Raw genomic sequence first — 288,358 nt, 5'->3', positions numbered from 1 at the left:
TATATAAGGAAAGCAGTCATTGGATTAGGATCTATTCCAATGATTTAATCTTAACTGTCATTTGCAAAGACTTTATTTTCAAATTTGGTTACATTCATGGGTGCTGAAGGTAGAACTTCATTGTCCATCTTTTTTGGGTAAACAATTCAACCGCTAACATAGTTCTTCCCTCCTTACTACCAGTTTCCTAATATTGTCTTTTCATGTCCCTGACTCTTAAGCCATATTAGTTACTGCCCAAGCATTTGTGTATTTCCTTACCTCATGCTGTTTCTCATTCCAAACAGTGGGGGCAACTCAGTGTACTACCATAAGTTCTGTCCACTTGGGACATTTATTTTCTCCACTTAGTGGAGATATAATATTTTACATAGAATTCTGCCTAGCTAAAGTAAAAGTGCATGGTATTGTAGCATCTGTTAGGCTTTATTTTTCCTAATCTTACTCAATTGGTCAGAGGGAGTTCTGCATAAAGCTGCAGATATAGAATAAGAGAAAGGCAGTGGAACGGGAGACGTAGACGACAGTGTGATGAGCCATCTGCTCAGGATACTCACCTGTGTCTTTAGTAATTGCTTGGGATCATCTTATATGTAAATTTCCACTTAGTAGGGAAAATGCATTAAACTGTATGGGTTCATGGAACACACAGCACTCAGTTTAAGATGGACAGCATATGTCATATGTGTGTTTATTATGGATTCTCAAGTTTTATCATCAAAATGATTTCACTAGTAAGAATTAAAGAAAAAGTAAAATACTGAAAAACATGCATGTTATTCTACTGGGGTTGCTACAGTTTTCACTTGCATACAGATGCTTCTGATTATGATATTGCCTGGGTTAAAAAGGCTAAGTGATAGGATTGCTTGCACCACCGTGCAAATAAGCAAAAAGCCTTCTTTTCACTATATCCTTCTTAAAATTCAAGGACTTTTGCTCACCTGGGGAATGAGTTAAAGCAACATGCTTTATATATAAACTGCTTTCCCAAACCAAAAACATAGACTTCTTTCTTGGTGGTGGAGAGAAGAAAGTGTGGCAAGTTGCCCTTCTCCTTGCAGTTTGTTATAATGTAGCAAAATCACTGAGCTCTCAAAAACTTTACTGTCTAGCCTTACATAATCATTAAGTTTATCTTCTTCCCTTTATATGAATGTGTTTTACCAAGATACCCCTCATCCTTTTAAGGGAATTTCAAAATACATGGTTTGGAGTTTAAGCAGTCACAATGTCCAAAATCATGTCACAAATATGGTCTACCAAAAACATCTGCATTGTCACTGCTAGGGGCAGACTATGTTATTTGTATAGCCAGTTATGCTTTTATCAAACACCGCATGCTTCTGTTAATTTCCTTGCTTCTCTGTGACTTAGGTATGGCTACAGATGTTTTGAACATGTTATCCTGAATGAATGAGACATAGTTTCTTCAAATCTCTAGATCCATATCAAAGTCAGAGACACATCTTTTCAGAAATCCTAGGATATGTGCCTACTGCTTTTGTGACAACTGATTATCGTCTGCATTCTACTTCTAATGAATAATAAATGCTCTCTCTTCTTAAGGCAGGTACTCTCCATCCATAAGAAAGGGTTAAAATGCTGTGCTTTTAAGGGTCAAATACAGTTTCCTAGGGTTACCTACGTCATTTAGTAACACTTGTTATTCACCAGGTCAAAAATCCAGTTGTGTGTCATGATTTTATTATAACCTCTTCCTACAATGTCAATCCCTCAACAATTGAGGTAAAGCCTCAATTGGCTTTACCTTGAAAATATATTTCTTGGATATCTCTACTTCTCTTTATCTGCGTTGTTTTAATCAAAAGTCAAGCCACTAGCACTTCTTTCCTTTACTATGGCAATTATCTCTTAACTTGTATCCTTGTTTCTGTTATTTTACTTGTTAAAGTGCTTTATTCAGGAGGTTTTTTTAATATAAAATTCAAAGGTTGTCTCTCCTTGCTTATGAAATAAAATCCAATCCAGACCTTTCATTCACCTTTCATTTTTTCTACAATTATGAAATATTACCAGGTCTACAATTTTAGCCCTAACTCTCAAAATTCATTTTATAACATTGTACTGTCCCTTACTGGACACTAGCCAAATCGTTCTTCTTTATTTTCTTAAAATACACCAAACTCTTTTTATCTCTGTGTCTTAATACTGCCCTTCTTCTGAGAGTGCTCTTTGCTCAGATTGTTATATAACTGGCTCCATTTTTCCTCATGCAGCTCTCACATTAGATGTTATTTCATGAGAGGGATGCTCTCTGACCACTCCATGGAAGGTACTCTAACCCCAATTGTGGTAGCTACTCTCCAAAGATAATTTCCAATGAACCACACCTACCAATGTTCATGCTTTTGTGAAGTTCCCTTTTACAGTGGATCTGGACTGGCCCTATGACTCATTTTAACCAAAAGAATGTGACAGAGAAGGCACTGCTGATTGTGGATCTGAATCTTAACATGACCCAGAACCTTCGCTTTTTGAACTTTTGGGGGCCCCGAGGCATCATGTAAAACAATTGCTTTTCTTGCTAGAGAGACATCATGGAGAGGTCATGGAGGAGCTATGTGGAGTAGAGAAGAGCCAACGATTATATGGAAAAAGAGAGAGGTACAGTAACACCAGTGGCCCAGTAAATTTTAACCTTTCAACTCTCTCTACCAATGCAACAGATTTATGAGTGAGCCATTTTGAACCTACCCAGACTCACAGAGTTCCCAGATAACTACAATCCCAGATGGTACCATATGCATCAGAACTGCCTAGAGACAACCAGCAGAATCATCAGAGAAGATGAAACTGTTGTTTTAAGACACTAAGTTTTGGACCGTTATTTAAGCAGCTGTAGATGATCAAACACCAATCTTTCTAATTTATGATCACATTTATCACTAGGGTAAGTTATCATACTTATTGATTTGCTTTTTCTTGTCTCCTCCCCTACGTTGGCCTCATTCATTGCTATATTCCCCTTGCCGAAAAGAGAGTCCACCATGGAATACTCAATACACATTTGACATGTGAATGAATAAACCTATGCAAAATATTTTGAATTTCATAATTTAAATTTCAACCAGTTATGCTTCATGTTTCATTTTACATTGGTTACTCTATGAAAAGGTTACTCTAAACATACAGGAATGCTTTTTTCCCAAGATGAGAGGTTTTTAGCATGCGTCAGCCACTTGGAAATAGCAAGATAATATACAAAGATCAACTCTGTGAGCTTTAATTCAGGAAGAAAAATGGGAAGCCATCAGAATCGTGAAGGACACCACCGATCACATGGAGGAGAATGCCAGCAAACAGCCACCATGATGGCATACAGCTGATAAAAAGATCCTGGTGCAGAGAGGCCCCCTCTGCCTCTTGCCAGGCAGATCTCCAGGCATTCAGAGGACTCACTCCTCTGGTTTTTCAGCCTGAGCCACCCCACCCTTCCTGGACATAGCTGTGATGCAGCAAGGCCATCTTCGCTCCATGCTAAAGCAGGTCTCCAGGCATTAGGAGTGTCAGCTCACCTAGGTCAGCAGTCTGAGCTGCCTCACCCTTCCTGTGCAGAAATCCTGGTGTGATGAGTCCGTCTCTGCTCCACACCCAGACAGATGTCCAGGCATTTGGAGCACCTGCTTGCCTGGTTCAGCAACCTGAGCTGCCCCACCTTTCCTTTGCAGAGATCCTAGTGCCGGGGCCCTTTTTGCTATATGCCCAAGCAGATATTCAGGTATATGAAGCACCTACTTGCCTGATTCATCCACCTGAGTTGCTCCATCCCTCCTGTACAAAGATCTTGGTGTGAGGAGCCCACTCTGCTCCATGCCCAGGCATCTGGAACACTCAATCCCCAGAATTAGGAGTTTAGGCTGCCTCCCATCCCCATGCACAGAACTTGGGGCTGAGCAGGTTCCCCAGCCCCATGCCTAGGCACACTTTGGGGTGCTTGGTGGCTGTCCACTGAATTCTCCTTCAGTACTGGTGCTTGTGCCTACCCTTCTGTAAGCTGTAGACAGACATGCCTGATCTGGTCCCACCCTTCATGGCCCCCATTTCCACAGGGCTGAGCAGGGAACATAGACCACTATGCATTTTATAAATCAGCCCATTGCCTAGGGCAACAGAGAGCTTCTGACAGTAAATAAGGATCCAGTATATATTCACCTACATTGTGCACAGTCAGCTCTTATCTATAAACACCATCTACTTGCTTGTAGGTTTGAATAGCACAGCCTAATATAACAACTGCTGAAAGAAATTCATAGGGCTCTAAAAGCAATGCAAAAATACACTACCCAGCATTTTCACAGTTACAGCTCCTTAACAGGGAAGGAAAAGAAAGGGAAAAAATAAAATAATATTATAGGGAAAGAGAGAAGAAACTAGCACAAGAATTCTGACACTATAAAAATCTGAATGTAGTGACACCACCAAAAGATCACACTAGTTCTCTAGCAATGAACTCTAACCAAAATGGAAACTCAGATATGACAGATAAATAATTCAAAGCATGGATTTCAGGGAAGTTAAATGAGATCCACGATAAGGCTGAAATTTAGCAAAAAGAAATTTCTAGGAAATGAAGAAATAGATAAACATCTTTAAAAGAAATCAATCAGAGCTTCTATAACTGAAAAGTTTACTTAAGAAATTTCAAAGTACAATTGAAAGCTTTATCAACGGACTAGACCAAGCAGAGAAAATAATTTCAGAGTTTGAAGACCAGTCTTTTGAACTAGCCCAATCAGACAAAATGAAGAAAAAAGAATTTGTAAAAATGAACAAACACTTTGAGAAATATGAGATTATGTAAAGTTACCAAACCTATGAATTACTAGCAATCCTGAGAAAGGAGAAAAAGTTAACAATCTCAAAAACATATTTGAGGAAATAGTAAAACAAGAAAATAACGACAACAACAACAACAACAACAACAACAAAACTTTGCTAATATCCTAGAGAGGTAGATATTCAGACAAAATAAATCCATAGAATACCTGTGAGATACTATACAAAATGAACGTCACCAAGATATATAGTCAACAGACTGTCTGTGGTCAACATTGAAAAAAAAAAAAAAACCTTAAAGTCAGATAGAGAAAGGTCAAACCACACATGAAGGGAACTTCAGCAGGCTAACAGTGGACTTCTCAGCAGAAACCTTACAATCCAGGAGAGATTGGGAGCCTATTTTCAGAATTAGTAAAGAAAATATATTTCAACTAAGAATTTCATGCCCCATGAAACTAAGCTTCATTAGTGAAGAAGAAATAAAATATTTTGCAGACAAGCAAGCACTAAGGGAATTAACTACCACTAGACCAGCTTTACACGATATCTGTAAGGGAGTTCTAAACAAGGAAACGGAAGAACAATACTTGCTACCACAAACACAAAAACACACTTAAGTGCATAACCTGCAGATCCTACAAAGCAACCACACAATGGAAACTACAAAGCAAACAGCTAAGAACTTCACAATAAGATCAAAACCTCATATATCAACATTAACCTTGAAAAAAATGGTCTAAATGCCCCATGTAAAACGCACAGAGTGGCAAGTTGGATTTACAAAAATAGGAATCATTGGCCTGCTGTCTTCGAGAGATGCATCTCGTGCATAACAACACCCATAAGCTAAAAGTAAAGGATTAGAGAAAGATTTACCATACAAATGGAAAACAAAAAAGAACAGGAGTTGCTATTCTTATTTCAGATAAAACAGACTTTAAACCAACAACACTGAAAAGGACAAAGAAGGATATTAAATAATGGTAAAGGGTTTCATTCAACAAGAAGACATAACTGTCCTAAATATATATGCACCTAATATTAGAGAAGCCAGATTCATAAAACAAGTACTTCTAGACCTTTAAAAACATTTAGACAGTCATGTAATAATTGTGCAGGAATTTCAACACCCTAGTGACAGTATTAGACAGATCACCAAGGCAGGAAACTAACAATGAAATTCTGGAATTAAACTCAGTGCTTGACCAATTGGACCTAAAAGATAGAATGCCCCATTCATGAACCACATAATATACATTCTTCTTATCTATACATGGAACATACTGCAAGATTAATCATATACTCAACCATAAAGCCAGTCTGAATAAATTAAAAATGAAGACATACCAACCATTCTCTTGTATCACAGTGCAATAAAAATAGAAATCAATACCGAAAAGATCTCTCAAAACCACACAATTACATGCAAATTTAACAATTTGCTTCTAAAAGTCATTTAGGTAAACAAGAAAATAGGGGAAACAACAAAATTAAGGCAGAAATAAACATTTCTTTGAAATAAATAAAAACAGAGGCACAACATACCAAAATCTCTGTGATGCAGCAAATGCAGTTTTAAGAGGAAAGTTTATAGCTATAAACACCTATTTCAAAAAGCTGAAAACGTCTCAAATTAACAATCTAATATCACACCTAGAAGAACTCGAAAAACAAGCACAAATTAACCCCAACGTTAGCAGAAGAAAAGAAATACCTAAAATCAGAGTGGAGCTAAATGAAATTGAAACTCAAAAACCTATATAAAAATCAACAAAAACAAAAGTTTGGTTTTTGAATGGATGAACAAGATTTATAGCCAGTTAGCTAGATTAACAAGACTGAAAAAAAAAAAAAAAAAAAAAAAAAAACAGAAGATCTAAATAAGCAAAATCAGAAACGGCAAAGGTGACATGACAGCTGATCCCACAGAAATACAAAAGATCCTCAGAAACTATTATAAACACCTAGAAAATCTAGAGAAAATGAATTAATTCCTGGAAGGACATAATTTCCCAAGATTGAATAAGGAAAAAATTGAAATCCTGAACAGATCAATATCAAGTTCCAAAACTGAATCAGTAATGAAAAACCTATCAGTCAAAAAAAAAAAAAAAAAAAGAAAAAAACCCTAGACAATATAGATTCACAGCAGAATTTCACCAGATGTACCAAGAAGAGATGGTGCCAATTCTTTTGAAAATATTGCGAAGATCAAGGAGAGAGGACTCCTCCTTAACTCATTCTGTGAAGTCAGCATCATTCTTATAACAAAACCTGACAAAGACAATGAAAAGAGAAAATTACAGTCCAATATATTCCTTGATGAGTATATTTAATATACAAAAATTGATTGAATATACAAAAATTCTCAATAAAATGCTAGCAAACCAAATTCAACAGCATATCAAAATGTTAATTCATCTTGATAAAGTAGGCTTTATTTCTGGGATGCAAGATTGTTTCAACATATGCAGATCTGTAAATGTGATTCACCTTGTAAAGGAATTAAACACAAAAATCATAGGATTGTCTCAATAGATGCAGAAAAAGCTTTCAATTAAATCCAACACAACTTCATATTAAAAACCCTCAGGAAACTAGACATTGAAGGAATATACCTCAAAATAATGAGAGCCATCTATGAAAAACCCACAGCCAACATCATACTGATTGAGCAACAACTGAAATCATTCATCTTGAGAACTGGAACAAGACAAGGATGCCCATTCTCACCATTCCTATTCCACATAATACTATAACTGATAGGCAGAGCAGTCGGTCAGAGAAAGAGAAAAAAGATATCCAAACAGTAAATGATAAAGTCAAAATAACTCTTTTCGTGGAAAATATACCTATACCTTCAGAGTTTTCTAGGTATAGAAAAGTATAGACTTCCAAAAGGCTGTTGGAACAGATTAACAACTTTGCAAAGTTTCAAGATGTAAAATCAACGTAAAAAACTCAGGCATATTTCTAAATACCAGTAACATTCAAGATGAGAGCCAAACCAAAAACACAATTACATTCACAGTACTCCCCACCCCACAACAAATAAAATACCTAAGAACACATCTAACCTAGTAAGTTAAGAATCTCTACGAGGAGACCTACAAAACACTGCTAAAAGAAATCATCAATGACACAAACAAATTGAAAAACATTTCATGTTCACAGATTGGAAAAATCAGTATCATTAAAATAATCATGCGGCCCAAAGCAATCCACAGATTCAACACTATTCCTATCATAATACCAACGTCATTTTTCAAGAACTAGAAAAAACTATTCTAATATTCATAGGAAATCAAAAAAGAGCCTGAATAGCCAAAGCAACCTTAAGCAAAAAGAACAAAGCAGGGGGCATCACATTACTCAACTTCAAATATACTGTCAGGCTACAGTAACCAAAACAGCATGGCACTGGTACAAAAACAGTTACATAGACCAATAGAACAGAGTAGAGAACCCAGAAATGAAACTGCACACTTAGAGCCATCTGATCTTTGACAAAGTTCACAAAAATAAGCAATCGGAAAAGGACTCTTTATTAAATAAATGGTGGTTGCATAGCTGGATAGCCATATGCAAAAGAATGAATCCAGACTCCTTCCTTTCATTACACACAAAAACTAACTCAAGATGTATTAAAGATTTCAGTGTAAGACCTCAAACTATAAGAATCCTAGAAGAAAACCTAGGAAATGCCATTGTGGACATTGGCCTTGGAAAACAATTTATAAACTAGTCCCCAGAAGCTATTGCAACAAAACAAAGATTCATAAGTAGGTCCTAATTAAACTACAGAGCTCTGCACATCAAAAACTCAGCAGAGTGAACAGACAACCTACATAATGGTAAAAAGCATTTGCAAGTTATGCGTATGGCAAAGATCTACTATCTAGACTCTATAAGAGCTTAAATTAACCAACAAGCAAAAAGCAACCTATTTAAAAGTGGGCAATGCATATGAACAGACCCTTGTCTAAAGAAGACATACAACTAACCAACAACCATGAAAAAAGTACTCAGCATCAGAAAAATACAAATCAAAATCACAATGACATACCATCTCACACCAGTCAAAATGACCATTATTAAATGTCAAAAAACAATAGTTGTTGGCAATACTGCAGAGAAAAGAGAATGCGTATGCATGGCTAGTGTGAATGTAAATTAGTTCAGATACTATGGAAAGCAGTTTAGAGATTTCTCAAAGAACTTAGAACTACCATTTTTGACCCAGCAATCCTACTACAGGGCATATACACAAAGGAATGTAAACTGTTCTACCAAAGGCAAATACAGTGGCATGTCCATTGCAGCACTATTCACAATAGCAAAGACATGGGATCAACCTGGGTGCCTATCAATCATGGATTGCAAAAGAAAATGTGGCACATATACACCATTGAACACTATGCAGCCATAAAACAGAATGAAATCATGTCCTGTGCAGCAACATAGATAGAACTGGAGGCCATGATCCTAAGTGAATTAATGCAGTAAGAGAAAGCCAAATACCACATGTTCTCACTTACAAGTGGAAGCTAAACATTGAGTACTCTTGGAAATAAAGATAGCAAAAATGGACACTGGAGACTACTAGAGTAGGGAGGGAAGGAGGGTGGCAACACTTAGAAAACCAACCATTAAGTACTGTGTTCAGTACCTGGGTGATGGGATCATTCATACCTTAAACCTCAGCATGATCAATATACCCAGGTAACAAATGGGCACATGTCCCCCCAAGTGTAAAATAAAAATGGAAAAAATAAATAAAAACATAAAGGAATATTGAGGTTCTCTGAATTTTGTTTGCAATTCAACACCTTTCATAACTTTTTGCAAGTGATTTTTTTCCTATTCAAAACATTCTTCATCTGCATATCTTGCCTGCAGAAGTATCTCCCTTTAAAGCAGAGGTAAAAATCTACTTGTTTTCTCAAGTGTTCTCTAACTACATCAGAATAAATTGTCAGTCCCTCCTTTTTGCTCAAAAATAACCATGCATATTTCTGTCATAGCACTTACTAATTCATACTTAAACATCTCTGTGTTTTATCACTTAACTATTACCACAGTAATGCCAATAAGAAAATGCAACAAAAGTCAATGGCTTAAAACAAGAATCATTATTCTCATTAATGAATCTGAAGACTGCCTCTACTACATGTAATCTAGGATTACCTTGACTTGGCTTCAAACTGCTGTTTGGGTCTAGATATTCCATTTGTCTTTCAGTTTTCTTGGAATGGAAAGATTTACAGGTGTATAACTCTCATTAAGACAGCACATGAGGACACTACAAAGACAAAAGCTGTCACATGCACTATCATCACATTGACCAAAACATGTCCTATGGCCATATCCTATGTCAAAGAAAAATACACATAGTGAAGGGATAGATAAGGGGAAGGAGGAAGTGTTGCAGCCATTAATAAAATTCTATCTCACTCTTCTTTCATGAGTAACTCCATGCTGCTTTTAGAGAGATTTTATGATACAATAATCCACCAGTGTGAAAGCACTTAATAAATATTGTTTCAATGAATAGATACATTAATAGCTAGACTTTTTTATGGCTGAAGCTAAGTGGTCACTGGCCTAACTGACATTTTGTCACACTACTGTACACTCTTACAAACATGTTAGACCCAGTTTCAAAATCAAAAGTCAGCTTCTTCATTCATGAGAATTAATTGTAATTTTTTTTATTTTTATTTTTTATTTTTTTTAAACTAACCAGAAACCCACAATCCTTGAGAGTGGAGGATTATAAACCCACTCTAGATTCTACCTTTCCTTTTAAGCCCAGTTCAAAGTGAGGCAAGTGAGAAATTAACTTAGAAAGCTAAGACTTGATGTTGCTATTTCTTCAGTAATGTTCTGAACATTTGATCACATTCCTGCCACTCTGTAGACTGATGTCTCCCACCTCTAATCCGTCTTCCTTTTCTACCTTTCCCTCTGTGGAGTTCTTTACAAGTTAAACATGTAAGGACAAGAGGGATGTCATGTAGTGAAGGGTAAATAACAAATATTTGAGACTATAAATTTAAAATTCACAAATAGAGATAAATTGCAACTATTAGAAAAACAACAAAGATGAAGCACAAGAAAGTTTTAAGGGCCCACAGTAATATATATTTTAAAGGTGGTTTCATAGCTGTGTTATTCTGAAACTTAGAGGAATTCTCCAAATACTTATTACAAATCTCTGCCACAATTATAATCATTAGTTACATGTCTGACATTGAACCAGCAGCAAGTTGAAGAAAATGAGCAAGCCTCACTCATCTTTGAGGATTCTGTGTCCCTAGTTCCTGTAATTCAAACTATATCCCATTTTAAGATAAAAAACATTAGGCTGACTGTGAAATGAGAATCCAAAGTGAAAAGTAGCAAACTGAATAAAGTAGGATGTGCAGACATTGCAACTGTCCTTAAATAGAAAGAATTTAAGAGGAAACCAGGTATTGTGAGTAAATAGCTTCAGTAATACATCTGTAGAATAACACTGAAATCTGAAATCATAGTTTATAAGAAGATAGAAGAAAAAGAAAAACAGAATTTTGAGTTGCTTCTCTTTTAAATGTTAAATCTAAGATTTTTTTTTTCTTAGAATAATAAGTGGGAGATTTATTTGATTTTCTGATTTTATTTTTAGATGCTGTCTTGCTAAGGGCAATTATCATCTAGAATAGTTTAAACACCAAACACATTCCAATCTAATCAGAGAGATACACATTGAACTCTGAAATAATAAACACAAATTCACGATGAATTGAGAAGATCAAGTATAGAACCACTTTGAAAAAGACCTTGCAGTATAATTACCCATTAAACCTCTGCTTACATTTCACAGAAGCAATTAATAAAGTCAACAGAGGATTGAGAGAGATCTTTACAACAGCTGAATGTAAATCAAATGCTGTCATGATATATAATTTGATAATATTCCTTAATAAGAACCATCTTTGTATATGCACACAATCTTGAAAATTAGAATGGTACTTTTCTTTGGTTTAAAGAATACTATTGCCAATACCTTAATTTAAGTAATTTTATATGACCACGATTTTTCATAATTTAATGCTTTATGTATGCACTCGAAGGAGAATAAGTGTTTAGGATTGTACATAAATTGATAGATTTTCATGCCTCATATGATTTGCAGCGTAATAATAACATTCCTTCTGTTTATTTGTTAGTTCCCACGGAGAAGAATACACAGACACAGAATACATGCATTGTAAATGCAGTTGTGTGAAAACAGAACTGGTGTAATATGCAGCTGGATATAGTCAGGCTGGCATAAGGAATCAAAAAGACAGTCCTGGAAGTGTAATCATGGTGCAACATAACAAAAAGAGAACAATTGGAAAGTGAATTGTCAAAAAAAATGCGGTTTCAAACTCAGCGAAAGTACAAATGGGCATGCAAATGGATGCTTCTGATGCCTTGACCATGTCCTGAGGGTTCTTTCCTGATTGTTGATCCTGCTCCATCATCAAGTTGCCTCCTTTTGCCCCATTTCACTTTACTTCTCCTAACCTTCCTCATTTTGTTGGTATCTCTCATCATTACCTTTATCACGTTTTCTTTTTTTTTTTTTTTTGAGGGTTGTTAAAATATCCACTTTTATTTAAGCACATTTATATACATTAGTCTGTTTCTGGGCCTTTAAACTCTATTCAGTTGATTTATTTTCCTTTTCTATGTCAAAATCCCCTCTTTTTTTTAAAATTTATTTATTATTATTATCCTTTAAGTTCTAGGGTACATGTGCATAACGTGCAGGTTTGTTACATATGTATACTTGTGCCATGTTGGTGTGCTGCACCCATCAACTCGTCATTTACATCAGGTATAACTCCCAGTGCAATCCCTCCCCCCTCCCCCCTCCCCATGATAGGCCCCGGTGTGTGATGTTCCCCTTCCTGAGTCCAAGTGATCTCATTGTTCAGTTCCCACCTATGAGTGAGAACATGCGGTGTTTGGTTTTCTGTTCTTGTGATAGTTTGCTAAGAATGATGGTTTCCAGCTGCATCCATTTCCCTACAAAGGACACAAACTCATCCTTTTTTATGGCTGCATAGTATTCCATGGTGTATATGTGCCACATTTTCTTAATCCAATCTGTCACTGATGGACATTTGGGTTGATTCCTTTACCACGTTTTCTGACACAAGGTGTGTTTGCATTTTGGCTGGGAAAGGAGGAATAAACTGTTGCCTACCATAGTAATAAGGGTTTAATTAATAAAGAAATAAATTTGTGGTTCAGCTATTCATTGTACATTTTTATTGCCTTTTGTATTTAAGGTAGATCTTACACATATCGATGGTATATATGTAGAATTATTAAGTAAGGATTTCTAAAACCTGGATATCATCCAATAACTCACAACCCATTTTATTTTCATATACATAAGTTAAAGCCTAATAGAATATTAAAACATAATTCAGAAAGAAATACCAGCTTACAAGTCCCCACTATATAAACTGCCTCTCCATGCTTCTTCATTTATAAATCAGTTGTTATAAAAAGAGCGAATTTTCATATTATTATAAGTTTTAACAAAGCACAAAGAGATTGAACCTAATACATTTTTATGCCTTTTGCAAAGTTCATCTGAATGGTTCCTGGGAGAATATTTCGATGACAGTGACATTAAAAAATATTTTCTGTATACAAAGGTCATATGTTGTATGTTGAAGGAGGCTAAAAGAGGAAGAGACAGGAGAAGGGGGAAAGTTTAAACCGTTAAGATCAGCAGATTTTGGTCCCCATTTTTATCATAAATTTTATTATATCAATTAAAGCACAATTGGTTAACCTGCTCAATGTCAGGCATCTCCCTTTTCATCTTTTTCTTTCCTTGTTTCCTTTTTTTTTTTTTTTGCAATTTATTATTTAGAATAATTTTAGGGAAGATAAAAAGTACCTGTAAAATAGAAAGATAAAGACACAATTTGATTCAATTCTGAACTGTGTGTGAGCCTAAGAGTTATATAAGGCCAAACATCTGGAAGCAGTGTGGAAAAATTCAATTAATAGTCCACAGGCAGAGCTTAAATGCCGAGGTATTTGGTGCTATTTAAAGAAAAGGAAGGTTCTGAGTTAATGTCAGCTCATTTCCAGGGTAACACACATTAAATGCTTCTTTAATAATAAAAGGAATTAAACTTGTTTTTGTATTATAAAATAATTTTGGTCATTGATCAAAAATATAAAAAACACATATTATGAATAATCACAGAGATTACAACATTGGTTTTTAAAGGAATATTTATATTTGGATAATATTTGTTTCTGTTTTCCTCATATTTATGGAAAAAATGAAGGCTTAAATTTTTAGTATTATAATGAATAGTATATCTGGTTCTGTCTTACTGTTAGTCGTTCCTCATTTTTATTTGCAGAAAATACTATAGAATTAAAATGTTAGTTTTACATAGTGAAAATGATTTGAATCTTGTATTGTTTTTAAGTGCATAGATTTAATCCACATACTATGAAACATATTACAGTACTATTAAAATAAGTAGATTATGTGTGTGCTAGAATGCAAGGGAATGGGAAGAAAAGCAAATAATTGCCATTTGAAAATCAGGTTATCCTCAGATATTTCTTACCAAAACCCAGCAATCCGCTACCATCACCTGTCAAAGCCACACAGGCTTCCACTGTTACAGGAACTATACTACAATCTTTGAAAGATACTATTCATCCCAGTGTGCTTAGAATGAAAAAACACATAAAGGACATATGGGGTAACATATGCTAAATCCTCTAGATACCCAATGCTAGCACAATCATGAGGCCCAACCTGATTTCAGAAAATATTGCACATGTATTTTTGCCAAACAGGATAAAAGCAAAAAAGATGAAACCAAAAAAGTAAATACCTTAACTTTTCTATTTTAGAGAAAATGTCTTAGGATTTTTAAATCTAAAAGAAATATTTTCCAGAAAATTAAAAGGAGAATATTATCCTAAAACAAAAAACAAATGATAAACATTTTTATAATTTTGTGGGAGAAATGTGAAATCTCAATGATCTAATTATCTATTTTGTTCCCACTATTTAAGGATTATTTATTTAACATATTTCTGAAATCACAGCCTTAAATCTAGAATTAATCCTTTTCTATTATAAAAAATATAACTTGCAGATAATTGGAAAAAACAACGCTAATTGTGGAGCCCAGAACTAAGTGTACAAGAAATTATCTCAATTCACCCACTCATAGTTTACATTGTCTCTGTTATTTCAAACTTGCTATTTAAGACAGCAATTATATTGCCTTTTCAAACTTGCTTAAAAATAAACTTGATTGGTTGACAGTAATTTTATTTAGCATAACAAATACTTAAAATACAAAAATTAAATACATTTGTTTTACACTGTATGTAAATTATCTTATTCTCTTTTCTTGGAGGTAAGAATACATACACAGGAAATACCAGTATTAAACATTGTATTATAAACTGGTATGCTTACTAATCACCTTATAAGAGATACCCTACCAACTACCTTCTAAATGGTCTAATCACCCAAATCTATGCCCAATCTAAGGATGTTTTTATGAAAAACATAAATAGGAAAGCAAGATAGGAAAACTGTAGTGATGAGAGAACTTGATAAATCATATTTGTAAGGATCATATGGGAATTAAATTGCTTTAGAAATTGATATGATAATTTTATTGACAATATTTGTAAATGTAGGTGTTGAGAAATGTCCTATTAGAAAAAAGAGAAACAGAAGATACAGATAAATTAGCAGAAAAATCAAGGGCAATTAAAATTCAAATAGCAAAGCAGGAAAGAAATGTTGATAGAGTTAAAATGAAGGCCCTTGGAAATTATCCATAGACATAAATGTTAGTATATATTAAGTATTGAGAGAAGAAAGGCGGGTGCCATAGGCAAGATGATAAGACAGTAAGGTCAAACAAAGAAACAACTGAAAAAGAGTTGGAAATAGATTGTGAAAAATATAGCATGTTGTGATTCATTGAAAAGAAGAAACATTAAGTGAAAATAAAGAGCAATGTTAGAATCATTAAGTTAAAACTATTGTAGAGGGTGCTCTATGCAGATAAATAGATAAAAGAGTATTTTTAATTCTGAAGAGAGAAAAGGTAATCTTTGAGCCTGGAAAAGAAATAGATACTCTTAAACATAATTGCATGTTTAGTAAACAGAAAAGATTATCTATAATTAACTTTTTAATAGCAATTTTAAAAAAAGGAAGGGAAGAAATAAACCATCATACTCACTTGACATCATTTATGCTGGATGATAAAGATAAATATAGTCTTATAGTCTTACAATTTGAGTATTCTTTTGTGGCAAATTACTTGCTCACGTTGTTGCTTATATTGTACGCAGTACAAGAAAAATCTAGCACAAAAAATAAAAGTAGGAGCCTTTATATGTGGCACATTATTGCAAAACAGCTTGAAATTGTGTGATAAAATAAAAAATATTCATGAGCCCTATGACTCAGAAATTCTATTCTCATATACCTGGGAGACGATAGTATCTGTCAATATCATGATATGTACTCAAAATTGTTGATAGCTGCATTTTCACTGCATTCTAAATAAAAAACTTTGCGACATGCATAAAAAAGTAACTTGGATAAATTAAATGTGTGTACTGAAAAAGGAATATTATATAACAACAATAACAAGATAGATACATAGGTAACACCATGGACTTCTCTTAAATTTAATATAGTGTGAAAAAAAAAACAAGATAGAAAACACACACACAGTGTTTATATGAATACAAAGATGGAAAAATATAATAGGTATGCATGTATAAGTTGTATGTTTGTATAGAAGAGCTAGAAAATGAGTATAGCATTTCATATAAGTTATGAAATTTCACATAAGTTATGAAAGTGGGAGTTTTCCTAGAAAAATGGGGAATGTTTGTCCTTGGAGAAGAGCACATTGGGCTCTGACATTCTTGTGATGTTCTCTTTTTGTACCTGAGTAATAATCACATTGATGTCGCCTTTCTAATTATTTTTAAATGCCAGGTCCACATGTACAATCACACACACACACACACACACTTTCTTGCATGCACAATCGGTCTTGTGATACAAACAAAAGTAGTGAAAAGAAAAGGTAATATAAAGTTGGTGCCCATAATCCAACTAATTACTTCATAAACACGTGCTTTTTTGGCAAATTCCCCTTTCACATTTTCTGAAAATATTTAACATATCCAGCAATTATTAGACATTCATTTTTTCATGATTATTGATAATACACTTAACAGAAAATACTGCTGTCAATATCAAATTAGAGATAACATATGGAAACAAATACTTCCAATACTACCCAAATCTTCAACTTTTTAATGTATATTTGTTAGAAGTAAGAATACAAATATGGGAAATACATTGTATTAAACATTCTGTTATAATAGAATGCTTACGAATTACCTTATAAGAGAGTTTTAATTTTTAATGTTTTTTACCTAGTCATAGAGTTAGGCATCTTGTTGCAATGACTTCTGGTAAAGCCTCCATCCTATGGCACCTGTTAGAGTGTTTCTCGATGTCTTACCTACTACAGTGAGCACATCTTCTACTATGAAACGTGTGGGTCATTCAGCTATATTGAGTGTCACAGTGGTTAATACTAGGTGTCAACTTGCCTGGATTGATAGATACCTAGAAGGCTGGTAAAGTATTGCTTCGGGTGTGTCTGTGAGGGAGTTGCCAGAGGAGATCCACATTTGAGTCAGTGGACTAGGACAGAAAGATCCAACCTCAACGAGGTTGGGCACCATCCAGTCAGCTGCCAGTGAAGCCAGAACAAAGCAGGTGAAAGAAGAGGGGACTAACTGGTTTGCTGAGTCTTCTGGCTCTTTCTTTCTTCACATGCCAGACACTTGCTTTCTCTCCTCCTGCTCTTGGACATCAGACTCCAAGTTCTTCAGGTTTTGGACTGTGGGACTTGCACCTGTGGCTTCCTTGGAGGCTCTCAGGCCATTGATTGCAGACGAAAGGCTGCACTGTCAGGTTCCATGGTCTTGAGGCTTCACACTCGGACTCTTTTGCTAGCTACTGGCTTTTCTCTTTCCCCAGTTTGCAGACAGCCTACTGCGGAAGTTTGCCTTGTAATTGTGTGACCCAATTCTCCTTAATAAGCCCCCTTTCATATATATGTATATCTTATTGGTTCTGTCCCTCTGGAGAGCCCTAATACAAATGAGTTATTGGTTGTGCGGTCAGTTTATTAAATTACCCTAAATGTCACACATACCCTTCACAAAAGAGAATTACTTTTCTACATCTGAGATGATGTTTTATTTCTTTCAATTTTAACTTTCCACCCTCCCAGAAATTATTGCTTTTAGTTTTAATGTCTGTAGTTTTGTCCTTAGAGTCTTTGTTTCACATCATCTACCTGTGTTATACCGTTAGTATCTATGCCTAGGTTGTCACATTGACCTGAATCATCTGTTTCCTATTGTATCCGTATTTAGATGTACATTATACCCAAACTTGTCTAAGTTAACACTCTGGTTTAATTTAATGTAGCTCTCACAAATATTGAGAGCAACTCACTGCCTAGAAAATCCATAAAGAGGTTAAATTTCAAATTTAATCATAGTATCAATGTAAAGTGTATTTTATCATAAGATTTACTGTCACAAAATGTCTAGAAAAGTTTGAAGAAGACATATCTGTGATGAACAGAATGTTTTTCAAAATTTTATATTTGAATACGTTTTCTAGAGTCCAGAACATTTCCCATGAAAATTATGTCATAAGTGATAGTTTCAATTATCAGTTTTACGAACACGAACTATTTTACTTACCATGTATTTTCGTATGTGTCACGAATCATAAACATTTCTGAATTTGTTTTTTGGACTTTCTTTTCTAAGTCTCAGATAATGTTACCAAAACACTAGGAGTTTAGTCTAGATCCCGTTGTTCACTGCACAGGAAGCCAATCACTGAGACAGCAAGTATTACCAGGAAAGAAGGCTTATTGGCTGCTGCAGCTGAGCACCCAATCTCTGAGATCAGTCTCAGTTCCATTTCCTCAACCCAACAAAATGAGGAGTTTATATGCCAGGGGAGAAATCTAACCGTGTGCAGGAAAATACAAATTAGGAAAGGGTGAGGAATAGGAGTTGGTGAACAGGAAATAGGTGCTCAGGGAATCATAACTGGTGAGGGGTCTGGCATCTCATTGTCCAGATATGGTGATCTGGTTAGTTCCAGTTCCTTGATTATATCTAGGAGGGAAGATGGTTGGTTTCCTGAGAAATAAACTCTGATAAAACAAATGTAACTTTCTCAAGTTTAAAGGCTAGAATGGTCAATTTCCATGTTTATTCAAAAGAAACCACAAATATCAGTTCCATGGGGCAATTGGGCCCATTTCAGTAATGGATAACTATGTAGATAATTAAATATGCCCATGTATATCTAAAATGGATTAGTTACTTTAGTAGAGAACAAAAAACCTCCAGAAGCAGCAAGTTCTAATCAGATGTACCTAAAAGTTTTTAATAGAAATTACTATTTGTAATAATGACTAACTCTGTGAATGACAGAGATAATCAGATAAAGGATTTGTTTTTAAGTCAAATGTTGGTAAATAGGGGGTTGGCTGTATTAAAAATTCTGAATAATCAACATGGATGGAAAATATCAATTGTCCATTTTGACACACAGTAAGAGTTTCTTGCCTTGTAATTTTATTTTGATGAAATTGCCTTGACACACTACTTGATTTTATAGTAAACTATACACAGTAATGAGATCATTGCATTTCAATGTGGTTAAAAAGTCTTCTATCCTCTCCAAATTAAATCAGTTTTTGTCATCAGATATCCACGCAGACTCTGGTGCTTGTGAATTTTAGAAAGCTGTAATTGATTTTGGAAATTTGAACACATCTAAATTGTATTAAATGCACAGTTTTCTTTTCTCAACCTTTTTTGTTCCACCAAATCTAACACACTTTAATTTTTAAGCAATACAGCAAAAATAATATCATAATCTGAAGAGAAAAGACACCGTTTGACCAGGAAGAAGAGTAATTGCTTAAAAATATGATTCCCTATTTGATGGTAACATTAGAGAAGTAATCCATAAAAGCTAGCCAAACCATTGATTCTGTCAAGTGATAATTGGATTAGAATCCCAAAAGACAATGAAATTTTTTCTATATAGAAGACTTTTTCCCCTATAAGCATTTCAGTAGATACCCTATTTCACTTATTTCTTCATCGGTTTGTTTTGGTATTCTGAGAAATTGGCACAATGGCTGACATTTCATCATCTCCAAGGAAAGAAATGGCCAGATTCTCTCAAATAATTGAATCTTATTTTAACTGCACTGTTACAAGACTAGTTTTCTACCACAAAGTCCACTTGGTTCCAAGTGTAAAAATCTTGCTGACAACATTCTGGGTTTAAATTCTTATCTAATACTCTTGGCTCTTAATTCTTCTTCTTTTTTTTTTTTTTTTTTTTTTTTTTTTTTTTTTTTTGGTGGAGTCTTGCTGTGTTCCTTAGGCTGGAGTGCAATGGCACAATCTCGGCTCACTGCAACCTCAGCCTCCAGCAATTCTCCTGCCTCAGCCTCCCAAGTAGTGGGATTACAGGTGTGTGCCACCATGCCTGGCTATTTTTTTTTTTTTTTAATTTTTAGTAGAGATGGGGTTTCACCATGTTGGCCAGACTGGTCTTTAATTCTTTTAGATCACTTAGAAAAGGCAATAATCCTTTTAGAACATTTTGAATAGTCTTTAGACTGCCAAAAGACTGTGTTACTTATTCCTTGTCTTCTTTTCTGAACACTCAACATAATTTAAGTTCCCCTCTAATGCTAAGGTAAGGCAATTCTAAAGCACTGCTCTGTATTCTTTCTGTGGGCTGCATGCCCGTTCATCTTGCCCTACTAAAGTTTAGGAGCCTACAGTGAAACCAGAAGACATTCTCACTTACTAAATCACAATTGCATGGAGTAAGAAAGATGGTATCTAATGAGGTGGTTAACCAAAGAAAATAAACTTCATGGACTTATCTCCATTATAGTTCCTGAAATTGCATTATGTGTACCATATACTGCTCCATCTACTAGTATAGTAACTTACTCATGTTTCCATGAAGATATCATTGTTTTGTTCTTAAGTAGTTTACCAACCACAAGTTTGGGTGTGAGTGATTGTTGTTTAGTCATAAAAAAAACAAATGTATCAAGATTCAAGTATGTGACATTTATTTATTATTATTATTATATTTTGAGATGGAGTCTTGCTCTTGTCACACAGGCTGGAGTGCAGTTGCATGATCTGGGCTCACTGCAACCTCCGCCTCCTGGGTTCAAGCGATTCTCCTGCTTCAGCCTTCCAAGCAGCTGGGATTACAGGCTCCTGCCACCACGCCTGGCTAATTTTTGTACTTTGAGTAGATACAGGGTTTCTCCATGTTGGCCAGGTTCGTCTCAAACTCCTGACCTCAGATGATCCACTCACCTTGACCTCCCAAAGTGCTCGGATTACAGGCATGAGCCACCGCTCCAGGCCTCAAGTATGTGACTCTTAATATAGAATTTTAATCTACATAAGATATAATAGTGAATATCATTAATAAAGTATCTCTTTATTCAAGATGTTTTTAAATTTCCAACTCTTAGGTTCAGGGGATACATGTGCAGGTTTGTTACATGAGTAAATTGCATATCTTTGGGGGTTTGTTTGCAGAGAATTTTATCACTCAGATAATAATCATTGTATACAATAGGTAGTTTTTCTATTCTCACTCTCCTCCCACCTCCACTCTCCTCCTAACTTATACCTTCAGATAGTCTGCAGTGTCTATTGTTCCTGTATTAGTCAGGGTTCTCTGGAGGGACAGAACTAACAAGATAGATGTATATGTAAAAGGGAGTTAATTAAGGAGTATTGACTCACACAATCACAAGGGGAAGTCCCACAATCCCAACTGCAAACCGGTGGGCAAGGAAGCCAGTCCCAGTCCCAGAACCTCAAATGTAGGGAAGCCGACAGAGCAGCCTTCAGTCTGAGGCCGAAGGCCTGAGAACCCCTGGCAAACCACTGATGTGGATCCAAGAGTCCAAAAGCTGAAGAACTTGGAGTCCGATGTATAGGGTCAGGAAGCATCCAGCATGGGAGAAAGTTGAAGGCCAGAAGACAATCCGTCTAGTTCTTCCATGTTCCTCTGCCTGCTTTTATCCTAGCTGTGCTGACAGCTGATTAGATGGCCCAACCAGATTGAGAGTGGGTCTGCTTCTCCCAGTCCACTGACTCAAATGTTCATTTCCTTTGCCAACACCCTCACAGACACACCCAGGAACAGTGTTACATCCTTCAACCCAATCAGGTTGACACTCAATATTAACCATCACAGTTCCCTTCTTTGTGTCCATGTATCCTCAATGTTTAGCTCCAACTTAGAAGTGAGAATGTGTGGTATTTTGTTTTCCATTCCTGCATTCATTCGCTTAGGATAACAGCCTACAGCTGCATGTTGTTGCAGAGGAAATGATTTTATTCAATTATATGGCTGCATAGTATTCCATGGTGTATATGTACCATATTTTCTTTATCTAGTTCACAGTTGATGGGCATCTAGGTTGATTCCATATTTGCTATTGTGAACAGTGCTGTGATGAATATAGGAGTTCCTGTGTCATTATGGTGGAATGATTTATATTCTTTTTAGTATATACCCAATAATGGAATTGCTGGGTCAAATGGTAGTTCTGTTGTAACTTCTTTGAGAAATTTCCAAACTGTTTTCCGCAGTGGCTAGGCTAATGTACATTTTCACCAGCAATATATAAGTATTCTCTTTTTTTCATAACTTTGCCAGTATCTGTTATTGTTTGTTTTTAGTAATATCCATTCTGGCAGGTGTGAAATGATATTTCGTTTTGGTTTTGTTGCTGCTGTTGTTGCTGTTTTTTTATTTTTTATTTATTTTTTTTTTTGTAGAGATGGAGTCCCATTGTGTTGCTCACATTGGTCTTGAACCCCTGGGCTCAAGCAATCTTACCACATTAGCATCCCAAAGTGCTAGGATTATAGGCATGAGATACTGCACCCAGCTTCATTGTGGTTTTGCTTTGCATTTCTCTAATGATTAGTGGTGCTGAGCATTTTTTCATGTTTCTTGGCTGCTTGTATACCTTATTTTGTGATGTGTGTTCATGTTTTTGCCCATTTTGTAATGGGGTTGTTTTTTGCTTATTAGTTTGTTTAAGTTCCTTATAGATTTGTTAAGTTCCTTATAGACTCTGCATATTACATCTTTGTCAGATGCACAGTTTGTGAATATTCTCTCATATTATGTAGGTTGTCTTTTTACTCTGTTAAGTTTATTTTGCTGTGCAGAGCTCTTTAGTTTAATTAGTATCCTCATCAATTTTCATTTTGTTGAAACTGCTTTGGAAAACTTAATCATAAATTATTTTCTGAGGCCAGTGTCCACAATCATATTTCCTGAGTTTTCTTCTAGGATTCTTATCCTTCAATGTCTTATATTTAAATCTTCCATCCGTCTTGAGTTAATTTTTGTATATGGAAGGAGTCTAGTTTCAATTGCCTGCGTATTGCCAGCCAGTTATTCCAGCACCATTTATTGAATAATAGAAAGTTTTTTCTTATTGCTTGTTTTTGTTGACTTTGTTGAAGATCAGATGGCCATAGGTGTGCAACTGTATTTCTGGGTTTTGTATTCTGTTCCATTGGTCTATGGGTCTGTTTTTGTACCAGTATCATGCCATTTTAGTTGCTGTTGCTTTGTACTGCAGTTTGAAGTCAGGTAATATGATGACTTTTGCTTTGTTCTTTTTGTTTATGCTTGCTGTGGCTATTTGAGCTCTTTTTTTTTGTTCCCTATTAATTTTAAAATAGTTTTTTTTCTCATTCTGTGAAAAAACGTCATTGGTAGTTTGATAAAAATAGCATTGAATCTGTAAAATTTAAAAATTATACCATGTCAGTAATGTCAACACAATCACTTTCAAGCTTGAAACACAACAGCTTGATAACCATAAGATCTGATAGATATTGATCGACTTCTCCGAACCTTGATTTGTTACGTTTGTTTTAAAGGATTGCTATGAGGATTAAATTAAATGAGACATGGATTGTTATCTCTTCCAGGAGATGGAATGTAATGAGAATGTACTAATTTTAACTTATTTTTAAAGCCTTATTTAGAAAAAAAAAAAATTGACCTCAAGCAAGTTACAGGACAGTGAGGGTCTTTTATAAAAATGTACTATATTAAATGATTATTTTGGCATTGTACTAAAATAATTATTATTTTATTATACTATAGCAGACCAACCTATTTAAATGTGTTAATAAGAAGACTGAAGACAACAAAAGCTTTTGACAAAAATTTAACAACTCTTTACTACAATTGGCAGTTCAAATTTTCATTTTAGTTTTTTAATTAAAGGAAGAACAATTAAGAAGTATGACTAGATTCTTATTCCAGAATTTATTGAAAGGAGAGGAGGAGAGAAATAAATCTCTGCTCTTAATCACGGATTTGCTCTCTCTCATGAAGGAGGTAAAGAAAGATGAGGTTTGTAAGAAAATATTTTATTTTTGTTCACATCCTATGTACAGGAGATGACTCTGTATTTATTTTGGCCAATCCTTATCATTGTTTAAAGGAAACTGAAATCAAGCTTTTTATGAGCAAATCCTTTATTTTTATTTACTAAAAAATATTTTGTACACCATACTAAATCTACAAGTTTGGGATCTAAAATGTTTAATGTACAATACCACATATATATATATAAAATATTTTATTATTATTATTTATATATCTGAACTATGTGATATATATATATGTTGTCTGAGTTTTTCTGGTAGGCATTTGATGATATGTCCACAATACTTTAGAAAAGAATGTGCTTGCAATTCATATTAGTGATAATATCAGTAAAATCTTTGTAATTTGCAATGCCATTCTACCCCTTCAAACTTTGCCCCATGCTCTCATTTCTGACCTACAGAATTCTTCACAAATTGGAACCCACAATTCAATGGTAACAATTATATTTCTGCTAACATTCAGAGTTCTACATTTTACTGAATGACTCAGAGGTATGAAATGTTTGGGCCTAATGAGTGGGGAGCAGGCATTTGAGAAAGGGGTAGAATATTCCAAAATGTGGCTGAAAGATTTGAAAAGACATCTCTATAAAGAGAACATAAGGGACCTGAGATGGCAGAGTGAGTTTAAAAACTAGGATATACCTATGAATGGATCTCGTTTTGAAGGATTTACTTGTTTTGCTCATTTTTGTGTGTTGTTTTTGTTGTTGATGCTATTAGAAGCTTGGAAATATTTATTTGGCAACGTTCTCTCCATTTTCTTCATATGATCCCTTGTACATTCCTCGGTTTCTTCCATAAAGCATTTTAGCTGGATAGTCATGTCTTAAGAAGACTTAAAAACAGAATGATAAATTAATAGGAGAACATGGTTCACATCTTATGTTTTTGTTAGTGCTTATGCAGAGGGAAAGTGACCTGTTTCAGGAATTAAGACTTGTGTTCCGGGAGGCCGAGACGGGCGGATCACAAGGTCAGGAGATCGAGACCATCCTGGCTAACACGGTGAAACCCCGTCTCTACAAAAAAAAAAAGACTTGTGTTCCAAGTAGTAGCCAGAACCATAAAGAATCCATTAATATATTTTAAAAATAACAAAATTTAGGGATTTTTTAAAATAAATGAGCTTGAATGTTTTTCATATATTATTTTAATCTTTATAAAAAACATCATGCTCTTAGTGTTCTTATTCTTTATTTTACAGATAAGAAAACTGAAATACAGAGAAGAAAATAACCCTGTCAATAACTAGCAAGAAGACTCAGGGTTCAACCTCAAATGTTTGGCTCTGAAGTTAAGACCTAATCAGTGCTCTGTATTACCAAGAAGTGTTCCCCAAAATGCCAGAATGGACATACGATTAGAAGATACAACTTCTAGGTGGATGTTTAAGAATAATGTTCTAGAGGCAACTGAACCTCTGAAAAAGGAAAAAAGGAAGAGATTAAATTTAGAAAGAAATAAAGCTACTAAATTCTACCAACAACAGTGCATGCGAGTATTGTGCATATATATTATTATTGTTATGTTTTGATACTTATATTTTATTTCCATCTTGCCTCATGAGGGTTTAAAATGATTCCTTAGAATCTGTATATGAAGCATTATTAGCTGAGCCTATAGAAATTAAGCCCATGATTCTGTATATTCACACATCTGTTAACACTTTAGTGATATAGTAGGATAGTTAAAATAGTAATTAGATGTCACTCTTTTTTTTTTTTTTTAATCATCCTTTAAGTTCTAGGGTACATGTGCACAATATGCAGGTTTGTTACATATGTATACATGTGCCATGTTGGTGTGCTGCACCCATAAACAATTCAGCCATTGTAGAAAACAGTGTGGTGATTCCTCAAGGATCTAAAACTAGAAATACCATATGACCCAGCCATCCCATTACTGGGGATATACCCAAAGGATTATAAATTATGCTGCTATAAAGACACATGCACACATTTGTTTATTGCAGCACTATTCACAACAGCAAAGACTTGGAATCAACCCAAATGTCCATCAGTGACAGACTGGATTAAGAAAATGTGGCACATATACACCATGGAATATTATGCAGCCATAAAAAAGGATGAGTTTGTGTCCTTTGTAGGGACGTGGATGCAGATGGAAACCATCATTCTAAGCAAACTATCGCAAGAACAGAAAACCAAATACCGCATGTTCTCACTCATAGGTGGGAATTGAACAATGAGATCACTTGTACACGGAAAGGGGAACATCACACACTGGGGCCTATTGTGGGGAGGGAGGAGTGGGGAGGGATGGCATTGGGAGTTATACCTGATGTCACTCTTAATATAGTGCTCTAAACTTCCAGTAGACCGACAGTCAGTTATATGATACAAAAAGTTTAAGCATCTCAAGCCCAGTAAAGAATATGAAAGACTCTACAAAACAAAGCATGCATTTAATTAAGGCTCATCTAAAACCAGCCCATCTTGCTTAATATGTATACTTTATATTTTACTCCACATAATCTAAACAAGTAAGACTAAAATTTAAACTTGAGACATAATTATTTGTATTTTTTTCAATTACTTTAAAATCTTTTTTTTTTTTTTTTTTTTTTTTTTTTTGAGACGGAGTCTTGCTGTGTCACCCAGGCTGGAGTGCAATGGCCAGATCTCGGCTCACTGCAAGCTCCGCCTCCCAGGTTCACGCCATTCTCCTGCCTCAGCCTCCCGAGTAGCTGGGACTACAGGCACCCGCCACCTCGCCCGGCTAGTTTTTTTTTGTATTTTTTATTAGAGACGGGGTTTCACCGTGTTAGCCAGGATGGTCTCGATCTCCTGACCTCGTGATCCGCCCGTCTCGGCCTCCCAAAGTGCTGGGATTACAGGCTTGAGCCACCGCGCCCGGCTACTTTAAAATCTTTACTTGATATCTGTAATGACTTATCCTTGACTTTCTTTTGCACTTCAGGGTGTAATGCATCTGTTCTGGGTTTATTTCAAGAGATTGGGTAATTTGGTCATTCATTTGATTAATTAGCAGGTATTTGAAAAAGAAATGGAAACATTGAGAAGGCAGTGCCATACTTTTTAAAGAAGGTCATATCATCTAATTTTCAGAGAGCTAACCGTTTAGTTGCTTAATTAAAACACAATTCTACATGTTTTTTCTTTGCTAAATTTATGATCTAAATAATGTTATGCTGCTTCAAATTTTACATAAACATTTTTGTTGTTAAAGACATTTTAGAATGTTAATATTTGACTTGATCATCTACGCCTCTGTCTTCATTTTTCATATGTGTTCCTGCCCTTACAAAATTGGAAGGTGCATGATAATACAAACTTATCTGTGACTTCTTTTTGTGATGACTTTTCTACTTCAGACATTCAAATGTAAGTTTTGAGGTTATTATTTATAATGAAGAACATTACTTAGAATACATATCCTACCAGTATAAGGTCTAATAAAGATATTTTAAAATTCATGTATTCACTTATTTACCACTTTGTATAAGTAATGTAGACTTATCAGGTGGATGTGATCTTCTGAAGAAGAGCAAGAGAATCTCAGACTTTAAGGAATTTCCAAAGAATAGAAAACGGATCATTAAGAAAACAATTACAATCAAATATGTTAAAACTCAGAATAAGGCACTCATTCATGCTACTAAAAAAAAAAAATGTATGGAGTAGAGGCTGAGGTGAGCTGATTGCTTGAAGCCAGGTGTTTGAAACCAACATGAGCAACATAGCAACATAGCAAGACTTCGATTTCTTTTTTTTTTTTTTTTTTTTTTTTGAGGCGGAATCTTGCTCTGTCGCCCAGGCTGGAGTGCTGTGGCCGGATCTCAGCTCACTGCAAGCTCCGCCTCCCGGGTTCCCGCCATTCTCCTGCCTCAGCCTCCCGAGTAGCTGGGACTACAGGCGCCCGCCACCTCGCCCGGCTAGTTTTTGTATTTTTTAGTAGAGACGGGGTTTCACCGTGTTAGCCAGAATGGTCTCGATCTCCTGACCTCGTGATCCGCCCGTCTCGGCCTCCCAAAGTGCTGGGATTACAGGCTTGAGCCACCGCGCCCGGCCAAGACTTCGATTTCTAAAAAAATAAAAATAAAAATAAAAAAATAAAAATAAATTAGCTGGGTAAAAGTATTCAGGAGGCTGAAGTGGGAGGATTGCTTGAGCCCAGGAGGCAGAGGCTGCAGTGAGCTGAGACAGCACCACTGCACCCCAGCCGGCTCGACACAGTGAGACCCCATCTCAAAAAAAAAAAAAAAAAAAAAAAAGAAAAAAAATTATCTGGGTGAGATGGCTTGGGTCTGTAGTTCTAGCTACTCCAGAGACTGAAGCAGGATGACTGATTGAGCTCAAGAGTTCGAGGCTGCAGGAAGCTATAATCATGTCACTGCACTCTAGGCTGGGACACAGACTGAGGCAGCATTTCTTTAAAAAAAAAGTAAAAAATAAAAGCAATTGAATTTCATTGTATATTTACTGGGCATTATAAATTGCTTAATTAATGAAGTGCTTTTTAACTTTAAAACTACTAGTCAGAAGTCTTATTTCAGTCATTCTTAGATTATGCATCATGAGTTTTGTTTTACCTTCCATATTCCAGTTCCAGTGGAAAATCCTAGATGTGCTATAAAATGCAATACTTTACTATTTATAGGGATTCAATTGAGCATGTTGATTATTATGAGACAAAATTAAATCACTTCTCTGCTACTTTTAACTGCCTGACAAAGGGTAAACTACTGAAAAATTTGTTATTTTAGTATTCATTTATAATATATATAAATTCATAATTTAATAGGTGATATAATGTATGTTATGTGCTTAGCATGCTGTTTTGTACATAGTAAAAACCAATCAGTTTTAATTATTTTTATTCTTTTTTGTTGTTTTTTGAGATGGAGTCTCGCTCTCACCCAGGCTGGAGTGCAGTGGTGTGATCTTGGCTCACTGCAGCCTCTGCCTTCCAGGTTCATGCAATTCTCCTGACTCAGCCTCTCGAGTAGCTGGGACTACAGGCGCCTGCCACCACGCCTGGATAATTTTTTATATTTTTAGTAAAGACGGGATTTCACCGCGTTAGCCAGGATGGTCTCGATCTCCTGACCTCGTGATCTGCCCGCCTCAGCCTCCCAAAGTGCTGGGATTACAGGCATGAGCCACTATGCCCGGCCTAATTATTTTTATTCTTGTTATTTTCTTTATGTTTTGTTTTCTGTATGAACACCATTACGAGAAAAGTTTTCAGACTTAAGCTCCAGGAAAAAAAAAAAAAAAAAACTATTTTCTTAAAAGAAATCAGAATGTATGCTAACTTAAAATATTGCAAATCATTACTGACTATAATTTCCATTCAGTTTTGTGCTCCTGGAAACTCAAACCATATATAAAGCTCAACTTTAATAACTTAGTAGGAGATTGGTCTGAATCTCTCTCTGTCTTTTAAGTATTTCCTCTGTCCTGACCTGCATATTTGGTGGCAATTGTTATCTACTTACATTTTATCATTTTATTGTATGAATTTTTATAAACTGATGACTCCTTTCTAGAATCATGGGATATAAATAAATGGACATGTATATTTATATAATATTGCTCTGGAGCAGCTAATTCATGTTCTCTCAGGATCGCGATGGGGGGTCTCCCCTATGTTGCCCAGGCTAATCACAAACTCCTGACCTCAAGTAATCCTCCCATCCCAGCCTCCCAAAGTGCTGGGGTTACAGACATGAGCCATCACACCCTGGCCTAATTAGCCATCTTAAGGTTTGAGACATATGAAGTAAAAATTAAACTTGTATTCTCCAGAACTTAGTGATCATCACTACCCTTAACCTCCCTAGCAAATTCAAATCAGTGTTAAACAATTCGTATTTAGATAAGTATGTGCACGGAATTTCATATGAAATAATGTAGTGGATAATTTTCTCTTATACAGAGATGAGATGTTTTATTTAGTAAATGAAGTAGAAAAAGAGGTAACACATAACTAAGAGATATAGTTAGTTTGTGTAACAGGAAAAAAGTTTAGAGCAAAAGAAGTTATCATGCCTCTCTCTTCCTTTCAAACTGTCTTGCATATTTCTATTATGATCAGTCTTCAAATTCTAATTTAACTTCTTCCTCAGAGACATACAGAGGCTTATTAAATTCGTCAGCAAGTACAAAGTAAACATACCTATCAAATCCTATTTCTTTCATGTTTAAAGATATAATTTTATGCTACTTGTTGAACATATTTCCCACATTTAAATCATAAAAATCTGCTTACTGTTGACCACACACATCATATTGACCCTGCCTCGGAGGCCTCTGGCAGTCATTCTCTCTGTTTACATCCTATACCTCTTGCTTCACCACAGAATACCTTCCCAAAATGCTTGTTGGAAAAGCTCGCCAGCAACCTTTCCTGAAAAATCTACCCAATTCTAAACTTTACAAAGTATTATTTCAGGCTGGGCACAGTGGCTCATGCCTATAAGCCCAACATTTTGGGAGTCTGAAGTGGGTGGATAACTTGAGGTCAGGGGTTCAAGACCAGCCTGGCCAAGATAGTGAAACCCCTTCTCTAAAAATACAAAAATTAGCCAAGAGTGGTGGTGCATGCCTGTAGTCCCAGATACTCTGGAGTCTGAGGGAGGAAAATCACTTGAACCCAGGAGGCAGAGGCTGCAGCTAGCCAAGATCGTGCCACTACACTGTAGCCTGGGTGACAGAGCCAGACTCCATGTCAAAAAAGAGAAAGGAAGGAAAGAAGGAAGGAAGGAGGGAGGGAGGGAAGGAGGAAGGAAGGAGGGAGGGAAGGAAGGAGGAAGGAAGGAAGGGAGGAAGGAAAGAAGGAAGGAAGGAAGGAAGGAAGGAAGGAAGGAAGGAAGGTAGGTTACTTCAGTCCTTTACCCCATCTGTAAAAAATCATAGCTGACTCTTTGATCACTAACATGTGGGTTCTTGAGTCTTCATTCTATTTTACCCATTCCTAGAAATTACAACCAGGAGGAAAAAATAAATCAGGTATATGCATACTAGACCACAGGTTTTGCTTCTAAAAACCGTATAGCTTTTTGGACATTTAAGTTGGAGCTCTCACAACAAAGAACCAACATTTATTAACTGCCTATTATTTATTAGAGACTGTGCTAATCACTGCCTAAAGTAATATTATTTAGCGTTAAAATAATGTCTTCATATTATATAATGTCAAATAACACTGCATATCCTAATGAATATACAAAGCAAAGTCACAATAAAACAAGCACACAAAAAAGTCTTTTGACTTACCTATTTCTATCCTAATTCCCTCCCCCAAAAGGTAATGAATTTCAACCAGTTTGACTGATTCTTCTGTTAAGTTAGTTATCTTTATAGTCCTAATTAATTAACACATGGATAGTTAAGAAACAATTCTCACTTACAGATATCTACTGATATACTCCTCCTTTAGATGGTGAAATAGATGTAATATGTACATCCTCCAAATGTAATGTTCTTAATCTGACCCTCCCCCAACATACAAAAATCACCTTTCAATGGTATCTTAACAATCCTGTGATCAACACAGTTAAATCTGTGCGGGTTGTCTATGGCCCCTAAAATCAAATGCTTAATTCAAAAATATTAAATGTCTAAAAAGGAGTTCAGGTAAAGGCTCCTCCTCCCTCACCTTATTAAATTATCTACGGTAAAGGGTCTCATGTCCTAAGCAGATAGTGACAGCACTGATAGCCCTTAAAAAACAAAGTGTATGTTATCAACTCAAACTTTGTTTTCAGCTGTTACTTAGAACCTGGAAAAAATGAATGATATTAATTGAGGATCATTTGAAGCCTGTACAGTAAATCTAGGAAAGCTAGACACTCATCAATGACTCCAGCTGACGGTGAGAAATCCATTTATTTGGAGCAGTATGTTTGTGAACTTGACCTTAAAGAATCACTTTCATTTCCTGTGTTGTTGCAGGCTCAATCAAGAAAAGCTACAAGAAACAGCTTCATTAAAACTCATGCTTTATTTTCCTTACACTTTCTCTTAAGCATACTGTGTAGGAATATTACCTGTGAAGCTGTACATGGCAATTAATTTAAGGACATCCTTGGGATTATTATAGAGAGGATGAAGAAGCATGTAACTCATCATATTTTTATTTCTTGACTGCTAAAATTTTCAGAACTCACATATATCAGTTAACCTTCATAGGTATATATTTTTACATCTTTTTTTAGAATTTGTTGTTTTATATAATTTTACTGTGTTTCTAATAAGTTGCCTCAACACAAAATAAGTTGAGTATTATTAAGATAATAATAATGATGTTTCTGTGTTATTTGGCTATATATGTCCTTCAACCATGAAAATAAGATGAGGAACAAGACTATAGTTCTATCCTATATTCTAGACTATATTTATCAGTAACATCTATGACAGGCCACTTAACATTACCTTGACTCCTTTATTGCCAGATGAATAAGTTAGTACTGACCTTTTCTACGAGGTCTTAGTAAGTACTAACCGTGTGTAATTATTAAAATTTTTGAAAATATAATTGACACTCTGAGCACTACTGAAGAACATTTAAAAGAGATTGCTCCCCTGCTGCTTTCTATTAAATACTAAAATTAACAAATGGATACTAAAAGAAACATTGTGATTGACTGTTTCTTATAATTTCAAAATATGAAGATTTGACGTGGTAAAAATGCTCATATTTACAGACTGCTGCCAAAACTTCCTCTATTTTGTTTTGGTATCAGAGCAAGATATCAGAAGGCTAAAAATAATTTACTCATTGCAGTGCATCAGATTACTCCCATAGTTAGCAATTAAAACAACAATTTATTTTTAATCGAGGAATACAAAGTTGCAGCTATAGAGGATGAATTAAATCGAGACTGAATCTACAGCTTGATGACTATGGCTATTAATAATATTGTACTATATACTGAACATTTTCCAAGGAGTTCATTTTAGGTGCCCTTACTACATACAAGAAAGGTAACAATGTGCAGAGATGGGTATGTTAATTTACTTTACTGAAATTATTCATCTGCATATGTATAGCAAAATATAACAGTAATACCATAAATATACATACAATTAAAAACACATTTATTATCCTGCCGCTTCTTTGGGTCAGGAGTCACTTAGCTAAGTGTTTCTGGATCATGGTTTCTCATAAGATTGAGGTCAAAATATTGTAAGATATTAGCGAGGGATGCAACGCTGGACTTAAGGTGATGATCTGTTTCTGAGATAGCTCATTAACATTGACTTTCCTCACCACATGGGCCTCTCTCTAGGGCTGCTTTAGGGTTCTGAAAGCGTGGCAACTGGCTTTCCCCAGAATAAATAGTGAGAGAAAAGAGAAAAGAGAGAGAGACTAAAACAGAAACAGAGACGGAGAGAAGTGCCGTTTTCTGTGGTCTCAGAGACGAACCCTGAATCTGTGTTGAGAGAATACAGAGCGCATGAAGACAGGAAGGCAGGGATCAATGTGGAGCACCTTTGAGGCTGCAATGAATGTAAATGGATTTTCGTGTTTCCTCCCTGTGTCATATTGAACAATTCTTCACAATCTATAGATGCAGAGGATATTTAAAAATCTAAATGACTTAGTTATCATAGAACATAAATTTATAGACTCACCAGTAACTAGAACAAAATTTGACTCATAATAGATATTCTGTAGATAAGTTCTAAGAGTAACAATTTATGATTTATTTTCAAGGTTATACATAGGTGGTTATTGATACATAATATGAAGCAATGTTTAATCAATGATCTCCTAATGATTTGTGATCGATGATCAATGAATATTTTTCAGTTTGTTTAAAATTATTTATTTAAATGCCAAAACAATTTTATCTTGTTCTATAGACTCTAAACTCTAAAAATGATATTTTAATGAGACTATGTATCATAAGGCATGCTCATATTTACATATCCATGTACCAATTTCTTTGTCTCTCTCTGTTGTGATTTGTTTTCAATTTAGTTTCTTTTATAGTGTGTTCTGTAGCATTTTTAGCCACAGGAAAAGTATAATGAGGTGCTACACAATTTCATATTTGCCTAAAGGTGTATTTATTTTACTCTAACTCTTGCATGATATAGTAGTTGGCTGTATATTCATGATATAAGCAAAGCCAAGGCACAAGCTTTCACTCAGCACTTACATTCAGGGGTCCAGATTTCTTTCAACTTTTAGCTTATCCTCACAAGTCAACTGAAAAGTGGGAGTGTAAAATGTGAACAGATTTCATAGGATATTTTTAGTTTTCATGCCTATTAATAGCACACACCACTTCCATTCACATCCCGTGGGTCAGGTCTAAGATAAATGGTTCGACTCTCAGTAAGAAAAGCTGGAAAATATCAGCAGGGCGCGTGGCTCACGCTTGTAATCCCAGCCCTTTGGGAGGCTGCGGCTGGCGGATCACGAGGTCAGGAGATCGAGACCATGTTAGCTAACACAGTGAAACCCCGTCTCTACTAAAAATACAAAAAAAAAAAAAAAATTAAAAAATTACTCAGATGTGGTGGTGGGCGCCTGTAGTCCCAGCTACTCGGGAGGCTGAGGCAGGAGAATGGCGTGAACTCAGGAGGCGGAGCTTGCGGTGAGCTGAGATCCCGCCACTGCACTCCAGCCTGGGCGACACACCGAGACTCTGTCTCAAAATAAATAAATAAATAAAAAGCTGGAAAATATCATTTAGTTTTGGCTCCAGAGGAAAGAAAACACCCAGACATTGTTGAACAACTGTAGTCACTTCCATGCTTTTCATTTTTCACACCTGAAATTGTTGTTCTCATCATTGGACCTGTCTTATTTGTTTTGAATACACTTATTTATCATGTTTGTTTTAAGCAAAATATCTACATTAGTATGACTTTCATGCAAATAGAGCTAGCACTTGTAAATTATTATACAAATAATTCAGTCATTTAGAAAATGTGGGCCGGGCGCGGTGGCTCACGCCTGTAATCCCAGCACTTTGGGAGGCCGAGGCGGGCGGATCACAAGGTCAGGAGATCGAGACCACGGTGAAACCCCGCCTCTACTAAAAATACAAAAAATTAGCCGGGCGCGGTTGTGGGCGCCTGTAGTCCCAACTACTCGGGAGGCTGAGGCAGGAGAATGGCGTGAACCCGGGAGGCGGAGCTTGCAGTGAGCCGAGATCGCGCCACTGCACTCCAGCCTGGGCGACAGAGCGAGACTCCATCTCAAAAAAAAAAAAAAAAAAAAAAAAAAAGAAAATGTGTATAATATAGATAAGCAAAAAGAAAAAAAAATCACCTGATTTACAAATAAAAAAGCGTAGTTAACTCTTGGTCTGAATGCATAGTAACTTGTTGATAATAAAAGTTAATGCTTCCACATTTTATGTAGATTCATATCATATATATGTATAACTATATATTGAATGTATGTGTATATATTATATATATGTGTGATTGTACAATACATATTACTTCAAAACCAAGTTTTGCATTTACCCATACAAACACAGAAACATAAACACACATATGCACCCTACATGTGTCTATGATGTCTGATATTTACTGTGACTAGCCATCCACTAAAAAGTGGATGCTTTCCATATGTTATCTAACTTAGTTTCCAAAATAACTTAATGGTATAAAAAAATACCATTGTAGAATATGAAAAAAAACTGAGGCTCAAAGAGTTTTTTTAACTTGTCACACTTCATACTTTTATAGAGTAGAGCTGATATTCAAGGTTCCATTGTCTAACTCCTAAACCTAAATGCTGAACAACTCTGCTGCATTGTCTTAGCATAGCTCCTGTCTAACTAAGCACTTTTTGTGATCCGGGCACAAAGTAACTGTGTTGTAGACATCCATTATTTAATCCTCACAACAATTTCATGGTAGATAGCATTATCCTCATCTTTCAGATTCTATAAACCAGGCTTAGAGCTTTAAACGTAATGCCCTAGATCACAGAACAGCAAGTGGACAAGTGTTTAAACTCATGTCTTTGTGACTCAGAAGTAGTTTTCCAATGGAAACGCTTCACTGCCAGGGTGAGGATATCTCTATTAGCAATATTTTTGCTATATATTACATAAAAGAACTGCTGTGTCATCTAGTGCTACATTTATCAAATTATTGGATATGAAATACTGGTTTTGTACGAACAAACCCAGCAAATGGAAGGTGAAAGATGTTTCCTATTAAGCGTCTATCCTGTGAATTTGAATCAAAGATGATTTCACATAAATAAAAACCAAGTTATTTCTAGTGAAGATTTTTATGAAAAAAACAAATTAAATATTTATAAAAATGTAGCCAACTAGGGAAGAACAAATAAATTTTTTTCAGATAAATCAAATAAATAAAATAATACCACAGTAGCAACAGTGGTAGACCCCCCAAAAAAGAATAAATTGGACAGAAATTTGGCATTTATTGTTCCCTGTGTTACCTGATGTAATGCCTACATGACATAGCTGAATTTCTACTCTGTCCTAACTCTGCTTTTCGTTAAGAAACAGGATGCCTGTAATAAAGAGCTCCCTTTGTAATAAGACCAGGTGAGACTGATTGGAACCAAGATAGCTGACCAAATGACTTCAAAAATACTTCTGACTTCTCATTATCATGTTAAATGTTACTCCCACCAGTGCCATGACAGTTGACAATTGCCATTACAATGACTGAAAGAGCAAGAAAAGAACAAAAAGGAGGAGTACTCCCATTTCACTTTGAATTTTTCCATTTCTGGAAAGGACACAAATTTTCCTTCCCTCACTTTTAATGTCCAACCCCTTTATTGGAGAAATCCTGTTTCTAAACCCCTTACCCTTCATTCATTGAGAATATGATTTATGAGCCATACTCCTCCTGCTTCTCAATTCCATGGCCATCAAATAAAGCCTGCACTGATTGACACTCACTTTCAACTTCAGGTGTTGGCTTTGCAACATCCAAGAGGAAAAACATTCATCTTTTGGGGAACTATCTTTGTTGGTAAAATTATGACAGGACAATAGGACTAGAGGAAATATTTGAGATGGCATAGACCAATATATTCATTTACAAAATAAGAAGTGGTCATTAAATGTTTCATCTTTTTTTTTTTTTAATGACTAGACTTGCATTGCTTACCTACAATAAATTGAAATTGGAACTTAAAAAATTATCTTATCACTTGTTTTCATCTTCAGAAAATTATCTCATCACTTTCTTTCATCTTCTGAATTTCTAATGATTTATTTTAGAGTTTATTTTCTGAATCATCTAGTCAATATCCTAAGTTCTACTTAAGTTCCCATGATCTGACAGAGTTAGTCAGGTTAAAAATCAACCCAGTCAAAACTTCATCTATATTATAGTCTGAATTGATGTGTAAGGACATGCAGATTGACTTTCCTAATAGAAGCCTTAAAACATCCAGAAAAGCAATCAATACCATCCTCAATTCAATTAATATTCTGGTACATTATATCATACAGTCTTTATCTAAATCCTCATTGAAGTTCACATATTTCTAGCCCCTTGCCTTTTCATTTCATTTTAAATTTTGATATCTATAGAAAAAATAAAGCATCTTCCTTGGGTGTAAGAACAAATATATGACCCCAAATATTTATATAATAGTATCTCTCATGTTTTTCAAAGGAACGCCAATTTTTGGGGGGGAGGAAGAAAAGATGCACCAAGAGATCGTGCCTTTCAAATATTTTTATATATGTGAATCAAAGTTGTAATAAATAATGTTCCTTAACATTTTTACATTATATTATATCTTTAGTACAAAATACTCCAAAGATACACTTTTCTGGGTCTGGACAGATTTTACTCTATAAACAATTTCTAGTTCTTCCTGTGTTTTTGTATATTTTTCTTTTTATTGATCTTGGTTGTTTATTAGATAAAGATATATCAAGTATCTTATTTAAAATAAACAAACATCTCCTCCTTAGTCCCATGGTCCTCTCTCAATACTGCGATATTTCTCATTGCTTTCCTGATACAGTTTAATGAATGGGTGCTCTACATTCAATACCTCAATTTTGTTTCCATGTAATTTCCTCTTTTCACTTCACCAAAGCTACTGTTTCCCCCAATATTTACAAATATCTTCTAGTTGGATATTATTATCTAATTACTAGTCTAGTATTTGACTCTGTTTGCCATCCTTTCTTCTCTCACCTGCTCCACTGACAAGATGTGTCTGCCTTTATTTTCCTACCTTTCTTTTTTTTTATTTTTTTTTAAGCCACTAAATATAGTAGTAATTTAATAATAATAGAAGACAAATACATATACCATGCATACAGACTTTTGTACTGGATTATGCTTGAAAACAGAAAAGTTGTGATTTGGGACTAGAAACAATTGCAGAAAGTTTATGAGCTTATTATACAAATATTCTTAAGAGGAAACATGACTTAACCTCAATTAGTTTGATCAAATTTGTTTGCAGGCAAACCTGAATTAAATAAAATGGCTTATATTAGGTTAAAATTTTTAAATTTTAACATATATGTTTTTTTTAATTTTTATTTATTTATTTATTTATTTATTTATTATTATTATACTTTAAGTTCTAGGGTACATGTGCATAACGTGCAGGTTTGTTACATATGTATACTTGTGCCATGTTGGTGTGCTGCACCCATCAACTCGTCAGCACCCATCAACTCGTCATTTACATCAGGTATAACTCCCAATGCATTCCCTCCCCCCTCCCCCCTCCCCATGATAGGCCCCGGTGTGTGATGTCCCCCTTCCCGAGTCCAAGTGATCTCATTGTTCAGTTCCCACCTATAAGTGAGAACATACGGTGTTTGGTTTTCTGTTCTTGGGATAGTTTGCTAAGAATGATGGTTTCCAGCTGCATCCACGTCCCTACAAAGAACACAAACTCATCCTTTTTTATGGCTGCATAGTATTCCATGGTGTATATGTGCCACATTTTCTTAATCCAGTCTGTCACTGATGGACATTTGGGTTGATTCCAAGTCTTTGCTATTGTGAATAGTGCTGCAATAAACATACCTGTGCATGTGTCTTTAGAACAGCATGATTTAGAATCCTTTGGGTATATACCCAGTAATGGGATGGCTGGGTCATATGGTACATCTAGTTCTAGATCCTTGAGGAATCGCCATACTGTTTTCCATAATGGTTGAACTAGTTTACAATCCCACCAACAGTATAAAATTGTTCCTATTTCTCCACATCCTCTCCAGCACCTGTTGTTTCCTGACTTTTTAATGATTGCCATTCTAACTGGTGTGAGATGGTATCTCATTGTGGTTTTGATTTGCATTTCTCTGATGGCCAGTGATGATGAGCATTTTTTCATGTATCTGTTGGCTGTATGAATGTCTTCTTTTGAGAAATGTCTGTTCATATCCTTTGCCCACTTTTTGATGGGGTGGTTTGTTTTTTTCTTGTAAATTTGTTTGAGTTCTTTGTAGGTTCTGGATATTAGCCCTTTGTCAGATGAGTAGATTGCAAAAATTTTCTCCCATTCTGTAGGTTGCCTGTTTACTCTGATGGTAGTTTCTTTTGCTGTGCAGAAGCTCTTTAGTTTAATGAGATCCCATTTGTCAATTTTGGCTTTTGCTGCCGTTGCTTTTGGTGTTTTAGACATGAAGTCTTTGCCCATGCCTATGTCCTGAATGGTACTACCTAGGTTTTCCTCTAGGGTTTTTATGGTTTTAGGTCTAACATTTAAGTCTCTAATCCATCTTGAATTAATTTTCATATAAGGAGTAAGGAAAGGATCCAGTTTCAGCTTTCTACTTATGGCTAGCCAATTTTCCCAGCACCATTTATTAAATAGGGAATCCTTTCCCCATTTCTTGTTTCTCTCAGGTTTGTCAAAGATCAGATGTCTGTAGATGTGTGGTATTATTTCTGAGGACTCTGTTCAGAACAGAGTCCTCAGAACAGAGTCCTCAGAAATATTTTCTTACCTTTCTAACACCTTTTCTATTGAACATACTGTTTGTTTCTCTAGCTCTGCTCTCAATGCTTTGCTCTGTCCATGACTTCCCTGAAATTTAAATTATAATATCATCTGCATTCTCATGCTTAACATTACAACCTCATGACTTTCCTGAACTTTAAATTATAATATCATCTGTATTCTTACGCTTAACAATACAGTTATTTCCAAGCGCAGAACGGTCTTTTGAGCTCTAAGTCCATGTACCTAACTTTCTAACTGTATGATTCAACCTGGCTGTAAAATATATACCTCAGGTGCAAGGTGATAAAAATGGAACTCATTCTACCCTCAGACCCACTGTTTGTTTTTTCCATTGTGAAAAATGTTAATGTCATCTGGGTAGCCTCCAAAGCTAGAAACAAGTAGTTGATATCTTTGACTCTTCTATGTCCCCTGCCCACTTCATCCATTCATTCAGTTATACAAAGAATATTTACTGGCCACTCAATTTATGCTAGACCCTCTTCTAGGTGCTAAAGGTAGAATGACAAACAAAACAAACCATAAGTCTTTCCTCATATCACTTATAATCCACTGGGCAGGAGTTCACAATGAATGCATAAAAATAAAATATGTGATTTTAGATAGTCAGCAGTACAAAGAATATTAATTATGATTGGAGGTTGTATCATTTATGATTAGAGTTGGCTGCATGAAACAGAAAACCTAAAATAATAGTGATAATAGTAAAATTTAAGTTTCTGTCATTGCAAAGAAAATTTATTTTTAGGCAGTCCACAGCTTGTATGGTGGCATCAATTTCTTCAGGGACCCACGAGTTACTTTCCTCTATAACCCTTGTGTAAGGCTTTCAACTCAAGGTCACATCTCAGTTCATGAAGTCTGCTGAGATTTCAGCTATTGAGTCTAAGTTCCAGTCAGCAGAAAACATAAAGCACAGAAGAGAAAAAAAAAAAAAAAACAAACAACAACAACACAGGCCGCTATCAAAGAGATTAACATGGTTTAACAATATTCCTGGAGACTCCACAAAACAACCTCATGTAACTCTAATTTAATACATCATGCTGCAAGAGATATTGTCTCTTTTCATCCTTAGTCCAAATTAGATTGCATTGTGTAATTAAGAAGGCATGGGGAAAAGATGTGGGGTAGGCAGATACTTTTGCCATAGGTGGCTATTTAGTGAGCTTTAATAGGGAAGGTCTTTTTGAAGAAGTAAAATTTCAGCACATGTCTTTATTCATCATATAATCTTGATTTTATTCCCTTAATAAACCATTTTCAACCTGTTTTCTTATCTCTATTCCCTTTGGCCTTACCCTCCATTAACAAAGTTCCCCACTATCCCTCCTCTCTTTCACAGCAAAATTTCCCTATTCTTCTGTTTCCAGTCTGATCAACACAAGATCAATTCTCCATGATGCTATCACAGAGCTTTTTGAAATACAAATCTGGTCCTTGAACTTCCCTGATTAAAATCCTTTAATGTTTCTCCATTGACTCAAAGCAATAACCACATAAGTCTTTCATGAAAAGCTCTCTCACCACCTAATATTTTACTCTTTTCTTCCTCCTTTCTCCACTAAACTGTAACTTCTAGGCCTTTGTTACAGCATTATAAGTTGAGGGTTTTTTCATCTGTCTATATTTAAATTTATTTGTCCTTTTTCCAAGAATATCTCTTCCCCATCCAACTATGTCTAGAAAAGGCATGCACATTTATCTTTTTAAAGCTCACTTAATAGTCACGTATTTGTTTAAAATTTCCTGAATACCATACTTTCATATCATGGCCTCTACCTATAAGCAGGAAAACTATTTGTTGATGTTCCCTCACTTATCATTATTAATCGTTTTAATTGTTCTAACTACAGACATTTCATGATCAACTGTGAGCTACACGATGGTATGATTGTAGCTTTTGTTTCTATATTCAATTGCCTCTTTCTGAGAAAAGCATGTTTTTAGATACTAAGACTTTCTTGAGTAAATTAAACTTGTCAGCCTCCCAGGCTGAACATTTTACACTCTCTTCTGCTACTAACCCATCCCTAAGGTATGGTGTAATTTTCTGTTTGTGCTGTGTCTGCAGCTCCTTTCTCATCCACCCTCTTGATGAATTCCCACTTCAGCTTCTACTTATGGCCTTTGTCACCATGTATTTGCATCAATGCAATTTTCGGTGTGGATTTACCTTCCTTCATTAGCTCCCCCTCTTGATGGGGTCAAAACATAGTACCATATCATGGCACTGACGCCAAGCTTCAAGAAATTCAAATTATTTGCTTCATAAAGTTCATTATTTTCTAGCATAGAATTCACAACTTTTCAGTAATCAGTTGTATCTTTTATCCATGTTTGTTTTATTTTTACCTCTTCTGCCCCCACCTACCTTTTGATCTTTTTCCATAGGGATATCTCTATAAAGGAGGCGTCACTGAGCATGAGGCATTCTGTCAGAGATGTCAATTTTGTGGGCGGCATGGTGCACTTTTGGGATGTGTGTGAGGCCAGTGGCACATAAAACAGCTGACCCAAAAGGTCCTGAAAGTTTTACGGGAGACTGAATTACAAGGTAGACATCACAGGCTGATTCTGGCAATGTTTTCTACCATGAAAGCTCTAACTCAAATTGACTAGATGGGGCAGGAGGAGACTAGTTTGAGAGCAGATTAGGGGCTTGCTTTCTTAAGTGATTCTAAGATGTGGAACCCAAGTCCAGGGCTGAGAAGGAAGAGACAAACCAAAGAAGATAATTTAGCAGGTTGATTTAAAAATTGTGGTTTTTTTTTAATTGCTTTTCCAGTGTCATTGCAAAATGTTCCCTTAGCTCAAAATAATGTTAGTCTAATTTCTTCTATAGGCTATTTTATAAGGACTCAATGAAGCACGTAACTATACTCTTACAACATTAATTTTATTAATCCACAGGGAAGCATTGCACTATGTCAAAATCACTCAATTAAAAGAAAGTTGCATGTGAGATACGCTTTAATGTGGTGCAGCATGTGTGAAACAAAATGTTCTTTTAGTGAAAGATATCCACAGGCATGTAAAGAATTGTGTGTCTGGTTTTTCTTTTCTGGTAGCAGAGCATGCTTTGTTTTATGAAGGGGAAAACTTCTGTCTTCATTCCCACTGGAGTTTTTGCATCAACCCCTGGCAGCAAAGCATCATCTGTCTATACCAAAGTATTAGAGTGATAAAAATGCTCAAAATTGTACCTCTTCTTCAAAGTCAAAATTAAATATTACCTCCTCCATGAAGTTGTCCCCAATCTCATCAGCTAAACTAATCTCACCTGCTACTGTGTTCCCATAGTATTTGGTTTGTATATAAATTTAAAATTTATCACACTTTCGTCAGTTATATTTTGTTTATTTCTTATCATTCTTTCTCCCACTATGGTAGTCTTTAGAGCTTCAGTTGGAAAAAAATCAGCTCTGTCTTCCACTAAGCCTTAGTTCAGTGCCTTTTAAAGTTTCTGCACTGAGACAGTGATACTCTATTTAAATACCTGGGATTTGAAATCTTATTAGATGAGATTGACTGTTGAATCTGCCATTTCTAGCTGTGCAATGTTAGGTAAACTACATAACCTTTATATTCTCTCACATTCCTCACCTCTAAAATGGGAGAAATATGGACTCATATATAATAGGATTGTTGTGAGTTTAAAGACAAGATAATAAACACATAAAACTAGCAGAGTTTTGGTACTTAGGCCATAAAATATTATCCATTGTTATTACATGTTTGGTAAATAGATATAACTATTAGAAAATTGAATTTGAATATGCCTCTTTTTTATCCTGTAAAGGCTAACCTCAAGGCCCAGTTTATTAAAAAATTTTCCTTAATGCTGCCACTATATCTTTTTATTTTTTACCGAGGTCTTCTAATGATGTTTATAACCTAAGATGCAAAACTAAGCATTTGATTATGAACTCCTTTGCCCTATTCACTAAGTATTTGGTGTTTGCCTCCCAACTTATTTGATGTTTGAGTGTTGGGATGTACGTTCTGTTACTGATGAGAAATGCATACACAAAAGTAGCTGATCCTAGGATATCACCAGGCAAACTTAACTGCTACTTGTCAAATGAGCAGAAAAGAAAATAAAGAAATATGACTTTTGACATTTTCCATTTCTTCCTTTACCCTCAGTATTCTACATCCTCCTATCCTTAAACTACCATATTTTCCAGCTTTGAAGATGGAATTTCCCTTGAATAACAATGTGATCAAACTTAAAGACAACCCATTCTCTCCCTTATTTTAGCAAGCTTATATGACATAACATCTGCATTGGAAGGAATTTGACAGTTCAATTCATACCTGAGGTCTGAATTTCTGTGAGGGAGGCCTCCTTTAGTGAGTGCAGCTCATTCCCTTTTGAATATTGCATTTACCTGTTTACAGTATACAATTTAACAACTTTTAGTATATTCACAGAGTTAAACACAATCCTAGAATATTTTCATCACGCCAAAGGGAAACCCTGTATTTTTTAGCAGTCATCCCTTTCAGACTTTTCCCCATCCTTACCACCACCACCCATCAGCCCTAGGCAACAACTAGTCTACTTTATTTTATTAAAATTTAAAATTTTATTCTCATATAATTTCATCATTCAGCAGTTGTAACATTCTGGTAGAAAAGTCTTAGTTGACAGCTTTTCTTTTCTTTTCTTTTCTTTTTTTGTTATTTCTATAGGTTCTTGGTGTTTGCCTCTCAACTTATTTGATGGTTGAGTGTTTTGTGGGTTCTGTGGCCAATGAGAAACACATACCCCACAGGTGGTGTTTGGTCACATGAATAAGTTCTTCAGCGATGATTTCGGAGATTTTGGTGCACCTATCACCTGATAAGTGTACACCATACCCAATGAATAGTCTTTTATACCTCACCTCCTTCCCCCATTTCCCTGAGTCCCCAAAGTCATTGTATCATTCTCATGACTTTGCATCTTCATAGCTTAGCTCCCACTTTTGAGTGAGAACATACAACGTTTGGTTTTCCATTCCTGAGTTACTTCATTTAGAATAATGGTCTCCAGTTCCATCCAGGTTGCTGAATATGTCATTATTTCATTCATTTTTATGGCTGAGTAGTATTCCACAGTATATACATGTATACATTCCCACCATCCGTGTAAAAACATCCCATTTTCAGCACATACATGCCAATATCTATTATTTTTTGATTTTTAAATTATGGCCATTTTTGCAGGAGTAAAGTGTTATCACATTGTGGTTTTGATTTACATTCCCCTGATCATTAGTGATGTTGAGCATTTTATTCATATGTTTGTTGGCCGTTTGTATATCTTCTTTTGAGAATTGCCTATTCACATCCTTAGCCCACTTCTTGATGAGATTGTTCGTTTTTTGATTTTCTTTTTTTCTTGCTGATTTATTTGAGTTCCTTGTAGATTCTTAGTATTCTTTGTTGGATGTATAGACTGCGAAGATTTTCTCCTGCTCTGTGGGTTGTCTGTTAACTCTGCTGATTATTCGTTTTGCTGTGAAGACACTTTTTAGGTTAACTAAGTCCTACATATTTATCTTTGTTTATGTTGCATTTGCTTTTTGGGGGTTCTTGTTCATGAAGTCTTTTCCTGAACCAATGTCTAAAAGGGTTTTTTTTTTAATGTTATCTTCTAGAATTTTTATAGCTTCAGATATTAGATTTAAGTATTTGATCTATCTTTATTTGACTTTTGTGTAAGGTGACAGATGAGGATACAGTTTCATTCTTCTACATGTGGCTTGCCAATTATCCCAGCACCATTTGTCAAATAGGGTGTCTTTTCTACACTTTATGTTTTTGTTTGCTTTGGTGAAGATCAATTGGCTGTAAGTATTTGGTTTTATTTCTGGGTACTCTATTATTTTCCATTGGTCTATGTGCCTATTTTTACATCAGTACCATGCTGTTTTGGTGACTGTAACCTTATAGTACAGTTTGAAGTTGGGTAATATGATGCCTCCAGATTTGCTCTTCTGTTTAGTCTTGCTTTAGCTATGTAGGCCTTTTTCTTTTTTTGGTTCCATAAGAATTTTGGCATTGTTTTTCTAGTTCTTTGAAGAACTATGGTGACATTCTGCTCAAGTACTATAGAATATATATTCTATATATCAGCATATGGAACATTCTCCAAGACAGACCATATGCTAGGCCCCAAAACAAGCCTCAATAAATTTAAGAAAACAAATTATATCAAGTACTCTGTCAGACCACAGTGGAATAAAATTGGAAATTATCTCCAAAACGAACCATCAAAATCATGCAAACACATGGAAATTAAATAACCTGCTCCTGAATGATCATTGGGTCAACAATGAAATCAAGATTGAAATTTAAAAATTCTTTGAGCTGAACAATAATAGTGACACAACCTATCAAAACTTCTGGGATAGAGTAAAAGCAGCACTAAGAGGAAAGTTACAGCCTTAAATGCCTACATAAAAAAGTCTGAAAGAGCACAAATAGACAATTTAAGGTCACACATCCAGGAACTAGAAAAACAAGAACAAACTAAACCCAAACACAGAAGAAGAAAAGAAATAACATAGATCAGAGCAGAATTAAATGAAACTGAAACAACAACAATAACAAAAACAATACAAAAGAAAAATGAAAGAAAAAGCTGGTTCTTTGAAAAAATAAATAAAACTGATAGACCATTATTGAGGTTAACCAAGAAAAGAAGAGAGAAGATTCAAATCTCTCTTGAGTTTATTTGAAAAAGATCAAATAAACTCAATTAGAAACAAAACAGGAGATATTACAACCAATACCACAGAAATACAAAAGATCATCCAAGGCTATGATGAACACACCTTGTGTGCATAGCTAGAAAACCTACAGAAGATGGATAAATTCCTGGAAATATGCAACCCTCTTAGATTAAACCAGGGAGAAAAAGAAACACTTAATAGACCAATAACAAGCAGCAAGATTGAAGTGGTAATTAAAAAAAAAAATTTGCAGACAAAAAATAGTCCAGGACCAGATGGATTCACAGCTGAATTCTATCAGACATTCAGAGAAGAATTGGTACCGATCCTATTGACACTATTCCACAGTAAGAGAAAATCCTCTCTAAATCATTCTATAAAACCATTACCACCCTAATATCAAACCCAGGGAAGGACATAACAACAACAACAAACTACAGACCAATATCTCTGATGAACATAGATTCAAAAATCCTTAACAAAGTGCTAGCTCACTGAATTCAACATCATATCAAATTGATAATCCACCATAATCAAGTAGGTTTCATACTGGGAATGCAGGGATGGTTTGACACACCTTAGTCAATGAATGTGATACACCTCATAAACAGAAATAAAAATAAAAATCACATAATAATCTCAATAGATGCAGAAAAAGCATTTTACAAAATCCAGCATCCCTTTATGATTAAAACCCTCAGTAAAACTGGCATAGAAGGGACATACCTTAACATAATAAAAGCTATCTATAACAAACTCACAGCTAACATTACACTGAATGTGGAAAAGTTGAAAGCATTCTCCCTGAGAACTGGAACAAGACAATATTCCCACTTTCACTATTTCTATTTAACTTAGTAATGGAAGTCCTAGCCAGAGCAATCAGACAAGAAAAAGAATAAAAGGGTATCCAAATCAATAAAGAGGAAGTCAAATTATCACTGTTAGTTGATGATATGATCTTATACCTAGAAAACCCTAAAGACCCAAAAAGCTCTTAGAACTGATAAATGAATTCAGCAAAGATTAAAGATACAATATTAATGTTCACAAATCAGTAGCTCCACTATACACCAATAGCAACCAAGCTGAGATTCAAATCAAGAACTCAACCCCTTTTATAATAGCTACAAAATAATAAAATAAATAAAATAAAATAAAATAAAATAAAATAGAATACTTAGGAATATACCTAACTAGGGAGGTGAAAGACCTCTACAAGGAAAACTACAAAACAGTGCTGAAAGAAATCATAGATGACACAAACCAATGTAAACTCATCCCATGCTCCTGGATGGGTAGAATCAATATTGTAAAAATGACTATACTGCCAAAAGCAGTCTACAAATTCAATGCAATTCCCATCAAAATACCTTTTTGAATTTTAATCATCAGAATGTTTCTGTTTTAGATTAAACTTATGATTATTAACCCCTAAACATATATGTCCTGATCTGTTTTCTGCAATTGAGAATGGTATACAATATAAATTCAATTCTCCATGACATATTAAATCCAAGGTATTTGGAGATGGTCTTTAGTTTTCTCTTGGGTTTTTTTGTCTCCAGGCTGTAGAAGAAATGAATCATGGTGTCTCCTGAGTATAATCCTGGCTACCTTCTTTTGCATATGCAGTAGAAAATTAACATTTCTAAAAAATGTTGCACTTGAAGTGAATAGTAATTTATGTCTGTAATATGGCCATAAAAATGCAACGAAGAGTAATTATCATCATTGTTTTGGAAAGTCTATTTCAATTAATGCAGTCTAAGAAAAATTGTCATTGTCTTTATTTTGTTTCTATGGTTAGGCACAGTTATTATTTCAGTGATTTGTACTGAGTATGTAATCAAAATATTAAGAGTTTTTTTCTCATTGCATTGTTATGTGCATATCATTTAAAAACTTAGAGGCCTAAGGTAACAGATGTTTATTTAGCTCACCATGTTTTATTGGCTAGGTAGATGGTCTAGTCTAGGTCAACCCAGCTAATTTTTGCTTGGCTCCTTCATGGAATGTGGTTAGCTGGTGAGTTGACTGATACTTGGATGATTCAGGGTGGCATTACTTGCATGTCATGCAGTTGGTAAGTTATGGAACAGTGCACAAGTGGGCTCTGGGTCTTATTTTTGTTATCATGTAGCACTTTTGCACAAAGCAGTCACAGAATTTAAATAATATAAACAGTCAAAATTGCACAGTGCTCTGAGGCCTGGTTTCAGAATTGCTACAGAGTAGTTTGTACCATATTCAATTGGTTACAGCAATTACAGTCTTTCCTTTAGGATATTACAAGTCAGATCCAGGTCACCCAAAAAGAGTAAATGGTGCAATAAAGTGAGTCAAATAAATTGTAGGGGATTATCAGTATATAAAAGTGATAGTCACACTATAATATAGTCTATTAAGTGCACAATAGCATGATATCTATAAGAAGTACATATCATAGTTAAAAAAACATACTTTACTGCTAAAAAATCGCTAACAATCATCTGAGGCTTCAACTAGTCCTAATTTTTTGCTGGTACAATGTCTTGATATTGATGGTTGCTAACTGATTGGGGTGATGATTGCTGATAGGGGTTGCTGTATCAATTTTTTTTTAAATTAAGAAAAGTATGAAGTTTGCTCCGTCAATTAGTTTTTTCTTTTATGAAAGATTTATCTGTATCATGCAATGCTGGTTGATAGTATTTTAGCCGCAACATAACTTCTTTGAAAATTAGAGTAAATTCTTGCAAACCCTGCTGTTGTTTATCAACTGTTTCTATAATCTTCTAAATTATTTGTTGTAATTTGAACAATACTTACAGCCTCTTCACTAGGAGTAGATTCTGTCTCAAAAAATTATTATTTCCTCATCCACAAAAAGACACTTCATTTATATCATCAGGCTTCACTTCTAATTCTAGTTCTCTTGCTTTTTGCACCACATCTGCAGTTACTTCTTCCATAAAAGTCTCGAACTTCTCAAAGTAATCCATGCGGTTTGGAATAAACGCCTTCCAAACTCTTGTTAATGTTATTTTGACCTCCTCCCACGAATCACACGTGACCTTAATGGCATCTAGAGGTGTTTAATTCACTTTGCCAAGATCCATCACAGGAACCACTATCTATGGCAGCTATAGCCTTGTGAAATTTATTTCTTAAATAACAAGACTTGAAAGTCAAAATTCCTTCTTGATCCATGAACTGTAGAGTGGATGTTGTGTTAGCAGGCATGAAAACAGCATTAATCTCTCAATACATCTCCATTAGAGCTCTTGGGTGAATGAACAGGTACATTGCCAATGGAGCAATAACATTTTGAAAGCATTCTCTTTTTTTTTCTGAGCAGTAGGTCTCAAGAGTGGGCTTAAAAAATTTAGTAAACTATGCTGTAAACACATGTGCCATCATACAGGCTTTTTATTCCATTTAGAGCACAAGCAGAGTGGAATTAGCAAAATTCTTAAGGGCCCTAGGATTTTCTGAATGGTAAATACACACTGACCTCAACCTAAAGTCAACAGCTGCATTAGCACCTAACAAGAGCATCAGTCTGTCTTTTGAAGCTCTGAAGGCCAAGCATTGACTTTTCTTCTCTAGTTATGAAGCCCCAGATGGCATCTTGTTCCAATATAAGTCTATTTATCTCCACCAAAAATCTGTTGTTTTGTGTATTTATTTTCATCAATAATCTTAGCTAGATCTTCTGGATACATTTTGGAACTTCTACGTCAGCATTTACTGCTTTACATTGTACTTTTGTGTTACAGAGATGACTTTTTTCCTTAAACCTCATGAACCTAGCTCTGCTGGCTTCAAATTTCCCTCCTGCAGCTTCCTCAACTCTCTCTCTGCCTTTAAAAACTTTTCTTTTGCATTCACAACTTGACTAATGGTTTGGTTCAAGAAGCCTAGCTTTCAGTCTATCTCATCTTTGTTTGTTTGTTTGTTTTGTTTTGAGACAGTCTTGCTCAGTCACCCAAGCTGGAGTGCAATGGCACAATCTCTCCATGAACAACTGAGATCCTCCTAGGCAAATTCCACCTGCCAGGCTTAAGAGATTCTCCTGCCTCAGCCTCCTGAGTAGCTGGGATTAGAGTCATACACTACCAAGACCAGCTAATTTTTTTGTGTGTGGGGGGGGGGGTTTGTCATGTTGCCCAGACCTGTCTCGAACTCCTGAGCTCAAGGATTGGCCCTTCTTGGCCTCCCAAAGTGTTGGGATTACAGTCATGAGCCAGAGCACCCAGCCCTATCTCAGCCTTTGACATGCCTTCCTCACTAAGCTTAAACATTTCTAGCTTTTGATTTAAAGTGAGAGAATTGTAATTTATTTTCTTTCACTTGACTACTTAGAGACCGCTGTAGAGTTACTACTTGGCATAATTTCAATATTGTTGTGTCTCAGGGAATAGGGAGGCTCAAGGAGAGGGAGAGAGACAGAAACAGCCAGTCAGTAGAGCAGTCGGAGCACACAATATTTATCAATAAAGTTTGTCATCTTTCATGGGCACAGTTTATGGCATGTCAAAACAATTATAATCTTAATATCAAAAATCACTCATCGTCTGAGTGCAGTAGCTCACGCCTGTAATCCCAGCACTTTGGGAGGCTGAGGTGGGCAGATCACTTGAGATCAGGAGTTTGAGACCAACCTAGCAAACACAGTGGAGCCCTGTCTCTACTAAAAACACAAAAATTAGCCTAGCATGGTGGTGCACACCTGTAATCACAGCTACTTGGGAGGCTGAGGCAGGAGAATCCCTTGAACCTGGGAGGCAGAGGTTGCAGTAGCCAAGATCGAGCCAATGCACTCCAGCCTGGGAGACAGAGAGAGATTCTGGAAAAAAAAAAAAAAAAAAAAAAAAAAAACTGATCACTGAGTATCATAATAGATTTAACAATAATGAAATAGTTTTAAATACTCCAATAATTGTGGCACAGAAACAGGAAGTGAGCACATGCTGTTAGAAAAATGGCTTCAATAGGTCTGTGTGAGACAAGGTTGCCACAGATATTTGATTTGTAACAATACAGTATCTGAGAAGAGCAACCAGGTATGTTTTTAACAAAGCAAGATAACTTGTAAGGGTGGAGTAATTTGTTGCTCTTTTTGGTGAGAGGAGCTATGAAGCAAAGTGGCCCCTTTGAGAAAAAACATACATTAGTACCTTATTCTTTCATAAAGATTTTCAGTGCCTGAAACAAAAGGATTGAATTTCACAAATTAAGTATAATTATTTCAGTTTAAGAATATCTTTTGGTAGGAGTGTAAATTAGTTCAACCATTGTGGAAGACAGTGTGACGATTCCACAAGGATCTAGAACTAGAAATAACCATTTGAACCAGCAATCCCATTACTGGGTATACACTCAAAAGATTACAAATCGTTCTACTATAAAGACACATGCACACATGTATGTTTACTGCAGCACTATTCAAAATAGCAAAGACTTGGAACCAACCCAAATGCCCATCAGTGTTAGACTGGATAAAGAAAATGAGACTATGCAGCCATAAAAAAGAATGAGTTCGTGTCCTTTGCAGGGACATGGATGAAGTTGGAAACCATCATTCTCAGCAAACTAACACAGTAACAGAAAACCAAACACCGCATATTCTCACTTATAAGTGGGAGTTGAACAATGAGAACACATGGACACAGGGAGGTGAACATCACGCACTGGGGCCTGGCCAGGGGTTGGGGGCAAGGGGAGGGATAGCATTAGGAGAAATACCTAATGTAGATGATGGGTTGATGGGTGCAGCAAACCACCATGGCATATGTATACCTATGTAACAAACCTGCACATTCTGCACATGTATTGCAGAACTTAAAGTATAATAAAAAATGATAAATACATAAATAAGAATATTTGTATGTGTGTGTGTGTGTATATATATATGTGTGTGTGTGTGTGTGTGTGTGTGTGTGTATATACAGAGAGAGAGAGAGTTAAGAAAACATTGAAAATATCTTATCAGAAGAAATGTTACTTCTTTCTTCATTGGGCTTTATGAGGACAAGTTGAGAAATCAAGCAATAAAAAGCCAATGTAAGTATGCTTTTTAAAAAGAGACATCATAAACAGTTTTCTCTCAATGAATGGATGAGTTTGACGAATAAACAGCTTTTTAAGCAATCATTAATATTATTAGAACATGCTTCTTTCTTCATTGGTTCATATGACATAGGTTTATATATGCAACTACATAAACATACTTTCTTTACAGTGCCTTGTAAACTATTCTCTTTCACTGAATCCAAGAGTTTGACTGAGAAACAACTTTGTAAGCAAACACTGAAAATATGATAATAGAGTATGTTTCTTTCTCTATTGGGCTCTTTAAGGATAAGTAGAGAAATACTGCCATAAAATATTTCATATCTTTATTTATCCCACATACCTAGATATTTCTCCATATTAAGTTCATAACAAATCCACCAACCAAAATGCATACATGATTAATACATTTTAAAAAAAGATTCCTAAACATGCTACCAGAGACCCTATCACAGCTGAAATGTCTTTTATTTATGAGATTGATTATTTAGAAAACTACCAATTCTGTTAACTATGTATTCATTATATTCTCCCCTTTCCCATATTCATCCCTTTTGCATAAATATTTCATGAAAAATTGGGTTATCTAGTTGGTAGATGCTTATCATGTATGCCATTTTCTTGAAATACACATTTTCTGATAAATACATTTGTGTGCATGTGGTATTCATCTGTATGTGTGTTTTAAGTTCACTTACATGTACTCTTCTTTCCAATTATAAATCCAACATTACACATTAACTATTATCTCCTTAATCTCTCTCATTTTTTTTAACTCCTACAACATTGTTTGCTCTTTGACCTTCTGCTTTCTTGTAACCCCTTAATTTTTATTTTCTAATGTGAGCACTGATCTTATCTTCCTTTATCTTACAGTTTATAATGCTGTTACTCTATAACTTCTTCTTTTACTACTACCCAACACAGGGCAGGCACTGTTGTGTGTGGTTTATAGATATTAAAAAAGGATTTGGGCACGTGCAGTGGCTCACGGCTGTAATCCCAGCATTTTGGGAGGCCGAGCTGGGTGGATCACCTGAGGTCAGGAGTTTGAGACCAGCCTAACATGGTGAAACGTTTTCTCTGCTAAAACTATAAAATTAGCTAGATGTGGCAGCACATGCCTGTAATCTCAGCTACTTGGGAGGTTGAGGCAGAGGAATCACTTGAACCCAGGAGGCCGAGGCTGCAGTGAACTGAGGTCATGCCATTGCACTCCAGCCTGGGCAATAGAGGGAGACTCTGTCTCAAAAACAAAACAAAACAACAAAAAAAGAATTCACAACCCTTTGAGGCCACTACTATTATTAATTCATTATGTAGATTAAGACAGTAAAGCACAGAGAATATTGCACCACCATACTCTCATAAATTGAATGTAATGGCTCTTTTTGTTCCATTACCTAAATCTTTCTCTTGCCAATATTTTAAACTTTTTGGTCATCTCATCCTTTCGCTTTTTTTTTCTTCCACCAACCTTTCCTAGAATAATTGCAAGTTAGATGAAATACTTTGTCCTCACATCTAGGTAACTAAGTGATATTCTGGAAAAACAGAATACAGCTATATAGATATCATAGTCTGACTGATTAAATATATATTATATAAATTTATATATAAATATTATGTTATATATTATATAAATTTATATATATAATGTTATATATTTATATATTATATATAAATATTATGTTATATATTTATATATTATAATAATATATAAATATTATGTTATATATTTATATATTATAATAATATATAAATATTATGTTATATATTTATATATTATAATAATATATAAATATTATGTTATATATTTATATATTATATATTTATATAAATATTATGTTATATATTTATATATTATGTTATATATTTATGTATGATATATTTATATATGAATATTATGTTATATATTTATATATGATATATTTATATATGAATATTATGTTATATATTTATATATTTTATATATTTATATAAAATATGTTATATATTTATATTATATACTTAGATAAATATTATGTTATATATTTATATTATATATTATGTTATATATTTATATATTATATATTTACATCTAAATATTATGTTATATATTTTTATATTATATATAAATATTATGTTATATATTTTTATATTATATATTTATATCTAAATATTACGTTATATATTTTTATATTATATATTCATATCTAAATATTATGTTATATATATTTGTATTATATAATATTTTATAATATTTTATAATATTTAATTAAAAATTAATAATTAATAATATATTACATATATTATATATACCCTCCTCTGGAGGTGTGTGTGTGTGTGTCTGTATATATTTTTATATATATATATATATATACACACTCATACATACCTAGTCTGTAGACTCAACTAGGGCATTTACATATACCCTCATCTGGAGAGTATATAATCTGGAGACTCCACTAGGAAAGAATATGCTAAACACATCCCAGATGTTTGGAAGATTTTATGTCCTTATGGTTGTATGACTGAGTTCCCCTTTTCTTGGTAAATATCTAATATCTATCAGAAATGGCTCTGAGCTCCTAGATACAAGATCAGAGCTACCAAATCAGAGCTGATCTTGTCTATTCTTCTTGAAACTGTCTCCTTTCTTATCTTTGACCTGCAAGCCACTCTTATGTCCTTGCCATATGACTACCTCTCACAGATAGTTCACAAAATGGCTGTTTGCTTATTCAAGGCCAGCAGGAGAGATTTCACGTTTTGAACCTCTTCCTTCAAGAAGAGCCAAACCCTTTCAAAGGCTCTTTTGATTGAAGCACACCTCCCCAGAATAATTTCAATCCTTAACTTAATCTATTTTATCTAATCTCTTAATCCTTTTCTCTTCCCAAATGACTTCATTTCTTTGGAACATGGTGATACAAGTCACAAACAGGACACTCTGATTTCTGAAATACGTGTTCCTTTCCATTCTTATTTCCCCTTTTCAAAGAAAATATAACCATTGACACTTTATTTATTTATTTATTTATTTATTTATTTATTTATTTATTATTATTATACTTTAAGTTCTAGGGTACATGTGCACAACGTGCAGGTTTGTTACATATGTATACTTGTGCCATGTTGGTGTGCTGCACCCATCAACTCGTCAGCACCCATCAACTCGTCATTTACATCAGATTGACACTTTCTAAGGTTAATCTGGTTTGGTTTTGTTTGTTTTGTTTTGTTGAGACGGAGCCTGGCTCTGTCGCCCAGGCTGGAGTGCAGCAGCGCGATCTCGGCTCACTGCAAGCTCCGCCCCCCTGAGTTCATGCCATTCTCCTGCCTCACCCTCGCGAGTAGCTGGGACTACAGGCGCCCGCCTCCGCGCCCGGCTAGTTTTTCGTATTTTTAGTAGAGACGGGTTTCACTGTGTTAGCCAGGACGGTCTCCATCTCCTGACCTCGTGATCCTCCCGTCTCGGCCTCCCAAAGTGCTGGGATTACAGGCGTGAGCCACTGCGCCTGGGCAAAGTTTATCTTTTTCATCTGTATCCTTTAGACTCTCTGCCTTTTTATTATCTTTTTTATTAATTATAAATAGTCTTCTTTATCTTCTATCTTTCAATACTAACTTTTTTTTTCAGCAAACACTGCTAGTTTACATAAGTTTCCCTCAACAATTTAAAAGTTATTAACATCACCCTTTTAAGGAAACTTTTTAGTGATTTTTTCCTAGTTTCATGCCCTGAAATTTTAATATCACAGATATACATTGTGTATTTATATATTACCTGTATCTCAATACTTTGCACATTAAAAAGTAAGATTTTTTTCATGCCTATCTAAAAAAAAACAAAACAAAGCCAGGCGCGGTGGCTCACGCCTGTAATCCTAGTACTCTGGGAGGCCGAGGTGGGCGGATCATGAGGTTGGGAGATGGAGACCATCCTGGCTAACACGGTGAAACCTCGTCTCTACTAAAAATGCAAAAAATGGCCGGTTGTGGCAGCGGGCGCCTGTAGTCCCAGCTACTCGGGAGGCTGAGGCAGGAGAATGGCGGGAACTGGGGGGGCGGAGCTTGCAGTGAGCCGAGATCTTGCCACTGCACTCCAGCCTGGGCGACTGAGCAAGACTCCGTCTCAAAAAAAAAAAAAAAAAAAAAAAAAAAAGAAATAACAAAAAAAGAAAAAAAAAATTTGCTTACGGGGGTGATACTGACCCCACTAAGACGACAAGCTCTACATTATGACCACCTTGCCTTTCTAGCTACCATTCAGCCTTCCTCCTCTTCATGATGAACATTCTTGAAAGACTGAGGTCTTCCCTCCTGTCCATTTCTCAGGTTCTTACAACTTAACTTCTGCTCTTACCATTTTCTTGAATTTTTCACAAAGGTCATCACTGTCTTATTCTTTGCTTAATCTAATAGACACATTTTAGTCCTTATTACATTTGAACTCTTTTTTTGACATTTTACACTGTTGATCTTGCCTTTTCTTCTTGAAACTGTCTCCTTTCTTGTCTTTGAGGAAAGCAATGTTTTCTATGTGACTAGGTTCACTATTTTCTGTGTGCCATTTTTTTATTTTTTTTTTAATTTTTTTATCCCCTAATTACTTAGAATTCCATATTCAACTTCTATTTACCTTTATATATTTTGCGTGTTATTTCATCCCCTGTCTTCATCTACCACCTCTATGCTGATAAGCCAACTCTTGTCTTCCCCCAGATTTCTCTGGAGCTCCAGGAACATTCACCTTTCTGATCTGTATGGCCCACAAATGCACAGAGCCACCGTTTTCATCACCACAACTGGTTCCTTCCTACCTTTCTTATTTGAACAAAATACATTATTTTCCATCTAACTTATATGACCTGAGGATCTTCTTTCTTGATTGTTCTTTTTCTGTCAGTCACCATAATTATTTATGTATAAGAAGGTTAAAAAAGATATTATTTATTTTGATTTTCATTCTGAATCATCTGAACCAAAGGATTAACATGGATCCACTAATAAAGGCTTTTTGTCTTCCATCCAAATATCCTCCAGCACATCATCTTTACTTCAGCCATAGGATATTTTTAAAATCTAAATCTGATCATTTTGCTTAAAACTATTTGATGATATTACTGTAATTAAATAAAATACCAATTCCTTAGTATTCACACATTGATTTTTAATAATTAGCCGGTATCTAATAAGTTTATCACTTGAGCTCTCTTGCCTGTCCTAAATTCTACTATCACAAATCTCATGTCTAGAAAAATTAATGATTTTTATATACTATATCATTGATGATCTTATATACAATATCACTGATGATTTTTATATACTATATAATTGACAATTTTCATATATTCTATATTATTTATTATTTTATATGATTTTAACTCATTTCTATACAAAAATCATCAATGTTATAATTTTTCCAGACATAAATTTGTTACAGAAGACTTTAGGACTGGCAAGAGAGTTCAAGTAATGAACTATATTATTGGACACAAGCAAATTTTTAAAAGATAATGTGTAATGCTAAGGAACTTGTATGTTATTTAAATTCAGTAAATCATTAAGTCATGAGTTCAGTAGAGCTCAGTTTGTTTACCCTTTCAATATATGTAGGACCTTAGTTAATTCATTGCAATTCCATAGCCTTAATATTTACATTCTATTTACTGTATCTTTTTTAGTTTCCACATGAAACTCAATTTTTTATAATAAATCCAACTTAAAATTCCTCTGCTTGTCTTTTAGTGAAGGTTGAATCTAAGTTCCAAGGACTTATTTTTCTTCATGGGATGGGACAGAGAGGATAACATAGGGTTAATTCTGGTCATCTATCCATATTGACATCAACAGGCTTGATAGTCCATTTTGCTATTTGTTTGGCAAATTTACACTTATTCTGGCTACAAGTTTCCTTTATGCATATGCCCCTTTGATGTTTCTCAAGGTCATGTTTATATCTCTCAAGCACAGAAAATTTAAACTGGGACTTACTGAGACTCTGTAAGATGAAATCAGCCCTATAAAATTGCCTCATACAAAGTGCTCCTCCTCCTAATCTACTCTTCTATGTTAAGGTGGCTCAAAGTCCTTGACAAAATTGTTGATCCATCCCAGGAACCCATTTGAGAAGCAGAACGTAGGTATTATTCTAATATCCACATACTTACATATTTTTGTAGTATGTGTACCTCTCTTTAGAATGAACTTTTGCATCTTGGTACACATAGCTCCTTATCGTACAGCATAATCAGCTTTTAACTCATTTGATTCCTTTGAGCTTTATTTCTGAATTCCTTTACCTCTCCCATGACTCAGATCAGAAGATCTGGGGAGATAAATTTAGATAAACTTATGACTGATCCTTCTGAGCATCCTGGTGTGAGGATAAAGTTGGCCTGAAATTGTGCCTGCACTCTGCTTGCCAAGTCCTGTGTCCTGGTTAGGGAGAGTCCAGGGGAAGGAGCACCTTTCTGCAATTTAGTTGTCATATTTTCTTGTAGGACTCTCTTAAACCCACAGTCATGTTCTGGTAATATTGAACAAGTTGTAGTTCTCAAACGTGCCCTACACTCTAGTGCCTGGTTGCCTTATATATGTAATTTATCAACCTCATCTTCGTTAGCTTAATAATTTCCACATAGTCTTAGACTTCATCTCAAGGACCAGATCATTAAGGAAGCCTCTAGATTTTTTCTCTCTTTTTTGTCCAATAACTAATCCTCTTATTATTATTCTCCATTTAGGGTTGTTGTAGGTATTACGTGGATTAACACACATGGCCGGCTTAGCCGCATGTTTTCGGTATATATTCAGCACTAACAAATATAGCGACTCATCTCTTTTCAGTCCTCAATAATTCTGGTTAAATAAACAATGATTAATTTGACAAATAATCTGAAAAATTATACATATCCACTTTAAATCTCAGTTAAAATCTTCTGACAATTTTGACAGCTAGCTCTTTAATTTGTCCTCCACCACATGGTGTCTAAGTTTTACTCTTTCTTTTGCAAATCCCTTGAAATTAATCTGTCCTGGCATGGTGGCTCACACCTATAATCCTAGCAGTTTGGGAGGCCAAGGTGAGTGGATCACCGGAGGTCAGGGGTTTGAGACTAACCCAGCCAAAATGGCGAAACCCCATCTCTACTAAAAATACAAAAAATAGCTGGGCATGGTTATGCATGCCTGTAATCCCCACTACTCGGGGGGCTGAGGCAGGAGAATCATTTGATCCTGGGAGGCAGAGGTTGCAGTGAGCCAAAATCATGCCACTGCACTCCAGTCTGGGCAACAGAGTGAGACTCTGTCTCAAAAAAAAAAAAAAAGAAGAAGAAGAAGAAAGAAAAGAAGAAAAATTAATCTGTCTTTGTTGTAAATAAAAAAATATATTCACTTTGTTACAGCCTAAATATTGTTGGCACTGCAATATTTAAATGTAGAGATAATACTACTATACTCTTAATTCTTACATGGGTAGCAAGTCAATTTGTCTCTTTTTTGAACAGGTACTATATCTATTGATTTTTTTAAAAATGTCGTACTGCCTAGGAAAGGAAATAATTTAATTGGCAGCATGGAAGATTTTGTTTTGAAAGCCCCAAACTTTATGTATTCCATATCATATGTATGTGTGAATGTATGTACACACATATACTTCTGCACATGTATACTCAGAGGAGGAAAATAGTATATTCTGTGGTACATGGGATTCAACTATAACTCCGAACGATTCATGTTCTGTTTAATCCTCTTCTTTTGAGAATGTGCAGGTCCAGTAAACATAATGAGAAAGCACTTCTGTGATTATGTTACCTTATATAGCAAATGAGATTTTGCAGATATCATTGGAGTCGCTAATTTATTGAGTTATGCAAATAAAGAATTATCGTGAGTGGACTAAATCTAATCAGTGAGTCCTTAAAATGAGGAACCCCTTCCTTTTATGGAGCCAGATGTTATAGACCACACGGCTAGGATGTGAGGATGGTCTCTAGAAACACCTTTGGTTCTGAAACTGAAAATATCCTTGTCCAACAACTAGCAAGCAAGTAAGGAACTCAGTCCTACATCCTCAAGGAAAATAATTTTGTGAACAATTATTCCTAATGTGCTCGGAAGAGAAAGCTAAGACTCATAATACTGAGGCTCCAGCTGATACCTTGATTTCAGCCTGTGAGACCCTGAGCAGCGGAGCCAGCAAACCTGTGCCCAGACTCCTGATCCAAGGAAAGTGTGAGTGCTATGAACTCCGTATTTATGTCTCCCCCAAATGTGTATGTTGAAACTCTAACCCCTAATGGGATAGTATTTGGAGGTAGAGTCTTTGGGAGATAATTAGGTTTAGGTGAAGTCCTGAAGATGGGGTCTCCATGATGAATCAGTGTCCTTGTAAGGAAATGCAGAGACCCAATCTCCCTCTTTCTCTCTGCCATGTGAGGATATAGCAAGAAGGTAGCAATCTGCAAACAAGGAGGAGGGCCCTCAGCAGGACCCGAGTTGACCAGCACCTTGATTTCTGACTTTTCAGCCTCTAGAACTGTGAGAAATAATTTCCTATTGTTTAAGCCACCCAGTCTATAGGATTCCTGTTTTAGCAGCTCAAATTGACTAAGAGAGTGATATCAGACATTTGTGTTGTTTTAAGTCTCTAAATTTGTGATACTTTGTCACACAACGGTAGATAACTAATAGAGTTGTTTTGAATACAAGGATAAGACTCTGCGTTCTGATTGAGACTTATAAGCACCTCACCTGTGGTTTGTGGCTGTGTAAAGAGCATTAAGCCTTCTCCATAGAAGTGCTTTATAGAAAAACACCTGTGAAGCACCGCAGAGGAGGCCAGGTGCAGTCATCAGCATCAGTATTTAGGAGAGAAAGACCATGGCATTCACCTTGGACAAGGCTCCACACCAACAGGGTAGATATGTTTTATTTTAACAGAACCAGCTCACTCTCTTTCTCCAAGAAGAGTATATCCTTCTTTGCTAATGACACCATACCGAGAGAGAAAGAAAGTAATCATGTAAAGTCGCTCTACCCCAAGAAGAATTAAATGGGGCACCTATATTTATCTCCTTTCTCCACGCAAAAATACCTTCAAGTGACACTACGGAGAGCTCATTTAGGCTAACTGCAGAGTGACAGTTTTCTCATTCTGCAGGAAAAGGATAATCAGCTTCATTAATCCATTCAGACCTCCAGGGTATCATTTATTAAATTGCTCCCAATGTGCCTTATTCACTCCCAGGAAATAATTTACATACTAGGGAAATTTGATTCACTACCAAGCATATCCCATTTTAAACAATTCTCATTTTCATTCCTTGGTGGAAGGTAATAACTTATGCAAAATATGTGCAGGCAGATTATACCATTCTGGGAAATTATTTAAGTATTACTTTCAGGATGCCAATATTCCATAAAAATATCTGCAACATGCAATTTAATGAATTTAATGAAGATTGTTTTTCATGTGTTTCTTGCCCTTTTCCTTCCCCTCCAAACAAAAGTAATCTTACATAAAATGTTAGGACCTGGAAGCATAGACTCATTGACAAACAGGAATGAAAATCATAGAAGTAGCCTTTCTATTTCATTATTCTCTCAGCCTTTCAACTGAATCACAGCTGAGGCTATTTTTTTTTTTTTTTTTTTTTTTTTTTATTATGTAAGCCACCGTCTAAACAGTTACTTATATTTTGGGGACACTTTGATTCATGGAGGAAACTTTTTGGTTTTAAGTTACATACATAAAATCATGTTTCAACTGGTTAAGCTCTATTTTCTAAAATAAGAACACTTTAATGATAACAAATATGTATATGTAGCACTTACTATGTGTCCAGGTATTGTTCCAACTGCTTTATACATCTTCATTCTAGAATTCCCTTAAACAAACCTGTGAGGCAGATATTAATGGTGACACAATTGGAAATTAAGGAAATTGAGTCACAGAAGTTAAACAAACAGAAATTACTCATGAATTTTTTATGACAAATAGTCTCTATTAGACTGCTTGATTTAAAAAATACAAATATCTCACTCTTGCAGGGATAGCTACTAAACTTCAAATGGCGTAAATGATAATAGTGAATAAGACAACACATAAAAAGCTCTTCAGTTCTCAAAGGTTACCTGCTGCCTTAAGTTGTTAATGAATGGCCTCAAATGAGAAAAATCAGATCTAGTTCCTGCACTCCCACTAACTAGCTGTGCTTCTTAATGCCCCTGTTATCTTACTAGAAAATAAGTTAATGATGCTCACAAGCATCCTTTAAGCAATGAAACTCTACCTTTTTTTCCCAAGATTTATCTGTAAATGGAATATGACTTGATTAAAAACTGAAAAATAAAGTTATAACCAGGAATATGTTAAGATATAAATTCCTCAAAACTCACCCTGCCCACTGAAACAGCATTGCATAATTATAATTGGGGGGACATACTTTGTAAAGAACAAGAATGGAGTAAATCCTCTAATATATTGAATTTGCTTCTCAACAAATCTGCCAATATCCAACTCCAACTGTGATGGCGAAATATTTCTTTAGCCAGATAGCACATCACAGCTTATACAATCAATATGCTGGCCAGCAGCAGATTGAGTGTCCTGTCTCCTAATACATTATTTTTCACTGACACAGCAAAATCTTAAGATCAAATAAGTAGAGATTGAACCTTCCACCCCTCTTTCCAGGCTCGGAGCAGCAGTTTGCAGAATGCTGTGAAGTTCACATCACTTCCCCAGCTGCAATCGGTCATGTATTTAAATCTTAAAAGATGTAAATTGTAGGCTTAGAAGAGTGAGAGCCCCATGTCCATATAAGCAGAAAATATTTTAAATTATTCTCTGACAGTGCAAAAATATAGCTACTGAGATTTTAGCTGATGGGCAGTTGGGAATTTGGAATGTAAATCAGAAAGTTAGCCAAGAAACAGGGTTTTTCTTGCTCTTGTGGAGGTTATTATTACTATCCTTTTCTCCGCCTGAGCACTAAGCTTTTAATTTTGGCATTTGCAAGACAATGTTAGGCAAGCCTCTGCACAGTTTCACAGCCTAGAGTATTTTCAATGAAATAACAAATCGATTAAATGAATGTGACTGAAACTTTTGCTGTTCCAAATGTAAATAAATTACTCTTTGGTATTCATTTAACTGCATTCATCAAAAGATTACGTTGAGACATGGGCGTATCAGACTTCTTGAGTAGTATGGATGGAATATTTGTAACCTAGACTTTTCACCCATGAATCTAAGTCTCTAGAAGGCATTAGTGAAATGCTGAAGGATGTGCAGAAGGTGAGCCAAGCATCTGAGCTCATAAAAAACTCAGTTCAGAAAAGAGTCACCAAGGTGAGACTGCTACCAGCTGCGACACATGACAAGGAGACCTTGATTTTGTAGGAACTTGTTTCTCAACAGAAAGCCTGTTTGTGGTACTTTAAAGCTGTATGTAGATGTTAGTGTTTAATGATGCTGAGGGACTGAGGAAAGGTACGGAATTGAACAATTTTTTAGAGTACATGCTCTGCAATCAGGTAGTACTAGAACCCAATTGTGCTTCTTTTTCTAACTTGTGATATTTGGCAAATAACCAAATATTTTTAAGTGTTTGGCTTTAAAATTGGGGAATATACCTTATTTTTCTTTTCCTACAAATTATACAAGAAAATTCATAAAAATACATTGCATGTTTCTTGGCACCAAAACGTCAAAAAATAAAATTTTATTATGGTGAGCTAGTTCCAAAAGGCTTAGAAGAAGTTGAACAAATACTTTAGCTGACCTTCAGAGAAACTGAAACTATTATGTTCTATAATGTTGGGGTAGAATTTAGACAAGGGAACCCATCTTTTGGACACTTAGTGAATGTTGACCAAAAAAAAAAAAAAAACGGCTTCCACTTAAAAAAGAATTGGAAAGACTATAGATTTTATTTTACCTTTTTTGGAAAGAGTTTTTAAAGGTAATATTACAGAACTAAATATAGCTTGGCCTTAAAAAATACAGTAGTTGGGGATTCTCATTTAAAAAAATTGTAATTGTAATGACTGATTTAGATCAGGCAAATAATGATTGGCAATCTTCTGTAATTTTTTTTACTCCATATTTAAAGGTTTCTAACCTTTTATGAAGGGAATATATCATTTCGTATTTCTTTTATATTTTAGCCAATACTAGGCTGAAGAGTTGGTAAGCATGTCATTAAAACTTGTTGAAATTAAAGAAATGGTTGAATCATAGAAGAAGAGGTTTTGAATATATCTTAAGGAGAAGCGTATTTTTTTACAGTCAAGAAAGGTGATGTAGATATGATTCCAGACATCTGAAGGAAACTCCAATTTTTAAAAAAGTATTTGGACTACTACTTTATTCAGTGATAATTGTATGAGTATTTGCTAAGGAGAAAAACTAAGCAATTATTGATGGAGAACTAAAATACTAATTGTAACTAATGTCATTTAAAGGTTCTGATAAAAGCATTTTATTATTTCAAAGAATCAAAGACTATAAGGCTGTATAGTATTATAAATTTTAGACTATTTTTTTTTAAATCTTGATGTTTTAGATATAACATAAATTTTAGACTAAATTTTTAAAAATCTTGATGTTTTAGAATGTATAAACCCAAATAGTTTTGTTCAAAGTACTAAGTAGATTAGTTCTGTGAAAGCTGTCTATGCTGCAATTTTCTCTAAAGCAAATTATATTTTGCTATTTATTTATATGACAAAAATATTCCAATGAAAAATATCTCAGGAGAGAGAGATATAAAATGAAAAATGGATGTGGTTGCTGCTTAGGGGTGTAATTGTCCTGTGAAGGTGTGAGAATACTTTTAGGATTTTTGTAAAACCTGTTTTTTGAGTCTGGGTTTTATGCTTACATGCTTTAGAATCAGTCATGTTGGTCATCATTTGCTGCCTCTGCTACTTCTCTCTCCTTTGCTGACCCAGAGGACCCAGAATGTTTTAGGATGCTTTCATATACTTTCTCCCATCATATATTAAACTCCTTAAAACACTGCAAACCTTTACCAAAGCTTTACTTAACCAGCCTCAGTACTAAAAACAAAATATGTGTCTTGAGCAAGTAATTCACATTTTTTTTCCTTTTTCTTTCTTTCTTTCTCTTTTTTTTTTTTTTTTTGAGGCAAGAGTCTCTCCCTGTCGCCCAAGCTGGAGTGCGTGGCTCGATCTTGGCTCACTGCAACATCTGCCTCCTGGGTTCAAGCAATTCTCCTGCCTCTGCCTCCCGAATAGCTGGGACTACAGACACGTGCCACTACACCCAACTAATTTTTTGTATTTTTAGTAGAGACGGGGTTTCAACGTGATGTTGGCTAGGCTGGTCTTGAACTCCTGACCCCAGGTGATCTGCCCACCTCAGCCTCCCAAGTAATTCACAATTTTTAAACATAATATGAAAGTTTTATGGTCATAGAAGAATCCCACATAGCAAAGGAAATGTTCAACGTGTGTGCAATGGCCTGTGTGCAAAAGAGATAAAGCTACTGTGCAAGCACCAATTTCAGACCTGCTTATTTCCATCTGGAAATGACTGCCACATATGTGGGTTTTTTTCAGAGGGTAACCTTTGCCCCACCTAATCATCATTAAGTATTCAGAAATCCTGGATAATTCAAATTTGAATGACACCTGTGGTTGACAATGAACACTAGCGAAGTAGTGAAAATCTGCATTGATTTTAAAAATTGAGGTAAATATTCTAATTCTTTCCATGTGTAGGCTAAGAATAATCTAATATACACGACTTAACATAATACCATCTTAGTTTGAAATGTTTGCATTTAGGTATAGAATGACTATTTTCTTTGTAAAAAGTGGTTGGACTTGATATTTTGCTTTATAAAACTTATGAGACAGAGTCAATTCTGCTATCTTTTCAAAAAGGAAGTCGTTCTCAAGAATTGACATCTACCATCCCCAAAACTGTAAAATGCCCACAAGCTCCAGATACTCACCATGTAGCTATTAAAACAAATGAATTAATAGATAGTAAGACATTTTAAAACATCACTCAACTTGGTAACCCATTACACTAATAATTCATAGCATAATTAATTATTCAGCAAATCACAGGATGGAAATTATACATGTCATAAGGTGACTATCATATGCATTTACATATATAGCTACAAATACATAGAAAAAGAGCTAGAAGAAAGTATGTTTCTAATGATTATTTTATTAGGTGTTTTTGTTAATTATTCTTTTATTTTCTCTAATGTTGTTACTTTTATAATACAGAGTTGTAACTTAGAACTTAAAATAAGAAACATTCTAAGAAAAAAGTTAGACTCATAACTATGATGTTCAGGTTTGGGATTTTTTTTGTTAGAATTGATGGTACAAAAGGTATAATGTCACCTAAGAAAGCTTTCAAATACAATTATCTTAGACTATTTGTGCTGCTACCACAGAATACCTAAGGCTAGATAATTTATAAAAAATACAAATTGATTTCTCAATGTTTTGAAGGCTGGGAAGTCAAAGATCGAGGCACTGGTAGGGTTGGTGTCTGGTAAGGGTCTCCTCTCCACTTTCAAGCTGAATCCTCCAGAGAGAAGGAATACTGTTTTTCACATGGCAGAAAAGTGGAGGGGGTGGCGTGGCACAAACTTGTCCATTTATAAAGAACACACTCCCACTATAACGGTGTTAATCCATCCAAGAGGAAAGAACCCTCATGAATTAATCACATCTTGTTTTCTTTTTTTTTTTTTTTTTTAAGTCAGAGTATCATTCTGTTGCTCAGGCTGGAGTGCAGTGGCATCACCTTGGCTCACTGCAACCTCCGCCTCCCAGGTTCAAGCAATCCTCCCACCTCAGACTCCCATGTAGCTGGGATTACACATGTGCGCCACCACATCTGGCTATTTTTTGTATTTTTAGTAGAAATGGGGTTTCACCTTCTTGGCCAGGCTGGTCTCGATCTCCTGACCTCAAGTGTCCTGCCCACCTCAGCTAATCACATTTTAACAGACCACCTCTTAACACTGTTACAATGGCAATTAAGTTTCCAACACATGCTTTTCGGGCGACACATCCAAACCAAAGCAATGATCGACTTCTTTACCATCCATGACATAAAAAGAAACGATATATTAAGAGAGATCATAGAACCTATTTTGACTTCAAAAAGGAAATACGGGCTGTATAATTTAGATGGCTCTAGAAGCATTTGTATTGTGTATACAAAAGTGTATTTTGTCTTGTTAGTTTTGTTAACAATTGTATCTACAAGGAGATTATGCAGTAAGTTTTATATACTATGTTGGAGTATTTTGGAAATTATAAAATTACAGTGTTTGTACAAGATTATGATTATTTACAGTGTAGATATTTTATCTTTTCTCAATTTTACTATTTTACTAAATTTTACTAAATGGCCCTGATAAAAGTTACAGGAAGTTAAACTGGATGGATGGATGTTATTCACATTAGTAATGGTTTGAATAGAGTTATTTTTTAAAGCAAAGACTTATAAAAATAAGGAACAAGTATTATATCTTCACTTTGGAGAATATTTTCTGAATGAAGAATTCATGATTTTAACTATGCAACTGTCATAGCTATTTATGAAAATGCACTCTCCTTGTAGATTCAATTGTTAACAAAATTAACAAGACAAATACATTTTGTGCTTCACCAGTCTTTCCAAATTATCTGCTCAAATTAACGATGATAATTGAATGAAAGGGTGAATGACTACAAGCTAAAAATAAAATTTCAACCAGCAAACAACAATGGTTTCTATAGCAAGAAGCTACATACAAGTTCACAATCTGGAATTTGTTATGCCCAATAACTCTGCCTTTTTCAAAACGTTGCTTTCTTATAACTTCAAAAATTTTAGTTATCTCTTCTTCTGTTCTAGTTAATTTATGTGAGAAACCATATTGTAGCAGATCCTTTACCAGATTAAAACTTCCAAACTTCTGACAACATGAGATTTTCAAAGTGATCGTTACTCTTTTGCTTCTTACTTCCATACTTACATAGAATCCCAACAAATGTTGAACCTACGTATTTACTCTCCTAAAGTTGCCATGGAAAAAGCATGCGTTGAACTGACTGGCTTCATCTTTAAATGCAAAAAGATAATCGTAAAATGGGTAATGCTACCAACTAGTCCAACCTTTTCTCCATTAAATTTGTTTTATTTTGATCTCACATAATTATTTTATATATTCAAGTGTCTCCTCAAACCACCTATGTCTTCTTCAGTCTTCACTTATAGTGTGTAACCTTGACTCAAAACTCATTTTAAAATTGGATCTCAATCATTATTACCTCTCTCAATATTCTATTGCCAACTGAATAGTCATACTTATATGTGGTCCTGTATTGTTCATCTAATTTTACCATGTAAAATTGTTCTGTCTTGTTAGTTATTATCCAAATCTTTTACATTTCCTCTGGAGCGCATCCTCTCTTAATTACTTATGACCTATAATCCAGCTGTTATTGGAGCACACAAACATAGAGTGTTTGGTCATGTACTTCTTTTGGTCATCTGCCTCATTTCTCTTCTTTCAGTTACTGTGAGAACATATTTCACATGAAAAAATACTGAGATTTTCTCCCCTACCAATGACATTTTAAATTACCTAATACAATTTCCAACATACATTTTAGAATTCTTGTCAAGGTCACAGAGAGCATATTCATGGCTAAAATCAATACAAGTTGCTTTGTTTTCATTTTAAGCAACCACTAAGCAGTGTTTAATACAATTGAGCTCTGAAAAAATTACTGGTATTCCTTATTGGATTTTGCTTCTTTATGTTCTTCAACAGTTGCTGGTTCTGAATAGAATTTAAACTCTGGGCTATTTTAGGAAACATCCCTAAGTCCCTTTTGGTTTTGGTTTTTCTTTTTATCTACATTTTTTCCCTAGGTCATCCCACCTGTATTTAACTTCCCCCTATGTACTTTTGACTCTATCTGTCTATCTATCTATCTATCTATCTATCTATCTATCTATCTATCTATCCATCCATCCATCTATATCTATCCATGTATCTCTCTCTCTCTCTCCAATGCCTCCTGATGTTCCAACTGTATATAAAACTTACTGCATAATTGCTATACTTGAAAGTCTAAGTCATAATAAAATTTACATGCCCACAATTTTTTACTCTATTTTCAACTTAATCCTTAACCAATCTTACACATTTCACCTAAGCTAAGTTTTAGAATCCCTCCTCTTCTTTAACTCTAATGGTTCTACCCCAATGCAAACAAAATTTATTTGTCTTGTGGATGAGTACATTTATTGTCTAAATCAGTGTTTTGTTATAGTGTTACTAAGCAAATATTTTCAAATAAAAGAAACTCCATAGGTGTCTTTAAAACTGCTTCTTTTTTTTTTTTTAGAAATAAGAGAAATTAAGAAATAAGAATTTTTACTATTTTGTGGATATGAATTTAGTTGTAAGAAATAAAAAACAAAATTTTAAGAATTTTTTTATAACAAGGAGTCAAGAGGTACAGAGTCCACGGTTTGTATGTCAACCCAGTTTTTGTATAAAGAATTCAGGCTTTCTCTATCATTGCTACAGGATGACCACCATAGTCTCCAATATTATACCTTTAGGTAACAACAATCAAGCAAGAAACAAAAAGTTGGTGCAGTGTTATTTTTCCTTGTAATATTGTAATGAGAAGAACCCATTGGTTTGTGGTGTTCAGGTGACAAGTGCTTGATATAAGTACACTTTGACCAAGTGATGCTTATGAAGGTTCTCCCCCTTGCCTCTCTCTGTTCCCTCCCTCCTCTCCAAATATCTCAGATACCCTGAGTACTTTATGTAATTAAGTGTCTTTTTTGACATGCTGTGACAAATTTAGGAAAACAAATTTTCTTTTTGGTAACACCTATGACTGCCAGTTAGATTTCATATCCAACCAGTTTGGTGAACACACAAAACGTAGCCTTTCTTTAATTAAAAAATAATGTTCACCTTTAACCTTGCTGTTTCTTCAGTTTTCTCATCATCACCAACCTCTGGCTGGTGAAGCCCATCTTCCTTATTGATGTCAGCATTTATAAACTTTAATCTCCCATACTTGGTGTTGGTCATGTCATTAGTGCAGCTATCTAGTAAATTTATGTGGGGAAGACAAAGGAGCAGGTGACTGGTTTCTTTGGAGTAGATAGAAACAACTATTCTCACTTTTTCCCCTTTATAACCAGGAAGCACTACAAAGGTCCTCATTAGCTTCTCCTTATTTCTCATTGGCTATATCATATGTTCACTCTATGCCAACAGATAGCAAAGGAAACAAGATGACTATGACTGACTTAGCCTGATCATGATTAACTTTTTCAAGGCTTATCAAACAACTGGAAGAAAAAAGGAGGAAGTTCTGTGAATTAAATAACTAACAATGTCTTATACAATGGCCATGTAAAAAAGATTGGCAAATTTAGCAAGTAAAAGTGCAGACTGTCCAGTTAAATTTGAACATCAGTTTAACAAAAAAATAATTTTTAGAATAACTATAGAATTATCTAGTACAAGTATATAAACATATACTTCTACTAAAAATGATTATTATTCAATGTTGATCTGTAATATGGTTTGGCTGTGTTCCCACCCAAATCTCATCTTGATTTGTAGTTCCTATAATCCCCACGTCATGGGAGGGGCCTGGTGGAAGGTAATTAAATCATGGGAACAGTTACCCCCATGTTGCTGTTGTTGCGTTATTGAGTGAATTCTCATGAGATCTGTTGATTTTATAAGGGGCTTTTCCCCCTTTGCTCAGCACTTCTTTCTCCTGTTCCTGCTGCCATGTGAAGGACAAGTTTGCTTCTCCTTCCACCATGATTGTTAAGTTTCCTGAGGACTCCTCAGTCATGCAGAATTGTGAGTCAATTAAATCTATTTCCTTTATAAATTACCCAGTCTCTGATAGCTCTTTATAGCAGTATGAGAATGGACTAATACAATCTGAAACCCACATTCAACTAAACTTCCTGTATTTTACCTGGCAAACCTATGTTTAACCAAACTGTGAAGAAGCAAATATTTGTTATTCTTCCATCCCAAATGGTGTTTCAGGGCACTCTTATTCCATGAAATATTCATCACCAAGGTACACCAAAGTCTTTTCACCGACACTGAAGTTCAAGACTCCCATTTCAGTCTCTTTGCAAGCATCCCCTCTGCTTCCATCATTTTGTATTCAAGAATTTTCTTTTTCTCCTGAGCAGTAAGGTATGAAGAAGAAAGCTTAGGAAGAAAGGAGCTAGAACTAATTTAAACTTGGTTGACTTGCTTTCTATGTGACCATGCCTATGCCACTGCTTAAAATGCTTTGGGTATATCTGAGATTAAAGTAGTTTAAGATATTTTTAGAGGATGCCATAGGAATATATTATATTATTATATGCAATAAATAAGTACTAAGGGGTCCTTTATTCTGAAGCTTGCTGATCAGAAAACTTCATTTTGCTGAGGTGTTAACTGTTCTCCACTCACAAAATACATGTTATAAATTCTTAAAAAACAATATTGTTAATATTGTCAAACAGAATTTCAGACTTCATGGTAGCTTCCAGATGATCATGTTCTCAGTCAACTCATCAACTCTTAAAACACACCAAATTTAGATAATAACCTGGCCTACTTCTGTTCAGCATATGCTACTACCTACTTTCCAAGGAATAGTACAACCATTTAACAGTTCCAAAGAGTATCATCTGACCCAATTTACCTTCCTGTTGGGTCCCCAATACACATTCAAGGAAGCACAGTCACAAAGTTGCACATGTTTCTAACATCATCCTGTAATACTTTGGAATAGAGAGAGTTTTCCACGGGCTCGGTACCACTTGAGCTAATATTAATGAATCTGAGAATATAATATTATCTTAGAATATAATAGTATTTAAGTATGTTCCAACACAAGTGTAAATGATTATTCTCTTATATCAATGAGATCTAATGGATAGTTATCAAAGACACTGTTATTTAGCTGAGTTTCTATTACCACATCAATGTAGTAGAAGAGCAAGATCAACCTCTAAATTTCACCCCATCTGGAAGCAGTTTATCTCCAAGCTGTATAGCTTTTAACAAATTTTTTAAGTCACTCTAAAGAGAGACAGAATGAGAGAGAGAAAGAGACAATTTCCCTTCTGAACCATGCAAAAATGTGGCCTTAAAGTCAGATGATTTTAGTTTAAAAATAAAAATTTGAGATACAATGGACAGTTAACAGGAAATATAACTCTTCATCCAGTCATATAGAAAATATGTTTACATTTTTGGCCTTAAGATGTTTTTGCTTTCTGTTTTCATTAAACATATGTCTAAAGGCTATATTAAAACTTTGCATGGTTTTATCTTATATGCATAACTAAGGGAAAGCCTACAGTAGCTACTAAAAAAAGGGTAATGTTGAAATTATTTTGACATTGCAGTGATCTGCTTCATATTGTAAGTATAGACATAACTTGGTATATCTAATAAATATACTGTTATAACCCACATGCCCATATTGCTATTAAAAATTTGAAATTTTTATTTTCCACACAAATTTCAAGTGAGCTTATTTGTAGTTTAACTTGTAAGACACCAAAAAAAAGAAAATAAATAAATAAATAAATAAAATAAAAAGACACCCAAAAGTGCATGTTTCAGTTTTGAAAGATCTTTAAAATAAATTATGATGGTGCATGGGGCAACATTCAGTCATCAGAGAATATTTCTTATAAAATACAATGAGTTAATTTATAGACAAGATTAAAAAAGACACATTTTGCTTCCAAAATATTATTTCCAAGTATAATCTTTGAAAATTGAATACTGAGAGTAAATGCTCACATTTATAAGAAACATTTAAATTTAGTGTCAGTCTGCCTTTACATTTCTATTCAAACCAACAAAATGAATTGAGGTCATTTCCTTTCAAAAAGTGTGAAAACTCAAAACATTTATTTACTGTCTCATTTATTCTTTTAGTTCAAGATTACTAAAAATGACCCTTTGCATTCATTAAAACTGGTTACTTAAATAAGCACTGCAATTAAATTCTGACCACTGAATGTCAGTTACTTGTAGATTAGGAATACATTTATTTTGATCACTAAGGAAACTGATTTTGTATGTCTGTTCAAACACAGTGAGATCTCAGCATTTGTAGCATTCGGATCAGATGAGAGCTAAAGTACATTCCTCAAGTACATTTCTTTTTTTTTTTTTGAGAGGGAGTCTCACGCTGTTGCCCAGGCTGGAGTGCAGTGGCGCGATCTCGGCTCACTGCAAGCTCCGCTTCCCAGGTTCCCGCCATTCTCCTGCCTCAGCCTCCTGAGTAGCTGGGACTACAGGCGCCCGCCACCGCGCCCGGCTAATTTTTTGTATTTTTAGTAGAGACGGGGTTTCACTGTGGTCTCGATCTCCTGACCTTGTGATCCGCCCGCCTCGGCCTCCCAAAGTGCTGGGATTACAGGCTTGAGCCACCGCGCCCGGCCAAGTACATTTCTTTTTATATTTTTTTTTCCCTAGCTTTGAGTATTATGGGTTTTTTTTTTTTTTTTTTTTTTGGTGTGTTGTTTTATTCATTTATTTTTATTTATTATTATTATTTTTTTGAGGCGGAATCTCACTCTGTTGCCCAGACTGGAGTTCAGTGGTGCAATCTAGGCTCACCAAGACCTTGGCCTTCCGAGTTCAAGCGATTCTCTTGCCTCAGCCTCCCAAGTAGCTGAGACTACAGGCGTGCACCACTGTGCCTGACTAATTTTTGTATTTTTAGTTGATACGGGGGTTCACCGTGTTGTCTAGGCTGGTCTTGAACCCCTGACCTTGTTATCCTTCTGTTCAGCCTCCCAAAGTGCTGGGATCACAGGTATGAGCCACTGCACTGGCCTTATGTTCTATTTGTGGGCCAGGTGTTTTAATGTATTTTCATATATATGACTGTTATGGTACTCTAAGCATAAATTAAAACATAATAACATTTCTTGTCATTTATTTACAACAACTCTGTGACAATGCTTTACTCTTGGAGATAACAACGATATTAAGGAGATGCTTCATTTATGGTTTAATAGAATTTTTTGAAACTACCTCTAGAATTATCTTTAATAAGTTGTTACTTCCATGCAACAGTTACAGATTGAATATTTTTTAATGCAGTTTTTCAAAGAATCAAAATATGATTTCTTAGAGCTAATTATTCCCAGAAAATGCCTTAGTATGTGTTTTGAAAGTTGTATTAAACAGAGGACAAAGCACAATTTATTTTCTCCATTATAAATTGTTCACTTTATAAAAGATTTATATTCAGGGAGTTCTAGAAGATTTTTGTAAAAGCATGGAAGAAAATAACAAAGGGTAAAATGGAAAATGATTCATGGAAATGGAGAAGAAAACAAACTAATTCACTTGAGGAATTATATTTAAATTTAGAATTATTTTCACTGATAAATTGCTACTTTTAAATTCTGTAGACCAGCATATATTAGCTAGAATGTCTTTTAGTTTTCTCCACAAATATTATATTTGGTATTTTTTTTTTTGCAAGTAACTAAAAAATCCAGAGTCAAGATAACTAGGCGATAATGGTATTTATTATCTCACAGAATAAAAAGTTATGCTGGTGAATTTATATCCAAATAGTGTCACTAGAAACTCATGTTCTTTCCATCGTTTTATCCTCCCAACCTCAGCAGGTCTGTTAGTTCACCTCTTGGCATTCAAATTGCTGCAGCAGCTCCAAGCACTACAACCATGTGCACTGTTGTTCAGAGGCCAAAAATAGAAACACTCTTTCTTTTTGTCTCAAAAAGCTCATTAATAACTAAAATACATTTGCTAGAAGCACAGAAAATTTATCCAATGCCTCGTGGATCATAATTGCATTGCATTCGCTATCTAATTTAATCATTTGAAAGGGAGATTCAAATTATCATTATTGTTTTACGTTAATTAAGATTCACTTTTAATGGCTGGTGCTGGGGACAATGTATTTTCTGAGGAATGTAAACAATTATGAACACATAAAAATATCAAGAGGCAATTAACAAGGGAGAAGGGGAATTGCCTTTTGATCAGTAACACCCATCTACAGCCATGCAATTGTTAAACATGCAATTAATAAAAAATAACAATAAAAATAAATCAAAGTAACTCAAAAGTATAATTTTTTTTAAGTCCAGCTGTTACATGAGATAATCATTTCACCAGGGCATATCCTAATAATCAAATCGCATTTCCAGCTTTAGTTCATGTTATATTTTTGAAGCATGATGACTATAAACTTATGTTCAAATGACAACATTTTTTCTTCCTAATCAGAGCTATTTAAAGAGATCAATTGTTTTGTGACGTGTAGGTCAAAAGTACTTCTAATCTTAGGAGAACTTCTTAAAGAATTACTTGAAGAATTCAGAAAGAAAAGAAAAAGGAAGAAAAGAAAGGAAAAGAGAAAAGAAAAGAAGAGAGAAAGAGAAAAGAGAAAGAGAAAGGAAAAAAGGAAAGAAAGAAAAAGAAAGAAAGAAAGAAAGAAAGAGAAAGAAAGAAGGAAAGAAAGAAAGAAAGAGAAAGAAAAAGGAAGGAAGGAAGGAAGGAAAGAAGGAAGGAAGGAAGGAGAAAGAAAAGAGAAAGAAAGAAAAAGAGAAGGAAGGAAGGAAGGAAGGAAGGAAGGAAGGAAGGAAGGAAGGAAGGAAAAGGAGAGAAGGAGAAGGAACTAGAATATTTTTCTTTCTATAGCAGAGAACTTCTTTATTTAGTTTGCTTTCATTTCATTGTTTCATTTCATCTTATTTCATTCCACTCCTTTTGTTTCCATGCCCTCTTTAACTCGCCTTTCTTCTCCACTCTTTTCATTTGTAAATGTGTTTGTGTCCATGGCATATACAAAGTGCTGTGCTAGACCTGTTATAGGGGAAGGAACACTGTATGGGTAAAGTTCTTAGAGAACAGAGGCTGGTGCAGTGGCTCATGCCTGTAATCCCAGTGTTTTGAAAGGCTGAGGTAAAAGGATTGCTTGAGGCCAAGAGTTTGAAACCATCCTGGGCAACATAGAAAGACCTCAATCTCCACAATCTTTTTTTTTTCTTTTTTTTTTTTTTTAAATAGCCAGGCATGAGGTGCCTATAGTCCTAGCTATTTGGGAGGATCACTTGAGCCCAGGAGTTCAAGGCTTCAGTGAGCTGTGATCGTGTCACTGCACTTCGACCAGAGTGACAGAGTGAGACCCTGTCTCTGGAAAACAAAAGTAAAAAGTTCTTCGAGGATAATATCAACCTCAAGAATCTTCCTATCTCCAAGACAAAGGTAGATATGTAAGGATCCATACAAAATTCAAGGCAGAACATCGTAAAAGTAGGAGAGAGAAACTTTATGAGTAGAAAATAGGTAAATACTGAATTAATAAAGAAACATTTGGCTTGGACAATAGTCTACCTACTATGTTTTATCTTTAGCACCTGAACAATACTTAGCTAATAAAAAATGATAATGATAATAAATAATGATAACTTTAGGTATAGAAGATAATTATTTCAGTAATTTATTCAATTTATGTGTTAAACATTGTGTGTGTATTACCTAATTTAATCCCACAATTGCTTGAATTAGTTGGTATTTTTCATATTTTACAGGGGAGTAAATTTATAGTTCAAAGTATAGAACACCTTGCCAAGAATTACAGGACTGGCATCTCCAGAAATTATTACAAAGCTGATATTCTTATCAATTAGACTTTTCTGAAACCCATGGTTGGTATTCAATTCATAATTTGCAATTAAAATTAACTATGAATTTTGTGATAGGCAAAAATTCTTGATGTGGCAGGAAACTGAAAAAAATATATTAAGCTTACTTCTGTTTTTACATAGGGACTGTATGTTATTTAAATCTGTTTGGGAAGTGTTATATAGCCTGACACAAAGGAACTTTACTTCCAAGAACACTATAGTTGTTTATCTTCTCAACTGCTTGGTATGCAATATTTTTCTTTAGTAATTTCCTACCATAGTAAAAGTGATTTTTGTTGTTGAAGGTCACTGACTTGAAGAAACCTGATTTTTATTTACAGGAAGAAATCTAAGACTACTCAAAGCCTAACAATTGCTCAATGCAAAACACAGTTCTGAGGATTGTTTATAGCAGAGTAAATAAAGCTCTTACAATCGAAAGCATGATTTACAAGTTTCAGCAATTAATTTACAATGTAAGGTTGAAAGTTACATATATTCCATGCATAGTTGAGACATCTTGGGGCTATGTTACAAAACTAGAGTGGATACCAAAATGTGTTAGTGTAACAAGTAATGATAGTAAAACAGTTTTGAACAATAACTCTTGAAAAACGTGGCCCGGACTATTATTATGAAGGGCAAAGTGTAAAACAAAGTCTTTGAATGTATCCTGAAATAACTTTGCTGCTCTCAAACCATAGATCTTTTTCAAGGTTACGATTTGGTATGGAAATTGTTAATGTGAAATAATTATCATTATAATAATTAACTGATAATATGAGCAAGTCGCCAACTAAATATAATGTATAATTATTTCCTTTACTTTTCACAATACTCTTGTAAAATAACTAGGTATGTTTTTCTCATTTTGAGATATTTTAAAAAGTAAACCTTAGAAAGAATGAATTTTGTCAAAACAAGATTATAATTTGTGGAACAGGAGTCAGAGCCCAAGTCTGTAGAACCAGAAGACCTTAGAATCTACCCATTTTTAGTTTCTTTCTTTATGAAAAATGGGATTTCTAGAATTCTCTTCAGATTTACTCAGGAGTTCTTGTTTTCTATGAGAGATGTAAACCAAAATTAGAATTCTAAGACCCCAGCTGACTGCATGGACTTCTCCTCTTGGCCAAAGGCATTCCAAAGAAACCTGAAAACTCATTCAGGCCATAGTGAGAAGTGGGGGTTGAACATGTTTCCTCATACTCCCTTCCTTTGGAATTCAGGCACAACTGACCAGAATTAACATAAAAACAAAGATCTTAAGACTGACAGACTCTTTGTAGCAATAAGATAAATTCCATCATAAATCTAGTAGAGCATCACACGATAGCAGGCCCTGAAGGATATAAAAGTATTTTATCTTAAAATACATTTATTTGAAATATTTTATTTCTTTGTACTTTCTTATTTTTATCTTTTATTTTAAGTTCATGGGTACATGTGTAGGATGTGCACATTTGTTACACAGGTGAACGTGTGCCATGGTGGTTTACTGCACAGATTAGCCCATCACCCAGTATTAAGTCCAGCATTCATTAGCTATTCTTTGCAATGCTCCCTCAAAAGACACACAGGTGCCCAGATGCCCAGTGTGTGTTCTTCCCTCCCGTGTCCATGTATTCTCATCATTCAGCTCACTTACAAGTGAGAACACGCAGTGTTTGGTTTTTCTGTTCCTGCGTTAGTTTGCTGAGAATAATGGTTTCCAGCTCCATCTATGTCCCTGCAAATTGCAAAGAACATAATCTCATTCCTTTTTATGGATTCATAATATTCCATGTTGTGTTTGTACCACATTTTCTTTATCCAGTCTATCACTGATGAGCATTTAGACTGATTCCATGACTTTGCTATTGTAAATAGGGCTGCAATGAACATCCATGTACATGTTTCTTTATAATAGAATGTATCTTTATATTTCTTTGGGTATATACCTAGTAATGAGATTGCTGGGTCAAATGGTGTTTCTGCCTCTAGGTCTTTGAAGAATTACCACTGTCTCCCACAATGGTTGAACTAATTTATACTACTACCAACAGTGTAAAAGTGTTCCATTTTGTACACAACCTTGCCAGCATCTACTGGTTTTTAACTTTTTAATAATAGCCATTCTGACTTGTGTAGGATGGTATCTCATTATGGTTTTGATTTGTATTTCTCTCATGATCAGTAATGTTCAGTACTGTTGAGATTTTTTTTTCGTATGTTTGAGATTTTTTTTTTCATATATTTGTTGGCCACATGTGTGTTTTCTTTCTTTTCTTTCTTTTTTTTTTTTTTTTTTTTTTGAAACAGAGTATTGCTCTATCACCAGGCTGGATTGAAGTGGTGCATTCTTGCCCCACTGCAACCTCTGCCTCCTGGGTTCAAGAGATTCTCCTGCCTCAGCCACATGAGTAGCTGGGATTATAGGCTCACACCACCACACCCAGCTAAGTTTTGTATTTTTAGCAGAGATCGGGTTTCACTGTGTTGGCCAGGATTGTCTCTATCTCTTGACCTCATGATCTGCCTGCCTTGGCCTCCCAAAGTGTTGGGATTACAGGCATGAGCCACTGCACCCAGTCTGTATTGTTTTTAGAAGTGTCTGTTCATAACCTTTCACCACTTTTTAACAGGATTATTGTTTTCTTGTAAGTTTAACTTCTTTGTAGAATCTGGATATTAGACCTTTGTCAGATGGATAGATTGCAAAAATTTTCTCCCATTCTATGGGTTATCTGTTCACTCTAGTGACAGTTTCTTTTGCTGTGCAGAAGCTCTTTAGTTTAATTAGATCCCGTTTGTCAGTTTTGGCTTTTGTTGCAACTGCTTTTGGCATTTTAATCATAAAATCTTTGCCCATGCCCATGTCCTGAATGGTATCATCTAGATCTATTTCTAGGGTTTTTACAGTTTTGGGTTTTACATTTAAGTCTTTAATCCATCTTGAGTTAATTTTTGTATACTGGGTAAGGAAGGAATCCAGTTTCAATTTCCTGCATATATCTGGCCAGTTCTCCCAGCACAATTTATTAAATAGGGAATCTTTTCCCCATTGTTCATTTTTGTCAGGTTTGTCGAAGATCAGATAGTTGTAGGTGTGCAATCTCATTTCTGAGTTCTCTATTCTGTTTCATTGGTCTATGTGACTGTTCTTGCACCAGTACCATGCTGTTTGGGTTACTGTATCCTTGTAGTATGATTTGAAGTCAGGTAGCATCATGCCTCCAACTTTGTTCTTTTTGCTTAGGATTTTCTTGGCTATCCATGCTCCATTTTGTTTCCATATTAATTTTAAAATGGTTTTTTTCTAATTATGTGTATAATGTGTGTGGTAGTTTAACAGGAATAGCATTGAATCTATAAATTACTTTGGCCTGTATGGTCATTTTCACGATATTGAGTCTTTCTATTCATGAGCATGGATTTTTCTTTTTGTTTGTATCCTCTCTGATTGCTTTGAGCAGTGGTTTGTAGTCCTCCTTAAAGAGGTTCTTCACTTATCTCGTTAGTTGTATTCCTAGGTATTTTGCTGTTTTTGTAGCTATTGTGAATGGAAGTTCATTCATGATTTGTCTCTTGGCATGCTTTTTGGTGTATAGGAATGCTAGCAATTTTTTGCACATTGATTTTATATTCTGAGACTAATGAAATTGCATATCAGCTTAAAAATCTTTTGGGCTGAGACAATGGTGTTTTCTAGATATAGAATCATGTCATCTGCAAACAAAGATAATTTTACTTGCTCACTTCCTATTTGGATACGCTTTACCTCTTTCTCTTGCCTGATTGCCCTAGTCAGAACTTCCAATACTATTTTAAATAAGACTGGTGAGAGAGGGCATCCTTGTCTTGTGCCGGTTTTCAAGGGGAATATTTCCAACTTTTGCTCATTCAGTGTGTTACTGGCTGTGGATTTATCGTATACAGCTCTTATTATTTTGAGATATGTTCCTTCAATACCTAGTTTATTTAGAGTTTTAAATGTAAAGAGATGCCAAATTTTATCAAAGATATTTTCTCTGTCTATCGAAGTAATAATGTGTTTTTGTCTTTAGTTCTGTTTATGTAATAAATCACATTTATTGATTTGCATATGTTAAACCAACCTTGCATCCCAGGGATAAAGCCAACTTGATCGTGGTGACTAAGTTTTTTGATGTGCTGCTGGATTCGGATTGCCAGTATTTTATAGAAGATTTTTGCGTTGATGTTCATCAAGAATATTGGCCTGAAGTTTTTTGGTTGCTGTTGTATCTCTGGCAGGTTTTGGTATCAGAATGATGCTGGCCTCATAGAATGTGTAAGCAGGGAATCTCTCCTCTTCAATTTATTGGAATAGTTTCAGTAGAAATGGTACAGCTCTTCTTTGTACCTCTGATAGTATTCTGCTATGAATCTGTCTGGTCCAGGGCTTTTTTTTTTTTTTTTTTTTGGTTGATAGGCTATTTATTACTGCCTCAATTTCAGAACACATTCTTAGTCTATTCAGAGATTCAATTTCTTTCTGGTTTGATTTTGGGAGATTGTGTGTGTCCAGGAGTTTATCCATTTATTCTAGATGTTATAGTTTATATGCATAGAGATGTTTAAAGTATTATCTGATGGTTGTTTGTATTTCTGTGGGGTCAGTGGTAATATTCCCCTTATTATTTCTGATCGTATTTATTTCATTCTTTTTTTTTTTTTTTTCTTCATTAGTCTAGCTAGCAGCCTATCTATTTTACTATGTTTTTTCAAAAAATTTGCTTCTGGATTCATTGATTTTTTTGAAGGGTTTTTCAGGTCTCTATCTCCTTCAGTTTGGCTCTGATCTTGGTTATTTCTTGTCTTCTGCTAGCTTTAAAGTTTGATTGTTCTTGCTTCTCTGGTTCTTTTAGTTGAGATGTTCACTTGAAATCTTTATGGCTTTGTGATTTGGACATTTAGTGCTATAAATTTCCTTCTTAACACTGCTTTAGCTGCATCACAAAGATTCTGATACATTATCTTTTTGTTCTCATTAGTTTCAAAGAACTTCTTAATTTCTGCCTTAATTTCATTATTTTCCCAAGAGTCATTCAGGAGCAGGTTGTTCAATTTCCATGTAGTTGTGTGGTTTTGAGTGAATTTCTTAATCTTGAGTTTTATTTTATTTTATTTTATTTTATTTTATTTTACCGTTAAACTTTAAGTTCTGGGATACATGAGCAGAACATGGAGGTTTGTTACATAGGTATACACATGCCATGGTGGTTTGCTGCACCCATCAACCTGTCATCTACATTAGGTAGAGACTTAGACTCCCACACGGTAATAGTGGGAGACACTACTTGTTTTTGTAGTGACTGATAACAATTTTTCTTTTCCATATTTAGTTCTTCCTTCAGGAGTTCTTGCAAGGCAGGCAGTCCTGGTGGTGACAAATTCCCTCAGAATTTGCTTGGCTGAAAAGGATCTTATTTCTCCTTCACTTATGAAGCTTACTTTGGCCAGATTCTGGGTTGGAAGTTATTTTCTTTTAGTATGTTCAGTATTGGCCCCCAGTCTCTCCTGGCTTGTATAATTTTTGCGGAGAGGTCTGCTGTTCGTCTGATGGGTTTCCCTTTGTAGATCACCTGGCCTTTCTCTCTGGGTGCCCTTAATTTTTTTTCTCTCATTTTGATCCTGGAGAATCTGATGATTATGTATGTCTTGGGGTTGATATTCTCATGGAGTATCTTACTGGGGTTTTCTAGATTTTCTGAATTTGAATGTTGGCCTGTCTTGCTAGGTTGGGGAAGTTCTCCTGGATGATATCCTGAAGTATGTTTCCCATCTTGGTTCCATTATCCCCATTTGTTTCAGCTATCCAAATCTATCATAGGTTCAATCTCTTTAGATAATCCCATAATTCTTGGAGATTTTGTTCATTCCTTTTCATTCTTTTTCTCTATTCTTGTCTGCCTCTCTTATTTCAGAAAGATAGTCTTCAAGCTCTGAGATTATTTCCTTCACTTGGTCTATTATGCTGTGAATACTTGTGATTGCATTGTGAATTTCTCATGTTTTGTTTTTCACCTCCGTCAGGTTGGTTATATTCTTCTCTAAACTGACTATTCTGGCTATCAGGTCCTCTATTGTTTTATCATGATTCTTAGCTTCTTTGCATTCTCCCTTAGGTTAGTGAAACTCGTTATTACCCACCTTCTGAAGCCTATTTATATCAATTAGCCATCTCTGCCTCAGGCCAGTTCTGTGCCCTTACTGGTGAGGTGTTTTTGTTGTTGGAAGGATAAGAAACATTCCGACTTTTTGAGTTTTCAGAGATTTTACGTTGATTTATTCTCATCTTTGTGGGCTTATCTACCTTTTATCTTTGAGGTTTCTGACCTTTGAGTGGAGTTTTTGGGGGGTCTTTTGTTGTGGCTGTTGTTGTTTTCTGTTTGTTTTTCTTTTAACAGTCAGACCACTCTACTGTAGGACTGCTGTGGTTTGCTGGAGTCTGCTACAGTCCCCAGTCACCTTGGCCTCTACTGCACCTGGTATTATCACCAGGGAAGTCCACAAAAACGACAAAGAGGGCAGCCAGCTCCACTACTCTGGAATATCCAGCCTGACACCAGCTCACAGGCACCTGCAGGAGGTGGTTGGAACCCAAGCTGGGAGATCTCACCTACTCAGAAGGGATGGGATCAGGGACCCACCGAAAGCAGGAATCTGACTGCTTCTTGGTAGAACAGTTGTGTTGCACTGGGAAGGACCCTTTTTCTTCCCATCTGTCTGTAGTCTCCACAGCTGGCAGGCGGGAAGGACTGAGTCTATGGACTCTCAGAGATGGCAGCTGCCCTCCTTTCAGGAGCTCCCTGCCAGGGAGAGATCAGAGCTTTGTCCCAGAACCAAGGTTCCCTATGGTGAGGAGGAGAGGTTTGGGGCCCTGGTTAAAGCAGCAGTCTGGTCATGATCTAACAAGGCAGCTGTGCTGCTGTGGTGCCCTCTCCTGGTGTAGATCATCTGCACTCTCCACAGCCAGCAGACTGGAACAGCTGAGTCCCCTGAACCACAGAGATGGCAGCCACCCCTCTTCCAAGGAACTTGGTCCCATCTCAGGTGGACTTCAGCCTACTGTCACTGGCTGGCTGAGATTCCAAGCCAGTGGGTTCCTACCCCTGAGGTGCCATGGAAATGGGGCCCGCAGAATGATGCTGCTTGGTTCCCTAGATTCAGCTCCCTTCCTAGGAATATACACAAATGGGTTTTCTGCCACGGCAGGGATCTGGGGGCCAGAATATGTAAAACTCCTGGGTCTCTGCATGCCTCGGTGGCTGCTGCCCTGCTGAGACTCCACACAGCTCCATGCATCAGAACCACGGCCCTGGATGTGAGAGCTCACAAGGGGATCTCGTGATCCTTGGGTTGCAAAGATCCATGGCAGAAGTGTGGCCGGCTTCCCACACAGGGTCACACAATCACTCACCACCTCCCCTGGCTGTGGGTGGGGGGTTCCCTAGGTTCCACACCATTCCTGGGTGGACCATCACCCCCACCACTGCTGCTTCTCCTTGATCTTCATGGATCAAGCAGCTTGCCTATTTAGTCCCAATGCAAGAACCTGATACTTTAGTTGAAGGTGCTGAATTCACTCTGACATATTTTGGAATTACCCTGCACAGCTGTCTCTTTTACAGGATTTTTTTTTTTTTTTTGCTTTTTGTTGAGTATTTTTTATTTTTTTACTTACTAGTTTGTTTGTTTGTTTTGCTTTTTTTTGTTGTTGTGGTTCTAAATTCTGGCACCTTTTAAAGGTTTGAATAGGAAATATTTGCCCTCGAGTGCTTCTAAAGGTGGCCACCTGTGGCCATCTACATAATAAGATATTTGATGTTCACAATGCTTATCTTAATTCAGACACTCCATTCTATTATTTTCAGGTGTTTAGATAATAACTCTTTCATTCAATTACCAATTAAGAAATCTTTGAATCTGTCTATGATCTGGAAGCCCCCGGCTTCAAGTTGTGCCACCTTTCTGGACCAAATATATAACTTACATGCATTGTCTTATGTCTCCCTGAAACATAAAACCAAGCTATAACCCAACTACGGTAAGCATGTGTTCTCAGGACCTCTTGAGGCTGTTTCATGGGTCATAGTTCCCACATTTTGCTCAGCACAAATCTCTTCAAATATTTTACAGAGTTTGACTTTTTTTCAACAGAGAAGAGAAGGCATGTGGTGATAGGACCAGCAAAACTGGCATCACCCCCACTTATCTAAATGTCTAATGTAATTTCAATATAAAGTACTCTTTTTCCAATAATTGTCATTACCTCTAGTTTGCTGATGTCTCATATTTGTTTTTGCCAAAAATATTGTTTGATAATTAGAAATAATATTTCAAATATAAAAACACAGTAATTGAATTTATCAAGTACAAGCTATTTGAAAGCCATTATGTGTGCCAATCAACATTTTATTTTCCAAACAAGTGAGTATTAGTATCTTTTTTTTGATAGAAAAGGAAAAATGAGACTCATATAGCTCACTTTGCTCAAGATGACATGACCTAATTCAAAATTATTTTTTAAATAATTTTGGTGATTCACCACATGCTGAGCTTTGGGCTAGTTTGTGAGATTTCAGTAATGCAAAAGAGCACAGGTTTCCTGCCACCTTGAGAGGCATAGGCAATCAGTGGAAAGCTTATTCTACCTCTCTCACCCTGGCCATGTTGTTTCTCCTTCATCAGTATTCCTCAAAACCTCACATACAGGCATAAAGGAAGGGTGTAGGTGTTTTTCTTCATGCATAAATACATCCAAATTTAGTTGAAGAGCTTGTGCATCTATAAATGCAATCTGGTTCAGGAAAGAAAAGTAGTGTTTGATTCTTCACAGTATTAGTCTAAAAACTATCAGGCATATACCTCCTTTAAAAGTAGCAGAACCGTTTGTTTTGATTTTGCTTTTAAACAGTTTCAGAGAAATTGAAATGGAAAGTATTCAATTTATCTCACATGGTAACAAGTAAGATTGTTGTGTATTATTACATTTTAAATGGGATTGAAGTAACTGTGAAACACCAACCTTGACAAAATGTAAGGTTGATTTTGACATAAGGGTGCATTGATAATGTGTTATTCTATCAGGAAAGCTTACAATTTCTTTTTATCACCAAATGGGCACTTCATTAAATTAAATGACACTATGGAAAAATGAAGCTGATCAAATGAAATATTTCATAATACCATCTTGGTCTGACATTTTGAACATAAATTTTATATTTAATGTGTATAAATGATCCAAAAACTCTAAAAGGACAAATAAAAAGTTTACCTTTATTATGTGAATGTTTAAATTTTATAATATTCATCCTTTATGCAATTAAATTTAAGTTTACATTTTGATAGTGAATAATACTGTCAAAGGTGTGTTTATTTTCTGCTTAAACCAAAGATCTGCCTGTGACAATTAGGTTTCTTTTCATTTTTATGACCAGGAACTCTTCCATATCTGAGCTGCATTTTATTAAAATGTAAGCATACCCTGCTTTTTTTTTCAGTTTTTTTTTTTTTCTTTACACTGCATTTAACCAAAAAAAAAGTTTTAAAAACTCTTATGTAATTTGGTTTTTGGAAACTCTTTCTCTTCATCCTGCACAAATGTGCTGTATATTATAAATTTTCTTTCTATGATGAATTAAATGTTCTATATTTCTGTGACATTCAATATGGTAGTAACTAATCACATGTGGCTTCTTAGTCCTTCAAATGTTGCTAGTGCAGCTGAAGAAATGAATGTTTAAATTTGAATTAATTTAAGTTTAAAATTAAATAACCATATATAACTAGTGGCTACTGTATTAGATATAAAGATATAGATTATAATAAATATGTCATACATATATTCATATGCACACACACACACCATGGATTATATATTCTATTTTATTTTAGTTGCTTAATTGAGTACAAAGGTGGTTTTTCAATTTCCATTTAAATTTTATATTACTAGCAAGGTTGAACATTTTCATGTTTTTAATTAGTACTATTCTATCTTTTGTCTACTAATCATTATATCTTTTGTACCCATTAATACATTAATATTGATAATAACAGAAATGTCTTCAAAGGAAACAAAAAGCAACATTAATTAACAGCCTGTATAGGGACACAAATAAAGTATGTTCTTCATTAGTACAACTAATTGACTAAAAGAAGGGAAGGCCTGCTACTATTGGGAGAAAGTAAACCACCTTATCCTGGAGAATAAAGATGTCAGGTTGTAGAATGAAGAGAAAATAATGGTGTTAGTAATTTCTTCTTACCTTTTTACAACTTAAGATACATTCTTTTAAATTTGTAAGTATACAAGACAATATTATTAGCCGCAGGCACAATGCTGCTCAGTAGATTTCTAAGATCTATTCATCTTGCATAACTGAAACCTTGCAGCCTTTGACTAATACCTTCCCATTGTTCCTTCCCTTCGGCCTTGGCATTCACCATTCTATTCTCTACTTCTGTGAGTTGAATTATTTTACATTCCTCTTGTAAGTAGGATCATGCAGCATTTGTCCTTCTGTCTGGCTTACTTACTTTAGAATAATGTCTTCCAGATTCATTCATGTTGTCACAAATGGTGAAATTGTCCTTCTTTTATAGGCTGAATAATATTATATTGCCTGTATATGCCACATTTATCTATTCATCCATTGATGTATATTTATTTTAGTTGCTTTCATATTTTGGCTATTGTAAATAATGCTGGAATGAACATGTTAGTGCAGATATCTCTTTGAGTTCCTGATTTTCCCTTTATTTTTTTGAAACAGGGTCTTTCTTTGGTGCCTAGGCTGGAGTATGTTGGCACAACCATAGCTCACTATTGCCTTGACCTCCCAGGTTCAAGCAATCCTCTCATCTCAGCCTCCCGAGTAGCTAGGGCCACAACTGTGTGGCACCACATCCAGCTAATTTTTAATGTTTTTGTAGAGTTGGGATCTCACTATGTTGCCAGGGCCGATCTCAAACTTCTGGGCTAAAGGGATCTCCCACCTTATTCTCCCAAAGTGCCAGGATTACAAATGTGAGTCACTGTGCCTGTCCTGATTTCAATATTTTTTTCATATATACACTAAAGTGGATTTGTGGATCATACGGTAGTTCTACTTTTAAATTTCTGAGGATGCTTCGTACTCTTTTCACAGTGGCTATACCAGTTTACATTCTCCTGAAGAGTATGCAGTATTTTCTTTTCTCCGTATCCTCTCCAACACTTATCATCTTTCATCTTTTTTATAATAGCCATCTCAGCTATTAAATCTCATTGTGGCAATAGCTTATTGTGTTTTTGATTTGAATTTACCTGACATCTCCACTGTTAAATCTCATTGTGATGATAGCTCATTATGTTTTTGATTTGAATTTCTCTGAGAGCTAGTGACATTGATCACCTTTTTGTGTAACTTGACCATCTGTATGTCTTCTTTAAAGAAATGTCTACTAGGATCTTTTGCTCATTTTTAAATCAGGTTTTTTTGTTTGTTTGTTTGTTTGTTTGCTATTGAGATGCAGGAGTTGCTTATATATTTTGGATATTAACCCTCTATAAGATATATAGTTTTCTAATATCTTCTCCCATTCCATTCATTGACATTTTATTTTTTTTAGTTGTTTCCATTGTTGTGCAGGAAATATTTAGTCTAATATGCCTCATGTGTCTAATTTTGCTATCACAGCCTGTGCTTTGTGTGTCATATCTAACAAGTAATTGTCAAAACCCATGTCAAGAAGCTTTTGCCTGTGTTTTCTCACATTTTCTTTTACTGTTTCAGGCATTATGTTTAAGTTATGAGTTCGTTTTGAATTAATTTTTGGGTATGGTTTAAGATAAATGTTCAATTTCATTATTTTGCATGTGGATATCCACTTTTCTTAACATAATTTATTGAATAATCTTTTTTTCCTTGTTTATTTATGACACTCTTGTCAAAGATCAATTGACTGTTTATGTGTGGGTTTATTTCTGTTCCTCTATTCTTGTCTATTGATCTATATCCTGTTTTTTTTTTTTTTTTTTTTTTTTTTTTTTTTTTTTTTTTTTTTATGACAGTACCACACTCTTTTGAGTATAACTTTGCTCTTCAACTATTTTCTCTATAGCCTCCAATATATCCGGCAATGATCTCTAACTCCTGTTATTAACACTTATATAGCATTCTACCACATTGTTCCCAATTGATCTGTGTGTCCAGTGACACATGACAGACATTCTGGTGTGTCACTGATGTGGTTTGCCTGTGTCCCTACCCAAATATTTCTTTAAATTGTCATAATCCCCACATGTCAAGGGCAGAGTCAAGTGGAAATAATTGAATCATGGGGGCAGTTTCCCCCACACTGTTCTCAGGGAGTAAGTCTCATGAGATCTGATGCTTTTACAAATGGGAGTTCCCCTGCACAAGCTCTCTTTCCTGCCACCATGTAAGATGTGCCTTTGCTTGTCCTTTGCCATCTCCTATGGTTGTGAGGCTTCCACAGCCATGTGGAACTGTGAATCCACTAAGCCTGTTTTCTTTATAAATTTCCCAGTCTCGGGGTAGGTCTTTATGAGCAGTGTAAGAGCAAACTAATACAATCACTTCTGAGATGAATTTGGACTGTGCATCCTATCTTGATCTGTTTGCTTCTCCATCTCTCTGTGTCTCTCTAAATCAGCCTGAGAAGAACTGAGACCTGTGAAGAACCACATTGCTGAGTTTGGAAATTGGACCTACCTTATTTTTTTTGCACTTCATTTTATTGTACTTTACAGATATTGCATTTTTTACCAATTGAAGGTTTGTGGCAACCCTGCATTAATCCAGTCTATTGACGTTGCTTTTTCCAACAGCATGTGCTCATTTTGTGTCCCTGTGTCACATTTTGGTAATTCTGTAATATTATCAGTGTTTCATTTTAATTATATCTGTTATGATGATCTGTGATCAATGATCTTTGATGTTAGTATTGTAACTGTTTTGGGGCACCACAATCCACACCCATAAAAGATGGTGAACTTAATCGGTAAATGTTGTGTGTGTTCAGACTGCTCTACCAACTTATGGGTCTCCTGTCTCCTCTCCTCTCCTCCCTATTCCTTGAGACAAAATAATATTACAATTAGACCAATCAATAACCCTACAGTGGCCTTTATGTGTTCAAGTGAAAGGAAGAATCACACATCTCTCTCACTTCAATAAAAAGTTAAAAATGATTAAGATTAGTGAGGAAAGCATGTTGAGAGCCTAGATTGGCTGAAATCTAGGCCTCTTGTGCCAAACAGTGAATGCAAAGTTGTGAACACAAGCAATAGATTCTTGAAGGAAATTGAAAGTGCTACTCCATTCAGCTCATGAATGAGAAGGAAGTGAAACTACCTCATTTCTGATATGGAGAAATTTCTTGTGGTCTGAATAGAAGATCAAGCCTGCCTTTAATAGAAGATCAAACATTCCTTTAAGCTAAAGTTAAATTCAGAAAAAGGTTCTAACTCTCTTCAATTCTATGAAGGCTGAGAGAGGTAAGGAAGCTGCAGAAGAAAAGTTTGATGCTAGCTGAGTTTAGTACACGAGGTTTAAGGAAATAAGCATCTCTATAACATCAAACTGCTTTACCTTGAAAATGTTACTGTTCTTTGGCAATGCACCTGTTTATCCAACAGATTTAATAAAGATGTATAGGTGATTAATGCTGTTTTTATGCCTGCTGACACAACACCCACTCTGCAATCCATGGATCAAGAGGTAATTTTGACTTTCAAGTCATTATTTGAGGAACACATTTCACAAGGCTGCAATAGATAGTGATTCCTATAATAAATCTGAACCGTATAATTTGATAAACCCTCTGAAAAGGATTCCCCATTCTAGATGCCATAAAGAACATTCATGATTCATGGGAGAAAGTCAAAATATTAATATTAAGGGAGATTAAAAGAAGTTGATTCCAGACGTCATAGACTTTCACTAGAGGTAAGAACTGCAGATGTAGTGGAAATAGCAAAAGAACTCACATTAGAAGTGCAACCTGAATATCCATTACATGACTCATGTGAGTCAAGTATACAGAATATATAACTTTAACAGATGAGGAGTTATTTCTTATGGTTGAGCAAAGCAAGTGACTTCTTGATTTAGAGTCTACTCCACATGAAGATGCTGTGAGTATTGTTCAAATGACAACAAATTCTTTAGAATAATATGTAAACTTTATTGATAAATCAACAGCAGTTTGATAAAATTGACTACAATTTTGGAAGAAGTTGTACTGTGCGTAAAATGGTATCAAACAGCATTACATGCTACAGATAAATCTTTTGGGAAAGAAAGAGTTAATAGATGCCAAACTTTCACATGTCGTAGTTTAAGAAATTAAACTACCACGGCCACGCCAACCTTCAGCAAGCACCATCCTGATAAGTGAGAAGCCATAAACATCAAGGCAGGATCTTTAAAGAGCAAAAAGCTTCCGACAGGCTAAAGACTTCGATGATTGCTAGCATTTTTTTTCTTTTTTTTTTTTAATTAATTTATTATTATTATTATACTTTAAGTTCTAGGGTACATGTGCATAACGGGCAGGTTTGTTACATATGTATACTTGTGCCATGTTGGTGTGCTGCACCCATCAACTCGTCAGCACCCATCAACTCGTCATTTACATCAGGTATAACTCCCAATGCAATCCCTCCCCCCTCCCCCCTCCCCATGATAGGCCCCGGTGTGTGATGTCCCCCTTCCCAAGTCCAAGTGATCTCATTGTTCAGTTCCCAACTATGAGTGAGAACATGCGGTGTTTGGTTTTCTGTTCTTGTGATAGTTTGCTAAGAATGATGGTTTCCAGCTGCATCCATGTCCCTACAAAGGACACAAACTCATCCTTTTTTTATGGCTGCATAGTATTCCATGGTGTATATGTGCCACATTTTCTTAATCCAGTCTGTCACTGATGGACATTTGGGTTGATTCCAAGTCTTTACTATTGTGAATAGTGCCGCAATAAACATACGTGTGCATGTGTCTTTAGAGCAGCATGATTTATAATCCTTTGGCTATATACCCAGTAATGGGATGGCTGGGTCATATGGTACATCTAGTTCTAGATCCTTGAGGAATCGCCATACTGTTTTCCATAATGGTTGAACTAGTTTACAATCCCACCAACAGTGTAAAAGTGTTTTTCTCCACATCCTCTCCAGCACCTGTTGTTTCCTGAGTTTTTAATGATCGCCATTCTAACTGGTGTGAGATGGTATCTCATTGTGGTTTTGATTTGCATTTCTCTGATGGCCAGTGATGATGAGCATTTTTTCATGTGTCTGTTGGCTGTATGAATGTCTTCTTTTGAGAAATGTCTGTTCATATCCTTTGCCCACTTTTTGATGGGGTGGTTTGTTTTATTCTTGTAAATTTGTTTGAGTTCTTTGTAGGTTCTGGATATTAGCTCTTTGTCAGATGAGTAGATTGCAAACATTTTCTCCCATTCTGTAGGTTGCCTGTTCACTGTGATGGTAGTTTCTTTTGCTGTGCAGAAGCTCTTTAGTTTAATGAGATCCCATTTGTCAATTTTGGCTTTTGCTGCCGTTGCTTTTGGTGTTTTAGACATGAAGTCTTTGCCCATGCCTATGTCCTGAATGGTACTACCTAGGTTTTCCTCTAGGGTTTTTATGGTATTAGGTCTAACATTTAAGTCTCTAATCCATCTTGAATTAATTTTTGTATAAGGAGTAAGGAAAGGATCCAGTTTCAGCTTTCTACTTATGGCTAGCCAATTTTCCCAGCACCATTTATTAAATAGGGAATCCTTTCCCCATTTCTTGTTTCTCTCAGGTTTGTCAAAGATCAGATGGCTGTAGATGTGTGGTATTATTTCTGAGGACTCTGTTCTGTTTCATTGGTCTATATCTCTGTTTTGGTACCAGTACCATGCTGTTTTGGTTACTGTAGCCTTGTAGTATAGTTTGAAGTCAGGTAGCGTGATGCCTCCAGCTTTGTTCTTTTGACTTAGGATTGTCTTGGAGATGCGGGCTCTTTTTTGGTTCCATATGAACTTTAAAGCAGTTTTTTCCAGTTCTCTGAAGAAACTCATTGGTAGCTTGATGGAGATGGCATTGAATCTATAAATAACCTTGGGCAGTATGGCCATTTTCACGATATTGATTCTTCCTATCCATGAGCATGGTATGTTCTTCCATTTGTTTGTGTCCTCTTTGATTTCACTGAGCAGTGGTTTGTAGTTCTCCTTGAAGAGGTCCTTTACATCCCTTGTCAGTTGGATTCCTAGGTATTTTATTCTCTTTGAAGCAATTGTGAATGGAAGTTCATTCATGATTTGGCTCTCTGTTTGTCTGTTACTGGTGTATAAGAATGCTTGTGATTTTTGCACATTAATTTTGTATCCTGAGACTTTGCTGAAGTTGCTTATCAGCTTAAGGAGATTTTGGGCTGAGACAATGGGATTTTCTAAATATACAATCATGTCATCTGCAAAGAGGGACAATTTGACTTCTTCTTTTCCTAACTGAATACCCTTGATTTCTTTCTCTTGCCTAATTGCCCTAGCCAGAACTTCCAACACTATGTTGAATAGGAGTGGTGAGAGAGTGCATCCCTGTCTTGTGCCAGTTTTCAAAGGGAATTTTTCCAGTTTTTGCCCATTCAGTATGATATTGGCTGTGGGTTTGTCATAAATAGCTCTTATTATTTTGAGGTACGTTCCATCAATACCGAATTTATTGAGCGTTTTTAGCATGAAGGGCTGTTGAATTTTGTCAAAAGCCTTTTCTGCATCTATTGAGATTGCTAGCATTTTTAACAACAAGATATTTTATATTCAAGGTATATACTTTTTTTAGACATAATGCCATTGACAATAAACTACGTTTGTTTGACTCACTGTATTGAGATTATCATATGCTTAATTGATACTGCTTTATTATAGTAGTCTGGAAGTAAACTCATAATTCTCTGGGTGATTCCTGTATACTTCAACTTGAGTGGTCTTGATTTGGCTGTAAACCAGGCTGATGGCTTGACTGCCACATCTTAAGAGACCACAAGGAGTAATCACCCACCTAAATACTTCCTGTATTTCTGATATAGACACATTGTGAGATTGCGTGTTGTTTTAAATCACTAAATTTTGGAGTAGTTTGTTATGCAGCAAATAGTCATAACTGTTAATTTATGTAAATGTGTTTTGCTTAAGGAATGATTTTATTAATTCTAATATCTTTCATAAGTTTTAGTATCTTTCATGAGTTATTGCTTTGTGTTTTCTAGGTAGGCAAATATATGGTCTGTTAAAACTGTCTGAAAAAAACCTTTTCTCTTCCAATGGATACTATCTTTGTGTTGTTTTTATGTAATATTGTGCAAGAGAAATCCAAGGAATATATTTAAATAATGGTGATGCCCCTTGCAATATTTATGTCTATTCCTAATTTCTGCAATGTACCAACATTATATGTCATATAAACTATTGGTTTCATAAAATTGTGTTTCAGTATGTGAAGCATAACACTCAATTTAATTTAAAAAATAGGAAGAGATGAAATTTTATCAAATATATTTTAGCATGTATTGAGATAATAGCTGTGTTTTTACATTCTTTTACTTGTTAAATTAAAAGATCTATAAACCATCTTATACATTTGGGAAAAACAACTATTTTGAAATAGTTGAAGGTTTTCTGTTTAAGCCAGTGAAAGATTTTTTTTTTTTTTAATTTGGGAGTTATTATTGTTGAGGTTATCAAATTATATAAATATTTTTACTTTTAAACGTCCTCAAACAATATAGCATTTAGCAAGTAGTATGTTTTTGGTCGTTTTTATTGTCTTTAAAAATAAGTTCCATTCTCCCCGAAACTGAAAACCATGGTTTCTGTTTATTTCATGCACACATTTTTGTTAAAGCATCAGTTACAGTGTTCTACCTATGAAAACCTTCAATAAATGCTTGAGGAAGAGAGAAGGTATTTGAGTCTTGAGGAAGAGAAGGTATTTGTTACTAGATGAGCTCAAATATAGCATCTTCAATTTCATGTATTTGAAAATATTTTCCAAATTGAAAATTCAGTTACCCCTTGAAGATTTTATATCGCATCATTATACTCTTAGATTATGATCTACAAATCCCTCATTTCTGCATCTAAGACTATATCACTGTGTATAAATCATGGATTCAAAATCGAGGTCTTTCTAAGCTGTTTTACCTATAATTTTAATACCAAGACCAAGAACAGGAGTAAAAAGATAGTCATTTTACTCTCACAAAAGAGAAAAATTGAGTTCCTATAAACTTAAATAAATGTGTCTGTCTTTCTCCAAGGTATAATCTACTGAATTAATAATAATAAAAGGGGTGATTTTATTTAACAGTGTAAGAATTAAATCAGCTCACTAACTCATGCATTTTAGAAAAAAAGGTTTTCCATCTCCCTTGTTCATTAATTTCCTCATTATATATTCTTTTTCTACTTCCACTAGAGATACACTTGTTTTTAGCCTTTGGCAATGACTAGAGTGCTGGTGTTTATAGTCCATGGACTACTTTCTGCATTTCTGCTCTGTTACATAACTCATGTGAGGCAAATATTCAGCCACCTGAGATTAAAAATTATGTTTCCCCAAATTCTGCCTATCCACACCATATTTGAGTGCATTGAATAAGTGGTGATTCCCATAGAAACAAATATAACAAAATATAACTCTACCAACTGACTTAAAATGACCAGAATTAGCTATTTTAAGTGAATCTTTGTTTTAAATGTATAACCTTGTATAAAAAGTGCCTGATTAACACAACTCAGGCTACGAGGTAGTTTTTTTCTAAATATACGTATGGCAATGGGAGGTAGAGAGTGTAGTGAATTGATATTTATTTATGGAGAATAATAAAATTGTAATGGAATTTTGGCCATTTTGTTCTACTCAAGATAAAATAACTTATGCAATAACCAGAGACATTATGAAATAGACATTTATAGAGTGAGTTTTATATATATGTTTATGTTTCGTGATGGCTTCCAAGCTAGGATATTTGGTGTTATAGTCACCAAAAAATATCACACTCTGTGACATTCTAGCCAATTTAGAAGACAGTTAATATACGTTGTTGTCTAAATAATACAATTATTTACTATTAATTAAATAATATTTTTCTATTAATGACAATATAAATAAAAGGTTTTATTCTCTCACATTTCTCTTCTCACCAACAAAGTAAATTGTTGGAGTTTATTTCCTTATATTCTTATGCAAATCATACTTTTAATGTAGTTAGAATGAATTAAACTATTTCTGACCTAAGGCATAAATAAGAAAAACTTTCACTTAATTGTCAATACAAAAATTTCTTTAAAAATGGTGAGGTGGAAAGAGGTAGAGAAAGAGGCAGGAGATGGAAAGAGAATGAGATTCTGCATTCATGCATAAAAGGCAAGAAACCTGTATGATGGCTAATTTTATCTGTCATCTTTACAAACACATATAGTGTTTTCTTTACTTACATGGGTGCCAGACAGTTAGACTAACATTACTCTGAGCGTGTCTGTGAGTATAATTCTGGATGTGATTAACATTTGAATTGGTAGAGCAAGTAAAGTGGATTGTAATCCCTAATGTGAGTAAACCTTATCTAATCAATTGAGGATCCATAGAACAAAAGGGCTGAGTAAGAGGGAATTCCCCTTGCTTAACAGCTTTGAAGTGGGACATCAGTTGTTTCCAGTCTTTGGACTCAAAGGGAAACATTAGTTGTTATATCTTGAACCTGCCAACTTTCAGGCTTCAATTTACACCTGTAACTCTCCTGGTTCTCAGGCTTTCAGACTTGGTCTATAAATACACCACCAGCCTCCCTGGGTCTTCAGCTTGCTGACTATAGATCTTGAGTATTTTTAAATGGGATCCTCAACTACTGATATTGCCTTCTGGTTTCCTCCTCATTATTATGGTTTAAACAATGGTTTTTCTTTTCTTTATTGTTTTAATTGTATAATAAATTTTTTTATTGTTATACTTTAAGTTCTAGGGTACATGTGCACAACGTGCAGGTTTGTTACATATGTATACATGTGCCATGTTGGTGTGCTGCACCATTAACTCATCATTTACATTAGATATATCTCCTAATGCTATCCCTCCACCCCCCATCCCCAACCCACAACAGGCCTTGGAGTGTGGTGTTCCCCTTCCTGTGTTCAAGTGTTCTCCTTTTTCAATTCCCACCTATGAGTGAGAACATGTGGTGTTTGGTTTTCTGTCCTTGTGCTAGTTTGCTGAGAATGATGGCTTCCAGCTTCATCCATGTCCCTGCAAAGGACATGAACTCATCCTTTTTTATGGCTGCATAGTATTCCATGGTGTGTATGTGCCACATTTTCTTAATCCAGTCTATCATTGATGGGCATTTGGGTTGGTTCCATGTCTTTGCTATTGTGAATAATGCTGCAATACACATATGTGTGCATGTGTCTTTATAGCAGCATGATATATAATTTTTGGGTATATACCCAGTAATGGGATGGTATATACCCAAAAAAATGGTATTTCTAGTTCTAGATCCTTGAAGAATCGCCACACTGTCTTCCACAATAGTTGAACTAGTTTACAGTCCCACCAACAGTGTAAAACTATTTCTATTTCTCCACATTCTCTCCAGCACTTGTTGTTTCCTGACATTGTAATGAACATCATTCTAACTAGTGTGAGATGGTGTCTCATTGTGGTTTTGATTTGCATTTCTCTGATGGAAAGTGATGATGAACATTTTTTCATGTGTCTATTGGCTACAGAAAGGTCTTCTTTTGAGAAGTGTCTGTTCATATCCTTTGCCCACTTTTTGATGGAGTGGTTTAATTTTTTCTTGTAAATTTGTTTAAGTTCTTTGTAGATTCCGGATATTAGCCCTTCATCAGATGGATAGATTGCAAAAATTTTCTCCCATTCTGTAGGTTGCCTGTTCACTCTGATGACAGTTTCTTTTGCTGTGCAGAAGCTCTTTAGTTTAATTAGATCTCATTTGTCAATTTTGGCTTTTGTTGCCATTGCTTTTGGTGTTTTAGACATGAAGTCCTTGCCCATGCCTATGTCCTGAAGGGTATTGCCTAGGTTTTCTTCTAGGGTTTTTATGGTTTTAGGTCTAACATTTAAGTCTTTAATTCATCTTGAATTAATTTTTGTATAAGATGTAAGGAAGGGATCCAGTTTCAGCTTTGTACATATGGCTAGCGAGTTTTCCCGGCACCATTTATTAAATAAGGAATCCTTTCCCCATTTATTGTTTTTGTCTGGTTTGTCAAAAATCAGATGATTGTAGATGTGTGGTATTATTTCTGAGGGCTCTGTTCTGTTCCATTGGTCTATAACTCTATTTTGTTACCAGTACCATGGTAAATGTAGCCTTGTAGTATAGTTTGAAGTCAGGTAGTGTGATGCCTCCAGCTTTGCTCTTTTGGCTTAGGATTGTCCTGGTAATGCGGGCTCTTTTTTGGTTCCATATGAACTTTAAAGTAGTTTTTTTTCCAGTTCTGTGATGAAAGTCATTGGTAGCTTGATGGGGATGGCATGGAATGCATAAATTACCCTGGGCAGTATGGCCATTTTCACGATATTGATTCTTGCTCTCCATGAGCATGGAATATTCTTCCATTTGTTTGTGTCCTCTTTTATTTCATTGAGCAGTGGTTTGTAGTTCTTGAAGAGGTCCTTCACATCACTTGTAAGTTGGATTCCTAGTCATTTTATTCTCTTTGAAGCAATTGTGAATGGGAGTTCACTCATGATTTGGCTCTCTGTTTGTCTGTTATTGGTGTATAGGAATGCTTGTGATTTTTCAACATAGATTTTGTATCCTGAGACTTTCCTGAAGTTGCTTATCAGCTTAAGGATAGTTTGGGCTGAGAGAATAGGGTTTTCTAAATATACAGTCATGTCATCTTCAAACAGGGACAATTTGACTTCCTCTTTTCCCAATTGAATACCATTTATTTCTTTCTCCTGCCTGATTGCCCTGGCCAGAACTCCAACACTATGTTGAATAGGAGTGGTGAGAGAGGGCATCCCTGTCTTGTGCCAGTTTTCAAAGGGAATGCTTCCAGTTTTTGCCCATTCAGTATGATATTGGCTGTGGGTTTGTCATAAATAGCTCTTATTATTTTGAGATACATCCCATCAATACCTAATTTATTGAGAGTTTTTAGCATGAAGGGCTGCTGAATTTTGTGGAAGGTCTTTTCTGCATCTATTGAGATAATCATATGTTTTTTGTCTTTGGCTCTGTTTATATGAGGGATTACATTTATTGATTTGTATATGTTTAACCAGCCTTGTATCCCAGGGATCATGCCCACTTGATCACTTGATCATGATGAATAAACTTTTTGATGTGCTGCTGGATTTGGTTTGCCAGTGTTTTATTGAGGATTTTTACATCGGTGTTCATCAGGGATATGTGGGTGCCAGACAGTGGGTGCAGTCCACCGAGTGAGAGCCAAAGCAGGGCACCCAGGAAGTGCAAGGGGTCAGGAAATTAACTTTCCTAGTCAAGGGAAGCTGTGAGAGAGGGCACCTGGAAAATCAGGTCACTCCCATGCTAATACTGTGCTTTTCCAATGGTCTTAGCAAACGGAACACCAGGAGATTATATCCCGCACCTGACTTGGAGGGTCCTACACCCACGGAGCCTCACTCATTGCTAACACACCAGTCTGAGATGGAACTGCAAGGCTGCAGTGAGGCAGGGGAAGGGGCACCCACCATTGCTGAGGCTTCAGTAGGTAAATAAAGTGGCTGGGAAGCTTGAACTGGGTGGAGCCCACTGCAGCTCAAGGAGGCCTGCCTGCCTCTGTAGACTCCACTTCTAGGGGCAGGGCATAGCTGAACAAAAGGCAGCAGAAACTTCTGCAGACTTAAATGTCACTGCCTGACAGCTTTCAAGAGAGTAGTGGTTCTCCCATCACAGAGTTTGAGATCTGAGAATGGACAAACTGCCTCCTCAAGTGGGTCCCTGACCCCCAAGAAGCCTAACTGGGAGGCATCTCCCAGTACGGGCTGACTGACATCTCACATGGCCAGATGCTTCTCTGAGATGAAGCTTCCAGAGGAGTGATCAGGCAGCAACATTGGCTGTTCTGAAACAGTGAATTGGCTATTCACTGTTCTGCAGCCTCTGCTGGTGATACCCAAGCATACAGGGTCTGGAGTGGACCTCCAGCAAACTCCAACAGACCTGCAGCTGAGGGTCCTCACTGTTAGAAGGAAAACTAACAAACATAAAAGACATCCACACCAAAATGTCATCTGTACATCACCATCATCAAAGACCAAAGGTAGATAAAACCACAAAGATGGGGAGAAACCAGAGCAGCAAAGCTGAAAATTCTAAAAATCAGAGCACCTCTTGTCCTCCAAAGGAACACAGTTCCTCGCCTACAGTGGAACAAACCTGGACAGAGAATGACTTTGATGAGTTGAGAGAAGAAGGCTTTAGATGATCAAACTTCTCCCAGCTAAAGGAGGATGTTTGAACTCATCACAAAGAAGCTAAAAACCTTGAAAAAAGATTAGACAAATAGCTAGCTACAATAACCAGTGTAGAGAAGTCCTTAAATGACCTGATGGAGCTGAAAACCATGGCATGAGAACTATGTGACACATGCACAAACTTCAGTAGCTTATTCGATCAACTGGAAGAAAGGGTATCAGTAATTGAAGATCAAATGAATGGAATGAAGTGAGAAGAGAAGGTTAAAGAAAAAAAGAGTAAAAAGAAATGAACAAAGCCTCCAAGAAACATGGCACTATGTAAAAACACCAAATCTACGTCTGATCGGTGTACCTGAAAGTGATTGGGAGAATGGAACCGAGTTGGAAAACACTCTGCAGAATATTATCCAGAAGAACTTCCCCAACCTAGCAAGGCAGGCCAACATTCAAATTCAGGAAATACAGAGAAAGGCACAAAGATACTCCTCGAGAAGAGCAACTGCAAGACACATAATTGTCAGATTCACCAAAGTTGAAATGAAGGAAAAAGTGTTAAGGGCATCCAGAGAGAAAGGTCAGGTTACCCACAAAGGGAAGCTCATCAGACTAACAGCGGATCTCTCGACAGAAACTCTACAAGCCAGAAGAGAGTGGGGGCCAATATTCAATATTCTTAAAGAAAAGAATTTTCAACCCAGAATTTGAAATCCAGGCAAACCAAGCTTCAAAAGTGAAGGAGAAATAAAATCCTTTACAGACAAGCAAATGCTTAGAGATTTTGTCACCACCAGGCCTGTCTTACAAGAGATCCTGAAGGAAGCACTAAACATGGAAAGGAACAACCAGTACCAGCCACTGCAAAAACATGCCAGATTGTAAAGACCATCGATGCTAGGAAGAAACCACATCAACTAATGAGCAAAATAACCAGCTAACATCATAATGAGAGGATCAAATTCACACATAACAATATTAACCTTAAATGTAAATGGGCTAAATGCTCCAATTAAAAGACACACACTGGCAAATTGGATAAAGAGTCAAGACCCATCAGTGTGCTGTATTCAGGAGACCCATCTCACAGGCAGAGACACACATAGACTCAAAATAAAGGGATGGAGGAAGATCTATCAAGCAAATGGAAAACAAAAAGAAGCAGGGGTTTCAATCCTAGTCTCTGCTAAAATAGACTTTAAACCAACGAAGATCAAAAGAGACAAAGAAGGTCATTACATAATGATAAAGGGATCAATTCAACAAGAAGAGCTAGCTATCCTAAATATATACGCACCCAATACAGGAGCACCCACATTCATAAAGCAAGTCCTTAGAGACCTCCAAAGAGACTTAGACTCCCAATAATAATGGGAGACTTTAACACCCCACTGTCAACAATAGACAGATCAACGAGACAGAAAGTTAACAAGGATATCATGGACTTAAACTCAGCTCTTCACCAAGCAGACCTAACAGACATCTACAGAACTCTCCACCTCAAATTAACAGAATATACATTCTTCTCAGCACCACATCACACTTATTCCAATATTGACCACATAGTTGGAAGCAAAGCACTCCTCAGCAAAGGTAAAAGAACAGAAATTGTAACAGTTCTCAGACCACAGTGCAATCAAACTAGAACTCAGGATTATGAAACTCACTCAAAACTGCTCAACTACATGGAAACTGAACAACCTGCTCCTGAATGAGTTCTGGGTACATAACGAAATGAAGGCAGAAATAAAGACATTCTTTGAAACCAATGAGAACAAAGACACAATATAACAGAATCTCTGGGATTCTGTTATAAAGAATTCTGTTATAAAGCAGTGTGTAGAGGGAAATTTATAGCACTAAATGCCCACAAGAGAAAGCAGGAAAGAGGTAAAATTGACACTCTAACATCACAATTAAAAGAACTAGAGAAGCAAGAGCAAACACATTCAAAAGCTAGCAGAAGACAAGAAATCACTAAGAACAGAGAAGAACTGAAGGAGATAGAGACACAAAAAACACTTCAGAAAATAAATGAATCCAGAAGCTAGTTTTTTGAAAGGATCAACAAAATTGACAGACTGCTAGCAAGACTAATAAAGAAGAAAAGATAGAAGAATCAAATAGACACAATAAAAAATGATAAAGGGGTTATCACCACTGATCCCACAGAAATACAAACCGCCATCAGAGAACACTGTAAACACCTCTACGCAAATAAACTTTTTCCAGGAATTTATCCATTCCTGGACATATAAGCCCTCTGAAGACTAAACCAGGAATCCCTGAATAGACCAATAATAGGCTCTGAAATTGAGGCAATAATTAATAGCCTACCAACCAAAAAAAAGTCCAGGACCAGACGGATTCACAGCCGAATTCTAGCAGAGGTACAAGGAGGAGCTGATACTATTCCTTCTGAAACGATTGCAATCGACAGAAAAAGAGGGAATCCTTCCTAACTCATTTTATGAGACCAGCATCATCCTGATACCAAAGCCTGGCAGAGTCATAACGAAAAAAGATAATTTTAAGCAATGGTTTTTTCTTTGCTCTTTGGATAAAGTCCATGGAAAATCTATTTTCTCAGAAAAGCCTTTTTTGAACACCTCAGATTATTCAGATGTTATTAGGTGCTAGAGTAGCATGTAATTCTGTATCTAGGCATTACTGCCATTGTGACATTATCATGGGCTGTGACTTATTACGCTAATGTTTGCCTCTCTTAGAAGAACACAGCATAATGCCCTTTTCCTCATCATTGTATCTGTAATGACTATATTGCTTTGTAGCACAAAATTGGCCTGAAAATATATTTACTGACTAGATCAATGAAAGACACTGATTAGTAAAGTGGAATTACTTCAGTTTGTAAAAGATTATCTATGAAAGAAACCTACAGCTGAGAGCATGAATAATGACAGACTAACATATTTCCCACCAAGATCAGTAATAAGGCAAAAATGTCTTTTTTTTTTTTTTACCATTCCTTTTCAATATTATTCTGGAAGTCCTAAATGATGCAATAAGAGAAGAAAAGGTGTATACTAATTGGTAAGAACTAAACAGAACTGTCTTTGTTGATAGATGGCAGTGTCTATGTAAAAAAAAAAAAAAAAAAAAAATCTGAGCCAGGTGCTGTGGCTTACACCTTCTAAGCATTTTGGAAGGCCAGCAGTTCAATACCAGCCTTGGCACACAACAAGACTCCATCTCTATTAAAAAAAAAAAAAAAATTAGTTAGCTGTGATGGTGCACACCTGTCGTCCGAGATACTAGGGAGACAGATGTGGGAGGTCTACTTAAGCCCAGGAATTTGAGGCTGTAGTGAGCTATGATTGCACCACTGTATTCCAGCCTGGGAGACACAGCAAGGCACTGTCTCTAAAGAAGACAATTCTGAAAAGAATCATTGTCAACAACAACAAAGACTTAGAGCTAATAAGCAATTATATTAAGATTACAGGATACCAGGTTAATTTACAAAAGTCCATCACTTTCCTATATACCATCAATGCACAATTAGAATTAGAGACTAAAAACAGAATATCACTTGCATTAGCATATCTCCAAAAATAAATACTATAAGAACCTAACAAAATATGTGTTATATCTATGTGAGGAAAACTACAAAACTCTGATAAAAGGATTCAAATTACAACTAACAAAATTCAGGATTTCTAGGTCCATGTATAGGAAGATTCCAGATCGTCAAGATTTAGTTCTTCCTGAGTTGATCAATTAAAATCCCTGCAAGTTATTTGTGGATATCAACAATCTGATTCTAAAGTTTATATGAAGAGGAAAATAATAAGTTATTATAATAGCCAATACTGTATTAAAAAAGAAAAATATTGGAGGACTAATTCTATGTCATTTCAAGAAGTACTATAAAGCTACAGTAATAAAAACAGTATGGCATTGGTGAAGGTATAGACAAATCTGTGGAACAAAATACAGAACACAAATATCAACCTACAAAAATATAGTCAATTGATCTTTTAGAAAGGCACAAAAGCAACAAAATTAGGGAAAGGTAGTGTTTTTAACAAATGAAACTGGAATGGCTGGGCTTTCACATGCAAAAAAAAGAATTCAGATACAGACTTTACTCTCTCAAAAAATTAACACAAAATGAATCACAGATTTAAATGTACAATACAAAACTATAAAACTAGAATATAACACAAGAGAAAGCCTACATAACATTGGATTTGGTTATAACTTTTTAGGTAAAACATCAACAGCATAATCCATGAAAGAAAGAAATGGTATGCTGGACTTCATTAAGATTTATGTTTAGTGAAAGATAATAAAAAGACACCCTACAGACTCAGAGATAATGTTTGCCAGAGACACATCTAATAAAGGACTATTTTTCAAAATATACAAGTAACTCTTAAAGCTCAACAATGGGGAAACAAACAACTTAACCAAAAAAATGGATCAAACACCTTAACAGACACTACAACAAAAATATAGAGAGAATAGCAAATAAACATAAGAAAAGATGCTCCACATCATATGTCATTAGGGTAATGAAAATTCGACAGTAAAATACCATTACACACCTATTATAATTACCAAAATCCAGAACACAAATACTGTTAAAGATGTGGAGTAACAGGAAATTTCATTCACTGCTAATGAGAAAGCAAAATAATACAGCCACTATAGAAGACAGGTTGTTAGTTTCTTACAATACTTAATATCCTCTTACTATATGATCCAACTATTGTGCTCTTTGGTATTCACCTGGAGGAGCTGAAAACTTATGTCCACAAAAAGCCTACACCAAAATATTCAAATATTTATAGCAGCTCTATTCATAATTGCTCTAGAACTAAATTCTACTTCAAGCTCTTCTCTTTCTGCTTCTCATCATCTTCTGTGTCTCACTAAATTCAAATTTCTCTTTGACATAGTCTAGTGGTTTTAAATTCTAATAGAATCACTTGTAAAGATGGATACACAATGTCACAGGTTTCATTCCTGTAAAATAAATTCAAATTTCTGGATAGTAGAAGTTAAACCAGTGTGTGTGTGTGTGTGCACGCGCGCGTGTTTGTGTGTGTGTGTGCACATGTGTGTGTATGTGTGTTTCTTAAAAACTTCCCCAGTGATAACTAGTATGTATTCAAGGTCAAGAATCACTGACAATATTCTGAATTTCTGCTTTCAGTAATGTGCCTGATTTTTACATTTGGCAGTGCTACATGATATTGATGACTATTCGCTCAATCAGGAAATTTCACATTCCCCTTCTGAGTTGTCAGAATACCTGGAATTCTCCCTGCTTGGCTAGTCTTGGGGAAACAGATTATCAAATATCAAGCCTCCGTTATTCTAATTTCTGTCTTTTTCTTATTACAATTTTAGAAATTTCCCATCATAAAATCTACAAAAAAGATACAACTTAGATAATATTTAAACCGTTTACCACAAGTGACTCAACAGTATCCCTGACTAAAATTGAATTAAAATAGATGGTACGCATTTCATATGGCTCACATGAACTTTCAAATAATTATATATTAAAACATATATAAAGTTATTTCATTCTTATATCATGCTGTGAGTTAGCCATATTTTACTGTCTTCATTTTACAGTTCAATAAACCAAAGCTCAGGATAATGAAGTGACTAGCCCAGGATCAGGCAAAAGTTGGTGGCAGCCCTAGAATGGTCACCTAGGCTGCCTCACTCTAAGACCCTTGTGGCGCATTTCTTCTCTTTACCATTGCAATACATTAATACTATCCTGAATATTCAAGGTGCCACCCAAAGAGCCTCTAATTATCTATTACATTGTCTCTGCCTCAGGTACATCAACGATTTACATACGGCAATATTATAAAACTCGCTAGCCTACTTTTTATAGCATATTATATCTAGCTTAACATTGTCTTATTGAAAACACAGTATCCATAAATGACTTCATTACTTTCTTTGTGGTCTAACTGGTAGAGAATAAATGGTTTCTATTATTGATGCTACCAATCTACTATGCTGAGAATTTACATTAGCTTTTTCATGGCCATGTAACACGGTTAACTTACTTTTACTTTACTTTATTATTTATACCATGCTCACATTTTAAACGGGTTATAGTTGATTTAAAGTAAAAGGTCTAGCTATAATATAATTCTTGAATCACAGGTTACATGTAAAGATAATGCCTACACATTCAAAGAAGGTATGGAAGTGATAGAGGGGTAGCGAGCATAAAATTTGGCATTAGGTACACAATGATTAATATTTGAATAAAATGATCTCCTTATATGCTGCAAAGTAGGCTATTAATAAAAATAGTCTTGAGTCTCCATTCTAATTCACAGTACAGCAAAAGTTTAAAACCATTTTCTTTACTCTTACATCTTTTTACTTTTCAATGAATCCCAGTTTCTACTGGATTTCTGACTCTTTTTGATTTAAAAAAAAATCACTCATGAGAGTGCAATATTTTCCTGATGGTTAAAATTCAGCTTGTTCTTGCTTAGACTCTGAGCACTACCTCAAATTATATCTCCTCTGCTATGGCTTTTCCCCAAACAATGTACCACTGTTTCAGCCTCTACTCTTCGTCCCAGCATCAGTTTGCAACCACAGTGTGAGTTACCTCAAAACTCTGACTAGGGACAGTCAGGGAATTATTTTTTCTCAAGAGACTGATACAATGCCTGGTAGCTTAAAAAATTAAGTCTCATCTACATTTCATCGAACCAAGTTGCTATGATTTAAAAAAATTTCACCTCCTGGTAGCCAAGGCAAAAAGAGAAATGCAAAGTTTTATACAGGCTTCATTGTGTATGCAATGTCTCAGGTCTATTTAAATAAAATATAAGTTTTAATTGTAGCTAACATTTAATGAGTCTTTACTAATCCATCCTGGACACTTTTATGTGTTTATTCCTTACAGCACATTTTATGAGGTGATAATGCTATAAAAGTATGTATCTGTATATCACTATGACATTTGAAACATGCATGAATAGCAGATTTGTCATTAGCTGAGTAAATAAACAGAATCACATTGGATAGTCTGAAATCTAAGGGACTCTAACAAGGTAAATTTTTACTGTTGAGAGGCCTACTGGATTTTTTTGAAATGAGATGTTTGATTGGATCTTTTTTTTCCTTTTTTCTTTCTTTCTTTTTTTTTTTTTTTTTTTTTTTTTTTTTTTTTTTTTTTTGGTGTGTGTGTGTGTGTGTGTGTGTGTGATGGAGTTTTGCTCTTTTGGCCCAAGCTGGAATGTAATGGTGTGATCTCGGCTCATCGCAGCCTCTACCTCCTGGATTCAAACAATTCTCCAGCCTCAGCCTCCCAAGTAGCTGGGATTACAGGTACCCGCAACCACTCTCAGCTAATTTTTTGTATTTTTAGTACAGACAGAGTTTCAGCAGTCTTGAAATCCTGGCCTCAGGCAGTCTGCCTGCCTTGGACTCCCAAAATGCTGGGATTACAGGTGTGAGCCACAGCACCCAGCCGCATCTTAACACTTTTTTTCTATGGAAACAAACTTACATGCATCATCTCTTCCAAACTTTCTAACAAAATGGGATGAGGCTATTTGCTGAAACCGGCTCAGTCATGGAGACCCTAACCCAGTGGCGCTAGAGCAATTAAAGACACACATGCATAAATAGAGTGTGGAGTGGGAAATCAGGGGACTGACAGCCTTCAGAGCTGAAAGCCACTAACAGAGTTTTACCCACATGTTTGTTGACAGCAAGCCAGTGATAAGTATTGTTTCTATGGATTACAGATTAACTAAAAGCATTCCTTAGGGGAAACAAAGGGATGGGCTCTGGCTAGTTATCTGCAGCAGGAACATATCCTTAAGGCACAGATCACTCATGCTATTGCTTGTGGTTTAGGAATGCCTTAAGCGATTTTCAACCCTGGGTGAGCCAGGTGTTCCTTGCCCTGATTCTGGTAAACCCACAACCTTCAGCATGGGCATCATGACCACTACGAGCATGTCACAGTGCTGCAGAGATTTTGTTTATGGCCAGTTTTGGGGCCTGTTTATGGCCAGATTTGGGGGCCTGTTCCCAACAGCTATTGGAATAAAGCCATTTGTTCTGTTTTTCTATGTAAATTATATATTTCATGTGCAATATTCTTAAGACCTAATGTACTCCTCTGAATTTTTTGTCTTGGCAAAACTCTAAGTAAAATTTCTATTATAAATGTTTTGAATTTTATCGAGCATTGTGTTTTCTGATAAATTTTCTATAATCTTAAGATATTATAAAATAGTTTTTTACTACAAAAATAACTTAGAGAATAAATAAATACAATGCCTATATATGATGTCTCTTAGCCATTGCATAGTAACCCCCATAGAAAATTTAGACCTCAATAAAAGGAGCATAAACTAGACAATGGTGAAGATTAGCTGAAGTACTCAAAGCATAGAAAAATAGTCTATATATTTGAATTGCAAACTCTTATGTAGTGGATACATCTATTAACATCCTCTCACAAGATGGAAATTGAACAGTAAGTTTTACTTAAGGTCCTTGACTTCTCTCTGTGGACTTGAGAGAGGAAATCACTCAGACAGAGAGCATGTCAGTTCTCCAGCTCTCCAAGGACTTAATACCCCTGCAGTTGAGAACCCAGTTTACCTGAATAATGTATGCTTGCAAAACCAACAAGAGGAGAGCAGTATGTTGGTTAGAATTTTATATCCTAAGATCTTTATTTCAAATGACTCTTAAGAATTAAAAAGTGGCTAAGATATCCCTTAAATTTAATTTAAACAATTTTACTGTGATCTAATTAAAACATCTCAAAAGAAGCCAGAAACAATAATGCATGAAATGTAGTTATTATTTGATAAATAACAATTGAAAGAAAGCAATTTATAATTCTCAAGATTAAACGTACTCTGGGCATATTCAGGATATAAATGGCCTATTCATTGTAGAATGTATTAATTAATGAAAATCTTTTAAATTAAAAGGCCTCAAAATAAGGCCATTTTAAATAACGGCTTTTAGTTGCAGAAAAAGAAGGGAGTTCTAAGATTTTTCAAGATATCATTAATAATTTGAAACTTAAAACCCTGAAGTGTTTCAAATATGTGACTTTGGCAGTATAAACAGTGGGATTAAGTCCAAATGAGCTGCCCATCAGGAAAGATTAATTTAGATAACATGTGGATTGGGAGATTCAAGTTGAAAGGTAATCAAATTGTATAATCAAAGTACTCTCCAGAGGCATATAATCCAGCTTAGTTATGTCTTGATCCCTAAAGTGCATGGCTTGTCAATTCAATATCCATCTTCCCTAGAGTTCAGAGAAGGAAAAAAAAAAAAGATAATACAAAATCGTATATTCTAGTTAGTCATAAAAGTTTACAAAGAAAGTCTTCTTTCTGAATCATCTTATTTGTTCTGTGGAGAAAATATGATGTGTTGATTAGGGAATAGATGAGTAGACAGAAGATTGAAGAGACCGGTCATTTTGTCAGTTCATCCATTATTAGCATCTTCAACTGCCTAAAGACATGTAAGATATTAAATATATAATTGTTGATGATAGTGGTCATGCAAGCAACATATTTTCTCCCGTACAGCTCAAGTAAGCTTAATAAGATTCAAAAAAACATAAATCCATTAAAAACATTCATGAAAACAATTGAAATATTTTGAGATAAAATATAATAACTTATGTTAACGTTTATTTTAGTGTACTAAGTGCAGACATCTACATAAACACACACACACATGCACATGTATATATATATATATATATATATATAATTAAAAGTGACACAGATGTAAAAAAAAAATTTAAAGATAATATTGTACTTTTGTCTGGTTTTGTATTCATTGATTCATTTACACATGGGTTCAATTACTTATTCATTTATATATCCTTTATAACCTGAGTCCCCAGCCCCTGGGCCATGGATCCCTGATATAAAGGAGGTCCATAGCCTGTTAGGAACTGAGCCTCACAGCAGGAAGTGAGCAGCAGGAGGTGAGCGAAGCTTCATCTGTGTTTACAGCTGTTTCCCATCACTTGCATTGCCTCCTGAGCTCTGCCTCCTGTCAGATTAGCCGTGGCATCAGATTCTCTTAGGAGTGTGAATCCTATTGTAAACTGCACATGCAAGCAATCTAGGTTGTGTGCTCCTTATGAAAATCTAAATGCCTGATGATATGTCAGTGTCTCCCATCACTCCCAGATGGGACCATCTATTTGCAGGAATACAAGCTCAGGGATCCCACTGATTCTATATTATGTTGAGTTGTATAATTATTTCATTATATATTACAGCATAATAATAATAGAAATAAAGTACACAATAAATGTAAAGTGCTTGAATCTTCTTGAAGCCAACCTCCCGCCCCCATCTATGGAAAAATTGTCTTCCATGAAACTAGTCCCTGGTGCCAAAAGAGTTGGGGACCACTGCTCTATATGATCTTTTTTTAAACATAAGACCATGTTATGCACTGGCTATAGAAAGGAAAGATGATACACATTATGATTCTCAGATAGGATGCATTTTTATGTTTTGGAGGAGCAAACACATATACTAAATCCTGATATTAAAATATAGTAAGATTAAGTAAAGCAAAGAATGCAATTAGGCATCCATAACATTTATTTTAAAATATTTTAGAATATATAAATTTAAGAGTAGGTGTTTATTGCTTATCGCAATTATGAAATCATTAGAGGTGTGATTAGCTTGTCATATTTGGGAGGAACTCTTGTCTGGATGGGAAAAGAAAAAGAAGAAATGTAAAGCAAAATGAAAAGTCTTAAATCCAAGATAAATATGACACTAGGAATTGTATACTAGAGAACTCACCTTAGCTAGTGAAATAAGGAATGATTGTTTCCTAATAACATTTCCTCTTTCTAATAATAAGGAAGCATTCTAGTGCCTATGAATTATTGATCATTTGTTAGATCTTTTTAAAAGTTCTTTTTAATATTATTAAAATTCAATTTACTTTTCAAATAAAAATTTACTATTATCTGAAATTGTTAAACACACATCCATATGGCAAAACAATGAGTTGCAAAACTAATTCTAGGTGTCCCATAATCCCCAAGATTCTAGAATTGTAACAAATATTTTATCAACTATCTTAACAAATAATAGCTTTTTAAAAACATAAAGAGATTTAACCACTAAATGGATGGTCAATGTGAACGATGTTTAAAGTGCTGAAAGTTATATGATTATACACATACAAAGCATTTGAAAGAATAGAAGAACAATTTTAGGAGAGTATTCTGTAGATTATAGTAATTAAAAATATTTAATTATATCCTTATCCTTAAAATAATACTGATTTTTAACAGAATTTTAAGCAAAACTTACACACATACTTTCTGCATTCAACAGTTTCCTCTGAAAAGTGTTTAAAGCACCACAGGTCAACCACAAAAGGAACATGGACAAAATAATGTGGGAAGCTAAAAGAACAATTATTGCTGTTTAAATGGATTTAAAGAGAATAAATCTGAGTATATACAGCATAACAGTTGGATGGACTGAACCTCTGGGGTCTAGCTAGAAATGTTTGGATTACAAGGCAGTTTTTCTGATGATGTTGTGGTAATTCATATTAATTTAGGTCAGATTGCTGTCTTCCTAAGGCAACAAGCTGTTTATACCAGTTCTTCTCGAAAACAGATTGCCTGTGTACATCCTTGATTAGTGACACATATTAAGATTTCATTGTATCCTTTGTGCTTAAATTGCTCCTTGCCAGAGGCAGGCTTTTACAAAAAAATTTAGTAAATGACACTATTCCATCAAAATTTTATGTAGAGTAAAAAACAAAGCACTTTTGATAACTGAATAGACATGAAGATAATTTGTTTTGAAAATATTATTTTCTTGGCATATGAGAGGAGGATATATTCTATTTAAATATGAATTAACTTGTGATTTTTTTCACATACTTTTAGGGGTAAAGTACAGATGGTAAAGGTAATTTGATGCCTATTTTTGCCCATATGATAAAATTTTTGATATAGTAAGTAAGCATGCAATATACCTGTCTTATTTTTTAACTTTGAATATATTTATGGCATGCATGTGATTCTTTAATACATTTTTGTTAGTCCCATAAAAAAATCTTGTTTTGGTTTTAATACAGAACACACAGATATTTCTTTTGGCAGCAATTATATGGTCCTATACGGGACAATTTCAATTAAAGAAATATTCTTGTATATCAGCGCTCATCAAGTTTAACAATAGTAATGGGACTAAAACGAGATAAAAAACTAAAAAGCTATAAGAAACAAGCTGTAAGACATTTTTCTTTTCTGTTCCTGCTTGTTTCATCCTCCCAGTCATAGCTATTTTTACCATATAGAATAGTTGGAGTTACTTAATTCCCAGAAAATGTAATTATTGATGGCATAAGGTTGACAACACTTTTGTACATTCCACATAATGCAACATTTTAATAACAAGTGTTACCTGTTTTACGATTAGCGTATTTAAATGTCAGATGAAATCTATAAGACCCATAAACTTGCACTGGTAAAGCTAAAGCATGTTGCAGGGATGTTATTGCCATAGTTGGAAGATCTGCTTTTAATTCAGCATAATTATGAAAAAGTTAGACATTGAATCTGATTATTTCAATTATTAAAACAATTTAGTGTTCCCGCACAACTTACCATTCAAAGCCATGACAATGGCTGACATTGTCTTATTTATCTACTCATTTTCTATTTTACCCCACTAAAAAGTACATTCCACGAGGCCAGGTAATTTAGTTATGTTGTTACTGCAGATCCTAGGGGCCTGAAACAGCACCACAAGAAAGTGAGAGTCAATAATTATGTATTAAATGAAACAGCAAATAAATGAACAATTGAATTTACATGTTTTACCCATTAAAATTTATAAATTCCTATAGTCACATCTGTCTACCCTGAATTAATTATACTATGGTACTATCATTGTGTACTGTTTCAGTTTATGTTAATTCTAATTGTGTGCATATCAACAAAAATAAAATTGTCTTTGAATATTAACATTAAGTTTTAATTTTGTATTCAAAACCACATTATTGCTTACTTTTATTTCAAATCTTGCTTGTATTAATTCTTAGCAGATTATTAGCCATCATTTATGTCCCATATTTTCTAAGCATTAAGATAAAATTATGTTATTTATTTTGTCTACCACTCTAACTCTTTAAGACAACTCAAATCTAGGGTTTTGTTTTTAAAGTTTTCAATATTACATAGCATGATGTAATTCTAAAAAGAATATAAATATCTTTTGAAAAGAATTTAAAGTCTTCTTGACTTTTTGAATAACTGAGTTAGTATTTTCATAAATGTGAATATTTCAAATTTGATGAAATTTTGTGGAATGATGTTACAAATTAATATTTTTAGGCATATGTAGATTTGAGGAATTATATATATTTTACATAAATTTGTAATAAATATTAAATACAATATTAACATTAATGTATTAATAATAAATATTAAGCACTAAAATCTTCCAAAAAATGGCAAGAAGCCCAACAAAGTATGGAATCAGCCTCCCAGCTAAGTCGGACTATATTAACTAATCACAAGTTTACTTGGGGATTCATTAGTGAGAATAAATAATTGGTCATTTGGGCATTGTAGAATTCAGAAATTATTGCCAAGAGTGGGGTCCTCTTTTTTGTTCCCTATAGACCAGAGAAAAAAAAATGTTTAATAACATTACTGGGCCAAAGAAAATATTCTTCTCTACGAGTGGGGAAATAATTGAGTATTTAGCAACAATAATTTAATCTATTATACTTTGCTATTTCACGAACACATCTGGTTATTTCAAAGGAATTCCATATATTCAGTGTCCAGTAGAGGCAGACAAGATAGAAGAGGATAGCTATTAACTAGAATGTTGAATAGTATAAAACATAGTGGAGAAAGGCTGTGTCAATATTCAGGTTTCTACTAGTATTTTGTCTCTGAATATAGCATATATGGAAACAACTCTATATGTTTTTAATACAACTGGATGACTGCATGGAAGAAGACTCAAAGGAAGATTCAACTTATGTTACAAGGGACAGATATATTACAGAAGCTCACAGAAATAATGTAAGAAGTACCAAATTTTCCATCTGTTCATCCATAGCTTAAATTACTTTAAACAGAAATTTTGTATATATATGATTACATATAATTAAATGCATGTAATATATATACACACATATAATAGTTGTGTGAGTTTATATATAAATATATATTTATAAATTAAATTTTTACAATTTTAAAATGTTATATATAAATGAATATACATTAAATTACATATAAATATATATTTATATATAATTATATATTAATGTGTAAAATATATAATATATTATATTATACACATTATATACACACATATACACATATATACATATACACATTTTATACATATATACATTTTATACATATATACATATGTACATATTATACACATTATATATTATACATTATACTAGGTGGCATACACAATAAATTTATTTGCTAATAGTTTTGTGGACTAGAAGTCCCCTACCAAGGTGTTGGTAGGTTTATTTTTTACTGAGGCCTCTCAACTTGGCTTGCAGACGGCCACCTACTGAATGTGCCACTACATCCTCAGTCTGTGTTTACCCTCAATCTGTGTTGCCTGTGTCCTAATACCCTCTTATTAAGACACCAGCCATATTAGATTTTGGCTCACCCATATGACCTCATTTTACCTTAAGCACTACAGGGCCTACCTTCAAATAGAGTCTTATTCTGAGGTACGAGATATTTCGGCTTCAACATATGAATTTGGAGAAAGGAGATACAAAAGTTCTGTTATTAAATATGCTGTTGTTAAACAGTAAATAATTATGAGAAAGGCAATCCACTGAATCAATAATTATAGAAAACCTTGGTGAATGTGGAGTAGAAAACACTTCAGAATCATAGGGATTATAAGAATGGGGAAAGACTACACGCAAACCCTCACTATTGCATTTATTTTTACAGCCCTGGGCCTTATAATATTAAAAAAAACAAAAACAAAAAAAAACAGATGTAGATAGTATTAAATAGTCAGGGACATGGTGTAGCCCATTGTTATGTCTAAACAACTATAAACAATGGCTCTCAAGCATTTTTGTTCCAAGAATCACTGGGAAATTCTATGAAAGACTTGGACTCTTCCACAGAAACCTCAAGTTTCTCATTTCCATTACCGGTTTGGGGCCTAAGAATCTGTATTTTAAGAAGCATTTAAGAAACTTCTGATAGAGTTGATGATGGAGCACATTTTGAGAAACACTGGTATAAACAAAGTGTAAATTTTGAATTTTTATTAAAAATTGTAAAGCCCTGCTCTTAGGAAGGAGATGCTGTCTGACTAATTTAATTAGTCCAAAACACTCTTTCCCTTATTAGCTTTCTGACTTATGTGAAATTAGTCACTCTCTGTCCTTGAAACTCCCATTTGTAAAACAGCCATATTAATAATACCTGCATTAAGGTAATGCTTCACATGTAATAATTGTTCAATTAATCTTAGCTATTATCATACGGAGAAAGGTAGAAGATGCCAGTCAATGCATAGTTAGGATATAGCAGTTGTTCATACTCAGAAAGAAACAGATACAGTATTATACAATATTGAATTAGAAAACCAGAAATCTGAATGTAGCTAGAAAAGATTTAAAAAAACAAAACAAAAAAAACAAAACAAAACAAAACAAAAACAGAAATGGAGTAAGGTGGAAGAGGAGGAGTGTGGAGCTACAGTGGGAGTTAAGAGATAAAGGGTATTAATTTTCACTGAGAATTTTTTGGATACCGAACTCTTTGGTATAGAGGAAGGGAAGAAGAAAGAAAGGAGGGAGGAAGGGAGGGAAGAGAGGGAGGGAGGGAGAGAGGGAGGGAAGGAAGGAAAAAAGAAAGGAAGGAGGGAAAGGAAGGAAGGAAGGAAGGAAGGAAGGAAGGAAGGAAGGAGGGAGTGAGTGAGTGAAGAAGGACGGAATTTTAAAAAGAAGAAAATAAAATAAATATATATGTAGGATTCAGTCTCTATTTTACATACAGCACACTAAATCTCAGAGATTAAGTAATTTATTAAATCAAACATAAAATACTGATAAATAGTAAATGAGGAACTCAAAATTTTGTCTTATTGTTGCAAGAATTACCCCCACTGAAGTAAATTTCTGTGCAATAACTACTTTACTGAGACTCCTTTCTGCCCTGTAGTACCAACAAATTCTCATCAGCTGTGAATCTCAAGTAAGTTTTAAGTAATTGCTGAAAAGCGGAAACTCTTGTTGCAGAAGTCTCTGAGTCACACATTCCTCCAGCCTTCTCCAACTGTCAAGAAACATAAAGGGGCAAATAAAAATTAACACACTTTCTGGATGGTATTGGATAATATAAAACATGGTAATATAAAATGTATTTATAACAAAATTTGGAGACATAGTGCATATTCTTTGTTAAAATATCGGGTTTTTGTTGTTGTTGTTGTTGTTGTTGTTTTGTTGTTTTGCCTGTAGGACCTCAGTCATTTATAGCTTTAAGAAATAGTTTCTGTTTTTTGTGGCACTGTAGTCTAAATAATGCTTGTAAATCTTGCACAGCAAATGATCCCAGCAATGAAATTATTATGGAAAGTATTATGAAAGTAAACCCAGCAATGAAATTATTAAAAGTTAAACAATGTATTGTACTTCGAATGGGTTGCCCCACTTCACTTAGCAATTGCTGAATTCCTTATCGAATGAGCTACAGTGGTGAAAACAGGGTAACAAGGAAGAATACAATGCTTGTAATTCATTCCTTTTGTTATTTAATATTACATTAAGAAGAAATTCCAAGCCTGGATATTTTAAAACTTCATATATTATTGTCTCTCGTGGATCTTTGAGTATACTGGGCTCAGACAGAAGTTCTTGCTCCAAATATCACATGCAGTTGCTATCAAATGTCAATTGCATCCAGAATGGTGAGAAATTTGGATGAACTGGACCAGTTCAAGTGTCTGGGACCCCAGCTGGGAAGGCTGGAGTGATTCTGAATTGGTTGATCAGCTCTTTTTCTTAACATTTATTCGTCATACAGTTGGCTTGGCCTTCTGCAAAGCATAGAAGTCTCAGAGTACTCAGGATTCTTATATGGAGACTGGCTTCTCTACGGCATGTGTTCTGTAAGAGAAATCAAAATATACCTAGCCAATTAAGCCTTGGGCCTGAAAATGGCACAACATCCCTTTCTTCTTATTCTGTTGGTCAAAGCTGTCATAGGCCCAACTCCTAGACTCTGATTCAAGAGAGCAGAGAAATGGTTTCCACCTTCTTGAGCATGAAGATGGGAGATATCATTGTGATAATCTTAGGCTGGATAAAATAAGAAAAGCAGAACTACTATCATAAGAACTATGAACCAATGAGTTTGGTAATGGAGTCAGATGTTACACTATTGAAGTAGGATCCAGGGAAATAAAGGCCCCCCAAAAGAGGTTGGAGAAATAGAATTGCATGGAATATTTCAGGAGATATCGATGCTCATTACATCTAGCTTTTAGAGTAGCAGCACCATCAATAGGGCTGGTGTAGAAGTCTGTGGAATCATGTTGGCTCTTTGCTCTTTGAGGTTATCTTACTTCCTAAGTTTGCATCAAATCATTTGGGGAATGAACTTGGTTTGCTCTTAGCATAGCTAACAGTCAGAAAGTAGAGTTGGATGCAGAGCAGTTAAGAGCAGAGACAAATTGGGAAATACCTGTGTCACCCTATGAGTATTTCAAAGACAATATGCTCATCTCAAACCTAATGCCCATTTCTTCACTGCTGCTTCCCATTTAGTAATTCTTTATAAGTTAAAATGATATAGAAAAGAGGCTCCTAGGAACTATAATTTCTAGCATAACCATGTTGGCCATAGAACAGTGCAGCATATATTTAGTGACTCTGACTGGGGTTTATGATTGCCTCTAGAAGTACCAACTATTTAAAGAGTCTTACTTAATGAATGAGGTTCATTCAATAAGTAACAATTTATTTATTTGAGATGGACAATAATATGTTAGTAAAGTATCACAATAACATTGCAGACACATTAATTATTGGTGTATGCTCCACCTCCCTGGTAAATTTTTATCATGTAATTTTGTGTTACTTTAGTATTAGTTGTCTAACTACCTCTTCATTCATTCCATCGACATTTATTTATTGAGTACTGTCAATGTTTCAATATTGAGATACTGAAATAGTTTACTTCCTTATTTTGTGCAGACTTTGTATTGCTGAAAGCCAGTTTTAATCAGGAATTCATATACTTTCACTGAGTCATAATATTGGGAAGGACTGTAAAAAGTTATTCAGGCAAAACAAATCCTAAATCACTGGTTTTCTTCATGTTTCCCCCATGTAGCTGGTACAATCAGCACTGGTGCAATGCACCAACCTGAGTGAATGCATGTCAACTTCCACTAATAGCTAAATTGATATACAAAGTTTCTGGGGAGTGTCTACATTAGTCCTGGAAGTAGATTCAAATGTGTTAGAAAATTGTTTCCCATTTCAATCTGATTTCTTTAAAACTATGTGATTTAACATCTTGTAAATGCATTAGAGCTATGAATGCTATGAAGAAAAAAAAAGGCACGTTTGTAAAGATTTCTTTGCCTTACTTTGTCTTGGTGTGTAAATTGAAATTATTTCAGCTTTTAGAAACATAAATGATTTGACATTTCGGTATTTTATTTTCATCACTAATTTCCCACTAGGAAACCTCCTCCATGAGCAAGACAGAAAGATCATGTCACTCTCCTGTACAAATAATTTCAGCAAACTTGGAGAATGCTTACGAGCCATATTAAGCACTTCTTTTCTTCCCCATATGATTGATTATCCATAACATCCTCGATTAGAAAACAGCTTATTTCAAATTCGAACAAAGCAACTACATTGAGTTACAGTGAGAATAGGAAAAGGAAGAGAGAGAAGAGAGCACATGATTCTTTTTTCATAATCATTTGTCATTTAGACATTAAACTACTGGGTCTTAGGTTTAACCTACAAAGGTTTTCTTTTCCAGTTACTTTCTATAAAAGCAGTAGAGGCTATGTCACATTCCATGCGTGGGTGATTTTTGACTACCTAAACAATAGGTCAGTAAATGAGAAAAATACATACCCATTTTCCTTCTAATCTCAAAAATGTTTTAATTAAATCCGTAACATGACTGTAAAATTAAATAAATTTCAGTTTTAACATCATCAATTCTCGACTGATATAAACACAACCTTAAGTGACCATATTTTCAGGAAAATGTATTTTAAGGCTTGATTTAGTAGCTGTTTAAATACTAACACTCTTTTCACAAAATTATCTTTATTTCTTCTTCACAATTGATTCATGCATCCACAATTTTATTTAATATCATTTTAACCTTCCCACAGTTAATTTAATTCCAAGAAATGGCAAAGATATTATTTCTACTATATGTAACAGAAGCATTGCTTCTTAATTTTCTTATATTACTAGCTGACATATTTGAAGATTTCAGGCTATATATGTCACAGCACCTAAAACATTCTAAAATTCACCATGTCAAATGTCACAAAATAGCTACTATCTTAATTAGTTCATAAATGTTGTAATGTAGATTTTCACATCAACCTTTTAACTGGAAACCAGCTTTTGCTGATTTCACCTATGGTAAGGCCTTGAAGTAACATTATCTCTTCTAACACAAACACACAGGCAACCACACTTGGGCTGCGTCACTTAGCAAGTGTGTGGCATATCACTCCACCCTTACCTTTTTTCGGTCTTTTCACTAGACCATGAACTCTGTGAGAACAACAACCACATCTTATTTCCCTTTGAATACCCAGGACTTATCCGAGAGCCTAAAGGAGAGTTGTAACTCAATAGAAGTTTAGTAAATGAATCTATTTAAATAGAAAAATTATATTGTTTCTTCTCTGCTAGATTAAGCCTAATAAAATATAAGACTACCTGTTCACAGTATATTACACAAATGTATTTAGTAAGTACACCATTCCTTCATTTAGTATTTCCAGGTGATATTTTGGGATCAATAGATGAAAATGAAACCACATTTGGAAATTGTGAACACCATGAAGAGAGGGTTGAGTATCAGAAACATCCACGAAGGCAGTGAATTCTTCATCAGTGAAGTTTCAGGCAAAATGTAACTGATTATTGGACCTTGCTATCAGAAAACAAATATGAGAATGAAAATGATTATTAAGACTATGTATTACCTAAGGCCATTTAATATTCATTTTTTAAAATTTTGTTTTAGAACTGAATTTGTAGAATAATTCCACTCACTACCAAAATTTCCACAAGACAGTGTCACCCCAAACCCTCGGTTTACATTGCACATTATCAATGTCTTTCCCTGTTGAGCATTCTTTTAGATTATTTTAAGACCATTTTAGCTGAATAAAAATATTTAAAATGTTCAGGGTGCAGATGACAAAATAGCAAACCTCTGGGGAAGACTATGTATATTGGTTCCATAGTTGTCAGTGTTAAAAAGGCCTGAAACATGGTTCAATAACATAACAAATCAAAAGTGACATAGTTAATTTAAGGAAAAGGGCCAGCATACACGATGTAATCCTTTTTTTTTGCTGACTTGCACAAGAGCAAACATCAGTATGTGATGATGCATTATGACATAAAATAGCAGGGGTAAGGGGTAAGCACAGACAGAAATCTTTTCTGCTGCATTTATGAAAGATTCAGAGCCACTTACTGCCCTTTTCTGCTGGTCTAAGCATGAATCAGTTTAACAGCTCAATTTACAATGTTATTTCTCATGGAAGGAATAGAAAAAGTATCAGATGTTCTAAGAAATCTATGTAAGTGAGAAATTAGCAATTTTCAGTTTTGTACAGTGAGAACATTTGTTTCCTCAAATGCAATTTGCTATTCATTGAGAAAGTGAATAAAAATTATTCTCTACCAAAAGGACACATGTATGGGTAGGTGAATGTATTTGGACATAAAAATGAAACTCTCTCAGAGTCCTGGATTAGCATCTATAGAAATAGAGTAATTTTAGTAATTTTTCTTTGTAACAGAAAATTTTTTATTCTACTAGTTTAATGTACTTTATATATATTTGGACATTTTAGGACAATGAGATTGATAAGTCAACTGACAATAATTAAATGTTAATCGACCAAAGACAACAATGCTTAAAATATACCATTCAAATGAACCCAAGTCAGTGTTCAGCCTGGTAAAAACAGTAAGACTTCTGTAACAATCAGGTTACTTTAATGGAGAAGCATGCAAGTACACAGGGTCCTGTTCAGTACTCCCTTTTACATCCCCAAGTGAGAAAAAAAGTTAAGTGTGGTTCACTATTTGAAGGAGTGTTAAAACATTACATAGAACAAATATCTGCAAACGTGTACAGGAACATAAAGCGAAAGCAAAATAACATTGCAGTTGCAGGATTATTCATAGCGTTGTGGATAAAAACACAGAGATAAGGACTACAATCCCTGGGTTTTAATTCTAACTATTCTACTTAACTTGGCGACTAGATTGAAACCTACCTGTCAGCTCTTTTGAGGCTCAGCTTCCAACTTTCTTAAATTTAGAGTTGAAGATGGGGGCCTGAGAGGGTGGTTCATGCCTATAATCCCAGCAATTTGAGAGGCCAAGGCGGGCAAATCACTTGAGGTCAGGAGTTCATGACCAGTCCGGCCAACATCATAAAACCAAGTGTCTACTAAAAATACAAAGATTAGCCTGGTATAGTGGTGCATGTATGGAATCCCAGCTATTCAGGAGATTGAGCCAGGAGAATTGCTTGAACCTGGGAAATGGAGGTTGCAGTGAGCCAAGATGGTGCTGAGAGAGACTGTGTCTCTAAATAAATAAATAAATAAATAAATAAATAAATAAATAAATAAAATAAAATCATCTCCAAAGTCTCTTTCAACTCCAACATTCTGGAGTTTTACAGTACTACTTTGGGATATAGTACTATTCCAAGGACAGAAAAGAACATTTGTTTTAATCATTGCCTCAAAATACATGTAAGAGAGATCAGTACAGTTTTTTGTTTTGTTTTGTTTTGTTTTTACGTTCTGGGTTTGTGATCCTATTAAGATTTAAGGGCTCAGGCCGAAAAAGACAAAAAACATCATATTGTTTCTTGGGTGAATTTTTATCAATGTAAGTCTCTTGGAAAACATCTTGAACATACAGAGGGTGGAGTGAGAAACCACTTACTCCTTATTAAGAGTGGCTGGACCAGCTAGTTGACACAGAAATGCCTGCTAAGCAAGGTCTCTGTGATCAGAAGCACAAAGTTTTGAGTTCTGACTTGGCCACTGGCCTTTGAGTTATGTGGACAAGTTACTTACATTTCAATGGATTTTATTTTCCTCATTTTAAAAATGGAGCTACTCGCATTTAACTTACATAGTCATTCTCAGACTTACAAAACACTGTTAAGTGCCCAGCACTAAAAGGTGTTTGTCAAATGTTACTTCATTTTCCATTGCTTGCAGTCTTTACCTAGGCTACTGAAGTGTTTTTTGACCCATGTATTTAGAAGCTGTTAGATGGGAACATTTGAAAGTCCTAGAAAGTTGAAACAGCTTTTCCTCACTTCCATTTACCAAGCCATTTAGGTCAAACTCAATTCAAACAAACTCGCATTTCAAAACTTGAAGGTAAGTGCACTGTGAATAGTACAGTATTTTGGAGGAAAAACAAACAAACACAAAAAGAACATCATCTCCTTCAAAGAGCTCCTAAAGCAATGCTTTAGTGCCTGCAGTGGAACTCAGCTAAATATTGTTAGTAAAATAGTAAATATTAATCACACCAAGAAGTTTTCTACATTGAAACAATAAGTCATAATTTTGGAAGCCAGAGGTACTTCCTTCTGCTGCTCCTGTCAGGTGGCATTAGTTGAAAAGCTGCAGCACTGTTTTTCAAGTTAGAATGGAAAATAAAGGTTACAGTTAAATAAACTGTATGTTTTTATGTGACTTTCAATGAAATTCTGGTGTTCTTCTCTCGATGGACTGAAAAAGGCCTCTGCTAAGATTTTCAACCTCCTTATCCCATTCTCCATTTCTATATCTAATTTCTAATATTCATTTAGTAAAATGTATCCAATGAACTTCAATGATGCATTAGAGAATCAAAATATTCAATACTTACATGTAGCACTTATTCTGAAAGAGCTAAGTAATAACATTTTTTTTTAATTACATGTTTAAAATTTTCCTTTTGATTTTGCTTTCATGTGACAAAAATCATTGACTGTTTATGATTATGGCTAAGCATTGTACTGAAAGGAACATAGCTCAGCATAATCATGGGAATAAAGTGACCAAAGGTGGTAAAAAACAAAAACAAAGGCCTGGTCAGCAGCCTGATCATTTTAATTTGTGTCACACAGGCATGATCTACTCATTGGAGAGGACATGTGTCAACTTTGTTAAATAAAACTGTTAATAACTGAATTAGAAAATTAAATTTAGGCCTTCTATGCTCTTTTAAATGGTGGTTCTCTTGTGACCAGTTCCGTTAGCCCAGAATCATCCTAGCAACATGGTCTCTGGCCTTAAGAAAGATACCATGCATACATGTATGACTTAGCTAGAGAACATTTGAGGAAGTACAAAATAACAGAAAACAAATTATCCTCAAATGTGGAAGCAATGATGAATCACAATGCATGACAGATAGAAATGAGAAGCCAAGAAACTGAGTTACAGCCTCTCAACAGTGAATCAATACAGGAATCAAAGCCAGGCTAGAAAATGCACACTTTACTCAGATGACCAAGTTCAAAGTTGTATATCATCTACGAACTCTAGAATGGAGGTGGAGCACTAGCTTCAGGCAGAAAGCACTGCATGCTGTTCCCTATGTAGAAACTTATGTGGAGAATGTAGTGATGTCATTTCAAATTTTGGCTCTATAATTATTCTGCATAACACAATTTGTACTGAGTTTTAAAGTAAGGCATTACATCAATATCACTATACTCACATTTCAAATTTTTACTCTCGTATTTAAATGTCCATCCTCCAGAGAAAAGAGGAGATTTTTCGTTTTGCTGCTGTTAGTTTTTTTTTGTTCTTTGTTATTTGTTTTATTTGTTTGTTTTGCTTTTTCATGCCATGGAAGTGAAGAAGGCCAACAGATTGTGGGGTAGAAGGGTGGGAAAAAATATATATTCAACAAGAAACGAGCAAGAACAAAGTTTTTGGGTATCCCACATGTGGAAAGAATGATGCAAACAAATTTTAATATGTCTATAAACAGAAAGCAGGGAAACCTTGCAACACATCAAACCACAGGCCTTCTATGACTAGTTGAAGGAAGAAAACCATCACAAGTTAAAATACCAGGCCAGAAGCTACAGAAAAAGCTTTCCTCATGGATCTTTTTCATGGAAGAGTCTTTTTCAGCACTTGAATCACTATAGTAAGTGACTATGACAAGAGATAATATACACTTAAATACATGGCTAGCTTACACTTAGTGTTTCCAAATGCCACCTCATTTTATATCATCTCCAAGTATTAGGTATTATTATAATCAGCCCATTTTCAAGATAAATAACTGAAACATTTAGTGACAGTCCCTGGTTCTCAGTTTTGAATACACATTAGAAACACCTGCATATGTTTTTAAACTATCACCAGTGCTTGAGTTTAGAATCTGTGGGAGGTGGGGCCAAGCATTGGTATTTTTAGATGGTTCAAATATGAAACCAAAGTTAAGAAGCATGAAATTAAATAAGTTTTTCAAAATAACACAATGAGTAAGAGTGGATTCAGAATGAACACCTAGAAAGGCAATTTCTTCATGACACATGTAACTGTCCTGTAAGATACATTTGGAAAAGCAACAACAGACTTGAGTCAATGCTGCAGCTCAACCATGCTCCAGAATTAGAACAGCACAGCATCTTATGGTATGTACTCAGCACCCTGTGCTAGAAATATTCCCAACTTTTTTATTTTTTATTTTTTTAGAAACATGTGACTTCTCACTGCTCTTAATGTAAAGATTAAAAATTTTCACTTCGTCTACAAAGACAAAGGTCGTCAGAAGACAGCTTCTCCCTAACCCTTCAGTCACAAGAAGCAATTCAGGCATTGACTTTTCCCTCCTTCTCTGTCTCTAGTCTCAGTTTCCTCAGTGGTTGTGGCCTCTGCCTGGATTATGCTGTCTTTCCTTCTTCCCCACATTAACATTTGCTTTACATTTGAATTTTGTTTTAATGGTTAAGTCTCAGGAAAAACATGATTTTATTATTATTTTATTTTTTGAGATGGACTTTTGCTCTTGTCGCCCAGGCTGAAATGCAGTGGTGTGATCTTGGCTCACTGCAGTCCGCCTCCCAGGTTCAGGTAATTCTCCTGACTGAGACTCCTGAGTAGCTGGGATTACAGGCACCTGCAACCATGCTCAGCTACTTTTTGTATTTTTGACAGAGACGGGGTTTCACCATGTTGTTCAGGCTGGTCTTGAACTCCTGACTTCAGGTGATCCCCCTACCTAGGCCTCCGAAGTGCTGGGATTACAGGTGTGAGCCACTGTGCCCAGACAGGAAAAACATGATTTTTTATTGCTAGTTCCAAATCTCCCCTCCCCTAGCTATATGGCTTCTCAGAGTTTCACATTTCTTTCATCCACTTTTACAGTCTTATTTGTTACCTATGGATAAGTGACTGCTGAGTCTAGGTCTTTAACTTTCTTCACTCTCCCTGACCCTCATCAAAGTACCTAGAGAGCATCTCCATTTCGCTTTCCTTATGCCACCTGAAACTCAAGATGTCTTCTTGAAAAAAATTTATTTTCTTGCACTAAAATGTAAGTCTTCTGAAGTGTTTGTTTGTTTGTTTGTTTGTTTTTTTAATTTTACTGAAAACATCAATGTTCACTTCACTGTCAGGGCTTGGGTTGTTAATAAATGGTATTGGGAAAACTGGCTAGCCATATGCAGAAAATTGAAACTGGACCACTTCCTTTCACCTTATACAAAAATTAACTCAAGATGGATTAAAGACTTAAATGTAAGACCAAAAAACATAAAACCCCCAGAAGAAAACCCAGGCAATACCATTCAGGACATAGGTATGGGAGAAGACTTCATATCTAAAACACCAAAAGCAATGGCAACAAAAGCCAAAATTGGCAAATGGGATCTAATTAAACTAAACAGCTTATGTACAGCAAAATAAACTATCATCAGAGTGAATAGGCAACCTACAGAATGGGGAAAAAGTTTTTGCAATCTATCCATCTGGCAAAGGGCTGATATCCAGAATCTACAAAGAACCTAAACAAATTTACAAGAAAAATACAAACAAGACCATCAAAAAGTGAGCTAAAGATATGAAAAGACACTTCTCAAAAGAAGACATTTATGCAGCCAAAAAAAATGAAAAAAGCTCATTATCACTGTTCATTAGAGACATGCAAATCAAAACCACAATGAGATACGATCTCATAGTTAGAATGGTGATCATTAAAAAGTCAGGAAACAACAGATGCTGGAGAGGATGTGGAGAATTAGGAATGCTTTTAAACTGTTGGTTGGAGTGTAAATTAGTTCACCCATTGTGGAAGACAGTGTGGTGATTCCTCAAGGATCTAGAACTAGAAATACCATTAGACCCAGCAATCCCATTACTGGGTATATACCCAAAGGATTATAAATCATTCTACTGTAAAGACACACACACACGTATGTTTATTGCAGCACTATTCACAATAGCAAAAACTTGGAACCAACCCAAATGCCCATCAGTGATAGACTGGAAAAAGAAAAATGTGGCACATGTATACCATAGAATACCATGCAGTCATAAAAAGGATGAGTTCATGTCCTTTTCAGGGACATGGATGAAGCTGTCAACCATCATTCTCAGCAAACTAACACAAGAACAGAAAACCAAACACTGCACATTCTCACTCATAAGTGGGAGCTGAACAATGAGAACACATGGCCACAAGGAGGGGAATATCACACACTGGGGCCTGTCAGGAGGTGGGGGGCTAGGAGAGGGATAGGATCAGGAGAAATACCTAATGTAGGTGACGGGTTGATGGGTGCAGCAAACCACCATGGCACGTGTATACCTATGTAACAAAACTGCATGTTCTGCACACGTACCCCTGAACTTAAAGTACAATAATAATAATAAAAAGAATGACTTGTGAGTCTTTTTTCACCAGTATGTTCACCTAGTCTTTTAATCCTAATGGATGAAAGCTCAAAATGTCTCTTGGTCTATCGTCTTCTTTTCATTTCCATTGCCATTCTCAGGTTCAAGCACTCACCACTTCTAATTTAAACGACTACAGCATTGCTCAACATGTGTTGGACAATATACTTTAGCTTCATGCACAGAGCTTATTACAATGTTGACCAGTGTGCCTTTTTTTCAGAGCAAATGAGTTCAAATATCTGGGGCTGAAATCTTAGGATCTGTGTTTTAACAGGTTCCCACATTATTGCTCTATACATTGAACTTTGAGAATCATGCAACTGAAATAACTTTCCTAGCATTGCTCCAGTCCCCATCCTTTCTTGTTTCAATTAAACATAGATGCTCCTTTTGCATAGTTTTGCAAGGAACATTTCCAGTAATAAGGACCCCAAACTTGAAACTGAAGTTAAGTTCTGAAATTCCATTGCAGGTTAAAAAAAAATTCAAGAATACATATAAAGCTTTACTGAGAACATTTTAATTCTAATAGGTAGTTTCAATTTACTGTCCTACATATATTCCTTTTAGTTGTCATAAATTCAAACTGTAAGACATATTTTTGAAATTTTACTTTGAATTAGGTTAGCATGTTTACACCTTTGTGATATCAGCTTGCTATTTTCTTTATCTAAAACATACTTGCTCCAACAAATGCTTCAAATGACAAACTTCCAGGTTCACCTCAAATGACACCTTTATAATTAGTCTTTGGTGATCTCTTAAGTGACAAGAGTCAGTAATTTTATTAGATATTACAAATATAAATGATAGCTATTTCATGGCTTGTACCACCCCAACTCCATCATACTTTTGAATATATGGTAGGGACCCCTGAACTGACTCTCCTCTCTACTTTTACATCATGTCAGCTGTACTTTAAAGGTATATCTTCCTGTATCTGGACACTTGGGTGCAACTGCTGCTTCCAATTAACCCAAAGGTCACTGCTGATGATGGGGATTCAGATGCCTCTGCCTTGAAGGAGAAACTCAATGCAAATACTGTAACTGTAGAACTCAAATGCTTCTAATTAATGATGGAGTTGGTGGTAATGAATGCTCTTGTCTGGAGAGTTTTCTTATCAGAGGAAAAGCACTTCTCTCTTTTCTCTTCCACATGACACTTTCTGGCAACACCCTCCCCCCCCCTCCCCTGCCCACTACTTTTGTCATTCAAGTTTTCATTCTGATTGTATTTAAGTGATTAATGGATAACACCTCTCCCCATTTACAAAAAAACTGATAGATGAGAAATCAGATTAATGTAGATTAAACTACTATTACTGATTAAAACTGGATTCAAAGATAAGACTTAGGAGGAGGGCCAAATGGCCTTGTAGCCCTCACCTGAATAAAAATGACTAATTAATCCTAGAGGCTAGACAATTTCATATCTTCTCATCTTCTCTGCAGGGTCAGACTCTGCATTGCAGATGAGCAGGCAAGAATGGATCTGTCGGAAGAAATCATTCCTTCCCCACTCCTGAGGTTCTATTCCACTTGGGAAGCTCTTCATACAATACTCCTGAATGACTGCTCTATGTGCCTCACTCACTTCTTTAATCTAATTAGAGAATTTGGAAATGAAAAAAAAAATACCCCTTTATTTCCACACTCTTTTTTGTTTGTTTTCCTTTATAGGATAGGAATCCAGTTTGCAGGACAGAAAATATGAATCCCTGTCTGCTTCTCCACGGCACAGATATGAGGGGAAAACCTCCTGTGGAAAGGCCTCTATCCTCCAGTTTGACCAGAGCCATGCTAGGTAAATCTTTCTATATAGTCTCCAATATTAATTTTATCAGGAATAAAGGAGATAACACTAATATAATGTATTTCGGTAAAATATACCAGGTTGCATCCTCTGTCTGGCAAAAACCCTCCAATTATTCTTTATTTCACTCAGAATAAAATCCAAAGTGCCCACACTGGCTTCAGAGTCCTCTGTGAGATGGCTCCCCATGACCTGTGTATTCTAACCTCCTCCTTGCTGCCCCCAATCCCTTTCCTGCAGCCATTCTGGCCTTCTGGTTTACCTGCGAACACATAAGACATTTGCTAAGCCTGCAATTATTTTCCTCTAAATAACTCCTTTTAGCCCTTCAAATCTTTGCTCAAACTTTTGCTCTCCAATAAGCCCATGCTGAAACCTTGTTACTCCATTTAATTCTGCAGGCTACCCTCCTCCCAACACTCGCAGGTCAGTTTTCCTCTTCTACTTGACTTTATATTATCGTGTTTAGGTACACAATACAGTTTCCTTATTATGTTTGCTATTCATTGCATATTTCTCCCAACTGGAAGTTCCACCGGGGTGGCAGTTTTTGTATCTTCTGTTGCATGATACATTCCAAGCACTTAGAACAGTCCCTGGAACACACAAGGCATTCAATTAACATGGAAGGAAATTGAGCCTGGGATGGAGACAGATGTCATTATATTATATTAGCTCCCATGTTGCTGAAATCCTTTGGGTATAATACAAGCAAAATAAATGGTAGTTATTTTAAAATTTTAATTTATATTTCCATTTCGTGCTACTCAAATGTGTGGCTGCTAAATATGTTTCTAACTTCAACCAATATGACTGTCGCTTCCTTTTCTAAAAATGAAATCAAATTGTTTTAAAAATGACTAGATACTGTATTTTTAAATATGTGACAGTTTTGTATATAAGAAATTGCCAATATATTTGGTATAATTAAATCTATATATTTATATGCCACAGAATGAGTAATTTCAACTCTTTAACTCTCTACTGACTATTGTTATTTTTACATTTGAACAAGAATACAACAGAAGTCGTGCACAATAGAATGGGGCTAGCATGTTATCATTTGCTGCTAATGGAAAATGTTTTTTGTGAGAAAATAATCCTGTAGAAATAAGATAATATAAATAATTTAAATATAAATAACAGTGTACATGCATTTAAATAACAAATATATAAAACATATTTGTTACATGATCAGCCTTGGCAACATAGGGAGACTCCTTCTCTCCAAAAAATTTAAAAACGAATTGAATGTGACGGTGTGTACCTGTAGTCCCAGCTATTTGGGAGGCTGAGGTGGAAGGATTTCTTGAGCCAGAGAGGTCAAGGCTGTGGTGAGCCATGATCGCATCATTGCACTCCTGCCTGAGCCACAGAGTGAGACCCTGTTTCCATAAATAAATAGTTATATGTATTATAGAATATATATGTGATGAGCTGATCATAAGAAGGATATGCTATATTTTATGTGTAAGGCATTGTTTGGCATTAAACTGAAGACTCTGTAGAGTAGCGGGTATATATATATATATATATATATATATATATATATATATATATATATATGTGAATTTATGCTTTAAAGAAAAATAGTGGGATCACTCGCTTTTCATAAAAAGTATTATACTTTGCATGAAGATTATATTAATGAAAATTTAAAAGGAATATTTGGGTATTCTTTCACAGGACAAGGAAATAGATTGGTTTTTAGATGATTTTTTGTTGTTTTTGTTTTGAGACGGAGTTTTGCTCTTGTTGCCCAGGCTGGAGTGCAGTGGCGCTCTCAGCTCACTGCAACCTCAACCTCCAGGGTTCAACTGATTCTCCTGCCTCAGTCTTCCAAGTAGCTGGGATTACAGGTGCCTGCCACCATGCCCTACTAGTTTTTTGTATTTTTAGTAGAAATGGGGTGTCACCATGTTGGTCAGGCTGGTCTCAAACTCTTAAACTCAGGTGATCCACCTGCCTCAGCCTCCCAAAGAACTGGGATTACAGGTGTGAGCCATGGCACCCAGCCGGTTTTGAGTTTTAGAATGTATGCTTATTGAAAAAACTAGGCATCCTTAATAACCAAAAAAATGGTCAGGACAATTTTGTATTATCTTTGAATCAAAGTAAAAAAAAAGTGGGAAATTTAGGTCATTGCTCCAGGAACAGTTGTAAAAGCTTTTACTTTGTCATTGATTCTGTTAACCTGATCAGAAATTCTTAATTTTTCTATTATTCCTTCAACAAGTACCTCAATAGGTATGGCCTATCTTTATTATTACAACTTTTGCATTGCACTGAATGTTTTCCACTGGATTGTAAAATCTTAGGGGATAGAATTTGTTTCAATTTGTATTGTACCTGGAGGCTAGTAGGCTTTCATAAAAACAAAATATTAAAGTTCACTGAAAGAAATGCTGAAGATAGAAATGAGCTTATGTTCCTTGTACCCAAAGAGGTTAGTATCTAATGAAGCAGTTATCCTAAGTTAATAATGACAATGTTATGTGAAAATGCTACTGCAAATTGTAGAAATGACGTTTAGGAGCACAAAGAAAAGACACCTAACTTAACCTACATCCAGAAGAATGGGCTGATTAGGAAATGACACTCCTAGAGGTGAAGTTGTACATTGTCAGGAAATACAGTTTATTATAAGGTTTAATTCAGAAAGAACAGAGTAAGGAAAGCCAGAAAAACAAAACAAAGTAGAATATGTTGAGATCCAACTTTTATGTTTAGAGAAAACAGTTAATCAAAAATATCTAATGCACATATCTTTTATCTAAAAATGCAGATAGGCTGGAGCAGTGGCTCATACTTATAATCCCAGCAATTTGAGAGGCTGAGGCAGGATGATCGCCTAAGCTGAGGAGTTTGAGATCAGCCAGCACAACACAGGGAGACTCGTTCTCTACAAAAAAATTTAAAACTAGTTGTATGTGATGGAGTGTTCCTGTAGTCCCAGCTACTTGGGAGGCTGAGGTGGAAGGATTGCTTGAGCCAGGGTGGTCAAGGCTGTAGTGAGTCGTGATTGCACCACTGCAATCCAGCCTAAGCCACAGAGTGAGACCCTATTTCTATAAATTAATTAATTAATTAATCAATATATTTAAGTGGAGGTATATTAAAAATTAAGTGTTTCTTACAGTACTTCAAAATAAAATTTGAAATTTTATGTGACAAAAACTCATCTGTAAAACACATTCTCTATGCTACTAAACATTTCCAAGGTTTGATAAATTTTTCACAGGGAATATATATATATATATATATTCTTTTATTTTCTTTCTTTTTTTTTTTTTTTTGAGACAGAGTCTCACTCTTTCACACAGCCTGGAGTGCAGTGGCGTGATCTCAGCTCACTACAATCTCCACTTCACAGGTTCAAGCCATTCTCCTGCCTCAGACTCCCAAGTAGCTGGGATTACAGGCATGCACCACCGCGCCTGGCTCATTTTTGTATTTTTTAGTAGAGATGGGGTGTTGGTCTTGAACTCTTGACCTTGTGATCCATCTGCCTCAGCTTCTCAAAGTGCTGGGATTGAGCACACTCTTTTGAAAGAACTATGCCTTATCCAAAATTTTTCAGATTTTTTTTTCAATTTAGAATATATATATATAGAATATATATAGAATATATATAGAATATATATAAAGAATATATATAATATATATGAAATATATATGGAATATATATATAGTATATATATATTCCCTGTGGGCTGAGTGCAGTGGCTCACGCCTGTAATCCCAGCACTTTAGGAGGCTGAGGCAGGCAGATCACGAGGTCAGGAGTTTGAGACCGTCTTGGCTAACATGGTGAAACCCCATCTCTACTAAAAATACAAAAAACTAGCTGAGTGTGGTGGTGCATGCCTGTAATCCAAGCTACTCGGGAGGCTGAAGCAGAATTGCTTGAACCCAGGAAGCAGATGTTGCAGTGAGCCGAGATGGCACCACTATACTCAAGCATGTCTGACATAGGAAGACTCCCTCTGGGGGAAAAAAAAGGAAGGAAGGAAGAAAGGAAGGAAGGAAGGAAGGAAGGAAGGAAGGAAGGAAGGAAGGAAGGAAGGAAGGAAGGGAGGGAGGGAGGGAGGGAGGGAGGGAGGGAGGGAGGGAGGGAGGGAGGGAGAATTTGTAAAAGATCTGTCTCCTACTACATTAATAATTGGATAATATGTTAACTCATGTCCAAAACTGAACTCCTAGTCTTTTACCTTAAACTGGCTTCTCCTACATTTGTTCACATCTTAGTGTATGTCAACTTTTTCCTTCCATTTCATCCGATTAAATACATTAAAGTTGTTTTCAATGTATCCTCTAAATCTTTTGGAAATTTTCATTTATGTAACATATAGCTGTGTTTGGCATAATTTTACTGTTGCTATCATTATTGTTATAAAGTACAAGTAAGAGCAAAAGAGTAGGTGCAGTTGAGTAATCAAAACTATGGGTTATTCTATGTCTGAGGAGCTTTTCTGCAGCATTCATAAAACTTCTTTGTAGTCTATATACCCGTTGGTGCATAAGGTGAAATATTAACCATATATTGATCTATATTTAAAATAATTGTAGATAGAAGATAGATATAAGAAATACATATTATACAAGATAGGAAAAAACGAAATGTGTTTTCCCTATTCTCACACTGTGAACACAGAGCATTTTGCCTGTGCTCACCAAATGTGCCTGAGTTTTTACCCATACACATGGGTGTGGAAATACAAGCAACTGAAAAACTAAAGCTACTTTTCCTAAATTTATCCTCGATACAACACAAAGCACTTCACTTCCCATCACCAAAATTTGTGGGTGTTTCTCATCACTAACAACCAGTTCTCTGGTGGGCACCAACTGGGTGTTTTATAATTTAACTTAATTCTAACGTTGTCTACCTGGAGATAGCATCAAACCCCACAGCTTAAGGGCTTAGTCCCACAAGAATGCTCTCCACCTTAGATGCCAGTCACAGGTATCAGGTTACCTTTACTTCTGACTTACAGGCTAGAAATCAGGTATTTCGAGAGCTCCCCTTTGGGTTGAATTCATTTGCTAGAGCAGCTCAAGGAACTCAAGGAAACACTTTACTTATGATTACCCATTTATCATAAAATATATTACAGAAGATATATAAAATATATACAGAAGTCAGAGAGGAAAGATACACAGGGTAAAGTATGGGAAGGCAGAGGCATGGAGGTTCTATGCCCTCTCTGAGTGTACAACCATCCAGATACCTCCACTTATTCAGCAATTCAGAATCTCCCTGCACCCTGGCCTATTGGGGTTTCGTGGACGCTGCATTACATAGGCATGGTTATTTGAATCTTCGGAGATCAATTCAGCCTTCATTTCCTACCTACTCAATGGGCTGTCCAAACACCCATTAGAAATTGTCTCATCAAAACAAAGGATGTGCTTGTCACTTGGGAAATTGAAGAAGTCTTAGGATCTCTGTGTTCGTAACCAGAGTTAAACATTAAATAGAACAAAAAATTCCCCTAGCAACTCTAGAAGGGTTTTTAGGAGCTCTTTTTTGGGACATGGGAGCAGGGATATACACACATAAATAGATAGAGAGATAGAGAGATATCTCAAATAGCTTAATATAAATGTGTCCCAGAATATTCTTTTCTTTTACTGAGGTCACAGAGGAACTATCCCTCAGATAAATCAATTTCCACTCATCTTTTACTATCTCAAATATCTCTGTTGGTTTCTAGAGCACTGGGAGGAAACTCCAATTGCTTCAAAAACATCTGAGTGTTAGCCAGACCACCAGTAACCCCAGAGATTAGAAAACAGTTGATCCTTTTTACTTGACACCAACTGTTTCCTCTGACACTCTTGATGTCACAGTTACTACGACTTTGAATTATTGTTGTCATTTTATATACTCTTCACCTAATCTGTGTGGAGAGTTATCATCATCAGCAACATGTCTGTTTTTTGCACTCTAAGTCCATTGCTTTGCAGACTAATGCAACTGTCTGCAATTCCTACTTCCCTTTCCACTTCCTTTTCTTTCTTATGCTTGCCTGGCTCCCATCTTTAGCTTCTGATTTCTCTCCTGTAGCTGAAAATTCTCTGGACTTGGTCCAATAAATTTAAAATGACCCATGGCCTTAATGATCTCATCATCCACCAGAGAAGATCCAGTGACAAGCAAGCAAACATAACATGTGTTGCCAATTGCTAACACCCAAAGGGGGAATTGTCACCTCCCTAGGAATCCTGATTGTTTCCAGAGGCTAGAATGTGACATCTTGTTTTCTCTGGGCTCTCTTCCTCAGTGTCCTGCCTGACATTTTTCAGCATTCTGGGAAATAGAAGAAGTATACAAATGCTGTTCAGGCTACAGAGAATGGAAAAACCTAACAGGGCCTTATCTGAGAGAACTGAACCTGAGTCACAGGTTGAGCAAGCCACAACATAGAATTAGCTAAGGACTGTTCAAACTAAAAGTTAATAGCAGTAGAATGCCTATCATGTGCCAGCTGTAGATCTTACTATTGTAAGCTCTTTGTGTGTGTTAGCCAAATTAATAATAATTATTATTTATAAATGAGGAAACTAAGTCATCAAGAAGTCAAATAGACTTGCCAAAGGTCACATAGTTGGACATTGGCAGATACTCAACTTAAAGTTAGTATGTCTTGTTGTAGACAGGGGTCTTGGCTCCAGGGAATGGAAGTACCTCACACAGTATTTTATTACATAAAAGTTTCTCAGTGTGTGGAATCTAATTTTGTACATTAACATAAACCTAGCACATAGAATACATTTATATGTATATATTTATACACACACACACACACACACACACACAAACATACACATCTATAGTATTTGTATAGCATTTAAGAGTTCCCAAAATATTCTCCCAAGCATGGTCTCATCAATCACAGCCACCACTCTACATGTTAAATATTATCAGAATACAGAAAGAAACAGATTTCCGAATGTGAAGAGAGAGTTGTTCAAATTCACAGTGCTTGTAAGATTTGCCTTTAAGCCTTCTGATTGCATGACCTAGCTTTTTTTCGTCACTGCATTAATATTCCCATGAAAAAGTGAAACAAAACACAAATCCGATGACTAGACACAGCTGGGCCTGATGTATTTTATGGATGGTTTTTATATGTTATGATTGAAGGAACTTGTCAGTTTTTCTGTTTTCATCCAAATGGTGGAAATGATTTATATTAACTTATCTTAATTGAAACCAATTAGATTTTTCAAAGGTATTGTGGTTGAAAATATAACCACACTGTGATCCACAAATTGAAAAACCGAGTTCACTTATATCTATCATAGCATAGAATTAGAAAGCTTATAATACATAACGACTTGTTTGATCTGGTTTCTGTCTAAAGAATTCATATTGAAGAGAACTTGGATTTTTTCTTTTTATAAAATGTTTCCTTTTAAAAGATGTTTTGTAAGTAATATTTCTGAACTATTTAGCATTCCTTGTGGTGATAAAAATCTAAATTCAAACTGCAAATTCATAGGTCCTTTCCAAGTAAAACTGAGAATTTTAGCTTCAGGAATGAAAAATTCCAGAGTCTCAAATTTCTCCTCAGGATTCTGTGTTTTTGTCAAATAATAGTCCTATTGTTTCCTATACTGGTTTAAATTTCGAGAAGGCAGAGACGTTTCCTTTGTATCAAGTTGGCAAGATTATCTTTCTATATCCAAAACTTTATCCTATTAGATCAGTAACTTCAAATGGAAACATGGAAATATTTATCTTTCCCAAAATTTTAGAAAATAGTTTTAAATTAAATCTTGTTGAGAAATTGTCCACCCGCATACCCTTGAACCAGGTGGACTGGAAGTGTGGTGGTTCTGGAAAAGAAATTGGGAGTATTCCCAATAAAGAAAATAGGTGAATGTATGCTGAGCAGACAAAATAAAACTTATGTCCAGCCCTGTGGTTAGCAAAAAGTAACATACGTTTACTACAGTTGTGAGTCAATACATATGGAATAAGATAAATGGTTATTTTCAAATAAATACATTTGCTACCAAAGAAAGAATTCAACTAAAGGTAGAAAGCTAAATTTGTAGGCATTATTTAATAGCAAAGTTCATTTATGTTTAAATCAGTAGATATTCACACTCATATTTTAAATTCAGAGTATGCATATATATATATATAGTAATATGATAGCAATAGATCTGAGTTGTTGCTAAGCAAATGTTTCTTTTAGAAGTATTTATGAATACTTTTAAAAGTTTTCCTCAAACTGGAATGGGATATTTCATACAGGTTATAATTTAGTAAAATTTTTCTCTTTGAAAAGAAGTTGTAAAACAGATATGTGATAATTGCTTGTGTTCTACTCAGTACCAACATTTATTGATATTGTTATTTACTTTATTTTTATAAGACAATATAATTACTAAAGGAATTATGAAATGTGCAGAGCCCAGTAATGTATTTCTGACAAACTAATAATAGATTTTATTTTCCCCAACATAGCTATTAAAAATACTGAAATAATAAATATTTTCTGTCGTTTATGTGATTGATAATGCAAAATTCTAGGATTCCTAATAAATTTAAAATATTCTTGTAGAGAGAACATCACAGCTAACTAATATATCATATTATAATATATAGTTTAACAGTATCTACATATCTGTATAACTTGAAATTTCACACAATGACAATTTTCAGTACTTTATTTCCAGAGTCAATAAATTTTCAACTATGACAAGTGTAAAATCTACATAGCTGCAAGATTCTGTATTAGCTTTAAATTTCATAGCTCTATTTTTATAGGCAAATGTTTTATTCACCTTTAAAAAATGAAAAGTCGGGGGGTGAAATATATCTAATATAGTCAGAACAAGCATGTTGTGTGTGCATATGTGGGTATGTATATGTGTATTTGTGTCTGTGTGTCTCTGCATGTATATATATATGCAATTATCCAGTTATTCCCTGTTGTGATGTACTGCTCCTTTTTCCATTAGATCATTAACTGCTATACTACAAGAGAAAGGAAAACAGGTACTACAATTATTTTTTGAAATATTTAGGTCCAGGCAATCTGGCTCATGCCTGTAATCCCAGCATTTCGGGAGGCCAAGGTAGTTGGATCACCTGAGGTCAAGAGTTCTCAACCAGTCTGGCCAACATGGTGAAACCCCGTATCTACTAAAAACACAAAACTTAACAGGGCTTGGTGGTATGCACCTGTAGTGCCAGCTACTTGGGAGGCTGAGGCAGGAGAATTGCTTGAACCCAGGAGGCAGAGATTGCAGGGTTTCAGTGAGCTGAGATTGTGCCACTCCACTCCAGCCTTGGTGACAGAGCAAAACGCCATCTAAAATATATATATATGTAAGTGGATTTTTTTTTCCTTTTTTTTTTTTTTTTTTGCTTCTGTGTTACAAGTTTGGGCAATGAAATGACATGATATTACAAATTTTAGAATCTAGGTTTAAGTGTGATCATACTTGAAAAGGTCAATATGAAAACATTTAAAATGCAATGAATATCAAATATTTCATTCTTTGAGTGCTTCTGATAATTTGGAAGTGATTGCTGTAAAATAAGAAAAATACTGGAATTGTAGTTGCTGATGTGGGTTACAGCCATAATTTTTCATTACTATCCTAGGTAACTGATCAAATTACATAAACTATCTGAACCTCATAATAGTCTCTTCTTGTAAAGAGAATACAAGGTTTCTGAAACCACTAAGTACAATAATGAACGAAAAATGTATTATAAATGCATTGCATTTTTTTCTGATTTCTTGAATTCACTCAACCTTTTATATAAATGCCATGATTAGTTTTTTTTGTTTTTGTTTTCATTTTTTTTTTGAGACAGAGTCTCCCTCTGTCGCCCAGGCTGGAGTGCAGTGGCACAATCTTGGCTCATTGGGTTCAAGCAATTCTCCTGCCTCAGCCTCCTAAGCAGCTGGAATTACAGGCATGTACCACCACACCCTACTAATTTTTGTAGTTTTAGTAGAGACGGGGCTTCACCATGTTGGTCAGGCTGGTCTAGAACTCCTGACCTCATGATCCACCCACCTCAACCTCCCAAAGTGCTGAGATTACAGGCGTAAGTCACTATGCCTGGCCTATGTTTAAAATTTTAAAGAACTAGGTATTTGAGATTAATCCAAAGTCTAAAATTGTCTTAAGTTATTAGAAGTTTTGTGATCATCTTATATTAGATATTTATGTAAAGCACTTTATTAAGATTTCCTGGAACACACCAGGTACCATGGTTCCCCATTTTAATGAATGGGAAAACTGAGGTCCAGATGGCCCGAGGTCAAATTTCATAGTTGATAATGTTTTTGAATGATAGCTTGATCTACTTTTTGAATGATAGTTTGATCTGCTCTTGGTGAACTCTGTAATGGTTCATATAATGTTGCACTTTTGCAACATCTAAAATAAACACATTTTTACCAAATCTTTATTAACTGTAAATACCTACAATGATCCTTTGGGCTCTATTGCTTAATTGAAATTTTTGAATGGAATACTGCCACTGATTAAAACAGTTTCACTATTTAGATTAGGAAACAAAACATTTTCTTATGCTTTAAAATATTTGTGTTACAGTTATGAAAATGACTGTCAAATAAATTTTTAACAAAAAGAGTTATGCTAAACAAGCAAGAAAGAAAATTAGTCAGCATTCATTCTAAAGAAATAACACAAATATCTATTAAGTGTTTTCAGCTAGATTGCAAATGCTTTTTATGAGAAAATTAATCTTACTCAGAGCATACATTAAAAAATGTAAGCATAAGAACTTCAAATACTAGAGAGTTATTGATGTGCTGTATGCTTCATAAAGTTTATTCCTCATATCTTTTCTGCTTTTAATATAAAAGAATTATACATTAAAGTACCGAGAGGGTTTTTAGATCATTTAAAATCCATTAAAAACTGAGATATTCTTATAATTAATTTTCCACTGAGATGAGAATTCTGAACCTTGAAATAACTTGCAGATGGCCATTGTCATAGTTAAGAGAACCTTTGTGCCATCTTCCAAGAATCATTTTACCCTCTAGTAGAAATTCAGGGTACATTTATGCCTCCCAATCAGGTCTGGGAGGCTAGCTCTTGGAAGGAAGTATGGGTGGGTTCCAATTTGATTTGATTTCAATGACATTTGTTGAATTTCAGTTGTATTCCTCATGAGCTCGTTCTTTTAAATAAAAATACCCTTTGGAAGAAAGGTATTGGTAAACTCAGTTTTCTTTTTCTGCCTTTGTATCTTTCCTGACTCTTAAAATGGTGACACACGGCAATACAGTTTACTCTGTAGTAATAACAATTGGAAGAAAAAGTTTTATTGTGGCACATCATGATGAACATTGTCAATGACATGCATTTTTCATTAGAACAATGAATTGTGTATTCACTTTTGTGAAATAAATTACCACAAATGTTATAGTCATAAAACAACACGCATTTATTACTGTACAGTTTCTGTGAGTCAAGAATTTTTGACTCATAGCTTAGCTGCAGTCATCACAAGGTCTGACTGGTTCCACTTCCAAGCTTACTCAGCTAATGGTTGGCATGATTCAGCTCCTCTCATATTTTTGAATGAGACCTCAGTTCCTCACAAACTACTCATTGGAGGCTTTCTTAATTCCTTGATTCATGAGCTTTTCTATAGATCAGTTTGCAACATGACAGCTTGCTTCATCAGAGTATGCAAGCAAGAGAGCAAGAGAGTACCACCAAACAGAGCAAGGCAGCAAGTTGATGCCACAGTCCTTTGTAACCTATTTCTGGAGGTGACATCATGTCACATTTGCCATATCCTCTTCATTAGAAACGGGTCACTAGGCCCAGCCCATAATAACAAGAGTATGAATACTAGGAAGAGAACTATTAGGAGCTATATAAAAATCTACATAGGCATCTTGCATATTTTTCATCTCCATTTATACTTTATGAGAATTTCTTCAATTACCAGTGTGAAGATAACAAATGTATTGTCTTTGATTAAAAAAAAAAAATAGTGCCAGAAATGACTTTATCACCAAATGTTATTTTTAGTAGTATTGCCAAGAACACTAGTTATTAAATTGCACACATTCTACTAACTGCTATTTTGGGACCATATTATTTGAAACAGATGATTACTAAAGGTGTTGAGATTTTTCTAGCATATTGTTTACTCAATATTTGGTGTTACTGGTGCTTATTTGGAACAGAAACACTGAAGACAGGTATGAGATACTTAGCCAAGATTTTATGATTACATGTGAAATATTTTGACATAAGCTATGTGTGGGGAGAATCTATTGAGACAAAAATTAGGATTTTTTTCAAGAGGGAAGCTTATATGGTAAACCAAGCTGACTCATTACTTTAAACAGACAGATAATCTGAATATATTTTCAAGTCCTTGTGAGAGCCTTGAACTCTATTATCCCAATAATAATAAAACTTCATTATATCACTTTGAATACCGAAGTGGTAAGTTCAAAACAATATAGATGTGGTGTTTGATTTATTATCCATAAAATATTTTTAGTCACAAATATTTTATTAGCACTTTCTGATGAAACTAAACGCTATCCTTTGTATCACAATTTGTTTTGTTACCTTTTTTTAAAATGCATGTTCTTTTTTTTCTTCTAACTATATAGCAAAGGACTAGGATTTGGAGATCCTGAGATTCAGTTAGTATGAATTTAGGCAAATCATCTCACTCTGCAGTCTTTTGTTTCCTAGACTTTTAATGTAGTTGTCAGACTCAGTGCTGTATTAGATCAACCTCAGATGCATCTGTTCTATGGCACTGGGAGCATCAGAACCTTCAGAGAAAGATCTGTATCATTCTTCATTTATTCTCTAATGGTGTTTAGTATGTAGTAGGTGTTAAATAAATATTTCATTACAAATTATTATATTAATATATATTAACATTATTTTGGTATGCATTGTTTCCCATTGTTCTAGAAATGTAATTAATCATGTTCCACATAGAAGGGATTACTGACACCTAAAAGTTTGGCTTTGCTATCATTTTGGTTTACCAGGGATTATTTTAATTTAAAATATTTTTAATCTATTTCTTCAACTTGTGTTTATTTAATTTTTAGGTCATTTTACCCAGGAAATGTATTTCAATTTTTATAAAACTTTTTATTCTTCAATTTAGTTCACTTAAAAATAAACCTTTTTATGACTTTTCATTGTTTCTGGTTCATGACCATTTCTTTAGAACTAAGGTTGTGGTAGCTGCTGGCAATCACAGAAGTTGCAAATCCACATTTCTCACAACATATTCCTAATCACTCAATGAACTAACAGATGTATGAACGTGTTCCTACACAAGCATATGGTAAGCATCACAGTTGTCTTAACCTTATGTTAAAAGCAATTTTTTAAAAAAAGTAAAAACAAATTCACCTGCTGTTAAATGTTTTGAAGGCCCTTGGGAAATTTTAGGCTTTGCTCATTAACTATTCAATTAAAAAATTACTGCTAAGGCAATGTGGCTAATCATAATTTGTTTTTTCAAGCATATACAGAGAAGTGTCATTGAAGGCATTAACTAGTGAAAAATTGAAAATATCATCTAGACTTCCCATTTCAGTTCCAATATTTGAAGAGCTTAGAAGTAATCACTTGCTTTCTTACAGTTTTTGAGAAGTCCTGATCCAAAACAAGGAAACAAGAAATGTCAAAAACAAGGAAGCTTTTTGATATGGTTAGGCTTTGTGTCCTCACCCAAATCTCATCTTGAATTATAATCCCCAAGTGTCAAGAGAGAAACCGCGTGGAGGTAATTGAATCATGAGAGTGGTTTCCCCTTTGATGTTCTGGTGATAGTGAGTTCTCATGAGATTTGATGGTTTTATAAGGGGGTCATCCCCCTTCACTGGGTATTTCTCCTTCCTGCTGCCTGGTGAAGAAGGTGCCTTGCTTCCCCATCACCCTCTGTTATGATTGTAAGTTTCCTGAGGCCTCCGGAGCCATGCTGAACTATGAGTCAATCAAACCTTTTTCCTTTATAAATTACCCAGTCTCAGGCAGTTATGTATAGTAGTATGAAATTAGACTAATATAGTCTGAGTAATTGTCACAGCCAAGGTGATCCTAAGGAAACATCACTACTGAAAGTAATGTGGTATCCAAGATAGGATTCTAAACTAAAAAAGCAAAGATAAAAACTAAATTAATTAGAATAAACCAGGTACCTTAGTTAACAATAATGTATCCATATGTTTTCATTAATTATAACAAATGTACCATAATAATGTAACATGTTAACAATGGGGAAGACTAAGTGAAGGGTATCTGGGAACTCTGCATGAACTTATCAATTTTTTCTGTAAATAAAAAACTATTCTAAAAATTAAAGTTCATTTAAAAGCAAATGATACCTCTATTTATTTCAATTGCGTATGAAGTTGTCTTTTTTTAACTATTATTTTTCAGATAATTTTTAAAAATTTCATCAATGAACCTATCTTGAGAAGGACTTGTTAGGAAATACTGAACCAATAGAAAATTAACAACTTTTCTCCTTAAGTTTTATAATAAGCCCATCTCGGGGCTATGGGTTTATCCTGTTAAATATCAGTCTCTTTTTCACTTTGCCTCAGATGTAGAACCAAAGTTGAAAAGCAAGCCCGATGCTTGTGTATTTCTCCATGTCAGCACATTTCTTAGCTTGAATTTACAGATATGTCAAGACTCTAAAACATCAAATGATACAAAAGGCAAATCAGCAATCAAGACAAATCCTTCCTTTCAACAAAAACCAACACAAGTGTCACTATAGAAATGCCCTAAGAATTCAAGGTCAAAATATGGTGTCTTTAATTGTTAAGTGCTGTCAAATATGATCAAGTAAAAAACGTGTCAAAAATTATGGTAACATGTTTCACACACAGCCAAGATTAACCTCCCCGGAGGAATGTGAGTTGCCAAGTAACCTCAGCTTTTCCAAAAAGAAAGTGATTTCCACTCTTGGCACATACTTCTGCATTTCTTAGTAATATACATTGAATTATCTACTCTAAATGATTCTATACTCCTCCAAGAAATTAATTATAAACACTCAATTTTAATTTTGAAACAACGGGAATTTTGCTAGTCCTGTCAGAAGCAGTCTTACTGGCAATAAAGGGCTAAATTAGATAGGTAAATAGTGAATACTTTTCAAATCACTGGAGTGATAACACCCTGGTAGGTGAATTACAGTACAAAGAATATGGTCCAATTACTGAAATGAATTAATGTGGGCTTCTGTCTTTTATCTTTCTTTTTTTTTTTTTTTAATTGGTAGAAGTCAGATTCTGTTTTAAAAAGTCCGGATCTGTTAACTAACTAGAAAAGTTAGTTATGTTCTTAAGTGATACCCCTATATCTTGTTATTTTATTCATAAGTCTATTAAATTTTAATTTCCAAAGAAATATTACTTTCTGGAGAGGCTGTAATTATAGTTAGAACAAAGTCAAATAAATATTTTAATCATTAGCCACACGAAAAATGCATGAAATTTTACATATATTAAAAATGCTCAGTTTTCTTTTCAAGCACCAAAATGCCTGAACAAACAAGCTTAAAATAAAAAAAATTATGCAAAATACTTAAATGATTATTATAAATTTAATTAAATAAAATTATTAAAAACTTAAAGTAAGTGCTCTAAAACTATTGTTTTCAGTCTGTCAAATTATCAAACATTTTATTCAGAATATTCCAAGAGAACACAACTTTTTGAGTACTTTTGTCTGATTTTAATATAATTTATACATTGCAGAAAAATTATCAGCATGCTACAGGAGACTCCTGAACACCCTTTATCCAGCTATTTACATGTTTTCTCACTATGTGTTTATATTCTCTATCTCTCATGCTCTATATAGTTATTTTTTCTGAACTATTTGAGACTACGTTGGAGATATCACGGTCCTTTGCACCTAAACATTTCAATTTGCATTTCCTGAGAAGAAGGACATTCTCTGACATAACCATATTAGAAAGATCAAAATCAGAAAATTTAACATTGATATAATAATATTATCTAATTCATTGTCTGTATTAAAAAGCCATTAATCATTTTAATAATGTATTCCTTTATATTCTATTACAAATTCCATTTCAGGATCATATATTACATTTCTTTATTTTGTATATTTAGAGTATTTTATTCTAAAATTATGAAGTCTTTCTTTTTTCAAGTTCTATCAGTTCTCAGTTTGGGCTTTATATATTTTAACCTCTATTATCAAGTACATATATATTATTACTATCTCCCTCATAAACTATGCATGTTTATTGCAATTAAGTGTATATGCTCTCTGCCTTGAAATGCATTTATACTGCTCTTATTTTAGCCATCTCAGCTGGTTTTATATTTACTCCTTTAATGTTTACCTTATTTTACTTTTATCCTACTATGTCATTATGTTTAGAATTAATCTCTTGTAAGTACCATCTAATTAGATCTTAATTTGTATTGACAATGCCTTTTTTAAAATTGGAGTTTTTACTTCATTTACATTTTAAAGTACTATTTGCTTTGATTTCATTTACATTTAACATACTATTTGCTATGGTTAATGTTATGTCTACCATTTTGCCATGTCATCATCTGTTTTGTTTTACTCTACTCTTCCTTTATTTCCTTCATCTGTTTTTGTCAATCAAATATGCTTAGTATTTTATTTTTATGTATTATTATTATTATTGTTTATTTGTTTCTTTGTTTGTTTTTATTGAGACAGAGTCTCTCTCTGTCGCCCAGGCTGGAGTGCAGTGGCGCAATCTCGGCTCACTGCAAGCTCCGCCTCCCAGGTTGACGCCATTCTCCTGCCTCAGTCTCCAGGTAGCCGGGACTACAGTCGCCCACCACCACGTCCGGCTAATTTTTTTTTTTTTTTTTTTTTTTTTTTGGTAGAGACGTGATTTCATCGTGTTAGCCAGGATGATCTGGATCTCCTGACCTCGTGATCCGCCCTCCTCGGCCTCCCAAAGTGCTGGGATTTCAGGCGTGAGCCACCGCGCCGGGCCTTACTTATTAGTTCATTAGCTATATTTTATGCATTAGTATTTAGTTATTACTTTAAGATTATAATATGTATGTTTTTCCAATCCTATTCTTATTAGAGTTAGTATTGTACTAATATTAATTGTGATTAATTGTAATTGAGTAAAAATATATATTTCCTATGAATTCATAAATTCAAATTACATAACCTTGTGTCACTTACATGTAGCTTGAAAAAAGAAAGTTCTTGTCATTTCTCACAGTGTAGGACATAAATCTGCTAGTGATTGATTCCATCAGTGTATATTTATCCGAAATTGTAATATTGGTCTTCACATCTGAAGAGTATTTCTCTGAATATACAATTATGGTATGGCAGTTTTATTGGTTTTTTTCTTTTAGTCCATTAAAGGTGTTGTTCTTTGTCTTTGATTCTCATTGATTCTGATAATCGGTCAGAAAATTTGCATCATTGTTCCCTTGTCACTTTTTTCTGAATACTTTAAAATTTTCTTTTTCTATTTGGCTTTTAGCAGGGTAATTAGTAATTACTTAGGTTTGATTTACTTTACAAATATCTTGCTTGGGGTTCATTTGGAGATATATGCATTTCTCAAAATATGTGGCAACTTCTGTCCATTTTTTTAATAAGTACTTAAACGTCGCCTTTATTGTGGCATTTGATTTCTTTTCAGAGCACATTGATGCTCAATTTTTTATTTCAATTTTCATCATATTCATTCCTCATATTAGTTCTAGACTTTCCATTATTTTAAATATAGTATTTATTTCATTGTTGAGATTCTGCATAACTTCTTTTATAATGACCATAGTTTTCTTTTAACATGAACAAATTTACAAATGCTGCTTAAAAGCCATTGTCTGCTAATTCCATCATCTTGGTCATTGTGGAGTCCATTTCTCTTGACTTTCTTTTTTTTTTTAATAGTGGCTTAATTTTTTTTTTTTTTTTTTTTTTTTTTGTCTGGTAGCATTTTGTTATATACTGTACATTCCAGGTGATTTATTTTAAAGTTTCTTGGTTTCATTGTTTTTTTTTTTTTCTGAAAACTCTTATTTTTTTATCGTTCTAGCAGGAAGTAATTTAACTGTACTCAATCTCTGAATTCAATTACCTCTACAGATGTTAACACGTGTGATAGCCCCATTCATTCAGGCTTTCAGCTATTCCTTCTGGCTAGGATTATTGGAGTCTCCTCAAAGCCTCAAAATATGCACAGTTTAGGGATGGAGTTTTTATGCAGTTTTAAGGGTTCACCTTTCTTTGGGCTTCTACTTTTCGGATTTTCCCATTAACTTTAGATACTCTATTAGTCTCATATTCCATTCGTTAACTGTAATCTAATAAGATTATATATGTCTCTCTGCTTCAGTTGTGGCCACTCTACACAAGATGGACTAGGAAGTGCCTACTCCATTAAGAAGTCATTTAAGTTCATGTCTTACAGAGTTCAGTCTTTTTTCAAGAATCAAATCTTATATAGTTTTTTTTAACTGCTTTTTTTCTTCAATTTTTTTTTTACTTGTCTAAAATGTATAACTGCTACATGCAAAGTAATTTCTTATAAAGCTACTTCATCATCACCAGTAATGTGAAGTCAGTGACATTTTGAATTAGGTTCACAGGAAAGGAGGAGCAGTGTAATGGCCAAATAGAAGGCTTCATTGATTTCACCCACTTCAAGGACACCAATTTAACAACTCCTTACAAACACAAAAAACAGCTCAAAAAATCAAAAATCATATGAGCACTCACAGTACATGGTTTTAACTACATATCACTGAAAGAAGCACTGAAGACGGTAAAAAGGAGTCTTGTATCGACAAGGCCGCCCTTCTCCAATCCCCCAGCAATGGCCGCATGGCACAGAGAGAGAATTTGAGCTCTTGGGAGAGAGTGAGCAAAGCAATTGTGAGGCACTGCATTAAACTCAGTGCCTCCCCGTCATAGCAAAACTGAGCTGAACTCAGCTCCTGTGGAAGGAGTATTTAAACCAGCCCTACCTGCGGGGGAATCATTCATCCCAGGATTTGAGACATGAGTTCTGGCAAGTCTCACCAACACAGGCTAAAGGGCTCTGGGGCTCACAATTAACTTGAAGGGCAACCTAGGATACACGAACTGCAATTGCTAGCTGAATCCAAAGAATGAATTAAGCTCAGAGCCAGTGAACCTGGGGGACATGCAATCTACTGATGCCAGCCAAGGTGGCTAAGGGAGTGTTTGTGCCCCTCCTTCCCAAATCCCAGGCTGCACAGTTCCTGGCTTCTAAAAAGACAACTTCTTTCCACTTAAGGAGAGGAGAAGGAAGAGTAAGAAGACTTTGTCTTGTATCCTCAATACCAGCTCAGATGCAGTAGAATAGGGCATCAATCAGAGGGCCCGTTTCTAGGCCCTAGCTCTCAGATGATGTTTCTGGACACACCCTGAGTGAGAAGGAAACCTACCGCCTTGAAAAGAAGGACCCAGTCCTGGCAGGATCCATCACCTGCTAACTGAAGAGCCCTTGGGCCCTGAATAACCAGCAGTGATACCCAGGTAGTATGCCATGGCCTTGGATGATGCTATGGTTTGGCCCTGTGTCACCACCCAAATTTCATCTCAAATTGCAATCCCCATGTGTTGATGAAGGGAAGCGATTGGATCATGGGGGTGGTTCCCCCCACCCCCATGCTGTTATCATGTTGGTGTGTGAGTTCTCACAAGAACTGAAGGGTTTAAAGTGTGACACTTCCTCATGCATGCTGTCTTTTGCTGTCTTGTGAAAAAGTTGTTTGCTTGCCCTTTTGCCATGATTGTAAGTGTTTGGAGCCCTCCCCATTCATGCAGAACTGAACTGTGAGTCCATTAAACCTCTTTTGTTTATAAATTACTCAGTCTCAGGTAGTATCTTTATAGCAGTGTGAAAATGGATTAATACAGGAGAGACTCTGACACTTGCTGGCTTCAGGTGAGACTTAGCACATTCCCAGGTGTGGCGGTGACAGATAGAGGCTCCTTCTACTTGAGAAAAATGGAGAGAAAAAGAAAGGGGACTTTGTCTTGTACCTTAGGTACCAGATCAGCCACAGGGAGTAGAGCTCTAAATGGGCTTTTGGGACACCCCATTCCAGGCCTTGGCTCTTGGATGGCATTTCTGAATCTGCCCTGGACCAGAAGGGAGTCCACTGCCCTGATGGGTGAGTCCCAGGCTAGGCAGCATTCACCACAATTTGACTGAAGAGCCCTTGGGCCTTACGTGAACATTGGTGGGAGCCTGGAAGAACTCCTCATGGGCACGTGTCTGTGGTGGCCATGGGGAGAAGCTCCTCTGCCTGTGGAAAGGGAAGGGAAGATTATAAAGAACTGCATCTCATGGTTTGAGTGCCAGCTCAGCCATCATGCAATAGAACACCGTAGGCTTGTCAGGTTTTTGACTCCAGTTTTTGGCTCCTGGATGGCACCTCTGGACCTAATTGGGGCTTGTGGACACTTGCTGTACCGAGGAAAGAACAACAGCCTGACTGACCTCTCTACATGCTGATTGCAGAGCCCCAGAGTAGTGGTTACAGCAGGCCTTGAGTGAGATCTAGTGCTGTGCTGGCTTTCGATCTGACCCAGTGCAGTCCAAGGGATGGTGGCCACAGGGGTGCTGCGTCATTCCACCTCTGGCTTCACACAGCTCAGAACAGAGAGAAAGACTCCATTTGTTTCAGAGAAAGTTAGGAAAGAGAACAAGAGTCTCTGCCTGGTAATTCAGAGAATTGTTTGGGATCTTATCTAAGGCTACCAAGGCAGTACCTCTACCAGTCTACAAGAACCAAAATGTTACTGGGCTTGGGGTGTCCCCTAATGCACAAATGGCTTAGACGACAACACCTAAGTCCTTTTAAATACCTAGAAAACCTTCCTGAGAAAGACGGATACAAAGAAGCACAGACTGCGAAGACTGCAATACATTTCTAACTCTTCAATGCCCAGACACAGAGAAATATCCTTAAGCACCAAGACAATCCAGGAAAACACAACCTCATAAAATGAGCTAAATAAGGCACCAGAAACCAATCCTAGAGAAACAAAGATATGTCAACTTTCAGACAGAGAATTCAAAATAGCTGCTTTAAGGAAACTCAAAGAAATTCAAAATAATACAGAGAAGGAATTCAGAATTCTATCAGACAAAGTTAACAAAGAAATTGAAATAATTTCAAAGAAACAAGAAGAAATTCAAGACTTGAAAAATGCAATTGACATAGTGAATAATGCATCGGTCTTTTAATAGAAGAAATGATTAAGCAGAAGAAAGAATTAGTGAGCTTGAAGATAGGTTACTTAATGATACACAGTCAGAGGAGACAAAAGAAAAAAAATGTGAAAAAGAATGAGGCATGCCTAGATCTAGAAAATAAAAAGGTCAAATATAAGACTTACTGGTTTTAAAGAGGAGGTAGAAAAGAGATGTGGGTAGAAAGTTTATTCAAAGGGATAATAACACAGAGTTTCCCAAACCTAGAGAAAGATATCAATATCTATGTAAAAGAAGATTATAGAACACCAATCAGATTTAACCCAAATAAGACTACTTTAAGGCATTTAATAATCTAACTCCCAAAGGTCAAGAATAAAGACAAGATCCTAAAAGTCACACACAAAAAAGAAAAAGAAACACATAACATATTGACAATGGAGATTCGATATGTCTGGCAGCATACTTCTCAGTGGAAACCTTATAAATCAGGGAAGAGTGTCATGATATATCTAAAGTGTTGAAGAAAAAAAAAGTTGCACCATAGAATAGTATATCTGGTGAAAATATTCTTCAAGCATGAAGCATAAACAAAGACCTTCTCAGACAAACAAAACTTGAAGGATTTAATCAAAACCATTTCTGCCCTACAAGAAATGCTAAAGGGAGTTCTGCACTCAGAAAGCTCACTCAGAAAGAAAAGGATGTTAATGAGCAATAAGAAATCACCTGAAGTTAGAAAATTTACTGGTAATATTAAATACACAGAAAAACACAAAACAGTATAACATTGTGACTGTGTTGTATAAACTACGTCTTATCGTAAGTAAAAAAAAAAAAAAAAAAAAAAAAAACTAAATGATGAACCAATAAAAAATAGTAACTACAATAATGTTTCAAGACACAGATAGTACAAGAAGATATAAATAGAAATATCAGAAAGTTAAAAAGTGAAGGGACAAAGTTAAGGTGTAGAGTTTTTATTGGTTTTCTATTTGCTTGCTTGTTTGTTTATGTTTCCAGTGTTAATCTGTTATCAACTTAAAACAGTGGGTTATAAGATAGAATTCACAAGCCTTGTGGTAACCTCAAATCAAAATAATACAACAGATATACAAAAAATAAAAAGCAAGACACTAGAACGTACTACCAGAGATCATCACCTGCAGTAAAAGGAAGATAGGAAGAAAGAAAAAGGAGGAAAAGATCACAAAACAATCAGAAAACAAATAACAAAATGACAGGTTTAAGACTTTGCTTATCAGTAATAGCATTGATATGGTTTGGTTGTGTCCCCCAGAATCTCATCTTGAATTTTAGTTCCCATAATTCCTATATGTTGTGGGAAGGACCCAGTGGGAGATAATTGAATCATGGGGGCAGTTTCTCCCATCTGTTCTCATGGTAGTGAATAAGTCTCATGAGATCTGATGGTTTTATAAGGGGAAACCCCTTTCACTTGGTTAGTCTCTCTTGTCTGCCACATGTAAGATGTGCCTGTCACCTTCTACCATAATTATGAGGTCTCCCCAGCCACCTGGAGCTAAAAGTCCATTGAATTCTTTTTCTTTATAAATTACCCAGTCTTGGGTATGTCTTACCAGCAGCATGAAAATGGACTAATACAAACATTGAATGTAAATGGACTAAACATTCCAATCAAAAGACAGGATGGCTGAATGGATTAAGGAAAAAAAACAAGACCAAATGATCTGTTACCTACAAGAAACACAATTCATAGTCTGAAAATAAAGGGGTGGAAAAAAAGGTAATCCATGCCAATGGAAACTAAAGCAAAGCAGGTGTAGCCATATTACATAAGGAAAAATAAATTTCAGGACAAAAAACTTTATGAAGAGACAAAGAAGGTCACTATATAATGATAAAGTGGTCAATTCAGCAAGAGGACATAACAATTTTAAATATGTGTCTATATATATATGCACCTAACACTGAAGCACCCAGATATGCAAAGCAAATATTGTTAGAGCAAAAGGCAGACTCCAACACAATAGTAACTGGAGATCCCAGTACTCCACTTTCAGCACTGGATAGCTCTTCCAAGCAGAAAATCCGCAAAGAAACATTGGACTTAAATATCCACTATAGATCAAATGGGCCTAATAGATATTTATGGAACACTTCATCCAACAGCTGGAGAAGACACATTATTTTCCCAGCACATGGATCGTTCTTAATTATAGACCATATCTTAGGCCACAAACAGTTTTTAAAACATTCAAAAAATTGAAATAATATTAAATTAGGTTAACCTGCTAATCTATTCAATCATCCAGTATGACAAATTTTTAAACATTAAAACAATTTTCATTTTTTACCAAACATATGCACACTGTTCTAAATTTAAGACTAATGAAGTATGTATTTGATTTACTTCTTAATTTTTGTATTTATATTTAAATTTGTAAGTATTTAGAAGATACCTAATCTCTAAGAAAATTTATCATCTCAGGCAAGCTGAGAATCTTATTCCAGACTAATTGAGCTTCCTAAGTCATGTTAATTATTCCTGACAAGACAAAAGTGAAACCATGCTATGGAATTATATACATCAAACCTAGAAACAAGGACTCAAGAAATTAGGTTATATATTTCTGCAATGGTTCTTGATAGGCTACAAAAGTATTCACACTGAGATTTATTTTAAGGCATTGTAGAGATACTGGAAGTCCATTTCTTCTTGTAGACAAATTTTCACCATTGTAGTTTCTGTCTCATGGTTTAAGAGATATCCTTAAACCTTACTTAGAATGACATCTGAATCCACATTCCTACATTTACCAACTCTTCAACTAATAAATTTGAAGTCTGATGGAGTTCCTCATCATTTAAAAATTTTTCTCTAGCCATAAATGTTAACATTAAATTTAAATGTGCTATATTGTTTTTATAACAGTAGTTTAAATGCATTTAATTCATTCCCAAATACCCCTATGCCTGCTTCTTTTGCTAAAGTTATATTAATAATATTATGGATGGTTTATGTGGGATAACATATAAATGCACATTATTTATGATAATAATTGCTGTCATTGAACAAGCACTTGCAAGACATAAGTATGTTTATCAGTAATTTGGTAATATTCTTCACAACAAAGGAGGTACTGCTATTATCCCTATTTTATGTATAGTGCAAGGAGAAAATAAAAACAGTTCATAGATGTTGTGAAATAACAAAGATCAACAGTACATGGTATCCCAGGTAGGGGGCAGGTACAGAACCAGAGGATGTAACAGATCTGATTACCAGAAGAAAGATCCCCTGCTGAAGGAACTAGGTCACAATCAGAGTGTCAAGTCAAGTATTTAGGCATATGGCAACAGGATAGAAACAATGCTATTTCAAACATAGTGCAAATCTGGGGACTGTTGCTCAATAACGTCTCATGTCTAGTTGCTAGAATTAAGGTATTAGATAAAATAGAAATGCAACAGTTTTGAACAATTTGAAACCATAAACAGTGGACAGAATTTAACAGTTGGAAGTAAAGTTGCTGTAAGTGAGAAAATTGAAGGTGTGTGAAAGCCGCATAATTTACTTTTTGAAATGAATCATTTTTCATGAAAAATATATACATAGAAAATCAATTTGCAATAGTTAAATATAAATACTGATACTTTGACTAAAAGCAAGAAGGAGTTAAATGATCCCAGCTAGTTAAAAAGTAAACCAGGTTTTATCATTGTAACTTATAATCCATTCATCGATGAAGAAAAATTAGACCATGCAATGTATATGCCTAAGCATAAGATGACAAAACACCAGTAACCAAGTATATGATTTAAAAGAATAATGGTTAAAACATGTTGTTAAGTAAAATGAAAGAAAATTTAAATAAAGCTGCAATGAAGTATGAATCTTGTTTGTGGATTATTAAACAATCTATTTAAAAAATTGGAGTCCTTAAGCACTGGATGAAATGAAAATAATTGAGTAAACTTGTTTCTAAACTGCTGCTGAAATTAATCAGCTGAAATTAATTCAAATGTGGGGAGGATGTGGTAAGTAAAATGAATGTCTATATCCTCATAAAAGGACATGCATTTATATAAAATGATTACTATGTAAGTAATGGCATTTTAAAATCACACAGTTTTGAATCATGCTACAGATTATATTATGTTTTCTAAATATAGAAGCATAAGATAGGTAAGATATAAATACTTTTTCAAAGAACTGAATACATTAGATATATGTTAAAATATGCACGTATACTGGACATATTGAATATAATAGAATACATATTTTAACATATGTTTTATGTATATCATGATCTATGTTAGGGTAAATTATGCTGTATATTTTATTGCATCAACTTTTCTAAAATGTGATTTTTAAGTTTGAAATGATCATTTGGATAACTGTCATTTATGCATTGACTTTCATGTAACATCAGTCAGTCATGCTGGTGTTGCAATCATTCTTCCACACTCTAGTTTACAATACTTTAAGAGTGCTATGCACATATTAGGTCAGTAAATATATGTTGCAGGAATGAATTAGTAGATGAATAAATGGGTTTATGAGGTACTAGGGATGCTTTATGTATGTACAGTATATTTCCTCCTAATCACTGATAATTAAATCTCTATCCATTTTGTTGTTGTTGTTGTTGTTGTTGTTGTTGAGACTCCCTGTTGCCCAGGATGGAGTGCAGTGGTGAGATCTGGGCTCACTGCAACCTCCACCCTTGGGATTCCCATTGTCTCACTCTGCCTTCAAATAAACGCTGTTTGTCTTCTACAATACTACATAGCTTGATTTTTTCTTATCTCACTGTCTCTTCTCAGAATTCCTTGCTTGTGTTCATTCCTTCAGTCACCAATAGTCTGGATACATTTTCTTCCCTTCGTATGTAGATATCACTAAAATGCACCTTCAGATTACCATGTCTAAAAGAGTACTATTGATTTTTACCAAAAAAAAAATTCTATCAAAATACAGTCTATTCATGTCATCTCCAACTCATTAAATATAATCACTATCCACTTGGTTGTATGGTTAAAAAATGGCATAATCTATGATTCCTCTATACCTTCTGTATCTTCTCTAATTTCAAAACAAATATCCAATCTGACTGTTCCTTACTGTTAATATTTGTGTCAGCCTAACATCCAAATGCAACTCCCTCTAACATCACTCTACTCTTGTATATATTCCAGTAAGCATTTTTTTCCTGTTTTTTAAATATTCTAAGTATTTTTGTTTGTTTGTTTCTTTTCTGGTCATTGACACTTAATAGTTCTTTCTTCCAGAAATACTCTGTCTGTAAAATACTGTAGTTTCATTTTTTTTAATATTCATCTTTTGAATTAAATGTCTTCTTGGGAAAATGCATGCAGATTACCTTAGCTAGTACATTTCTCAAGCCATGTTACATATTTTATGCTCCTTAAAACTTCTGAAAGCCACAACATTAGTTATTTTAATTTTTAACATATTTAGTATTTATTTGACTTTGCAGCAGTATGAAGGCAGGGATTCAACCTGTGTTCTTCACCTTTTAATTCACTGTGCCAGGACCAGTGCCTGACACATAACTGGTGTTTGATAAGTATTTATTGAGTAAGAAAAAAAGAGTAAGCAATAAATTTGAGGGGGTGAGAAATTTGTGGAAATGTTTGAGTTTGAGAAACTTTCTTTTTGAAACTGATTATTTCTATACCAAACATTTACTATGAAAACATTCAGCAGTGATATTTTACTATCTTAGGCAATAAGTTTATTTAAACATGTGTTTAAATAAAGTTGGACTTTTTAACTATCCAAGACAAGTACTTGGAAGAAAGGTTGCTGTATAAATACTATTTTCCTCCTTGAATGCTCTCTACTTCACGCTATATAGCCCTGTAATCTGAATTGCTTCTCTTTCTCCCTCTTACTAGACTTCATATTGTTAACCAGTTAATTTTTTTTCTGTCTTAATATTTCCTCTGTTCTTTGAATTCTTCCTTCTATGTACAAATATTTCAGAAATCAGTCATATTATAAACAGAATAACAGTCTGCCTTCTTGAATACACCCTCCATCCTTTTTCTTGCTCTTCTTCACTAATCTTCCTGAAGAAAATATTTATATAATATTTCCATTTGCATAATTTACAGTCAGTCTTCATTAATCAAAATCTCTTTAATATTACCTGTCTGCCTAAGGTCCAATTATTTCTTTGTGAAATTCAGTGTGTTCTTTGTGGCCACCTTACATCTAACGCTGCAATATTCAAACCGTTAATTTAATTTCTCTCTTGTCACATGTAGCCTCTTCACCAACTGTGGTTTTAAAATCCTTTCTACTCTTTGACTTCCTTCTACACTAGTTTTACTTTAGTACTTTTTCTCACCAAATTAACATCCTTTATAGCTCTTTCTTGCTGTCTCTGTATATTGTGGGGACCTCCTAATATGTTTATTCTCTTTCCTCTTTTTTACTAAGTTAATATAATGTCAACTTTCATGGCTAAAGCTAATGTCCACAGGCCTGAACTCCAAACTGTAAATGTGTGTTTCCTACCTCACTAAGACACTGTATAAACAAACTTCCAAACACCAGGAAGATGCCTCTTCTTGAATGGATAAAAATAAGAGTAAGTATTCAAATGGTCATCTTCAATTTTTCTGTAATACTCCTTTAAAAATATCTATTTTTCACTTAGAGATTTTCAAAAGAATTTAATATTTACTTTCTCAGAAAAAAAACAGCTATATTGAATAAAATTTTGTCATAATCTCTAATTGCAAATTATATATGACTTAAGCTTTAATCATACCCATGACTGAGAAGCCTGTAAGAAATTTGCAGACACTAAAGACTTTATTTAAACCCCAATTAGTTTCCAACATCATTTCTTTCCAAAAGCCACCAGGGAGTGAGTTTTCTGAAGTAGAACATGCCTAATTATTTCTGCTACATTCTTAATACCCACTAAATTTTACCACAATGAGGTCCTTAAATTCTAAATGACTTGAGTATTTTAGAATCTTCTTGCCTAAAGATAGTATCAATAGAATCCTTTAATGATCTAGACCAGAAACAATGAGACATGACTTGATGTTATACAAAATTGATATTCACATTGATATAATGCTAGACTATTTTTTAATGATTTCCCTGGAAATATATTTCAAGCCTAAATTATTAATTAAATCAAGATCTCAAAGCATTCTCTTGGATTCTGAATCATGATCAGCAATCTATCTGATTTTATATTACTTTCACATGTAATATGTGAAAAATCTTTTCTACACCATAGTATGTTACTATTCATTAGGATAATACACAAAATTTATATTAATGGGTCAATTTACAGTGGATGAATCTGGATAAGAGAATAATAATCCTTTATGACTCTTGCCACACACTTTCACCTTTTCCATAGTTTCATGATATACCTTGTTTTCCTGCACAGATGACTCACATTTGCTTTTGATTATAGTACAAATTTTGATTATAGTATAAATTTGACTTATATTAAAAATCAGCCATACACCAGGGAAGACAGGTATTTTGAAAGTAGAGTCCAGGCCTGGTGTGGTGTCTCACGTCTGTAATCCCACCACTTTGGGAGGCCGAGGCAGGCAGATCACCTGAGGTCAGGAGTTCAAGACCAGCCTGGCCAACATGGCGAAACCCCATATCTACTGAAAAAATATGAAAATTAGCCAGGTACGGTGGCGGACACCTGGAATCCCAGCTACTCAGGAGGCTGAAGGCTGAAGCAGGAGAATCACTTGAGCCTGGGAGGTGGAGGTTTCACTGAGTGGAGATTGTGCTACTGCACTCCAGCCTGGGTGGTGACAGAGCAAGACTCTGTCTCCAAAAAAAAAAAAAAAAAAAAAAAAAAGAAAAGAAAAGAAAAAAAAGTGAAGAAAGAAAGTAGAGTCCATTTATTTACATTACTGGCATGGTAATGAGGCTTTTTTAATGGTAACATTTTAGGCTATTTTGTTTTATAAATTCAATAAGCTCTGGTCTCCTTGCCCTTCTGAAAACCTTTTTTACACTAATAATGTTGGAACAAAAAGGCAGTCATTTATTCTTTCAAAAGAAAATGAAATAAGCTGCATTATACGATGGGCATTAAAGATATGCTTCGAAAATTTCAAGTGCCAGAATCAGTCTTTCAACAATTGACTGACAACTACCTCAAGGCTGAGACACAGTGTCTTTCCAAAATGTATGTGATTATTTATTTATTCATCACTTTTTATTATTAACTGGGGATGCTCATTGATTTTGCCTCTAAGTAAATATATAGAAAGAAACTCAGCTTTAATCACTTCTCTACCTGATTGATCCTTTCGTGTCATTCAGACAAAAGACTGAATAAACAGGCTGACTTTATACTGTGATTCATAGGTCAAAGCTCCGTGTCTCTCAGAAGCAATTTCAGATCTGTGCAGTCCACAGATAGAAACAACTCTACCTCGCTACAGTACATAAAGTTTTTTGTTTGGTTTGGTTTTATTTTTAACAGTAAAAATACTTTTAATACTATCTGAAGAATTCACTTTGAGGTAATAAGTACAGATGATAACTGCAGGAGATTAGGAGAGTTAGATACTACTAAAGAATATAATAGTAGTAACAATAGAACTATGACTATCAAAGGTTTACTATGTGCTAAATATGTTTTAAGCTTATTTCAAGCTTAAGTAGTTTAATCTTTACAGAGATCTTATGAAGTACTATTACCCCATCTTACAAATGAGGAACGGAGGCACAGAAAAGCTGTGCAACTTGCTCCAAATCACTTCACTAACAGTGGGAAGACTGGGATTGCTAGTCAGTTAGGCTACATCCAGATTTTGCAATTTTTGCAATTATCAGTGGCAACTTCCCATTTGGATTTTAAAGGGTAATACAATGTTTTTCAACTAACACCTTTACAGTTAGAAATTATTCAACGTCACTCTATTATTTCAGGTATAAAGTTTATGCTGGAATACTATTAATTCTTTCTAATATTACATTCCACAAATGCTCCTTCAACTCTGTTTTATTTATTTTTTTGTTTTAAATTTCCAAACCCATGACCCTTGTGATAGTTAATTTTAAGTTGTCAACTTGATTGGGCTGGGAAGTGCCCAGATATTTGGCCAAACATTACTCCAGGTGCTTCCACTAGGGTGTTTTGGATGAGATTAACATTTTAGGCAAAGCAAATTGTCCTTCATAATGTGGGTAGGCTTCATTCAATCAATTGAAGAAATGGAACAAAAAGACTGACATTACCTGCAGCAACTATACGTGTGTGTGTGTGTGTGTGTGTATTGCATATATATATACACACACACACACACACACACATACTGCGAATATATATATATATATATATATATATATATATATATTTCTGGATATATATTCTCTCTCCAGAAAACTGCCTTTGGACTTCATTTGTACTATTGGCTTTTCTGGATCCCCAGGCTCCAGATGTCAGACTGAAACTGCATTATCGGCTTTTCTAGGTCTTCAGCATGCCAACCCACACTACAGATTTTGACTTGCCAGTATCCAGAATTGCATGAACCAGTTCCTTTTAATATATCTTTTTCTTTTCTATCCAGAATTGCATGAACAAATTCCTTTTAATAAATCCCTTTCTGTATATACATATGGATACATGCTGTATCGGTTCTGTTTCCCTAGAGAACTCTGAATAATGAAATATCTCTTCATTGTTGCTGTGCATGGTGTGCCAAATAAATGTTCTTACATTTGCCATGATCTGGTAACATTTAAAGTAGACAGTATCCTTTTTTTTTTTTTTTTTTTTTTTTGAATTGGAGTCTCACTCTGTTGCCCAGGCTGGAGTGCAGTGACGAGATCTTAGCTCACTGCAACTTCCGAGTTCTGGGTTCAAGTGATCCTCCCACCACAGCCTCCCCAGTAGCTGAGACTACAGATGCCCACCACCACACCCAGCTAGTTTTTGTCAAATATATGTTAATTTGGGTGCCTGATAGTTGAACTCAAGCAACCCCATCAAGATATACAATAGTCTGCTGTTACAATTCCAAAGCTAATTGCCTTATGAAATACAAATTTAACATTTATATAATGTGTGTGGGCATGTGTATATGTGTGTGTGTGTAAAAAGTCTACTTATAACCTACGTAAGTAAAAACAACGTCTAAGGAAACACAGTTTTTATAAAAAGTAGATTTAGAAATGTCTTTTTCATTATATATCTTCTAAAGGTTTTATTCAGCTCTTTCTGTGCTACAGGTTTCATGTTGTGTGTATATGAGCATCGGCAACCACTGATTCAAAAACTACATTGACTTGTGACTAAGTAGTTGCAAAGCCCATTGACATCGTCTTGTGGAAGTTAACTATTCAGTTGATTGTCGAACCTTACCCATTATCAGCCCTAAAAATAAAAATAATGACATATCTGCACATGGCCTTTTCATTGCAAGTAACAGTAATTTGACTTGCTCCAAAATACACCTTATTTTTAGAATGTTCTGTATATATATTTTTAAAGAAGCTGCCAGTATAAATCCCTGTGGTGGTCCTTTGGCAACAGACCAAGAAACAACTTTAAGTGCTGAAACACTGAGAGATGTTGACAGGGTCACTTCAAAGAAACTCAAGGGACTAAAAAAAAATAATATGTTAACTTTTTTCTTCTAGTTTCTGAAAACATGTTAAAAACAAAAATCTATTAGCCTGTTTTTTAAAGCTTATTTTGTAGACAGAACACAAGACAAAATAAAGAGAATCTAAATAACTTTGTATGACTCTTTGTATTATATAAAATAGGTTGAAACATGACTTTCTGGAACTTTTGTAAGACCAACTTCGAATAAAATTTGTTCTAAGTACATCCTGCATACATTCCAGAATTATTCCATGACTGCATCACAGATAGTGTTTAGATTCTGGAAATGTGATGGTAAGCAATATAATCATGTTTCTTACTCTCATGGAACTTATAAAACTATTAGAGGAGAATATTTCATAAATACAGAATTACAAATTGTGAAAAGGAAGACTGAGGAAATTGGAAGCAAAGAATAATGGATAGGGGTGGTAATTAAATGATACAAGTCGGGAAGGTCTTTTGGGGAGATGAAAGCTGGCTGAGACATTATGAGACATTAGAAACAAAAACATGAGCCACAACACTGGAGTGAGTCCTTGCATATGGGGTGTGGATGCTGTATCTACAGGCACAAAAAACAGTCTAAGCCTAAAAGACGGCATTCTTGGCATGTTTATACAACGGAATGGAGGACAAAATGTATGCTAAGTAAAGGGAGTAAGAATAGAATGACAATGTTATATTTGCATTCAATCAAATAACCTTTAAGAATATTTTAAATTAAACATATATTTATATATAAATATTAGAATATATTATTATATATAAATATATAATACATATCATGTATATATATTATAAATATACAACATACAAAATATCTAAATATCATATTGTATATAATATATAAATATATTACATATAACATATAATATATTTACATAAATCATATATAATATATAAATATATATATTATGTATATAAGGGGAAAAAAGAGGAAAGATTTTTGACTACTAAAATACTTTATTTACATAACAAGGCCACCTTTTTGCAAGCCAGGACAAACTGAAAGAGCAATGGCTTTACTTCTGAAATAGCAGCAATTTGTCCTAGTTGAAATACGGTAATGAGATTTTAAAAGGTTTTTTTTAAGAAGCTCAGTGGTTAAAAGTCAGCTTAATTAAAAGCTAATATCCATGATGTGTGTTTGCATGTGTGCATATGTTTGTGTATTTAAAAAGCCTTCATTCTTCTGTTTTTGTTTTTCTCCTAGGACTTCATCTTTTGTTGAGTAACAGGTTTTTTTTTTTTTTCTCAGTTGACTGAATTATGTTTTTTTCATTTACTTCTGCTGTCTCTTCTTTCTCTTGTACCGTCTGCTGAATCGGGGACATAAAATAGTTTATAACAGCCTGGGATTCCTTAAAGAAAATAAAGAAGGTGCCAGACGCCCTTTGGGGAAGAAACCTGTTTTTCCTATGGAACCCCAAGAATGTAAACAGACAAGTTCATCTTAGCTCTTAAACTGCTTACTTGTACTGTTACCTGTTTCTTTTTTCTTTGCCGAAAATAGTTTTTGCAACAGAGGTTACTCTTAGGTTTTTAAGGAAGAATATGGTTTAGGCACTTAGAAACATTTTTTTTTTTTTTTTTTAATTTAAGTGTACTGTAAAAGCATCACGTGATCTAATCTCATAAAAATTATTCCTTGTTGGAAACCCAGGATTCAGTGTGGGTTCAGAGATCCAGTTAAAAGATAGCTAGTCTCTATGTAAATAAAACTGGTCTCCTTATGCAATCCTATGATACATTTCTATACTTTTTGTTTGATTTGGCATCCATCATTAATCTCCCTCTAATACCACCAGACTTTTTCTCTCTGTATCTTATTATGTAAATTTTGGTATTTGATTTTCATCTGAGCTGTTTCCTTTAATATGCAAATTTAATTCAATTTAGCTGACAACTGTCTAGACTTGTGAATCCGAAAGTCTAAGATAGGAAAACAAAAGGTGTTTATAAATCTATAAGATGTACTTCCGTTGGCATACCTAATATGTCTGTGTATTTATATATTGGATACACAATTTTTCACTACTGAAAATATATAAAAGAGCTCTACTTAATGTGCTAAGAAAATAAAAGTTCTTCATGTATGTTTATTGCAGCACGATTTACAATAGCAAAGACTTGAAACCAACCAAAATGCCCATGAATGATAGGCTGGATAAAGAAAATGTGGCACATATACACCATGGAATACTATGCAGTCATAAAAAAGGATGAGTTTGGCTGGGTGTGGTGGCTCATGCCTGTAATACCAGCACTTTGGAAGGCCGAGGCAGATGGATCACGAGGAATGGAGATTGAGACCATCATGGCTAACATGGTGAAACTCCATCTCTACTAAAAATACACATACACACAAAATTAACCAGGTGTGGTGGCAGGCACGTGTAGTCTCAGCTACCTGGGAGGCTGCGACAGGAGAATGATGTGAAGCCGGGAGGCAGAGCTTGCAGTGAGCTGAGATTGTGCCACTGCACTCCAGCTTTGGTGACAGAGCAAGACTCCCTCTCAATAACAACAACAAAGGATGAGTTAATGTCCTTTTCAGGGACATGGATGAAGCTGGAAGCCATCGTTCTCAGCAAACTAGCACAGGAACAGAAAACCAAATACCTCATGTTCTCACTCATAAGTGGGAGTTGAACAATAAGAACACATGAACATCACACAAGAGGGTCTGTCATGGGGTGGGGGGCAAGGGGAGGGACAGCATTATGACAAATACCTAATGCATGAGGGGCTTAAAACCTAGATGATGCACTGATAGGTGCAACAAACCCCCGTGGCACATGTTTACCTATGTAACAAACCTGCACATTCTGCATATGTATCCCAGAACTTAAAGTAAAATAAAGTAAAATAAAAAGAAACAGACCATTGGCAAAGTCCTATAACTTCTAGATTAAACAAGTAATTAAAGAAAAAGAAAAAAAAAGAAAAGTGCTTGAATCAAGCACTTTATCATAAAAAAGACTAGTCAAAAGCTTTTTCAAATTTATACAACTTAAGTAAAATCTTTAATAAATAAGCTAGCTTTAAATTATTGGTAAAGTAATACTAGAAATATCTTAAGAAATTCCAGCATACATTTGTCTTTGCAATTATTAATCAAACAATTTCATACTTATCCCTGCCAAATACTATAATGTGTCAAAATTTGGCATAGGGATTACAAAACTATATATCTAGCCCAAGAGAGAAATATCTTTGCTCTGTAATCTTTATTAAATAAGATATTTATATTGGTTTAATAAAAATAACTACATCTTGAATTTAGTAACATTACCATAACTTTAACCTTGTGACTTTAGGTGGTCTAGTCCATAGACAGTATGGTTTGTTTTGGGAAAGGACTGTTATCATCTCTGTTTCAAAGCTAAACCATAAACTAAGTTCCTCACAAAGTTAGTTTAGCCTACACCCAGGAATAAACAAGGACAGCTGGGAGGTTAGAAGCCAGATGGAAACAGGGAGGCCAAATCTTTTTCACTATCTCAGTTATAATTGTGCAATATGTTTCCATAACTTTAAATAATGACAATCGAAGTTATTATCAATAATTTAGGTAAACAACTGAAATAAAATAATTAGGGAAACATAATAGAATACTTGTAGAAAAATTCATCATAATTTAAAATTTAGTTATATTAAATTAAATAATACATATGTCATTATCTGGGTATTTTCTTTTAAAAATATATTTGTAGGAAAACACTCTTTAAAAAATTGTGTCCTTAAAAAAAAGGTGAGCTAGTTTTGTCTCTTTAAAAGCTTATTTAAATGTCATGTATAAAAATGAGGCAAAAGACACCAGGAAACAAAAGAAAGAAAGTTGTAAAAAATAAAGAGCTTTTTTTTTGGTAAAAAAGTTTAAAGGGAAATAATTTCAGATATGAAAAACTCTTGTATGGTAAATTTAGTCTTAGAGTAAAATGACTAGTTGTTTTAAAAAGTGGGTCGTTCAGGACAAACCAGAAAGTCCAAGCATACCATGAACAGTCAGTGTAAGTCACAATAAGAGGATTTATAAACAATAACAACAACAAAATGTCTATATAATCAAGTTTGTATATAATTATTTAAGTTTTAGTTTGCTTAGGAAAAAATGACTTTAATATTTAAAAAATTAAGGTTATTACATCTGTGTATCCCTCTGTGTGTGCTTTGAAAGTACTGTGACACTGATCTACAGTGCTTTGACCCCAGGATCAAAAGGACATCAATTCTGCTAAATTTGAAACAATAATAGCAATTAAATTCCCATCTTCAAACCCCATAGAAGATACCAATCAAAATGAGCACATTCCTGAGATGCAAGGTCAGAAACTAAAATTATTTTAACTGAAAACTCAGGGGCTATCACAGAAGAGGTGGGCATATGAAATTGGAAGGGCTGATTTTAAAGGATAAAGTAAGTTTATTTACTCTATAAATTACTAATGAATGTTAAAGACAGACTGATGCACGATCAGCATATTGGCCCCTGTGTCAAATTAAGATTTTCCTGAAGCATTAACTGACTCCTTAATAAAGTTTATAAAGGTTATAAAAGGCTTATGGAAGTTGTATCTTATGGTCAGGATTAAAATTCTATTGATTGTTTATAACATTTTCAAAAACAAATTTAATTGGCTTAATGCTGGTTTTTATTAGGACTTACTGTGTGGAATATTTAGTCTCCTGTCTCAAAGAATGAAAGAATTTGCCTTTTTTGAAATCCTTGTTGTCACTTTGGTTAAAGGAATGATCCTATTTTGTTATATCAAGAATTTTAACCTTTGATACTTGACAAACTTTCTAAAATCAAATTATAAGATTATAGGTTATATATTTTTCTAACCTAATTAAACCCTTTAAGATATTATGTTCCCTAAAGTCAAAAAATGACATAGCATGGCTTATTTGGTACAAAAATTATACAGGAAACATTTTCAAATTTGAAATGGTGCTTGATTTACTCTAGGCCATATTTGTGTAAATATATTATTGGTATGTGTTCCAAAATAATGGGAAACTCCTATAATTCTGACATGACTTAGTATATGTTATCAATAATAATTATAATTGCTATGTTAAGTTTTTGTTTGCCACAGAGGTAACAAATTTCCTTGTCAATTGTGTCTTTGATGTTGGCTACCCTAAAACCTTTTGTTATTCACAAATAATTGTTGTCCTCTTTGATCCTCCTTAGAAGATGGTTTTATTATCAGCTATAGAACTCTAACAGGTATTCTAAAATGGAAATATCTGATGACTTTGGAGATTGTGACATTAAAATACAGGAAAAAACTTTCAGAACTCTGATGGAGAGCTGAAATGTTCATGAATATCAAGCAGAACAGAAGTTAAGTGCGTAAACTGAACTGTTAGAAAACTAAAGTAGTCTCCTTGACTTTGTTTGCTTTAAACATTGATATATATATATATATATATATATATATATATATATTTTTTTTTTTTTTCCCAGAGTGAATGAAACTTTTCTTTTGAGCTATTGGTCAGGTTTAATATACAATTTAGTAAACTTCTATGAACAAAATTTGGAGCATATGTTTTATCTCTCTACCTGATTTCTCTGAAATTTGAAAACTATTTGTGAGTATTCTTAACTTATGGCAATACAGTTATTTGCATAAATGCAATAAGAATCTTTTTTCATTTTGCAACAGGACATAATTGAACAAACTGGTTATTTTACCATGGCTTTGACTAGAATGATGTCTTTCCTTTAAGGAATAAAACTTGACTTATAAAGCCAATAAAGCCCCTTGGGAAACTGGCCTCATACCTTCACTGTACAAGGTTCCTGACCTGTGGTAAGTAAAGAATGTCACTTTCTAACTGGCCCAGGAGCCCCAAGTTTATCTTGGAACTTAAAGACGAAAGGATCACTCAACTCATAGGTATTTGATGGCACAATCCTATGGCTTGGCTGGGTTTCAAAAAACTCTTATCTGAGATTCCCTCTATGGAACAAAGTTCCATCAAAGCCAATTTAAAAGACCACATAAAAAGTAATTATTCTTGCTGCACTGCATACAAGTAATTAGACCAAGTATAACAAAGCAAATCAGTCATATCATGATTTGTTTTTAGTAAAAATGTGTAACTGGAGAGAGAAAAATTATGTTTCAAAAACTATAGTACAGCTGTTGTTAGATTCTTAGTCTTGCCAAATGTTTTTCAATTTTATTATTTCCTACACTTTGGATGGAATTCTAATTTTTCTTGTCTATAAGTTCTCAACTTTGTTTTTTCCATTTTTCCTAATTTGGAATTACTGAAAACTAAGTTGTACTTTTGTAAAGTCCTGCAAACTGAAGCTAGACAACTTAAATACAGAAGAAAATAACAGCAATTTACGTACATAAACCACTTTCATACTGTCCACTGATGCATGGACTTTGGAGTAATGTGGCCTATATCAATTTTCCAGAATTGTTATTTTGTTTATTGTTGTTTTTCTCCCTTCCTCCCCTTATTTTATCTTCACTGAACATGAGACTTCACAACCTTCTAAAAATGAGCTGCCCTAATAACTCCATACCTACATGTCTAGGAATAAAACATCCTAGTTATGAGAGTTCAGATGAAACCTGGGACCAGAGACTCATTTTCTTCTAAAATACTTTCTCCAAAATATTTTAAAAAGGAAAGGGAGGGAGTGTCAAAGGAAATTATATTGAGCCCCCCAAATCACTAAACTAAAGGGAAAAGTTAAGCTTGGAACTGCTTAGACCAAACCTGTCTCCCATTGTATTCAAAGTCACCCTTCTGCTCACTGAAATAAATGCATATATGATTGCCTCCTTTGGAAAGGCTAATTAGGAACTTCAAATAATGCAACCATTTGTCTTGTATCTACCTATGACCTGGAAGCCCCCTCTCCACTTTGAGTTGTCCTGCCTTTCCAAACCAAACTAATGTTCATCTTACATATGTTGATTGAGCTCTGATGTCTCCCTAAAATATATAGAACCAAACTATGCTCTGATTACCTTTGGCACATGTCATCAGGACCTCCTGAGGCTGTGTCATGGGCAGGCATCCTCAACCTTGGCAAAATAAACTTTCTAAATTAACTGAAACCTCTCTCAAATTTTGGGGATTCACATTATCGTATCCAATAATGTTCATTTTCTTGAATTATTCTAAATTTCTATTTAGAAATATTTTCCATCTTTCTGAAGTATTTCCTTTAGAAATAGCATATAAGCTGGAAGAAATGACGTAGAAGTACAGCACTATCAGTTTCTTATATCAGAAGTGTTGTAATATTATTTTAAGGAAGATGGTGATACGTGTAAAGATTTATACTGTAAAACCTAAGGCTGAAATATCAATTTGTAACAAAGAAAAGTATAGCTCATAGTGAAACAAGGAAATGCAATGATACCATAAAAAACACTCAGTTAATTTGAAAGAAGATATATTTAAAAAGGGGGACAAACTACAAGGTCATTAAAATAAGCAGGCAGATAATGCAGGGTTTTTAGTATCTGTTAATATTTTGGATTTTATTCTAAGTGAGATAAGAATGTCTTGAATGATTTTCGTCAGAGAGATAATCCAATATGATTTACTTTACCAAAAATAATAAAGAAAGAAACAAGAAGGATGAAAGGATAAAGGACGCAGTGGTTGCCTGAAAAAAATACAAAATCTTCGCTGACTGCCTTGAGATGGAATTAATAGGGAGGCAGTTTCAATTTGGGAGATATGCTAGCAGGTTACTGTTATAACAGTAAATGTCTTCACTAACAACTCAACTAACATAATAAATGTAACAGATTCCTGCTGTGTCTACACCTTTTCTATCAAAATTAAAGAATAATTTGATTCAGGATATTCCGAAACTAGAATAGCTGCCCTGCCCTGGGGTGTTTGCAGACTCTCTTATATTTGAACTAAGAGCATTCACATTCACACAACTTGCAGTGAAAAATCCTTCCATACCTGTTAGGTGCCTGAGACTGAAGACCTTCTCCCTCTGGTAAAGAAATTAGCTTCTTTAGTATGTATAATACCTTAATTTTAATTAATAGAAAATAAAGTGACAGAAAAAGTTTAGCAAATTATTGAAAGATAGCTTTCAATATCCATTTAATTGCAAATTTAAATTTGATCAACATTTTCAGACTTTCCTTTTAAGCCATAGCAGTGTAACAAGTAATGATTTAATCTCTTGCCTTAAGCATATCAACAAATTGACAAAATATATTTAAAAAATAGATTGCAGACATCGGATAATATGCAGCACTAGACAGAGGTTGTGAAAGGATAAAAAAACAAGATGAGCCATCCATTTTGCTAGTTTAATGCCTAGAAAGAGTGTCCAGGCTACTAGGAGAGGTCATCCAAACAGAGCAGGATGTCTTCTTGAACAGAGGAGACAGAGGGAAGATTTTCAAGCCACGAAGGCATTTGGAGTTTATAGAGTAGATACCTGTGAACTGTGAACTGCATGGAAATTAGATTATTGCTCAGAGTTCAGGAAGCTCCGGAGACCTACAAAGCATTCCCTTTTAGACTTCACTTGAGTAATTATCAGCAAATATCTGTGACTACATAGCACAAGGCAGGAAGAGGGTGATGAGAGGAGACACCAGAAAGAAGAGTCTGGAAATATCACAAGAGGTCTTAGAATTTGGAATTGTTTGTTTTCCACTAGCAAGGGTTGAATAAACTTGTAATATGTGGGGCATCAACTAGAGTAATCAGAATTCTATTGCCTCATTAGTAGGAAAAAAGATTAAACCTAAAGACTGCTCTTGCCCTGCTCATCTGATGATTAAAGTAAGCCTTGAAAGATTTATACTATTTTTGAATAACTTCACTGTGTCTCAAAATGGAAATAAAACGTGTTTTTTAAATTACAAAATATCCAGCATTCAGAAAGGTACATTATAGACTATCTGTACCCCAAGCATACAAATAAGCAAGAAAATGTAGCCTATAAGCAGATAAAAGTTAATCGGGCAGGGGATAGTGCCTCACATTTGTAATCCCAGCATTTTGGGAGGCTGAGGCAGGCAGATTACTTGAGTTCAGCAGTTTGAGACCAGCCTGGCCAACATGGTGAAATGCCATCTCTACTAAAAAATACAAAAAAAAAAAATAGCTGGGCATGGTGGTGCATGCCTGTGATCCCAGCTATTTGGGAGGCTGAGGCAGGAGAATCCCTTAAACCTGGGAAACAGAGGCTGCAGGGAGTCAAGATCCCACCACTGCATTCCAGCCAGGATGACAGAGCAAGACCTTATCTCGGAAAAAAAAAAAAAAAAACTTAATCAAAACTGACACAGAAATGATGAAATGTTATAATTAGTAGATAAGGGTATTAACAAAGTTATTATAATCATATTTCATAGTTCAATAATGAGGAGAAAAGCATGAGATATTAGCAACAGAGAATATTGGAAAAACAAAACAAAACACTCAAACTTTTGGAGAAAAAAAATACAATTTCTTGGCTAAAAAGTGCACTGGAGGGTATCAACAACAGACAGAACAACATGGAAGAAAAGAGAAGTGAACTTGATGACACAGCAAGGAAAACCATAAAAAAGAAACAAAATATTAAAAAGACAGAAAAAAAAAGAACAAGAACAGAGCATCAGTAAGCTGTGGAACAATTTTAAGTTGCCTAATATACATGTAATTAAAATCCTCATAGGAGAAAGGAGAGCAGAAAAATATTTGACCAAAGTAATGGACACAAATGTTTCAAATTTTATGAAATTTGTTGAAAAGTATAAACACATATATTCAAGAAACTGAAAAAACTTCATGCAGACAAAATAAAACAAAAATGAAGGATATTACATGAAATCACTAATATGACATTGCTTAACAACAGAAATAATAAGTAGCCAGAATTAGAAAGACAGATTATTTGCAGACAAATAAAGAATGACAGCATTTTCCCATTGAGTCTTAACAACCCAGAAAAAGTCATAAAATGACTTAATATTTCATACTCAGCAAAGAAAAAGAGGAAGAAAAAAAGGAAAAGTAAATACTTTCTTATATCTTCAAAAGTTGAACAGATTTATTGTGAGTCAAACTATCAGAAATTTTGAAAGTCATCTCTCGCAGAAAGAAAATGATTTCAGATAAAAATCTGGATCCATGTAAATGAATGAAGATTGACAGAAATGTTAAATATGAGTATAAATATAAAATATTATATTTTCCCTTTAAAAAGCTCTTTTAAAATAATTGTTAAAAGCTAAAGCATTGGCAAGTATTGTGGGTTTTATAACATATGTATAATTAACATGTATGACCATAGCAGCACAAAGTCCAGAAGAGTGGAAATGGAAGAATTCTGGGACTAAATTCTTACATTGGAGTATAAGAAGTAGTATGACACTACTTCAGGTAGACTATAATAAAGATACTTAATATAAAAACTATGGCAATCACTAAGAATAAAGCACAAGCAGGCATAATTAAGGAGCCAAAAATGATATAAAATGGAGTCCTAAAAATAACCCAAGAATACACAGAGAAACAAAACAATGAGAATAACAAAGAATAGATGTCACCAATAAAAGACAAGAAGCAATATGGTAGATTTAAGCTCAACTATAAAATAATCACAGCAAAATATATATGATCTAATTACATCAAACCAAAGCAGAAATTAGATCAGATACGAAAACAAGACCTAAGAAACTCACTTTAAATGTGAATAAATAAGTTACACTTTAAAATGTGGCACAAAGTCCAAGAGAGTGGAAATGGAAAACTGCGGTTAAATTCTTACACTATAGTGTAAGAAGTAGTATAACATTACAATAAAGCTATTTAATAAGTGGGAAAATATCTACAATGATAATACTAAACAAAAGAAAGTCAGAATGACTTATATTAATATCAAAGTTAGATTTTAGAGTAGCAAATATTACTAAATATTTTGAAAAGTCATTTTATAATGATCAATTGTTTAAGAAGACATAACAATATTAAGCTTCTATTCACCTAATAACAGACATTCATAATACATGAAGCAAAAATGATAGGACTGGAAGAAAATATTGTTAATTTATAATTAATCAAAGATGTAAACACTCTTCTGTCAAAAATTGGTAGAATAAGTAAACAGAACTTTGTAAGAATTCTGATGACACAACACCATCAACCAATTTGGATAAAGTGACACCTATAGAACACTGTAACCACTACACAATAACAGGAAAGTGCACATAATTTTCAACTTCACAAGGAACGTTTACCAAGATATACAATTGTATAGCCCAGAAAATAAGACTTGACAAATACGTAAGTATTGAAGTCATACAGTGTGTCTTTTGACAACAATGAAATGCAATTACAGAAGATTTACAGAAAGATGTCTAAAAAATCTTAAATTATTTTAAAATGAAGTGACAGATGTCTAAATAACTCATTTCTCAAAGAAAAAAACACAAGGAAAAGTAAGAAGTCTATGAAATTAAGTAAAAGTAAACACAATAAATATGAATATTTAAGGAATACAGCTAAAGCAGTGATTAAAGAGAAATTACAGATATTTGAAAAAATATTTGAAAAAATATTTTGAAATATTTCAAATATCTTAGAAAAGTTCACAAAGCAATGATATAAATTTCCACCATAAAAAAAAAAAAAAAGAATGAAGGCCAAATTAAGGGCAAAATAAAGTGACGAAAGAAATTAGTAATTGGTGTGATTTGGAAGTTTATCCCCATCAGATTTCATGTTGTAATGTGATTCCCAGTATTGGAGGTGGGGCCTGGTGGGAGGTGATTAAATCATGGGGATAGATCCCTCCTGAATAATTTAGCATTATCCCCTTGATGATAAGTGAATTCTTGCTCAGCTAGTTCACGTGAGATCTGGTTGTTTAAAAGCATCTGAGAGACCTCCCTCTTCTCTCTCTCTTGCTCCTGCTGTCACTATGTAAGGCACTACTCCCCCTTCACCTTCCACCATGATTAGAAGCTTCCTGGATCTCACCAGAAGCTGAGCAGAGTACCACACTTCCTACACAACCAGCAGAACCGCAAGACAAACTTATTTTCTTTATAAATTACCCAGTCTCAGATACTCCTTTATAGAAATACAAAAACAGACTGACACAGAAATAAAGACCAGAAATCAGTGAAATAGAAAATAGAAAAATAATGTAAAAGTCAATAACACAAAAGCTGGCTGTTGGATATCAATACAATTGATAACTAACTTTTCTATACAGGCAAAAAGAGAATATGTGAATTAAGATTGTCAGGAGTGAGAGGGAAGATATAAGCACTGACATTACAATTAGGAGAATACTGTTAGCAATTTTAAGTGGGTTATTCATACTATTGTTTGAAGGTTTGGTTTATAAGATTGAATAATAGTTTGGACTTAGAGACTGAGAGAAAAAAATCCAAAAGTTAAATCCATAGATTTTTTACTTCAGGTACTTGTAAATGGCACTGAGATGGGAATTAGGGCTGAAACATTTTGTTAGAAAATTAAGAAATGCCTTTTCAAAATTATTAAGTTTGAGATGCCTATGTAACATTTAATTTGAGATGTCAGAAAGACATTACAATGATCAAGAAGTCAACTGGGCATAAAATTCTATAGTTAAGAGAAGATGTAACTTGAGACACAGTAATCTTATGTTCCATATGAAAATAGCATAGCTACAGTTAGTCATCATTTCTCTGAGATATAAAATCAAACACAGAAAAAGGAAATAAAACACAGTTATTTTAAATATTTAATTATTTTTAATTTAATAATCTAACAAAAAGTAATTATTGATTATTATCTTACCTTTTAATGTTTGGAGTACCAAAAATTGTAAGAGACAAGGAAGTACTATAAACTCTGAACATTTTTGAAATTACATGGAGGCACTAAAGATTGAACAAAAGTAGGAAGCGGGCAGAAATAAGATGCCTGAATCTCTGATAGAAAATAATCATTATACAGACACTTGATGGGGATTATTTAAATACGAGAGTCAAAGATATAGAACCTAATTTCTGCCTATAAACACTGCTTATCTCTGAACTATATATGTGCAGGATGGATACCAGCTAAAGTTTAAACAAACTTACAGGAGGTTGGAGATGTCATTTAAGAGCAAGAGAGAGTATTCAGTGTGAGTTTGTTTACAAAAACTGCCTGCTTTTAGTCAAAATGATTAACATCTTCTGAGGAATATAACAAAATGTACTGTGAATTATAACATTCAAAATGTTGAGAATACAATAAAAATACTCAGCACAATAAGAATTAGAAAAATATAACTCAAAGCCAATCAAAGGGATAAAAGAAACCCATGATGACCCAAAAGATAATATTATCAGACAAATATTTTAAAATAGATATACCAATGAGGTAGAAAAATACAGAGAGATAAAAAAATCTCAGCAGAGAAAAACTATTAAAAGACACAAATGGAAAATCTACAAATCTCTGACATTTCTTTGTTGTAGATTAGTGAAGGATTATAAAAGCAAATATTGCCCCAACCTATTCTTACGTCTACAGGTTACCTATGCCTTGAGATATAGACACTAAAATATACAGTTATTTTAAAATTATTCTTCTCCTAACAAGAAAAGACACAATAGGTCAAACTGTTATGAAAGTTTCTTAGCAAACAAGACACATTTTCAATACAAATATTTTATATTTGAAACAGCTATGCTATTTTGCAGTATTCAACATAGTATGTCTCTATGTTATGACAACTATTAAGGCAAAATGATCTCTTGTTTAGGAAATATAAAGAGAATACAGTGTTTTCAGTCTACCCATAAGTGCTTTTTATGGTAATATATGTGTAGTAATCACAAAATAAATGATAAATACATGAGTGAGTGAAATTATAATTCTGTCTCTTAGTAAGAGAATTATCTGTAGAAATACAATCTGTGATATTATCATGCACTCTAAAGATTGATAAAATGCATCACTTATTGAATTTGATAAAAGGAACATCTAAGGATAACAGTCAAAAATATAAAACAAAGTTAATCTGATTTTTTTCTCACTATTTCTACTTGGAAACAGAAATTATATAAATAAAACTACTAGTAAATATGGAGCCAAATGAAAAGGAGATTCATAGATGTGCTACCATGAAGCTACAATGTCAGATACATTAATAAATACTATTTTATAAGGTCAAAATAATGTGCCTTAAAGTGTTAAGTAATATACCTTAAAATATATCCATCCTGTAGGAAAAGGTTTCTAGACCTAGTTACAGTATGATTTAAAATTATGCCTAAAATTCATAAAAATAGTCCTATTTGCAATAAATTAAATTAAAAATAATGAACTCTATAGTGACAGTACTGAAAATGATTTAAATTACTTTCTAAATCAAGGGAAAATATAATCACAATTCAGCAAAATAAATTTGTTCATTTTTATCAGAACTTTATAATTTCTGTTAGCCTGGGAGATACTATTTTCTGAAAAATGATTTGTTGCAAATTGCCCAAAATACAAACCATGCTAATTTTTGAGTTTGGTATATTAATCTGCAATAGCAAATGAAATGCTAATCCCAAACTTTTCATCAGGTGAGTTTCTGTGTAACTCCCTGATTTGAAGAATTGGTATAGGAAAATGCATTGCCATAGGGAAAAATTATATAACCAAGAGTGAAGGGAAAAGTCATTTTAACTGTTTCATTTTGGACTCAATCTCTTCATAAAGATACTTCTTAAAATTTACTGACACATTTATTTATTTCCCGTAGTGTTATTTAACAGCTACTGTGTGTTAGACATTATTCTGGGGCTAGATAACAAAAACAATCTTTACTCTCAAGTACCATACATTATTATAATGGAAGAAAATAAAAACCAACCTATTATACATATATGCCCACACATAGACGCATATATATACACATATATGATAAGATATTATATATGTATTTTATATATTATACATACATATACTATAATATGAATATATTACATAATATATTTTTTAAAAATATTTATTATAAACATATAATATATAATATAAATAGATTTAAATTTAAATATGTTATATATAAATAAAATATATATTCACCATCAAGTGGTGATACCTATTATGGAGGAAAAAGTAAAATAAGCTTGGAAGAGAGCGAAATAATGAATTTGTTGTGAATATTGGGCCTTCTTACACATTGTTTCTCTTTTCTTTTTCTTAGCACCTTGCCTGTTTTAGGTGGTTCCCCTATACTTTCGGACTTAGCTGAAATACTGCCCCCATGATGAAAGAATCTAGATTTCTAAGAAGTCACTGAGGGGCCAACTGGTGATACTCAAAAGCATGAAGGAAACAGCTGTTCATTGAGTGAGAATTGACAAGCTTTGAAGATAATCCCTTTCTCTCTCTCAAGGTTAACTTAAAGAGCCTTTCTGTCTCTCAAGGTTAACTTCATCCTTGCATCATTTCATGAAAAATTTAGTTCATTGTGACTACACATCAATGAAACTGTTTTGAAAATTTTAACTCCTTGCAGTGAATGTTGTAAAGAATTGTATTTCCTCGCTTCTTTCCCTGTTTTTTCTTTCTTCACTTTTCTCTATTTCTCATTCAAACCACTCGAGGCTTAGGAATTACAAATAAAATGTGAGTAATTTCATCTTTACTTCAGACTCTGCTTTCCAGTCATTCCTACTTCAAGTATGAATTAGGAACAGCATCCCGGAGAAATCTGTTAAAAATGCAGAATCTCCGCCGGGCGTGGTGGCTCACACCTGTAATCCCAGCACTTTGGGAGGCCAAGGCGGGTGGATCACCTGAGGTCAGGAGTTTGAGACCATCCTGGCCGACGTGGCAAAACCCCATCTCTACTAAAAATATAAAAATTAGCTGGGCATGGTGGCACGCGCCTGTAATCCTCCAGCTACTCTGGAGGCTGAGGCAGGAGAATTGCTTGAACCTGGGAAGCGGAGGTTTCAGTGAGCCAAGATCGTGCCACTCCACTCCAGCTTGGGTGACAAAGTGAGACTTTATCTCAAAAAAAATAAGACTAAAAAAAAAAAAAAAAAAAAATGCAGAATCTCTGGCTTCACCACATGTCTACTAAAATAGAATCTTCACTGTAACATGATTCCCAGCTAACACTTATGCATATGTTTATGAGACACAATGCTCATCTACATAACTATGTGGCAATAGTATACTGAGATGAATACAGAAAATGAGAGTACATGCTTAAAAACTTTTATAGCAATTTGACATTACCATAAAATTATTAGTTTATTTTACAAATGCACCATTCTGCAAAACATTGAATTTTTAAAGAGCTGTTTCTTCCATGTAGGTAACTCATGAAGTCTTCTTCTGGAAGACCCAAACTATATAACTGATTTCTGTTTTAATAAGGTATTTAAAGATAACCACACTGATAATATTACCAGATATTTCAATGAGATAAAGGAGTTAGCAGTGCATACAACTGAAAGCAAAGAGTTCTAGGCCAAAGAAGCAATAATTATAAAGGTCCTGATTCAAAAGTGTCATTCCAGTTGATTTGAGAATAATAACAAGGAGGTCATATTGACTGGGGCAAAGGGTTAAAGAGGAAATGGGGAGATAAGGTCAGAAGTGTATTTGTATCTGTTTGCATGTGTATGAGGGCTGGATCCAGTTTCTCTGGGTCTTTGTGGGACATGCTAAGATTTCTCACTTTTTATTCTAAGTGAGATGGAGGAATTGAAGTGAGGAAAGATGATTAATTTGCCCTTTATAAAGATAAATCTGTTAATTCTTTTAGGAATAGAATCAATGTGGGCAAGATCAGAAACAGGACAAGTTAGGAGATGGAGACTATTGGAATGATTCAGGTGAGAGTTGAGGGCATCTGGTATCACTGTTATAACAATGAAAAAGCTGTGAAGTGGATGAGCACTGAATGCACATTTAGGTTAGTGCCAACAGGAAATTAAAGAAAAACGTAAGTTTTCTGCCTGAGCAACTGGAAAGATGGAGTCGCCATTAACAAAGGTGAAAAGAGCAGATTTGACTCACAAGATATATCCAAAGTTCTGCCCAAACACTTGTAAAACTTTAATGTGCAATAGTAAAGACAAATGCATTTATTGATTGTAGGAATCTTATAGTCTCATGATGCCTTATGAGCTCAAGTATAAAAATCATGAAAACAAAGATGGTATATTAGAATGCAGGTAGCAGTATTGAAAGAAAGTCTTGACAGAATTTCTGACAACAGTTAATATCCCAATTATATCATTTACTAGGTGAATCACATGATACCATTTGTTAATCTGAGTACATAGTTTCAGTTTTAAAATGGGCATATTATTTACACCTTAGATATCTTAGAAAAACTAGAATTAATTATCATTGGTACAATTGGCATTTAATACATTCTGTGCCACCATAAAAGGAGCAAAAGAAAGTAAATTAGATATGCTGACTGCTAGGAACTTGAAAAATGCAAGAGGAAATAATAGTTGGAATTGAAACACCACTTACCTTTCATAATCCTCTTAAAGGGATAAAATAGAAACAGGTGTGTTTTAAATTTCTCATCAATTTCTCCTACTATATTTTCCAAGTTTTCTTAAGCTTTTCCAGTGAAAATTCACACTCTGTCTTTTGTGCCCCTATTACAAATTTTTTTTTTTTTCATTTGTTAATCACTGCACTGGGAGTTAAGAAATGAAGATGCTAACCTTGGCATTAGCACATGATCAAATAACTTGAATATTTCTTAACTCTGTTTCTTCAAATCTGAGGTAGTTAGAATAGAGTATATTTAGGACTCCTACCAGTTCATAATAAACTGTTTGTATGATTTGAAAAGTAAATAAATATTACCAAAGAACAATCAATAGTTTGTAAAGACTGGTTTCTTCAACATGGTATACTAAAAGAACTCTCCCTGTATAGACTAATCAGGCTGTCAAAAGGCAATGTGCTGCTTAGAACTTCATAGTGCTCAACTCAGACATTTACTAAATATTTTCTATATCTGATATTGTTGGTCTTCTATAATTATAACTACAAAAAGGAAATAGATTTCTCTCAGTGCAGTCCACAGAGATGGATTCATTCAGAAACTTTCATATTTGAAACTCTAAAGAAACTTGCAATTATCTTAAAAGCAGAGAGATGGAAGTAGGTAGCACTCTATCATTCATTACTTACATGAAACCTATAGGAACAAAGCACGTGTTTTGTATGTATGCATATTCAACACCTATTTATTCAGAATATTAAGGGTATGTAAAATTCAAAATGAAGGTATTTTCTGACTAATGATGTCACACGTATCATCCATGTGTCATTAATTTCAAGAAATCAGAGACAATACAATGTACTTTGTATAAAAATATACTTCAAATTTTTAAGTATAATGTATATAGACTTTGATCAATCAGGAGCCATTTTAAATTATTTTCACACCTTATTATTAATATACATAATCTATCTAATCTTTGTCAATGAAAGATAGTAGGGGAAGAAAAATCTAGCTAAAGGTGATATATGGCTATTTAAAGAAACACAGAAACTGTAGTTAACCAAGTATCATTGAGTTCTACTTAGTTACCAACTATATGACTAATTAAGAACTGAGTTTCAATAAAACAGGAGTTAATTACTAATGAGATTGTTGTTTTAAAGGTTCATGTCTCTTTATATTTACATAAGTGGTAGTTATCCAGTAATCAGATAATATCTTTGATATGCTTTGGCTCTGTGTCCCCATATAAATCTCACCTTGAATTGCAATCCCTGTAATCCCCAAGTATCAAGGGCGGGACCAGGTGAAGGTAATTGAATCATGGGGGTGGTTTCCTACATGCTGTTCTCGTGATAATGAGTAAGTCTCACAAGATCTGATGGTTTTATAAGCATCTGGCATTTCCTCTGCTTGCACTTTGCCTTCTTGCTGCCTTGTGAAAAGGTGCCTTGCTTTCTCTTCACCTTCTGCCATTTTTATAAACTTCCTGAGTCTTCCCAAGCCATGCTGAACTGTGAATCAATTAAACTTCTTTCTTTTATAAATTAGACAGTCTCAGGTATGTTTTATTAGCAGTGTGAGAATGGATTAGCAAAGTAAATTGGTACTAATGGGGTCGAGTGCTGCTATAAAGATACCCCAAAATGATATGATTTTGGAACTGGGTAACAGGCAGAGGTTGGAACTGTTAGGAGGGCTCAGAAAAAGTCTGGAAGATGTTGGAAAGTTTGGAATTTCCTAGAGACTTAGTGAATGGCTTTGACCAAAATGCTGATAGTGATATGGATAATGAAGTCCAGGCTGAGGTGGTCTCAGATGGAGATGAGGAACTTGTTTGCAACTGGAGTAAAGGTCACTCTTGCTATGCTGTAGAAAAGAGACTGGTGGCATTTGGCCACTGCCCTAGAGATCTATGGAATTTTGAACTTGAGAGAGATGATTTAGGGTATCTGGCAGTGGAAGGTTTTAAGTGCAAAGCATTTAACAGGGAGCAGAGCATAAAAGTTTGGAAAATGTACAGCATGATGATGCAATAGAAAAGAAAAACCCATTTTCTGGTGAGAAATTCAAGGTAGCTACATAAATTTGCATAAGTAACTAGGAGCTAAATGTTAATCACCAAGACAATGAAGAAAATTTCTCTAGGGCATTTAGAGACCTCCACAGTATGCCTCCCATCACAGGCCTGGGGGTCTAGGAGAGAAAAATGGTTTCCTGAGTACATCCCAGGGGCTGCCTTCTGTGTGCAGCCTCAGGACATGATGCCCTACATTCCAGCTGCTTTATATCTAGCTGTGGCTAAAAGAGGTCAAGCTACAATTTGGGCCATTGCTTCAGAGGGGGCAAGCCCCAAGCCTTGGCAACTTTCACATGGTGTTGAGACTGTGGGTACACAGAAGTAGAGAATTAAGATTTGGGAATTTTTGCTTAGATTTCAGAAGATGTATGGAAGCACCTGGATGTTCAGGCAGAAGTTTGCTGTAGGGTCAGAGCTTTCATGGAGAACCTCTGCTAGGGCAGTGCAGAAGCAAAATGTGGTATGCAAGCTGCCACACAGAGTCCCCGGTGGGGCACTGTCTAGTGGAGCTGTGAGAAGAGGGCCACTGTCTTCTAGACCCCAGAATGGTAAATCCACTGACAGCTTGCACTGTGTGCCTGGAAAAGTCACAGACACTCAATGCCAGCCCATGAAAGCAACTAGGAAGGAAAATTCACCCTGAAAAGCCACAGAGGTGGAGGTGTCCAAGGCTGTGGGATCCCACTTCTTGCATCAGTGTGACCTGGATGTGAGGCATGGAGTCAAAGAAGATAATTTTGGAACTTTAAGGTTTAATGACTGCCCTGTTGGATTTGGGACTTGCATGGGGCCTGTGGTCCCTTGGTTTTGACCAATTTCTCCCATTTAGAGTGAGTATATATATCCAATGCCTGTAGCCTCATTGTATGTAGGAAGTAACTAACTTGCTTTAGATTTTGATTTTACAAGTTCACAGGTGAAAGAGACTTACCTTGTTTCAGATGAGACTTTGGATTGAACTTTTGGGTTAATCCTAGAATGAGTTAAGGCTTTGGGGGACTGTTGGGAAGGCATGAATGTGTTTTGAAATGTGAAGACATGAGATTTGGGATGGGCCAGGGGTGGGATGATATGGTTTGACTGTGTGTCCCCTCCCAATCTGTCCTTTAATTGTAATCCTTATAATCCCCACATGTGAAGGGTGGGACCAGGAGGAGGTAATTGAATCGTGGGAGTGGATTCTTCCATGCTGTTCTCATAATAATGAACGAGTCTCATGAGATTTAATGGCTTTATAAGTTTCTGGTATTTCCCCTGCTTGAACTTCTCCTTCTTGCTGCCTTGTGAAGAAAGCACTTTGCTTCCTCGTTGCCTTCTGCCATGATTGTAAATTTCTTGAGGCTTCCCCAGCCATGCTGAACTGCGAGTGAATTAAACCTTTTTCCTTTATAAATTACCCAATCTTAGGTATGTCTTTATTAGCAGCATGAGAACAGATTAATACACTCCTACTTCTCAGAAATCCCTTCCTCTATTGTCATACCTCATAAGCCATTCTGGGAGATCAATATTTAAACTGAAATTTGTTAGTAAAGCTAAAAACCAAAATGAGATACTTCATTACTAATTAGAGATTTGATTAGACATAGCAAGTGAAAAGTACAATGGCATAAATCTGCTTAGTGACCCAAAAATTTAAGCTCACTGAGAATCAACAGTCTCAGTATTAAAGTGATTACAAATTTATTACTCTCTTTTTATTTTTCTAGAGACACAGTCCCATTCTGTTGCCCAGGATGGAGTGCGGTGGCATGATCACAGCTCACTGCAGCCTTGAACACCTGGGCTAAAGATATTCTCCCACCTCAGCCTCCTGAGTAGTTGAGACTAGAGGTGCGTAACACCATGATCAATTTATTTTTAAATTATTTTCGTAGAGACAGGGTCTTGCCTTCTTGTACGGGCTGGTCTTGAACTTCTGGGCTCAAGCAATCCTCCCACCTTGGCCTCATGAAGTGCTGGGATTAAAGGTTTGTTTCTTTTGTGTTGGTTTGCAATAAACTTTAAGTGGTAATCTATTAGTTCTTAAGATGCAAGGTAAATAGAAGGAGGCAAAGTGTTTAAAGACATGAAAAAATACACTAAATGTTTTTGTTATTCAAGCACAATGCCCTTAATATATCTTATAAGTGTTAGTCAATTTGTACTGTAAGGTTTAATATGCAGTCCAAAATTTCAGACTGATGGGCACACATTTCACAATGATATTCCAATTTTGGAATTACAAGATAATATAGACTTAAGAAGTAAATTATTTAGAGATAATTGGTCAAGCATTGTCTTAGTGTGATACTAGAGTAAGGTTAGACATATAGAGCAACAAAAAATAATTCCGATTTCAGAAATAAACCAATATATCAATGGTCAGTTGATGTTTAACAAATGTACCAAAATCACTCAATAAGGGAATGAATAATCTCTCCAACAAATGTTACTGAAACAGTTAGATATGCACAAGCAAAATATGAAAGTTGAATCCATACCTCACACCACGTAAAAACATAAGTCAAAATGGGTCTAAGACCAAAATCTAAGAAATAAAACCCTAAAAACATATGGTTAAATTTCCATTACATTAGATATGTCTATGTATTCTTAGCAATAACAAGAGGAAGAGCAATAAAATAAAAAAGAAGTAGATAAATTGAACTTCGTCAGAATTTAAAATCTTTGTACATCAAAGGACATTATTGAGAAAGTGAAATCTTTGAAATAGGAGGAAATATTTGCAAACCATGTACCTGCTCAGAGGCTAGTATCTTGCTTATCTAAAAATTCTTATTCAACAACAAAAACATAAGAAACAGTTAAAATGAGAAATGGGCTTGAGTATACATTTGTATAAGAAAGATATTCAATGTGACTAATGAGCACATGAAGAGATGCTCAATAGTGTTCATCATTGGGGGCAATATAACTCAAAACCATATTGAGGTACCACTTTAACCCACTAGGAAAGCTATTATTTATTTGTAATGAAAAACAATTGTTGATGAGGATGTGAAAAAATAGAATCCTTGTACATCACTGATAGGAATATAAAATGATTCAGCTGTTATGAAAAACTCAGTAATTTCAATTCTTAGGAATATATCTAAAACAATTGAAAAGAGATACTCAGACAAATACACATATACACATGTTCATTGCAGCATTATTCACAAGAGCCAAAATATGGATGCCACCCAAAAGTTCATCAGTGAATAAAAGGATAAACCAACTGTGGAGTATAAATTCAATAAAATGTTACTTAACCATGAAAATCAATTAAATATTGATACATGCTCCAAGATAAATGAACCTCAAATATACATTAATTAAAAAAGTAAAACATAAAGTATCACATATTATATTGTTCAATTTATAGAAAACATCTAGAATAGGTGAAAGTATAAAGACAGAAAGCAGATTGTGATACTCAGGGACTTGACGGCAGTGACAAAATGGTGAATAACTGCTTAATGGGCATGAGATTTCCTTTTGAGATGATGAAAATATGATAGAAATAGAGGATGGAACTAGAGATGCAGTTGTGCTATAAATGTACTAAACGCTCCTGAATTTTTTACTTTAAAATGGTTAATTTTAGGCTTTATAAATTTAATACCAATAAAACATTTTAAAAGATACATGGTAATCATTCTTTGAAATATTTAGATGAATGCTCTCAACAAACTAGCAGTGAAAAACATTTGTCATTTGTATTAGTCAGGGTTCTCTACAGGGATAGAACTAATGGAATAGGGGTGTGTGTGTGTGTGTGTGTGTGTGTGTGTGTACACACACACATACATACATGAGTTTACTAAGTATTAGCTCACACAATCACAAGGTCCCACAATAGGCCGTCTGCAGGCTGAGGAGCAAGGACAGCCAGTCCAAATTCCAAAACTGAAGAATTCGGAGTCCAATATTCAAGGGCAGGAAGCATCCAGTATGGGAGAAAGATGTAGACTGGGCAACTGGGCCTATCTCTCTTCTCACATTTTTCTGCCTGCTTATATTCTGGCTGCACTGGCAACTGAGTAGACTGTGCTCACCCAGGTTAAGGGTGGATCTGCCTTTCCCAGCCCACTGACACAAATGTTAATCTCCTTTGTCATCACCATCACACACACACCCAGGATCAATACTTTGTATCCTTCAATCTAATCAAGTTGACACTCAGTATTAACCACCACAACATTCTAACACATCTTTCAGTTTTTGAAAAATTGTTTAGACAAAACGCATCAGACTAATTAATTTTAATTATTCAATCAAAAGATAATTGGCTGACACTACACTTTGGTAATAGAGGAATGAACCTCCTAGTCAAGCTTTCACTGAAACAGAGAGATACATACATATATACATACATACATACATACATACATATTGCACCAAATTTTTCAATATATTTCTCACAGTAGTAATAGTTTGATTCTATTTTAAGAAGAGTACTAATCACAAAAACAAACAAACAAACAAATGTTGGGTGTGCAGAAACGATAACCCTAAATATTGTACTTTGACATGCTAAACTAAAGAAGCAGCTTCAAAGTCACCCTGACCTTCCTCCTACACCCTCTGACCTCATGCTCTGTCTCTCCCAAAAAGCACAGAATGAGGCTGTTTTGTGAAATTACCTCCTCTATACAGAAATGGAAGACTCTCAAAGACGAACACAATTTGCTTTGATTTTTTTACTAAAATTGTATTAACTGGAGAAGATTAAAATTCATATCACTCAGAGCCTGAATGAATTTTATTTCAGACTCTCATCTGTTCTCAGGCCCCATTAAATTTCCAAAGAGAAGTGTTCACTAACCATTGTCTAAACATTAGGTCCATTCATTCTCCCATAAAAATCATTTACTCCTTCTCCTCATCTTCCCTCCCCTATGAAAAAGGGTATATAAGCCTCTGTACCCTACTGGGTTATTGGATAATCATTATCCTGTGTTCCCCTCATGCTGTGCACAATAAACACATCTGTATGCCTTTTATCCTATTAATCTGTCTATTGTCAGTTCATTTTCAATGAACCTTTAGAGGGCAGAAGGAAAGCTTTCCCTTGGCTTCTATATAAACAAATCTTAAAGTAAGAAAGTGTTTTTTTTCCCCCTGGAATCAAAGAGAAAGCCAAAACTCCAGTTAAATAATAGTTAAGAAAAAGAAATAATTTTATTTTATAATTTATATATTGTAAAATATATGTTAAATGTAATATACTTTATATATTAATAAGCATTTATGTTTTGAGCTAATATAATAATTTTTTATTATTTTATTATTTTATTATCTCATTTTTGTTTTTATTTTTTACCAGAAATGCTACATTTAAAACTCATCATAATCCACTAAGTGAAAAACTGTGAAGATTACAAAGGAATAGATATAACCTGGCATACACTGTGGACAAATAAATATCAATTGGGTTTTTAGTATCAACACCACTAGTTAAGATTAATAAATGCTCATTGAGGTATCTCCTTGTTATCCAAATGACTATATTGTGCAGACTGTTATGTGTGTGGTCAAACACAAAGAAATGAGTAAGTTTGTCCAGTAAAACTGTATACATTGTAAAAACCAAAAGAACATCAACAATGTAAAAAATGGACAGAGGAGAATAATGAACCTGAGAAGTTCACTGAGAAGTAAGAGCCAGAGTTGAAGAAAACCATCAACCAACATACTTCTTTCTGCCATGGCAGCCACAAGTCATACATCATGAAGAGTCCACCATGTCACTCAAAGCTAAATACTGTAATTAAATATGTTTACTTATTTGTCAATCAGGAGGATATTGGTGACTTGTAGCAGCAGTGTTTCAGCAGTTTACTAGGAGAAGAGGCTAGGCTGCAGTGGATTAAAGATAAAGGAATTTTTAAAAAAGAAAAACCAAAGAAAAATAGAGAAATGGCTTTAAATTTCTATGTCAAGAACGTTGGCTGAAAAGGGGAAGAGAAAGCAAGTATACAAATTAGAGATGATACAAGTTCTAAAAAAAAATTCTGTTGGATTTTTCATTGTTGACTGGTTTTGCTTTTTCATGAATTTGTATTTAAGCGTTGGTACTCATTTACAAAATCTAGTAAAGATAAAGATTTTGAAGATGTAACAGAGAGATGAGATAATGGATGGAGACACTGATGGCATCTATGGTATTAAAAAAAAGGTATTTAATCAGCAGAAGGAGTTTCCATAAGAAAGATTAAAAGGGTGTTTTAGTGTTACATGCCTGACTTGTCAAAAGGCTACAGTAAATTTGTAACTAATGTGTAAGCGATGCAGGGCAGGAGAGTTGCAAAATGTGGTTAGCCCATGAGGGCTCTTGGCTTTCCTTAGGAAAGAATTCAAGGGTGAACCAGTGGTAAGGTGGAAGAAAACAGGTTTATTAAAGTGGCAGTGTTACCACTCCAGTGATGTTACAGCTCTGTGGCTGCTCATGCAAAACACGGCTCCCCTCTAGGCAATGTGCTGAGAGTAGCAGCTCAGGCAGTTTTGCAGTCATATATATGCCTGCCTTTAATTACATGTAGATTCAGGGGTGGTTCATGCAGAAATTTCTATGGAAAGGGTATTAACTTTTGAGTTGTCAGGACATTGTCATGGAAAGGGGTGGTAACTGCCGACTGTTGCCATGGCACACTGGTGGGCATTTCTTATGGAAAGTTGCTTCTGCCCCATTCCCATTTTAGTGACCCCTGGAGAGGCAAGAATGGCCAACATACATTTACCTCTGTTCCGAGTTTTTGATATACAAGGGAAAGCTAATCCCAAAAGAAAGGTGACTCCCTGTGGATTTGGGAGCAGTTACAGAATGTGACTTGTTTCCATTCATAGTAACAAACAAAAATGAACCCAGGTGCGGCAAAAATAGAGGTCATATGGGGTATAATGTTTATCCTTTGCTTCCAAGTTGGGTTTATGGAGACATTTTTTATCTTATTCCAATAAAGGCTGTCAAACAGTCTGTTTTTCAGAAGGGGCCAGTATTTCCACCTTTCTAGACTAGGCAGTTGTGTTTTCCTTGTATGATCCGATCTGGGAAAGGACACCTTATATGGTCTCTTTGCTTACATGAGGAATCCCATTTACCTTGCTGTGGCCTCGGGAAGTTGGCAACTAAAGTAGGATCACAGCATCACAGGGAAGCTTCTGATTTTGTGTCAGTAATGTAACAATAGGCTCAAAAGATAGAAACGTGAGTGCATTGGAGGTATAGATACTCGACTTCCCAGATCCAGGTAATAGTGGTAAGGGATGTGCACAGATGGAATCCATTAAGTGGGGGAGAGTTCCACTTAATAAGTAGGAGTTTGGGTTATTTTGAGATTGTTGTGGTTAGTTGGGAGGTCTTGGGGGATGGTCATGAGATTTTATGGATAAGATAGAATTCTCTACCCAGGGGATGTTGATGACAAATCCAGAAATCAAGAAGATGATTCCCTGCTGCTATAATTGTTGAAATATTTACTATAGAATTATGTTCCCACCCACACTGGATCAGTGTAATTGGGAGAGCAAACAGTATTATCAGTGACAACAGGGTGTCCAGTTGGGCCTCAAAGTGGCCTCCACACCCAACAAGGGCAAAAGATCTACTTCCCAGAAGAGTGGCTAAAGTGCAGAAAAGAAGTATTATAATTAAGGAGAAGAAAAACAATTAAAGCTCCTATTTCCACCCACAGCATCCCATTACCTCTTTGGTTGGAGTACTGATTCTTTTAAACAGGTAGCGGAGGTCATCCAAAGGCTCACAGATGTAGATTGTGGCCTCCTTTTCTGCCTGTGACTCATAAGAAACAGTTTCAATCCTGGGTCAGTGTACTTAGCATGTTATTCCCTGAAGTTTAACAGCAGTGGGGGTACTCAACAACACCCAAAAGGGGTCCTTTCATTTTGGTTATAATTGATCTTCAGGGGGTCTTTCTTTCCAAGTTTTTAGCAAGATTAAGCCTCCTGGTTGAATAGGAGGGTTTATTCTTCCCCTTGTGGGAGGGGGCAATATTTTATTTCCATATGTTTGGAGGCCTTTTGAACCTGGCCCAGGTTGATAATATGGGTGAGCATTTTATGTGTCTCTTCATCACATAGGGGGTCTAAAGTTAAAAAGGCCCTCCCATATGTCTTCTTGAACAAAGTTTTAGAGTTCCCTTCGAGGCCATCCTTACCCATAAGCGGGCTATGGGTAGTAGAGAAACCCAGGCCTATGGGGTGTCCTGATAGAACTTTGCTAATGTCCTTCTAAAAGCATGATTAGTTTTTTCCACCTTACCTGACGATTAAGGTCTCCAAGAGGAGTAAAGGTGACAGGGAATGATGAAGGCCGAGGAAACCTGCTGGGTTGCTTTAGTTGCAAATAAGGGTCCATTTTCACTCTGCAGGGTTTTAGGTAATCCAAACCTTGGGATGATTTCTTTAAGTAAAAATTTGGACACTTCTAATAGCTTATCTGTCCTTGTGAGGAAAACCTCTATTCACTTGGTGAAAGTGTCGACAAATACTAGCAAACGTTTTTGTCCCCGGTAGGGTGGCATCTGTATAAAATCTATTTGCCAGTCTTCCTTAGGATATGTTCCTTTATGTTGTACAGGTTCAAGGAGGAGAGGAAGGATGGGGTGTCTTCGGAGTCATCACAGGCACAAAATTCACAAGCCCTGGTGACCCTCTTTGCAGTCTAGAATAGTTTCTTTCCAAAAAAAAAGAGAAAATAATTTGAATAGGGAATTTCATTCCAAATGTAAGAAGCCATGGAGATACTTAGCTATTTTCCATTGCTCAGCCTCGAGGAGAAAGAGGTTGTTGCTTCTCCATAACCTTCCTGAGGGATCCTTTTGTAAGACTTTCTACCCATTTCATTTCCTCAGGGGTATAGTACATGTCAGGGTGTTGCTGACCTGGATGGAGTACCTGGCATTAATGAAGTGGACTGTATTACTGGTATTGTTTTAGCTGTGGCCTTAGTTGCTTTGTCTACCAGCATATTTCCTCTGATAATAGAGGTCTCCCTTTGGTGTTCCCTGCAGTGAATAACCGCTGCCTCCTTTGGACTGGGCAGCATCTAAAAGTTCCAAGATCTCAGAATGATGTTGTTTAGGGAATCTCTCACCCATTAATAGTCCCTTTTCTTTCTGTACAGCCACATGAGCATGGAGCACTAGGAACCCATATTTGGAATATGTAAATATATCGACTCTTATGTTTTGTTTTGTTTTCCTAATTGGCAATCTCTAACTAATGCTTTTGCCTCAATGACTTTTTGTTGGCTAACTACTGCATAACCTTCCTTTTTTACTCTCTCATGCATAAAACTGCTACCATCTGTAAACCACTCAATGCTGGGAATAGACAGGGGCTTCTCTATGAAGTCATTTTCTATCTAGAGTAGATCTGTTTTATGGTTTCTGCACAGTAGCGAATAAGTTGGGGATCTGTATCCTGGGAAGTGAAATCTGACAACAGGGTAGTGTGGTGTAAAACTCGACATACTTTAAGGGTAACATCTGTGGTATAAGCAGAAGGGCCTTACTGTGACCTCCTGTTATCCATTGGTGTCCTATTGCTTCTAGGACCATCTGTACTTGGTGTTGGGGTTGAGGGGAGGTGGTTGGAACATGACATATAATTGTTGTCCCTAAGTGAACTTACTGCCTTCTTCTACCAATAGAGCAGTAGAGGCCACAGCTCACAAGCATCCTTGCCACCTAGCTGCCACTTGCTCTAGTTGTTTAGAAAAGTAAACCACTGGTCTACAGCTATCTTTGAGCATTTGAGTTGGGACACCCAAAGCTCTCCCTTGTTTTTCAGCCACATAAAGGGTGAAAGGCTTTTCTAAGTTAAAGAGTCCCAAATCAAAAGCTCTTCCCAGTTTGTCTTTAAGGGTTAAGCATGCATGATGGTAGGTTCCATTCCAATTCAAAGGCTCATAAACATCCCTTTTAGAGATTCATAGAGAAGCTCTGCTATAAGCTCAAATCCGGGAACCCAGATTCAGCAGAATCTAGCCATTCCCCAAAAGGATCCTAACTGTCTCTTAGCCTGAGGAGGCTGCAATTCCATACTGCTTTCTTTTTGGGTTTTAAAATGACATGGGCTTGGGGTACATTCACAGCTCTACTGGGAATTTTCATATCCCAAACACAGCGGTCTACTTGAGAAGCAATACGTGGTGGAAAGGAGGTCTTCTCCTTATCTGTGTTAAGGCAAGCACTTAGAGCTAGGAGAAGCATCACTTCCTGGACTGTTGCCTTTTCTTAAGGCACCCGAAAACTGAATTGTAGCCTGTAATGGGGTAGAGGGATAGGGCACTCAGGCATGAGTAAAAACCTGTGGGAAAGTATCTGGTCCCCCATGGTGCAACCAAGGGGGTTGGTGAACTTCCTAACTTTTGACTGGCCATCAATTCCTGTTACTATACAAGACTGGGAAGACAGTGGTCCGGAGAAATAGTTTACAACTGAGTATAATTCTTCTGGGTCCAATACATACTCAGTATTCTTGCCTGCTATATCAAGGGTTAATGAAGGATCATCTATGGAGACGGTAAGGTGTCCAGTGGGAGCTGTAGAGGACCTTAGGCCCCATCAAACCTCTGCTTTCTTGGCCACTATGGGTCTGATATCTCAGGATGCCTCTTAAACCTGGGCAGTTCCTCTTTCAGTGGCCTTCTTGCTTACATAAGTCACACTAATTTTGTCCTAGAGGCCAGTGAGTGGGAGGCTCTCATCTGAGTGCCCTAGGTGCTTATTTCACCCATTCCTTGAGATAAGTAACTCTGAGGCAGCAGGGGACCTAAAACAGCCTCTAACAATTGTACTTTTTGGGCAATTCTTTGGATTTTTACCTCTTTTTCTGCCCTGTCCCCATTATTATAAACCCCAAAGGCAATGTGTAAGAGTTAGCCCATGGAGGTTTATGGTCCCATTACTACCTTTTATCGATTCCTCCTAATGTCAGAGGCAGGCTGAATAATAAAATGCACACCCAGAAGAACTCAGACTTCTGAAAAGTCTGGGACTGTATCAGTATGTTTCCTGAGTGCCTCAACCAAATGGCCCTGAAAGAGAGTGGGATTTTCATCTTTCTCCTATTTCTCTCACCTTATCGTAATTAACTGGCTTCAGCACACACTTTTCCACATGATCTATTTAAAAAGTTAGTATATGATATATGCATTTAAGATTTTGTGATCTTCTCTGGAAATTCTATCAGGGTCTAGATCTAGAATTACACCTCCTCCCACACAATAAATGTCATGGCTTGGGTTACGCATAGTCACCCCATCTGCATGTTGACGAGTAGTACTTAGAATTCTTTGTTTTTCCTCTATGGTGCAAGTGGATAAAAATATTTGCATGTCATGCTAAGTTAAGTTAAAGATATGGTGAACTTATCAAATACCTTTACAAACTTCCCTGGATCCTCCAAAAATTGATCAAATTTTTCCTGTCATAAAGCCAAGTCGGACATGGAAAAAGGCACCGATACTCATTGTTCCTCCATCTTCGTCAGCTATCTACTGGAATGTATGCAAGTTCAATTTGGGGGGCTGATATGGGGCCCCACTCCTGGTGGACTCATTGGGCTTACTTCTCAGGCAGTAGGGGATATGAGCCAGGGTTTGTTGGATAAGAAGGTTGTCTGATGACCTTGGCGTGCAATCCTGTGCAGGAGAACTGGCGGCCTCAGAACTAGGGGTGCTGAATGAGGGGGAAACATAGGCCTCTTAGGGGGAGCAGCTAGGAGGGAGTCATCCAGGATGTCCTATAAAGCTTCTGGGTGCCTGGGAGTATCATGACCCAGACACATTCTACAGCTAGCCTTTAGGTTAGGATCTTGGTAGAGAACCATAAAAGCCTGCACATAAGAAACTTCTCATTTCCTTAATTTTAAAAAGCCAATGTAATTGTACAATATCATTATAACATAAAGAACCATGCCTAGGTCATATCTGTTGGCTTACCAATTTGTATTGAACCCAAATATTATTACAGTAGTAAATGAGTTTTCTTTCTTTTAAATTTGTCCAATAATTGGAATTTCCTCCATTGGTCTAAAGAACACCCTAGTGGCAAGATTTTGGGGATGCTTGCTCTTGTCCACATGTCTAGTAAAGATCTCTACAGGGAGTTACAGTTAGCCTATGTTTAGCAAATACTTAGTTACTTTTCCCTTCTAATTTCTCACTTTCTACAAAAGGTAGATAGCAAGGTGTTACTAAAGTAGATTACCAGCTACAAAAGGGCAATTAGATGTTGAGTCTAAATTTCACAGAGTGAGGGCTGGGCAGAGAGAGGCTAAACAAATAGTGAAAGTGGAAGGGAGGAAGGGAAGGGAGTTACTAGTGCTCCCCAAGGGGAGACCACAAAGGCTCTCACCTGTTGTAGAACCTACCCAGTAGCAGAGACACACACACACACACACACACAAAAAAAATCAGGTCTCCACTTGTTTATCACTGTATATGGCTGTCAATCTGGCCAGGAGCCTGGGAACTCCCAGTTCCTTTGACCAAGAGGGACTTGAGCAAAGCAGTTGTGAGACAACACACAGTAAGGAGCTTGCAACTGGCTATTAGAAAAAAAATGTATCTAACTTCAGGGCATCAAAAGGCAAGACCAATATTTCCCTAGGGGGAAGGTATATAACTCACAATCCAAGAGACAATGTCAATGTTGAATACCTCAGAGCATCTGGGGGTGGCTAAAACCAATGCTGAAAACCCAGAGTGCTTGAGTTTCAGCCAATGAAGTTTCCCACATCAAATGCCAAGACCCCTGGGACACCCAAGGGGGTGGCAGACAGTGAACCCAAGACCAAGTTGCAGACACCAAACAATACAACTGTAGCATCCCAGAGCCAACAAAATGGGGGACCTCTCAAAATCAAGTGTCCTACCTTAAACAATTGCCAAAACAGAGGTAACAGAAAGTTAAAAGCAAACACAACATACATTTTAGAACTGAAAATAAAATGACTGCTGGAACAGTAAAATGGAGTCAGAGGAGAAAGGGACAGGGGAAGGGGTGATGAGGACATGCTTTGGAGCACTGAAACAATGGGGGCTTCAAACTGATCACCTGGCCAAGGGCTTTTATTTTATGCCCTAGTTCTCTTGATACTATGGGGGTGGGGGCAGAGGGGACACTCACCCATCCACTAGAGTCAAATGATGCTGACAATCTTCCACATGGGAACCTGCGTGATGGTCTCTCCAGGATCCCTCAGCTTGGGTGGGATTAGCTGCCATGGTGAGAGATGCCAGCATGGAGACTGTAACTCACCACTCTGCCATTGGAGCAGCGTGTTTCACACGAGGCAGTGGCACTATGGCTGCTGATGGGCTCAGCTGCAGTGGTGGGAGGGGCTGTCACAGGGCTGCTTACCCACCCACCTGTGGATCAGAACTGCAAGTCTCACACGAGACAGTGACACTCTGGCTGCTTGCCTGTCTGCTCAATTCCCCTGTGGCCAAAGAAAGTGATGGCTCTGAAAATAGTCTTTGGTTGTTTTTTAACTTCTAGGTATTAACAGCTCTGCTTCGCCACCTCTCATCGTCTCCCAGCTTGTCGTGCTGCAGATCGCTTTTTCTTGCCGTCTTGCTTACTGCCATCCTGCCAACTTCCCTACCACTGACGGCCAACCCACCGTTTACCAATGCCACCTGCTGATTGCCACCTGCCGGCCCTCGAATCCCTGACTGCTGCTTCTCTCACTGTGGTTTTCCTAACTGCCACTTCTCTTGCTGTTTCTCATGCCAGCATCTTCTCTCTTTGCCCCTGGCCAGGCACCACACTGATGCAGGGCCAACAAGCCCCAAAGTGGGGCTTATCTTGCAAGGGTTCTGGGCTTGCTCAGGAAAGAAGACAAGGGTGAGATGGTCATAGGGTAGGAAACAACGGCTTTATTTAGGTGGCAGTATTACAGCTCCTGCGGTGTTACAGCTCTGTGACTGCGTCTGAAGAGCAAGGCTACCCCACAGGTAGCATGCTGAGAGTAGCAGCTCAGGGCGGTTTTGCAGTCATATTTATACCTGCTTTTAATTACATGTAGATTAAGGGGTGATTTACACAGAAACTTCTAGGTAAGTTTGGGTAATCAGTTCATTGCCATGGAAAGAGATGGTAACATCCCTCAACCCGGCGTTCCCATGGCAATGGTAAACTGACATGGCACACTGGTGGGGGGACTTCTGGAGAGCTACTTCCTCTCTATCCCTTTTTTAGCTAGTCCTCAGTTTGGTCTCGTGTCCGAGCCCTGCCTCCAGAGCCGAGTCTCACTTCCTACCTGGTAAGTATTTACAGTATAATGTGTCATACCCAAAATGCCAAATTCACCAGATCAAACGTATTATGTCCCTACAACAGCAACAACGCTAAGTTCAAACATTTTTTTTCTTCTAAAATTTAGGAATTCCTAAGTTTGGAAAGTGTTAACATAAATCTACACTGCTTATTCATAAACCTCCCTGAATATAATATAAGGATAAGATACATTTTTAATGGTTTAGTTGGTAGGATAGTGTTTAGTACCCAAACAGTTAAGCCAATCAAAACTTGGGTTTTGCTGTTTTTATTAGAACTGATTATCTTTGTAGGCTTGGATTAGTTAGAAAATATTTCTATTTCTCATCTTTTCAACTAGGGTACAATGTGCATTTGAATATAATAATAGTAATCATCTTTATTTGTTTACTGACTGCATGCCAGCAACTTGTATCACTGACTCAAGAATCAAGTGACAATGTCCATTTTGTTCCCTTTTTACAGCCTTGAAACTATCTTTCTCTGAGCATTTAATAAAACATGTATAGAATACTCACATTATGTTGCCTTCAGTGCCACATGAGAGGCCAACAGGGTCGCTGGGTAGACTCAGTGATTTCTCTTAGTCCCCTCTTCCCACCTGCAGTATCTTCTGGTTTCTCTTTTTAACCTTTGGCCAGTTGAAGAGGAGATGTTTATCTCTTGAATAATGTCAGGCATTGGAATAGGAAAAAAAAATGTATGATATCTATATACAGTCCAAAAGCCCACACAAAATATTTTACCAAAATTATTGATAAGCAAATAGAGAGAGAGAGAGAGAAAGAGAGTTTTAAATTCTCCAAACTGTGTTAACCCTTGACCAATACAATGGACATTTCTGGGAAAAAAAATAATAATAATAAATAAAGCCTAGCCTCACAGCTGTGATTCTTATCACCTACTTAAAAAAATAAATAAAATTGTCAGAACATTTTCTCTATTGAAACTTAAATATTTTGGTCAGTCAGCACCCCAAAATAAATAAATAAGTAACCATAATTATGTTAAAAGAGAAAGCTGAGCTGTTTTGGTAGCTATTTTACTATAGAATACTAGGTAAATGGGAGACAGAATTTTAATTAAACTCTCCCTAGCCTCATCAGATTAACAGTGTTGAAAGCCGGTTTATTTATTAGAAAGGTCTGTCTTAGCTTTTCGGGATTAATCTCAATCATTTTCATTAGTGAAATCTATGGAAAGGGACAGATTCACATCTATTGAATCTGAGATATAATCTTGGGTTTCAAGCTATTTGGTGAATTATTTAAGCACAAGCCTAGTAGAAAATTTAAAGACCTAGAGTCCTAGAACAATAATATATCTATTCTTCTTTAATTTGTATAGCATTCTGTGTATTATTCTGTGTAATATTACAGCATCTAGATGGATCATAGGCATGTATGTGTATGTACATATGGCTGTGGGTGCATTTTGTGGTGCTGTGCTTGCCAAGTCTATAAATTTACATATATTTAATAAACCAGAAATTAAGGATTCTCTTTCCAGAGCTAACATAATTTGAGAAATATAGGAATATTTTTATTATTTTTACATGTAGCTAAAACATTATTGAGCTTATTTAATTTTCACTTTGAGGAAATTATCTAGTCCAACATTTATAAATGTTTCTTATAAAATCCTAAATCATAATTCGCCACAGAGTACCCCTTTCACTGCTCCCTTTGTAATACACACTTATCCAAATGTTTATGCAGTTTACTGAAACCAATTATTGTATCAGATAGCATAGCTAAAGGCAGGGAATTTTTCCTCAGAAGAATCAAATATAAGAGAACCTGGATTAAATATGGAATCGAGGATCTTATATTTGAGTCTCTCTTATTGTTTGTTTTGTTTTTCTTTTGCGTGATTTGGGGACCCTATTTACCTTCTTTATGTATGTGATTCATCATTTTTAAATGGATACAAAAGATCTACTTTGTTTACAGGATTATGCCAGATTAAAAAAAAAAGCTGCAATGTAAAGCACCCTAAAACCATTAAAAATACTGTATTGTAATAAATATCCCAAGAGACTGTTCATATTATTATTGGATGTGATTTTAAACAGCATATATGTTAACAGATATCTGCCCAGAACAGTTATTTTTTCAGTTTGTAAAAGATGCCTGGGACATATAAAATAAGATGATACTGGGTTATAAAATGATTATATTACTTACTATTTATATCACTTTATTGATATTATGTTGGCTGTACTCATTTAAAAAATGAAGGATGTGTTAAAGCACAGATCTCTACAAGATACTGAGAAACATATTTATTTGTTAAGTGAATCTTATTAGTACCTAAAAGGGTTAAAAAATGGAATTCTAGTTTTCCTACTGTTCTACGACACTTTTTCAAATGTGTTTTCTCTTTTACTCTCCTGTGTCACCGTTTTTGTCCTTCCAGGTTCTAGCTGTGCAACTTTGGGCAAATTAATTCCTGTTTTTGTGTTTCTGCGTGTATGAGGTACTAATTTTACTTCCTAGGATGGTTTTCAGCAATATGTGAATACTGGACATCATTTAGAGTAGCATCTGGCAGCAAAACGCTTAAGAATTTTGAGATAAATATTTGGAAATCAACCATGGTATACTGCATTTAGTATGTTTTTAGCACCATTATTTTCAATTACATAAAGGAACACACTTTGTTTCTGAGATATGTAAGAAACTTTGTTCCAAAAATGTATATGTGTATGTTAGTCTAAAAACATGTTTCACTCTCTTTCCTTAAGCTGTCATTGTTTCTTAAATAGCTTACTATGTATGCTGCTCATTTGCCAATAATACATTATTCTATGTCATGAGCAGCACAGATACCAGATACCATATAGGAGATGAAGTATTCAAATTCTAATCTATATTTCTACTAGTTCTGAGTGTGATGTTTTTAATATAGTGGATTCTGATCTTTTTTCTGTAATTAATATTTTGAATTACAATATATACAGAAATAAGTTACTGCATTTATTTTAATAACACAAAATAATACTGGGATCATAGCTTGCTCTCATTAAAAAAGATGAGATTTTTCGGCAAGGAAAATAACTAATGAGCCATTTTTCTACATCAAATAAGTTGATTAATGGGCTTACACATTTTTCTTCTCATTAAGAGCCCATAAAGAAAAATATATTTAACCCAAATTTCCAAATTAAAGAATATTTATTATTTAATCTGCTGAGAACCTCAAAGTCATTATTATATTCTGCTTTCTTCTGATGAATTTTTAGTGTTTCCTATTTGTATACCTTAAATTATTTAAGTCTTTTCAAACAGAAGTTATGTTATACCATGTTCTTTTAGCAATAAGCAATAGGAGTTCATTAATATTTATTTTTCTTTCTTTTTTTCTTTTTTAATGTATAAATAGAATCATTGATTCAGGTTGTCCTATACTAATATGACCTGATCCATAGTTAAAGCTTTAATAAAACTAAGATCATTTTTCTCACTTGATCTATCAAGAGAATTTAGTTCATGGTCTCTATAGGCCAGGAACATAGTGACTCAATATATAATTGTTGAGCAAGTTAATGTGTAAACATTTAGGCCACCTAATTCTCAACATATTTTACATCATGAGCTATAAGAAACACCATTGTTGTATCTCTCTTTATTTTGTGAATGTCTTGAATTTATCTGACACAGTCCAGTGTTTCAGAACATGTTTACTTGGTTCTTTCTCTTAATTCTTTCTCTGAGAAGGATATTCAGTCCCTCATGTGGAGCCAGGAATTAGAAGTACCTTGAGAAAATTTTACACTCGCATCAATCAGAATGATGGAGGAGCCAAGGTTATAACTCCCCGAACAAGCTCATAGTTAAATATCCAAGTATGTTTAATTACTCCATCTCCATCTAAAAAGGGTGAGTCCCTCACCAAAATTAGCCTATCTCAAATGGAATCCAGATGCAGAGAAAAATACAGAATATTGTGCTAATTTTCTTACTTTTCTACATACAGTGCTGCTTCTTGAGGTGATGAGGTGGTCAAGGTTGGTAACCACATTTTCAAGTTCAGAATTCTCATTATGTACAATCAATCATCTTAGTGATTTTTCTTATCCTCATTATCAGATAAGACAGGTAACACAATATAGGTCCACAAGCAATTAATTTATATTCTTTTCTTTTGAGATATAGTCTCTCTGTGTCACCCAGGGTGGAGTGCAGTGGTGCAGTCTTGGCTCACTGCACCTCCACCTCCTGGGTTCAAGCTATTCTCCTGCCTTAACCTCCAGAGTAGCTGGGGTTACAGGTATCTGTCACCATGCTAGATTTTTTTTTTTTTTTTTTTTTTTTTTTTAGTATAGACGGGGTTTCACCATGTTGGCCAGGCTTGTCTCGAACTCCTGACCTCAAGTGATCTGCCCTCCTCACCCTCCCAAAGTGTTGGGATCACAGGCGTGAACCACCATGCCCAGCCTATTTCTAATGAATATAATACAAGTCAGTGGGAAATTTATCAGTTTTGCAATTTCATCACAAATTTATTATTCAAAATCCTCCTCATGCAACCTCATGTTTTGCTGTGCATATTTTCTAAAAACTCATTTCTAGTTTTCTTTCCATGTACAAGATAGCTGGATCATATTGCTTTTCCACTAACTACAATTGATTAGATGCATATTTTCAATGATAATTTTTAAAAATTGTGGGTACGTAATTGGTATATATATTTATGGGGTACATGAGATGCTTTGATACAGGAATGCAGTGTGAAAAAAGCACATCATGAAGAATAGCGTGTCTATCCCCTCAAGCATTTATCCATTGAATTGCACACAATCCAAATACACCATTAAAGTTATTTTAAAAAGGACAATTCAGTTATTATTGACTATAGTCACCCTGTTGTGCTGGAAAGGGTCATGGGGAACTGCAGGGAAGGTGGACATGGTTAATGGGTACAAAAGAGAAAGAATTACTAAGAATTTATATATATTTTTCTCATTGTATTATCATAGTCAGGAGGTGGGTGGGTTCCTGTGGCTTAGATAATCAAGAATGCTTTTTTGCAAAATAACTATTGGCATCTCTATATATGTTCAAACTTTAACCATATCTTCACTCATAATTGCCAGAATATTCTTAAGAATAACATAGCTCATTTTGCTACTAAAATTTCTTTCTACAATAAAATAGATTTATCCTCATAAATTCTTTACTACCTACAGCGGGTTGAATTGTGGTTCCTAAAAAGTTACCAAGAACCTGTGAATGATGCTTTATTTGTAAAAACACACTTCTTATTGGTATAATTAGGTTACTCAACATGAGATCATCTTGGATATAGGGCCAGTCTCCCCTAAATTCGATGAAAGATATCCTTATAGGAGAAACACAGAGGGTGATCTGAGACTTAAAGTCACAGGGGAGTAGACCAGGTGAGGATGAAGGCAGAGATTAGATTTATGAGATTGAAAGTCACGAAATGCAAGGAACCAGAAACAGCTAGAAGAGGCCAGGAAGGATTCCCTCCTCAAGCTCTTGGTGGATGGCTGGCCCTGCCAACCCCTTGATTTCAGACTTCTGGACTTTTCCAGAACTATTAGAGAATACATTTCTGTTGCTTTAGGCCACTACATTTGTGATATATTTTAGCAACTGTCGAAGACTAATACACTGTCACTCATTGTGAAGATTCTTGAAAGATTTTAACTGAATATACATGTGTTAAAGATAACAAGGAAAATGATTACCAAAATTCAGACTATGATTCTTAGCAAAGAACGATTTCTGAAATGATTTTATATTAGTATATAATTATTTTATAGTTGTTAATAGTAAATCATATGTACTTACATACTTATGCAGTAGTAAATTTTATTGGGAAATTAAAAATTATATGAATTATGGATGGGGCTAGAAAAAATCAGGAAAGAGAGAATTAGAAAAGAATAGTCTGTTACAGCTCATAATATAAAAGCTGTTCAGAATATAGTTACAAAAATCTTTGCTAGGTGATTTACTCAATGATTTTGTATTGAATAACCATGTTCCTGGTCCATAGATCTTTATGACCTAAATTCTTATGACAGTCAGGTGAAGTGAGAAAGCCAATTCTAACTTTGGAAAAGAAGAATGGTTTCACAGAGCTTATATTGGCTTATCATCATTTTGTCAGTGAGTTATGCATGTGGAACAGATACACTCTTCAAAAAAGATACATGCTTCTGCAATTCAACAAAATATTTCCAACCTTATTGCAAACACATACAAATGTAAATAAACACTGCACATCTAGGCAAAATAATAACCAACCATGCAGCGTTGCATTTGAACATTCTCAAGTAGATTTTTATGCTTGCAGTAGGTAGCCAAATACCTTCTGAATCAACATAATCCACTTTAAATCCAGGGCAATTGGTAATTTGAGGTTTGGATTTTGTATTTATGCATATGTACCACCTACTTAATACTACAAATCATTTTGATTTATAAATTGTATACATCCTCGTACATACAGTGAGAAATCTGTTGCCTCCTGCCATGTTTGGGACACAAGAAATATATTTTACTTTATTGTCCAAACAAGTGAAAAGCTTCTATTACACACACACACACACACACATACACACACACAAACACACTACTTGGAGTTTTAGCCACTGCCCTGTGTTTTGACTGTGAAATGTTAATCTGTTTGCTGTTGATAGAGATTACAGTAGGAAGAGCCAGGGCAGGCAGTTACAATGAGGTGCTGACACCCTGGCGTGCAGCCTGCCTGGATATTGCAAAGCTCTAAATCTGCCTGTTTGGAGATGGGACACAAAGGTAACAACTGCCAGTTAAATCAAATTGCTTAGAGTAAATTGGACAAATTTTGTTAGCCTCTTGCCTACCCTGGCTCAGAGCCACATCAGCAAGGGCAATGATGTTAAGTTTGGAATTGAACTTGTAGCTGAACAAAACTAATTCAGTAGATGCTTCCAGCAACTATGTTAGGCTGATTAAAAGCAGCTCCATGCTCAACCCAAATTGTTTTATATATTGATGTTTCATTGTCGCCAAATGAGTTGTAGCTTCCTGGAGGAAAGGGACAGATTCAAACAGTAGTGCTTCATTCAGAGTGTTGAGCAGGGTGATCGGCACATGAAAACCCTCAGTTTATATTGTTTGAATGGAACTGAATTAAATCAATTCCTTATTTCAAACAAGCTCTGTTGACTTGGAATTTAATTACAAAGATTAAGTACTGTTATCAATATGTTTTCTTAATTTACAGCCATGTAGCATTTTGACATATGCCTTATCCTTTAAGCTGCCTAAATCCTTAAAACATAGGTTATGACAGGAGATTCAACTCCATTAATAATATTTTAATGTATAGATCTATTTTTATTGTTGCAGTGAGAGTCCTCCTGGAACAAAAGAGAATAGTACTAAAATGGGCTTGTTCTTCTCTATTGTTAGCCTGCCACAGGTTAGATGTATGTCAGTATATGAGACAAAGCTCAACTCATTGGTCAGTTATTAATGAGAGTGGTAAATGATATGTCACATCTTCACATACTCATTTATTTTTTACAGAAATTACCAAGAACTTATAAAATATATTGATATTGCAAATCATTATTTGTATAGCAAGTTATAAAAAAGAGACAACACTAATTTATCTTGAACATTAATCTCCACTCTCTTTTCAATCAGTCTATGTAGTTAGAGATAAAGTCAAAATAGGAAGGATGAGAGAGTGTTTATTAAAACACACACACATGAACACACAAAAGCAAAAACAAATCAACAAATCCTGAAACAAAAGTACAGTAACTCAAGTAATTGTCTCAAAAATATATGATCTAGAATATTTCCATTCAACATTTGGCTGAACAACCAAGAAAATTTTGTTGGTCAATCTCATGTCCATGCTATCAAATGATATATAATTTTGCTTTAAATTTTGTTTTTATTTAATTTATATTTTGCTATATTTATCAGTCATTTTATAAATTAGTAAATCCAGTACCTAAGACCTAGTATCAAGTCATATTCCAAGAAATAATACTGAAGAAGATACATTAGATTGAGTATCAGAAAGGTCATTCTAGATATGGACAAAACATTCACAAAAGCATAAATAGCTCAAATAAGGTGGTTTTGTAAAAATGATGATATCATAAGATGTATTAGACAAGAATGCTGAGAAGGTTTAAGGCATAAATTCTCATTTTTATGCAGTGTAAGAAATCTAGATCATTCGTAAAAGAAATTTTTGTATTTTGGGTGAAAATTTCAACTAAAAATAATTTCTAGAGTTAACGTGTAAATGACCTAAATCCAAAGGTAGGGCTATCTAATCAATACCGCTAAGTCTGATACTGACATATCTTGTCATCAAGTCTGGTTTTTGTGAATCATCTTATGTAAATAAAATAATATGAAAGACATCATTGTAGAACTTGAATGTCTCAGGATTTATTGTTGATTTGAATCCTTCCCCTTGGGAGTCACATATGGTCGTTTACTTTGAATAGTTTCAAATGTAAAATCCTTTTTTTTGAAGCAATTTTAAGGTTCTCTTCTCAAGGAAGAGTGTCAAGAGCAACTCACTTAGTGAGTGCCTTCCTTGCGTTGCCCAAACCTTTTCATTTCAATACTTTTCAACTGACTTCCAACTGCAAGCATGCAACTTTTACCTGAAGGCTTTTTCTGGGACCACAAAAAGAACCTGTGCTTAAGGAAGGACTGGGGTAAAGAAACTCCACAATCCCCAGAGGGAGAAGCCTACTGCTGACTGTTTTGGTATTTAAAATATCACAGCCTTTTTTTTTTTTTTTTTTTTGAGATGGAGCCTTGTTCCAGCCCAGGCTGAATCTCAGCTCACTGCAACCTCCACCTCCTGGAATCAAGCGATTCTCCTGCCTCAGCTTCCCAAGTACCTGGGATTACAGGCACACTCCACCACACCTGGCTAATTTTTGTATTTTTATTAGAGACGGGATTTCACCATGTTAGCCAGGGTGGATTTGAACTCCTGACCTCAGGTGAGCTGCCCACCTTGACCTCTCAAAGTGTTGGGATTACAGGCATGAGCCACCGTGCCCAGCCTCACAGCTTCTTTTTTCCACTTCTCTGGTGGGATAATTCTGGTGTGTGTATTTTGTACCGTTTCTTACTCTTTTCTCACAAGATGAAGTTTCAGTAAACTCTCTGGTAGTTAGCTTCACAACATGCCGTCTTAATCAGTCCATAACAAAGAGCAACAGATCGGATGGCTTATAGACAACAGAAAATTATTTCTCACAGTAATTTGTGGAGGTTGGAAGTAAGAGATCAAGGTGGCAGCACGGTCAGGTTCTGGTGAGGGCCCTCTTCTGGTTGCAGACTGCTGTCTTCTGGTATCCTCACATGGTGGAAAGAGGCGGGGAGAGCTGTCTAGTACCCCTGTTAACAGCAGTATTCTCGATCACAAGGGCTCTACTCTCATGATCTGATCACCTACCAAATGTCAGAGCCTCCTAATACTAGCTCACTGAGGGTTAGGATTTCAACATATGAATTTGGGGAGAACACAAACTTTGACTCTGGTGTACTTTTTATTGGCCATCTTGCCTTCTATTGTGTCACTTTTCTCCCTGTTGGCTGCTTCCTCAATCTACCAAATAAACTATCTGTACGTAAATCCTTATGTCAGAATCTGCTTTCAAGGCCATCCAAACTAAAGTTGTTATATAGAGGGTTTTTTTTTTTTTTTTTTTAACAGCTATTATTAGTTATAGCATTAGATATTATAGATATTTATTGTACACTTATAAGGTATTGGATCTTTAATCCTAAAATATACCAATTGGGTCAACAGTATTTATACTTTTCACGAAACTAGGCAAGGCTTGAATTTCATAATTTGAAAATGGTGATGTTGGGATTCAAAGAAAGACTGATCAATTCTAAAATAAATATAAATAGGAATCATGCTTTAGTCCTCTTACTATACTCTATTCTCTCTAAATAATATAAATGTGTGAATATATGTACACATACGTGTCCTTTTGAATGTTGTTATTCAAAGAAATTCAGCAACAGAAAACAGCATGTAGAAAAATATTTATTAAGTATATTTTATATAAATAATAAAAATATAAAAACAAAAAATATATTTTGGTAATTTCTCTTTTTTAGGAGTTAAGTCTCCTTGATTTGTGGTATACAATTCTATATGCATAATACCATGTACATACCTACTTTGTTGTATTTTTATAATATTTTAGTTTTACTTAATATTACAATGAGTATTCATTAAATACAATGAATACAATGAATACAAAAAGCTACCCAAATTACAAGCAAGACCCATATTAGTAGTTGACTCTAGAGTTCTAATTCTCCCTTACCTACCTGATAAGCCCACACCTAGAGGTAACAGTCATTGTAAATTTTGTGTCAATATTTCTGTCTCTCTTCCTCCATTTTAAGTGTTCTTATTTATAAATTATAAATGTAGAATTTTAAAAAATATTATAATATTATATTTCTTTTTTGGTCTTTTTTGTGAAATGTGTATTGTGTGTGTGTATGTATATGTCTACACTCAAAAAATATTATGTTGCTAAGGTATATTCATGTTGCTGCATTTACATTGTTTCATTAATTTTACTGCTGTACACAAGTTATTTTTCTATATACTGCTGATGGGAATTGAGGGGATTTTGCTCTTATAAACAGTGCTTTTATAGGACTTCTTATACATGCTTTCAAACTTACATACATGTTAACTTTGTCCTGGGAACACATCTGTGTGTAAAATTCCTGGATATGTGAGAATAATTTTGTTTTTTGGTTTTTTTTTTTTTTTGGAGATGAAGTCTCTCTGTGTTGTCCACTGGAGTTCAGTGGCGTGATCTCACAACCTCTGCATCTCAGGTTCAAGTGATTCTGCTGCCTCAGCCTCCCGAGTAGCTGGGCTTACAGGCATGCACCACCACACCCAGCTAATTTTTGTATTTTTAGTAGAGATGCGGTTTCACTATGTTGGCCAGGCTGGTCTCAAATTCTTGACCTTGTGATCAGCCCTCCTCAACCTCCCCAAGTACTGGGATTACAGGCATGAACCACCGCACCCAGCCATGAGTATAAATTTTTAACAGTGAAATGTTCCCAAAGAAACTGTACCAATTTAAAATATTTGCATAAAAGTATAAAAAATTCAGATAATCTACATTCTTTAACACTTGGGTTTTTTTTATCTTACTTTTTGTTACTTATTTTTTAATACTGTATCAAATTAAACTTGATGAAATGAAATATCTAGTCAATTTGAAATCTATGAATGATTAATATTATGAAAAAATATCCTATCTTTTGGAAGAATTTCTATAAAAGTTAGTTTCAATGAACGTAAGAAAGCTTGAGAGGACTGGATATAAGATCAAACTATGGCAGTTAAATTCAATTCATGGGCCAAAAATTAATGACTCAAAAACAGAAAGAAAAATATATTATCTAAAACTGCAAAAGATATACAAAGTGCATAGGATTAAATCTAGCAAAAGATGTGCAAGTTCTGTGCATAGCATATTCTAAAACTTTACTAAAATATTATTTTTTTAAAATCTAAATTAATGGAGAAACATATCTCATGCCCACAGATAGGAAGACTTAATGTTACAAAGATAAGAATTTTATCAAAAGTTTTATATAGAGAGAGCTAATACAGGTCCAATCAAAATACTATCAGCATTTATGTTGTTGTTCTTATTGTGACTCTTGGAAAGTTATATTAAAATATGTATGAAAAATTTAAATTGCCAAGTGTAGCCAAGACATTCTGAAGGAGAAAAAATAGCAAAATGTTTTCCTAGTAGATGTAAAAACTCATTACAAAGATTTAGTAGTAAAATGCCATGGTGCTGGTATAGCAAAAGAGAACAATATAATAAATGAAGTGTCCAGAGGTGGTCCCAGAAGTCCCCCCAAAAACAAAGCGTCAAAACAAAATTTTAAAACACTAAAAATAAAGATAGTATTATTTCAAACTAAGGGTAGGAAAGACTTTTTAAAAGACAAGAAATAAAATAATCAATAAAAAAATTAATAAATTTAAATGGAAAGCAAAAAAATTCTTAATAAAATGCAAATAAAATCTTCAAAATTCAAGGAACTGTTTGTGAAACAATTTAACCAACATAAATCTAATATAAAGAGTAGATAAAAAATAGCAAAGTATGCATACAATAGAAGATTTAATTTTAAAAAGGGCTAAAAAGAGGAAGTGATTATCACTAGTAAGTATTTAGTTATCGAGATACTTAAATATATTAGTAGTCACAAAAACTGAACTAGAGACAACTGCTTGTTTTCATACTTAACAGGTACACATGTTGAATTTTACTTTGTTTCACTTAGTTTTGTGTGTGTGCATGTGGTAGGTGTGCCTATGTGTCTGTGTGTGAGGGGCGAACTAGTATTTTCAAGTACATAACCTGAATTATTACATTGTTTCTAGAAATATTAAGAGTTTTAACACAGAACAAATTGCTTGATTTGCAGCCAGTTTATAAGCACCTATTAGTCTGCATTGCAAGCGGAAACTAGGGTGACCCCCAATGATTTTCTGCCATTTTGTATTCATGCCTTTGTTTAACCTCCTCCCGCTTGAGTGATCAAACTAGCTTCTGGTAAAGAGAACATGGCAGGCTGGGCGCAGTAGCTCACGCTGTAATCCCAGCACTTTGGGAGTCCCAGGTGGGCGGATCACAAGGTCAGGAGTTTGAGACCAGCCTGACTAACATGGTGGAAGCCCATCTCTACTAAAAATGCAAAACATAGCTGTGCATGGTGGTGCATGCCTGTAATCCCATCTATTCAGGAGGCTGAGGCAGGAGGATAGCTTGAACCCGGGAGTTGGAAGTTGCACTGAGCTGAGATTGCACCATTGCACTCCAGCCTGGGCAACAGAGAAAGACTCCCTCTTAAAAAAAAAAAAAAAAAAAGAGAGAGAGAGAACATGTCAAACAAAAAAGAATGTCACTGTTATAATTGAAGTATGTTATACAGCAAAGCTGATGGGATGTTACCCCCTTGAATAGATTACTTTATACGGCAAGGTGAATAGCTTGTACATACAAAAATAAGGTTTCAATCAAAGAATTTTTAATCAATCAAAAAGATTATTATACGTGTTGGACCTGAGTTCATGAAGCGAAGGTACTTTGAACTGGCCTCTCCCTACTATCAGAGAGATTCTCTTTGCTGATCTTGAAGGGGAAATCATTCCTGTAGGTGACAGGAGCATACCAGTTTTTGAAGACTTGGCTAGACTGAGACCACCTGCCAAGCTGGAGATCTGAACATTGTCAAATGTGCAGGGTTCTGAAATGTATATTAAAAGAATATTTGCAGTATGCTACAGGAGGGGACCTAGAACCAGGAGAGGCAAATTGCCATGCTAGGAGAAAGCCATGTGGTGGGGTGGCTATGGGTGGCCTCTGGAATAGGAGAACAAATTTCACCAATCACTCATTAAGAAGTGGGAGTGCTCAGTCATACAACAGCAAGGGAATTAATTCTCTCAGTATTCTGAATGAGCATAGAAACATTCTTCCCCAGTGAAGCCTCCAGATCAGAGCGCAGTCCATCCTTGAGTCCCTCATCAGAGGATCAGCTAAGCTGTGCTCTAATGTGAGTGTTATTCTAAATCAATATATTTTCGTTTTTTGTTATGAATCAATAGAAAACTATTATAGCTTGTAAGTCAGGCATGAATCATGCACATTTTGGTAGCAGGACATCTAAATTGAGAACCCCAAAATATTGCATGTATTTAACAAATTATTTATGATTATTTTCTATGTGCTCATCACTGTTCTAGGCACTTGGGATACATCACTGAATATGGAACTTATATTTTAGATGGATGGATCATAAAAATATAAATATGATAATTGGTAACATAGTATATTGGAAGGTAATAACTAATTGCCACTCTCTCAAGAAAATTCTAAGTGAGATAAAGAACATTACGAATGCGAAGCATATAAGCTGCAATTTTAAACATTGTGATTAGAATAAGCTCCTCTGAGTATATAATTTAAGGTGGTTGGCTAATGTATTCTAGCAGAGGTATTAGGTATGAGCAATGACCTAAGGGAACAGTCTGTCTTGCACATCAAAGAAAAAAAAAGGTGGCCAATGGAGTTGGAACAGAATGATTGGGGAAGGGTGCATGAGAGCAGGTCAGAGGGCAAGCAAGGCATGAGAGAAAGTGAGATTCACCGTGGATTGAAGCTTCTAACTTTAGGGCATGGAAAATTGTGAGTACATAGATTTTTGAGGGAAGGCCAGAGTTCCTGTTTGGATATTAATATGGGCTGAATTGTGTACACCTTAATTCTTATGTTGAAACCTTAACCTCCATTGTAACTATATTTGAAGATAGGACTTTTAGGAAGTATTAAGGTTAAATGAGGTCATAAGGATGGAGAGTCATAATCTTATAGGACTAGTGGTCTTACATGAGAAGAAAAAGAGAGAAATTTGTTCTCCCTCCATGTGCACATACTGAGGAAAGGTCATGTGAGGGCACAGTGAGAAGCCAGGAAGAGAGCTCTCACCAGGAACAAAACCCTACGAGACCTTGATCCAGGACTTCCAGGCTCTAAAACTGTGAGACGTACGTTTCTCTTGTTTAAGCCAACCAGTATTTTATTATGGCAGCTCGAGCAAACAAACAAGCATTTTAAGCTTTAGATGATTATTAAAAAGTAAGTGAAGATGTTGAGTAAGCAGCTATTTACATGAACCTTGACGATCCAACAAAATATTTCAAACAAATCACCAAAAGGTGTATTTTTTCGTTTTCTTTAATGAATATTGGCATAGATTTATATCAGTAGCTGGAGAATTGATATTATATAGTAAGAGAATCACTGTTTTCAATGCCTTTGAATTTCCAAATATGATTGAGTGTGTGTAAATGTGAAGTGTAGATATGTATACCTGTGTACTGGAGGGGGAGAGAGAACTAGGTGGAGAGAGAGAGAGAGAGAGAGAGAGAGACTGATTATTGCAAATCTTCCTGAGAGACAGAGACTGATTATTGTAAACCTTCCCAAGAACATATTTAAATCAACACAAAAGTAAGTTCACCTTGATGATATTTAAAGCAGTATAAATAGAACTGGTTATATTCAAATACATACATTTTTTATATTGCCGCAGTTTGCCTGGATAAAAGCTCAGATGACTGAACAAAATGTTAGGATCTTCAGGGACTGACAGGATAATGGCAATCACCCTGGTATAAAAATAAAAATTGGGTCATGGGGACAAATCTAGGTGACAACAGACAGTACAAATACTGTGGAAAGATTCTGTCTGGTGTTAACTCAGAGACTTTCAACTTCACTTTCAGGTTCGATAGTCAACCTTGTTATGAGAATAACCTTATTGTTCCTCTGTCTCCTTTGGGTTTCTTGCTCAAAATAATGTTATTAGAAGGCATAGTGACTAAATCCGGTTTTACTGATTCTTAATGAGGAAGCCAAAAGACAAGGGCATTTACAGATTTGAAGGGACTTGTTAGCTGGATGTCAGTCTCTGGTGAGATTTATTTCTGTTTTGTTTTCCAACCTATACAGAGTTTTTTGGTTGTTTTTCTCATTCTGTTTCCATTATGATAGCATATGCCGAATCCTTATAAGAAAAAAATCTGGTCGATAATTTTATACAAACTCCTTCTGTTTCTAAAGCTTGTAAGTAGTTACAGTGCATATAATGGCATGTGAATTTATATAACCGAGGGCTAGAAGAAGGAGAGGTTTATAAAATTTCATCAAATAAAGTTACAATCAAATAGATAAGTCAGTCAAATAAGACAAACTGTGATGATACAGAAGTTTAAGATTTTTTTTAAAAGGCTGACAACTGGGACAATCATTCCTGTAGTGATAGGAATATACTAGTTTTGAAGACTTGGCTAGACTGAGAACAGCTGCCAAGTCGGATATCTGAATATTGTCAATTATGCAAGGTTCTGAAATGTATATTCAAAGAATATTTGAAATATGGTGCAGGAGAGGATCTAGAACCAGATACAAATGTGGATGACACTTATGAACCAGAATGGGGACAAAAAATTCAAACTCTTATATATGTATAGTTTTCAGCTGTGAATTAATATGAAAATAAAAATGAATTATTCATACATCATAGCTTGACAAACTTAAAGGAGAATGGTGGGATACAAGAGACCATGTGAGACGCTTGCTTTCAACTTGGGCTATTACTTGGTGGGTCACAAAATTAAAAAAAAGAAGAAGAAGAAGAAGAAGAAGAAAGAAATTAAACAATACGTGTAATCCATTACCTATCACAATTAATCATTTTAGCATAACTCATGAATTGTCGAATTTCAACAAAATTTTGACATCCACATTATGCCATTCAAATTATATTAATGTAAATGAGAAAACAATTATCTTTCTGTTTTTGTAAGTTTAGATGTTATTTCCAACAGCGGTCCCCAATCTTTTTTGGCACCAGGAACTGGTTTCATGAAAGACAGATTTTCCTTGGACGGGGGTGGGGAGATTGTTTTAGATGAAACTGTTTCACCTCAGATCATCAGGCATTAGCTAAATTCTCATAAGCAGTGTGCAACCTAGGGAAACTAATGCCACCCACCACTGTTCTGACAGGAGGCAGAGCTCCGGTGGTAATTGCTCACTTGCTGCTCACCTCCTGCTGTGGAGCCCACTTCCCAGTTTCCTGGAGCCCAGACTGGTACCATTCTGTACCTCCAGGACTTGGGAATCCTAATATAAAATACTACTCTGGTTTATCTTTTGTGAGAAAAGTTGAATTTACATATTTCAGGTTTGTTTAAAGAAGCATATGTATATTTAGATAGAGCAAGTGATAAATACTTAAATACATTCCCTGTGTTACTCTGTTTTCACACTGCTGATCAAGACATACCCAAGACTGGATGATTTATAAAGAAAAAGAGGTTTAATGAACTCATAGTTCCCCCAGGCTGGGAAGGGCTCAAAACAACAACAGAAGGTGAAAAGAAACGTTTTCATGGTGACAGGCAAGAGAGGGAATGAGAATCAAGGAAAAGGGGTTTTCCCTTATACAACCATCAGATCTCATGAGACTTATTCACTACCACGAGAACAGTATGGGGGAGACTGACCCCAGGATTCAATTATTTCCCACTCGGTCTCTCCCACAGCATGTGGGAATTATGGGAGCTACAGTTCAAGATGAGATTTGGGTGGAGGCAGAGCCAAACCATATAATTCTCTAATCCTAAAAATCAGAGAATTATATATAGTTATACATCATATTTCCAGAGAAAACATTAGGAAAGAATTCTATAAATACAATAAATCCTCTACCCAATTTTGCATTATAATCAAGTTTATTTATTTTTATTCTGCTGTGACTGAAATAATCTTATTAGAGATCTTTCTTACAAATAATTACACATAAATTTTCCATCTTCATGTGTCTTTATATACATTGGTAGAATTCTTTACTAATAAGGACAATTTTAATTTGAGGATTTATGCTAATAAGGCTATTTCTGTTATCAACAATTAGTTAAGCAATATTATAAAACAAGTTTCAATATTTTTAGAAAATAACTTCTGAGATATAAAAATATAAATATTGTCTGTATTTTTAATATATTCATTTAGATATTAAATGGTTGAATGATAAATCATTCCTATATAATTTCAATGTTTTATAATGTGTAAAAGCTACATTTCAGAATTGATTTCACACTGAAAATTTTGATATATGCAAAACCCACTAAATTGGTACTATTTTTGAGTTACTTTGTTCATCTGTTTGCTTGGTTGTTTGTTTATAAAATGTGCTGCCTTTGTTTGGAGTTGGAAAAATGTCTTATATAATCTACATATCATCCTGAAAGTCCAAGGTTTTGAGTATCTTCAAATCATGGAAATTATTGCTTGGCTTGTTTTACTAAGAATTTATTTTTAACTTTCGGTGTAATGATTAGCAAAGGAAACATTGCTTTTTATTTTGAGATGAAGTTTTGAGAGTTGAGAGTATATCAAAAGCCATGTTTGTTAATCATAAATTCTTATAATCTATTGGAGACTGTTGAACCTACTAGACATTTAATTTCAATAAAAAGTAAAGAAAGGGATGTTTTACTTGTTCACAATAGTAGAAAAATACCCAATCTGAGAAGTCTGTGGAAACTTAACTGTGAGATGATACCAAAAGAGAGTCTTGAGGAACATAAGATAGTTTAACTTCTTTTGGAGCAAGGAATCAAAATAAATAATAGCACAGCATAGACTTCCATGATGAGCATTCAGTAAACCTCACTACTGCAGAGAATACAGCACAGGAGTAATCAGTCTGACAGGGTGATACGAATAGAGTTGGAGGTGTCAGTACTGGAAAAGGGAAAAGGGTGATAGCAAGAACCCAGGGATTTTAGAGGCATAAAGAAGGCCAATTTTAATATTGATGATTGCAAAGGGATAGACCCAATAAATATTTTGGAACTAGAATGAGCATTGTGTACATAGGTAGGGAACGAAGAGAACCATTGAAAATGATAGGTGAAAAAAGGTATCTGGAATGACACTAAGGTCATGTGATTGACTTGATCATGTGATTATATTATTCAGCAACAGAGAAAAATTAGAGTAAGGAGCAGTTCAGGTAGGAAGATAGAAACTACATTTTCAGGAAAAGGTGAGTATAGTATCAATGGACAAACAAGGAAATGTATACAACAAACAACTGAATACACAAAACTGAAACTCAAGAGAAATATAAGCAGTAGTAACATGATTTGGGACACCTGGTTGCAAAACAGCGGTACCCAAGTGGAAATTCTTTATGCTATGGTTTTCTATGATAGCCGAGGAAACCAGTGCTTAAAAAACCCACTTTTTTTTAATAACAAGCTGCAAGTAAATTTGCCTGACTATTTCTCTGGATGGAGACATTATCTCTACTATACAAGACAGTAACCAAACATTCCATTTAGTTTGGAGGGAAATCCTATCTATATATTTCAAAGCTGTTAACTATATCAACACTCTTGAAAAGACAGCCACAGGCCGGGCACGGTGGCTCATGCCTGTAATCCCAGCACTTTGGGAGGCCGAGGTGGGCAGATCATGAGGTCGGGAGATCGAGACCATCCTGGCCAACATGGTGAAACCTTGTCTCTACTAAAAATACAGAAAATTAGCCGAGTGTAGTGGCATGTGCCTGTAGTCCCAGCTACTTGGGAGGCTGAGGCAGGAGAATCACATGAACATGGGAGGCGGAGGTGGCAGTGAGCCAAGATTGCGCCACTTCACAATAGCCTGGGTGACAGAGAGAGACTCCTTTCCAAAAAAAAAAAAAAAAAGGCAGACACAACAAATGAGTATGTAGTGCCTCTGCTCACAGGACTTGAAGAAACTTGAGACATGCATGGAGAATCACCCTCAAACATGCACAGGCAAGGATGTGTTGCTATGCAATGTGAGAAAAATAAATTATGTTTGGGAATGAGGAAATGTATTGAAGTGGCTCATAAAACTAACTTCTAAAATAATGAAGGGCAAAATTAACATAAAAAAAATTCTCTGTGTTAGCAAGAAAGATACATAGAGGGTTTGAGAAGGAAAGTTTAGATCACCTCCTCATGTAAAAAATCCTATTTTATGCCAACTGGCAAAGATAACAGAGACTTGGTAGTGAAAGCAAGTGAAGATGCCTAAACCCGGGCTTGGAACTGTGTACTAAAGCATGAACTACAGCAGTTCTACATATCTTCTTATATTAATTGGTTTTTTCACTTATTTTCTTCTATCGACATTTGGTAGTGGCGAATATTACAATTTTAATTCTGAGTATATAAGTGAATTGATGTGAATTATCTGGCAGCTGACAGGAGTTTGTGTTTCTCTTGTATTAGCCATGAACATGAATGTTTCTTTATCTTAATAAACGGGAAAAAAAGATTCTGAATGGCCAGAAGGAGTGTATTGTTCAGGTTATTATTAACTAGATTCACTCCTATTTTTTCTCTACTCTCTTTTTTCTGTTCTATATATTAGAAGCTGATCTTCACATAATAGATGAACTGGGCTCCTTTCTATCAAGATTCTAGTTGACATTAGCCAAAGAGGAACATTTCAAGATATTCAAAAGCAGAAGGAAATATAAGTTAAGCTACGCCTTTCCTATTCCTCTCCCGGCTTTATCGCTGTGCCTCTGGCAGTGATTTTAAGGCTTCGTAGACAGTTCCTGCTGTGTGACCCCTCCTCTGCTGAGCTCTAGTGAATAAGGGTGATATAATTTCTCCCCCTTTAACTCTAGCAGTAGTAATGGTTTTCCATTGTTACCTGTCTCATGGGGCCTCAACATTCATTGTTTGTTTCCTTAGGTCTATACACACCTTACTAAAAGATTCTTAGAAGTATATAAATATCTATTAACAAAAAAGATAAAAAAATTATCATCATTTAAATCAACTGAGGTATATTTAGTATCTCTGAATAAAATAGGGTACAAGTAGGGGTGACAGCTTGCTTAGAGAAAAAATATGTTCTCCCTTGTACCTAGAAAAAAGTACAAAATGATGTGTACAAAAGTTGCTGGTATTGAAGATTTGTGAATGATTAAATGAGAGAGTTCACATTTGATAACTTCTAGTTTTTCAGTGATATGAAAATGTGTCAGCAGATAAGAGTGAATAAAATGAAACAAAAAATGGCTTTAATCTGGATGGCTCAGTCTAATCATATGAGTCTTTGACATAGGGAACATTTCCAGCTGTAGCTAGGGAGAAATAGGCAACTATGGAAGAAAGATCATAAAGATGTGGGATGACAAAGATTAGACCACTGTCTACATTAAAGATAGAAGAAGAAAGGCATGAATCATAGAATGAGACAGCCTCTAGATCAACAGCTTAGACCAAGAAATAAAATGGGGGTCTTGGTTCCAGAACCACAAGGAACCAAATAAACAGAATGAAAGGCAGAATGGATTTTCCCCTAGAAATTTCAGAAAGAAGCACAAAGTGCTGACACCTTGATTTTAGTCCGGTGAAACCTGCATCAAACTTTTACCTACAGGAAAAGTAAAGTAATCAATCTCATTACTTTAAGCCACAGAGTTTATGGCAATTTTTCACAGGAGTAATAGATAAATAATACATCTTCATGCAGCTTTCTCTGTGGACTCATGGAACGCATTTTTCACCATTATAGCAGTCTGCACAGCATTATTTCTGATCAATAAACTTATTTTGCAGTCAAAACAAAGTACAACGATGGGATAATGTGCATGGAATTAATAGATTTGTTGTAAACTCCATACATGAGGGTCGATTAGTCTAATGCAAAGATGGAATGGCTTATTAAAAATTTAGTCATGGCACCAGCTGAGAGATAAGACCTTGAAAGACTAAGGTTCTTACAGGTGTATTACATGTTTTGAATGGAGATGGTTACATGGGCATGTCTCACCTATAGTAGGGTAAACAAGTCTGGAAATCAAGAAATGGAAGTGGTTTCTCTATTAAACATAATAACCCCTTTGTAGGCTTTTTAAACGTTTTGTCCTGGTAACTATCTTGGCTTTGGACTCTTAGTTTCCACTAAAGGGAATTATTCCACTGGGATTCCAAGAGGGTTGCATTAAACTTTATAATGAGACTGCCACTTGGCCATTTGAGGATTCTTATGGTACTAAACAAGCAGGCAAAAAGGGACTATTCTACTGGCTAGAATGGTTGACTGCAATTACCAAAGGAAATTGAGTTGCTGCTAACAAAAAAAAAAAAAAAAAAAAAAATCAAGTCAGGAAGAACAATATCAGGAACCCAGGGAATTATATGGACTCCCCTTAGTGCCTCCATGACCAATAATTATAACTAATGGAAAGCTACAGCATTCCAAATTCAGGATTATAAAGGATTCAGTCTCTCAGTGAATAAATGTTTTTGTGGACCAGCTGAGGCTCTGGTGAAGACAAGAAATATATGGAATAAATAAACTAGAAAAAGCTCACAAATAAAGATTGTAATAGTTTTATTTTCTCTTTACTTATTATGCATACTTATTATATATTAAATTATTTCTTTTATGCCATTTAACTTTATTCCACTGATTATTTCATAAAAGTTATTGAAGGTTAATTTAAAAATATTCACTGTGATGAACTCAATTTGAAGAGTAATTAATAGGTATAATCAAAGATAGATTCAATGAAAACTGGAACCACATTTTGGGGAAAGAAGAGTGAGAACTTCTTCGCCTGTATGAAAGACAGTAGCATTTATTAAGTAGAACAAAAATGGATGTAGAAAGATACATACAAGAGTTTAGCACACAAAACAGTGATCTGTGCCCATTTTCAATTTATTTCTTCATATCTCCAAACCTACTATCCTGTGCCCTACTTGCACAATGCTACCTTGGTCAATAGAGGGTGCTGGAAAGACACTACAATGCCAGAGTAGTCTTGTGTCTTTTTTCCTACCATCTTGCTGTTGGCAGAAACATGCACAAGGTCCCATGGTACATCACAGTGGAAAAAAAAAAAAAAATCTACTCTTTGTGAGCCACTTACTGTGAACTTCTGGACCACACCATCTATTAACTTTGCTCACAACTTGGATTGGGTGCTCCTGGTCAGTCATAACCTCTAAAATGAGATCTGGATCTCAGTGTTAGGAGTCTTTTCAGTTCTTAGTTCCATCCATATGTACTTGTCCTTAGCCTTTGAGGCAGTAACTACTGTGTGCATTTGCTACTTATCTGTCCTTAAAAGTCCTTTTACTGTTACACACAAGTTATATGAAATCTTACACATTTAAATTACAAGTATCACATTTTCTCTTGAATGGACCCTGACACACAATTTGATTGTCAAAAAAAAAAAAAAAAAAAAAAAAAGGTGTGATATTCCAGAAGAGTTTTTTTTTAAAGAATAATTGATAATTTAAAATTCTCTAAGGAAGCCTCAGAATTATTTCAATAATTAATAATTTTAAACTGGATAACCAAGCCTAATAATATGTAAGTTACAGAGAGCAATGCACATACAAAAACAGATATAGAGTTGTAACACATGTGTATATTGTTGGGAGCAGGCCCCCCAAAATCTGGCCATAAACTGGCCCCAAAACTGGCCATAAAAAAAATCTCTGCAGCACTGTAACATGTTCATAATGGCCTTAACGTCCAAGCTGGAAGGCTGTGGGTTTACGGGAATGAGGGCAAGGAACACCTGGTCCACCCAGGGCGGAAAACTGCTTAAAGGCATTCTTAAGCCACAAACAATAGCATGAGCGATCTGTTCCTGAAGAACACGCTCCTGCTGCAGTTAACTAGCCCAACCTATTCCTTTAATTCAGCTCATCCCTTCATTTCCCATAAGGGATACGTTTAGTTAATCGAATATCTATAGAAACAATGCTAATGACTGGCTTGCTATTAATAAATATATGGGTAAATCTCTGTTTGGGGATCTCCGCTCTGAAGGCTGTGAGACTCTTGATTTCCCACTTCACACCTCTATATTTCTGTGTGTGTGTCTTTAATTCCTCTAGCACTGCTGGATTAGGGTCTCCACAACCGAGCTGGTTTCAGCAAGTGGCATCCATTGTGGGGGCTTGAATCCAGGTCGAAGGGTCACCGGAGCAATGGTTGGAACGAAAAACTAGCTGGAGGACACCTGAGTACTCTTAAAGCAATCCCCATGGTGAGTAAGAATGGGAGCTCGGAAGTGTCAGGTAACAATGGGACAGGTGTGGGGTCTGGTTCGTTCCACCTTGGAACTTTTTCACACTGATGAGGAGGAGGAAGGAGAGTATAACAAAGTAACAGAAGAGGTTACAGAGTGTGTTTATTTACCAGCTAAAGCTAAAGTGGCAAAGGAAGGAGAGGTTCATCCCTACCCTTCTCCACCCACTCCTTATTATTTTGAAGAAAAAGACCCTCCAGATCTTTCTGTTCTGGAGGACACTGGGTGAAAAGTAGTTGCCCCAGTGACTGTTCGAGCACTGCCTCGAGTGACTGCTCTTAGCTCTATTCAAGCAGGAATTCAGCAAGCTGGATGAGAGGGTGATTTAGAGGCTTGGTAGTTCCCTGTTAGAATACACCCCCCAGATCAACAGGGAAATATTATAGCTACATTTGAGCCTTTTCCTTTTAAATTACTCAAAGAATTTAAACAAGCTATAAATCAGTATGGACTAGGTTCTCCTTTTGTAATGGGACTGTTAAAGAATGTTGCTGTTTCCAGTTAGATGATACCTACTGACGGGGACCCTCTTACTCTAGCTTGTCTAACTCCTGCTCAGTTCTTACAATTTAAAACTTGGTGGGCAGATGAAGCTTCCATTCAGGCTGCTTGTAATGCCCAGGCCCAACCTCAAATTAATATAACTGCAGACCAACTTTTGGGGGTTGGTGGCTGGGCTGGTTTTGATGCACAACTGGTCATGCAGGATGATGCCATAGAACAGTTTAGCAGAGTGTACATTAGCGCTTGGGAAAAAAATCACTTCAGGTAGGGAACAATACCCTTCCTTTAGTGCTATAAAACAGGCACCAAGAGAACCATATGTTGATTTTATAGCTCGGTTACAGGAGCCTCTTAAAAGGATGATTGTAGATTCGGCTGCTCAGGATATAGTGCAGTTATTAGTTTTTGGCAATGCTAATCCCGATTGCCGGACTGCTCTGTGACCTATCAGAGGGAAAGCACATTTAGTTGATTATATCAAGGCCTGTGATGGTATCAGAGGTAACCTGCATAAAGCTACTCTGCTAGCACAGGTAATGGCAGGATTGAGAGTGGATAAAGGAAATACTCCGTTTCCTGGAGCTTGTTTTAACTGTGGGAAGCATGGTCATACCAAAAAAGAATGTAGAAAAAATCAGCGAGTCAGGCCGCCAGATAGGGGAAAAAAGAAAACTGCTGATCTTGACATATATCCAAAATGTAAAAAAGGAAAATATTTGGCTGACTAACGTCACTCTAAGTTTGATAAAGATGGGAACTTGATTTCAGGAAACGTCATGAGGGGCCCATCCTGGGCCCCATTCTAAACTGGGGCATTTCCAGCTCAGGCCATTCCCTCACCCCTGTACAATGTCTGTCCCCCGCCTCAGATGGTAGTGCTGCAGTAGATTTATGCTGCACAAAAGCTGTGAGCCTTCTGCCTGGGGAACCCCTGCAAAAGGTCCCAACAGGAATCTGTGGACCCTTGCCAACAAGGACAATAGGATTACTTTTAGGAAGATCAAGTTTAAGTTTAAAAGGTGTACACATACATAAAGGAATCATTGATCAGATTACAATGGGGGAATTTCAGATCATTATATCTACTTCTGTTCCCTGGAAAGCAGAGCCAGGGGAGCGCATAGCACAGCTCCTGATAGTGTCTTTTGTGGGAATGGGAAAAAGTGAAATTAAACAAACAGGAGGATTTAGAAGCAAAAATAAACAAGCAAAGCAACTTATTGGGTAAATCGAATTACTGATAAATGTCCTACCCGTGAAATAACTATTCAGGGAAAGAAATTTAAAGATTTGGTAGATACAGGAGCGGACATTTCATTCATTTCTCTACAGCACTGGCCGTCCGCATGACCAATTCAGCCTGCTCAGTTTAACATAGTTGGAGTTGGTAAAGCCGCTAAAGTATATCACAGTAGTTATAATTTGCATTGTGAAGGGCCCAATGGACAATCTGGGACTATTCAACCAATTATAACTTCTGTACCTATAAATGTATAGGGAAGAGATTTATTACAACAATGGGGAGCACAAGTTCTAATTCCAGAACAATTATATAGCCCTCAAAGTCAACATACAATGCATGAAATGGGGTATGTCCCTGGTATAGGACTAGAAAAAAAAATTTGCAAGGTTTGAAAAAACCACTTCAAGTGGAAAGAAAAAGTTCCTGCCAAAGATTAGGATATCATTTTTGAAGGCGGCCATTGTTAAGCCTCCAGAACCTATACCCTTAAAATGGTTAACAGATAAGCCAATTTGGATAGAATAATGGCCGCTAAGGAAAGAGAAACTGGAGACTTTAGAGAAATTAGTTACTAAACAATTAGAAAATGGGCACATAGCTCCAACATTTTCCCCTTGGAATTCTCCAGTTTTCGTAATTAAGAAAAAATCAGGTAAATGAAGAATGTTAACTGACTTAAGAGTCATCAATTCAGTTATACAACTTATGGGAGCATTACTGCCAGAATTGCCTTCTCCTGCTATAATTAAAAAAAAAAATGGCCTTTAATAGTCATAAATTTAAAAGACTGTTTCTTTACTATCCCTTTGGCAAACCAAGGCTGTGAATGGTTTGCATTTACAATTCCTGTGGTAAACAACCTGAAGCCTGCTAAACGTTTTCATTGTTTTACAGATGGATCTAATAATGGTAAAGCTTCTTATTCTGGCTCAAAAAGTAAAGTTTTCCAGATGCCCTATACTTCAACTCAAAAAGTGGAGCTTGTAACTGTAATTAAGGTATTGACTGCTTTTGATACGCCTATTCATGTGATTTCTGATTCTTCATATGTGGTTCATTCCACACAGTTAATTGAAAATGCTCAGTTACGATTTCATGAGTCATGCCAAGGAAGAGACTCCGGGAGGATCCCGAGGAACCCCCGGTTGCAGCCATGTCGACATTGACGCTGAGGAGGACCCCAACTGTCACGAGCAACACCTGTCGAACACAGCCACGCACCTGGGGACAGATCAAGAAGCTGCCACAGATGGCGGAAGAAAACCTGGGGAAAGCAGGACAACCAATCACAACGAGTAATTTAATGGTAGCTATGATAGCGGTTATCACCACTACTGTGAGTATTCCTTCAACAAGCGCTGACACAGAGAATAATTATACTTATTGGGTATATTTATCAATCTTGACTGGCAATAATGCCTGGATGCAGTCACTCTATGACACAGTAACACATGCTTTCTAATCTCAGTATTTACCACAATAAATCTACTCCTAAAATTGAGATATACTGCCCTCAAAAACTTATTTGTAAACAGAATTGGACCCAGTTAGAAAAAATGAATGTACTTGTTTAGGAAGATTACATTGCAGAACAGGCAGAGGTGCTGCACAATAATACCTATGGAATCATTATTAATTGGTCCCCTAAGGGGATGTTTAGCTTGAATCACACTTCTCAGTCTGCGTGCGACGGCCATCTGAACAAAATGGTTAGATGGTAGAAATGATAAGAAGTACGGCAACAATTCCTATTATCTGGAACCATGATGGTATAATGGCACCTCAACCTCAGAAGATATGGCCCACTCTAGGAGCTTAGCGAAAGGATTTGAAATTAAAAGAACAAATATTTAAAGTATCCCAGGCACACCTGACCTTAATGCCAGGAACTGGAGTGCTTAAAGGAGTTGCAGACAAATTAGCAGCTAGTAAGCCATTAGAATGTATAAAAACACTAGGAAGCGCTGTATTTCAATGATGATTGTGCTTTCAATCTGTGTTATTTGTCTTTGTATAGTCTGCAGATGTGGATCCTGACTCCTGCAAGAAGTAGCTCACCATGACAAAGCTGCCTTTGATCGATTTGCAAATTGGAGAAGGGGGACATGTTGGGAGCAGGCCCTCCAAAATCTGGCCATAAACTGGTCCCCAAACTGGCCATAAATGAAATCTCTGCAGCACTGTAATGTGTTCATAATGGCCCTAATACCCAAGCTGGAAGGTTGTGGGTTTACGGGAATGTGGGCAAGGAACACCTGGCCTGCCCAGGGTGGATAACCGCTTAAAGGCATTCTTAACCCACAAACAATAGCAAGAGCGATTTGTGCCTTAAGGACATGCTCCTGCTGCAGTTAACTAGTCCAACCTATTCCTTTAATTTGGCCCATTCCTTCATTTCCCATAAGGGATACTATGTCAAATCTAAAGATTAAAATAGATAAAATGATAATGGCTTGTCACAGATAACATGGCATTAAGACTTCAAGAAACAATATGAATAGTCCATGGAGGGATCAAGGACAAAATGATGTTACCTGTGAGGTTCATCATGCTTTATTTGCACACTTCTTTCTTTTACAAGCTTTCTTTTTCTTCCTTTTTTTGATATATTAGGAATACATCTAAATATTATTAGGAATAAAGCTTGATACTTTGACATCTCTTCAGATAAAATAAGATGAGACAACATTCGAGATACCACAGAAAGATCTGAGTCAATAATATGACAATACAAAATATCAAAAATAAATCAGAATAAAAAGGAATCACTGAGAATTCATAGCATGTTACTGAATAGTTGGACCATCCATTAACATGGAAATGTGTTCCCTTACCTAAAGGAGATTACCATCTAATTAGGGATACAAGACAGATCAGTAATCAACATAAATGTGTTCAGGTAAAAACAAGTTATGACAAGAGTTAGTCAAAGGGGACCTAGGGATTATGCTGGCAGACTGAAGAAGGTGTAGAAAATGTCAAGAAGAAGAATGAATAGAATACTGTGGAATATATTTTCATAATTGATCAGATGTGTATGTTTAACTATCATTCACAGACATTCTGTATACACAAAAACTCTGTTAAAACAACTTATGATAGACATGGTTCCAGTGTAGATGTTGAAAGTATTTATTCAAATTCCTTCTCCTTCCTAAACTGTATATTATATGGCAAAATAATAAAATAAAAACATAAGGATGAATGGTCACTGATGTTTTCAGGGTTTTCACAAAGACGGATCTTGCAAGTTTATGACTTCATGTATTATGGAGCTATCAATATTCCTGCAATATGGCAAACATCTACTACCTAAAGAAGATCTTTCCCACAAAAGTCATTATTCCCTCTCCAGTAGATGACCATACCAGAAATTCTCCAATTACAGTGAACTGATTCTGTTGCATCAACAACACGTAGACATCTTCCTTAAAGAAATTGTCTCATCTTAGGTCGATATATTCTGAAATTTACGTCATCTTAATTTATTTAAAGCCTTCATTTTATTATTTATTCTGAAAAACTCCATCTCATACGTCATACTCCTAACAGACTGGGTTTACTAGTCCTGTGGAGTTATAACCACAAGCATTACTTTCTAATAGTCCCAAACCCCAAAATATTAATTATTCCACACTTTTTTATATGAACAATTAGAAATGAATGTAAGTTCAATTTATTATCTAACACTAACCAAAGATGTGTTATAATAATTATTAAAAATACACAAATCGGCCGGGCACGGTGGCTCAAGCCTGTAATCCCAGCACTTTGGGAGGCAGAGACGGGTGGATCATGAGGTCAGGAGATCGAGACCATCCTGGCTAGCATGGTGAAACCCCGCCTCTACTAAAAAATACAAAAAACTAGCCAGGCGAGGTGGCGGGTGCCTGTAGTCCCAGCTACTCAGGAGGCTGAGGCAGGAGAATGGCCTGAACCTGGGAGGCGGAGCTTGCAGTGAGCTGAGATCCGGCCACTGCACTCCAGCCTGGGCGACAGAGCGAGACTCTGTCTAAAAAAAAAAAAAAAAAAAAAAAAAAAATACACAAATCATTGTGTCATAGAAATTGTTAGCTAATTATGAGATCCTTCTCTTCCCCAGCCTTTCTTGTGTGTTAGAGTCAATGGGATGGGGGTAAAAGTCATGTCTGCCACTGATTGAAATGGATCATAAAAGGTTCCCATGTATGTTCCCCCCATTCCTTGTTTGCTCTTCTCAGTGACTGAGATGGAAATAAATTCCAGTACAATCTTGGAAGCAATATACTGAAGACGATCAATCAACCTATGACCTGAATGGCTGTATAAAGTCCCTGTCCCCCAATACCCCACTTTCCAAGATCAGACACATTTTTTAGCCTACATTTTACAAAATGTAATATCATTTCAACAATCTTTACTTATTGCTAAACATACAGATATACACTCACACACTCACATTCAACTTCAGTATTTTGATACATTTTGACTCACATAAAATAGAAACAAATTCTAACTTAGCTGGATCTCAGTTTGTTTGGAATGGATATTATACTTCATCTATGTATTACTGAAAGTCCTTTTTTCCTTCAGAACTGGCTAATTACATTACATTTCAAATCTCTTTTGCCCATTGAATTTTACTAATTCTTTCATTTCCTTTTTTTTTTTTTTTTGAAAGGTTGTTTAGAGCAACATTGTCCTTTAGAAATGGCAGGATGTCCTAGGCACATCCTCTTCTCTGCCCCCAAATTCACAACCCAGAAGGCCCTGGGTTTCTCTAGTGAGGAATAAAATGTAGACACTAATTATGGGGGACAGGAAACAGTCGTCAAAGGGAAGGTCTTCTGCTTATACCATTCCAGATACTACCAGTTAAACAGTTGGCATTCAGAGAAGATGTTACCATATGGCAAAATGTATTCTGATTTACCTTTGTCCATATGATGCAATACGTTCAGCCAGAAAGAATTCTTCCAGTTCTTACATTGTTGATGATCAAGTTTTTTCACTAACCTCAGTTTCATTAAGATTTTCTTTTATATATCAGGTTTTTGGTTTATAGAAAAACAAATACCTGCATTTATGAATGTTTTGATTTGGATAACACTTCCAAAGTACTAAAAAATGTTATGTTATATGCAGATACTGAGACCTAGGAAAGAAAGTAATAATTTAAGCAGTCAGTATTTCAACTTAGATCAGCAGGTGCCAGATTCGATCTGGTTTCTATCCTTTGTTCTTTCTTACATTGTTTAATTCACATTAGAATGATGCTCCTCATTTGTATTTATAGAGGTGCATCTGTTCTTCACTGATGTAGTTTACCCTTGTAAAATCCCCAGAGTATGTGTCTTTGTATGTCATTGTGGCTGAGACTGCTAGATTTTCACCAACAATTCATGCAATAATGAATCTTTCATGAGCATTAGCTTGCATTTCCCAGCCTCTCTTGCAGTTAGGTGTAATATTGAATTCTACCAAAAGAATGTGAGGAGAGTGGTGTGGCCTTTCCAGGCCAAGGCTTTTAAGGGGCAGGCTTAATACCTTCACACATTCTGTTCCTTCCCATGGGCTGGATACTGATAGTAGCAAAGCTCTACAGGATTATAGCCAGTCAAGATGAAATCATCTGTTGTCTTTGCATCACTGTTTAGAGGAGAACAAAATTTTAAACATAGGTTATCTCTTTAGGACTGCCATACAAGTCACATATTGTAGACATTATATAATCCTGAACATATTTGTCACAATTTTTCTAAATATTTAGAGCATTCCAATAAAGTTTTCTATTTTCCAGTTTATGTTACCCGTTTTCTTAAGTCTAAGATTGCCCTTCTACCTACTTTGTATAATTTTTATCAACTGTTTATTTAAGATCTATCTCTTCACTTTCCCACTGTCTTCTTAGCTTTCAGTCTCACCTCCCTTTCATAGAACATACCACATACCATCACAACATACTATTGCCATTATAGTTTTCAATAATAATGAAAAATAATGATTATCTTTAACAAACATAAAACTATCCCAAATGACTATAATATATACCAGAAGCAGCAGAAAATACAATTGTTCCACAAATATTTTGTTATTGTAACTACAATGTCAACTCTGGAGCTAAGAAAAAGACTACAAATATACACATAGAATATTTCAAAGTGCATGCTCCATTTCTTCAACATGTCGATGCAAAGCTTCATAAATTCCAGTTATAATACGTTCATTCAACAGCAGTGTATCTACCCTAAATTCAGACTAATGTTGCAACTCATGTGGACATATTGTCCAAATGTATTAACACCAATTAATTATATAATTTTAATACCTAAATCCAAACCAAAATCTTACAGGACAATTGAGTTCAATGTCCTAATTTCTCAATATATAATATATTTTATATCTATTTTTTCTCAATTACGTTACACAATGACTGCACTCCAAGTCAACATAGAAAAAACAAAGCTATAACAATAAAATTGTAACCCCTTTGAAGAGGGGTTACATTATTTTTTATCTATGGCAGTTTATAACAGTCCAACTAACCATAGATAAGTTTATTCATGTCCCCATAATAAATGGTAAAGGCAAAGATGATTTCAAAATGTTTGAATTTACATATTAAATTTCTTCCATTTGTTGGTTAATTTATTCTAGGTTGCACTGGACTGATGTATTCTAAGTTGCATTGTTGCACCATAATTTACTTGTTGATGCCATGCACAACATTTATTTATCAGTTTTAGAGCCACAATATTTTTTATCTCTTGCGATCTTCCTCCTTCCTTCCTTTCTTCCTTCCTTCCTTCCTTCCTTCCTTCCTTCCTTCCTTCCTTCCTTCCTTCCTTTCCTCCTTCCTTCTTCTTTCCTTTTTCTTTTTTCTCTTTCTCTCTCTCTCTCTTTCTTTCCTTCCTTACTTCCTTGCTTCTTTATTCTCTCTCTTTTTTTCTTCCATTCTTCTTCTTCTTCGTTTTTTTTTTTTTTTTTTTTTTTTTTTTTGAGATGGAGTCTTGCTCTGTTGTCCAGTCTGGAGCACAGTGGCGGGATCTGGACTCACTGCAACCTTGCTTCCCGGTTCAAGCAATTTTCCTGCCTCAGCCTCCTGAGTAGCTGAGATTACAAGTGCCCACTCTCCTCCCCATGCCTGAACTAATATTTTTATTTTTTTAGTAGAGATGGGGTTTCATCATTTTCGTCAGGTTTGTCTCGAAATCCTTACCTCAAGTAATCCACCCGCCTTAGCCTCCCAAAGTGCTGGGATTACAGGAGTGAGCCACTGCGCCCGACCTGATTTTCTTTTAAGACAAAATTTATGGACTCACTCAGAAGTACAGCACTGATCTGCAACCACTATTGATAATAGCAGAATGTTAGATATAATTACGTTTTTCCCTAATCAATGCATTCTTCAGCATCTGTGAATTTAAACTCTCATACCAGTAATGAAGTTATGCCTAATTCATAAAATGTATATTTCTGTTTAGCAAAACAAGTAGTATTGAGTTATTCTTTATATGGTTATAAGAATAGAAAAATATTTCTCTAAATAACTATTTTGACCATTAGATTATTTAACAGCTGCTTCTTGCTCTCTGGTCCTTTTATGTGAGGAGTCACTTCACCCACATCATTTTATAGCTTCCATTCTCTGCCTGTCCTTGAATTATCTGATTATATATTTGACAAGCATGCTTTGTTAACCTGAGTTTATCATTGTATTAGATTCGCCACTATGCTACTCCATGAAATAAACTAGCTTTCCCTAAACCTGTAACAAGGTCTGTATTTATACTCTAATCCATTTTGTAGGAATATTGTAAACAATGTAAATTCCCTTTGTGAAGTGTCCTTCCCTGATAAATCTTCCTTATTTCATTCTAAATTGCACAAATTAAACAGACATTTTATTTCTTCTTAATTTAAACAACGAGTCTCCTTGAAATCTGTAATCCCTTTCAAAAATATACCCTGACACTATGATTGCAGTCTTTCCTGACACAAAATATCACAAAGCAAGAGTTTATTTCAACACACATTGCTCAATTAATGTATATTTCTATGCATTCAAATAATGATCTTGACTTTTCGTTGATTTTACGCTATTCTCATACTGTTCTTTTCTTTTTTTTTTTTTTAAGTACTTTCATTCACAAATACTTAATGGAATTTCTATTAGCTAAATAATAATATGCACATGAACTCCAAGTTATTGGGAACCTACATGCACACATTTTGCATATATAATAATTAATTCTCACACCACTCTAAAAGGCAGGTGGTATGCACATTTTCTACTTAATCTTAGTAGAAACTTAGTCTTCAAGAGCTGAAATATTCAACCCTTCATGACATACCTAATGAATGGCAGAGCCATGGCTGAAACCCATATTTGTTTGACTCCAAAGGTCATGTCTATCCCTAAGCATTTTTACACTTATTTACAGAAGAAAAACTTGTAATTGCATTTAGTTTGATGTAGTATTTTGCCTACTTTTTATTAATATACTGTATGTATCATTAGCAACTAACTATTAATTGGCAATTTTTAAGCCGGCACATGCTGATATACTCTGAAATGTTTGGAAATGAGGTGCTCTGAGACTCAACACTTTATTCCCATACAATTTTTTTTCCAAGTACAAGGTCGTTCTGACACTATTCATTTTGCAAGAAGCAAATTTAAGAAGGCAATTTGCATATTTTCTGATTTATTTTAGAGTTAGAAACTCCCTACTGTTAGTGATTTAGAAAGTAGTTGTACCTCTTTGAAACTGTGCTTTTCTTTATAATACTTTCTGGTATACACTTCCTGGTATATCATTACAGATAAATTGCCTTGTCATTACACATTTCAGGGGATAAAATAAAAATATGTAATAGGTGGCATGCACTGGCATAGATTCAGAAAAAGACAACGATGTTACACTCTAAAAGGAGTTCATACTTGCCTCCACCGATGAAAGTAAGTTAGTTTTCAATTAATTTAATTGAGAATCTTATTTTGAAATCGTTATCCTCTTTCATATACATCATCAAGATTGATATAACATTCTCTGAAAATAATTAAGAATATGTAAATACTACAAAAGGTAATTTATTAAATTCTGGATGGGTTAGATTTTCCTTTATTTTAAATGTATTAATCTGGAATAGATAATTAATGCTAATTTAGAATGGCAAGAATATGTGTTAACCAGTGATTTACCATGATTATCATTAACTTCTCTGTAATCATCATCAGCAAATGGGCTCTTGTGGTTTAGCTGGATGTAATGCATATTGTACTCAGCCATTGTGTTACGTTATCATGTGACACTATTGCAAACAATAACAATCCATATTATATATCAAAGTAACAACAATCTGATTTTTTAACCCTATTAAATGAAGAAAGTCTCCATGAAGAGATTATATTTTCTAATAACTTTGAAGATCATATTTTTTACAGTCTCTGGGATTAGGAAAAATAAAGAAAAATTATAACATCAATCTGATGACATATTTATAATTATAATCAATTATTAAGCCAACTAATTCCTAATATGTTTTAGAAAAGATTTCCATAGGTGACTAAAAAAATTACATACATGTTTGTAAAACTAGTGTAGAAATAACTAACTATGAAAATGACAGAACTAAAGGGATAAATGGTATGTTTAAAGGAATGCAGTGGCAATACAAGGAAGAAGCCACTTAGAGATAATAAAATACTTTTCATTGACATGATAATATTTTAGAACAGTAATATTAAATAGAGACTCCAAAGTGGCTAAAACTTAAAAAAGAATTGGAAGAGCAATGTTGCTCAAGTCAAAAGAGTTTTAAGATTGAGAGACTGGCCAATTTGGTCAAGTTTTTAAGAGAGATTATCTAAGATGTAGACGATGAAGTACATATTAAATGTAGCAATTGAGATGTGATTGGCAATATTTTAAAGCAAACTATAATGTGAGATGAAGCCACACTTCAAAGCCATAATAAATGAACAGGAGCTTAAAGGAAAAAATCCTAGAATGTGTAATTACTGCTGTTTTACAGTCTGGTTTTGAAGAGAAGAAAAAGACAGCTGCTACATATTAAGGAAGAATCAAGAATAGACTATTTTTACATAGCTGAAACAAGTGGGAAATAAGTGTCCTTTTTTTTAAAATTATACTTTAAGTTCTAGGGTACATGTGCACAACATGCAAATTTGTTACATATGTATACATGTGCCATGTTGGTGTGCTGCACCCATTAACTCGTCATTTACATTAGGTATATCTCCTAATGCTATCCCTCCCTCTTCCCCCCACCCCATGACAGGCCCCAATGTGTGATGTTTCCCTTCCTGTGTCCAAGTGTTCTCATTGTTCAATTACCACCTATGAGTGAGAACATGTGGTGTTTGGTTTTTTGTCCTTGCAATAGTTTGCTGAGAATAATGGTTTCCAACTTCATCCATGTCCCTACAAAGGACATTATCTCATCTTTTTTATGGCTGCATAGTATTCCATGGTGCATATGTGCCACATTTTCTTAATCCAGTCTAACATTGATGGACATTTTGGTTGGTTCCAAGTATTTGCTATTGTGAATAGTGCTGCAATAAACATATGTGTGCATGTGTCTTTATAGCAGCATGATTTATAATCCCTTGGGTATATACCTAGTAATGGAATGGCTGGATCAAATGGTATTTCTAGTCCTAGATCCTTGAGGAATTGCCACACTGTTTTCCACAATGGTTGAACTAGTTTACAGTCCCACCAACAGTGTAAAAGTGTTCCTATTTCTCCACATCCTCTCCAGCACCTGTTGTTTCCTGATTTTAAATGATCGCCATTCTAACTGGTGTGAGATGGTATCTTATTGTGGTTTTGATTTGCGTTTCTCTGATGGCCAGTGATGATGAGCTTTTTTCATGTGTCTGTTGGCTGCATAAATGTCTTCTTTTGAGAAGTGTCTGTTCATATCCTTCGACCACTTTTTTGATGGGCTTGTTTGTTTTTTTCTTGTAAATTTGTTTGAGCTCTTTCTAGATTCTGGATATTAGCCCTTTGTCAGATGAGTAGATTGCAAAAATTTTTTCCCATTCTGTAGGTTGCCTGTTCACTCTGATGGTAGTTTCTTTTGCTGTGCAGAAGCTCTTTAGTTTAACTAGATCCCATTTGTCAAGTTTGGCTTTTGTTTCCATTGCTTTTGGTGTTTTAGACATGAAGTCGTTGCCCATGATCACTTCTCGGCCTTTTGGCTAAGATCAAGCGTAGGACATAGGTATGGACAAGTGTCCTTATAAATGTAAAGGAATGAATCAAGGAATACAGAATGATTAGACTATGGGAAAGACAAGAGAAAGGGCAGATTCAATGCTGGAAGCTTTAAAGAATGTGAGAGGAAATGACGTCTAGGGCACAGGTCTGTAATGAAGACTCCATTCTCATGACACAAAGATGGTGACAACTGAGGTAGGAACACACACAACACATTTGCAGATAATACACAGGTGAATACATGTCAGATTCATTTTAGAAAATAACAGTAACTCGTTGGCACTGTGGAGATAGATTGAAATGAGATAATTTCTTTAAATGTAAATCCAGTAGGAGACTAATAGCTAGACATCATTCTGACACCTCTGAAAGAATGGACATCTCTTTCACTGCTACTCACCTTTGTAAGAAATATGTATTTATCCTTTCTGTAAGAAAATATTTTTTATCTATTTTTGATGGTATGGCAAATTTCAAATATTTTATAAATACCTGAGACATTTAGCTAGTAAACAATACTAGCCTTTCTTTATATCAATCATATACTCATAAGCAAGATGAGTAACTTATTACAGAAGGTTTATCTAAATCATTATTTAGAGAAAAATGTCTCATTAAAGTTATTTAAATAGATACTGAAAAGTTGAATTCAACTCCTTCATCGTAACACCTCACTTTCTATTATTTTCTCTTCAAATAAAGTCTTGTGTTAGATATTTTAAAGAATGATCATTTTTATAAAGATTCTCACATGTCATACCTTATTTTCCCCTTTTTTAACTGTATAATATGTTGAACTCACATTTCATGTATCTCAGAGATGTCTATGTTCTTAAAAAAACCTTAACATATATTGATATACCTTTCAACAATATTAAAGAGAAAGAAACAAAATAATCCCTAAAGAATTTGATAACATAGATTAAATTCCTACCAAGACATTGTATTGAGAAATTATCTGCTAGGTATTTGAATTTATATTAAATATAAAAATTTGAATAGAAATGTACTACTTAGAGAACTATTACCTCATTCATTGTTTTTCCCAAATGGATCCTCACCACAGATAATGAAATTGAAATTTGATTTCATATTTATTCATAGGTGACAGCAAGGACTTAGTTCCAGAATCAGACTTGAACCCCTTATTTTATTTCCAGAGACATTGCTAGAAAGCAAGTTTTGCTCATAGTCTTTATTAAACATTATAGTGTCATTGAATAGACAAGGTTTACTGTCAGGAAAATTGTTCTAAAAATATGTTAACATACATGTTTAGTGTAAAAAATAAGATTTAAAAATTATCTAGAAATACAGAAAAGAAGGTAATCACTATGACTTTGTCTTTGAATTAGTAGAAAAAAGGATTCACAAGTGTCCCCAATTAAACTGAGATCAATAGAGATTGAAACTCAATTACGAATAAATTAGGACTGGAAAAAGAGGAGACAGATAAGGAAAAACAAAGAGCATAAGCACAAAAGCAGAAATAGTATAAGGTAACTAACACATGTATGTGGCATCTTCATGGATGACCTTTGAGGGTGATGCTTAGCTACAGGAAGAATATTTGGCTGACAAAAATCTAAAATACTATACCTTCCTTCCTGCTTCCCACTTGAAAAAAAGCATGACATGCCCTTGTCTCTTTCTATAAGGCCATCTCTAAACGATATCCCTCTGGCTAAAGATCAACCACTTCCAAAAAGGAGGATTCACAGAGTGCTTTCTCATGGAGAACTGGGCAGCTTCAAATTACTTTGAGCAAGTTATTTACTGCTATAAACCATATAAATAAGCAAAAATTTAATTAGTACATATTTTTCTAGAAAAGACATATAATAATTTGTGTATTTTAATTAAATTTTTAAGATATCTTTCTCCCCCAGTCTGGTACATTCTACCTTGAATCTGTGTGTGACAAAATGGGGTAGGCATAAGGAATGTTGAAGAGAATTTTGTCATTAAAACTATCAGTTTCAAAAACTTCACTCCTACTGAAGATTAGCTTGGGATGTTGAATTTTGTCATTTAAACCTGGAACAATTCAAGTTTCCTAGGACATATTCTGTTGTGTATTCATAATTATAACTGTGATTGTTAGAGAATTTGTGAGTGCATGTGGTATGTAAATGTGCATTGGTTGGCTATCATGTATCTATCAATTTTCTAACTATCTATCAATCAATCATCTAGCCCTTATCTATCAGAGACGAAAAGCAACAAAAGAGAATAGAGTGAATAAGGCTAATAGCTAGTTCCTCCCCTAACCCCCTACTCATTTCTTAATCTGAGGTCTTGGAAACTCATATTAGATTGCAAAACTATTTTATTATCTTAGGAATAATATTCGTAGCTTTTATCTGATTCTCAAAAACGTTTTCTAACAAGGGCTGAAATCCCTGTTTTAGTGTTATTAAAGGTATAAAAGTCAACTTCTTTAGCTAGGAGCACATACGTAATTTTGTTTCGTATGATCAACCTAAAATGATGATTAGAAAATATTGTATGTATTCTTGTTATGTAAAATAAATAGATTCAGGAATGTCATTTGTATATTTAGAATGAATTATTCCCGAGTTAAAATAACTTATCGAAGTAAACAGCATTTTTGTTCTTTAACCAAAACTGCAAATAAGAAGAAAAATAAAATAAAAAAGAAACTAAGTAAGCTTTCTGATAGCAAAATAGTTTCAAATTCCTTTAAGATGTTACCTTTAGAATTCTTCTATGGAGGTGAAACATAAAGAACAGCCGTACCCAACTATTTACAGAAATAAAGCTGCCCTGTGTACATTATTCAAAGTCAGTTTAAAAGAGATAATTTCCACCAGGTTTAGTTCTTCGTAGAAGGTCTCCCTCTATTCTCAAATCAGATTGACTCTCTTCTTAAAAAGCAAAGCTTTTCAGCCTGGCAGATTTCATCCCCGGAGCTAAAGATCAACCACTTCCAATAAAAGAGGATTCACAGGAGTACTTTCCCATAGAGATCCAGGCAGCTTCAAGAGTAGTACTTCAAACAAGTAATTTACTTTTATAAACAGTATAAATAAAACAGAAAATAGGAAGACGTTCACAGACTTACAGCATTTTGCTTTTTTATAGCACTCTGGATATTTTATTTTATTTTATGCAGGAGGTCTGCAAGCTGTTAGAGTTGCTTATTTCTGGGAGGTCCCCAAGCTGTTCAGGTGTAATTCAGATAAGTCAAGTGTTCCTCCCCATTGGAGGGTTTATATGATATAACCTCAAGGTGGTACTTTGCTATCTGAAATGTTATAAATTAGTAGCTCTTTATGAGGCATCTACTTAAAAAAGATTAGAATACTAATGCTCTCTTATTTAATATAATAACTTAATATTGACAAAAATATTTCATCCTTTGTGTATTTACCTACATCAGCACTTCTGTAGTTCATTTCAACAATTTATTGAATGACTTCGATAAGCATTTAATATTCTAATGTGTACTTTAAATATTTGTGTGGAATAGCACACAGTATTTCCTAAACTCATTGAGAACAAACATTTTTTTTTATAGAGCATCTCTCAGGACTCACAATAATGTGATAAAACTTTTGGAAACACTGATCTCCACCACATTATTTGACAATTCATTAACAAGTTCCTTCGAGTAACAATTTTAAAAAGGGTGCTCTCATTCACCTCTCATATGTGTGTGTGTGTGTGTGTATACTTTTTTTTTTGTTTTTTTTGAGACAAAGTCTCACTCTGTCGCTCAGCCTGGGGTGCAGTGGTGTGATCTCAGCTCACTGCAACCTTCCCCCCACCAAGATTCAAGCAATTCTCTTGCCTCAGTCTCCTGAGTAGCTAGGATTACAAGTATGCACCACCACACCTGGCTAATATTTTGTATTTTTAGTAAAGATGGGGTTGCACCATGCTGGCCTGGCTGGTTTCAAACTCCTGACCTCAGGTGATCCACCTGCCTCTGCCTCGCGAAGTGCCAGGATTACACACATGAGCCACCGCGCCTGGCCTCACTCACATATTTTTGATGGTTCACTACCTAGAATTGAGATTCAAGTGGAGCATCCTTAATGTAATACTCTGTCTTTAAGGAATTATTCCAGCTCCCAGTAATGCTGGGTGGAAGAAGTAACTAAAATACCAGTCACTACTAAATCCCCCAAGCAGCAATCATTATTAATTTTTATGTCTTTTCTAAAAAATTTCCAGAGCCTCAAGTCACGTAAACCCAAAATACCTAATTATGCTATTATATAGGTACAACCACAAGACGTTAAACATTTAAATCCAAACTGGAAAATTCCATAAAATACACAGCTATTTCCAAAAACATATTTTTATACTAAGCAATAAAAATTCTAATAGATTGACCGAGCTTTGCAACATTACTCTTAGTGACCAGGATATTTGCATCACATAGAGATCTTTGCAATCGTATTAAATTTCAGTTTCCCTACTTCCTTTATTCAGTACAAATTACCTGAATACTTTCTGCCTGCTATGTGGCAGGTCCTGTTACACATCATTCCTGTCCTCAGTCAGCTTTTAGAGAATAGTATCCAATTGACCTGTCTGCTATTTTATGGCTGTCCAACATAAAATCAACATTTAAAAGTGTGATCTATATGCATGTATTAATATAAAATGCATTTAAATGAATCTAATCCTATTTAATCTCCAGTAATGTTTTCTCCCTCTATAAAGACTTCTATAGGATGTATCAACCCACAACAGAACTGTGTATTTTCACTATGCAATTCAAAGGGAACATGAAAAGCACATATAGGCTGGGATTAAACTGGCGTCACATGAAAAAAGTGGCTTATTGGTTGGCCTAAATGAATTAACTTGCACATTTCATTAGCATACAAGATGCACATCTATTGGTTGCCAGCATAAATAGAAAAGAGTTTGATGAACTGAAGAAAAAAATGCTGATTGATATGGCCCCGATGGCAAACCTCAGTTTTGAACACAAGTTCACATTCAAACTGACTTTAACAAACTTCCTTGAGGACAGATTTAGATTAGTTATTTGTGACCTAACATATGATTAAATCTTTGTCATAATTTGATAACCCTTTAATTACCTCCACAGAAACATTAACTGAAAATATCACCGCACCTGGATAGTTATTCTTTCTTAGTATCAAGAAAATAGTTCATGGCATTTAAATCTTTCAACTCACCACATCAAATTTGTATTGACATACCTATAATTTTATGATGAATCTAGATACAGAACACAATTTCATCATGCTTAATAAATGATTTATTTTTGCTTGTTTAAAAATGATAGGTAGTTATATTTTATAAAAAAACTAGTTCCAGGTGCTAAAAACAAGTGTAACGCAGTGGTTTAAATCTAACCTAAGAGGTAAATGAATGCAAAATGCCCATTCCAACAAAATGTTTTTAAATCTTTAAATGCCTTCATTTCATTTAAAACGTCAATTCCAAGAATAAGGTATCCTTAATGTATGTTTCTAAACAATGTGTGCTGAATAATAATTTGTTATATTTTCATATATATTATTCATTATAGTATACAGTAATATATGCCAACATAACATTCTATTGCATTTTATGTGTTCAGAATGTTTCATTTTTATAGAGATATAGTTATATATTCATATTGTGAATAAAATTAAAATTAAAGTCAACCTGGAAAATTATTGATTGTTGCTTAATCTTGGTCAATAAAAATATGTTCAATATAAATTAGCAATCTTCATAATCTTGGTGAAAATCTTTTTTGGGTCTCCTGAAAATAATTCACCTAAAAAATTCCACATTTCACAACTTAACAACTTAATGAAAATACAGATTCTTACAGACTATCAATGTTTTCAGGCTGTTAAAATTGCTTCTAATTTTTAGGAAAATTATTATATCCTATTGTAATCATATTGTGATAAAAAACATGTTGATTTCATATCCTTCAATGTACATCAATCCAATATACAATGGAAGTGATAAAAGTTAATATACAGCAAGAATGTTATGATAGAGTTAAAGTTTTACTTTAAATTAGGTAAAAATATTATTTATTCCATCTTGTATGTTTAATATGGTGAAATGAATTAAGCTAAAGGACGAATTGCTTATAAATTTCCTTTTTTTCATATCAGCATATATTCTCTTCAGGAATCTATTTTAATTTGAAAAGATTTTATTTTTAAAATATACAATATGTATTTAATCTTTTGCCTACTCTATGTCACATATAATAGCTGCCCTGTGTAAAACTAGCAGCTTTCTTAACAATATTGTGTAATGAGATTTATCTCAGTTGCCCTGAAGCCAACATCTTCGGATTCTTTATTCATCAATGCCTATTCAGTTTAGCCAGGAGAAGAGTACAGCCTGAATTGTAAGGGAAACCTTTTGTAAATAAGAATGACCTATATCTTTATATCATATATTTGTGAAATAGAAGCTTAAATTTAAAATACCTTGTTTTTGAAGAGAAAACATTAATATTCAGGGAAGATAATTATTTTCCCCTAAAAAATATACGCAGACAAATATTTAGGTTTACATTTACAGATTTGTAAATGGTCAAACCTTACATTCTGCAATTGTTAAGTAAAAAGTTCACATAAGGAGGTGTAAAATGGTCTGATTTTTCTTTTTGATTTTATTTATGTATTTTTGAGATAGGTTCGCAATCTGTCACCCAGGCTGGAGGGTAGCGACAAGATCACAGCTCACTGTAGCCTTGACTTCCCAAGCTCAGGTGATTCTCCCGGCTCAGCTTGCCTAGTAGCTGGGTAGCTGGGACCACAGGCATTTACCATCACACTCAGCTAATTTTTGTGGGGTTTTTTAGTTTGTTTATTTTATTTAGAGATGGGATTTTGCCATGTTGCCCAGGCTGATCTCAAACTCCTTTGCTTAAGTGCTCCACATGCCTCAGTCTCACAAAGTGCTAGAATTACAGTCATGAACCACTGCCCTAAGCCTTTGATTTTCCAGATGTGTAAGCAACAACAGAACATTGACAAAGTTGAATAATGTTATCAGGAATGCCATTCTAGTAATTAACTTGAAGCTACACTAATGAGCACCTTATCCCCTTTGCTCTTAATGCTGGGCAAATTGCATAGCTTCAGTTTCATGTAACTGATGGAATGACTTTATAAAAAAATTATACTTTGAGAAAATGGGCTCTTTCTGTAAGTATTTTCATAATTTGTAGAAGTATAAATGTAACATATTTGATATATGTATTATTTTATTTTTTTAATTATTATTTGAATTTGGGATGCAGGTTTTTTTGTTGTTGTTGTTATATGGATGAATTATATAGCAGTGAATTCTGAGATTTTAGTGCACCCATCACCCAAGTAGAGTACATTGTACTGAATGTGTAGTTTTAAAATTCCTAGCTCCTCTCCCACCCTCCGCATTCTGAGTCTCTAAAGTCTATTACATCACTGTATGCCTTCACATACTCATAACTTAGCTTCCGTTTACAAGTAAGAACATACGACTTTGGCTTTTGTGCTCCTCTGTTACTTTACTTAAAATAATGGCCTATAGCTCCATCCAAGTAGCTGCAAAAGAAACTATTTCATTCCTTTTCATGTCTGAGCAGTATTCCATAATGTATGTATAGCACATTTCCTTCATCGACTCATTAGTCGGTGGCACTTAAGTTAGTTCCACTTCTTTCCAATTGTGGAATGTGCTTCTATAAACATAAGTGTTCAAGTGTCTTTTTCATATAATGACTTCTTTACCTTTGGATAGATATCGAATAGTGGGATTGCTGGAACAATTGGTAGATCTACTTTTAGCTCTTTAAGGAATCTCCGCACTAATTTCTGTACAAGTTGTACTAACTTACATTCCTACTAGCAGCATGTAAGTGTTCCTTTTCTTCACATCCATGCCAATGTTTATGGTTCTTTGACATTTTAGTAATGCACATTCTTAGGGGAGTAATGTGGTATGTCATCGTAGTTTCAATTTGCATTTCCCTGATGATTCATGATGTCGAGCATATTTTTCATGTTTTTTGGCCATTTGTGTATCTTCTTTTGAGAAATGACTATTCATGTCTTTTGTCCACTGTTTAAGGGGATTCTTTTTTTTTTTTTTTCCTTGGTGATTTGTTTGAGTTTCTTACAGATTCTGGATACTAGTCCTTTGTGAGATGTATAGTTCACAAATATCTTCTCCCACTCTGCGGGTTGTCTGTTTACTCTGCTGATTATTTCTTTTGCTATGCAGAAGATTTTTAGTTTAATTATATCCCTTCTATTTACTTTTTGTTGCTGGTTCTTTGGGGTCTTAGTCATGAATTCTTTGCCAAGGCCAGTGTCTAAAGAGTTTTTTCAGTGTTGTCTTCTAGAATTTTTATAGTTTCAGGTCTCATATTTAAGTCTTTGATCCATCTTGAGTTAATTTTTGTATAAGGTGAAAGATAGGAATCCCATTTCATTCTTCTACATGTGGCTTGCCAGTATTCTCAGTACCATATATTAAATAGGACCACGCTTTTGCAATGTTTTTGTATGCTTTGTCAAAAATCAATTTGCTATATGTATTTAGCTTTATTTCTGGGTTCTCTATTCTGTTGCATGGTCTGTGTGTCAACCTTTATGCTGGTACCATGCTGTTTTGGTAACTATAATCTTGTAGTACAATTTGAAGTCTGGTAATGTGATACCTCCAGATTTGAACTTTTTGCTTAGGTTTTCTTTGGCTATTTGGGCTCTTTTCTGCTTCCATATGAATTTTTGGATTGTATCTATTTAATTCAGTGAAAAATGATGTTGGTATTTTGATGGGAATTGCATTAATCTGTGGATTGCTTTGGAAAGTATGGTCATTTTCATAATATTGATTCTTCCAATCCATGAGCATGGGATGTGTTTCCATTTGTTTGTGTCATCTATAATTTCTTATGGCAGTGTTTTCTAGTTCTCTTTGTAGAGATCTTTCATTCCTTGGTTAGATATATTCTTAGGTATTTTAATTTTTGCAGTTGTTTTAAAGGGGTTGAGTTCTTGATTTGATTCTCAGCTTCACCATTCTTGGTGTATAGTGTGCTACTGGTTTGTGTACGTTGATTTTGTAACCTGATACCTTAACGTCTTTTGGAGGAATCTTTAGGATTTTCCAGGTAGGCAATAATATTATTTGCAAACAGTGATAGTTTGGCTTCCTGTTTTCCAATTTGGATGTCATTTTTTTTTTCTTGTCTAATTTCTCTGACTAGTACTCCCCAGGACAACGTTGAGTAGGAGTGTGAAAGTGGACACCCTTGTCTTGTTCCTGTTTTTAAGGGGAATGCTTTCAGGGGGATTTCCTCTTTTCCAATTTGGACGCCCTTTATTCTTTCTTTTGCCAAATTGCTCTGGATAGTACCTTCAGGACTATGTTGAATAGAAATGGTAAAAGTGGGCATCCTTGTCTTGTTCCTGTTTTTGGAGGAAATGTTTTGAGGTAGGTCACTTTTATGCCTAGTTTGTTAGGAGTTTTTATCATAATGAGAGATTGGATTTTGTCAAATGCTTTTTTTGTATCTATTGAGATGATCATATAGTTTTTATTTTCAACTCTGTTTATGTAATGTATCGTATTTATTAAGTTGCATATGTTAAACCATCCCTGCCTCCCTGGATGAAGCCCATTTGATCACAATGAATTTTATTTTTGATATGCTGTTGGATTCAGTTGACTAATATTTTGTTGAGAATTTTTGCATCTTTCTTCATCAGAGAAATTGGTCTGTAGTTTTCTTTTTTTGGTGTGTCCTGTCCTGGTTTTGGTATCAGTGTGATACCAGCTTCATAGAATAAGTTAGGAAGGATTCCTTCTTTCTCAATCTTTTGGAATTCAGTAGGATAGGTACCATTTTTTCTTTGACTGTCTGGAAGATTTCATCTGTGAATCCATCTGGTCCTAGTCTTTGTTGTTGTTGTTGGCAATTTTTAAATGACAGATTCAATCTCACTGCTCATTATTGGTTGGTTCAAGATTTCTATTTATTCCTGGTTTAACCTGGGAGGGTTTTATGTTTTCAGGAATTTGTTCATTTCCTCTAGGTTTTCAAGTTTGTGCACACAAAGATGTTCATAGTGGTATTGAATATCTTTTGTATTTTTATGGTGTCAGTTGTAATTTCTCCAGCTTCATTTCTAATTGAGCTTATTTGAAACTTTTCTCTTCATTTCTTGGTTAATCTAGTTAATGATCTACTGATTTTGTTAATTTTTCAAACTACCAGCCTTTTGTTTGATCTCTTGTGTTGTACTGTTTTTGTTTACTTGATTATTTGAATTTCATTTAATTCTGCTCTAAACTTGTTATTTCTTTTCATCTTCTAGCTTTAGGTTTAGTTTATTCTTGTTTCTTCAGTTCCTTGAGTTGTGATATTAGGTTGTCAACTTGTGCTTTTATAGACTTTATGATGTAGGCACTTAGTGCTATAAGTTTTTCTCTTAGCACTGCTTTGGTTGTATCTCAGAGGCTTTGGTAACATATGTCATTATTATCATTATTCAATTTTTTTTTTTTAAATTTTCATCTTGATTTCATTGTTAACCTAGGTTCATTCAGGAGATTATTTAATTTCTATGCATTCATATAGTATTAAGAGTTCCTTTTGGATTTGATTTCCAGTTTTATTCCATTGTGGTCTGAGAAGACACTTGACATGATTTCAGTTTTTAAGAATTTATTGAGACTTGTTTTGTGGTCTGTCACATGGTCCATTTTTTGAGAATGTTCTATGTGTCCGTGGGAAGAATGCATATTCTGCAGATCTTGGGCATACTTTTCTGTAGATATTTGTTCAGTCCACTTGTTCTGAAGTGTCATTTAAATCTACTGTTTCTCTGTTGACTTTCTGTCTTGAAGATTTGTCTAGTGATTTCAGTAGTGTATTGAATTCTCCCACTATTTTGTTACTGTCTATCTCATTTCTAAGGTCTAGTAGTAATTGTTTTATAAATCTAGGAGCTCCAGTGTTTGATATATATAAATTTAGGACTGTAATATTATCTTGATCTCTTTGCTGAATTGGTCCCTTTATGATCATATTGTGATCAATTTGCCTTCTTTTATTGTTTCTTTGAAGTTTGTTTTGCCTCATTTAAGAATAGCTATTCCTGCTTGCTTTTGGTTTTCATTTGCATGCAATACGATTTTACGATCTTTTACCTTGAGTTTATATGAATCCTTCCATGTTACATGAATCTCTTGAAGATAGCAGATATTTGGATTGTGATTTTTAATCCATTTTGCCATTCTGTATCTTTTAAGTGGAATGTTTAAGGCACTTACATTCAATATTAATATTGAGATGTGAGGTAATATTCTCCACACTCATTATAATTATTACCTACATAGTATTTTTGCCATTGTGTTAATGTTTTGTAGGCCCTGTGAGTTTTAAACGTTTAAGAAGTTCCATTTTGCTGAATATCTGGCTTTTGTTACAAGGTTTAGAGGTCCTTTAAGCATTTCTTGTACTGTTGATTTAGTAGTGACAAATTCCTCATCATTTGTTTTTCTGAAAATGATTGTATTTCTCCTTCATTTATAAAACTTAGTTTTGCAGGATACAAAATTCTTGGCTGACAGTTGTTCTGCTTAAGGAGATTAAAGATAAGACCCCAATCCCTCTGGCTTGTAAGGTTTCTACTGAGAAGTCTGCTGTTAGTCCAATAGGATTTCCTTTGTAGGTTACCTGATGCTTTGTTATTACTGCTCTTAGAATTCTTTCCTTTATGTTGACTTTGGATAGCCTGATGACTATAGGTCTTGGTGAAGATCATTTTGCAATAGATTTCCCAGGAGTTATTTGAGCTTCTTAGATTTAGATATCTAGATCTCTAGCCTACCAGGGAAGTTTTCCTCATTTATTGCATCAAATCCTTTTTTCGGACTTATTATTTTCTCTTCTCCTTCAGGAGCATCACTTATTCTGAAGTCTGGCCATTTTACATAATTGCATATTTTTTGGAGACTGTTCTTTTTTTTTAATTTTTTTTATTTATTTTTGTTTGATTGGGTTAATTCAAAAGCTATGTCTTCAAGTTCTGAAATTTGTTCTTCTACATGTTCCAGGCTATTATTAAAACTTGTCACTGCATTTTGTAATTCCCTCAATTTCCAGAAGTTTGGATTGGTTTTTAACTGATGATATCCATATCTTTATATAGATTTTTATTAATATTCTGAGCTGCTTTTAAAATTTTCTTTATAATCATTTTCACCTTTCTCTGATATCTCTTCGAGTAGTTTAATAATCCATCTTCTGGATTCCTTATCTGGTATTTCAAAGATATCATGTTGGCATGAGTCAATTGCTGGAGAGCTAGTATGAACTTTTGTGGGTGTTACGCACTCGATTTTTGTTATATTATCAGAGTTATTTTTCTGTTTCCTTCTCACTTGGTTAGACTATTCTAATTATTCTTGAATTTATGTTTGATTTGACTTTTTTTTTTATTTTTTAATTTCTTTTTTCCCTTTAAGGATGAGACTTTAATGCTTATAGTTAATTATAGCCTAATTCTCTTATTAGTGCTTTCAGGGGTAAAGATTCTGTAAGATTTCTTTGGTTATAGAGAGTCTTTGTATGATGGTTCTCTCATATGCTGATTTTAGTAGCAATGTGCTCAGTATGTGAACAAGTTCACTATCTCCTGTGGTGTCTCTTAAACTTTATCTCATTTCTCATGCACTTATTTATTTATTTATTTATTTTCCCCCAGTATTTTATTTATCGGTTTGATGTTCAGGCTTCAGGCCAGTACTGGAGGTATTTTTGGGTAGTAATTAGTTGTGGCTATAGCAGGCAGGTAAACACATTTCCAGCCTTAAAAGAGGTGGCTGGAGGAGATCTCAGTGAGTTGCGCTGAGGTCTTATCAGGGAGAAGGGTTGGAGCCACCTCAACTCCCATTGTAGGTCAACAGGAAAGTTATTTATCTATCCGACACACTCTTATCTCAGTGCTGTAACTATTCAGATTAGAATGAGATTGTGATTCTTTTTTGCAAGCCTAAACCTAGAGGGTGTTTTTCCTGTGGGGATGCAGTGACTCTGATGTTTTCCAGAAAGTTTCATGTAGACTGATGGAATGACTTTCTAAATAAATTATACTTTGGGACAATGGGATATTTACATAAATAATTTCCATAATTTGTAGAACTAGAAATGTCACATATTAGATATACATATTGTTTTAGATATAAATGAATTTATCTATTATAAATTTGTATAAGCCTATGATTGTAATCCAACATCTTTTGTAGGACACATGGTCACGCTTAATATCTTCTTTAGTGAATGCTATATTCTTTAGCACAAGTTCTACACTGCACATAATCTCTTAAATGATTAATTAACTTTTGGTTTAAATTAATTAAATTTATTGAGCAATCACTATATACAGAGTATTAGGACTCCAGGAACATGATATGAGTTTCTCAGCTGCTATTGTGTTCTGAACTTCCTAATCTGTTCCTGGTATACATGATTTGCCCCCATGTAAGCCAGGTTTGGTTGACTTTGGCCTAAAGTAAAAGATTGCTTTCATCAGTGTTGAAGGATTCACCAGCTGTTGCTAATGTTTACTTCAGCATTTACCAAAGTTCTCTGTGCACTTTGGGGTAGCAGAAAGAGAATGTGCCAATCTGTACATAAAATTTCAGAATTTTTAACAAAACAAAATAAAGGAGGTTTGTTTACTGCAGGTCATTTATACATAACTTTATGCTATCATTATAGATATGTACATATATATATATATATATATATTTATTTTTGCATAGCCATAACTATAAATAATTATGTCCACTAGGTATATGTGTGTATGCATGTGTGCATGCATGCTCATACATTTTCAAAAAGCAGGTTGCAATACCCCTCAAATTATTATGAATATAAATGCTTTTTTTTTTTTCTTTCTGTGGAGTGTAGTGAAGAACTCTATGTTAGGAAATGCTGGCCTAGGTAAATAATTTCAAGACGGCACAATAGCCTGAAGAACTTTCCTGCTTGTTGGTTCGTTAATCGTGAACCTAGAAAACAGTCATGTGATCCGCGCTCCAGCCTGGGTGACAGAGCACGACTCTGTCCCTTTTTTTACAGGGAACAATTTCACCTGTTCCCCAGAGGCAACTTAAAATGAAGTGTTGCTGCTGCTATAACTAAGCTTCCATGAAGGCAATACAAATAGCTGTCAATTCTGGTGTAATAACTGCTGTTATTGTCACCAAAATACTGTATTTCCATTGCTCAAATCCCAGTGTATTGAGAAAATAAAATGTCTATTCCTGATATCTGATTAATATGTTTATTTACACATACTCTTTTTCCACAGTGGAGAATTCTCCACAATGAAAACACTAGAAAATTCTTAGTATTGAACATTATTATCATTTTATTTCTTATGGCATAAAATATACATTCTGCCCCTAAATTAATGCTTATAAGAATAATATTTTGCTACTAAATACGTACGAAAATATTTAATCAGGGATATAATTTTCTCTGCTGTTTTACACAGTGGCTTTCCATTTGCATATATTTTGCCTGTTCAAGAAAAGTGAAGCAAACCACCAATAAATTATCTGATTTATTCATTGGTTCAAAATGGGAAAATAACCTATATAATTGTTATAAAATAAAGTTGTTTTGTTCAATTATAAATAAGTTGATTTTGATTATCCAGTGACAGCCCTGCTTTTATCTGTCAGATGGACTGTCCCAAAATATTTTCTTTTTTATTTCCCATAAAAACATTTCTTTCGCTTGTTTGATGATTTTGTTTTTATCTCTATTACTATTTATTAACAAAATATATTTTGCCTATTCTTACATATTATATTCTGGGAAATATACACACACACACACACACACACACACACACACACACACACACACATATATATATATTTGAGATGGAGTCTTGCTGTGTCGCCCAGGCTGGAGTGCAGTGGCACGATCTCGGCTCACTTATTCAGGGAAATATTGATTGTTAAACCGCAGTCTTTTATCAGAGCAAATTGCAGTCTTAAAGTGATGAATTGATAAACACAGATATTAATAATTACTTATTTAATTTCTAAAAATTTCTTTCAAATAACAGTTATCTTATTATTGATGTTCATAGATTCAGTACTTTAAAAGCATAATATTCTCCATTTTGTATATATGTATGACTACATATATACATATATGTAATCTTCAAGATGTGTTTTATTTTTATGTTAGGCTTATTAAACAGGAAATTCTAATTTTACAGATTTTTTTCGTAATTAGGGATGAAGTTCTAACTTTGCAATTATTTTCATATATTTGTACGTTTTTATAGCCATGATTCTATAATATATACTAACCTATTTTAAGATTTCATAATCACCTCTTTGCTTACTCTACAATATTGTTTTAAAAACAGTAGTACATGCTTAAAGGACAATCAATTGAAGCCTTACTTCTCTGAGCACTCATCCAACCCTCAATCCTCTATTCTGCTCCACTTTCCAGAGCCTCCTTCTTCACTGTCATGATAGTTCACAGTTTTGGAAGCAAAAGTACCCATAGCTACCAAGCAAATCTTACGAGACGTTTTCCTTTGTTTAATCATGTAGCATTTTGTCTTCTATTTGCTGTATATTGCCACTTTTCCAATGTAGGCATTGGCTTGGCCATTCAAATTGGTCCTGTGGCACAAAAGAGTTATTCATAATTCTGGTTTTTTTTTAAGCTATGTTTTATTCAATGAAACCAACAGTATTGGAGAAAAAATAAAGGTAACTCAAAAACATTTGTAGGAAGTTGCCAGTTTGAATTGAGAAAGAGTAAGCAAGTCAAACATGCTACAAGATTCACTGTGATCCCAAAATCACTCTTTATTCTGAATAGGGAAGGCTACATTATCATTATTATTTTCATTCTAAGAAACTACTTTCTAAAAATCTCCAATTATGACCAGCTTTCCAGACCATGGCAATTTTCCCACCATATTGATAAAAATGGCAGTCTAATTAGTTTGTTATATAATTTTGAACTTGGATTACATTACATTTAGTAGTCAGGAATGACTGAGCAAATATATTAACTATAGATGCTTATTTTACTTCTTGGAATAAATCTACTAATATTCTTTTCATCTTCTTCTCTCCTTCTCGCTCTAATCTAGTCAACCATCAAGTTCTATTTATATAGTGTCTGTAACAAACCAATCTTTTAAATTCCACATATATATATGTATATTCTCTACCTCCATAAAACTATATATAGCATTTGTATAAAAACATTTACAGAGTGTGCCCTGATATATTGTCCTATTTGACGCTATATTTGTAGTATAGCTAAGAAGATAATATCATTACAATGGATAGTTTAAGTAATTTGACCACATAGCTCATTGACAAACAGATGCTAATCATAGGTCTTCAGATTCAAACTAAGGATGCTTCCAACAAATTAGTCTCACTAAAATTTATGAAACTATATTATGCATACATAATGTTAAAACTTATACTAAACACATGGTCAACATTATTTAATATGTCAGTCTACACAAATAAAATCATATCTTTACAATTAGCAGTTCTGTCATTTAAAAAATAGTTTGAGAATATTTATAGTAATGAACTAGCTAAAAATTAGTCTTTCAAGCCTTTCAGTTAATCTTTACAAACATGATTTAAATATTTTGATATCAAAGTATATTTAAATATTTCCCTATGCTGGACTTATTTTGTTCTATTTTTTGACATGGTAGATTTAAATTTCATGCATATGCTTTGTTTTATTTTCATGTTTTTATTTATGAAATTTGCCTACTTACAGAGAGCTTTATATTACAGTGGCAGTTCATTTTTTTCCTGCTGTTTATCTTTGAAGAGAAAGCAAACATCTTACCTCTTTATGACATATCTCTTCTTTACACTTACTGTCTGTTACACAAGCTCATCCAACCCACAGCCCATGGGACACATGCAGCCCAGGATGACTGTGAATGCAGCTCACACAAACTCGTAAACTTTCTTAAAACATTATGGGACTTTTTTGCAATTTTTTTTTTTTTTTTTTTTTTTTTTTTGTAGCTCGTCAGCTATCATTAGTGTTAGTGTATTTTATGTGTGGCCCAAGTGAATTCTACTGCTTCCAGTATGGCCCACGGAAGCCAAAAGATTGGCCACCCTTGTTTTATGTCATAGGTCTTCTTGCACTTCATCTCTCCAGCTATCTGATAATCCTAATAATAACCTTAGAATTTATGGTATATCTAATGAAAAAAATCACATGGCAGGAAGCAAAAAATATTGAATAGTAATTAGTTTTGGGAAACCAAATCTATGACTCAAGGTATTTTGAACTTTCAATAAATATTGCGATTTACAAAAACATGGTCCATGAATCTATTCATTAGGAAGCTACATTTTACCCTTCTCAGATGTCCTTTGTGAAGTGTCTTCTGGGTTTCAGATTGAGTTTATTTTAGCTCTTACAGAATAAAAACAATGTGTTGTTTGCTCTTGGCCCTCATCCCTCAAGTATTTTGTCTCTTTTCAAGTCTATTGAGAATTGAGATTCTGGCATTTCAGAGCAAACTGTAGATAAACACCAATTTATTTTATTTTATTTTTTGAAGACAGGAGCAACTAATAATACTGCCCAATGTACACAGTCTTCAAAAATCTATTACCTTAAGAATTATGAATTTATGGTGAGAATGAAATTTTCTTGTTTATTATATCAGTGATTATTGTATCTTTTTTTTTTTTTATTTGTATGTTATACCTTCATGCTCTTTGAAAATGCTGCCTGTGTTTTTGCTAAGATGATTGCTATTTCAACAATGTCACTTAAGGTTATTTTATGTTTGTTGAAAATTCTATAATTGTTTCATAATGTTTGGAACTCCATCTATTTTTCTGAGTAGAGAATGAGATATTCATAATGTGTTCACTAATGTATCATATGATTTATAATTTTTCATTAACTCTCAAATTTCACAGTATATAAATTAAAGAAAGACGGGGTAATTTTAACAGAACTGAGATAAAGAGATTAGCATAGTTTTATAATACTTTTTGCAATATAATTTTCACTACTTTTAGGTTTTGGCCATTTTAAGAAACATAATTTTCAATTTTTTTTATTTTGATCATTTTGATTATATTGACACAAAACCGAGAAAGCTAATTTTAGAACATTAACCGAGTTGATAACATCAGCTGGGTAAAAGTCACTATAGTACTATATATATATATATATATATAAAAGTAAATTTATTGCTAAAAATGCTGTATACTCAAACACTTGATATGTCATGAATGTCTTTCTGGAGTAAATATCTAAATGACGATTTTATAGCTTAAATAAATATGCCATTAAAGTGTTTTTGTTACTTTTATAATGTGTTCAAATATCCCAGAAATTCTCTTTCACTGCCATCCTAAAATTAACTAAAATTTAGTTTTAGCATACAATTTTGACAATATAGCATATTATTTCGTGGGAAGCATTTTTGGACTGTGACCGCACTTGGCAGCCTCTAGGGGTGAGCGTTTACAACTTCCAAAGCCCAGGAGGGCGTGTGTTACAGTGTGCTCTTTCAGCTATGCGTCTGCAGATAACTTGTGTTAGCCCAATGGACTCTCTGCCTCATCGCAACGACAGGGGCGCCAGTGTGACAGCCTGAGTTCTTGCCCAGAGTACCGGAAGAATCAGATCCCACGTGGGCTGGAAGGTTGAATGCAAGGTTTACTGAATGGTGGAGGTGGCTCTCAGCGACATGGTTGGGGAGCCAGAAGCGGAGGATGGAGTGGGAAGGTGATCTTGTCCCGGAGTCCCGCCGCCCAGGAATCGGACTCTTCTCCAACTGTCCCTGGCTGAATTCCCCTGGGGTCTGTGTCGTTCGGCCGTTGCTGGTCGGCTGGTGTCTCTGGTGTCTGCTGGTGTGCTCCCATTTTCTTCTTGACACCCAGCCACTTGTGTCTGTGACCACTTAAGGTCTCAGGTTTCTATGGGCACAGAAAGGGAGGCATGGAGGGCTAGAGTGATCTTGGAAAACGCAACATTGGGGCGTAAAAAGCGGAGTGTCCGAGAGTGGAGCCCTAGCCAGGGTCTTTGCCCTTCTCTTCCCAGCACTTCCCTTCCTCCATCCTGTACCACACCCAACAAATAATTTAAAACACGTATTTGTGCAAAGCATCATATATGGCACAGGAGGTATAATGAAGAATAAGGCAGTTTCTAGTTTCAATAAGTTCACCACGGATTTGAGTAAATCCATGTAAATCTCCAGTGTACAGGCAAGAAATAAATTGAAAGTCTAATATGTCAGAGGCATTTTCCTTGAAAAGGAGCATTTGATTAATATTCAAACACTTGATTATTCTTAATAATTTTGTCAAAATTATCAGTGGATATATACAGACTGGAGGAAATAAAATATATGATGATTGTAGTCTTAAAGTACGTGCTACAGAAACTAATTGAGTAAGCATGTTTTTGATCAAACCATTTGATTTACATTTTGTATTTATTAAATTCTTTTTTCTCTGAGCCAAGCAAGAATAAATATAACTTACAAAAATCATAAGCATCTAAATATAATTATATTGGATAAAAATATGAGGTAAACTGAAATAATTAATTGATTAATTAATTATAAATTATCAGAATCAAGAGAGATTCAAAAGAAGCACATACTACCTGGTACTGCACAATATGTATCTTTTGTGATGAAAAATAGTCTGAATATGAGCTTACTGACCACTTCAGCAAAATGCAAAAAATAAAGTATGTTGACAGTACTAAACATTTAATACCTATCAGGATTTCAGGAAGAGAATTCTTTTTATAATACTGACTTTTTAGGAAAACTTTCTATATAGGTGTATATGCATATGTGTGTGTGTGTGTGTGTGTGTGTGTGTGTGTAGAGATAGAGAGAGCAATATCTTGATTAACAATGCTGAAATGAATGTATTTTTTACTTTTATTTTAGTGGCCCTGTATTAGAAAGAGGGTAACTCCTACTAAAAAATGTGTTTTAAATGATTCAGATTTGGAGAAGATAGAAATAATAACCCAATCAATAGTATAATCCTGTGGTGGACCACTTAGATCTTCCAATAAATATTAGACAAGTACAGAAATATATATATATATATATATATATATATATATATAACATATCTCTCAGTCAATACTTTATGTACATTACTTATCCATTATAACTTTCCATTATGATTTGAGTATTTTGAGGCTCTATTTCCTGGAAATAGCCTGGAGTACACTGACACTATTTGACTTCTCATAGCAAAAACCAATAGAGGAAAATTCTTAAATATCAAAAAATCAATTGAGGTAATGTAACATATTTTCTTGAAAATTAAGGAGCCTATTAAGTTCAACTACAAAAAATTGTTGTGTGATATTTTGGAGGTTAAAGAGTATGTGTGCATGTGCCTGTTGTGTTTGTGTAGCAGTAGTAGGTTTACGAACTTCAATGGAACCTGGCAGAAATGTAATATCTTTAGGCTATTATTTTGCTGAATATTATTTAATCCATGAAACCATTTAAAAATGTGTATCTTAAAGTCAGAATAATATACAATTATAATGCCAGGCAATTTGGATGTTAGCATAAATTTGATAACCAAATGATTTTTGTCACCTGAAAAATGTTCATCATCTCTGGAGGGCAGATATCTCACCTCCTGTTATATCTTCGTTTTTTGATAGAATTAATAAAGAAAACTTTTTTTCTTCTATGAGATGTTAGTTTTGGTTCTTTTAATAAACTCAAGTTATTAGATTTAAAAGTTTCTATAACAAATGCACACACACACACACAAACTCATTCTTTTAAAAAATCTTTTCTAACAAGCAGAATTGAATTGATGTGTGATCTTGACTGAATGTGTCTCTAGAATTTTTATATTGAAACCTAACACCCAATGTGATAGTATTAGGAAGTGGGGCTCTTCGTCAGTGATTAGGTCATGATGGGAACATTCATGAATAGGACAAATGATCTTATAAAAGAGACCTCTGAATGAGCCTTTGTCCCTTTGTCATGTGAGGACAGAGCCAGTGAAAAGACATCATCTTTGAACTAGAAAATGAGCGCTCAGCAGATATTGAGTTTGCCAGATTTGATTATGAACTTCCCAGCTTCAAGAACTGTAAGAAAAAGAAAAAGTGTTTGTTGTTTATAAACCACCCTGTCTGTGGTATGTTGTTATAGAAGCCCAAATAGACTAAGGCAATGTATTACTGTTCTATTGTTACATTAATTGTAAATAAATGTGGTACCTAAAAAGGGATTTTTTTAAATTTTGAAACTTAAATGTTATTTTTATATTGATAAATTATAGGTGCAATATGTTTATAGGGTAAAAAGTGGTGTTATGATTTTTTATCATAATGTGGAATGGTGAAATTAAATTTATTACATATTCCTCACCTCAAATATTTAACAATTTTGTGAATAAAACATTTGAAATTTTCTCTGTATAAAATGTATATGTACAATACTCAACTATTAGCTGTATTCACAATGCTGGATATTAATCTCAAAGAAATGAAAAAATAAGAAATCAAACTTGAATTGCATATGAATATGAACATGACTTGTTAACATACAATCAAGGTATAACAGATATTCAATATCACATTTATAAGTTCTGAATATCACATTCATAAATTTATAAATTCCAAATAAGATATAACAGATATTCAATATCACATTTATAAATCACACCTAATTAACAAAAGTGTCCCGGGTTTCCACGTGTGCCCTAGTTACAAATATGGTACGTGTAAAACAAATCAGTTGGTTTAAGATTACCACAAAGAGACTGATTATCACTGGCAATTTGGATAATTTTTCAGTAGTGAATGATGGTTCATTGAATATATGGTAAGCATAAGTAATGGTAGTTACCAAATAGTCTGAAAAATACCACATTGATAAATGAGTAAAGAAAAAATAAATAACTTCTTAGAAATTAAATGGTCTTAATCATGTGATTAGAATGATATTATGTAAATTCTGTTTGAAAAGAGTAGTAAAGATACATAAAGAAATATAAAGTTTATTAATGTTTTACCTGTAAATTATTTTGAAGCTTCTTACTTTAACATTTTATTTTTTAGCATGTTTTCTCTTTCTTCATTTCTGTGTATGGTGTAAATCTCTGTGGTTGAGTATGTGTTTTTCCAAGTGGAAGCGGCTCTTGCTCTTGTAAGAGGTCTTGGCAGAGGGAAAGAAAACTTACAGTCTTCAACTCATTCACTATGTTGACTACAGGAATTAATCCGAGTTGTCTTGACCTTGGTTTTCTCAGCTATACAACAAGAGATTTGTATTATGTAACTAATGAAATCATTCTTACTTTTACAATTCCGTGATAATCTATGGATGTATTTTCACTTCTTTAAATAGTATTCTGTTATTGAGAATCTCTAGAGGAAATTTTTTTTTTCTATTTTCAATCTCCTATTTTTTTGTTGTTGTTACACTAAGTGTCTCAAACACTCAAATGTTGAATAGTTAGTTGGTGGAATTTGATTAGGTTTGAGAAGAAATATGTTTCTCTTCTTTTTTATTATCTTTTAAATGTTAACTTCTTCCAGTGTCTCTGATAATCTTAATACCATGCATCTGTTACTACTTAGACATTATACTAGAGAAATAGTTACCATATTTTGAGTGCTAAATGACTTTCAAGCACTGTGCAGGCACCTGTAAACCTTACGTATAATCCTTATAGCTACTCTGAAAGGGTGATATTTATTTACACTTCAGAAATTAAGAAACCAAAACAGGAAAGAGGGTAAAGTTTTGCCCAGAGCCAGACATCATTAAGTTGTAGAAACTGATTTAAACTTAGGCCTGCATCATTCAAAAGTTATTTTTCTTTCTAGCACATCACATGAATTTAAGAGTCACTATAAAAATTGAATGTATAAATAGTCTTAAGGCATTTATTGAAGAATTTAAAGGGAAATCATTTACCTTTATCAAATAGAACCAGTGTATTTGAATTTTTGAGTCACAGAATAATTTTAAATATGTCTTTCTTCCAGGCCAAACCGAGTTATAAGACACTTGAGAGCAGGAACCAGAGTGATAAGGGTGCTATCCTTTACTGTCAATACTCAGTCTACTAACTTTCACATGGAACCTTTCAATAACTAGTTGAATTAGATTGAATTAAACAATATGCTAACTCCTTTTGTTTCTTAGGCATGTAAAATGTAGCTATTTAGGTACTTTTTAAAAAATCTTGACTAATGAAGATTTTTGTTACAATAAACTGTTTAGATTAAGTTTATGGGATATAAAGCCCAGCATTGCCAGGTGCGGTGGCTCACGCTTGTAATTCCAGCACTTTGGGAGGCTGAGGCAGGTGGATCGCCTGAGGTCAGGTGTTCGAGACCAGCCTGACCAATATAGTGAAACCTTGTCTCTACCAAAAATACAAAAGTTAGCCAGGCATGGTGGCCTGTGCCTGTAGTCCCAGCTACTCAAGAGGCTGAGGCAGGAGAATTGCTGGGACACAGGAGGTGGAGGTTGCAGTGAGCCCAGATGGTGTCACTGCACTCCAGCCTGGGTGACAGAGTGATACTCCGTTTAAAAAACAAACAAACAAACAAACAAACAAAGTAAACACAGCATTGCTTGTACAAGTTAATGGGCAAAGCTTTGGAATTCCTAGGCAGCAGCTTTCACATGTATTTTGTGACATTTTATGACATGGTGAACAAAATTATATCACAGTTATGTTCCCTATCTAAAAGTATGTGCTTTTAAACCACCTTTGAAACCAGTGACCATCTTGCAAAAAATACAGTAAAATCTGTAATACTTTCTTAAATGTATTATAATGGGAATCAGAGAAATGAAAAAGATAATTTTTAATGTCTCTGAAAATACTTACATTGAGTAACTCAAGTAACTACAATTGACTTGTAATTTATGAAGCTTATTATGAAACGTGACAAAAAAGAAGTTCTATTTGGCAATTAATGTAAGGGGCAGTGTGAAAATCGAGTTAATAAAGGTTACATTAAAAAAAATGTTTCTTTTGGTAAACAAAAACAAATTTGAAAATATGTAAATAAAATGTTTCTTTCAAAAGACGATCTCTCAAAAGGGAAAAAACAAGTTCATAAAATTCATAAATTTGAGGTCATTTTGAGAAAGTGGTCAATATAACAAATTAAATAAAACACTTGGGTAAAATATTTTTAATTAAAAATGATATAAATAGTAATTCAAGTGTCATATATTATTGTTTTCCAAAATGTTAAACTAAATTATTGATTACTTTCCATTAGTGGCAAATTATTTGTCTATTTGTGACTAAAAATAAAAGATTCTTGAAGGAAATAAGCCATTCTTGAAACCAAAATCAAATAGAAATTAGTAATGTACTATTTTGCAAATCAATACAAAAGAAAGTTATTTGGTGGAATAATGGGGGAAAATCCCACTGATACATTATATTTTATTCATTCATTTGCCTTCAAGGCTGCAGCGAGGTATGATCGTATCACTGCACTCCTGCCTGGGTGACAGAGTGAGACTCTGTCTCTAAAAAAATAAAAATAAGCATTTGCCATTTGACAACTATTTTAACAATACCTTGAGATACAATGTGTTGAAGATTGATGGTCTCTGTTCTCTGGGTCTGTGTCACAAAAGCTCTAGATAATACTGCTTTCAAAACAAAGGATTGTGGTAGTGGAGTCTTCAGGAACGCTTTGCATTCTTCACACACTGCAACTGTAAAGAAGGTCACTAACAGGGACTTGGGATGAAGGAGGAGTTATTGGATACATGGAGGAAGATAATAATTGAAAGAGTAAAGGGAAGTATAATCTCATTTCTGAGCAACATCAAAGACCTTCTTCAAATAAATGATCTTTAGTTTAAAATGAGACCCATATCGTGGACGTGTGTCTTTCTCCAGCCATGTTCAGCAGCAGTAGGCAGAGAGTTAACTTTTAAAGGGATTAGGGTTTAGACAAGTAAGGAGCAAGATATCAGAAGACATATGAAACAAAGTGATTTTAATGACTGATCATGAACTTTCAGTTGTGTACAGTGGGAAGAAATGAGGCTGGTACCTATAAAAGAGTTATAAGAGTCATAATTCTAGTTTCTGGTGTGTTGAATGACTGTTACAATTGGGGTTCTGGAGGGAAAAAACTAGAATGATAGAAGGAGGTGGAGAGTTGAATGTTTTAAGCAGATGATGAGGGAGGAAATTGAAATTACTGTAGGAAAAAGTGTGGGCTATAACTAATAGTAAGTAGCTGAAGTGAGGGTAAAGACAAGCTTAGTGGAGGAGAAAAAGCAAAAGAACCAACAAGTCCAGTAATTGAATGAACCTCCTTCAAACATTTTGAAGTCATCAATATTTCAATAAAATTCTGCATTATTTTAATTACAAATGCCAAAAATCAAATCTCTCACGCCTAATTTTAGTTGTATCAACTATTGTATTAAAATAGCCACATAAGTTTTAAAATATAATATTACAAGCATGTTTTGTTTTAGAAAACTTGAAGATAATTTCTTATAAAAACTATTGACCATGTTTTGCCATAAGTAGTAAGATTTTCATACCTCATATTGGATCAAATTCTGGAACATAAAACTTCTTCATTTCTTTTAACATCTTAACTAATATCCTAGCACTATAAAACAATGATGTCTAGTAGAAATAAGTGATTGCATATATAATTTTAAATTTTCTACTAGGCATATTTAGAGATAGAAAAAGTAATAGGTAATAATTGACCTTACAATATATTTATTTAGCCCAATATAGTCAAAATATTATCCTTTCAATATGTAATCAATATAAAAATTGTCAATGAAATGAAATAGTTCACATTTTTCCTTTGATATTCTGTGCATATTTTATACTTATAGCACATGTTAATTTGGACTAAACCATTTCAAGGGTTCAATAGCCATATTTGACTGACTATAGGTTATAGTAATGAATAGGGCAAGTTTAAAGTCATATTTCACATCATTTTATCAACAGTATAGGCCTAAAGTCATGTTTGATATTACTTTATCAAATTAATGTGGTATTATTTGTTATAAAATACAATATCACCTTAAAAGTTTTATTTTTTTCTCTGATATTTTTACTGATTATTAGAACATATTATTATTCAAAAAAAAAAAAAGAAAAAGGAAGAGAGAGAGAAACATCATATGGTACAAACTGCAGGCTGGTCAATTAAAATAATTGATTTATTCATAGCTTGATTTGGTGAGCTTCTATAATACCTTAATTATATCAATAGTTCATTCCATTAGAAGTTGTTTCATTTGTTCTAACCTTTTGCACTTCTACTGATGAAATAATGGCTTTGTTTCTCTGCATCTTTTCATTTATGGCATTGGTTTCTTGGTTTTTTGACTCAGTATAAACTAGAAAATACTATGAAGAGTATTCAATAGAAATTAACTGTCAACTGTGTATGTTCCAATTTAGTCATTAAATGTATACTGTCTGTGTAAAAAACATCCCTTGATTTCAAATTGTTAATTATTAATTCAGGTGGTTGCTTTTAGGGAACATTGGTTCTGTACCTTTTAATTTGGTTGTGAATTGAATAAACGGCCTTTCAACTTTTGCCTCTGGTTTGACTCTTACAGTGCCACATAAATGGTGTAAGCCACCTTCATTCAGCTCAATCACACGAAGTATGCATTTCAATTTCATATAATAATTGTATTGTTCCAGTGTACTTATTTCCAGGGGCCTGGATCCTTTTCTTGAGGCAAGTTATTCATGAAAGAGTCTCTTCAAGGTTAACTGCTATTTTTACTGTTTAAATATTCTCAAGGCCTTTTCTTCTTAAACCCACAAAATTACTGTCTTTGTCTTCAAACTCCACTCTTCCAAATATAGGTATCTGTAGAGGTACGATGGATTTTTCAGTTTAGATAACATCATTTACCACAACCTTTGTAGCACTCCAATATTTTTTGGATAATCTAAATATGAATTATACTAGCAACATATGCCTTTTAAGAGCCAGTATTTTCCTTCCTTATGCGTGGTTTCTGTGTAAGGGTTCTATAGCTACTCACTAAAATGAGGAATGTTCTAAAAGCATCCTTCCTCATTAACAGCCACAAAATGAACTTATCTGTGCAATAGAGAGTGCAGCGGGATAGGTGTATACTGACCTAAGAAGGCATTTGCCACATGAGTATCAGTCTGTTATTTATCAAATAAAGTCCTCCTCTCTTCAGTTTTGCTTTCTTTTTTCTAAAACATCTAAAAGATTTATAGCAAGTAAATATTATCTATTTTTCAAGTACTCAATATAAGTAATGTGCAAATGGTAGCCACAATAATCTTTCAGAAGGATGAAGGCTAAGGATAAGATCCAGCAGTGAAATTTGTCATCTGAAGATGCAAATAGAATATATATATATATATATATATATATATATATATATATATATGCCATCTTCCGTGCACCTGTCTGCTTGTTATGTGGTATATATCTTGAACCCCTTTTCCTTAGTATGTTTTCATCAAAGTCAAAAACTTTTGTGTCTATACACTGTCATTAAAAATGATTTAAAATATACCATTTCTACAGCTTCTGCTAAGAATGAGCAGTTTCTCATCCTATTCACCAAAGCTCTAGTACTTTTCCGGTATTTTTGTCAACATTTCTGAATGTTCGACATGGAAGAAAGAAAATAAATAAACTTACAAATTAAAGTAAAAAAAAATAATTGCTCCCATATGATCCTTCATTCTACTCATGTCTAAATATTTAAACTCCTTTAGTAGCACCATTTTAAAATACATTTTAGCACATTGTAAAATACTCAGGGCCTTAAATATTATAGGTACTCAAGAAATACTTTTCATTAGTTGTGTGAAGTTACCGTAAGTCCCAGTACTCCTAGCTATTCTGAGGATAGTGCTTACTGTAAGTAACAAAGCCAAGTTTATATCTCAGCCTTTCTGTAGAGAAATCATCAAGTTGTTTAAGTTTGTCATTGACTTCTTGCTGTGTTAGGTTCACATGTTCTCTCTTAAATCTTGGCACAGTTTTTCTACTAACACTTGGTTTCCTGGTGCAAACTTAAAGTCCAACACTTGTTCCTGTCAAACAAAAATAAAAATTAATGTAGGCAAACCTCATAATTTCTTGTTCCCATTAGAAAAATACATCTCCTAGTAGTAATTCTCAACAAAACTAAAGAAACTGAAAGCTAAATTATTGTTTAAAATGTTTTCATTTTTATATTAGTTAAAAGAATTGCATTTATGAGAGTATACTTTCAGAAAAAAAATGTTGTTGGGCTTTATATTTGACATATTTAAAACTCTCAAATTGTACCAAATCCTCTTATTTTCAGTATCTGTTATGTTCATAACTTTCATGTATATCTGAAAACCCAGAGAAATAATTTTTAAAAGATGAAATGTGTTTAATATAAGTAAAGAAAGTAACAAATTATTTCTACAAATATAGCATATATTAGAAACTACATTTATAAATATACTAGATACAAAATAGTTTTCTTATAAATAAGTCAATTTAATCTTTACTTAAAAGAGAAACAGGGCCAGGAGGAGTGGCTCACGCCTGTAATCCCAGCACTGTGGGAGGCCGACGAAGGTGGATTGCTTGAATCCAGGAGTTTGACACAGCCTGGGCAACATGGCAAAACCACATATTTATTAAAAATACAAAACACTAGCTGGGCATACTGGTGCACACCTGTGGTCCCAGCTATTCAGGAGGCTGTGGTGGGAGAATCATCTGAGCTCAGGAGGTGAAGGCTGCGGTGAGCTGAGATCGCACCACTGCAGTCCAACCTGGGCAACCAAAGAGAGGCTCTGTCTTGAAAAATAAAATTAAATAAACATACAAAATGTATATCTCAGCATTTAATAGACCTAAACGCAAAATAACCCCAAATAGTTAATATTTTTTCATGCATACAATAAAATTATTATCTTAAACGGTAGGTAAAAATATAGCCATCTGAGGTTCAAAATTAACTTGGATATTAACATTTATTTTTATTGTGAATTCAAATGTTCTTGCAAGATTTCTCCACTCTAGTTAGATACAGTTCCCTGGACTCCCTATGATTTGTAACAAAGATTTCACACATTTAATCCATCTGGCCTTTGAAAACAGCCTGTACTTGGCCTACCTCAAGGTTAGGGAGCAGTGATTTTTCTCAGTAAAACTGTTTGGACAGGGTGTGGAGTCAGTCTTATCTCTAGCATTCACAGTACAGTTCTCAACCTACACTGAAGCCATTCAGCAATTGATGTACATGTTTAAAATATTTAATATCAAAATACAGTATGCAATAAAGGCATTGAAGGTAAGCCAATGATTTCATGTACATGTTATCATATTGTAGTGTAGGTCCTGATACTCTCCCTGGCTAGTTAAATGAGATAGGCTTACTCAGTTATGCATCCAGCAACATATTATCAGGGAGACATAATGTCAGACACAAATTAAAGCAATAAGGACAGATTTAACTCAGTAACATTATTGCAGTAAGGAAAAGAGTCAAGCATGAACTGAACTTAGATCCTAGCAAACAAAGGCAGGAAACATTTTACAGGCTTGGGTGTGCTAAAGGAAAGGCGTTGATTGGTGGGAAGGGGCCAGGTCCCTGTAACCAGGCCACATGGATTTGCCTATTGGGAGGAGAAACAAATATCTGTCTTTATAACAAGTTGAAGTTAGGTGCCCACAAATGGTAGGCCTTTATACTTTCACCAGGCCCAGGAGCTATATTGAGAGAGTCAGTTCCCTAACTATTACCATTTCAGAGGTGGCTCTCAGGTCTTTGAGAAAACAGTTTTGATTGGTAGATTTGCATCTCAAAACACAGAGGGTCAGGTTTGGTGGCTCATGGCAGTAATCGCAGCATATGGGAAGGAGGTGGAAGGATAGCTTGACAACAGCCTGGGCACAAAGCCAGATCCTGTCTTTACAAAAAATTAGCCGAGCCTGGTGGCCTGCTCCTGGAGTCCCAGATACTCAGGCAGCTGAGGCAGGAGGACCGCTTGAGGCAAGGAGTTTGAGGTTACAGTGAGCAATGATTGTACCACTGCACTTCACTCTGGTCTGGGCGACAATTCAGTGCTGTCAAAAAAAAAAAAAAAAAAAAAAAAAGCAGAGAAAGTTTTGATAATTGACAGATTTTTAAAGTAATCGCCCTAATAGGGAATTGAGGGAGATATCTGCCTATTACCAGGTTTTAGCTGGAGCAAACAGTACATTTTCCTGCCAACACTGAACGTTCTCAGGCAGATATTTTAAAGGTGGTCATCTGAGGGTCACACAGCTGAATGCTGCTAGAAGTCATGCTAGAGTGTGGTCAAGCATCACAGAGCAGAGATTAGGATGAGTTTGTAGTATGTTAAGAGTTCTGCAGAACTCAATATTAATAGTCTTTGTTAGACTTTTTTCATTACATTTTATTTCTGTGATGTATCTCAATTTTGGTTACGACTCACGACTACAAAAGAAAGTGAGGGTGGGAGTGGATTAAATACAAAGTAATAGGGTATGTCTATTTTTCCTATAACTGTGTATCTGTGTGTTAAGAAAAGCAGTCTCACTGCTATATAGAGAATGAGGAGTGGACACGGATAGTCTGGAGTCAATGCCGACTTACTGTGTGAACTGGGGAAATATTTTTAGTGTTTATGTCACTTCCCTATGATCCAATAGATGAAGGGACTTGGATTAAATACTCTGTAAAAACACTTCGGGCCTCTAAAACTCTGTGGAGGTATGTGTCTAATTTAACGACATTGTCAATTACATCTAAATACTATAAAGTACACTAAAAGCTGTGTAGCACACCAGAGGAGGCAGAATTTTTCTAAACTTTAAGATGTAAGTCAAGCGTGATGGCTTTATGGAGATGGCTTTTGCAGAAAGTCAATTGTGAGGGCATTTCTCACTTCAGAATATTTGAGATCAATCACAAGGATACCCTAAATTCATTCAGTTGTTCGGAACATTTCATTCTGTACTACCTGTACATGACAAAATTGTTTTCAAGCCACATGTTCAAATTGGGATACATTATTTATTCATTTGTTCAGTGTCTCAGTTGTTTATTTAGTTGTTTTTTATTCCATAGCTTCTTGAAAGTTTATGAGTAGTCTCATAATGTTTCACTGAATACAGATAGAGAACATAAGAACCGTTTCCACTATATATATATATATATATATATATATATTCAAGCTCACATATGAAAATATTTACAACATAAAACATGGATAATCACTAAATTAACTTCACTTTGCACGAGCCATTTTTAAAAATTACCCAAAGAAGAAAATTATTTTAATGTTGTCATTTTCACTATTTGCTTCATCTAGCAAGTTTAAACATAACTATATATTAGCTAATTTTAATAGCATGTATTTTTTCTGATTAAAAGTCATATATAGTTATTGCAGAACATTAGGAAAATATGGAAAACATGAGAATATTTCCAATAAAAATATAAATAAAAATAGGATGATATTTAATATTAAACTTCATATTATTTTTATTTTCAAAGTAAAGTAGTCAATTAAGAGACACAATCTGCAGAAAACTATTATATATTATCAGTCCAAGAATGGTAACTACAGTCTTCCTAGTAAGCAATATTAAAAAGAACAGCTGGTCTCAAAGGCACACATTGGATTTGTCAATCCATTCTATATATATTTCCCAGATTTCTACACAGCTGTAACACTTTTGTTTTTATTTATATGAATTTCTCAGTGTTTATGACTTTTCTGAAATCTACACATCTACAAGTAAGCCCAGCAAGTCATAATTCTCTCTCTTGAATTTTTCACTCAACTTGACCCTGTCTGTATAGGTTTGATATTGCTTGTCAATCACTACTTAGCTTTTCATGAATCAACATTGCTTTATTCCTTTTTTTTTTTTTTTTTTTTTTGAGGCGGAGTCTCGCTCTGTCGCCCAGGCTGGAGTGCAGTGGCCGGTTCTCAGCTCACTGCAAGCTCCGCCTCCCAGGTTCACGGCATTCTCCTGCCTCAGCCTCCCGAGTAGCTGGGACTACAGGGGCCTGCCACCTCGCCCGGCTAGTTTTTTTTTTTTTTTGTATTTTTTTAGTAGAGACGGGGTTTCACCGTGTCAGCCAGGATGGTCTCGATCTCCTGACCTGGTGATCCGCCCTTCTCGGCCTCCCAAAGTGCTGGGATTACAGGCTTCAGCCACTGCGCCCGGCCGCTTTATTCCTTATAAGCTAACTGTATAAGCTAACTTTTCTTTTGTATGATTCTCAGACCAGGACCATGGGCAAGAGGATGAGTGTGTATACACACACACACACACATACACACACACACATACACACACATATATACACATTATTTTTTATTTTTTTACGTTAGCTTCCTGATACATGTGCGAAACTTACAGGTTACATAGGTATACATAGGTATATGTGTGCCATAGTTGTTTGCTGTATCTTTCGAAGCATTACCTAGGTTTTAAGCCCTGCATGCATTAGTTATTTACCCTGATGCTCTCCCTCCCCTTGTCCCACCCCCAACAGACCCCAGTGTGTGTTGTTCCCTTCCTTGGGTACATGTGTTCTCATTGTTCATTTCCCACTTATGAGTGAGAACATTTGGTTTTTTTTTTTCTGTGTTAGTTTGCTGAAAATAATGGCTTCCAGCTCCATCCATGTCCCTGCAAAGGACATTATCTCATCCCTTTTGTGGCTTTGTGGTATTCCATTGTGTATATATACCACATTTTCTTTAACCAGTCTATCATTGACAGACATTTGAGTTGCTTCCATGTCTTTGCTATTGTGAATAGTGCTGCAATAAACATATATGTGCATGAGTCTTTATAATACAATGATTTATATTCCTTTGGGTATAGAATCAGTAATGGGATTGATACTTGTGTATGCAACACAAATATTTCATGATGCATTTTTCAGCTCCATTAGCTTATTTATGTTCCTCTCTAAACTGGTTATTCTAGTTAGCAGTTCCCCTAACCTTTTACCAAGGTTCTTAGCTTATTTGCATTGGGTTAGAACATGCTCCTTTACCGCAGCAAAGTTTGTTATCATCCATCTTTTGAAGCCAACTCCTTTCAATTCATCCACCTCATCCTCCTTCCAGTTCTGCTTCCTTGCTGGAGAGGTGTTACAATCATCTGGAGAAGAGACACTCTGGTCTTTTGGGTTTTCATTGTTTTTTCGTTGATTCTTTCTCATCTTCTTGAGCTTGTCTAGTTTTGATCTTTGAGGCTGCTGACTCTTGGATGAGGTTTTTGTGGGGACTTTCTTTTGTTGACACCATTGTTGTTGCTTTCTGTTTGTTTGTTTTTTCTTTCCATAGCGAGGTCCCTCTTCTGTAGATCTGCTGTGGTTTGCTGGGGATTCACTCAGGCCCTATTCATCTGGTTCACTCCCATGCCTGGAGATGTCACTCTAGGAGGATGGAGAATGGCAAAGATGGGTGCCTGCTCCTTCCCCGGGGATCTCTGACCTTGAGTGGCACCAACCTGTTATCAGTAGGAATACTCCTGTACAGGATGTCTGATACACCCTGTTGTGGGGGTCTCAGCCAGTTTGGTGGCTTGGGAAGCAGAAGCCATTTAACGAGGCAATTTTGCCGTCCCTTGGTGGAGGAGGTGTGCTGCACTGTGGGGAAACCCACTTGTCTGGGCTGCACAGATTCCTCAGAGCTAGCAGGAGGAAAGATTAAGTCTGCTGGTCTGCAGAGACTGTGGCCACCGCACCCCACCCCATGCAGGGGTTCAGGCCCAGAGAGATCAGAGTTCTCTCCCTGAGACCCTGACTGGAGTTAGAGTTCCTGCAGGGAGGCCCAGCAATCACAGTGTTGACTGCCATCCTTCCTCCAAGGAGCTCAGGTGGCTTAGATAGAAGGCAGAGGCAGCAGTGGTGATAGTTGCCCCTCCCATATGGAACTCGGCAGGCTTAGGCCAATTCGATTTCAGTGGCTGTTGAGAATCTGCACAGCTCCATGGTTGAGACTCAAAGTCCCGGTGGCGTGGGCTCCTGAGTGGGATCTTCTGATCCATGGGTTGCACAGTTCCATGGAAAAAGCACAATTTCTCAGGCTGGGTACCATGCTCACTCACTGCCTCCCTTGGCAGGGGGTCGGGGGCTCCCCTGCCCCATGTAGCTCTCAGGTGGGCTGTGATACCTCACTGCTCTTCCTTCCTCTCCATGGGTCACAACAGCCACCCAGTCAATCCTGACAGAACCTGGATACGTCGGTTGCTGGTGCAGGACTCACTAACTGTTTTGGATCTTTCCCATGGGAGCCTCTAATTGCTGTTGCTTCTAGTCGGCCATCTTGACTCTGCCCCAAATTCTGTATCTTTTAAGGGTCTGATGACAAGAGAAGAATGAAGTTATGAGACAAAGAGCAACAAAGACCTTTTCACGCACTAGGACAAGATGAAATTTTACCAGCAATTGAGTTCAAGGAGGTTTACATAATTTTGAAAAGTGAAAAGTATCAGGTCCACTCTCATATTTTCTTCACAAAAGTTTGGAGATGATGCAGGGTAAAATATATGTCAGCTGTATATATTTTTGGGCTCATTTAAAATAATTAGAACAGAGCAATATCCTATTTTGTCAATATATTTAAATATATACTTTTTAAGTTCAGGTGTTCTTTGAGGTACTTGGGTCTTTGGAGGAAATCAATTATGATATGTTTTATATGAGGAGGTAAAATGTCCAATAAATACTTAGAAATAAAAAACCATTGAAAATAATAAAGAAAGACATACTCAAATTTGCATATTTTCATTTAGAACTATTAGAGGTTCATAGTGATTCGAAACAAAAGCCAAGATAAATATTATTAATTATCTTTTTATTGGTTATATTTATTATCTGCTGAGAAGAGTCTCATTCTATCCTCTTAGAATTTTTGAATCATATATTTATTATAATATTGGTCATGTGTTTTGAATAATTTTGTTAGGATTTACAGAAGGAATGTAGATTCCATATATTTAACAATAGTATATAGACCAAGGCAATCACAAACTAGGATCTTATTTCACTGTGGTTCTAGCCTCTAAAGTGCCTGGTATTGTTTATGGGACATGATATTACAAGGAGTCAATATTATGTCATGGTAATGGGTGTGGGATCTGCCCAAAATGAAAGGCAATAATATTTACGTCACATACTATCTGTGTCACAGAATTATAAAAAGTAAAATTGTATATTTTAAAGCTTTTATAAATTTCTTGACATATCATAAGTAAACATTCAATAAACTGTGGCTGTTTTTACTGAGAGCACTTTTCTAGGTTATAAGTGTTCTGCAAGTTTTTCTCTTTCCCTCAAAAACTAAAAAAACAAACTCTTCTCACTAGAACAGTTTTAAGGATACAGAACATATACAGAGAAACCATTCTCTGGGAAATTGATAGCAACGTTAGACATTTGGCAAAGTGTATAACAGAGAATCAGATGTCTGCTAGTTCAGTACAATTAAGAAGATTGATGAAAAAGAAATTAAGAAAGAAATCTAATTTACAATAGCTAGAAAAAAACTCAAAGGATAAATTTAACCAATGAAGGAAAAGATCTTTACAGTGAAAACTATAAAACACTGATAAAGAAATTGAAGAGGAAACACATACAAAATGAAAAGACATTCCATATTTATGAATTGGAAGAATTAACATTGTTAAAAATGATCGATCATACTACCCAAAGCAAGCGACAGATTCAATGCTATCCCCATCAAAATGTCAATGACATTATTCACAGAAATAGAAAAAAAAAATCTAAAATGTGTATAATATGAAACCACAAGAGGCACAGTATAGCAAAAGCAATCTTAAACCAAAACAACAAAATTGAACGCATCACACTACCTGACTTAAAAAGCTAATGTAACTAAAACAGTATGGTACTGGCACAAAAACAGACACATAGACCAATGAAACAGAATAAAAGTCCCCAAAATAAATCCACATATTTACAAACAATTGATTTTCTACAAAGGCACCAAGAACATGCACCGAGGGAAAGGACAATTTCCTCAGTAAATGATTCTGGGAAAACTGGATATCCATAAGCAGAAGAATAAAACTAAACCTCTATCTCTCACAACATAAAATAAAATCAATTCAAAATAAAGCCTTAAATGTAAGACCTGAAACTATGAAACTACTAGAAGAAAACAGGACAAACTGATTTTTATGGGTAAAACCTCAAAAACACAAGCAAAAAAGAAAAATAGACAAATGGGATTATGTCAAACTAAAGGATTCTGCACAGCAAAGAAAGCAATCAGAGAGTGTAGAGAGAATCTACAGAATGGGAGAACATATTTGCAAGCTAGAGATTAATATGCAGAATATACAAAGATATCAAACAACACCAAGAAAACAAATAAACTGATCTTAAAAATGGGAAAATGATCTCAATAGACTTTTCTCAAAAGAAGACATACAAATGGCTAAGAAGTATATGAAAAAATTCTCAGCATCACTAGTCATCTGCGAAATGCAAATCAAAACCACCTTGCAATATCATCTCACACCAATTAGAATAAATATTGTCAATATAACAAAAATAAAAAATGCTGGTGAAGATGCAGAGAAATGAGAACTCCTATACACTCTTGGTGATAATGTAAATCAGTAAAAACATTGTGAAAAACCTTAGGAAGTTTCCTCGAAAAATTAAAAATAAAACTACCGTACAATCTAGCAATCCCACTACTAAGTGCATAACCAAGTGAAATGAAATTTGTATATCAATGATATATATGGACTTTCATGTTTACTGAAGTACTAGTCACAATAGCCATGATACAGAATCAACCTAAGTGTCTATCAATAAATGAATAAATCAAGAAAATGTGGTGTATATACACCGGAGAAAACTATTTAGCTATTAAAAAAAATACTACCCTGTCATTCATAGCAACACAGATGACTCTGGAGGACATGATATTAGATGGAAAAAGCCGGGCACAGATATATAAATAAGGCCTGTTTCTAGTCAAATCTGGAAGCTAAAAAATGGTCATAGAAGTAGAGAGTGAAATAGAGCATACTAGAGTCTAGGAAGGATAGTGGGGAGAGGAGGATAGGAAAGTTTCATTAACAGATACAAAATTGCAATCAAATAAGAGGAATAAGCTCTAGTGTTCGACAGTTCTGGAAGGTGACTATAGTTAACACTATTTATTGCACATTTTCAAATGGCTAGAGAAGATTTTGACTATTTCCAGCACAAAGGAATAATAAATATTTGGGGTGATGGATATGTCAAATACTCTGATTTGAATATTACGCACCGTATGTATGTATTGAAGTACATATGTATGTACCCCATATGGAAAAACAATTTTGTGTCAATTAAAAATAATCTTAAAATCAAAAAGATAGTTATAAACAAACACTTTATGAAGATTATATAGTTAAATTAAGATTTTTATGATATTATAGACCAAAAAGACAAAAAAGTCTCTGTCATTATGTTAATTTCCCCCCAAAATCAGGCACTCATTCTAATGTAGGGCTTTGTCATGAGGAGTACTAGGCACTAAATGTGTGATTAGAGGGAGTTAACATTACACCAGGAGGCAAAGAAAACAAGTCACATAAGACCTGGCAGATATTTCTGACTAATCATTCCCCTACAGATAAGGAAATGCCTATTAAGTATTCCAAGTTACTATATGCATATTTTTTATCTTTATGTAGGTTTGTTAAAGTTTTTGGGTTTTTTCTTTTTCTTTTTTTTTTTGTTTTTGAGATGGAATCTCTGTCGTCCAGGCTGGATTTCAGTGTCATGATCTCGTCTCACTGCAAGCTCTACCTCCTGAGTTTACATCTTTCTCCTGGATGGTGTAACTTCAATAACCCGAAACTATTTATATATCTGCCCAAAATTTATACATCTACCTGAAAGACTTTTCCAAAGATTATACAAGATAATTATCAATCTCTAATGGATGTAACATAACTAAAAACTTGTAACCACTATTCTTATAGTCAGTTTTGGAGATATATATTTTTGTTTGTTTTGACAGCCATTTCAAAACTCCTCCCTTTCTGTATAGGCTGACTGTGAACCCTACATGTTCTGTAAATGATTGTGGTAAAAGAATTGTGGAGCATGATCAAAGTTTGAGAAACTACTATAATCTTAAACAAAATGACACACAAAAAAGTGTCTTGGGGGTAATTACCCTCACCATGACCACCAGTTCTTTATGAAATACGCCACACAAAAAGCTGAAGCTGCTTGACCCAAAAGACCGGTTGTGACTCAACGTGCACTCATTGTCTGAGATTTTTGTATTTCCACACTAATTTACCGTTTTAATCATGAATGTGTTAATTCTTTTAAGCAAATTGTATTTTATTTTTTAAAATAAATGATTATGTAAATAAGACTTCTTTTGTAATTAGGGGTTTTAACCAATATTCATTTATGTGTTGTCACACTGTTAACATTTTAAATCATATTTTTAATATGAACTTCTTTTCGTCAGCTATAATTGTTTATGTTAATGTTTAAAATAAGGAATAGAAAGAAAAAAATTCAACACTAAAGTTTTGATGTGTGTGTGAAAGCAAAATTTGCACCAATGTGAAATAGGTAAGAAAGGCTTCCCTCAAGGCTTTGCATGAGGGGACAGAGTCTGAACTCAGCTCAAGTGAAACAAAGGATGGGAGAGTTTCTAAGAGTATACAGGAGGAATAAGTTCTAGTGGAACTTACAACAGAAGATCACAGGCTGTCTATGTTTGCTAATTGGCCACACCCAAAAGAACAGTCAACGTTCTCTTTTTCATAGGAAATAATTTTACAGCTTGGAGCAAGACTCCCACCAAACTAGGCTCCTACCCTCCCACAGAGACTGGGAGATATGGGTGCCATCTTCCTTAGTGATTACACAACAAGTGATGAGTCTCAGGTCCTTGAGAAAGACAGTCCTGGGTTGTAACACTGGCAAGAGGCTTCTAAAAAGGCTTGCAGACAAAGGGGAAAAGAAAGAATTTACAAGTTTTTTAAAGTAATTTTTCTCTAATAAAAGGGAGATCAGGGTCTAGAGTCAGGATGAAGCCTATCTAAAGTTTTGTCACACTAAGGGGAATGTTTCAATCATGTTGGTCAGATATTTCTCCAACAGAGAGTGAGTTCCTTGAGGACAACAAGAAAGAGAATGTACAAAGGCTAGGCCACTAGATAGGACTCTGCTTCACAACTTTTGCAACAACCAGGTCAGAACTTGTTCGAACTGCCAGCTTCCCTAATTTTTGCCCCTAATTTCAACTTAGAACCAATGAGAAAAAGCCAAATGTGTTCTTGTGACTAAGCACATAGGTTGCTGTTTCTCTTTAGCCTGCCTCCACTTTGTCTATGCCCACAATCTCCAATCAGAGCAGGGACTTGAAACGCCCCCATCTGCCTTTGATTCTTTGTCAAACACAAGTGATGGTGGCTGACTCCCTTGGTATGGTAAGCTTTAAAAAAATAGTCTTTGCTTGTTCTCATCTGGATGATCTTCATTTATTTCCAGAGCAGAAAATTAGCATCTAGAGCTGTGAGCAATTGCTAATACCACCATCATCCATTAAAGAATTAGTTCTTGCATAAAGTCTTCTGTGCTAGAAGCATGGTTTTCTGTAAGAGTGTAAGAAGTCAGTGATGTGGTTTACCACTCAGCCTAAATCACTTATTTTATGACTTTAGAAAATTTAACCTGTTTGACAGTCTGCTATGGTCTGAATATTTGTGTCTTTCCCAAATTAATGTATTGAAGCCTAATCACCAGTGTGGCGATATTAAGAGGTTGGCGTGTTGGAAGATGATTAGGTCATAAGGGTAGAGCCCTCACAGTGGAATTAGTGTTCTTACACAGGAGACTCTAGAGAGCTATATTGCCCCTTCCACCATGTAAGGACACAGAGAGAAGGCCTCACCCATGAACCAGCAAAAGGCCTTCAGCAGATACTAAATCTATGATGCCTTGATCTTGAATTTCCCAGCCTCCAGAACCATGAGAAATACATTTCTGCTATTTATAAACTACCTGGTTTACAGCATTTTGTTATAGTAGCCTAAATACACAAAGACAGCCTCTATTTTTATCTCTATTTTTTGTAATAATAATTCTGTTTATGAGTTGCTTGAGTATTCAATTAGGTAATATTTGTGAACATTGTTTCTCTTTCCCTGTGTAGGATGCTCAGTGTTTTCAGAGACTTACTGTTCTACGGATTTACTGCTAACGATATACAAATTTACCTTAAAATGCAGCTTTAAAAAATTGGTTAACAATTCTGTTTCTATGTATAGTGAACAATGCCTGAAGAAATTTAAAATCTTGTACATTAGCTGAAAAAATGCTCCAGGGAAAAATGGTCAAAAGACAGGAAAAGACAAAAACACCCTCTGGCCAGCACTGTTATGCAACTGAACCTGCAAAGGTACAAACAACAGTCTTGGGTAACCACCAACGCCTCCAGGTTGTTCTGCAACTAATGACTTACAACCGTGTAATCACCTATGTAGTTTTGTTTTTCTCTAAATTATATTTTACATAGATCATGCAACCACATGATTCCAAAAGCAAACAGGTGAAAAGTAGAGTTTTGCTTCGATACCTGTTCTCAATCCTCCTGATTCCTTAACTTATTCCTGGGTATCCTACTGCCCAGAGCCAAGCACTTGTATTAGTCTCTTATTTAATCTTCCATAGTATTTTTTAAATAATAAAGTATATATTCGCTCTTACTCTTTCTTACTGTAACATATAGCATAACATACCATTTGCTTGACTCCTTGCTCTTTTTCATTTAACAGTATGTCTTTACCAAGCCATACATAAAGAGCTTCCTCACTCTTCATTTGTATATCTGTATGTGGATATAATCCTTTAAAGAATTATTTTGTTTGAAGGATGTGCTATAATTTATTTAACAGATACCTACTGGTGTGCTTTTGTTTCCAGGTGCTAGTTATAGTGAAAAATGTTACGATGAATAAACCTGTACATTAGTCGTTTCAGTCCTGTGCATCTTTATCCCTTCTTGAATGTGTTATATGGATCTAGTGTTGGTAGAATATATTCCTGTAGTGCAATTATTGAGTTACAAGGAAGTTCTATCTATCTATCCATCTATCTATCGATCTATCGATCTATTATCTTTATACACACACATTTTAAAAATACAGGAAACATTTTGAAAGCTATCAAATATCCTTTATCAGTTTCTATTGTATGTCCATATCAGCTCATTTTTCCACACCTTCACAAATGTGAGGTATTATTCAACATTTGGCTTTTACCAAGCAGACAGGTGAAAATCAGTGTCTCAATGTCTTCCTGAAGTGTATTTTATCTTACTCTGAGGAATGTTCAGTACTTCTTTCTATATTAAATGGATCTTCTCTTATTTGAAACCTGTCTCTTTATACCCTTTGCTTGTTTTCTATTTTTAAAAATAAATTTGTAAAGGATCTTTATTAGAGATATTAGCCCTTTATCTATGGGAAGTGTAGTAACATATTTCTATGCCTATATTCATATCTGTATCTATTTCTTTAATACAACTAAAATTTTCAATATTTTCTTATTGGCTTTGTGATTTTCCCCACTTCAAGAATATAACTAAATTCTCTCACAATTTTTTATAGTCTCTCATGAGTTATTGTTTTTAATTTAAATATTAAATTAGTTTTAAATTTCTGCTCTATAAGTTATAGATTTGAATTTAATTTTTACCCACATGGTCAATTACTCATCTCAAGCCCATTTATTCCCCACAAATTGACATAATACCTTAAATTAATAAATACATTTAGGCATATTTATAAACTTTCTCTCCCATTCTTCTATTTATGTGTTATTAATACACAGCTTTAACTGATCAATCCTTGTTAATCCCAGCACACCGTAAGAAGCTAATTTTTCTTTTCTTGGTGCCGACAGTCAGATCTTTTTATATAGGTGATATAATCAGAGACTTATATTTTTATCAGATAGATACAAATTACAAGGTGGTAGGTATAAATGGAAAATAAACAGGGGCATTTGCCAAACTTGATTTTTGATTTTGAAAAAATAAAATGTAATTATTTGTGTTGGCCATTTTTACAGTGATTGATTTTAGAAAATTGTATGGATATTTATAATTGAAAATTTCAAGAAAAAGTCCTATCTCAAGTGCCAGAAAATATTTAAAATGTAAGGATACAGATTGTAGCAAGAGTATTATGTATAAGTTTTATTTGTGGTGATATTTATCAGCCTGACCGGTTTGTGTTTTCATCTTACTTAATGAATTGAACCATTTAGATTCAATAAACTTAAATTGAAAAATATGAATGCTCGTGGGACAAAATTAAAATAAAACACTTCAAAACATTTATTGGTTTTAGATTACCAGGTAACAAAGATGAATATCCGTAGATTGTAGCAAAAAGCGCAATAAGATGGACATTTAAATTTAAAACACCTCTAGTATATTCCAGGCTTTGTATAATTGATAGTGTTAAAGTTGATTATTCTTATTCTTCCTCTCTGCTCATCGTATTAGGTTCATTGATGATGGAGAAATAATAAATTATAAAATCATTCCAAAAGAACTTGGCATAACTCTGAGATCAGTTGCCTCAAAATAAATTAAAATTTAATGATGCATTGCTCATGTCTGCCAAACATTCTGCAAATATGTTAAGTAGGAAAAAATAAGTGTGATGTGGGTTTTTTCAGAGATGTAGTAATACCCAAGTACATACCTTGTGCTTATTTTAATTTTTCTCCGCATTCCTAAAATATACTACTAAATATTGAAATCATTTCCACAATCAGAAAACGTTCCCTTTAAACTCAATTTTATTTTGCTTGCATGCTCTCCTGTGTGAGCGGGAGTGGGGTGGGGCGTGGGATGGGGATGTGCACTTTGCCTTTTAGCATGCTTGTATTAGATAATAGGAACTGAGACAGACTTTTAATGTGAAGTTTTGTCTTTAACTGGCTGGGAGTTAAGCTGTGTTAACTGCTCCAGTTGTTGGTTTCAGTGGCTTCAGTCTCCTCTAGTGTACTTTGATTTTACTTTTTGTCTTTTCTGTTGCCCTTGGCTTTCCTAGAAAGTCCTTAAGTAGAGTCTGAGCCTTGCAGAATTTCCAGCTGTGTTCCTGCTGTTGTATAGTAGCCCTGTTGATGTATTTTGTTGGGGAGAAAAGCGTTCTGAAAACCTATAATGAGGTTCCAGTCATTCAGTGGATCTGTGACCGTCTGCTGTGATTTTCACAAGTCTTTCTCAGTTTTGCACCCCTTCGTCGTGAGACAGAAGGTTCGCAGTGGCTAGCATTGTGTAATTTTCCTTTCATCACGTTGGATAAGGCTGTGGAGAAGCCTTCTTCTTTTCTGTGTAGGTCTTTTTTTTTTTTTTTTTTTTTGAGATCATTCTGGATTTCTTTGAAAATGATTACCTTTCCCTTGTGTACATTTCCAAATGGTTACTTTTTCCTGTCCCCTAGCCAAACAAAAAGTAATTTTTCTCTGATCTTCATTAGGAGACCTCAGTAAGGTCCCTGTAGATAAAAACCCATCAAAATATGTGGTCCTTTCCCAAGCTGGGCACCTGGGAGTTTTCACCTGTCAAGCTTATCCACCCTCAGCTTGCAATAATTCACTGAAGCTTGTTCAGAGGATCCAGCGGCTTCTGCTTCAGGTAACTGATCTGTATTCCCAGAATTCACTTGTTTCTCCAGTTTTCAGAGTGGTAGCTTGTCCAGTGACCTCAATTCTCTGATGGGGTTTTAGAAAGTGTTTTTTCAGTTTGTTTGGCTTTTTGTTGTTGTTGTTGTTGTAAGGGTGGAAATTATAACTTGTAAAGCACTTCACATATTGGAAGAGAAGCAGGAACCTAAAGGTGATTTTTAAAGTAACTTAAAAATTATTTGTTTAAGAAAAATCTTGGAATAAAATATATATTCAAGGAAGTATAGTAAATATGGCCTAGAAAGTTTAGTATTTCTTGCCGTTTTTCATATTATCTTGAGAGTACTTACTGTCTGTATCCAGGCTGTTCTGAGTTAAATTAATGTGAATATAATAAATAATTATTGAAAAACATTCTGTGCATAACAACAGTTTACTCCGGTTCACTTTTGAGCAAGAGGCAGCTTCCTGGTTGAATCCAGAGACATCTGGCTTTAGATCTTTCAGTTTTATATGTGACCTTTGAGTCACTTATTGAATTATAGAAAGGAGGAAAAAGAGTAAGATGTTTACAAGAGAAAATATTGTAATTCATAATGAAAATCCACAAGGATCCCCAGAACAGCCATAAGAAAAACTCTAGGTGTAATGTTTTTTTTAAACATATATGATTATAATAAATATTAATAATTTGCTGTGCTTGGGACCACTGTTTTTCAAAACAGAGAAACATCTAAGTAATTCCAAAGGAAGAGAAATTTCTTCATGAATACCAGAAATATAAATGCTTAGTGGATCAGAAATTAACAGAAACACAATATAATATTGTCTACTGTAAAAAATATCAATTATAGCTTACAGACGCCTTTTCCTAAAATTCCAATCCATAAATTTGCTTTAAGAGTTCAGAATTAATAACTTTCAAGGCATAATTAATCATTTTCATATATGATTTCCTGTGAAAAATAATATTTCTAAGACCTACTAAGAGCTTCTAGCCAGTAAATTATTTCAGTTAAATATTACCTTTTGGAGGCTAAGTTATAAACCAAAGAAACATTGATGTGGTGCTGTAAAATATACAAAGCAACTACTCTTATGCTAATATTCTAATAACTAAAATTTTTACTAAAACTATCATTTTAATATCCATCTACAATTTTTAAAAATTCTACTTTTTAAATAAATATTTCTTATTAAGAAATTTGCATTTACTTGTCAAATATAATATTTATAATGTAATTCTTAATAGCTAAAGATTCAATTTTCTTGTAAGGAAAACAAAAGTGAAAAATGTTTATTTTTTGATGCAAAAAAATCCAATTCTTATGAAAGTGTTCTAAAACCACTGTGCTCCCATGACAAAGGTGCTTAAAAGTAGAATAAGTACTGCATTTTTAAATCTAAGGTGTCCTATTTTCAATGTAAAATATGTTAAAGTTTATCCTCGAAGGTAAATTATTTTGAAAAGGAGATTTGTTTTGTATTGCATGGCAAAATTAATGTTAATTGTGATTATGCAATGTGTCTTAAGTTTATATTCTAAATCCAGTCAAAGCAGGGTAAAAAGCAAACAAATAGTGTATCTTTATTTCAATTTTTTCTTTTTGTTTTCTTCTTTTTCCCATGATTTGCAGAAATTGGGTCAATAATTTTATGAGTAGTTTAGAACTTTAATATTCTCTTTGTATGTGTTTACCAAAAAGTCTCATTCCAAATTTCCCTTTAGAATTGTCTCTGGTGTGTATCTGATTTTAGGTCAAAGGATGTCCTCATTCTCTTGATTTTTCAGCAAGTAGTAAGTAATGGAGTGATAAAAACCCTTAGGAATATCTTTTAAAAAAGATCAAAGTTAAAGATAAAGGGTGGGCGTGGTGGCTCATGTCTGTAATATTAGCACTTTGGGAGACTGAGGTAGGTGGATCACCTGAGGTCAGGAGTTCGAGACCAGCCTGGGCAACATGGTGAAACCTCGTCTCTACTAAAAATACAAAAAATTAGCTGGGAGTGGTGGTGGGTGCCTGTAATCCCAGCTACTGAGAAGGCTGAGGCAGAAGAATCACTTGAACCTAGGAGACGGAGGTTGCAGTGAGCCAAGGTCGTGCCATTGCACTCCAGCTTAGGCAATAAGAGCGAAACACTATCAAAAAAAAAAAAAAAAAAAAAAAAAAAAAAAAAAAAAAACTGCAGATAATTTGGATAAATAGAGAAAATAACACTGAAACCCAGTTTAAACGGACAAAATTCATAGTGCATAGAGAAGTTCATTTCCCTTATCATTAGTGATATTAGTGATGTTGATCATTTTTTCATGTGTTTCTTAGCTATTTCTATATCTTCTTTTGAGAATGGTCTATTCATGTTGTTGCCCCACTTTTTGATAGGATTGTTTGTTTTTTTCTGATTTGTTTGAGTTCTGTTGTAGATTTTGGCTATTAGTCCTTTGTCAGATGAATAGATTGTGAAGATTTTCTCCAAATGCAAATCAAGACTACAATGTGATACCACCTTACTCCTGAAAGAATGGCCATAATCAAAATACTGATAAAACAATAAATGTTGGCATGGATGTGGTGGTCAGGGAATACTTCCACACTGCTGGTGGCAAGGTAAACTAGTACAGCCTCTATGCAAAGCAGTGTGGTGATTCCTTGAAGAACTAAAAGTAGAACTGCCTTTTGATCCAGTAATTCCACTACTGTGTGTCTACGCAGAGGAAAACACATCATTATTGAAAAAAGATACTTGCACATGCATGTTTATAGCAGCACAATTCACAATTACAAAATCATGGAACCAACCCAAATGCACATCAATCAATGAGTGGATAAAGAAACTGTGATTGATATGTATATATATATATACACACATATATACACACACACACACACACACACACACACAGTGGAACACTGCCCAGCCAAAAAAGGAATGAATTAACAGCATTTGCAATGACCTTCATGAGACTGGAGACTATTATTCTAAGTGAAGTAACTCAGGAATGGAAAACCAAACATTGTATTTTCTTACTGATATGTGGGAACATAAAGGCATAAGAATGATACAATGGACTTTGGGGACTTGGCGGGGAAGAGTGGGAGGAGGGCAAGGGATAAAAGACAACATATATGGTGCAGTGTATACTGCTCGGGTGATGGGTGCACCAGGATTTCACAAATCACCATTAAAGAACTTGCTCATGTAACCAAATATCACCTGAACTCCGATGACTTATGGAAAAATAAAATAAAATAATAAAAAGAAGTTCAAACTGAGAAAAGTAGCAAGAAATGCAAACAGAAAAAAATGTTTGCCCAGTAATTACATACTTCTGACAATGAATATTAGCAGACTCCTTGCTGACTTCTCTTTGTTTAACAAAATTAGTTGTACAATTATTTAACATGGATAATTCTGATACCTAATCCCAGAGAAAGCAACATTTTTGTGTACAGTTAATAGTATATTTCTTGAAAGGCAAAGAGAGATATAGAACCTCCTTCTAGTATTGTCTTGATGGCGTTCAAATCAAAAGACGAATATGGAGCTCTCGACTAACATATCCTTACGGATTTAAGACAATTAATCATTAGTAAATATGTAAAGGAATTAGCTCTGATCTTTGGTAATAATAAGATCTTGATGATGATAACCATCGGATATTGTGGTAAGTAAAATAATTAGAAACAAATCCAGAAATAAAATTCAAAGACAGTATAAATAAAATTCAGAATTTATACATATGCAGTAAAAGAAAAACACTGGGGAATCAATTTCACTCTATTTCTATATCTGAGCCATGAACAGCAAACCTGTCTTCATTTTGGATGCTTTTGTCAAAAGGAATATATACAACACTGCAAATTATCATTCAAGATTATCTGAACTATTCTGAGAATATCAATTCCAGGAGTTATTTAGGATAAAATAAGAGTTCAACATCTTTCTTTTGAAAGAAAATTCTTTAGCATTTTTTTCAATATGAATTTATAAGTGATAAATATGATAGTTAATTATTATGTGTCATTTTGGCTAGGTCATGACACATAATTTTTGGTCAAACCAAGTCTAGATATCGCTGTGAAGATAATTTTTAGATGTGATTAACATTTAAGACTTTGAATAAAGCATATTACCATCCATAATATGGCAGGCCTTGTTCAGTCAGTTGAAGGCCCTAAGAAAAAAGACAGAGGTTCCTTGGGGAAGAAACAGTTCTGTTTCAAGACTGCCTCTGGACTCCAGCTTGCAATGCCAACTCTTCCCTGGGTCTCAAGCCTGTCAGCCTACCTTGAATATTTTGAACTTGCTAGCCCTCACAACCACATGAGCCAATTCCAGTCACAACTCCTCAGAACAGAAACTCATGAACTGAAACCTCCTCAGGATCCATCCGTGGAATGGAGGAAGTGAAATGTTAAGTGATTAATTGCTGAAAGCTCAGTGTGGTCAACTCTGAAAGCCGAAAAATCAAAGGGGGATGCAGTCATACAGAATACCACATACTTTTGTGAGCTTTACCTCCGGGTACTCAACCTAGTTACCACACTGAATATTGTAGAAAAATCCTCTCATGTTTTTAGGAGAAGGAAAAAAAGAGAAATCATTAAATCTTCTCATGTTTTCAGCTGAGGAAAAATAAGAGGAGGCCGGGCGCGGTGGTTCATGCCTGTAATCCCAGCACTTTGGGAGGCTGAGGAGGATGAATCACGAGGTTAGGAGTTCGAGACCAGCCTGGCCAACGTGGTGAAACCCCGTCTCTAGTAAAAATATAAAAAATTATCCAGGCATGGTGGCGGGTCCCTTTAATCCCAGCTACTCAGGAGGCTGAGACAGGAGAATAACCTGAACCCGGGAGGTGGAGGTTGCAGTGAGTCTAGATCCAGCTACTGAACTCCGGGACCGGAGACTCTGTCTCCAAAAGATCAAAAAAAAAAAAAAAAAAAGAACCATTTAAAAGAGGAATCATTTAAAAAATGTGCCAGAGCTTATGGAAGGGCAGTTTCTGTCCTTCTTAACTGGTCTACCTTCATGATAAACTATTTAAGCAGAACCTAACCTGCTGGAGTCCTAGCAGATCTTTACATTGGTAAGAAAGGGAATACTCATCTCCAGCCCACTTTCTCCATCCTGCTGCATGTAAGGAGTAGGGAAGGAACTGAGAAGCATGTGTGAAGGTCAGAGTCCTGAGGAACTGTAACACTGAAACAGCAAAAGAACTAACATAACTGTCCGGGGCCAAATAGCCCGGCCATAGGGCGTTGTTTTCTAGTGCCTGAGCTGCCTTGTATCTCACCCTTAAAGCCATCTCTATCACTATTCTGATGCCTGAGCTCTATAAGTTTCTACTCTATGCCTCCTCCCTAGATTTACTTTCCTCCCTGTACTGATATCTCATACGCCAGTACAAAACGGCGCTCTTCTGGGTCTTCACCACCCATCTCCCGCGCTCGGGAAGATGATAAACTTACAGCGCAGGCGCAATTCCGCGCCAGGGAAAATTACCAACCGTCGGCGCAGGCGCAACATGACGTCCGACTGAAGAAACCGAAACCTACCTGGCACCGCAGGGCCACCGTCATCGCCCTGGCCCAACCTCCGCCCCTGCTGGTCTATATAAGGCATTACGCTGCCACCAATAAACGAGACTTGATCAGGATACTGTCTTGTCTCCGTTTCTCGTGTCTGTTGTCCCCCCAGTTCCCACTCCCTCTTCTAGGATCTACGTTGACGATCCCGCGGGACGGGACACATAACTAATTCCACTTTTGTTTAAAGGCACTTTACTCATACCTGCAGGTACGACAGGATAATTTGAGAGCACTGAGAATATGCAAAAGGAGCAATCATGCTGTTTTTAAAACAAACTCTGGAATTAAAGGAGAAGTATGTCAACAACTATGTTTTATTCAAATATATAGGAGCATAATTGTGACCTGACCAAGGACAAAGTAGTTCCCAACCTCCTCAGACTCTCTATGGCACCCAGGTATCTGTGGTCATTGGTCATCTCTTGGTGCCAACCCCTGTTTCATCCCATCTCTCTTAACATAAAAGATGTCTGAAATTTGTGCCGACCTCAGAGAGTATCTTAGGATGCTAGTCCACCATGTGCTCGGTTTCCTGACTCTCCGAATAAACCTGCCTTTTCTCCCACTAACTCTCATCTCTTGTGTTCGTCTTTGGAGCAGCAAGCAGCCAAATCTAGATTTGGTTACAATTTAGCGCCACCCATCATGGGGTTGTGTGCCTAAAAGCCTTCCGGGTTTTTAAGGAAGGAACAATTGGCCACTGGCAGCATGCCAGGACGTCACTCTGCTGGGGATAACAAAAAACACTCCTAAGTACCAGCTGCTGGTGGCTAGCTGACCCTGCAGCTAGAATTCCAGGGATATCCCAGCATCTGCTAAGAATGCGTCTGTCTTGGGGATTCTCGTTCTTTCCCCGTTCTCAGCATCAGCTGCCTGCAAGACTCAGTTGGTGTGAAGAAAAACAGTATCTGAGAGTTGACCGGCTCCAACACTGGGTAAGTCAAACCAGTGTGCACACTGGGAATCTTCTGTCTCTTCTGTTTGGGTTTTTGTGCCATTTGGACCTAGCATGGGTCATCTGCAGTACTGTTTGGTGTGATATAAGATGCTTAACGTCATCTCTTTAGTCTCTTTTACTTCGGGAGTGCTCTGTTTGTTTCAGTATCTGTGTTGTTGTTTTAAATTGTTTAAAAACATGGAAAAGTTCAAAGGCATACCAGAATTTCTGGGACTCCATTTGATTAAATAGTATGGCCTACTTGTACACATTTTAAAACTAATGAGCAAATTACGATAAATAAAATTCAGAGCTCAAATGGTTAACCTGCAACTATAAAGTTAAGTAGGGTCTTCTAAAAGTCTCTATTTCTCTCTTGTTTCTGCCTACTTTGTATCTGCATTTATTAAGCTACTGGTGTTGAGATGAAAATCACTGATTCAAAGTTACTTGGAGATTTTGGTTTTCTTGGACAGTTCAGCCAGTTCTAGCTAAAATGTAAGACATTGGAAATTCATTTAAAACTGAAAAAAAAAAAAAAAAAAAAAGGTTAGAGACATTTTTAAATCAAAAGTGCCATGAAAACTGCTTTGTCCAAAATTTTGATTCACGACCTTCATTGGATTACCTATCCGGAAAACAAAGTTTAGCCTCGTGGGCAGGTCCCAATATTTTCAGAAATAATTTGGATCTAGCCATCTTTTGCAGGCTGGTGAGTTTGTGATGCTGTCTCATGGCTAGAATTCCAGGTTAAAAGGTATTGAATCTCTATGCGGGTATACATGTGTAGAGGTATTTAGGTATATGTACATGTATTATGTTAGGTCTTGTGTTTAGAATGCTACCAAATTGGCTTCTAAGTAAATAATTACTTGTAAATTAAGTCCAAAAGTCTATCAAGTTCATGTGAATTTGGTAATTATTAGTAAATAATAATTGTTTTTAAATTACTGGTAAAATAAGAATGTTTTCAGAATTGTAAGCATAAATGTTTATCTGGGTTTCCTTATTGTTTTATATCTGTCTTTGCTAGATATTTTAAAGTGTTTGTATGGCACAAAGATTATAAGATTATAGATCCAGCCAAAAGCAGAAAATCTTTGTGTGTGTGTTTTGTTTTATTCTCTCTCTCTCTTTTTTTTTTTTTTTGACAAATAAGACTAATGTAAGATTGTTCAATGAAAACAGCTGAATCTTCTGAGCTATCAGCAAAATACCCGTGTATTTAACTTCAAGACTCACATTCAGGTGAACAGTTGATGCTCACAGGCTTTAAAAATGGTTCATAGGAAAATAAGTTTAAATGATGATTAGCTTTGTCTAATATCTCAGTTTTCAAAAGTAATCTAGAAAAGCTATGAAACAATTGAGTACATGTAAATGGGATAAATTCTTGTAAGTGAACTTTCTGTATAATTTAAAATCTGAAAATTATTTTGAATTGAATAATAGATGCTCATTGGATGTCTGTCTGAGCATTTCCAGTTTAGAGAGGGTTATGATATGGGGAAACATGTTTCTAAAAATTATGTCTTGGTTTTATTTATGCAATGGTAGCATCTAACAGTTCAGAATCTCTTGCTTCCTTGTCACTAACACTTAAGATTACTAGGAATAAGAATTCTAGTTAATGTGTAATTTTGTAAGTTGAGTTTTAATTAAGAAAAATTTTTTTTAATTAGAAGTTTATTTAAAGGTTATTTATAAAAGCCGGTAGAGAGGAACCAGTAAGTACAAGACAGTGATGTGAAGAATTCCTACGGCCAAGGGACTTGGAATCGAAAGACTTAGAACCAGTTTCAATGTTTTTAGTCTAGATAAGAATGGAGCTAGGCAAGTACACATTAATATTTAGAATCCTTTAAAGTAACATAAAAGCCAAAACCAAAAGCCAAAAAAGAAAGGTGACAAAATGACTTGTTTATAAGTTTTATGTGTTGGGCCATCAGATGTTTAGACATCTGTGGGCCTGTCTTTGATTTGGAGGGTCTGAACTAATTTTATCTCTCAAAACCAGATAAGAAGACCACTGAGCACGGACCAGTTTTGACCAGTTTACAGAGATTGTGCACTAGTGTGCTTTTGTGTCCTGAAAAAAGCCTTTTGACTAATAGGGCCTAATTGTAGCATATTTAAATGTTGTCTCCACCCCAAAGTAAAATGTGTTTTATGTTACAAGCATGTCTGTTGAATAAGCAAGTGTCAGGCCATCTTTATAAATATTCATAGCCCCTTCACTTGTTGAATATGTATGTTTAGTCAACTTGTATTCATATCTCACTGGAGCCCTGGGTACCATTGACAGTGGGGAACACATTTATTAACTTCCTTATGGATATGAGGGCCATATATTTTGTAGTTAACACCTGTCTATTCCCTGATCCAAATGAGAATATGATGGTTACAGAAATGCAAGGGAAATTTTGACTCACCACTTCCTATAACATTTAGATTGCCATGTTGGAGACTGTAATTGCTAGTAAAATCTTAAAAAGATGAACTATAGTCTAAAAAGAAGGATTGCCAAAATATGTCAAGGAACTAATTTAACTTGGAATAAGATGTTGTCATTTGCTCTGTTGTAGATTAGAATGGCTCCCTGAAGTGGGCACAAATTGAGTCCTTTTAAATTATTACATGATAGGCCATTCCAGGTTTCTGCTCCAGTGGAAAAAAATCAGCTAATACTTTAAGAAACATAGCAACTGGCAATATGTTAAGACTATAGGCACTGTATTAACTTCTGTCTATGAGTTTGTTTCTATCAGGACCACTCATCCCACAGATGTGGCACTACATCTTTTTTGACTGGGAGATCAGATCTTCCTAAAGAGTAAAAAAATAAAATGAAAAGAAACAAGAACCTAAACTTTCATTCCACAAACACTCCACATTAACCCCATTCAGCACGTAAGTAGCCAGATGAGAGAAGATGCCTGATATACCTAATCTCATAAGACCATGAATGAGTCTTTGACAGTGGGAAATGCTAACAGTGAAACAGCAAAAGAACTAACACAACTAACTCAATTATTGTTCATGGGGCATTTACTTATTCCTGCATATAGGCTAGAATAATTTTAGAGCACTGAGAAAATATGCAAAAACAGCAGTCATGTAGTTTTTAAAACAAACTCTGGGATTAAAGGTCAAATATGTAAACAACTAACATTTATAGGAGCTTTGTGACCTGACCAAGGACAAAGGAGTTTCCAACCTCCTTGGACCCTCACTGGTGCCAGATGTCACTAGTCCTAGATGGGTTATCTAGAGAATTCTACCAAACATTTAAGGAAGAGGTCCAAGAGGTCCAATTGCTTTATGCCAATTGTATATATTCCCTTTCAGAAGATAGGAGCAGAGATAGAATTTCCTAAATCATTCTATGAGGCCAGCATTACTCTAATACAGGGATACATAAATAAACTGTTGTGTATCCGACACTGGAATATTATTAAGCACACAAAAAGAGTTATCAAGCCATGAAAACGTGAGGGGAACTTAAATGTGTATTATGAAGAGGAAGAATCCAATCTGAAAAGGTATATACTATATGATTCTAACTATGTGACATTCTGGAAAACGTGATACTATGGAGACAAAAGAAAAAAAAAAAAAAAAAAAAAAAGACCAGTAGTTGCCAGGGGTCGGGGGGAGAGAGAGAAGAGTAGACAGAGTACATAGGATTGGTAGTGCCATAAAACTATTCTGTATAATATGTAATAGTGGATGCATGTCATTATACATTTTTTTCAAGCCTGTACAATTCACAATGCCAAGGTTGAACACTAATGCAAATCCTGAACTGTAGGTGATAATGATATGTCAGTGTAGTTTCATCAGTTGTAACAACTGTACCAGTCTGGTAGGGGATGTTGATAATGGGAGAAACTATGAATGTATAGAGGCAGTAGGTATATGGGGAATCTCTGAGAACTGTCTACTCATCTTTGCTGTGAATGTCAAACTCCCGTAAAAAATTAAACAAAGCTTATTTTCAAAAAATAATATTATACTTTTTCTACTTTGAAAAATATAACTCTGTTTTTAAATGAAGGTTTCTTTGTTATTTATGTATGGTAAGGCCAACAATTCAGGAGATAACTGTCATTGAAAAGACAGCACACTATGTTCACAGACCTTAAGAGGCGGCGGTTACCCCCACATGATAGGAAGGAGGGATCTCACAAGGATTCCCCTTCCAACCAGGAACATTCAGGGGAAGGAAGGACAGGGATAGTGTGCAAAGAGCATTTATTTGTGATTTCTGTGGGCAGGAATGAGTGAGGCAAGGTAAGCAGTCACAGGATTGGCTAGTTTGAATAATTTCAGCAAGCCCTGGAGTTATGGTGCTCTCCATAGTTTTCTGGAACCTGCCCCTTTGTGATCAGGGCAGGTAGACAGTGGCCCAGAATGTGAGAGCATAATAAAAGAGATACTAGGCTGGGAATATAGAAACTGGGCTGTTTGGTATACAGTTGAAAAATGCACTTATGGGAGAGTTGTTTACTATCCTTAAAATGGGCTAACCCTGAGGGGCAGTGCTTCCAGGGTCAGCAAGATGTCTAAGCTTCATCACCATCATCATCATAAAGGAACCTGGTTAATATAGATACATTACAGAATGTAGATGCAGTTTCTTTCCAAATGAAGCAATTTATGTTGTTGAAAAATATTACAATTTATGTCCTGCCTCATTTCAAGCAATCAATCGAGTTTAGTGAGTCTTGCCACTGATGATAGCTGCTTTTTCCTATGTTGATAACAAATGCATCAACGAACATTTCCAAGTGTTTTTATTAAGTCAAATATCTTTCTAAGGTTAATGAATAGAGTGTAAATGTATATTCTGCATGCAGTAAAAAATCAGTAAACTGTGCTATACTGCTGCCTTAAGTCACAATAAAATTCCAGGAGTTCCTTGTTGAAAATAATACATCTAAAATGATATTATTATTTGACTATAGTGAAAAAAAAACAGTTGGATATGATTTGACTACAGGAAAATAGCACATTATTTGGATAAAATAAATTTAGTTTCACTACTTACATTCTACCTTCCACATTCTAACCCGTCACAGTAAAATCTTACCCTACCTACGTTCTATCCCATCACAGTAAAATCCAGAATTCTGAACAGTTTATCCTGAAAC

Source organism: Macaca mulatta, chromosome 5 (assembly GCF_049350105.2).
Source record: "Macaca mulatta isolate MMU2019108-1 chromosome 5, T2T-MMU8v2.0, whole genome shotgun sequence".
NCBI lineage: Eukaryota > Metazoa > Chordata > Mammalia > Primates > Cercopithecidae > Macaca > Macaca mulatta.
Note: the sequence above shows the minus strand (reverse complement) of the source record.